The sequence below is a fragment of the Euleptes europaea genome, chromosome 3 (genome assembly GCF_029931775.1).
Source record: "Euleptes europaea isolate rEulEur1 chromosome 3, rEulEur1.hap1, whole genome shotgun sequence".
NCBI classification, from domain to species: Eukaryota; Metazoa; Chordata; class Lepidosauria; order Squamata; family Sphaerodactylidae; genus Euleptes; species Euleptes europaea.
This window is the reverse complement of record NC_079314.1, coordinates 41,231,400-41,519,757: the sequence shown is the minus strand read 5'-3', so window position 1 is coordinate 41,519,757 and position 288,358 is coordinate 41,231,400. Positions and strand designations below refer to the sequence as shown.

The 288,358-nt window shown below is 43.7% G+C and overlaps 6 protein-coding genes across 8 annotated transcripts in view; 2 read left to right on the top strand and 4 right to left on the bottom strand.

The window, feature by feature from the left end:
- CDC123 (cell division cycle 123) overlaps positions 1–20,860 on the bottom strand; it is a 24,052-nt gene extending 3,192 nt beyond the window's left edge. The window contains exons 1-11 of the mRNA XM_056847035.1: positions 20,766–20,860; positions 20,298–20,369; positions 18,628–18,682; positions 17,076–17,108; positions 15,364–15,459; positions 14,214–14,320; positions 9,547–9,595; positions 8,757–8,832; positions 7,995–8,117; positions 5,430–5,458; positions 170–298 (exon numbers count right to left, since the gene is read on the bottom strand). Coding sequence (XP_056703013.1) covers positions 170–298; positions 5,430–5,458; positions 7,995–8,117; positions 8,757–8,832; positions 9,547–9,595; positions 14,214–14,320; positions 15,364–15,459; positions 17,076–17,108; positions 18,628–18,682; positions 20,298–20,369; positions 20,766–20,839 — 843 coding nt within the window. The 5' untranslated portion in view covers positions 20,840–20,860. The remainder of the gene's footprint in view (positions 1–169; positions 299–5,429; positions 5,459–7,994; positions 8,118–8,756; positions 8,833–9,546; positions 9,596–14,213; positions 14,321–15,363; positions 15,460–17,075; positions 17,109–18,627; positions 18,683–20,297; positions 20,370–20,765) is intronic.
- An 11,424-nt stretch (positions 20,861–32,284) lies between these two features.
- Positions 32,285–49,926, top strand: NUDT5 (nudix hydrolase 5). The gene is made up of 10 exons (XM_056846468.1): positions 32,285–32,326; positions 33,661–33,765; positions 39,494–39,561; positions 41,506–41,558; positions 42,537–42,644; positions 43,945–44,040; positions 46,020–46,121; positions 46,994–47,002; positions 48,281–48,334; positions 49,742–49,926. Exons 1-10 carry the CDS (start codon positions 32,285–32,287, stop codon positions 49,849–49,851), a joined length of 747 nt encoding a protein of 248 aa, XP_056702446.1. The 3' UTR covers positions 49,852–49,926.
- Positions 49,927–52,197: 2,271 nt separating this feature from the next.
- Positions 52,198–66,899, bottom strand: SEC61A2 (SEC61 translocon subunit alpha 2). The gene is made up of 12 exons (XM_056846103.1): positions 66,862–66,899; positions 63,433–63,500; positions 62,053–62,118; positions 61,541–61,619; positions 60,647–60,778; positions 59,971–60,080; positions 58,508–58,661; positions 56,209–56,369; positions 53,775–53,972; positions 53,486–53,677; positions 53,262–53,338; positions 52,198–52,384 (listed from the first exon to the last, which is right to left on the bottom strand). The coding sequence occupies exons 1-12, from the start codon at positions 66,866–66,868 to the stop codon at positions 52,198–52,200; spliced, it is 1,431 nt and encodes a 476-aa protein (XP_056702081.1). The 5' UTR covers positions 66,869–66,899.
- Positions 66,900–73,402: 6,503 nt separating this feature from the next.
- Positions 73,403–98,033, bottom strand: DHTKD1 (dehydrogenase E1 and transketolase domain containing 1). The gene is made up of 17 exons (XM_056847233.1): positions 97,847–98,033; positions 95,853–96,008; positions 92,899–93,110; positions 90,037–90,231; positions 87,230–87,499; positions 85,029–85,200; positions 84,502–84,700; positions 83,901–84,213; positions 82,516–82,600; positions 82,009–82,148; positions 80,687–80,837; positions 79,244–79,350; positions 78,339–78,503; positions 77,062–77,144; positions 76,039–76,208; positions 74,219–74,304; positions 73,403–73,504 (listed from the first exon to the last, which is right to left on the bottom strand). Exons 1-17 carry the CDS (start codon positions 98,031–98,033, stop codon positions 73,403–73,405), a joined length of 2,793 nt encoding a protein of 930 aa, XP_056703211.1.
- A 6,888-nt stretch (positions 98,034–104,921) lies between these two features.
- On the top strand, positions 104,922–155,814 carry UPF2 (UPF2 regulator of nonsense mediated mRNA decay). Of its 3 annotated transcripts, XM_056845904.1 has the most exons (23): positions 104,922–105,018; positions 111,499–111,878; positions 114,018–114,797; positions 123,002–123,162; positions 124,325–124,522; positions 126,167–126,316; positions 128,590–128,652; positions 131,187–131,290; positions 133,823–133,908; positions 135,052–135,160; positions 136,051–136,164; positions 137,404–137,520; positions 138,148–138,333; positions 140,146–140,349; positions 141,237–141,512; positions 142,203–142,386; positions 142,974–143,113; positions 144,755–144,859; positions 148,907–149,005; positions 149,493–149,660; positions 151,121–151,262; positions 153,574–153,694; positions 155,393–155,814. In XM_056845904.1, exons 2-23 carry the CDS (start codon positions 111,517–111,519, stop codon positions 155,400–155,402), a joined length of 3,879 nt encoding a protein of 1,292 aa, XP_056701882.1. In that variant the 5' UTR covers positions 104,922–105,018; positions 111,499–111,516; the 3' UTR covers positions 155,403–155,814. The 3 variants fall into 3 exon arrangements, with proteins under 3 accessions (XP_056701882.1, XP_056701883.1, XP_056701884.1); XM_056845905.1 differs by lacking the exon at positions 128,590–128,652 and having other exon boundaries at positions 155,393–155,812; XM_056845906.1 differs by lacking the exons at positions 128,590–128,652; positions 155,393–155,814 and having other exon boundaries at positions 153,574–153,698.
- Positions 155,815–164,627: 8,813 nt separating this feature from the next.
- On the bottom strand, positions 164,628–251,629 carry LMNTD1 (lamin tail domain containing 1). Its single transcript, XM_056846467.1, has 12 exons — positions 251,498–251,629; positions 249,859–249,897; positions 240,879–240,980; positions 205,699–205,813; positions 199,311–199,535; positions 196,809–197,007; positions 192,599–192,785; positions 191,754–191,873; positions 189,140–189,348; positions 188,209–188,354; positions 186,449–186,534; positions 164,628–164,783 (listed from the first exon to the last, which is right to left on the bottom strand). Exons 1-12 carry the CDS (start codon positions 251,627–251,629, stop codon positions 164,628–164,630), a joined length of 1,716 nt encoding a protein of 571 aa, XP_056702445.1.
- Positions 251,630–288,358: the final 36,729 nt, after the last annotated feature.

The window sequence follows — 288,358 nt, the reverse complement described above, 5'->3', positions numbered from 1 at the left end:
GTCCTGGGTGAGTCATGCAAGTCACCTGGTGGGAAGTCACCTGATGGTTGTGGCCAGGCCTGGCCCAATGACTCCTCCCTCAAAGGCCATAACCGACTCGGAAAGGACCCTGCCCACCCCAACCGCCTTAATGGCCTTTTTGGCCACATAAAAAGTATATTCCTCTTACCTGTTCCATGGCTGCTCCTTCACTCTGTTCATCATTCAGGTTATTCTCAGAGAGTATCTCCTCCCATGTAAAGAGCAGGGAATCCGTTACTTCACCAAAGGGATTAAAATCAATTAGCCACACCCTTCCCTGAAGACAAAAAAGACAGTTAAAGGAAAAACATGTTCATTCATATAAAATAAAGGTAAAAGAAAATTTAAAGTATATCAATGCCAGTTACCATCAGAGCTTCATCGTCCATTTAATGCACCTACATTTGACAGCATTTTCAGATCTCAATACAGAAGATGCTGCACAGGCCTGCTTTATCAGAGAGGGTGTCTGTTCTTAGAGCTCATTCATACAAGCACAGAAAAGTTCATTTATCCCATTCTTCTGTGTGTACTCTTTCAAATGACATCTTAGAAACCGATTAAAAGATGCCATAATTGGGGATGCTGCCATTTTTTCATACTACAAAACATCTGGAACTAGAGATGAGTCAGTATTTAGGATTAATCATGCCCTGGAAATCTATTTATAGCCAAGTAGCCCTAATTAAAGATCACAAGACTGATAGGTGAACAGAGGGGGACAAGTACATAATTGACAAGAAGGTCCTGAGACTGGTGCTGATGGAACTCTGGGGGTGGTGGAGAGTGCTGTCTTGTTGCAGCCAACTTAAGATGACCCCTTAGGGTTTTCAAGGCAAGAGATGTTCAGAGATGGTCTGCCATCGCCTGCCTCTGCATAGCAACCCTGGACTTCCTGGGAGGTCTCCCATCCAAATAGTAACCAGGGCCAACCCTGCTTAGCTTCCAAGATCTGACAAGATTGGGCTAGCCTGGACTATCCAGGTCATGGCATGATGGAATTCGGGCACTCCCTTAACAGTACCTAAGAGGTTGGAAGCAGACCTCAGGCCCACACAAATAAGTCCTTCCTCCTGTATTGATTGCAGTTAGGGATACACTGGTAAAGTCATGAACCATGCCCAATGTTCAAACAATCAGAGGAAAGGTAAGCAGTCCTGTAATGAAAGCCACGAGCCTCACCCCCCTCAATTTTAGCCCCTCTGACTGGTCCTCATAAGCCATGCCCTAAGGACTGTTCCTATAGGGTGCTGCACACTTTTTAATGCTATTTTGGAGTAAATGTGAGTCAGGATTATGTGGGCATGGGCACAACATTCAGGAAAGTGCCTTGGAATTTGATGTCCATACCAAGACCCACAACTTCATACCCCCTCTTTATCTGTACTGAACTGTGAGAAATAAGACAGTTTTCTGAAGGAGAATTTGCAGCAGTGATAACCTTCTTCCTCCCTTTGTTCTTGCAATGTTTGAGTTGGCAGAGTCCACACAACCCCACTAATGCTGGGTATGCCCTGCAGAGATGCCGCCAGAAAAGAGGCATCCACTGAGATCCTGGATGGATGGCCTAGCATGGCCGGGATGCAGAATGGATTGCTCCTTTCATGAATCAGGCTCCCCCTGGCCAGCGAGATATCCACACCGGCCTGTCTCCTCTCCCATTCCTGATAGAGAACAGTGAGTCAACTCACAAACTAGTGAACTTCCTCCTTCATAAACTAGCAAGGCTTTTGGCATTGGTCTGTTTGATGCCGTGAAGATGCTCTGGGAATTTTTAACAACTCTAGGCTGCATCCTCCCTCTTGTCCCCCCCCCCCTTTGCTGGTATAGGATGAGAAGAGAGGAAGATTCCATTAACTAAGCTGATGCTGAAATCTCCATGAACTACTTGCAAGAAATCTAGCTCAGTTCAATAGCACACAATACACTTGTGTGGATTTTACTGCCCCTCTCCTTTTCACCTCCATCACTGGCAAACATTACAACCAATATGGAGTTTAGCTTAACAGCAGCTCTGGATTACAGAGGTAAAAATACCTGAATAGGTTTAAAAATAAATCTCAGTGGAGTTTGAATCACTGAGCACTGAACAGCTGGTGGCTGTTATCCTTGGGCTGGATCCCATAAATACCTAAAAAAGGGGGATCTCTCTAGAGAGGCTCAAGGAGCCTCTAGTGTCAAGGGAAGGATCCTTCCTTTGCAGGGAAGTGCCTCCACTAACCAACAGATCCATGGGATCCAATTCTACCTAACAGGGCATTTCCATGGAGAGAGGCAGTCTACCTTTGAGTGATAAGAATGAACAGTGTAGAGCAGGAGAGAAAACTTTTAAATAAGTAACTGCTGCATTTGAAGGGCCAAGATGGCAAGGCAGGCATTAGGACTCCAACATCAAGGTCAGCCACTGGCCCACCAACCTCTTCCACAGGTGGTTTTTTTATTGTTAGCCTTTCCTAGCATGCCCTTTTCTAGCAAACGGCACCTTCTAGCAAATGACACCCGAAGATGTCTGCATTGGGGAACTTTGCTACTCTAACAATTACAAACAAAGATAATGGACAGATTTGGTCATCAGAAAGACATCATAGGTGGTAAACTTTGCTCTACTTTGAGATTCTCTGACCAGCCTTGGTCAACTTTTATACATGCAATTTCTTGACCAGTTCTGAATCCTTGACGGAAAGATTCTACACTGTGTGGAACACCTATCCCTCTGTTTATATGCAAGGCAATTTTTTCCTGCTGGTATGCATCATACAAGCTCCTCTCTGCTGCTCGAAGGGCATTCCTCTTTGAAATGAGGCTTCAGAGATCTGGCAAACCACACTTGGATGGCAACTGCCTCCCCCCACTGGAAATTTTGCTAGCTCTGCCAGAGTTGTTCAAGGAAGAAGGAAGTTCTGCGGTCCTAATAGTAGGGTTTTGCTCTTTCCTACACAGACGCCAAATGACTTTGGGCAACTGCCAGCAGCTCAGATAAACAAAGACTAGCTCATCAAGGTTCCACAAGGGTCCGTGTAAACCCTAAACATCTTTGCTCTGTCACAGAAGAGTGGAAAGATCAAGCTAATATTAGGATTTTTGATGTGTTTAGGCAGTTGAGTACATTTCTCTGGCTTTGCCTCTATTGTCACAGTGTTAATAATAGCCAAGGGTTGTTCTGGACATGTACACAGAAACCTCCCGGTAGGAAAGCCCTCCCCTCTGGGTTAACTGACTCAGCCATCTCTGGGACTGCTTATTAATCTGCTCAATCTCCTTGCGTCAATGCAGAGGGAACATGCAGATGGTAAAATTGTCCGCTGAATGCACAAGGATCCTTATTGGCCATGCCCCATCATTCAGAAATGTTTGTCGTGCCAAGGCATGCTTTAGACATGCACACCTCGATTATAAACACATTTTAAGTAAATTGCAGCCATTTCAATGAGAACATACATAGAAGTGAATTTGCTTAGCACTGCAGAAAGCCTGACTACCAGAGGCAAACATCTTTCATGAGCAGAAGCATTCGGCATAAGCTAAGAGACATAACTATTTACTCCTTTTATTTATTTACTTCATTTATACCCTGCCTTTCTCCCCAATGGAGACCCAAAGCAGTTTACATTATTCTCCTCTCTTCCATTTTATCCTCACAACAACCCTGCAAGGTAGATTGTCTCAGTGTGCACAACTGGCCCAAGGCTATCCAGCAACAGGAGTCAAACACGAATTTCCCAAATCTGAGTCCAGCACTCTAACCACTACACCACCTTGGCTCTCATACCTGAACTGGGCCACAGAGAAGCTGAGCATTACTATACAGCCCAGTCACTGTTCACTTCCTCAAATAAGGCAGAAAAAAATGATATTAAATTGTATCACAACAAAACACTCCAATACAGTGGCAACCACAACCACATTTCGGCTGAATCAAAACCTAGGGTCTGTACCATCACGGTTGTCAGGTATTGTCTCTTTCAGAACTTTGCGGCACTTATGAGAGAAAGCCACCAATCATATCAGAAAATTATTGGGGAATGATTGCTTCTAAAAAAGGCAGAAGCCCTGCAGTTATTCGACTGCTAATGTTGCTATGCAACAATGTGGTCAGTTTTAGAAATTCTTGGCTATTTAAGCAGTAATAATAACAGTAATAATAATAGTAACAATTCACTCTGAATAATGAATTTGCTTAGCCAAAAGAGGTGTGTGAAAAATGTGGGCAGAGGTAAAAAGCAAGATTGGACATGATATGCTCAAACTGGCAACTTGGCATTTATAGGAATGCAGCCCAGTTAGTATATAAACAAAGTCTATTAGCTTTTGATGATCAACAGGGAGTGACAAAAAGAATACAAACACAAGACAATGATTTTACAGGCCACAACTGTCCAGATCAGCAAAATTTATTTGCCTGCCCGGGCATCGAGGGAAGCAAACTATTCGCCTTCAGTATTTTCTTCTTCATCATAACACTGGGCCTATGGATTGGGTGGCTCAGGGCCAATTTACATAACCATCAGATTTCTTAAGTAAACTGTAGTGCTACGGGTCATAGGACTGCATGTATGAATGCTCTACCCGCCCAAACCTCAGGCATAGAGAAAATAAACAAGGCACAGAGAAGAGCTTAACCAAGCATTCTTCCTGCTATACTATACTTAGGGAGGCTGATGAGGGGGGGGGGAGAGAGATATAAACACACCAGGCCTGAAGTCATACATCCTAAGAAAAGCTTTGTGACACGTTTCCACTGATTGAATAAATTGGTCCTAAATTTGGCAGGGCTGTTTTAGGCCACAATTTTAAATCTTTGTGTGACTGGCAGCTTAAAACGGCTCATAAGAACATAAGAAAAGCCATGCTGTATCAGACCAAGGCCCATGAAGTCCAGCAGTCTGTCCACACAGTAGCCAACCAGGTGCCTCTAGGAAGTCCACAAACAAGACAACTGCAGAAGAATCATGCCTGTGTTCCATGGGATCTAATATAATAAGCATGCTCCTCCGATCCTGGAGAGAGTAGGAATGCGTCATGACTAGTATACATTTTAACTAGTATCCATGAATACCCCTCTCCTCCATGAACATGTCCACCCCCTCTCTTCCATTAGCTCTACCTCTCTTTCATTCATTTATTCGTTTCATCCATATTAGTCTATTCCAGGAACAAGACCATTGGAGAAGTGAAGATTATCTTGCAATCACAGAGATGGAACATCAGTTTTGGCCAGAGAATCTGTGAAAGACCATTTTCCCTGTTTGTAATCAAAAAATAACCCACTGCTATGGTTTACCTTGAATGCCAAGGCAGAACCCAGGGCTAAGATATATTTCTCTTCATCTCGCAGGGGGTACCAGCTTTGGTATAGAAAAAAGATAACTAAAGAATATTGCAAACCCAACCGGCTACTGTTCACTTACCCAGCTGTCCCTGTAGACATCAAACACAACTGAAAGAAAGGAGAAAAAACAAGAAGTTGAACAAGTACCTTTACTGTGCTTATAGTCCACAAAGTTGAAGCTCAAGGCCGATTTCTGTGCTTGCAGGCCAAGGCCCCCTTCCTCACATTACACAGGCAGCGTAGGAGGAGCGTGCCCCTTTCTTCATCACCAGAGTGAAGTGAGAGGCTCCGAGACACATGGGAGGAATGTCCCCCTCTGCCACCTTTACCCTCTTGGAAAGCAAGCCCCCCCCCCCACCTTGGCAAGAGGAAGAAAGGTGGGCACAGCAGCAACTTGGACACAACCAGCACAATGCAAAGTGGTGGCCAAAAATGTTTAAACAGGGAAAGGTAAAGTACGAAAGCACCGTACTTGCATTTGCAAACTCATATATAAATGCAGGTACACTTGACAGGGATTCATGATCTGGCTCCTCTGCTAGTCTACACGTGGTAACAAATGTGGGTTTGCTACGAGCTTTAGTGAATAACATGAGGTTGAGGGTGGAATAAAGAATTCCATGATCAATGCCATAGTATGGATTGTATTGTATGTCTGCCTTAGCACTGTTATTACGACTTTGTGTGTGTAAAGTGCCATCAAGTCTCAGCTGAGTTATGACAACCCCATAGGGTTTTCAAGGCAAGAGACTTACAAAGGTGGCTTGCCGTTGCCTTCCTCTGCATGGTGACCCTGGAATTCCTCTGTGGTCTACCGTCCAAATATTTACCAGGGCCGACCCTGTTTAGCTTCGAGATCTGATGAGATCAGGCTTGCCTGGGCCATTCAGGTCAGGTCATTCCGTCTTTAATGACTTTATTTATTCACACACCTACATCCCACTTTCCTTCCTCAATGGAGACCCAAAGTGGCTGACATCATTCTCCCCTTTCTCCATTTTACCCTCACAACAAGTCCTGTGACTTCAGCTGGGTTGAGAGGGTGTGGCTGGCCTAAGGTCATCCAGCAAGCTTTCATGACTAGGGATTTGAACTTGTCTCTCCCAGATCCTAGTCCAATACTAACCACTACACCAAAGCTGGCTCTCATTTTACGCTTGTCATCTTTCAAGAGGAAGGGGGTAGTCTTCCCCATTCCACAGTACTAGGGACCACAGCAACTACAGTGGAGTATCCCTCATCCGCTGAGGCAACCCACTGAGCAGTGGACCAGAAGCATCTCAGCAAGGGAGTGAGGGTGTGACGTAAAACTAACCAACTAACTAAATCTGAATCCCACTGATTGCAACTGGATTTCAACCTACTTAAACTTACTGGAATTATACCCAGTGTTACAAATGTATGGTTTTCTGGTTAACTGCATGTGCTACATAAGAGTTCCTTTTCAATCTCTGATGAAGCATGATAGCCCCTCACAGGAAATTCCTGGAGGCACTGACCTTCCTTGACCCTCCGGCATTTCCTGCTAAACATTCCCAGGAAATTTTGTTCCCAAGCTAGTTAGCTGAGAGTGTTGTGTTATTCACTTTCTTAGTCCCAAGTGGCTAAGTTCAAATGTTCCTCCACTACAGCCTGTAAAACTACAGCTCTGTAAAAAGGAAAAAAAAAGTATTTCTGTGGACCAAGCAGCAGTTTATCTGGAAACAACTGGATAACTTCTAGGTCAGTAAAAGTGCTATCATACGTTCATATGCGTGACTGAACCATATATAAAAAAAGGTAAAGGTCCCCTGTGCAAGCACCGGGTCATTCCTGACCCGTGGGGTGACGTCACATCCTGACGTTTCCAAGGCAGACTTTGTTTATGGGGTGGTTTGCCAGTGCCTTCCCCAGTCGTCTTCCCTTTACCCCCAGCAAGCTGGGTACTCATTTTACCGACCTCGGAAGGATGGAAGGCTGAGTCAACCTTGAGCCGGCTACCTGAAACCAACTTCTGTTGGGATTGAACTCAAGTCGTGGGCAGAGCTTGAACTGCAGTACTGCAGCTAACATAATCTCTCTCATGTTGAATATCACATTATAGCGCCAAGCCATGCAGGAGGTCAACAGTTTGTGAAGAGACATTTTGGAGCCACCATGGAAGTCACAAGCTTTTGATTGTTTCCTTCTGGATGCATAACACAATGCCTACTGTAGCCTTTCTAAAACCTTACTGTAAAAAACTGTGCGTGAGCACAGGAAATGTCTTTGAAACTTCTAGGGCAGTTTTTCACAAGGCTGAACAACTTTAAAGCGCACCGCAGTTTGCCTGTACGCAGGGCAAGCAGCTGCATTAGAAGCTTCAAATGATACCTGGGACTACATGTGCGATTTCCCCCCCCCCCTTCCCACTCCTATACTTGTTTACTTATCCTGTAACTTCTGGTTTGGTTGGGTGATTTCAGTGGCATCAAAGACTGCCTCGAGGGTTCCTGGGGCACCCATGCAGGCCTGCAGCCCTGGCTCTTTTCGGCTGATGGGCATCCACCAAGGTCAGCGGGTTAGAAGAGCAGGGCATTCCAGTCCCCAGAAGCAATCTGGAAGACAACCTTTAACTTCTAAAAAGCACCAATTCTTTTCAAACATTAGTTGAAAGGATACTTACAGTCTTCGTCGAAGAATTTATATTGTATGTGTTTCTTGAAAAACTCCTGTATACATCTACAGATCTCTTCCTTTTGTTTGGAGATGTGCTCGTAGTACTGAGTGTAGTCCCGCTGGGATATACCTGCCAGGAAAAATCATATCAGCCTGCAGAGCTAGTGCAAGACTGAGCAGAAATGGTGTCCACAGTGAGAAGCCCAAAATATGTTTGCAGTGAGATTTCCTTTGACAGACATGAAAAAAAGACAGCTCAGTGTTTCTTCATTTTCTTTACTGACACTCACAAAAGCCTCAGATAGTTTTTCTTAAAAGACAGATCCAATGGGATGCCAGCCAAATTTGATTTGTTTATAAACCATCCTTTTTCTTTTAAAAAGCTTTTGTTTTATAATCCCTTTTCTTTTATAAACACTGGGTATTGGGAGCTACTGTTGAGATACAATGCCTGAAAATTTCTCACTGAGATTACTGGAAATTTGGCAGTACTTCTTTTAGAAAGTGAAATTGAGTGTTTTAACATTGGCACCAAAGGGGAAGCCATTCCTGTGTTGCACATCCTTAGAGAGCATGCCTAATTTGCGTGATTCCGAGAGCGCGAGAGAGAGCGCGAGAGAGGACACGAGCCCGTTTTAATACTACAACAGCCAGAAAGGGACGGTGGACAGATCATGCTCCAAGATCTTCAAGAGGAAGGTCACACCACTTATTGCGAACAAGCCTTAAAACCCTCAACAAAATCAAGAACCATTTACCACATACTCACCTATAAGCTTGTTTTCCTTTACAAAACACCTGAATTCTGCTCCGGGAATTAATTCACACCATTTTCGCAGCACAAGCTGTTGGAGGGAAAACAGAAATTTAAAAAAAGATTTCAAAATTATTAATGAGTATAAAATACAAATACATTCTCGGCATCCATTAGCTTAGCAAGCCAACGGAAAGAGCTGAAATGATATTTTGGGAGCAATCTTAAGCAGGTGTACTCAGAAGGAAGTCCCATCTTACTGAATGGGACTTATTCCCAGGAAAAGTGTTTTTGGGACTGCACCCTTTGTCACTTTTTCTCTTTGAGAAACGGTAATTTCAGTCTTTCTACAGCTCCATTAAGAACATTTGCTGCCACAAGAGGTTGTTAAGCCCCTAGCTTAAAAGGAGGCTAGAAAAAAGGCCCGAAGGAGGCTAGAAAAAAGGCCCGAAGGATGGGCCCATCAGTAACTAACTGGGGCCTCCACCAAGAAAGGCGGGGGAGCCACTGAACAGCAGATGACCATCACCACACCCTGCTCACAATCACCCAGAGGCCTTTAGCTGACCACTTTTTGTAAAAAGAGTAAGTGGTGTGAATTCAGCCAAAGCGGCAGGGACAATTATTTAGGCAGACAGAGGGCATTCAAGGTAATCAAAAGACGTTTGCACTGTCCTTTGTGATTGGGTAACTGAGGGCATTCTCCTTTTCAGCGGCATTACGCAAACATGAAAATAAAGCTTGAGTTGTAATGTAGTTGACCCGATATGCAAAAGTCAGCCTAGAAAGAGGAACTTCCTCTTACCTCGTACTGCAAGCTGGGGTCTGGGGAATCATCGTTACAATGGATAAACCTGAAACAAAGCAAATACGCTAGACCTGTTTTCCATTAACGTTTTCAGAGCAAGATCCACGAGGACGGACGTCAGAATGAAAACAATGCTAGCCGTATCCTGGAAAATATCAATCACAAAGCAAAAACTAGATATGGAAAGGAACACGGCACTCTTCCTTCACCGCCCATGCACTGTTGCACATGGCACTACACAATGTGCATATTAATAACATAGCAAGGAAATGTATTTCAAGCCAGACTGGCTTTGAAGGAAAACAAACGTGCATTGATTAGAAGCCTTCTTCCATCAACAAGCTGTTTTTGGGGACTGGGCTAGGCAATGGGACTCCCCTTTCCAGCATACAAGTGAGCTTGACTGTTGCAACTCTGAATGCTGCATGGAATGTGGTTGCAGGAATTTCAGAGGCACCAGATCATGAGTGGAATCTGCTCATCTATATAGCTGCCTTTTTGAGAAGGTTTTAAAAAAAAGAAAAAGAAAGGGTTGTAATTCCTTATTCTCCCCCCACTGCACTCCATTCCAAACATGTTTTTCAGGCAACCTCTTATCCAGGCATCTTACAGGCTGGATACACTGCATTTCAACAACAATACTACAAAATGTGCAGCATGTAGAGGTTACAATGCTGGACAAGAGCTGGGTGAAAATCCCCACCCAGCCAAGAGCTCACTAAGCGACCTTGGGACAATCTCTCTCTCTGCCTAACCTACCTCACAGGGCTATTGTGAGGGCAAAACAGAGATGGGGGAGCCCTGAGATCCTGAAATGACAGGAAAATCACATTTACACTTGGGAAGCTTTGTAACATTTCAAAAGGGGAGGAAGCTAAATTTGAATCGACACAAATACTCCTCCTCTGCAAAAGCTAGGTTTTTCTTCAGAACTCTGGGAATCCCTGGTAGCTCTGGCAAGGCACACCATGTTTAAACAACAACAACAACAACCTCCCCATGCCAGCTGCACACTGCCATCTCCTGGAGGCTTAAGGCATGTGCAGTTCAGCCAGACCTGGCTCCCACAGTCATTCAACGATCCCTTGAGAGGACTGCAGCAAAATATAAGAGTAATAGATGAGAGCTGCCCCCTTTAAAAGACTTCAGTTTCATCTACTTGGGTTACCGCACTTTGTATTCCCAGCGATGGATTAAGAGTTTGAAAATGGTATAAAAAACATCGCTTTAAAAGGGTTTTTGGATACCACGGCTTATAAATGGTTGGAAGACGTCTTCACAGCTAAAGGGGCCAAACAAAGTGCGAACAGTATTTTTTATACCATTTTCAGACTCTTAATACATCGCTGGGAATACAAGTGCGGTAGCCGCCTGTTCTGGCTTCTTCAAGCCTTCTCAAGTGGAAAACAGTTCAGGTGGCAGCAGGATCTGGATCCCAGCACTTGGGAGTCTCTTAACACTGTAAGGTATTCCCCCCCCTTAAATAAAAAAAAACATTCAGCTCTGAAAATACTTGGTTTCAAAGCATTATAGCAACCCCAAAGTAGCCAAAGTAAGGTTAACGTTCTCTAGCCTTACACAATGATTAATATTGAACAACACTAGTCAGGTCACTCGCATATCCCTAGGAAAACCAACAGCCCCATCTGAGGAGGAGAAACAACAGGCCCCCACACTTGTGTGTGAAACTAACATCTGAGACCAATGACCCAAGTCCTGATGCTCTCCTAGGAAGCCTTGCTTGAAGCTTCACATGACCCTCCAGCTACAGAGACCCTTGTCGGGACAGACTGCGGCTCCCCCATTCATACTCCACTTGGGGCAGAGCCTGGAACGAAAGGAAGGGCACAGTTGAGCTCTGCCGTTTGCTAGAGCCACGCGTCTGATGCCTCAGAGGTGTCCATAGTCCTGGAGATCTTATTTGCCCCCTCCTGCGGCCTACTCAACAACAATCCACTGCCTGCTCTCATTACTTTCTGTTGCAAGCCACCAGTATCTCGCATTACCCCTCCACAGGCTTCTTGCCAACCCTGGCAGGATTTTCTAGACACCCGAGGGACCTTGCCAGGTACCACAGGATGTGTCCTTCGTATACTGACACTGTGTGAACAACAATTTCCTACCATGTCAGTACAGAAAAGTGTGTAACGGCCTACACACGTTTCCCCTACAGAGAAGTGATGTCTATTAAACGAACAAAATGATGGACAGTCACGTGTGCATTCTTAAGACAGCACAGAAATCCAGTAGCGGTGGAAGTTTAGCATTTTCTTCACCAGACTGTTCTAGCCTAAAAAGAAATCTTGCAATTTATTATGCCACTCAGGAACATAAAATAAATTTAGTGTAATCATATTTCCATTTACATTGCCATTCGTTTGAGCTGTTAAACTCGAAAACTTTCCCTATGCAACTAAATATAGCCCTAAGGCATTTTTTCTTCCCCCCCCCGAAATTATAAACCTTCTCACGCACAATAAATAATGCACTCAATTTTCACCTGCTCAGCACTTTACACTTCTGCATGACAATTACATTTTTAATTTTCTCTTGCCGGGGGCTATGAAACTTAATCAATACCTTAATAAACGGTGACGGTTTTGCAGTTCATCAAATCTACTCACTCTGGCTCCAACTGGCTCTATTCATGCGAAGTTAAGAATACCACGAAGAGCCACAGCCAGACTCCCAGTGAAATATTTCAATGCCTTGTATTTTCCCCAGTGTCTCCAGAGGTAAGCTTTGCAGAGTGGAATACAAACAATTGTGCTGAAGTATAACTGTGCCTCAGAGAAACTGAAGTGGCCGGGATTCTGCATCCAAGGTAGCAACAGCATCTACTTGGGCTCACATATTGTACTTCAGGAAGGTCCTTTATGGCCTGATCCCAAGAACTGGGCTGACCTTCCTCGGGCACTTCAGGAACAGGTTTTTCTGGGAGGGACAGAAGAGCGCTTCAAGAACGTTGCAGCACAACACTATGCAGTTATTCCAGTCTTAGCCCAAGTGATTTCAGTGGACTCAGGCTGGAGCAACATTGTCAGTGCATTCCTGAGAAGCGCCAGCTGCTGTGCCCAAAAGCCTTTGAAGGCCAGCAACGGCCTCTGCAGGCGCAATGGCCCACAGCACCGGCGTGCAGGACCGGACGCCAGTCGGTGCGCCCGGATGCCGACGGAGCCTGCCGCCAGCATCCAGACACCGGCAAAGGCCGCGGAGGCAACCCAGAAGGCATTCCCGGGGCGTAACGGCGTCCCGGGAGGCGTTCCTGGGGTGTTACGGCACCAGCCGGGGGGGGGGGGGGAGGGCGAGGCCACCATTAGGTGCCCTCCTAAGCCGTTATGGCTTAGGTATGCCCTTTTATTTTTGCAGACCAATATGCAGGGGGGACTGAACGTCAGCTGAGTGATATGGAGGTAGCTTAACGACTGAGGGGATCATTCACATCCCTGTTTTTAAGAAAATGTCCACACATTTCCTGTTTTCCTGGTAAATAAAGGAGCCTTAGACTACAAGTACAGACTCAATTTTCTAGACCTTGTGAACCTTCCCCAACATTCTGGATCATAAGAGTCAGAGAGAGCCAAATTATCAAATTAGATACAGAAAAACTTGTGGCCACACCTCCAAACAAGGACGGTGATGATGCATAAGGGCAGGAAAATGTATTAAAATGAAAACTACCATGCGAGGCCAAACCAAAAATCTATCTCATTGAGCATCCTGTTTCCAAAAGGGCAAGAAAAATGCCTCTGTGAAGCTCACTAGCTGGCATGAAAGCAAGAAAGCTCCCCTATTATGTACCCAGCACTTGGCATTGAGAAAAATGCAATATAGAGGGTCTAGTTAGCTACTGAGGCCTATTCCAGGGGTATTGAATTCATTTGTTTCGAGGGCCAGATATGACATAAATGTCACTTTGTTGGGCCAGGCCATGTGTACTATAAAATTTAAAGCCAGGTACCTGAGGTAAAAACTTTATAGAAAACACAGGCAAAGCCAATTAATGATATTTTTTACTTTTTAACTAAAAATACAAATATGCTTAACACAATAACACTCTTACAGTATTTTCTTTTAATTAATAGTCTTTGACCATCGACACCTCGGGACGGGGGTGTGGTGGCTGCCTTGGCTGGTTTGCGGGCCGGATAAGAGCTCTCAAGGGGCCGATTTGGCCCCCGGGCCTTATGTTTGACACCCCTGGCCTATTCTGTGCATGGGATTGAATCCTTGCTTTAAAGAGTGCACGCATTCAAAGTGTGCACAGGTATATCAGCCAATATGTATTGGCAGAAGCAATCTTGTAGCTATCGTTGGGCACATCTTCCCAAAAATGATGGCGCTCTCCAGTCAGCACTAGAGACAACAAAGCTTTAAAATTTTAGAAGAAAACAGATGCAGTTGAGGAAGCAAAGTTGCAGTAAGATGAACAAAAGAATATCATGACTGGCAAAAAACTCTCAGCTGATCGACAGTAACATCCAGTTTGAACAGCAGCCAAAAATCCACATTTTCAAAACTAGAAGGGATTAAAAAACAAAAAAGCTGAAAAATCATGAGCAAGAGCACACCACACACTGAGATTCTCCCTAATATCTCCCAAAATAATTTGAGAAAAAAGTCAGGCCTTCAGAAATCAGATCATATGATACAATTATACTTACGGCTGAGTTAAATCTCGAGTAATGAAGTCCGAACTCTTGAAAAGCAGGAAGATTTCACTGATGCATTTACACTTCAAGGAGCTATTCATCGCTATCCAGTAGGCATCCTAAAGGATGGAGGTTTATTTCAAACGTACGCAAAAGTAACTTCCAAGCATTTATCACAGTTGAGACCCACTGGGAAGCCAGTGGGGATAGGGCACTGTATTCCAATGGATGAGCCCTGCTTGGCACTGAAGTGACTGGGTGCCTTGGACAAGTGAATGGCTCTTAGCCTAACTCAGGTGAACACTGTGTTCCCGTTTTATCCTTATAACATGGGACAGCTCTACATAGTACATCATATATTCCCTAGAGAAATACACATGAGATCAAGATCAGGAAATTCCGTTTGGGATGCTGGACTGCAACTCCATCAAAGTTTGCCACTTCCCCTTTCACAAGTGCCTCCTAAGAATTGCTGAGCATGGACTAATGATTGAAGTGCAACTGGACAGCTTTCCATACTAAAGAAAAGCCACCTCTCTTAAGCTCAAGACCTTTGGTCAAAGGAGCTAGTAAACAAATGGAAATGGAAAAGCCATCTCTGCTGCTTTATAATCCACTGAATGAAACACAGCTGGGCTGCAGTTAATTATTTTACAGCCTGATCCAAAATATCCTCATGTGAAAATGAGATCAGTGGGACACTCTTCCGTGTAAGCCAGCACGGCCTGCAGCCCTAACGCCAAAGGCACTGCACAACATATTTGGTGCTCAAGGCTGTAGATCTCTGCCAACATCGTCAGATTTGGAAACTGTACAGATTGATGTATTCTACGGTATCTAACAGCAGCTAGGTAATCTGAAGCTGAGATTGGCCAGGAAATCAAAATTCATATTTCTGGATAAGTCTACTAGACCCAGCTCCTGTTATTTTAAAAAATTCTTATCATGCAAAAAAGGGAATTGGAGAACACTGGCCACTCCTTACTGGGCTAAATGTGAAACATTTGCCCCTGCAAGGAGAAATCAGCTTTTGCTCCCCTTTCTCTTGGCAGCAGCATAGTTCTCTTTTTGAATTCCAGGCAGCTCAGAGCATTACTGATTTTTTTAAAAACAACAACAACACATATTTAAGTTTATTGTAGGGTTGAATTCACGATCTCACCCTTGGAGCACTCCAGTTGAGCTTGGGGAAAACGCTGCCTCCCAGGGCACTGATGGCTTCTTGAACTTTCAGTGCAAAATCAGGGAATTCTGGGGCCTGGGTACAGAGAGAGATTGCAGGAAGAAATAAACAGGGTTCAAAGGGATTCTGGCCGGGACTTACAGGCAGGGCCATTACAGAAAAGCTACCGCTTTAAACAACCGTTGCATTTTACCTTCAGAATTTCAGCTTAACAAACAATTCAGAAACTTGACTTTTTTCCCTCCTGCAGGTTTTCAGTCTCAACTGACCTAGCCCCAGCCCCAATCTGGATTTTGAAGTCCTATGCAACCAAAACTTTTCTGCATTTGTTCAAAATGCAGAAAGGAATTATAACAATGAATCCAAACTATTCACACCAGACAGTGAATGACAACAGCAGCTGTAATAATTGTACACACCAAAGTGCTACAGAAAAAAGAACACTGCCTATCCACATTCTCTCTCTCTCTCTGTGTGATGCTCAGAGCACAAAAAATGGAAGGCAGGAAATTAGCGAGAAGGTGGGAAAGGAAAGGCCGAGAACAATCCGATGCTTTGCCCCACCCCACATCCCAACACAGGACCTGGGGTGGGGGGTGGGGCGCCAAAGGTCTCCATCTCCTTTCCTTACTTATCCTTGAGGTCCCTGTTGTAAGCAACACAAGGGCTCCTTCACAGCAGGCCTCGTCCGAGGAAACGGCTGCCCGGTGCAGGAGTGCTAAGGTTGGTGTGTGTGTGTGTGTCAAAGGGGATATGGTGTAACAGAAGAATAATGGAACATCCTACCCATGAAATCCTTGAAACCATCCCTTTGGATGACAAATAAAAATACAGGATTTTTTCATGGGAATTATTATTTTCTGGGGACAATACTACTTTATCCCTTCCAGTGTCCAAAGCACTTTACACGCATTACCACAGCAGTCCACGCTACAGCCTTCTATGGTAGACCAGTATGATTAGTTCTATGTTGCAGAGGTCAGAGCCCCAAAGAACAAGTTCATGGTGTAGACGGGACTTGGACCAGCAACCCCCTGGATCATTCCTCAGCCTTTGTACTCACGCTATTTTACCCCAGGTAAAATGTGAGCATGTGACTACCCAGAGGGTTAAGATGTTCATCAACTATTACCAGATGAAAACCATTCACACCATTTACAGTTTTGCAGGGGATCATGTACCTGATGGTGCACATCAATGCTTAAGAGAGCTTGACGGACACCAGCTTGTGCCAGGGCTCTCATAAGGTACGTTTGCCAGATCTTTCTGCCTCAAGAGTAATGTGTTAGTGAGATCTGATATATTTCCTCAAAAAGACTCCACAAAATAAACAACAGGTTCAGTTACAAAGGGCATTCTTCTCGACTGCACAAAGTGCCCAAAGACACTTCCAGTAGGTGAAGGAACTTGTCTATGAGGTACACAAAACATTCTCCAATTTGATTTCTGTTATGCCTATTTCAGTCCCCTACCCCAATTTTACATGAAATAGCATGACAAGCGACGGTCTTTTCTAAAAACAAGTGGAGTTCAGTTTCAATTTCTTACCAAAGAGGTCATTTCTGCTACAGCTCTGTGTCAGCACCAACGGTGAACAAAATGAACCCTTCGGACTATTAATTCAACCCTTCAGTTCAGCTGTATTTAACAACCACCATTCCCAGAAATAAAAATTCCATAGAGAGTTTTACCGTAAGCGTTGTAGTGTTCTCATCATCAGACCACTGAAGAAGGAAGACAAAAAAAAAAAAAAAAAAAATGTTAACTTTCTCCCCCTTAAAAGTGAACCCTGTCCATGTTTCTGCCTGGAAATGGCAACTAATCTTTCTGCAAGCTCCCCAACACAGTTGGAAGTCACAATCACCTCCATCTGCAAGCCAGGGGAATAGAGAATAAAATTGCTGATATCATACTGCCCTTGTACAAATCTATGGTGAGACCACACATGGACTACTGTGTACAGTTCTGGTCACCACACCTAAAAAAGGATATTGCAGAGCTTGAGAGGGTGCAGAGAAGAGCAACCAAAATGATCAGGGAACTGGAGCAACTGCCCTATGAGGAGCAATTGAAACGCTTGGGGCTCTTTAGCTTGGAAAGAAGGCAGTTAAGGGGAGACATGACAGATCTATAATATTATGCACGGTTAGGAAAGAGTGGACCAGGAGAAGCTTTTCTCCCTCTCTCATAATACTAGAACGTGGGGTCATCTGCTGAATCTGGAGGGTGAGAGATTCAAAACTGATAAAAGGAAATATTTCTTTACATAACGCATAGTTAAATTGTGGAACTCCCTGCGTCAGGATGTGGTGATGGCTGCCAACTTGGAAGGCTTTAAGAGGAGTGGACATGGTCATGGAGGAGTATTCATGGCTACTAGTCAAATTGGTTACTAGTCATGATGCATACCTATTCTCTCCAGGATCAGAGGAGCATGCCGAATATATTAGGTGCTATGAAACACAGGAAGACTGCTGCTGCAGTTGTCTTGTTTGTGGCTTCCTAGAGGCACCTTGTTGGCCACTGTGTGAACAAACTGCTGGACTTGATGGGCTTTGGTCTGATCCAGCATGGCCTTTCTTATGTTCTTAGGGGAGGGGGGGGGGAAGAAAACAACAAAACCACTTGGGTGCCAGAGTCTCCTGACAGCAACAATCCCAAGCAACTCTCCCTCTTGGACTTGGCAGACATCCCTCCCAACGCAAAACAAAAAAGGCCCACAAAGCCTGTATATGCCATTGCTCGGGAAGTGATACTGCATAAAGCACAGAAATCACAGGAGTCAGTAGCTGCTCCCTTTCCACAGTGGCCACTTCTGGGGCCAGGAGGACCACAGGCCAGTTCAGTAGAGGCCCATTTCCAACCTCCTTCAGATCAGGCCACCATGAACCGGATAGCCTAGGCTAGCTGTGATGGCTCTGGCTGAGAAAGACCACCAATGCTCTGAGCCAGACAAAAGGGAACAAAGAAAGGGGCAACAACTCAGACCTCGGAGGAAACCTAGGAAGAGGCTACAAGACAGTTACTGGGAGGGTGGCCAGCTTACAACCAGGAGGCTACCAGGAGGCAGCAAGCAGGATTCCAGGTGCCCCAAATGAGCAGATTTAACAAACAAACAAAAAGAGTTGAAAAAGCCACCATTGCCAAATCTCCCAAATTTAATGGTTGCAGCCTACATTGGGGGAGAGATGAGAAGAATGTCAATAAGATCTTGCAAATAAAGTTCCCGCCATCTGTACAAACCTGCACTTCCTCTGCCTCATCGCCATCTTCTTGGGAATGGGTTGGGAGGTCTTCCCTAAAAAACAAAAGCGGGAAGACTGAAACCCCCTCAACTCTCAGCGAGCAATGACTTTATTACCTTAAGAACTTAGGCTTGACCCCCACTTCAGTTCTGTAGCACACAGCAGCTGAACTGGTGGGATTATCTTAGCAAGTCTCTCGGTCATCGGACCATGCAACTGAATGGACACAAAGCATGAAAGCTCGCAGATGGACATTCAAGGCCCTGACCTTCCTCAAGCCCTTCTCCCTGCCTTTTATTTCTAAGCCTCTTCCGGATTTCCACATTTGGCCATGAGGGCCTCAGGAGGCACCCACTCAGCACTTTTATCTTGCTCCATATGAGTCAAAAGAGTACATTTGCACCCTTCACTTGAGGGAGACAATCACAAAACCCACTGGGTGTATGTGTTAAGTGCTGTCAAGTCGCTTATGACTCATGGCGACCTTATGAATCAATGTCCTCCAAAACGTCCTGTCGTTAACAGCCTTGCTCAGATCTCGCAAACTGAGGGCCGTGGCGTCATAGATGGAGTCAATCCATCTCATGTTGAGTCTGCCTCTTTTCCTGCTGCCTTCAACTTCTCCTAGCAGGATTGTATTTTCCAGTGACTCTTGTACTCTGATCTGATCACATTTTGAGAAGACAATAGCCTCAGTTTAGTCATTTTAGCTTCTAGGGACAGTTCAGGCTTGATTTGTCTCCAGACAAAAAGCAATGGGACTATGTTCATTCCTTTGGCTTGTCTGGAGCAAGAAATCGATTCTTTGAGTGCACTGAGAAAAGCACTTTGGCTGGGACACTTCTCTCCGTCTCTCAGACTCTTTAACAAATAGAAAATAGGCTTGTCTCCCTGTACCCCATACAACTGCTTTCCCCAGTTACAGCCAGCAAGTAAATATACAAAACTTTAAAACCATTATCACTATGACATCAGGAGAAAACTTTTCTGTCTTCAGCAAGCTGTTAATTAGGTTACTGCTGTCAATTCCCATCCCCGTCCACTCCATATATTGATGGTTTATCTCTTGGGTCTTCTTGGTTTACTTCTGCTGTTGCTTTTAAATTAATTTTAGAGCCATTTTGGCTTTTTGTGTCAAACACTGCATCCCTTATGATGCTGTGAACTGTCTTAGGTGTGAATGCAGAGCGGTGGTACAGGCATATTTTAAATCCAATTAAACAAATAAATCAGGGCAGGACACCTGGATGCTCTGCAGTCACAGTCTGAGCCACTGCTCCACATTTGTTTTAAAATTAGAAATTTTTAAGTATGATTCACCCTACCCTAATCCATGCTCACCACTTATTTGGAAGCTGGGAGAAAAAAAAGTTTCAAAAGTCAAGAGCACGCCATTCATATTTAACTTTAAAATATATGTAGCGTGATGGAAAGTGCCATCAAGTCTCAGCCAACTTGTGGCGACCCCACAGGGAAGAGACAAACAGAGGTGGTTTGCTGTTGCTTGCCTCTGCATAGCAACCCTGGGCTTCCTTGGTGGTCTCCCATCCAAGAATTAACCAAGGCTGACCCTACTTACCTTCTGAGATCTGATGACATCGGGCTAGTCTGGGCCATCCAGGTTAGGGATTAAAATATTTATTACCTCTGAAAGACACAGACTCTTACCTTCCTGAAACAACCAGAGTCCCATCATCCAGTAGGTAATCTTTCACGTTCTGCGGCAGTGGAAGTACGATGCTGAAGAAATAACAAAACACACTTTGAGCATGACACATACACACACACAAAAATAGCAGAATTCCCTGTGATCTGTGCAGTTACTTGTTGTTAGTCTTCCGCTCACATGATCATCTTAAAGGGCAAAAAAGGAGGAAAATCTCCTATTGTTCTATCTAAGATGACAGTAAATATGACAACATACACACTTATGTACGTATGCATGTGTGGTGTTTTCTTCTACCAAAGCTGAGGCATGGTATTAACCACTGTAGATATTTTTGAAGTTTTACTCATTGACGTTGAGTGTCTGGAAAAAGATGAGGGAACAAGGAAATGGCATACTTCCTAGCCTTCTCTCCCAAACACATAGCTTAAGAAACGCCCCCCACCCATCTGCCAGGGCCTCTCTCTCACCTGCGGATAGTCTGGCTCTTGAAACGTGGATACCAGACGGAGAACTGACAGTTCAGCACCTGCTCCTTCTTCATCCTGCCCCTCCTTTTACAGTGCCTTTGCAGTGTGCAAGACTAGATACCAAATCTGGAAAGAAAAATGGGGGAGGGGGGAGAACCCACCTCAGTAATTCCTTAAGCTAGTACAAGTCTCAACCCCCATGACAAATACAGAAAAAAGGGAGATGGCAGGCACACCTTTAACTTAGGCTCTGAACATTCTGACGTGACCCCACCAACTGTCAAACAAGTGGAAATGGCAGCCATACCCTGCATGGGGAAGAATAAAGCTACACTCAAGCTGTATTGCTCCATTTTACTCTGAGAAATTCCCCCCCCCAGTTAACCCAAGCCAGAAATTTTCCTCTCCCAGGAAGAATTACTCTATGTGCCTGATTTAAAGGGGCTGCGTATAGCTGAAGGACCACCTTTCCCTGCACAAGGCCATGTTGCTTCTCTGGTCTTCCATCACTTCTTAGAGGAAGGCAAGGACCATCTCAGCCTAAACAAAATGTCCCTCCACAGTGGACTAGGTTGCCCATAGAGTAGATGCCTATATCACTTTTATTCATTTACTACATATAGAACCCTACCTTTTGGGGCCCAAAGTGGCTCCATTTTATGCTCATAACAATTATGTGAGGCAGGCAAGGCTGAGAGTTGTTGACGAGCCCAAGCTACCCAGCAAGCATCCATGACAGAGTGGGGATTTTAACCTGGGTCTGCCAAGTCTTAGTCTGACATTCTTACCACTACGCTACATTGGCTCTTGCTTGTGTCCAGAAAAGTTTGTTTAGCCCCCACACTTCTATTGTTCTGCAAAATGTGCAAAACAGAATTGTTCAGGAGGGCACTCTTGTAGAAGAATACAGCTGAGATGTAACGGATCAGTTTGAGAGATTTTCTTCCAGTTCTTCAAACCCAGCCCCACAGCATTATGTTGTTTTACTACAAATCTTTGTAGTAAATCTTTACTACAAATATAGTTAATCTTTACTACAAATGTTATATTTTGTAATTTGCTTGCTGACATCCCATTCCTGAGGATTGGGCTGAAAGCAGAATGGAGGCGGCATATACCCACCGCCAGCGTAAGTGCCCTCTTATCACGGAATAAGAGGCACTTATGCTGGCAGTGGGGCAGTTCCGTTGGCACCTGGGCACCTCGGAGCTGCACGGTGCTCCTCTGACACTGCAGCCTCTCCACGGTAGCGCCTCAGCCATGCCATCCCTGGCCACTGCAAGGCTCAAGAATGAGCTGCGATTGACTGAATAACTTCTTTTTACTAGGAACCTTAGCTATTAGATTCAAATATTGATATTAAAACATCACCATAGTTTGTAACTGGCTTATTGATGGACTGAATAGTTCTATCATACTTCCAAGTAATCCACCTTCAGCCCCAATGAAAAAGCGGTCTATAAATGAAAATAAATAGATAATATCTATCAGAGCTAGAGAAGCCTTTTGTTGATTCTAAGATTTTGTTCTAAATCCTCTTATGCCCACTTCTTTCAGATACCGTGGATCCTCACTGTGCAGTTACTTCATGCAGGGAGGGATAAGAAAATAAACTTGCTTGTCTGAATGATGTGTTTTTAAAACAGTTTTTAAGGTGTGTTTTTAACCTGTTAGCTTCCTTGGTGGCTCTGATGAGGGAAGAAAGTCAGGATACACATTTCGTAAATACATAAAAATAAACAAAATAAACAAACAGCAGGGTCAAGTGGCCCCAGAGCACAGGAAACAAGGAGCGAAATATAACTACGTAAATTCAAATCTATTCAAGAATGACACAGAGACCATTTGCTGGTTCTTCTAAGCTTATTAACACTTGTAGTAGCTAAGAAATCTCCCAAGTTGAGATTTCTCAAGGAATCCTGGTTCAGAAGTTTTTGATTATTGTCTGATGCTGTTTGATTTTAACTGTAAGTCACTTCGAAGTTTTAGGAAAATGGGTAAAAAAATATTTCAAATAAAAATGTATAAGAGCCTTAGCAAAAAATAAGCGCACAAAGTAGAATGCTCGTTGAACGCTCACCATTCACAATATGAACAGCAAATCCTGTACATTTAACAAGACATAATTACAAGCAGGGGACCCACATGGATTTACAGGGGGCATCTCAGTTTCTCCTCCCCTGCTGTTTCCCCTTTCTCTTCCCTGAAAGCCATAGTAGCCTCTCCCCCTTTTCCTGCTTCTTTCTTTTCTTCTCACCCACCAAACTTTTATATGCCCCCACCTTCAGCAACATTTATTACTTATTCCCTTCATTTATATACCACCTTTCTCCACAACAGGGACCCAAAACAGCTTATATCATTCTCCTCTCCTCCATTTTCTCCTCATAACAACCCTGTAAGGTAGACTCGGCTGAGCGTGTGTGACTGGCCCAAAGTCACCCAGCAAGCTTCCATGGCAGAGTGGGGACTTCAACCTGTCCCTCCTACGTCCTAGTCTGAAACACCACTTATACCACACTGACTTTCACTCGATAGCTGCTCTTCAAAGTAGCAGGCACCCGGGCTTGGATGGATCATGCATGTCATGGGGTAGTTAATAACCAGTAGCTGCTACTGGCCCAGGGCCTGATAGGTTCCCCATCAAATGCTAAAACAAGTTTGAACCCCCCCAAACTTTAACTGACAGGCACCAAAGATGGAAGACTGGCAAGACTATTGCGCTTGTCTAGCAATTAAAACTGGGTGGGTACTTGTTTCTTAAAGCTACAGGCAGGCACTCTTTCAGCATCTGGGGGGATTTTAAACCCTCCGATGTGTTTGTTCAGATTTCAGGTTTTTCTGGAAACCCTCGGCATTTTTGAGGTCTATGGAAAGCTCGGCCTTATCTGTTCATGGCTGCAGTCTCTGAGGTTAAGTCGCCACGGCTCTGGTCACGTTGAGAATTACAAATATTAATGTCTGATTACCAGTATTTACAGTACACCTCCAACAAGTATACATACCGTCTAATTGCCCATCTCGCTGTACCTCGCCTGCGTCTGTTCCTAGCTGCCCGTTGACAAACCAATCAGAAGCGAGGCGGGACTTCCAGTCTTATTTTGATAGGACAAGGACCTGACAAACGTTTTGCTGGTCTAATCAAACGCAGCTCAGCCGCCTACCGGCAACTTTCGGGATTCAAGGAAGATGACTGAAACCTGTCGTCAGCGGCCGACTCTGGTTACGTCAGTCACTTGACGAGCATTTCGCGGGCCCAATCAAATACAGATCTTGGGGACTAGGCGAATGGGAGGGGGGAAGCAAGAGAAGTGGGGCGGAGCAGTTACCTGAATCATCAGGAAACGTAATTGACAAACAGAACTACCAATCAGACTCTAGATCGTTGGGAAAGGGAAACCTCCGTGGCAGGCAAAGCCAAAAATGAATTCAACGGGTAACTGACCCGACAAATGAAGCATGATGTGTTTGAACACATGAAGATGCCTTATCCTGGGTCCATCAAAGTCAGTATTGTCTACTCAGCCCGGCAGCGGCTCTCCAGGGTCTCAGGCAGAGGTCATTCACATTACCTACTAGCAAAGTCCCTTTAACTGGAGACGCCGGGGATTGAACCTGTGACCTTCTGCATGCCAAAGCAGATGCTCTACCATTGAGCCACCCGTGACATTTTTTTCTTCCTTTACTCCGAAAACAAATTCCGACTACCACACCGGGAAGATCTCCCTCCCACAGAGGATGTGCGTAGGAAGGGCTTCCTCAAACAGCTGCCCCTCAATGCGCATGCGTCACCCCAAACATATCTCCCTCCTCCTCCCGTGATTGAGGGTTAGGGGTGTCGGTCAATCGGTCTCCCCGTTAGCGTCAGGCGGGAGAGGTCGAGTCTGCGCTTCGCGTCCAGCGTTCCAGTCCCGCCCCTCGCCGCCTCCAGCCAATCAGCGTCGCTCTTCCCCTGACTGACTCCGAAGGGCTTCAGGTGAGCGCCCGGAAGCGTGTGGCCACGCCTGGGAAAGTGTGGCGTCTTTTTTTTATATATATATATATATATATAAATTTTTAATTGTTTTTTTAATAGTACAGTAGTTTCCATCATTCATTAAGATAATTATATAATATAAACAATATTTCTCTATTCTATATAACTAGTTAGTTCATATATTTACGTTGACTTCCCCTCTCTCCTCCTCTATCTATTTGATAACTTTATTGTCACCTTTGCATTTAGTTTCTAATTCAATACAATACTTCATATATTAATCAAATTACATTTCTTAAAATCTAAATCTTTGATCTTAATTACCGTAATCAATTGAATTAGAGCAAAACATAACCTTCAATGCTTCCCAATTTAAGTTCATTTTGACAATATATTGTCCATGCCTCCCATTCTCCCACAAATTCTGTGTTCTCCTTTTGATTTACTAATGCTGTAAGTTTAGCCATTTCTGCTAGTTCCAGGAAAGTGTGGAGTTTCCAAGGCTTGCGCGAGAGACTTTTACTTTGCGGGATCCTTTCCTTCCCGTTCACACAACGTGAATGGGGTTGAGATGCAAGGCAGGCCAGGTGCGGTGGTGCCTGTCGATTTAGTGGGCTTTACAAGGCGGTTGGGTAGATTTGCAGAGCAAAACAAAACAGGTCTCGTGGCACCGTAAAGGTAAAGGTCCCCTGTGCAAGCACCGGGTCATTCTTGACTCATGGGGTGATGTCACATCCCGACATTTTCTAGGCAGACACTGTTTGCGGGGTGGTTTGCCAGTGCCTTCCCCAGTCGTCTTCCCTTTACCTCCAGCAAGCTGGGTACTCATTTTACCGACCTCGGAAGGATGGAAGGCTGAGTCAACCTTGAGCCGGCTACCTGAACCCGACTTCTGTCAGGATTCTCTCAGGTCGTGAGCAAAGCTTTGGACTATAGTACTCAGCTTACCACTCTGCGCCACGGGGCTCCTAGTGGCACCTTACCAAGTAACATCCTAGTGTGAGTTTTAGGGTTGTAACAGTGTATTCCTAAGGAGAAAAGGGCAAGAGTCCAGTAGCACCTTAAAGACTAACAAAAATATTTTCTGGTAGGGTATGAGCTTTCGTGAGCTCACGAAAGCTCATACCCTACCAGAAAATATTTTTGTTAGTCTTTAAGGTGCTACTGGACTCTTGCCCTTTTCTACTACTGCAGACAGACTAACACGGCTACCCACTGTGAATTATCTTCCTAAGGAGAGTTACTCCAGTCTAAGCCCATTGAAATGAATAGGCTTAGACTGGAGTAACTCTCTTTAGGAATGCACTGTATGTCTCCAGGTAGGTCCTGGAATTATGACTGATCTCCAGAGTACAGAGAGCATTTCCCCTTGAGAAAATAAAAATGGTGGCTTTGAAGGGTGGGCTCTGTGGCATCACATCCCTGCTGAACTCATTCCGCTGTCCAAACCCAGTCCTTCCTTTAGGAAGCTGTGGCTCTGTGGTAGAGCACCTACTTGGCATGCAGAAGGTCCCAGGTTCAATCCCCAGCATCTTCAGTTAAAGGGACTTTGCTAGTAGGTGATGTGAAAGACCTCAGCCTGAGACCCTGGAGAGCCACTGCCGGTCTGTACTGATTTTGATGGACCAAGGGTCTGATTCAGTATAAGGCAGTTTCATGTGTTCATCGGCTCCACCCTGAAAAATCCAGGAATTTCCTAATCCAGAGTTGGCAGCCCTGCACTTTCATGAGTCCTAGCTCATTTCTTCACATACAACAGGAAGAATATTATTGTCCTCATTTTTACAGAAAATTAGAGAAGGGAAAGATGAAGGAACTGAACAGAGAGAGCCCTAGTGTAATAAATCAGGGGAGACACTCTATGGAGGAACTTGAACTCCTTGCCTTGAAAACCCCACCAGGGTCCGCCATAAATTAGATATGAGTTGATGGCAAAAAGTTATCTAATTTTCTATGCAAATGAGGTAAACAAGTTTCTTTCTTGTCCCATCCCCTTCCAGAGTCAGCTGGAATGTGTGAGCTAATTAACGGGTTTGGGAAATGACCTTGGCTAGTCTCTGTCTATTTGGAGGGGTGCTGACATACCTGCTAACAGATGGGAGAAAAGAAAAAAATGTTGAGAGGAACTTTCCTCTGAAGATGGCTTTTTTCTTGACCCAAGGCTACCAGATCTATGGAGGATAGTCTCATCATTTTGACTACTAGCCCTGATAGTCAAATGGGATTTTCAGTATCATACACATAGTGCCTCTCACAGTCCCTGTTAATGGGCTTCCCTGTGATATCTGACTAGTGGGAGAGAACTAGGAAAGACTCACTTGGTTTGATTTGTCACATTTAGTTTCTTACGGCAGATCTCTCTCCCTTGCCTTTATACTCTTTCTAATTCTAAGCACATTTGCTTGGCTATAATCAGCCAATTCCAGGCAAGAGGAGATGGTTGTCAGTCAATAAGGCAACTAATCTAGGACTGAATATTTGTTTTTTTTGGCATGGGCTTGTGCTCCACCAGAAGGAGCAGGCTTATAGTGTGGGGCTGTTTTTAGAGATCTTTGCCTACAGCTCAGGTCTGTTCTGTTGGAGTATGAGATACTTTCTTGCATACAGACATGGCCCCTTCTCTGTTCCCTGTTCCAATGTACATGTGCTGTCATCACGTCTGCTCTCAAAATCGAATTCTTCTATCTTGATTCTACCCACTGGTGTGCTCATCCCTTCTCAGGCTGTTCTTGTTCAGATATTTAATAAGCACACACAAGAGGGGGATGGACAGGATTTGTCAGGTTGTCTTCTCTCTCCGGTGCTTCTGGCCCACCCCTTCTTGGTCAGTGTCAAAGGGTCTTAAAGCCAAAGTCCTGTTTAAAGGGGCAGGTTGGGCAAAACCAAACCAAAGGGGCTGAAGTGGGAGTCCTCACACCACAGGACAACACTGCTACCTTGTCAGCCAGAGACCAAGGGACTAAGCCTAGCCCTCCCAGGTTCTAAGAACAAGAAAGTCAACCCTGCAAGACAGGTTGCTTACAAGGTGAGTTTCAAAAAACCATTATTCTGCTAGGTGCAGCCAATAAAGTATTAGATTCAGATGGCACTTTTGTTTAAGAGCTTACCCAATAAGTAAGCATTGTAAATATCACATTGACAAACAAGCAGTAAACAGTATTTTCAGAGTGGTTATCAAGAGGTTTCGGCTGCAGCGGATGATATTTTAGAAAATGATATCTTAGAAAATTGCGGTTTTAGGAAAAATCCCAAAATTGGAATGTCTGCCCAAATTTTTTTAAAGCTATAGTGTTTTGAAACATACACAACAAAGAAAATTCTCTGTACACGTACTTTTTGCAGAGGTCTATTGTGGATCCAGGAATAAATGAGATGGAATGTATCCTAGATTCGTGTGGCCATGAAACTGTCAGGCCTAATGGTCTCACTGGCACCTGGGTTGCCTCCCATCTCCCTTATCTAGCTCTTTGAAGATACAAGCAGTTTGACCTTAGTTTTCAGAGAAGAGGAAACTTCCATGATTCTCTAGGTCTCAGCATACCATAGTTTGAATTTTGACAAGAGACTACAAAAAGACCTAGTCTCTTGACAGTCACCATCTGTCCTGTTTGGCCACTGCCAGTGTTCACACACCATCTCCTGTTGCCATAGAAAGTCCCAATGCTGCCTGAGCTCTGAGTTTTTGCAATATATGGTAATTTTGGATGGCCTTGTTGTGTGGATTTGGCTGTCCACTTCAAAAGGCCAGCCTTTGGCTATTATGTATAATAGTTAATGTTTTGTGTTTCCTTTGAGAGAGGAATTAAAGTGATGGAGAAACAAGAATCTAGGTTCCTGTTGAGAGAGCTAATATCCTAACAACTGTGCTGACTTTTTTGCTGGCCTTTGCCATTTTTAGTAGAGTGAAATGCAGAAATTTAGCAGGTAAATTTTGGGGAGCGTTTAGCTGTACTTGAAGAGAAACTTCAGTAAATCAGGCTGCTGATAGGCCATGGGAAAAGTCAGGAAATAGAACTTATTTCTGTGATTGTTGCACACCATTCCCCCTTCCAGAATGTCTTTGCCACCCACCTATTGTAACTATTTGCACATAAGAAGTAGTGCTTAGAAAAACTCTGGTATTCCCTCATGACTTCACCTAATGTGAAATAGTATAATTGGTGTTTTTTCAGACATGAACAGTACAACATGATGGATGTATACCCTTTAGTGTAACTCCTTAAGGACTGCCCAAAGGTGTTTGCTTATGTTCTGTCCTCAAAGGTGGTAGAAAACAGTGCTTTTTCCTGTACACAGCTGCATTGCATAACAAGCCTACTTCCGGGCTGCTGTTTCTTATTACAGAGAGATGTTATCAGGCATAAATCAGACCCATCCAGGTGGGATTATTTATTGTATTTATTTACTCACTTTATTTATACCCCACCTTTCTTCCCAATGGGGACCCAAAGTGGCTTACAGCGTTCTCCTCTTCTCCATTTTACCCTCACAACAACCCTGTGAGGTAGGTTAGGCTGAGAGTGTGTGACTGGCCGAAGATCACCCAGCAAAGCTTCTGGGGCAGAGCAGGGATTCGAACCTGGCTGTCCCAGATCCTAGTCTGACACTCTAACCATTACAGCACACTCAGATTGGGTTATCTGATAGAAGATCTCAGGGTACATCCACATTTAAATAATTTGAAATAGCGTGGCTTCCCCTAGGAGTCCTGGATGTTATAATTTTCGAAGGGAGCTGAGATACTTTCAACTGAGAATTTTAGCCCTCTTATGGAATTATAGTTCCCAAAGTGCCTTGCTAGGATGCCATGACAGTTCTGCTCATCTAAGGTTAAAGGGTAGGCATTTGAAGGAGAAGCCATTGGGTTCCAGCCATGAAGTCCCTCTCTCCTTCCGCAGTACTTATTTGTAGATGATTTTCATAGTTTGCCGTTGTATTAGATTGGTTATTCTTAACTGGGAGATCTACAAATCTAGGAGAAGGGGAATCAGAACTTCGAGAGGCTTTTAGGAATTTAGGCAGCCCTCTCTCCCCACTTGCAATGGCTTCTGATGGCAAGTGGAGAGCTGTTCTATACAGCTCAGCCCAACCTTGAGGATAAAATCCCAGATTTCTCCCCCAGGCTCTTCAAAATGGCACGCAGCAAACTGGAACCCAGACAACATCAAGGAGTTGACTGACAGCCATTGGACACAAGTTACTCAATGGATGTATGCCTGAGACCTGTGTATCACATGCATAGATCACGAGTATACCAATGTAAACAAAGTTGCCCTGCCCTCCCTGTTTTGATGTCCTAATCTTTTCCCTGCAGCTTTGGTGAGCATTCAGTGATGATGTGGTTGGCAGGAGGTAGTGGATTAAAGGTTAAGAAGTGGGCCATTCTGAATTTTGTGATGCCCATTTATTTGCTTTTTTTAAAGTTTGAAAGCAGCCTTGACAGGAAGCCCACCGCCCTTCACAGCTAGAAAAGAACAAGTGTTTAAAAAGACTGCATATTTAGCTAGAATCCACTTTAGCAGCAGTATGGAGCCTCCCTGAGAGTGTGTCATGTTTCCCAAGGCAAACTTGGATGCTCCTGTGGGAGTGGATCCCCTTGGCAGGGAAGCCCACTGCTCAAAACAGAGCCCCTCCCAGACTACAGATCTTCTCCATCTGTTCCTTGGGAGAAGATCTGCTACCCGGGTCCTAACTTGTTTTCAGCTTGCAGCCTGAAGCTCTCCTTCCAGCAGATCTCCTTGTGAGTAAACAGAGTGAATTTCATCCTGTAGGTTAGGCTACGCTTGTCAAGCATGTTTCGTCTGTTTGATGAGTGTCAAGAGCTGCAGTATGCCACCAGGAAACAAGGGGACAAGGACAGATAGCATGCTCTGTCTCCACATAAGCAAGTACTGTTTGATGCAAAGATGCCCTTGCAGGATTTCCAACCTCCAGGCGGGGCTGGAGATCTCCAGGAGTTAGAATGGATCTGCAGACTACAGAGATCCATTCCCCTGAAGAAAATGGCTGCTTCGCAGGGGGGACTCTATGACATTATACCCAGCTGAGCTCCCTTCCCTACTCAAACTGTGCCCTCTTCAGGCAGCACCTCCAAAACTCCAGGAATTTCCCAATGCGGAGTTGGCAACCCAATGCCCTTGGCATCCTGTCTGCAACATTAGGGTGCTGTCACTTATTTTACATCGTGTTAACTATATAAAGAAGATATTCTGTATGAAATCAAAAGGAGCTGCAACTCCTCACTTTGGAGAGCCTTGCATAGCAGGAGTTAAGTCTGCCCTCCCACATTCTCTTCAATGAATATTTTGCCCAAGATGCATGGTTGAGTAGGGTGTTTAAACAGTGCAAAGGGTGCTGTAGTATCAGCTGAACTACCAACTCGTATGAAATGAAGCTGGATATGCTGATGGTCACAATTTTAAAACTATGATGCAAATTTTTGCATAAACGAGCGTTTGCCATCTATCCAGCCATTGGATTTTGAGCATTTCTTTCATGCTGACATTGTGTAGACTGTACTTTGTACCAGGTCATCGCCCTGCGGGTGAGTGTGCCAAGGGGCCTTCTGTTCTTGGCATTGAGGGCTCAGACAAACTTTGTTTGCTGCCTTTAACCTGCTTTCCAATCGCTGTTAATGTTGCATATGGCTTTTGACATTTCTGTTGCTGTGGCAATGTCATGTTATTGCCACGCTTGAATATCCTTTGAACTGCAACGTGTTTAAAATACTATTTTTAAATATATGGTGGTTGTGACAGCACTACATTTAAAAAAATAATCCAGTGATTATTCAGTAAACCTTCTAGGGAGACCATCCATAAAGAACAACCTTGCATTATTCAAATTAGTAGAAATGCAACCCCCCCCCCTTAATATCTCCTTTGTGGCAGCATCTCATGCAAAATATTCTTTGTTGAGAGGCTGACATCTTCATAGGGCTGTCACACCAATAATCAGAGGGAGCAAACCTAAGCAGGTCTACCCAGAAGTAAGTCCCAGGTTGGGAAACTTATTATTAGGTGTACTCCCAGTTAAACGTCCTTAGGATTACACCCAAAACTATTAATTGTGTGTTGAACAATTTATGGAGTGGATAAAATAACTGCGAAGGGAAAAGCAGTTTCTTTGTAGCTGATTGTCTGGTGTCACAGCAGATATTTATTTTATTTACTTCGTTTATGCCTTGCCTTTCTCCCCAATGGGGATCCAAAGCAGCTTACTTCATTGTCATCTACTCTATTTTAGACTCACAACAACCCTGTGAATTTGGTTAGGCTGAGAGTTTGTGAGTGGCCGAAGGTTACTCAGCAAGCTTCCGTGGCAGAGTGGGGATTCGAACCTGGAGTCTCCCAGCTCCTAGTCGTAGTCTAAATAAATGTCTGTGCCTGGTCTTGAGGGAGGAGTATGTTACCCAAATGACTTACACATGTGTGACCTCCAGGTTTGGAGCATCCCTCTTGCGTGTCAAGAGTACACACATGTTTAAATTAGGGACCACTGCCTGTGTATACGAAGGTCCAGAATTTGGGAGTAGCACTTCACCATGGGAATGCAAAAGTTCCCAGAAATAAAGCAGGTGAAAAAAGTATCGGTCTAAACCTTTATTTAGAAAAATAGATCAAGAAAAGCAGAAGGCACTCAGAGGGCTGCAGGCTCACTGCCCCCCCCCCCACTGCAGACCTTAACTCTAGACAACCTAATACCTAAGCAATAAAAGCACATTATAAAGATGGCCAAATAAAAACATACAAGCCGGTCTGATGTGGTGAGGGGGCCCTGGGGATCCGGCTTGGAGGAAGAAGGAAGAATCAGGGCAGAGATCTGAGGTCGGCTCCAGCTCTTAAAGGCTCCTGTGTTCATGCTATGGAGGGGCAGTAGCGAGGAAGTTCAGGAGAATGGCTGCTACTACAACAGAATGGCTGTTACTGCAAAATTCTGGGGTTTGCGGGGGGGGGCTGTATTTATAATGTAAAAATGTTGATTTGGAGCCAAACATTTTTTGAATCTTACTGGCCAATTTGAATTTAACTGCCAGACGGGAAAATTATAGGTGAAAAAGTGACACAACGAAGGCTGGGGGTGTACAACTGGAACAAACTGGTCTCTGGCTGGTCTAGAGAGTGGACAAAGAACTGGGTGTGAACTGATGATTGTATCCTGGGAAAACAATAGGCTTAAGATAGGGATGATTACCAGCTAGATCCTTTTGTGCACTGGATCATAGTTAATCCTTGAGATATCACCTGCATTTTTGAGTGGGGAAGGGAGTAATTCCTTCACCTCTCAGGTAGACCTATTCAGGCTGCTTCCCTTTTGTTATGGTTGGAAGTACATTAAGGCTGGAATTGTCCAGGAGCCCCATCTTAATTTTACTAAAATGTGGGGTTCCCTTACTAAAATATGGGGTTCCCTTATGGTATCAACGGTGCAGGCCTCTTCTAAAATGGTGCCTTCTACCAACAGGTTTTGAAAGTTTTTTTTAACTTGTGTTACAAAAATTAATCCACTCTCCTATCAAGTCAGGAGGCACCTTTTAATTAATCAGAAGTCTGAACTAACAAAATGATGAATATCGTTACCCTAAGCTAAGTTACAACCTGTTCAGGAAAAAATTGTGATCCTAGTTCTGCATTTTGGCCTAGATTATCTTCTGATCTCATTTGGGTTCCGTGGCACCATCCTATTGATCAAACATTCTGTTGAGATGAAGGCAGAATGTTGTCTGAAGGCAACATCTGGTGAGATACAACTGGCCAAAGATCATCCAGTGTCCAGTTAACCAGTGTATTATGCGCTTGAAGTTGTGGACACTTGTTGTGTTAACATTTGCTGCAGGAGTAATTTTTTCCATTTAAAATAAAAAAGGATGAATGGTCTGACTTGACCCTGAAGGCAAATATTGACTCTGGTTTGTAACAGGGCAGACTTTGTGCTGGGGGTGACAGACCAGCAGCCCTGAAAATGGAAGAAGAAGCATCCACTCAGGCTCCGAAATCCACCCAGGAATCCATCCTTAAAGAAGAGGTAGGCACTGGGATTTTTGGGGGGCATATTATTTCAAAGCTACATTCTTTTGTGCAGTTGTTGGGCTGTACAATACAATATATTTTTGTTCTCACAAATGCAGTATTTCCTGCTGGTGAGAATACAAAAATAATTTTCATGCATTAACAGGACCCTTTTTAACTTAAGCGGAGATCTTGCAGGTCTTACTTTTTGTCAGGATAAGAGCCATAATATTGGGGGAGTGGGAGTTATTCTTTGTGATTGTTCAAGAAACAGGGATTGTGAGATATGTTGGAAATGAGAAAGGATCTGCACTAAAGGGGTTCTGATAAAGAGGCATTCTGCCATTTTCTCTTCCTTGGTCATGATCAGACACAAATGAGTGCTGCTCTGTCCCATTGAAGTTGGTGGAATGGACATGCTCTTACACGTGTCCTAGATAGTAACCAGGTTGTCAGCACTGAAGATAATTCAGTTACATTAAGAGAGTCCTAGAAGCCAGAAGTCATGTTTCTGTTGACTCTGAAAGATCTGACTACAGTTTGTGTTCTGATATGCCACTATTTACATCAAACAGCTCATGCATGAGATTCTTTTTATCTTCAGAAGAAGTTGTGATGCTGAGCAAGATGGGACTTTCTCCCATGTGTGTAAGTCCACAGCTCTGTGGAGAAAACTTTTTGATCATCTGTGGATCTGTCGACTCTCATACTCAGCTCTTTAATTGGTGCTTTGCAAATGGTCATTGTTTGCATTTTCTGTCATTAAAAATGTAGATGGCCCATGTGAAGGAAAGGACTTGCAAGCTGTTCTCAGGAGGTTGGAAAACCCTGTGGCCGTCCCAAGTTTCTATTCAGCAATGCCACCCATTTCCTTTACTTTTGGGGTGGGGCATCAAAACCAAACTGGGAAGTAACAGCTGCCACCAGAAGCTCTTGAGAGTGTCTCTTGCTAGATGAGCTACACATTTAGCGCTCTAAATCTATGTTGCTATTTAGAGGATTTGCCTAGTTTCTATGTCTACAGCTTTGTTACTACTATCTAGTGTAGGGACGATTTATTGCAACTTTGTAGTTTTGAGTATTGTGCTGCAAGGATGGTGAGCTTACCCACTTCCCCTCCCAGTCACCACACTTCAGATGGTAAGACCAAATAGTTGTGGTGTGGTTACAGAGATCAGGCTTAGAACATTCAAAATATAAGAAAGTTTAATAAAAATGAAAAGTACAAATAGTAGTAGAAGAAGAAGAGTTGGTTTTTAAATGCTGACTTTCTCTACCACTTAAGGCAGAATCAAACTTGCTTACAATCTCCTTCCCTTCCCCTCCCCACAACAGACACCCTGTGAGGTAGGTGGGGCTGAGGGAGCTCTATCAGAGCTGTGACTAGGCCAAGGTCACCCAGCTGGCTTCGTTTGTAGGAGTGGGGAAACCAACCCGGCTCACCAGATCAGCCTCTGCCGCTCATGTGGAGGAGTGGGGAATCAAACCCGGTTCTCCAGATCAGACTCCACTGCTCCAAACCACCGCTCTTAACCACTACACTATGCTGGTACAAGCATCAGACTGAGCAAAGGTACAAAGAAAAGGGGAAAACATGCAATCCTTTCACCCTTTACTCAGTCCTAAATGATGTTTAACTACGATAGAACCCTCCGTGCTCTTACTAAAGCTAAATGACTTATATTACAACACTTGAAAGATAAAAGCCCAACTCTGGTAAATCAATGGATAGAGGACCTTAGAATTCTATCAGTATTTGAACATACAACATATAGACGGCGATGGCGCATGGATTTGTTTTTAGATATCTGGAAAACATTTATAGAAACTTATGTCTAGTCCACCACCATTGTTATATTTTTGTTTTTATGTTTATACTACCTAAGTTTTTTTGTTCGTTTTTCTTTCTTTTTTTTTAGGAAATAAAAAGAGCAAAAACTATGCTAGGTTACAGCGTTTAAAAGTGCAGCATTACCTTTGTTCTCAGACTCGAGACTTCTTCCATTGTCCCTGGCCATGTGGACATGCTGAAGTCCCTGCATGCAATATTCAAAATGAGACCACACCTAAGATCTATACAACGGCATTACAATATTACAATTTTGTGTAATACTGCAGATAATTGCCCAATCTTTACTACTGCTTGGTCACTGTCTGGTGCAGCACCTTTTCAAAACGCACCCAGTGATTTCTTTCAACATTTGCCCAGAAATATGCACACTTTTTGTGAGTCTGGAAGATGAAGCTCCCCCCCCCCAGTTTCCCCCCCTTAGTGGTTAAGCAGCTCATCTAAAACAACTGAAGGTGAACCCAGAGTTCCCCAAGGCCAGCTATTGAATCGGGCACTCATTCCATCTGATGGCCCCTTTATCACATTGCTGGTACTTTCCTCATTTGTATTTATTTATTGGAACGTACCTTCCAGTGCGGTATAATCTGTTATTAATGTCTTCAGCACAACTTTGCTTGCTTTCTCCTTTAGAGTTCTGCTGTTCCTTTTGCTGGATTACTATTTTCTCCTCTCTCTCTTTGTAGCTGATGTTTCTCCTCCTCCTAAGGTCATGAATGATTGCTGAGGCTGAAAGTTCTCCTTCCATTCTGGGTTCCAGATTTGCTTGGACAACCAGTTCTTAATGGCCCTCAGAGGTTGGGCTTTCAGCACTGATTCTCTCCTGCTGGTTTTGTTCTGTCCTCTTAAATTGCTTCTTTCAAGTAGATCTGCACGTTTGAGTGGATAACGTTAATTGACTAATGCATGAACTGCATATAGATTAAGATCCTCTACCTGGTAATGGCAGAAAGTGCCATAAAATCACAGCTGACTTATGGCGACCCTGTTCAGAGGTGCTTTGCCATTGCCTAGCTCTGCATGGGCTGAAAGAGTTCTGAAAGAACGGTGACTGGCGCAAGGTCACCCAGCAGGCTTCACGTGGAGAAGTGGGGAATCGAACCCTGTCTTCCAGATTAGAATCCACCACTCTTAACCACTACACCACGCTGGCTCTCCTCCCAGTTTACTGGTAGACATAACAACAAGCTATAAAAACATGCAAATTGCCTTGCTGGGTCAAACCTAGGGCCCATCTATTCCAACAGCAAGTAGAATCCATATGCTTCAAACACAGTCACTGTGAGTTCTGCAACTATTTAGGCCACACAGATGCACCATCTTGATCCTTGCAAATGTTAGCCGATTACTGTTATTCCATGCTGTCGCTCATTCGACAGAATGGAAAAACAGGCTAGATTGTGCCACAGCTCACAGGCAGACCTGACATTTCATGTGTCTAATTTATGATGCAAAATGTGGGTTTTGTTCTTGCTTGGTAATACGCTGATTTATGGAAAGATGATCATTTCATCATTGATTAATCATTTAAAACTGTTAATATGCTAAAAATTCATATTGAATAAACATTAGTCTTTAAAATCCCAGTGTTTTGTCTTGCTGCCATAGACTAGCCTGACTATCCCACTAAAACAAATGTTTAACCCTTTAGCAGCTCTACCTCCAGTATTGTTGGCTGTGTCTGGTCCTTACAGCAACTCTTTTAGGTGACAGGCCAAAATGTTTCTGCTTACCCAGACTAAGAGGCTGATGTTTTAATACCCTCTTTATAGTGTGCTTTTAAAACTTAAAAACGGTTACATGAATTTTAAGCGCCTCGGTGGTTTATGTTTTTATGCTCCAGCTGAGATTTGAATCTTGGGTTTTAATTAACAACTTTTAATACTTCATGGTTTCATTATGATGTGTTTTATAAGTGGCCTCAGGCTGGTTCCCTGAAGAGTTGGCATAAAATCAATTCTAAATGAATAAACTTGGAAATATATGACCAAACCTCAGTCATGAGAGAGCTTCACCTGTGGAATTAGCTAATTAGTCTCCAGCAAGTCCACAAAGGCAAACAATCTTGAATCTGCATACGTGCTTGCGTTCACACCTTGTTTTGTTGGAGAGGAACATAATATGCTAAGTTGATTCATCTAGAGCAGGGATGGGGAACCTCAGGCCCGGGGGCTGTATGCGGCCCCCAAGGACATTTTTGTGGCCCTTAGGAGCTCCAGGGCACTGCCGCGGAGGCGGGGTGCAGGGCGGTCCTCCCCGAGGGTGTTCCTGGGGCTGTGGCTTACAGGGGCGCTGCGACGCCCTTTGGACCTCCTCTCGCCAACTGTCAGCTTTTGGTCGGCGAGAGGAGAGGGGAGGGATGCTTCCCCCAAGGCTGCTCCTTACATTGTAAGCCCCTCTCGCTGCCTGTCGGCTGTTGAGCAGCGAGAGGGGGGGAAGAGGCTGGCGGCTCCCGGTGGCAGAGCATGCATGCGGGATCCGATTGGGCTTTGGGGGGGGGGGGCTTTTGTGGACTCTGGGGGGAGAGGTTATGGAGACTGGGGCCCGGTCGCCCGGGGTTCCGTGCGCCGCCGTGTGTGTGGGGAGGCTGGGGCCTGGCTGCCCGGGGTTGGCGAGTGTGTGTGTGGGGAGGAAGGCTTTTCTCTCTTCCTCTTTTTCTGTCACTCTCCTTTCTCTCCCTCTTTCTGTCTCTGTCTTTGTCTCCCTCCGTCCTTTTCTTTCTTTCCCTCCATCATTTTCTTTCTTTCTCCCCCTCTCTCCATTTCTTTCTCCCTTTCTTTCTCTTTCTCCCTCCCTCCCTTTTCCTATTTCTCTGTTTTCCTTCTTCCCTTCCTCCCTTGCTGATCAACTATGGGGTGCGTCCCCCTGGCGCCTCGTTTGCTTGGGCCCACCGCTGGCTGCCCTCCCACCTGGGAGGGGGGAGCGGGGGTGCCCTGCAGGCCGTCTGTGTGGCCTCCCCTGGGGTTGCCAACCTCCAGGTAGTGGCTGGAGACCTGGTAACCCTAGCCTCTCCCCCCCCACACCGGGAGATCTACATCTGGTATGGCCCGTGAATGATGTCATAAATGTGCAAATGGCCCTTGGCAGGAAAAAGGTTCCCCACCCCTGATCTAGAGCATTTCTGAATTAATTTCACATTGCAAACAAACCATGCATTTGTCACCATTGTAAAGATAAAACCGTGGCATGTATCCAGCCACACAGTTCGGAAGACTTAATGCCACTTAAGACTTCAGAGGAAGGAGCAGCAGTTTCCAGCAATTCCCCCCTCCCACTGCAGACCCCAACTTTGCCCTGATGCTGTTGCAGAGGGTCTTCTGACCACCAAGAACAAAACGTTGGGTGGGGTTCAGTGGATTGCAGCAGAAGGGGGAAAGTCCTTCTCCACAAAGTTCATATACTTTTGGTTACATGTACTCACTGGTGGGCAAAATTCTAGCACTGTCCATGAAAAACAGTTCAGACATAATGTCCCAGAACTATTATTCCACATTTTCATTCTCAATGTTGTAGCTATTAAAAAGACAGATAAATGTTCTCATATGTTCAAGCTTGCAAGGATTCCTGAGACAGGTATATGACCTTTTCCCTAGGATGAATAAAGCAAAATGTAGATGGTTCTCTTAATTTTGAACTTAAACGTGTCTTTCAGTATTCATGGTGGGCACTTTTTAACTCATTTCATATTGTGTAAATGATGGAAACCTCTCACCTTTGCAAAGAGAAAACAATTGTCCTTCTGCATCTACAGATAAAATTCAAAGAGATGTTCTTGTCTTTGGCTTCAGTTTTCCATACTGGTTACAGTATCGCTAGCAGGAAAGCATTAATATTTGTTGTTCAGAATCAGGATGCTAATTTTTCACTCATTTAATTGACGATTCTCCATTTTTAGACTATTACAGAGAGAAAGTGGGTGAAGCTTGAACAAACAACGTATGTCGATCCCACAGGTAAAACAAGGTAAGACTTTTTTCTTTATCAGTCCATACCCTTGTATCTCTTTCCTAAGGTACTGGGTTTGATACTGTGCTCTAGGAAACGTCTGGGCATCAGAGGCTTATCCTTTCCTTTTATCCCTTAGAATCAGATACTTATCAGGGATTTCTTCAGTGAGAAAAGCTCAGTAATACCGAACCAACTTCCCTGAAAAACACTTGACACCACTGCAGAGCAGTAGGGATGGTTGTTCTATGGTGCTGGGCTCTGGTTGATGCCAAGTGGGCAGCCTCAAGCAGGAGAACAACCTGAAGGAAGCAGTCAGAGGACCAAAGCTGGTGCATAGGGACACATGGGGAGAGACTGTCCTTAAATATGTAGGTCCTAGGCTGTGAAAAACTTTAATGGTCATAACCAGCACCTTGAATTGAACTCAGAAATAAACCAGCAGCCAATGTAGATGTTTTATAATAGGCAAGATATGTTTCCATTGGTTAACCCCTGACAATAATCGGGCTGCTGCATTCTGAACCAACTAAAGTTTCCAGCTCGTCTTCAAGGGTGGTCCCATACAGTGCGTGTCAACAATGGTCCAATCACAGGGTTATAAAACTATGGTTTAGCGTAGTGAGGTTATTTGAGTCTAAGAAATGGGAAAGTTGGTGAACTAGATTCAACTGATTGAAACTCAGGGCTACTGCATGAACCTCCTTTTCAAACCGTAAGGCTGGGTCCACGAACATCCTCAAGTTCTTAACCAGCTCTTAACTTGCTCTGCAAATTGAGACTCCACTCCATCCACCTTGTGGATCCAAGCTGGCTGAAACATCAGCCTTCCCAACCAGCATCACCTCTTTCTTATTTGGATTCAGCTTCAGCTGGTTCTGCCTTAGCCTCTTGGCTCATAACCAAGGTGGATGTATCTGGATCTTAGATAATTAAATACAGAGCTGAGTGGTGATCTGCATATTAACGATGTCCAACCCCAAAGTCCTTGTCATTCTCATAAGGGGCCTGAGAAGGCTTTGAACCTTAAGATTCCTGTGTCCTGTCCATCCTTAGCATGAGATCAGTGAAGTTAAGGTGAATAAGAACACACATTAAAGAGTGAACTCAAGAGAATAAAGTAAGGTGTGCACCTTAACATGCTGCCATTAGATGTTGGCATCAGAGACCTGGCTTACTTTGGTAATTTGGAGTCACTGCCGGTATGTTGCAATGTTCTCTGTCTCTGCTGCTTCAGTTGAAGTCGTGCTTCTAACCCTTGTCTCCCCTTTTTTGACATTTAGATTATAAAGTATTTGGGCAGGGTTGTACATTTTAGTTATTTTCTAAAGTTTTTCTTAACTTTCGCTCAAATCCTCATAGCCACAGAACTAGCTAGGTGACTTTAGACTGATCAGTCTTATACTACTCAGTTGTTTTGAGGATAAAATGTGTAAATGTGGGGGATGGGGGATATCACAGACTGTACTGAGCTTCTAGGAGAAAGGGTGAGATAAAAATGTAGGGTAACAAATATATTTCATAGTGTAAGCATTGATCTTAATTGCTTTGGGGTGTTATGCCTATATTTACAGTGCAGCTGCCTATTTGTCTTAAGTTACATAGGAAGATGACAAGCAACAACAGAGTAAATTATGCACAGTAAAACACACTATTCAAATTTGTTTAATTTGCATGCTTTATTCAAGCTGCAGAATTCATCTTTTTGTTGTTGCAGGAGTAGAGTTGACTTGGTGCAAAGTTTTGGTGAGCTATTATTTTTTAGCATGTCGACCTCTGCATTATGCCTTGAAATCTGCCTTGTGAAGCAGAAAATTCTCCATAAAACCTTGCACAAATCCTGCAGTTTACAAATGGCCTTAGCATATGGCAGTGAGAGATCTCTTGGTGGGAAAGGGCTTTAATAACTGTTTCATATTTGGAATTAACGCCTCCTTAATCTTCTGCCTCCAATTTGAACAGAGTATGGGAGACTGTAAAGCGCACAACCAGAAGAGAAGGGGTTTCAGCTGATGGTAAGCAAGTCAGTTCAAGTCTGATAACACATGCGAAGAAATCAGAATACACATAATGTGGGTGAACTATTTCCAAACATTCATCGAACTCCAGATATTCACTGTAACATGTACACACGTATAAATATATTTGAATTGTTGAAATTGTCCTCTATGATAGTTTTTGCTTGCTGTACTGCTCCTAGTAATGAGCAGAAATGAGTGTCGACAGACCTCCAGACCAGCTCCTGGAGTAAAAGGAACAAACCCACTCCTTTATTGAAATGGGTGTGGTCTGGATAGGGAGGTGCCATGCAAGCAAGCATGGTTCAGCACTAGGGTTGCCAACCTCCAGGTACTAGCTGGAGATCTCCTGCTGTTACAACTGATCTCCAGCTGACAGGGATCAATTCACCTGGAGAAAATGGCCTCTTTGGCAATTGGACTCTATGGCATTGAAGTCCCTCCCTTCCCCAAACCCCGCCCTCCTCAGGCTCTGCTCCCAAAACCTCCTGCCGGTGGTGAAGAGGGACCTGGCAACCCTATTCAGCACACACTTGGATGCTTGTGGCCAGAGTACCAGGGTAGCTTGAAAAAAGGACCCCCGACTCCTCAAACCAGGGTTTTTCAAATAGTGTTTGAGAGGCAGTTTCTCAAGGGCTCTACAAGGAGAAGCACAGTCATTGGCAGATGAGTTTCCTGGACAGGGACCTGGCCTGCAATGGCTGAACTTTCCCAGTGGGGCTGCGGCAGTGGGCTTGGGGACTCATGCTTTCAGTTCATGCAGAGCAACAGTGAGGCCAAGCATGCCTCCTGTGTAAACTGAGCATGTCCTTTAGAACATACTGCAGAATCCTCCGTGGCACTCAGGGGTTCCAGAACAGTGTTCTCAACTGATAGCGTGAGCAGACCAGTTGCACGCATAGCCAAAGGCATTTCCAACCTCCATCAGTGCGTTTTGTGGACATGTTTTCATGACTCTCTCCTCTGTGTTGGCAGCGGTCACTATTATTCCTGTGTTGCAAAGGACTCTCCACTATGACTGTGTGGTTCTAGTGAAACAGTTTAGGCCTCCCATGGGTGCGAACTGCTTGGAGTTCCCAGCAGGTGAGTGGCTGCTCTGCCTTGTTTCCTGTTTGCTAATTTTAATGTGAGACCATGGCTGTTTTCCAAAGCAGACCTTATACTCAGAAACAGACCCATAGTCTTTGAATCCAACCCCTCAGCAGAAACTCAGCTCTGAGGGCCTCTGCAATATACTTTTTTGGGGAAGAAATAGAACCTGAGAACATACGAATGGCAGTAGGACAGTTTTGTGCTTTCTCTCCCCCCCTTTTTTTTTGGCAAGGCATATATATTTACATGATCCTTCCCAATGCCTGTGTCCTTGCATCACTGTTTCTCTGTAATAGAGTTCCAAGCCTCAAGCTGCTGTGTTGTAAACAGGTCAGCAGGAGGTTGGGCAAATGGAAATGGCACCTGACCAGTCCCACTGGGGCTTACGGAGCTGGCTGCTTTCTACCTTCCTTTCCCCCCCCCCCAACTGTGAGAATGGGGAAGACAGCAGGGCTTCAGAAAATCACAAACTGGGGAAGGCTTTTGCTGTGATTATTATTAAGAGACTGTAAACACAGGTTGTTTATGGATGGGAGTTTTACCTGAGGCTCGTTGCTGGCTGGACCCACACTTCCCTGTTGGGAGTCTATGCACCAGCAGTCTCCTGGCTCAAATCAGAAAGTATTTGAGTCCCCGCCCCTTGAAATGCTGCTTCGTAATTGGCTGTAGTGAGAAAAAAGTTCCCTCCCCCCGAAAACCCAATTGCGGCATAAAAAGCATTTTAAGAACATAAAACGAAAGATGGAGCAATCAGAAATTAGGGGGTGGGGAGAAATCCAAGCCTTGGTTTTAAAAAGCCTTTCTTCTGCTCAGAAAGAGGAAGTATTTGAATCCCTGCCTCTGGACATGCTTCTTTGTAATTGGCTATGAGCGAAAGTAAGCTTGCATGTCCCACACTTTGCCTTATGCACAGAGATTTCACCCGGGCTAAACTCAGGAGAGAGGGAAGAATTGGGTTAACAGAGGAATGGGAAGTCCCGGGATTTGTGAGGGCTGGCAGCGAGGTCATCTCTAATGGAGACAACATGCATAACAACCGAGACAGATGGGGGTGTGTGAACGTGAGTGAAAGTACCCATGCATAAACCACCACAGTGAGCAGTGTCAGATTTGCCTTGCAGGATTTCTCAAACCTTTAGTCCTTTTTTCACTCTAAATGGCATTACAGCTGTCTCTTGGCAGTGGGTAGGTTTGCAGACCTCCATATGGGACCTGGAGGTCTTCCTAGCCCTGCTGATATCAGAACATCCCTTTTTATCACAGCTGATTGTAGTTCTGATTTGCATTACAGGCCTAATTGATGAAAATGAAACTCCAGAGTGCGCTGCTTTGCGGGAATTGGAGGAAGAAACGGGATATAAAGGGGATATCCTTGAGTGCTCTCCAGGTGTGCTATAGTGGTTAAAGTGTCAGACTAGGATCTGGGAGACCCAGATTTGAATCCCCACTCTGCCATGGAAGCTTGCTGGGTGACCGTGGGCCAGTTATACAGTCTCAGCCTAACCTGCCTCACGGGATTGTTGTGAAGATATAATGCAGGAAAGAAGAATCATGGAAGCTGCTTTGGATCTCCATTGAGGAGAAGGGCAGGGGTATAAACGAAGTAAATACATACAATTGTTCAAAAGGCCAGGATTTAGAAAAAAATAGTGGCATTTATACAGCAAGATCAAATTGACCTGGAGAAGTGGGTGGGACTGATAAAACCTTGTTTTCCTGCCTATTCAGCTCTGCATGCCACATGTTCCTCAACCTTAGGGACTGTTTCATGTCCCCTGTATATATATATTTTTAAATTGCAGTGAATACTCTGAAGGTGCTGGGGTCACTCCCCACCCCAAATGGCATTGAAAAGGAAACTGAAATTAGTATGTGGAGCAAGGGTCCTTAACGTGGTGCCCATGGCACCCACAGACATTTTTCCTGGTGCCCACCAAGTGTTTTTAGAAAGTGGGTGCCCAGCAAGGCTTCTGATGGGCCGTTGGAGATTTGATTGGCAGTTGCTGCCACCACAGCGCAAAGCTCTTCACTATGTGACGGAAGGTGAGCTGCAACAGCCGTTTGGTAGCTGGCTTTGCCTCTCGCTGCAGTCGTTTTGTGGCTACACCCACCACGCTGTATCAGAATTCCAAAAGTACCTGCAGGCTTAAAAAGGTTGGTGACTCCTGATGTAGAGTGACATTGACAGACTTGAATTTTCTTGCACCAGCATGGGGTATTGGTTAAGAGCAGTGGAGTCCGATCTGGAGAACCGGGTTTGATTCCCCACTCCTCCACATGAGCAGCGGAGGCTAATCGGGTGAACTGGATTGGTTTCCCCACTCCTCCACATGAAGCCAGCTGGGTGACCTTGGGCTAGTCACACTCAGCCTCACCTACCTCACAGAGTGTCTGTTGTGGGGAGGGAAAGGGAAGGCAATTGTAAGCCGGTTTGAGCCTCCCTTAAGTGGTAGAGAAAGTTGGCATATAAAAACTAAGTCTTCTCCTCTTCCTCCTCCTCCTCTTCATGGTGTCTTTGCGGCTGTTCTGTTCCTTTCCTGTCAAAGGGAAATGCTTACTACAGGGTTTTTTCTTGGTAGTTGATGGCATCCTCAAGAGTTTCTTCTTTTTTTCTTTCTTGTTGCTGGCTTTGGGGTCTATTTGACCCATCACCAGATTAGTAAAGTACGCTTCTTGTTTGGGCAAGGGACAAAGGGGAGCAGAAAGATAGCAAAAATTTAACTTAAACAAATCAATGTATTCAAAGCATTTTGCAATCTGTAGATGCAAATTCCAATGGAAAGAGGACACACACACACAAGAGTGTAATGACCTTTCTTACAATAAATACATGCCAGAATTAGGACACCATAAAAAAAAAAAAACATTCTCTGTTGGAGTGACGCTAACATCTCTAGCACCTGTACAGAGGGGAAAATCCCAGGCATGCCTGCTCTTGGGAGGATGCACAGCCCTTGCCTCCACACTGGCCCCTGCCGCAGCTTGGCAGAGCCCTTGCTGCAGCTCCCGCACAGGGAAGTGGGTGCAACAGGGGCAGCTCTCCAAGGGGATCCTTTAGGATCGTGCCCCCAGTCACGGCCACACTGCCCGTTGCAGTCCAGTTGCTGCACCATCCAAGTTTCTGGATCCCAGCTTATTCTTGGGGATTGTTGGATCTGAAGAATCTGGTGACTGGCATCAGCATGGTTCTCTGTTATGCAGCACAGTTGTGGGTCTGGTTCCTTGTAATGATAGATTACGTAATGTGCTTTGTACATTTTGTTTGTTGGAGTAAAGCTTTGCCTGCCTTTGGATGAGGGAGGATGTGTTGGCTCCAGAAGTTCTCCAGACCTCTGGTTCCCATTTCTCAACATGCTTTTTTTTTAGCGCTGTGTTTGGACCCGGGCTTGACCAACTGCACGTCACACATTGCGACCGTCACCATCAATGGGGACATTCCTGTCAATCTGAAGCCCAAACAAAGGCTTGGTGAGTCTATCCTCTTTCAAACAGTTTCTCTCTTCCTGGTGTCAAAATAATGGTTTCAAAGACTAGAAGGAAAACCTGTAGTTCACTCTCCTTGGGTTAGATGAATTCTTAACTGGGACAAATGAATTCTTTCCTCCCTCTTCTCCCTACACACTGGTCCCAGTGTAGCTTCAAGGGGGCAGGAGGCTGCTGTGCAATGTGTGTACCCCCCATAGGGGGTCCCCTGGGACTGGAGGTCAAGTGAAGCAGCTGGTGTGTGTCTTGGAGGGCGTCAGCTGAGGAGACCAAAGAGAGGTACTTCGGGGCACAAGGAAGGGAGGCCTGCTGGTGGCGGAGGACTGGGGAACGGGAAGGGTTGTTCAATAGAGTTGAACTGAAGGGCAGGGAGGATGGAAACAGGCCCAGGTTGTGATTAGGGCTGCTGGGAAAGAAACTGAAAGGTGGAGTTCTGTGGAGACAGAAGTGGCTTTCTTGGTCTTGTGGTTCTCAGATATTCTTGAGTAGCTGGCTTTTATGCTTGGGAAGGACATCCTGTATAAATTCAGACTGAAGGATCTTGTCTGATAGGTCGGAAAGTCAATCACCTCTTCAGTAGTCCTGAAATCTGTGCGTCTTTCTTTTCAACCACCCAGATTTGCTCCTCTTTGGAGACCTAAGAGGATATTTCTCTTGGCCTCTGGAGCCTTAGTAGTCGTGACACCAAAACAAAACAAGACAAAACATGCTTAGGCATGTGAAAAACAGCAAACCTCTCTGGTCAGGTGACATCCCAAAGCAGGATGCTGCAAGAGAGCTGTAATGCAAACGTTCAGGATCTAATGCCCCCAAACATGCAATTTCCTGACTGTGTGCTTTTTGTTTTCTGTATATAGGTGAAGGAGGTATGTGGTATACTTAAGTTCACTGTAGCTGGAACAGCAGATAAGTATGCTGCTTGTTGACTTTCAAGATATTTGTACTGGTGGTTAGTAGCTGTAATTTCCTTGCACTCTATTTTGTGTCATTTTGGTTGGTCCTAAATCAAAGGCATTACCCAGCTTTTGTTCCTGTTTTTGGATTTTTCAATAATCCACTGGTAGGTGTGTGAGCCGCAGTGATGATTCAAAAGGATTCCTAGTGCTTCTAGAGATGAGATGGACATCTAGGATGATCTGCCAGAAAGGGATCTTAAATCCAGTCTGTTAATACTTGTTTCAATCCCTTCAAAGAAATATTTTTAAGTCACATTGGAAAGTAAAAAGAAAGGATTTTTGTGATTTCTAGGGTCTTGAAAGCCAGCATGGTGTAGTGGTTAAGAGTGGTGGTTTGGAGCGGTGGACTCTGATCTGGAGAACTGGGTTTGATTCCCCAGTCCTCCACATGAGTGGCGGACGTTAATCTGGTGAACTGGGTTGGTTTCCCCACTCCTGCATCTGAAACCAGCTGGGTGACTATGGGTTAGTCACAGCTCTCTCAGCCCCACCTATCTCATAGGGTGTTTGTTGCGGGGAGGGGAAGGAAAGGTGATTGTAAGCCGGTTTGATTCTTCCTTAGGTGGCAGAGAAAGTTGGCATATAAAAACCAACTCTTCTCAGCAGCAGCCAACTGCAATGCTGGGCCCAGCCACTGAGGCCCTTGGGCTGAAGCCAGACCCCTGTTAGTGGCTCCCTGTGGAGGCCAAAGAGCTGTGGGGAGAGTGGCATCTGCAGCAGTGGACCTGGCTGGGGGGAGCGGGGGAGGCACAAACCTTCCACTCACTGATCATTTCTCAAGAGTGACCCTCCAGGGAAATCACAGTTCTAAACAATGTTAATAATTATTTTGCCCGATTATCCTAGTATAAAATGCTATCTTCTCTCACCCTCCTTGCAGTCACTGGGGCTGTTCTTCGTCTCCAATGGCTTGTGGGGCAGGCAGGCATTTGTAGAAGACCTTGGTGGAGGCTGTGAAGCCCTTAGCCAGGAGACAGAGTCACGATGGTCTGTCTTCTTCAATGTGACTTTGAAACTGTCTTGAGGAGCCCAGAGGCTAGCCTGGTCCCAATTTCCTTCTGGGTCCTAAAATAGTTAACTCTCACATTATTTTTAATTTTTTTTTTTTTAGATTAAAAGGAGGTTGCCTTGTAGAATATAGCAAAAATGAAGTTGTGACTTGATTTTTCCGATTCTTTTTCCCGTCAGAATTTGTGGAAGTAGTTACGCTACCGAAGAATGATTTCTTGCAGAGAATTGAGGGTAAGTGTAGCCAGTGAAGGAAAGCTTCAGACTTTGGCAGATGTCTCAGATATGAGCTTCGTCAGGATTTTCTGTGAGATTGTGTGACTATGGTTTGCCAGAGAAGAGTTGCTTTTCATCATGAAATTTCACTTACATGGCATCAGTCTTCTTAGCAGGAGTACTTAGTCTGTATTTCTGTTACCGTCCCAGTAACTCAGCAATAAGTCTGCTTTTTGGGTTTTTTTTCATGTCTTCACAAGCTTGGGAAGCGCGTGGTAGAATCCAGATTTGAATTCTGTTCCACTCTCCCCATGGGTCGTTCTGGCTTGCCTAAAAGCACTCAACACTTCAGTGCTCACTTTTAAATAGTTCGGATGGCTAAAAGCTTCAGCATCGTCCGAGGTGTCTGTAACTACATTTTTTTAAAACCTAGGATGCCATCCGTAGGTTAGGCATGGCTGGATCCAGGCCACTCTATGTGCTCCCATCAGAATGATCCTTCCCAATGACTGCCTGTGAAGCCAAAATCATTTTTTTTTAAAGTGTGGCGGTTTAGCAAAAAAGATGCTGGAAAAGAAAGTAATAGCCTAGGCAAATGGCTGTTTTTTTTAATGAAGAGGAGTTGAACAATTACACAATCAGGAGAGTTGTGGCATTGCTCTTGCTGCACTGCACTACTTCAGCCTGCAGTTGGAGTGTCATGTTTACATTCTCTCTCGTATATATAAAAACCAACCTCACTGCATATAAAAATATAGTATGTCAGGGAAAACGCCAACCTGTTGCACTGATATGCTAGTGTTCTGTATATGGAAAGGTTGTCATCTGGCAGAGCATTTGAACATACCGTTCCCCCACCTGCAGTCTTCAGGGGTCCAGTCCAGCAAGAGCGGTGCCACAAAAAAACCATACATAAAAAGAATACTTATTTTTAGTGTACAAATGTGCTTTGGCTTGCAACTATGCCTTAGAGAGCCAGCGTGGTGCGGTGGTTTGGAGTGGTGGACTCTGATCTGGAGAACCAGGTTTGCTTCCCCACTCCTCCACATCAGCAGCGGATGCTAATCTGGTGAACTGGATTTGTTTTCCCACTCCTGCACATGGAGCCAGCTGGGTGACCTTGGGCTAGTCACACTCTCTCAGCCCCACCTACCTCACAGGGTGTTGGTTGCGGGGAAGGTGATTGTAAGCCAGTTTTAGTCTCCTTTACGTGGTAGAGAAAGTCGGCATATACAAACCAACTCTTCTTCTTCTTAGAAGGAATATCTGCATTAGGCTGAAATGTTGCGTTCTGAATTCTGCCTTTAACCGAGTGTCTAATAGTTGTTTGAACTGTATTCAGTGCATATGAGAGAAATCCCATGATGTGCACATAGATTGTGCTCTTTTTAGTGAAGCCTGTTCTAAAAAATTTTTTCCCCCCAGAGCTGGTGGCAGTAGAGCACCTTATAGTGGATGCCAGAGTTTATACTTATGCTTTGGCCTTGAAGCATGCAACAGACACACCGTTTCAAGTACCATTCATGAAATTCTGACGGTGTCATTTTTAGTCCTTTGGAAGCTTTTCCTTTATCACGTCGAAGGGCTGTGAAGATCCCACAATGGCAACTTTTCACCGAAGGTACTCAGTTCCATCCAACGGCAATCCTTAAGACAACCATGGAAGGGTAGTCTTACTGTCTGAAAGACTGCATTCCTCTTAATTCACTTTTGGTATCTGACTGACTAGAATTGTCTGAGAAAAATAAATGTCTTACATGCTGTCTATAGGATCATGTCTACACTTTATTACTGGAGATTCAAAGTTTGAAAGGTCTGTCTTTCACTGGTTTGAGATCTTGCTTTTTTGGAAATGGCTTTCCTTTCTCTGAACTACCTAAATGCATTGCTGAAGCAGCTGCCCTCGTTGCACAAGAAACTTCTAATTGTACAAGAAACTTCTAATTGTAGCATAGGTTCACCCAAGAACTTATCACTAGCACAGCTAGTAATATAGCCATGGAATTCAGAGCACTTTGGTCAGATGGATATAGCAGCCGGACCTTCTCCCTCCAAGACACTAGCCCAAATGTCATGTCTTGTGGCTGTGAATTCTGCATGGCTAAAACGAACACAAGCAGCAGTCAGGCTCCACACGCTGCCCTCTTGGGGTCATGCCTGAATCTTTGCTTGCTTCATGGCTGACCTTTTTTCATTTTTTTTAAAGAGGCTTTGGGTAGTTAAGCTATATTGAAATGAGAAGGTGTCCAGTTCAAATCTCACTTTCTAGCAAGAGATAATCAGGTGGCCTTAGGTGAGTCCAGAGGGCTAGCTGTGTTGGTCCATTCCAGCAACATAAAACAGAACTCTGGTAAAGACCAGTTCTTTTTTTAAAAAGTGCCAGCACTTAAATATAAGACTCTTTACAGTTTCCCCCCGTTTCCCCCCTCCCACCCCAGACTTGGGAAAGCCCTGAAAAAAAGGTGCCAGTTCTCTGTATGAATGAATGCCATTACACAAAAAAAAAGCCCTAGTAAAGACTCATTACATAAGTCGTGCACTCCCCTCCCTTCCAAGTCTGCAATAATAAACCTACAGTTTGTGCCACTCTGAACATTACTTGGGTAGCACACCTTGAATTAGAACAATTCAAGGTGTGCTACCCAAGGTTCCTTGGTGCTAGAAGAGAGTGAGGAGGCAGTAGGGCCAAGTAGTCACCATTCTAGATGCAATTCCGCCCACTAACAGGACAAGGGGTCATGCCTGGACTGGCACAAAACACACCACAAATGTATTAATGGAACAGGAATTGCCCTTCAGTTCTTCTGACCTGGGTTCCAAGTATCAAAGCACACGCATACAACTCCCAGGGAGGATGGGCAAGCACGTCTCTTAGCATCAGGATATTATTCCTAACCATAATACAAAAATGTCTGCCTCACTTGTAAGTTGTTGCAAACATCACTATAGAATTACCTATCGAAAGCAAGAACCAAATGCCACTCGGCACTCTCAAGGCCTCTCTTTTCATTGAGAGCTGTTCCCCATCAAGTAACAGCCAACCATTTTCCAAAACCAGCAAAGGCAACACGTTAATTAAATAAGTTTATTGTCTAATGTTTACAGTGGGTACCTTACCACCAGGAAGCACAACAATCATATCGTCTTCAGTGCATCTTGCTCCTTTCCTCTTACACATCACGTTGCTGCTTTGAGAACTCACGTGTCCTTCCTTGGACTTACCAAAAAGCGAAGTCAGGGTGAAGCTTCAGCGGCACAGGTTCCACCCCGCCCTCCCTAGAACACACATTTTTAAAAAGCCATGGGGGGAGTCTCAAATAGAGCTTTCCAGCTTTGCTCTCATGACCTCCTGTCAATTTCCGGCAAGATGATTGTCACTGCCTGGGTTAATATGCTTGCCCACCTTCTTGCTTCAAAACATGATGTCAATTACAAGAGGGTTTTTGGCACACACCAGGTTTTTTTGGGGAGGGGGGAATGTACTTCTAAAATGAAGGCAAGGATTTTAGCATGTGGCCACTGAAGTCACTGCAGTGGCTCTCACTAATTTGCACAAAGTACGTTTCAGTCTCGACACAAAGTGTGCAAAGTGTTCACAAGCAGCAAAACGGGCACTGTTGGACTACAATCTTTGAAGAGGGTTGGATGCATTGCTTTCCAGAACAACTGGCAGCATTCAATAGATTCTCCCCCACCCACCACCAAAGACAGTGTAAACTTTGATTCTTAAGGCAGCTGGTATTGAAGCTGCACCCTGGCATCACACAATGGCCACTGTGAGAAATGGGGCACACAGCACTACTCAAAAGTGAGGGGGAATGGCATTCGGTTGCGTAGAGCCCAAAGACACTTCCCTTTCTCACAAGCCGTACGTCAGGCAGTTAGAAAAATAAAGCTCCCACTCCGCCAACCTCTGCTTGCTCTTTGACGAAGATTTCAAAATACTGATAAATAATAGTGACTGCAAGCAGAATGCCGGTGCCTGAGCCGATAGCCCCGAGGAAGTCAGCCAAGACCGAGAGGGCCCCGATGCACAAGCCTCCAAAGGCAGCGGCTGTGGGGATGTATCTGAAGAGGGGGAGAAAAAGAAACATCATGGCTGCAAGTGAGGCTCACCAACGTCGTCGGATTCCAAGCTGTGTTCAAATCAATTCGAGACTCCCATTGCACACTGCAGTTTGCTTTGTTTTATCAATTAGATTGATGAGTAGCAGAGACTAGACCAGGAAAATGGTCAACAGCCCAAGATCTATCACTTCCATCTCAGTGCAATTCCCAAAGGAAGACTGACATGGCTATGCAGAGGAAGGCAATGGCAAACCATCTCTCTCGCCTTGAAAACCCATGTTCCTGGGGTCACCATGAGTCAGTGCGACTTGATGCCACGCAAAATAGGAACAAAGCCATTAAAAATTACGTTACGAATTGAGATGGTTGTTGCTGTGGCTCAGCGGCAGAGCATTTGCTTGGCATGCAGAATGTCCCAGGTTCACTCCCAAGCATATCCAGTTAAACAGATCAGGTAATAGGTGATGTGAAAGACCTGAGACCCTGGAGAGCTGCTGCCAGTCTGAGTAGACAATACTGACCTTGATGGACCAATGATTTGAATTAATATAGGGCAGCTTCGTGTGTTCAAGTAAGTCCCACCGAATACTGTGCTCTTCCTGCCTAGTAGATATACTTAAGATGGCCGTCTTAGGCAACCTCTCGATTGTTTCACTATCTTTATCAATGGAGAGGGGCAAACCCATGCTACTTGGTAATCTCTTTAGACAAAACACTTAAATAGCCAACATGTCAAAACATTGCAGGAAGTGGGACTAGGATCAACTCCTTTGCACTCTGCGGTGCAGAATAGTTGGAATCAAGGCCAGGAGCACCGTAAGTCTGACAACCAGCACAGCTGAGAGGATTTGAACAAAGCAATCTGTGCTCCTCTTACCTGTTTAATTCATGAACCATGGATGTATCCCTGTGACCTCTCATCACCATTTGCTGTTCTTTCAGTTGCTTGGCAACCTGCAGAAACACTCATTATCAGTGGCTGCAGCGTTTCACAGCCAGGTGAGAAGTGGAAACTAGCCTAGGATAAAAGTGGCACCAAAAGCCAAAAATGACTGAGACTACAGAACAGTCACAAAACAAAACAAAACAAAAAACACCTACATCTTTTGCGGATGATCCCGACACTTCGATCCATGTCTTGGAGAAAAATGCACAGGAACCCAACATAAATATAATGTAAACCATCACATGGACAGGATCCTCAAAGATAGCCCCCATGGATTCTGGAGGGGAGAGATAGTAACAGAGGCCTCCGACAGGATAGGATCGTGCTGGACCACCTCCACTCACGTCCTGGATAGGAAACAGTAAAGCCCGATGTTGTTCAGAGCTTTTGCTGAACTACGGCCACTCCAAAAGGTAGCCTTTTAGGAACCCGTGCAATACTTACAGCCCATTGCCCAAGTAAGTTGACCAAGAAGTTGCCGCTGAACCGCACAGACAGCATTTGAGAAATGACATAAAGGTTGGAGACTAAGGCAGACTGCAGGATGATGGGAATATTGGAGGTGTAGAAGAGTTTGATGGGATAGCTGCTGTATTGTCCACGGTAACGGGCAGACTTGATTGGGAGGTCAACACGAAACCCCTAAAAACATACATTAAAATGTTAGACTGTCATCCAAGCCAGAAATGCGTTTGTTTAAAAAAACCCGAAATAGAAACTGAGCAAGATTGCTTGTTTACCTGTTACAGGTAAATATTTTTCATGTCATGAAAAATGAAAATCCTTCAGCTAACCACTCAAAGGTAGTACCCTGCCCATTCTGTCAATTTTAAATCAATATACAGTTCCTCCCTGTTGCTGGCCGTGTGCAAATCAGCCACTCTCTCCCTGTGATAGTCTTTCCCTCACCCTCTGGCACCACTGCACCTTTTGACTCCTAACCCTGGGTTGGATCTGGTGCTGTGTTTCTGCGGGTGCAGGATGTGACTTTTACATCACCCCTCTCCTGCGACAGCCGGAATGTCCCCTGAAATCCTGCTCCTGGGGGAGAGGGGACCCCGAAACAGAATCTTGGGGGCATTTTCAGCACCAGCAAAAATCTGACACCATGGGTGGGGGGAGTCCTTCTGCCTAAGGAAATACGGTGGTGGATCCAATCCTCTCTCTCTTTGGAAAAATGCCCCTGCTCCCTTTCTTGGCCTGCTATTCTCCTTGGCCCCCAGCGCCGACATTACTGGACCCGTGCTTCTCCTTTCATATGCCTGCCTGCCCTGCCTGACACTAGGCTGAATTAATCACTGCCACCACCAATTTCCCTAGCACATAACAAAAGTGATTTGAGCTTCTGAGCCAAAGCTATATTCCTCATTTTTGGTAGCATCACTTCAACACAATGAACATGATCTCCAGGCACAAGTATGCAACACCTTTCAACGCCATGTTATAGGGCAAGTTTCCTTCGCAGCATTTCCTGCCACATTCCCAAACTCTATTTACTTGGGAGGCAAACCTGCTTTTAATAGTTGCGAATTTTTGTGTGTGTCAAACTCCAATTGTTAACAAACAAACCGCTTTGATTAGTGTAACAGGCAGTTTTCAGAGGAAGTTCAGCAGAGGAAACTAGTAAGGTAGACTGCTCACCTAAACGCACTTTTTCTGGAACACTGCTTTTAAATCTAATTTTTAAAAAGGACCAACAATATATAATACAGAAGAGCAATTTCCTTTGCTTTCTAAAAAAAATGAATACTTTTAGCTACTGCAACTATATCCTCCCCCCCCCCATTCCATTCTGGTCACCAGCCAGTAACTACTACATATTGGCATTGTTCTTCTTGTGAAGAAACAGGATGTGAAAGCCGCTTCCAAAAACTAAGTGCAAAAGCTTCAATCCCAACTCAGAGTAACTGCTGCACAGTAACAAAAATAGGGTCAGGCTGCAATTATTTAATTTCAAAATACTGGACCAAAAGCTGGGCCAGTTAAGGACAGACCAGAAAAGCAAAGCAGTTTTTCAAGTTCTCTAGAACTTGATCAGCAGCAGATCAGTTTCAGAATAAGGACTGTTTGAAAAACAAGTAAAGACAGGCTTCCCTCCTCTAATAATATTATTTGGTCAGCCAATGAAATAGCATGCGGTTCAAAACAGACAAAAAATCTGCAAAATGATGACTACTTGGTCAGATGGCTTTAAAGGGGAGGGCAGACAAATTCACAGAGGACACATCTTCCAATGGCTATTAGCCACAATAGATAACTGGCACTGTACCTCTGAATGTCAGGTGCTGGGGGGTGGGGGAAATGGAGAAGGGCCTTCATGCCCAGCTTATGCCTACCCTGACAGCATCTGGCTAGCCACTGTTGGCCCCCTGGTCCAATTCAGCAGGGATGACAACTAGCTTTTTATTCCCATCACCGCCACCATTTATGGATGCATCATGCTTCTACGCTGGTGTTCCTCCAAAGAGCTCAGAACAACTGATTGGGGAGGGGGGAGATCCCCAGCTGACAGGGCCAGACATGTTTAGCTTCTGCAGTAGAACTGGGCGATGACCCACATCATGGTTTGAAGGCACAAGTCCAACAGCCACACCGTTTTAGAGACATTTGCAAAGCAAGGCAGCAGGCTTAGAAACAGTCTTTGCTGAAATGTTACCTCCTTTAAGGCCACCCCAAATTGTCAACTAACTCTGGGAGAAAAATTCAACAGGCTGCTGTAACTGGCGTAGTACTGCCATTGTTGAGAAAACTACCTTTAAAATTCTGGTGGTGGGAGATTCATTGGTCTTTTAGATTGCTTCGAGTGTTTTACACTGCAGTCCCTTCTAACACTGAAAACATCTTTCTGTAGGAAACACAAACTGCATCCTTCACTTACCTGAAAGTATATGACTACAGCAAACACAAAGACGGTGGCAATCAGATTCATCAGGTTAGGCAAGTTCTGACGGTAGAAAGCCTCCCGCAAGGCACGCACCTTGTCAGTTCGTGTCGCCAAAAGGTGGAACAAAGCAATGACGGCACCCTCGAACTCCGTTCCTGGAGGCACCAACACAAACAACAGTGATCCCTGTAGTGTTGAAAGGCGCCTCGTAGCTGCTTTGCGATAGTTTCACTGTTCACAAGTTCTTGACCACCAAAAGGACAGGGAATGCACACACACAACAGGACAATGGCTTGGACCTTGCAGATCTGTTTGGCTAGTGGAGGTGGTTTCCTTGGGCATAAAGAGACATCCAAGTGCCTTGCTTCAGGAGGAAGAATCTCAGCTAGCAAAATGGATCTGCGCAATCCAACCCCATGAACTGTTGCAGTGACTGGGAGAATGGCGAAAAGGATTACACAGGAATGAAATATATGGTGTTAAACTTCTATGGGGATTAATGCAGGGACATGACAAACATGATATCACAGTCTAGTTTCAGAATGCAAGATGCTCTTTGATTTCCAAAAAATGATTTCCAGAATTACAAAGCACACTATTTATCCACTGCCTGTGTAGAACAATCAGTCTTATAGTGTGTATCTCAAGAAACTTACTAGTGAATGGCAAAAGAGTTTTAATTTCATTAACTCTGCATGATTTGCCATTCTGGCCTTGCCTCCCCCCACTGAGTTCAGTCACTGGGTTTGACTGAGTGGTCCCATCTCACCAGTGCAGAAGGAACCTCATCCAGAGGAGTCTTCTCAGCAGCCTGTACCCTCCAACTCTGCTGAGTGATATTTGAAGACTTCATTCCTCCTAAAGAGACTTCCTCTAAGGGAGGGCATCTTGGCCATCTTCTGGGCATAGAGTGGGGGGGGTCACTAGGGGTGTGCGGTGGGGAGGTAGTTGTGAGTTTCCTGCGTTGTGCAGGGAGATGGACTGGATGGCCATGCTGGTCCCTTCCAACTCTATGATTCTATAGATCTTCCGCCAGAGGAAGAATCACTGATGTCGGAGGAAGTCTTCTGAGATTGGGGGAAGGCATCAAATTTTGCTGAGCAGAGCAGTAGGATGCAAGACACTGAGTCTCTGCATCAGTTTAGAACTGCCTTCAAATTAGAACTGGTATTCACGCAGAAATACTCCTCCGAGAACAGAAAAACCATACCCTGCATGTAAATTTGAGGGGGGGGGGTGTTAGTAAGTGTGAAGCACACCTTTAATTTGATCAATTAAAAAGTCTGCCATCAGGAATCTGGGAAACATTAGAGCATAAAGAAACACAGAAGAGAAATTAAGGTATTGAAGATGAAACAAGCTAAAGCAAATAAAGAAAAGAGGTACTCCCTTAGAGAATGGGGAGAAGATGAAGAATCTAAGCTACAACCCTGCACTAAATTGCTTGTGTACCTTTCTTAAAAGGTTAATAGGACTGATGGCCGGATTGAACCTTTGGGTTTAAAAAGTTACCCGTTACTGATCTGTCCACGTAATAACACACACTACTCTACAGACAGACCCCCAAGTCTGCACCTTAAGCTTAGGGGGACTATCCAGTGTAGAGTTATTCTTTCTATACTCCAGATTTTTTGGGCATGCTTGTGACACAGCAAGAGAGATGCTCCAACTATAGGATTCTATGAGCGTAGCAAACAGTCACTGTGCCTCACAATATCCATTTGGAACATTAAAAAAACGTAGAGACATGCAGCATGCCATATCCTGCTCCAGGTTTTCCTACCTGCATTTCACCAGACTTCCCAAACGTGTGCAACATCCCAAAGAGCCCCAGAGGTTCTACTGTTGCAGTAGACCTCCCATGCATGCTCAGAGGCAGACTCTGCCAGCAGAGTGTAGATTATGTGGTCATAGAGGCATTTTCGGATGAGAAGCCTCAACGTGACAACAAATTCTCTTTAGCCATGATACCATCTGCCAGATTCGGCTAAATTTTGCCAGCAAGTTCCACTGCCTCTGTAACTCTTCTCTGGCAGTGAATATAATAAGCCAAGTTTTCTTGGAAATGTTACTATCAAAGGTTCCTAAGGGTCTACCTGTTATCTCTACAATTTAGACAGAGGGTACGAACATCATGCCTTTCGCTTTGAACGTAACTCTGTCTCAAGTCTCCATTTAGAAGCAAGTAGCCGGAGATCCTTTCTGGAATACCAGCTCCTCGGCTGCAAGTCACTCGCTATCCTAATCTACGCATGCATCGGGCCAAAAGATCAGCGGCTAAAACGTACTATACCTCTGCCAGTGTTAATGGTAGTGGGGCTAAAGGCCTTCCAGACAATGGTTTCACAGATGTTGGTAGCAATAAAGAGAGAAATCCCAGAACCCAAGCCATAACCCTTCTGCAACAGCTCATCTAGCAGCAGCACAATCAAACCAGCAACAAACAACTGTGGGGGAAAACAATCACAGGTCAATAATTTTGCTTTCAAAAACCATTTTGATCCCAAAGCAGACAGATGGTCGATTCAGCCAGCCCACGTTGCTGCCTCCTTCCGCCTTTCCCATCAGTACCGGCAGCAATCAAGACCCTCATTTTGACACCACATCATTTAGCATACTTCCTTAATAGTAAACTCTACTGGAATCTGTAGGACTTACTTTGAAGTATATGCTGTTAGGGTCAGACTGTGAAAATGCAAACGTCTTTGAGCTATTAAAACTAAGTACTGGTGTTAGTCGTCAAGCGGCTTGATACCAAGGTTTTCAAGATCATTTTTGAGGACACTAACACTTTGATCAAGAGCACGGGATTTCATGAAATGGCCATTTGCACCCTTTAATCTGTAAACAGCATACACAAGCTGCCAAAGTTACCTACTCCTTTAATAAAGAACCACCACTAACAGTGGGGGGAAAGAAGGCATTTGTATTGCAGGCGGTAACCGCCAACTAGCAAGCTAGCACAGTGCACCCTCTAAGGGGCTGAATGAAGAGCGAGGAGAGGCCTTTGGCAGACGCTCTTTCTCGACCTCAGCACTCTGCACATGATACAGAGATACCTTCTATATCTTCTACAAAGACAAAGGATTATGGAGAATGAATAGGAAGTATTCTGAACTCAAGCATGATATATACTCTGAGATTAGCTGTTTTTAAAAATATAGACACATTCTGGAAAAGAACCCATATTAGGGCAGAACTGGAAGTTGTGGCTCACCTATAGCTGCCACCATGAGCAGCAGCTCTGTGACTTCCCCTCCTCTCTCCCCCGGAGCAGTGACCAGGGCTATTCCATGCACGTCATCATATTGAAAGTGCCCCCACTTTGTGGGCTGCTATTTGTGGGGCAGTGGAACTGCCAGCATGTCGCACATTTCTTATTGCTAGACACTATCGGAGGAGGTAGAGAAGGCAGCGACATGGGGCACTTGCTGATGTGAACACAGCCAGACCTGTCCCATAATGCTCAGTTGTGCCCTTAGGACTGTAGCAGCAAGACAAAGCAAAGAGGAAATTAATGGATTTGAGGCTTTTTATAAAAGACTGGCTTGCACGGCATCAGAAACCCAATTAAGGGCATCTAACACTTTCTCTGTTCTGCTACAATTTCCCCACATTCAAGCATCCTTACATCAAACTAACAGTCACTAATATTAAGGAAAATGTAAGATGCAAAAAAGCTATGTAAAAGACTTCCCACCTGTGCTTTGAAAGCCTCTGCTCTAGCTGCCCTTTAAACACCGCTTAGAGGCATACCTGAATTATGATCAGGAGGCAGATTCCAGCCCCCATTTCTGCAGGGTCGCCATACATCCCAGTCATGACATACACAATGGCCTGCCCAATAGTGATAATCATGCCAAACACTGAAACAGAAAGGAAAGACAACTCCTGTTTCCTTTTGCCCATTTGGGTCGCAAAGTTCAGGCCTGCATGCCGACTGATTTGGAAAGAACAGAGGACTCCACGTATGGGGCAGTGTCTCTGAAAAGAGAGCACACTGTGGTACAGCAACCTATAACTATAATCGATGTGATCTGGTTCAAATTACTCCTACTGCATAATTTTGGCCCATCACATCCTCTCAGCCTAATCTACCTTACAGGAATTTCACATGCCGCTGTGGAGCCAGTGTGGTGTAGTGAGTAGAATCTCAAGACTTAGGATCTGGGAGACCGAGCTTTGACTCCTCCCTCTGCCATACAAGCTTTCTGTGTCACTTTGGGCGAGTCGCACACTTTCAGCCTGACCTACCTAACAGGGTTATTGTCGTGAGGATAAAAATGGAGAACGATGTCAGCCAGTCTGGGTCCCTACTGGGGAGAAATACAGGGTATAAACGAAGTAAATAAATGCCTTAACTGGGCTCAAGAAAGAACAGGACAAAAATGTGATTGATGGAGAATATATTTAGGTTGAAAGTTATGCTCACACTTCTGCGCCCCATTGAATAGAGCTCTGTCTTTCGGTGTATCACCCACTTCAATGATTTTGGCTCCAGCCAAGAGCTGCATAATCAATCCAGAGGTCACAATGGGAGAGATGCCCAATTCCATCAAAGTGCCTGCAAAATAAAGAATAACAAAACCTTGAAGCACAGCCCCAAGTACTACAAGGAACTCTTTATCAGTAGTTCCTTACAAATCCCCACAGGACAATTCACCATTGGAGTATTCTGAAATGTCAAATATATTACCTTTTATACTGAAGTACAGCACTAGATTTGACAAAATTGTACAGCCTTTGGACAATCAAGTCACATTACTGCTGTCTTTTGTTGTTCTAGTATTTATTTGAATAAAAGCTAACACAGTACCAGAGGGAGGGGGGCTTACCAGGCTAGTCTCAGTGCAAATGTATGCAGTTACTCCTCCAGTTTAGACCCACCAATTTCAGCGGTCTTAAACTGACGCAACTGCAGGGGGCTGCACTGTCAATCATCCCCCCTCCAGCTTTCCATCTGCAGCATGGGTATAAAGATACTGATCTACTTCACAGTTCTCCTAAGGCAAGACTCTAGATGATAAGGCATTTAGATGCGCCAGTCAGACCACTCTAGTAACTGGGGAGGGGGGAGATGATGATACTATCCTTCATCCACTTCTCATTATGGCCTTCCAAGAGCCTGAATTCCAGGCTAGGGGTCTCTGCCAAGATCTTATCAATTGGTATTTTTATCTAACAGTGTGAGCCGACCCATATTGATGCAGGAGTAATTTCTATTGAATTGTATGGGGTCATGTTCGGAGTAACTACACTCAGTAATGCAGCAGGAATCAAACCACGAGCAGGAAAAACCACAAGAGAAAGAGATCAGTACACTGACCTCTGTTTGACGCAAGGATGACTCTCATCCAGTAGAAAGGATCTGCAGAGTCCGAGGACATGATCCCAAACAAAGGAATCTGCAAGATGTGTAGGGGTAGTTAGCACCAATATTGATTTATGCTGCTTGATTTACAGAAAAATGAGGACAATGTAATGAGGAGGAAAAATAGTCTTCCATTTATTTAACAGAAAGACATATTCTATAGTTTTACACAAAAAGAGCAAAGCAATTTTAGACTGAGGTTTTTTCAAGGAACTCAGTTTTATTTCAAGCCTTTCTTGATCACACAGTTGCTGGTAAAAGCTTGAAAATGTAAGCACCTGAGATGCTCACATCAAAAACCATCTAAGAAAGTTCTTTTTACGACAATACCATGCTATTTTGTACAAGACAAAACTCACAGTAACAAAAAAAACCCCTCTCCACTATAGCTAAACTATCCAACATATAGCTTTCACAGGCAAATGCCCCCTGCTGCCCTCCACATTTTACACCACAAAGATACATACCTGACAGCATACTAAAAAAATGAAGAGGGTGATAGCAGTCCATAAAACCTTCTCTCTGAACTGAATCTGTAGAACACATCAGAGAAGAATGGGATAAACCAACTTCAACAAAGTTTCATCTTTAATACATTCCAACATGGAAGAAAGGAGTATGATAACTAACACAAAACCAAGCCTTCACACTCCAGTACCTGGCATTATAAGAGGAATGTAACATGTGAGGCTTCATGCTACTAGTAAAAGTGGATAATAGTCATGATGCATCCCTACTCTCTCCAGGATCAGAGGAGCATGCCTATTATATTGGGTGCTGTGGAACACAGGCAGGAGAATGTTGCTGCAGTGGTCTTGTTTGTGGGCTTCCTAGAGGCACCTGGTTGGCCACTGTGTAAACAGACTGCTGGACTTGATGGACCTTGGTCTGATCCAGCAGTGCCTTTCTTACGTTCTTATGCTTCTAAATAGCAGCCATACAGAAGGAAAGATTCCATAAACTACAGTTGGTGCATCTCAGGGATGTTATTTTGTTCTGCAAGAACAGGAAACAAACAACTCCTTGCTCTCCCTGTTCCTAGGCAACAGTGTCACACTGGAAGCAAACGCCATCTTCACACTTTACCGCCCAGCCAGATGCACAAGTTCTTGACAGAGACAACCTGTGCATCTCCTGTGCAAGACAAAGGAGAAATCTATTGCTCCCAAATGTACACTGAGGCACAGGAACCATAGCTTGTGCATACGATTCCAATGTGGCAACATCAAATTTGAACTTGTTTCTACTAAAGACAGAAGACCCTAGTTAAATCATTGTTCCACTAAGGACCGATGTGACTCATTTTTGCTGTACTGCATCCCATCTGATCAAGAACAACCCATCCAAATACCTCAACCTCTGGGCTTTTATTTGGTAGGTTTTGTAAGAATTTCCCAGTCAAGCAGTACACATTATAAAGCAGCTTACAGTGAGATCCTATTTACTTAGAATTAAGTGCATGCTTAGGGTTGCAGCTGTTAGTTTGTGAACTGAACTGCACTGGCTTAAACTTGCCATAAGAAGAGTCGGTTTTTATATGCCGACTTTCTCTACCACTTAAGGGAGACTCAAACCGGCTTACCATCACCTTCCCTTCCCCTTCCCACAACTGACACCCTGTGAGGTAGGTGAAGCTGAAAGAATGTGACTTGCCCAAGGTCACCCAGCTGGCTTCATGTGTAGGAGTGGGGAAACAAATCCAGTTCACCAGATTAGCCTCCGCTGCTCATTTGGAGGAGTGGGGAATCAAACCCGGTTCTCCAGATCAGAGTCCACCGCTCTTAACCACTATACCATGCTGGCTCCCAGCACCACACATGCACTCACACACAAAAACGAACACTCACTTTTCTTTCAGGCTTTTGAATTTCCGGTAAAACTGCACAGAAGGGCTTAATCACTTCAAGGAATTTGACTGTTAAAGGACGAAAAACATTTTATTAAAAAAAAAACCAATAGCATGTGTTATGACAAAACTTGTATTCCAACACAAGATGAAATGTATAACATCTAAAAGACAGATCCCTTAAGAAAATTTCTATTCATGAATAATCAAACTAAGGCACCTGCTGGCAGTCTTTAAAAAACCAGTCAGTTTTACACAATGCCTTTGCTCAGCCCTCTTTTAAATATTAAATCTCTCCAACTTAAATGAACAGGACTTAAAGTATTTGACCAGATATTTGGCTTTTCACATTATTTTCAGGAGCATACAACACACCTGAAAGAACAGACCGCAGTACTCTGCAAGATTAAGAGTTTAGGGGGGCGGGGGGGAAGCCTTATTGCAAAATTTGAACTCCTTGGACCTAAATAGATTTGTGTCAGTTATGTATCCTTATGAGCGAAAAACAGATACTGTAGATTTCCTTTTAACTCTGGGGTGGAAGATTATTTGATAACAATGGAGAGGGAAGGGAGGAAAGGTGGGGGGAAGGGATGCACCCTCCCCCACAAGTTTCTTGTGGGTCCCCACTTGTGCATTCTAATTCTCAACTCATCCAAATCTGAGGATACATAAATTTGCAGACTATACAGTGAATGGACACACAAGATTTTTCTACAAGCCTGAAAAAAAAAAAAAAAAACAGATGCCCTCAGTGGTGGTTGTGGGGGGGGGGGTGAGGATGGGGAGGATATACAGGTAGGTTGGCTGTTGGTTAGGAAAAAGAGAAGGAAGCAGGAAAATGGGAGAGGCTATGAGGGTTTTCAGGGAAGGGAAAGAAAAATAATGCAGGAGGGGAAAATGAGATACCGTGTAATTCCTTGTGGGCCCCCTGCTTGTTCTACCGAACTACTGTAAGCAGAAAAATAGTACTAAACCACCAACGTGAACTGCCCCAATAAGTTATCCCAAATGGCAATCCAAATGTCATGTTGCAGGAGGGTTCTAGACCAGTGCTGGAGCAAAGAGACCTTGAGACCGTGTTTCAGGAAAAACAGTATTTATTTATTTATTTGCAGATGCAAAAAAGACCCAGTCCTGCTCTTTCAAGCATCAAAAAGGGCTGGGCCCCGAACAAAAGCAACAGGTGTCTTTTATCAACTTCCAACAGGTTCATTAATATGGATTATTCATAATGAAGGATCCATTTGCTATGCATACTACAGTCTTATTCCCTATTGGTTCTATAACACATATCTTTTCTCTATTGGTCGAACAACCTTTTATTTTAAGCAATTTCATTGGTTATAAAAGTTCTCCTTAGAATCCTTCATTTGCATATTGGCTGATGTTATACAACATTTTTACTCATTTCTAATTGTTTCTTTTCGAATATAATCTAAACAATATAATTGGATACAGCATCTTTCTAAGAGTATATTTTACACAATATTAGTGGTCAGTTTTGGATACCATCATTTGCATATAAGCTTGGCACCTTAACAACATTACAGCATCTTCCCTTTGAAGCTTCCCAATTAACTTCTTTTGAACTTCTTTATATCTCAGTTTCAGGCTAGAGCTCAGACTTTTACTCTAACCCCCTCCTTCTCTAGGTGATCTTCCTCTGAACTTTTCTTAGTTGTGTTGGTGTTTTAATATTTTTTTCAGTTTTACTGCCACCTCAGTCAACAGAACATGTTTTGACCTGCCAGGACATACTGTAATAAAACAAAATTGCCCAGATGGAATACCTCAAAAATATAACCCGTGGATACATAATGTGGCAGGAACAATACATGGGAGGTTTTTTTATGAGACACTTGGGAACACAGCAGGTCCCAAAACCAGCTTTGGGAGGTTCAACACCCCCCCCCCCACCAGCAGAAAGCTCAGATTAGCTACAGCCTGAAAACCAAGCCCAACAAGAAAAGTTTAAAGGAACTGAGTATGTTTGACATGGAGAAGACTGAAAAGGGACCAGATCACTGTCTTCAAATATCTGAAGGCCTGTCATGCAAGATGGCATAGACTTGCCCTTGCTTGCCCCAGAGAGCAGGAGCGTAACCAAAAGAAATTACAAATTAGTAGATTTCGGCTCAATGTTAGGAGAAACTTCATAATGGTAAGAGCTGTCCAACACTGGCTCAGACTGCTTTTGGGTGCCTGTGGATTTTCCTTCCTTAGGGATGTCCTAGCTACATATTCCTTCATTAAGCAGGGGGAAGACTAGATGACCTCCAAGAACTCTTTCAACTTTATGGCTCTACACCCCCACCAGTTTTGGAGGTGGTTCCACAATGCTCAGGATAGATGATGACAAAGGCAGTTTTAGTTCTTAAGGTCCTTGGGGCAGGGACTTTATTTATTTACTTCATTTGTACCCCCCTCTCTCCAATGGGGACCCTTAGAGGCTTATATCTTCCTTCATTTTATCTTCACAACAACCCTGTGAGGTAGGTTAGGCTGAGTGTATGTGATCTGACCCACGGTAACCCCAAGGCAGAATAGGAATTCAAACCTGGGTCTACCTAGTCCAGTGGTTCCCAACCTTTTTTTGACCAGGGACCACTAGGACTTTTTTGTTCGGTGCAGGGACCCCAAGGTTCAAAATAAAAATTCCGAGAATTTGAAAATAAACTTTAATCATAACTGTTAGTTAAACATTAAACTTAGAATAATATTTGAATATATATTTTTATAATAGAGAACTTTTAATTAAAAATATTAATTTATTATGGGTTTATAACTTTGTTTTGCGGACCTTTATTTAGTTCTCGCGGACCCCTGGTTGGGAACCAGTGCCCTAGTCCAATATTCCATCCACTACACCACTACTAGCCAGCCTACCACGGCACCAAGTAAATAATAAAGCACAAAGTTTCTGTCTAGACATTAGGAAGAAATTTCTAACAGTTAGAGGGGTTTCTCGGTGGAACAGGCTTCCTTGGGAGGTGGTAAGCGCTCCTTCCCTGGAGGTTTTTAAGAAGAGGTTAGATGGCCATCTGTCAGCAATGCTGATTCTGTGACCTTAGGCAGATGATGGGAGGGAGGGCATCTTGGCCATCTTCTGGTCACTAGGTGTGGGGGGGAGGTAGTTGTGAATTTCCTGCATTGTGCAGGGGGTTGGACTAGATGGCCCTGGTGGCCCCTTCCAACTCTAGGATTCTAGAACGACACTTCTACAGAACGGGCACATTTATACCATTTCAGGCAGACAGGATCCGATTCTATACGACGTCTGGGGCAGAGACCTCATGCTGCGTATAAAACACCACGCTGCCTAAATAACAAAACCTCTATGTCCGGCAGCAGTCTACCTTTCAACCGGCTAATGCCGCCCCTGCCTCCCCACAGCGCTCCCCTCCGGGGGCCCCTCTCCACCACTCACTTCCCATGCTGCCGGGGCGGGAAGCCGCCGGCTCCTCCCAGCACGGCCTTCTCAAACGCAGCCCCCGGCCCCCGTCTGCCGCCCCCGGCACCGCTCCGAAGCTGCCGCCGCGCGCGTCATCCAGGGACGCCCTCCCCCGCGCGACGCAGCAGCCATAGAGCTGGGCAAGGACGGAGCGGCTCCATCGAGCTAAGAAGGCGGCGGGGAGGCGCGGGGGGGGGGAGAACTGGGAGGACCCTTTCCCTCCCTCGCTCCTCGGAAAGCTGTTCCACAAAGGAAGGCTAGCAGTAGAAAAGCATTCATGGCTCATGACCAATGCTGATTTCTCCACGCCCGTCTCTCCCCTGGACATCACAGACTCTTCTGCAGACCACACCTCATCCCAGCACGCCTGCTAGTCACGTTGACATACTGTTAACATTGACCTACTAATGCTTGTCTGAATTCACTCTCCTCTACTTAAAGACAGATGGATTCACCTTCCAGCTATTATCTGAAGAAGTGAGCTGTGGCTCACGAAAGCTCCTACCCTGCCAGAAAATATTCTTGTTAGTCTTTAAGGCGCTGCTGGACTCTTGCCCTTTTCTACTACTGCAGACAGACTAACACGGCTACCCACTGTGAATTATCCACAAAGGAAGGCTAGTGGAAGGACACTAAGATGATAAGGGGAAGAATTTCCTGATAGAAAACGCTTCTGTATGGAAACTTGTCCCTCGTTAGTGTGTAGAGTCACTTAGCGTAATTGTGGGGTCTGATTCAAGTGGGATTTAGACGCGGAAACAAGAGCATGACCTTGATAGGCAGCCAAAGAACCTGTTCGCACGGGGTGGGTGGGTTACCGCCTTTGTATTCCCAGCGATGTATTAAGAGTTCGAAACTGTTATATAAAAAAAATACTGTTCGCGCTTTGTTTGGCCCCTTTAGCTGTGAAGACGTCTTCCGACCACTTATAAGCCGTGGTATTGAAGTGCCCTGGTTGTCTTGTAGAGTCCAATGAAGACAACTAGGAGGAGGTTAAAAAGAGCAACAGTTCTTTATTTAGCTAAACACAGACCTGGGGGTGAAATAACCCACAAATAAGATGTGCAGAGTTACTCACCAGAGAAACAAAGGAAAGTCAGTATCATTTATGCATTCGCATGGGGCAGGCCCATGGCTGCTGACAAGCAGATTGATACACAAAAGCACCAATGCACATTGTCTACTTCACTCTAATTAGCATAACCTATAGCTGTCTCTAAGCAGGTTCTAGGTCTTGTGATCTTAGTAACTAGAAACCACATACCTAAAGATGAAGGTAATTCAGAGCTCTTTACTGGTGAAAGGCCGTACCAAGCACAGAGAGCATGATTTGTTGGTTCATGGCTCCTGGATGCCAACTTCCCCAAAGCTTCCATGTGTGTGCACATGAGTACATAGTATTTTATACCAGCCCTTATATCTGGGCATTACAGTATCCAAAAACCCTTTTAAAGCGATGTTTTTATAACATTTTCAAACTCTTAATACATCGCTGGGAATACAAAGTGCGGTAACCCCCAGGGTTACCTTTGGATACCACGGCTTATAAGTGGTTGGAAGACGTCTTCACAGCTAAAGGGGCCAAATAAAGTGCGAACAGTGTTTTTTTATAACGTTTTCAAACTCTTAATACATCGCTGGGAATGCAAGTACGGTAACCCCCAGATATGAGTTACGAGTTTTGGTGTTCGGAGTGCTTTTTTTTTCATTCCCAGACTCGCTTTTTCAGTGCTGTCTTTGGAGCCCCCCCACCCCGATTTTTCAGAGGTCATCATATGTAGGGAATAGAGTTGCCAGCTCTGGAGCTGGGAAGCTCCTGGAGGTTTGGGGAGGATTGGGGAAGGGAGGGACTTTAGATGAATATAATAACATGGAGTCCGCCCTCCAAAAGCAGTAATTTTCTCCAGGGGAACTGATCTCTGGTATCTGCACATCAGGTGTAACTCTGGGAGATCTCCAAACTCCACCTGAATGTTGGCAACTTTATGTGTGTGTGGGGGGGGCAGCTTAGCTGCTCCATGACTCCAGTAATGTCTACCTCTGCCCTTGCTAGAACTATGCACTGTTTGTATGCATGCACCTCGTGATGTTAAGCCCACCTCTGATAAGCCCAGAGTTCTCTTATAGATTCTTACTGGAATTACCTGTACATCATCTTTTCAAAGGGTAATGTTCCTAGCATGGTGTGCAACTGCAGGTTAGTGAAGACCCACACCCTCTAACTGGGCAGACATTGTTTGATGCAGCACGATGCTGGTTTTGGGGGCCCTACAGCTGACTTGGGCCCCCTGACTTTTGTCTTCCCAGCCCCCCTCCTCGGCAGCCTTGCCCCACAGGACCAATACGGTGGTAGTACCCCTTGATTCAGCAATACCACACCATTGCTACAGTATCTAGCAGCACTTAGGGTCTCTCTCTTAGCGACATGGCAAGGACTGGTCAAAGCATAGGTCTCATATGGTGTCCAGTTGGCAAGGAACATGGCCCCTGAAGAGGAGCCATAACTTCTTCAGGGCATAGATATCTATGTCAAAAGAGCCCGCTGTCACCTGAGTATCACTGTCTACTTCTCAAATGAAATTATTGTGAAATGTGATATACAAATACTATCAAGATAATACATATATTGCATGCAGAAGACCCCCAGTTCCATTTCTACCACCTCCACCGAAAAAGAATTTTAAGGGATTGGAGAAGACCTTGAATAGCTGTTGTCAGAATAGACTATACTAGTCTAACAGGGCCATCCTAACCAGTTACATCCAAGTTCACTGAAGTCAATGGGTGTACATTAGAAGTACTGGAAGCTCACACATGAAGCTGCCCTATACTGAATCAAACTATTAGTCCATCAAGGTCAGTATTGTCTACTCAGACTGGCAGCAGCTCATTGAGATCTCAGGCTGAGGTCTTTCACATCAACCAATGCCCAGTCCTTTCAACAGGGGATGGGGAGACTGAACCTGGGACTTTCTGCATGCAAAGCAGAGGCTCTTCCACTGAGCCATAGCCCCCCACCCAGGTATTAGTGGGCCAATAGACTGGCTACACAGAAGGAATCTTCATAATTTTATGGAAGGACTGGTGCTTTAGCAGCACAGTAAGGGACAATCTCTAGAATAGCAACCTCTTGTTTTCTTTGGGATGGACAAGGACCATTCACAACTGGCCTCAACACAAAGTAATGTGAAACAACTGCTCTGGAAGCCGGATTTCAAGCAGAGGTGCACCATGTTCTCATCTCATCTTCACCCTCCATTGGTGTACCATCCCCCCTATTCAGCTCTAGTCCAGGCGGAGACAGGGCATGTCAACCTGTGTGAAGTCAGGCCACCACTGCGACCACCCTGCCACCCTACCAGTTCTGAACACATCTGAGTCTGCTGTAACTTCACAGAGCTTACATATCAACCCAGAGCAAAGCAAGATTTCTGGGACATCTTGCCAAACTGGAAGCAATTTTTTTTGTCAAAAGAAAGCCATCTTCTGGTCACTAGGGGTGTGGAGGGGGGAGGTAGTTGTGAATTTTCTGCATTGTGCAGGGGGTTGGACTTGATGGCCCTGGTGGTCCCTTCCAACTCTATGATTCTATGAAAGCTGATTAGTAAAGGTAACCTATTGATAAGAAGGGACTGGAAGAGATAAACCTGCATGCAAAACCAGACATTTAAGTTTAAACCTTTAAAGTAATCGAAACATTCAATATTCAACATGGCCAACATTTTAATTTTTATTACAATTTAGCAAAACCAGAAATCCTGTTACTCAGAGGATTAATACAATCCCATGGGTAGGCTTCCTTGGAATTGCAATAAGGCAAGGCAGCAGGAGACATGAAAATTCATTAGAGTAAAACATGATAGAATGATTTCTATTATTGCCAGCGACACATGAACAGAGCTGGTAAAAGAACTGAGCAAGTCACGACAGGCACAGATTGGAGATATGGAGAATGCAAAGGAAATATTTCAAGGTGGACTGAAAAACTGCTCACAAAGGGGGGAAAATGCTAACTCTCCATATTCACACAACACATACAATAGCGATGCAACTCCTCCTCACAACAGCTCTTCTGATCTTCCTTTAGCTTATAAGTATTACAGAAGATTTTGCTTTATCTACATAACACAGTAGCAGCCCTGTGGTGCAGTGTGGTAAGCTGCAGTACTGCAGTCCAAGCTCTGCCCACGACTTGAGTTCGATCCCAATGGAAGTTGGTTTCAGGTAGCCGGCTCAAGGTTGACTCAGCCTTCCATCCTTACGAGGTCAGTAAAATGAGTACCCAGCTTGAGATGACTAGGGAAGGCACTGGCAAACCACCCCATAAATAAAGTCTGCCTAGTAAACGTCACGATGTGACATCACCCCATGGGTCAGGAATGACCTGGTGCTTGCACAGGGGACCTTTACCTTTTTTACGTAACACAGGAAGGAGAACGTCTGATTTTTCTAGTGAGGAAGACCCCAAGATCTAAAGCCTAATGTTTGGAAACAGGATAGGGAAAAAGCTGTTCCTGGACTGTACCACTTTGGACTCCACAGCTAAATGCTCTTTTCACACAGAGAAACAGATATCAAGGAAAAGAGTTCCACCCTAAACTTCTCCTCAGTAAGCTGTAATTTTTGTGGGGAAATTTTCAACCAGGTGATTTCCCCCATCTGCAGGGCCGCCGAAATATGGGGCCTGGGGGAACAAAATTCAGGGAGCCCAAGTCGGCTAGAGGGCCCCTGAAGCCAGCAGCGTCAAGCTAAATGTCTTTCAAACTATTTTCCTTTTAACGCAGTTCTGGCTGTATCCACTAGGGGTGCAGGGAAGCTTGAGCACAGTAAAAGGCACTCAATCCGCTAGACTTGCCTTCCTGCAAGGCTGAAGCAAACTTGCTTAACAGACCATGCTAAACTCATCAACCAGTTCAGCACTGGAGTAATACCAGCCAGCAGGGCTGATGGCTGCTATAGTAATTGCCAGCCTGCTATCAAGGTTATTGTATCCAATACTCTAGCCTCTCTCTCTTCGCAGCTCAGCCAGATCTTGAAAAGCAGTAGTTAGTGTGTTGGTGGCAAGATAAAACAATCTTTCCCTCTTTTCCTTAATTTCTCTCTGTGTTTTCTACACTTTTCCCATTCATTTCTCCCTCCACCTAATTTTTTCATATCTCTCCCCTCCCCCCATTTATTTTCAAGTCTTGGTCTTAACTCCTCAGCCCTATCCTGCTTGGCAAGAGAATGTACTTAATAGTAGAGTAGCAAATCTTTGTCAATATTATGAACAGAATAATATTTCTCCATGATCTAACAAAGTAGTAAGAGGATGCTTCCCCCCTTCTTCACCCTTTACATGCATGGTAATGGAACATTAACCTGTTTTATACATGTGGAACAGAAATTTCCTGGTGACATCAGGGTCCTGCGGGACCTTAAGGAGTTCTGCAGGTCCTGTAAAATGGAACTATTCTGCCAGGCCTATAATTGAGGGCAGCCGCAAGTTCATCCATCGTTGCTGGCCTCCCCATCCCCCCCCCACTCTTGACATCTGTGGGAGGGTGACCTGCTATAACCCAGTTACATGGTGGCATCTGGGTTCTTTTAAGGCCACCTTGTGTAAGGCTTATTATGATGTCTTACTGTTGTTTGTTGATGTTTTGTTGATGTCTTATGTATTCTTAGAGGCTGCCCTGAGCCTGGCCTGGCTGGGAACGAGGGCAGGATATAAATTTGAAAAATAAATAAATAAATACTATAGGTTCATGGTAACAGCAAGCCAAGTGATTTGTTTTGTTATGATATGTGGTTTGGATCAGGGTCATGGGGGGCAGATGGAATCTTTGTCTGAGGGCCCATGGCGGCTCTCAGCAGCCCTGCTCATCCGCAGTCTGAAATGGCACAGTCCCAGAAATGTGTCATTCCATCTTGCCTGCTGTGTATGTTACCTAAGCTTAAAATGGGCTGCTCTTATGCATCTGTAGAGAAGTAATTACTTTTTAGAAAAAGAAGCCAAAGGCAGGATCATCTATCATGACTTACTTTTAAAACAGCTATTAGAACAACTGAATTCCAAATAAGAGTGCACTTTTATTACTTCCTGAAAAGATTCCTTAACTACACAGTACAGGATTTCATTTTTCCAGCTGCCTTGACAATTTTATCAGGTGTTTCTGGGAACAGCAAATAAAATATAAAGCCCTCTACATTTTGATATCAGTGCAATATGCACAAAATTGGAAGGCCATTATGGTTTTAGTAGCATCTCAGATTTAAAGAACAAGCATTTTCCCCACAAAAATCATATCTAAAATCACATTAACATTACAGTAAATCTCTCTCAATGCCATAGATTTCAATGACAGCGACAGAAGCAGGCCCACTGAATAGAATGGGACTTTGAAAGTGTTTAACTCTTGCTACAGTTCTATCCACAGATTTTAAGCAGCACACCTTACAAGCAAGTTCGGGGTCAATCTTCATGCTTTTTAGAATAGAAGGGCCTTGTTTTCAATCTGAAAACAGGCTAAGCGCCTCAGGCAAAGGTTCTGGCAAGGAGCTCTTCCCGTTGTTTTTGGTGCAGCATCCCAATCCCCACCGCAGGGGCTGGTAAGGGTGGTCTGCTTACAAGACAGAGCTGCAATTAAATCAGAAGAGAAGAAAGGACACTGTTAGAAACTGGCATGATACGATCAGAATTAAGGCTGCAGGACTATGAACTCTTACACAGAGAGGTAAGCTTCCTTGCACATGTCACAGAACTTGTTTTTGAGCAAGCATACACAGGACCAAACTGTAAACTGATGGGGTTAATCATGTAGACTACAATCCTAATAACAGACTGCTTAAACCCTACTGAATCCCATGGGATTAAACATTGAAATGTGCAAGCGCGTGCAGTTTTCAGCATTATTCTGCAACCTTCAGTGTTATGGAAACCCTCAAGAGAAACCACAGCCCGCAAGTTCCATGGTGCATGATTAGTGGGTACTTGTTTGCTGTCTGTCTCAGGGTTCCATTCTGGATTCTGCTCATGACTAAGGGGGCAAGGTATGATAAGCCCCCTCGGACTTGCAAGCCTGTCTCTTGTGCCCAGTGACAGCTGACAGACCACTAGCACATTTCAGAATTAATTAGGACTCCAAGACAGATAGAAATTGCATCCAGACCTCTCTATTCAGAGATAGCAGCTTGGAAGCATTTTAGTTCCCTCAATAGCCAAGTGCTGGCACTGCCTATAATATGCATATATCAGTACCAACCCGTCACAGGAACAAAGGTGGCAAAAACTGATTTCGTGCACATTGGCTCCGCTAAATGGTGACAATTTCAAAGAATACAAAAGTATTACCTTACAGGCCAGCTGTTTCTCAAATCTCGGTGACACAAATGTCCAGGGCCCCATGTTCTGTGGCTCCTCCTGACTCCAGATGAACACTGCAGAAAGAACAAATGGTCTTCATTAGACCAGCATATGCAGAATTGCTCTAACTTCAGCATCTATGTAAGCTCTTTAATACATATTTGGTCTGGACAATACTAGACAACTGCAACCTTTAAGCTAAGGTATATTGGAGGGGCTGGAGGGATGTTAGAATCATCAGCATGTGAAAGGAATGGCAGGAAAAGGTGTTGACGGGACTAAAGGGCTTCTTAGAGATGCTTTACTGAAAAGGGAAGTGAATAGTTATCTGTAATCCCAAAGGCTAATCATACATACATGGACACACATATGAAGCTGCCTTAGAGTGAAATCAGACCATTGGTCCATCAAGGTCAGTACACAAACTGGCAGTGGCTCTCCGGGGTCTCAAGTCAAGTTCTTTCATGTCACCTGCTACCTGATCCTTTTAAACGGAGATGCCAGAGATTGAGTTTGGGACCCGCACACTAAGCAGATGCTTTACCACTAAACCACGACCCTCCAAGATTTTTTTCCTTTTAAATCTGTACCATGCACAGATTTATGCCAGTGCACTAAAACACCTGTGCAGGGTATTCCTCTGTATATTTATTACTTGTGATACGTAGTGGCTGCCGCTTTCTAATAAATAAAACCTAAACACTGGTTATAGATTATTAACCTTATAGATTATTAATCAACCTGTCAATTATCATCTGAAAAAGAGGGCTTTGACTCTAGAAAACATATACCCTAGAAATCTTGTTGGGCCTTAAGGTGCTACTGGATTTAAATATTTGTCTATTATCAGTAATGTTCAGCTATATGTTTTCAGTTATTCATGTGGGCTTTTCAATGATTTCTTGCTAAATTTTGATGCAGTTTGATGGTAATTATAAAAGGCTGCTGACTGCTTGCAGTACATGAGAGAGCCCCACCCCAATAAGTTCCCCGTGAACAAGCAGGTTCTGAGCCTTATCCTGCCCTCTTCTTGATGGGGAAAACACAACAGTCTGATTTGGCTGCTGGCTTTAGAAGGCAATAGATATTTCACTAAACTAACAGGAACAGAGGAGAAGCTGTAGAAGTGGCACACAGATACTCTGCAAGCACCATAGCAGGACATCCCCCCCATGGCCCAACATGGCTCCAGTTGAAAGAATGGAGGTGAAATGGGATTCTCTAGTCTGACTCCAGCATGGCTAATTCCAACAAGGTTCTTTCCACCATCCTGTAATCTTGCAAGCAACATATTCAGAGATTTTATGGCTCTCCATGGAACCCTTATATTCTGGCTGCTGCAATCACCAGATGCCATCTATTGATTTTTAAGAAGTCCCTCAGACAGTCAGGTCTAGAGAAAGCACCACCAGTCCTGAGATGGGGCTCTCTTTTTTTGATGGATTGTGCTTGTGCTTCCCATCCATGCAATCAGACTTTCCTTAAGAAGGCCAAATAAATTCAACTCTTCTGTCTCCTTTACAGAACAGGTTGCTATGTCAATTTGTGGTAGAAACTTTAAAAACAAACTTTCCACTCATTGCCATTTTCCTCTATCATTTTCATTCTGGTTTCAGGGACCATATGAAAGTTCAACAGGACCACAGACTGGAGTCCAACAGCCAGCTGCCCTTAAAGAGTGGTATTTGCTCCAAGTCTGAGATCCTGGATACCAGAGTTTAAAAATAACTACAGCATTTTACCAAAACAAGCCCATAGTAGATGAACAGCATCTGGTCAAGTCTTGTAAGGAGCTCTAGCCTTCTGACCTTTGGCGTTTGTAAATTTGTTCATCTCCTGCTGCAGAGCTTCCAGTGGGAAAGGGCACAGCTCCTCTACTCTGATGATCGCAGTATCCTGCTTCTTTTCTTCAAGCATCTCCCGCTGTTTTGCCAGAGCATAGTAATGTTTCCCAGAACAGAGAACCACTCTGCTGACACTATGGGACAGAAAAAATGGAGTAACATCAAGTATGTTGAGTTAAACAGAACAGTGTTAAAACATTGAAAATATTTAATAATTTACTTTTTTACATTGTATTCTTCCCACCCTGTGTAACTGTCTGGTCAGGAAATTTGATGAAGAGAGGGAGCCAGTGTGGAGTACTGACTAGCCTACCAATTACCTCAGATTCAAATTCTATAAAGCTCAGTGGATATCCTCAGACAAATCACGCTATCAGCCCAACTGCCTCATAGGGCTGAGGTGAAGTTCAGGTATGACACTGAGTATCTTGCGAGTAGGGCAGAATATAAATGTCACAAATTGTAAGACAATGATTCTGCCTGACAACTGAGCATACTGCAATTCACCTTGAGGGCAGGTTAACGGAAGGCAGGGTACAGAGGTCTTCACACCCAAACAGACCCCTGGGGAGCACACAAGCACTGCCACCTGAATCCTACTTGTGGGGAGCAGCATGTGCGTATCTAACCCCCTCCAGTGACTACACCAGATGGATACTTCTAGAACAGACCATGGGATGGTAATGTCAGGTCCACCTGCGGCTTCCAGCTAGGAATCCAGCCACACACAGTACTACACTGCCTATAAACCTGCCTTTTGAGTGTATCTTCTTCATTCTTACTTTCGTCAGGGCACTCTGCCAAGTTAGTGAAGAATGTCTTACTGTGACATTAGGTAACTGAATCCTTACTGCAAATCAAATAACAACTGCTCAAACATAAATATTTCTCTTCATTATAATTCAGGATTTTTGTTTTGTTGCCTTTTAAGACGACACACTACTTCGAATGCTGAATACCAAAAATGAAAATGGACTTCCAAATTACTTTTTAGGATCCACTGATGAATCACCAATGACTGGTTTAAAGGCTGTCCCTGGGGCCATTTCCAGAAGGCTTGACACAGCAGCCTACAGAATGGGGAAGAAAGTGAACATAGTAGACATTAAGTGTTTAAATGAACGGTCATGTAATTTTTGAAAAGTCAGATTTCATTGATAAGGCCCGCTGTGAAGGACTCAGAAACAACTATGAACACACTAACTAATCAAATTGTTAAAGTTCTGTGTTGTCTGAGAACCTTGACCAATATTCAGTAACAGTCAAACATGCAACAAAACTGATCTCGAAAAAAATGCTTCCAAGTTTAGATTTCAGACAGATTTTTATTCTGAAATACCGTAATACTGAGAGCCAGAGTGGTATAGTAGTTAAGAGCGGCAGACTCTAATCTGGAGAGCTGAGTTCAATTCCCACTCTTTTACATGAAGCCTGCTAGGTGACCTTGGGCCAGTCACAGTTCTATCAGAACTCTCTCAGCCCCACCTATCTCACAAGGTGTCTGTTGAGGGGAGGGAAAGGGAATTGTAAGCCGCTTTGAGACTTCTTAAAGGTAGAGGTAAGCACGGTATAAAAACCAATTCTTCTTTTTGACAGAGATTGATGGGGAGCAAAGGAGACTGAGCAGAGATTGAGGTTCCTAAGTTTGCAGAAGCACAAGCAAGCCTATTTTCTCTCCTCCCCCTTTTTTCTTTTGTCTTTCAACCGCTCCCCATGTCCTGCACTTCTCAGCTCATTTTCAGCCCTCCTCAGACCATTTTATTGGTATGGGAGATTTTCTTACAGCTAATTTGAAAATTGGTGTTTTTCTGCAGACACAGGGAGTCTCCAAGATATATTGAAACCCCTAGGTTGCATGTGGACAGTCTGGTTATACTGAGTTTGAAATCATTAAATAGGGCCAGCCATTTAACAGTTAGAAGGATAGATTTTCCTTAAGAGAGTTGGTGGAAGATGTATACACATGAAAATAAAGAATGTTTTTCAGTAACTTATGCCACATGCTTTTCCTCTATCACAGACCTGCATAAAAGGAGGTCTACATGAGAACCCTGTCTGTTGGCTTTCTTTTGAGGCTTCTCCTGTAATATATGCATAAAGCCATCATGTGAATAACAAAGAGGCATTGCTCTCTCAGAACAGGAAGAGTGATTTTGAGGGAATGAATCATATTACTGGCCTTGCCGTAAGGAACAGTTGAAGTATCTGTTACAAGCTATAGAAGGCAGTGGACAACAACCAAAACAGGAAGTCTTTCTACATACAGGTAACCGAAGCAGAATCTTTGGAGAGGCCACAATGAGTGGTTTCCGGAAATTTCGGACCATCTGTCTACGGAGTAAGTGGAAATATTGTGCTGGGGTCGTAGGGTGTACTACAGACATGTTGACATGGTCACCATCAACTCCCTCCTCTGAGCTGTCACACATCTATGAAAGAACAATCGATATTTTGAAGCAAACTGCAAGCCAAGCCAAAATGTCACCACCATAACACAAGGCAAAGCCACACAAGGCTCTGAAAGGGGGCTGCAAACATCTTGCCATTTGCACCAGCGTGGAACTCCCTTTGGCTTGATTCTAGCTCCCCTGCGGCACATCTGGCCATCTAGAGTATATATTCAAAGGTCTTATTGTCTGGAATTTATTACAAATTATGCCACCTTCAGAGAACTGAAATTAGTTACATGCTAAGGTGGAGGAAATTTTTTTTACAGTTGGACATCATCAAAACATATACACACCCTGTATATCTACGGCCCACATTAACAAATGCAGAACGGAACCTTTAAAAAGAGACCTTTATATTGCCACTGATAGGGAGAATAAATTTTGTTGTTGCTGTTTTGAAAGATATTCATGTCGATGTATGCCCTTAGTCCAAGCAAGACCAAACTTGGAACCGAATTGTGGTTTCCATCATTCCCTCAGATACCAGCTTACAAAGTTTCTACACCAAATTAGTTTGGTTGCATAAAATGACCAAGACAACTCAGGTATGCAGTTTTCCCTAGCAACTATCAAATTCTAACTGAGTTGTAAAACAGTTAAGGTGCCACCAGATTCTTTTCCCTTCCAGGAAATGTGAATCATAGCATGCAACAAGACAGATTCCTTGAAACAGTCATTCCCAATGAGTTCTCGTAGAGAATGACGACACTTCCAGCTACCTGCAAGAAACGCTCAATCCGACAGGAGGAGTGTTCCGGCCCTGCACCATCATAGCCGTGTGGAAGAAGAATGACGATTCCACTCTGTAAAAGCCACTTTGCTTCCCCTGGTGGGAGAGAGAAAGATTCATTTTAGACCCTGCGGCCTATGACAAGGGATAGGTGACATTTCTGCTATTTACTGTAGGCTATTACATGTTTTATAATTTTATAATCTTGCCAGCCCCCTACTTTCATTTGCATACCCCTCTCTCCCAGTCTAAATGTATGTACTGCACGTGTAACACCATGAACAAGTCCCACAAGTCTTAGAATAAGCATCCCTCACACATACACACTATTATACCAAATCCCTCAGTAAACTCCATAGTCCTTTTTAAGTATTTAAACCAGGTCACTGTCATCTTTTTCCTGCTAAAACGTCCTACTCACTAGTCACGTCTTCAGGTAAAAGGTCCTGATTTTGGGCTTCCTGCATAACATGCAAGCTAATTCCCCATGTTCATCTGAATTAATGTTCATGTGTTTGTGTGTGTGGGGGGGGTGATAACACTGATAATCTCAGTCCTTGCAACAGAAAAACCCACCTATGGTTTCAAATACAGGTACAGGAGCCAAGGCTGGGCTTACAGCAACATCCTTCCCCCTGACCAAAAACTCCTTGCAACTCCCTACTGATTGGTTATGCTGCTTCAGAAAAGACCTCTGAATACCATAATACTGCAGATACTTTGGCACTCAATATGCACAGATTGAGCCACTGCTATCTGCATGTCCTACTAGCTGAAATTCATTTGTGCTGTCAATACGCAGATTTCATATGCAGACACCATGACAATATCAAGTGATTACCTGCAGATCTGAAACAGCCACACAGAGCTCACATGCCACAGCATTCTTAGCAACCCAGCCCACTTCCAAGGATTCACATTCAACTGTGAATCACTAAATGAGAGGGAAGCATCTTGGCCATCTTCTGGGCATGGAGCATGGTTCACTGGGTGTGTATGTGTGGGGGGGGGGAGGTAGTTGTGAATTTCCTGCGTTGTGCAGGGGGTTGGATTAGATGTCCCTGGTGGTCCCTTCCAACTCTAGGATTCTATTATTCTAAATGACTTTATTTATTTAATATGATTTAAGCCCCACCTTTCAGACATGTATTCAAAGACGCTTGCAGAGAATTAACATATTAAACTCGAAACTAACCAAACACAATAGCAACATTTAAAAGTTGAAATGATGAGGCACTATGGAAGCAATCCTAAGCAGGTCTACTCAGAAGTAAGTCCCTTTTCATTCAGCGTGGCTTACTCCCAGGAAAGTGTTCTTAAGACTGCAGCCTAAATGACACGGATGCATGTCTGAGTAAACAATAAAAGTAAAAACAAACCAATGTGTACCTATTTTTTAAATTTACACACAACCGCCCTCTTAGCTCCTTACCTCCAGAAATAAAGGTATCAAATATTATCTGTGCTCCATTGAAGAAATCGCCAAACTGAGCTTCCCAAATGGGCAACAATTTGGGGTTTTCAATACTCATCCCGTACTCAAAGCCAAGCACAGCTTCTTCAGAAAGGGGGCTGTTGCTCACCTAAGACAGGAAGAGAGAGCAATACAAAAAGCTGAAGTCAATGTAAGTCGGCATTTATTAAAAATATTGTAGCCCATCTTTAGATCAAAAGAACTCTCTGGGGAAGTCCAAGCTTACAACCAAATAAACACCACCTTATATTAAAAATTAATATAATGCACTGTAACACAAACTCATACAACACACAAAATAGAAATGAGTATCAATACCTCAGCCAAACCAGCATTAAACCCTCTCCACTTAAACCCCCCCCAAGAAGTACATTTCAAATATCAAGCTTCACCCCGAGTAATATTGCCTTCACTTGGCATCTCAAGCTTAACATGGAAAGGTGCTATAATTTTGGTGCCCATAGCTACACAGCCCTGCCCTACATAGCCACTCATTGTACCCCAAACATACAGCAGGGCTTCCTTATAGAATTATAGAGCTGGACGGGAAAAAGCAGTCCTTGAATATCCCCAAACCATTTAACCATTAAAAAGTCTGCAGAAATTTGAGCTGGACCCAGAAAGTCGCCGGAAGCCAGTTAAAGTCGCAAAAAAAAAATGCACCACGTGCTCCCTGACGCTTCCTCCAGTCAGTAATGTGGTGGGCACATTTTGAACCTGCCGGAGCACAAAGAAGAGAAAGAACTGGGGACATCTAAGCAGCAGAGTAAGCCCTGGGACAAGCATTTGTCCCTCCTTCTCATTCTGCAGGCAATTTAAAAGCCTAGGCATGGCCAGAGACATCAAGCCAAAGGACCCCTGGCTCTTTCACTCTTAACCTCTGGACTACAGCCATGGAGCTGTGGTGGTGGATTCTTGAGCCCTATCAACTACTTCAAGGTGATATATGTGTGTGGGGGAGCTGTTGGGTTATGTGTCTTTATTTAAATTGTATTTCATTTTGTACGCCACTTTTAGTCCTCAGAGTGTGAGGGTGGGGGGAAATGATAAAAATATTTAATTAAACAGGTGAGGATAATTTTTTCCAGCCTTGGACAGCACCTTCTCAGAAGCACAAACAGATTACATTAAGATTATGAAGCAATCCTAAACACACTTAGCAAAGAAGTAAGTCTCACTCTACTCATCAGGATTTACTTCTGAGTAAATATGCTTAGGATTGTGCTGTAGAGAAAGCGAAGTGTCACGAAACCCTGCTCATCAGGCCACCTACATTGTACCTCAAGGAAGCCTTTCTGATCCGGCGACATGTGATTCAAAGGGATGTAGGTTTCACCCGTCTCTTGGCAAACCAACATGGCATGCCTGTGGCTGAAAGTTCCTCTGCCAACATCTTGCCCACTCAAACGAATATTAAAACCTTTGTACGAAGAAAACAGATCAGGAAGTATCAACAAAGTTCCTCCTTGCAATGGATTTAATGCTGACACAATGGGGCAGACAAGGAATTTTTACTGCTGAAGAAATAAGTAAGCCATCACCAAGCCAAAAGCAAATCAGAAACTGCCTACCAGTTCAACAACAGAAGCTGGTTGAGGAGATGGTTCCTTCCCTGAGGAATTAAAAATAAATGGGACTTCTCTGATGGCATGATAATAAGCTTTGTATGCCCAAAATAAATGGCCCACCAAACACTTCCTCAATAATTCAGAAACTATGTAGCCAGCCTGAGTTGTATACAGCCAGTAGAACACTGTTTTAGTGACACTTGGAGGGTTAAGGCCTACCTTGACTGAGTAAAGAACCGAAAGCCAATACTTCAGCAGTTGCCCAATCTAATTTCATTCCTTCCTCCAATTTCAGTATTCTGGCCTATATGTTCAAGACAAAAATAAAAAATAAGAAAATCAATTTTGTTACCTCAACAACCCAGCACTTTCCAGCTTTACAGATTTCAGATTGCCATATTTTTGGGTTGCAATCACAGTGGCTAGAAATACATACATTTTAAATAACAGAATGTGCATTTTTGCATGACTAGAAATCACTTATTGCTTATTTTAAATTGTATGTATTTAACTTGGAAAGCTCAAAATGGCTTTCACAGAATGCCCAAGCAGCCATCAATTTGTTCCAAAGAAATAATGAACAGCAAATTAATACAGAATGGAGAATGGACGTAGCCAGTGACTACAGATATAAACCTTCATTTTGATTAACCTGACAAGGGAGGCCATTGACAATAAAGTCAAGAGACAAACTAAACTATTTTACACAAACAAATTTTCATGTGAATTCAGACAAAGGAATCACATAAAAATCACATTAAAACGTAGGTTGTGTGAATTGGCTCATGATAATAAGGCAACTTGCAGGCTTCAAACTCTTTATGTGAGTAACCCATGGGCATCAATCTTACTTGGGAAGATTTCAATTACTGACACTGCCCATTAAGGATGTGCCTTTTTTTAAAGGGAGATTTTACAATCAGAATTTTACTATAATAGAGAATGAAAGAGAAAATATTCTTTCCTTTTAAGAGTTTGTTTAATAAACTTTATCACAAAAATGCATCTGAACGGAGATTTCGGGATAAACAGATGTAATTAATCATGTTTAAAATACTGCAGGCTTCCTAGAGATTTTAATTGGGAAGTTCTTGTCCTTCTCAGGTATGTGCAGTAAGCCAGGCAAAGCAGGAAGGGGTGAAAATCAGGCACATTTTATTGGCGCCTGCCTGTTCCACAAGCCCATTACAATATAGTTTATGTAATCTTGAAAATAAGACTTTCCCCATGATGCAGGGGGTTGCAGTATGAGGTAATGGGAGATGGTGGTGTCAAATTTGTAATGAGTTCCAAGAAATGACACTTGGGCCTTGAAATATGCACTCTCAGCTATTACAAAACTATGTTTTTGGGAAGATGAGGTATACATCTAATAATCAGAATGTCGCACTAGCATCTGGGAGACCCAGCTTAGACTCCCCACTCTGCCATGGAAGCTTGCTGGGTGACCTTGAGCCAGTCACACACTCTCAAGCTAACCTACCTCACAGCGTTGTTGTTGTTGTGAGGGTAAAGGGGAGGAGAAAGGAACAATGTAAGCTGCTTTGGGTCCTCACTGGGGAGAAAGGTGGGGTATAAACAAATTATGTCAATAAATAAAACACCTGGGCATGTGTCTTCAGGATATGGCTATGCAGCTGCAGCTCCTCTGGCACCGCCACAGACTGGACCCCAATAAACTGAAGGAGTGGAACAGGCATGCCCGTGTCCCACCGGGTGATCCTTGCTGATGGCTCCACCATGCCACTCCAGTGGGCCTGAAGATTGGTGGGTGGAGGGGCATACGAAGTCTTGTTGGCAAGGTGCTCGCTCATTTTAGCGTAGTAGGACATCTTTATCTCAGACACTTCATCCTCAGTCATGAGACCCTGGGTGACTAAAATGTCTTTGTAAGTGTCTGGGATACTTTTACGGGCCCTTGGAGGGAAAGCAAAGACATTAACATGCATCAAGTTCTCTTTAGATCAGTATCTTTAGATCGAGTAGCAATTAGCTCAATAAATTAGACTGTCCTAGGAAAATGGTTTGGAAGCCTGAGTTAGGACAGAACACAGATGTCTTATTAGGGGAAGAACGCATTCCTCCAATCCTACTAGCTTGGACAAACACTGCCAAGTAGAAGGCTTTTTGAAAAGGCATTGCTGAAGAGGAACATGAAAGCCCAACAAGGATGTGTTTTCTCACCTCTGCCACACTAAGCCATACCTGATTATTTTATACATGGTGGGGTTAGTGAAGAATGGTTCGTCTAGTTCGTTGTGGCCCCACTGGCGGTAGCACAGCAAATCCACTATTACATCCTTACGGAAATGACGCTGGTATTCAACAGCCAATCGTGCAGCTCGGATGACCTCTTCAGGATAATCTCCATTCACATGGATAATTGCAGCGCCAACGATCTTTCCTAAACATGAGAGAAAATGTCACAGGACACACATAATTTGAGACCTACCAGTGAGGTATGGCAGTTCAGAGACTTAATATGCCCTGGTTTTGCTGATTATCTTGGACTACAAAATGAGAATGGTTGCCAAACACCAGGGACAAGGGGGAGATTATATACAGCCAATGGGATACTGGCCTATTTTTCAACCCTGCCCACCCTTGACATCTGGACATCAGTTTCAAAACTGTTCATTAAATATTCACATATTCATGCATATACACCTGGAGCACTCCAGATCTTTTAAAATGTACAGTATAAACTATTTTCTCAGAACCAGAGTACATACCAATATCGCTACAGTACAGAGATGACCTTCCCCGCTCAGCTGGAGTGGTATAGCCCAGCTGGTTGTTGACAATGAGATGGATGCTGCCACCTACTCTAAAATGTGGCACGTTGGAAAGTGTAAATGTTTCAGGAACAATTCCTTGGCCAGAAAAGGAAGCATCACCATGAACCTACATCACAGAAAGAAATGGAGAAGATGTCAGCGATCACTGCCGACTTTCTTTTGGAAAGGAAATGCAGGCCACACTACAGAGATCTGTGTTCAACATCAACCTGTTATATTACAGTTTTTATTCTACATGCTAATAGTTCAATATTCAGCAAAATCTCAATATTTATTTGCTTCACTTATACCCCACATTTCTCCCCAATGGGAACCCAAAACAGCTTGCATCATTCTCCTCTCCTCCATTTTACTCTTACAACAACCTCATGAGGTAGATTAGATTGACAGAAAGTATGACTGGCCCTAGATTCACCCAGCAAGCTTGCCAGGCAGAGTGAGGATTTGAACCTAGGCTTCCCACATCCTAGAGCGACACTCTAACCACTGCAAAGCAGTGGTTTGGAGTGGTAGACTCTAATCTGGAGAATGGGGTTTGATTCCCCATTCCTCCACATGAGCAGCGGACTCTAATTTGCTGAACTGGGTTAGTTTCCCCACTCCTACACATGAAGCCAGCTGGGTGACCTTGGGCTAGCCACAGCTCTCTCTCAGCCTCACCTACCTCACAGGATGTCTGTTGTGGGGAGGGGAAGGGAAGGTGATTGTAAACCGGTTAGATTCCGTGTGTGTAAAATGCCATCAAGTACAGAGCTTTCTTTATAAAATCTGTGTGATTGCTTTCCCATAAGGAGACAACCCCATGCCCTAGTCAGAGGATCCTCAATGTATAAAGTCTTACACAGCCTGGTATCAGGAAACTTGAAGCATGACCTTCTCCTGCATGTATCTGCATGCCGGTTCTCTGTCCTAAAGCTAAGCAAGTGAACGCCATAGCCAGGGCTTTCTCAGGACTGAAACATATTTGACAAAGCTAATCAACGCTAATGGAGTGGAAAGCCTGGCTTCAGTGAACAAAACTGAGAGGGTCTTGAAGAGCTGCCACCTCATCCATTCCCACAAAGCCCAAAGCCAAACTGAGACTATGCATGTGCAATTTACCTTTCACAGAGCAACTGAGATTAATTATCTGTTTGTTTTGGCCTTTAGCCAAGGTCTGGAATTCCCTCCCTATGGAGACTCGCCTGGCACCAAATCTGTATTTTTAGGTACCAGGAAATGTTTATTCTCTCAAAACTTTTTATATCTCTTGGTTTTGGCTATCCCACCATTATTGGTTTGGGGTGATGTTTTTAAAAGGCTCTTTTAATGCTTTCCAAATATTTTTATCCTATTTTAACCTAATGTGTCAGTTGCTACTTTATCTGTCTGTCATTGATGCCCTTATAGTTGATGTTTTATTATTTATATTATCTTTATATATTGTAAGCTGCCTTGAACATAGTAACAGAGAAGTGGGAAATACATAGATCTTTTCACTACAGTCTTCTGTTTGCCACCTTTTAGCTCTTCCATGACTTAAGGTGGCCTGCTTGGCATTTTCTAGAGCCCATTCTTTTTCTATAATGGCTCCCACCTTGTGGAACAGAGATGAAGCAGGCATCATCTTTGGAAGATTTTAGGAGGCACTGTAATGCCATTTGAATAGTGAGGGCTTTTAATGGGATTTAAACAACAGGTGTTTTCTTGGAGATAAATGGGGCTTTATTGTATTTTGTATGTTTTTAATATCTTGAATTGTAAGCCACCATGAACAACATATGAATCAAATTTTAGACTAGCCCATCTTAAAATAATGGGTATTGTGTACAGGTTTCCTAATCTTCCAAACATGGAGCCTGCGAGAGAAAAGTACCAGCTGAAACGGCAGTACTGCATTAAAAATATACTTTGATTGTCTAAGTGGCATTTTTTATTTGTCTAATTATACTTTCCAGCCCTCACAGCAACTTACAAAGAGCTGTCAAACAGTCCCTTGACCAGGCACTGACCAGGCTGTGACCTGGATAAGTTTAACATTCTGATGTTCCCCAATGCCTGGAGACCATTTCCTAGGCCCAGAGAACATGGCCCAGCCATGTCATTGTGCCACATATGGATGTGCACCCCTGCCAAAGAATTATCCTTCAAAATACCTGCAGGCAGATGACTTTGTCTCCGGGCTGTGCAGAACCATCTAGGGAATAATCTCCGTCCAGGAGCGACTGTTGCCTCCCTCGGGTCTTGCCAACAGCCACAGGATTAATGGCTTCCAGATGGGAAGGATTCGGTAACAGGATGACATGAATAGGCCGATGAAACCCAAAGTCTAGATCGACTGAAGCAGTCAAGTGGGAAAGAACATCTCCAATCGCTGATGAATTCTCTGGAAATTCACTCAGGCCTCGCATTTTACGGAAGATTAGCTTTGTAAATGGATAATAAAATTGTTCAAATACTTCTGCAGATTATGTTAAATACAGATGGATAAAATTTGTCTGTTTCAGAGGTCCCCAGACCTACCTCCCTCCAATCCCAGCCTCCTTTTTAACACACAGCCCACAGAACCTGGAGCCTTCTAAACTAGTCATTCACCCAGAAATCCTTCTGTGCAAACCACAGGGCCTGCCTTGTATTGTTTCTAACTCAACAATAACAGCTGTCCGTGTAGTGTGGGCTGGAAATGCTTTAGTATGACAGTGGTTCCCCTAAGACAGTAACACACTGAAAGCCAGTTACCAGACAAATCAACTCAACACTGTAGAGATTTAATATGTTTGTATCCCTCTCACTCTTCAGAGAGCTCAGAGCAGTGTACATAGGCTATTTGGCTTGATAGGTTTCAACAACCCTGTCAGGTGCACTTATTGAGGGTAGCCATGTAGGTCCAAAGCAAAATTTTATTTTTAAATTTTATTTAGCTTATTTATAGCTCTTCTCTCCTGCTGAGACTCAAGGTGGATTGCAGAGTTTTTAAAAAGAGGTAAAGAAGAGGGAAATGTAATCATACCACCTAGGACTAGGAATAAGAAAACTCACAATCAATGCAAGCAGCACAGAGAACAGCCAGCTGTCTATGGCAAAGGTCTTGTGTGAACTATGAAACAAAAGCCATGTTAATGCTTTTTGCTAAGGCCAACCAAAATAGCACAAAGCAACGTGCAAGCTTTTTATTACTCTAGAACTCTTAGTCAGGATGAACATTGAAAAATAAACAGCCTAAACAATAGAAACGAGCAACAGTCCAGTAGCAACTTAAAGGCTAACAAAATTTCTGGCAGGGTATGAGCTTTCATGAGCAGTAGCTCACTTCTTCAGATACATCTAGAATGCCATCCTAGCTGTATCTGAAGAAGTGAGCTGTGGCTCACGAAAGCTCATTCGCTGCCAGAAATTTTGTTAAGTCTTTAAGGTGCTACTGGACTCTTGCTCATTTCTACCATCATTGACAGACTAACACGGCTACCCATCGTAACCTAAACAAGAGGGACTAAGATAACGAGTGCCACTGAGTCACGATCAACTCATGGTGACCCCATGAAGTACCACACCATGTGATTTTCAAGGCAAGAGATGAGCAGAGGTGGTACGTCATTGCCTTCCTCTGCACAGCAGCCCCAGTCTTCCTTGGTGGACATCCATCCAAATACCAACCCTGCTTAACGTCTGCGCTCTGACGACATGCAGCTGTTGGGGCTGCAAGAAAGAGAGTAGCCCAAGACTATTCCAGCGAGCGTCATAGTTTAAGGATTTCAACCCACGTCTGTAACTCTAGCCCCACTAGCTCTGGAGTGTCCATGGCAGTGTCCACGCTGCCAGGAATTAGCAGTGCTGGCACAGGCTGTGCCAAGTCACGTAAATGGCTCTCAGACATTATGACCACTGACACGGAAGCATTTCCAGTGGCCCTCATATGCCAGCCATCCTGTTCCAAGTACACCTTATGCCTCCACATCACTGGAACGATTTTGAACATTTTGCTACTTTTTCTATTTAACACTTATTCAAAAAGGCTCACGGTGTAGTAGGCGTTGTTTCACTAGAACACAGAAGCAGCAGAACCAGCTGCATAGACATAAATTTTAATTGCTGCACGATGGGTCTGCTCTCACATGTTTTAACATGTAATCTTCTCTCATATATATTCTTCAGACTCTTACCAACTTAAGGCAGCGTAACTTCTCAAACAGACTACAGCGCTTGTACACTGATCAGAATAGGATGTCAGATACTGATGAGCTTCCTTACCTATTTGAGCAGCTTTAACACACAGAAAGAATCATTGGGTGGGACGGAGATGAATAATTGGAAAATCCCCCTTCCCCAGACCCAATCTCTCCCTGCAGGGGACTGTAAACTCTCAGGGATTCAGCAGGCAAATTTACGTATTTTCTTTATCTCCTTGGACTTTCAACAATCCAAAAGGGGCTCTTCTTTTTTTAAAAAAATGAACAAAGCAGCATTTTTCTGCACACTTGTGAGTACCCCGTCTTGTTTGTGGGAGGCCCTAATTAACTGCCCTACTGTTAGACACAACCGTCAAGTCTGCTATTACACACAAATGACAAAAAGTAACTCTTGATTGGATGAGAAATGTATAGTCTTACTTATCCATAACGCAGTTTCTCTTGAGGCATGTTGGTAATTGAGATGTGCTGTGAATTCAGGATTTAATTTTTTTACAAAAAAGGATGAATTCAGTATTTCTTGTATTTTTCACAGCTGTCATATCCTTTTAAGCCCTTCTGTTTTACACCCAGTGCTTTGGGTTTGCAATATACGGAAACATTTCAGCAGAAGCACAGATATTTCCATGTGACTTCCACAACCACATAATTAACTAAAGAATATACTGAATAGTACTGAAACATTCCCCAAAAGTTCTAAGCATGTCTAAGAGGGCAATACTAGACCCATCAGAAGCAATCCCAAATCATGCTTGAGGGGAAAATCCACCCCTTACCTCAGGGGGAGCATGAAGAAGCCCTGTGAGGAGATTCAGTCTGCCTCGATGAGGCATTCCAAGAACAATTTCCATCACCCCGCTGTACGAGCACAGCTTTAACAACTCGTGAAAGAAGCCCATCATGCTCTCTGCTCCTTCACCGCCATATCTTTTCACTGTGGCAAACTTTGAAGCCAAAAAATGATCAAACTCCTATGAAATAGAAGGGGAGATATAATACAGATTATGTGCATCCTTCCAACGAACGCCAGCCATCTTCTAAGTGTAAGTACGGCACTGCCCTCCCCCACTCTCCCTTCCAAGGTATTTATTATATCCCAATTTTTATCTTCCCTGGCTCCCTGAACAGCATGCAATTCAAATCAATGACACAAAATTAAAACAAGGACTGTAGCAGACTGGAGGCTCAGGTTCTCTCCTCCATCAATTCCTTTCCCTTCCTGAGAGTCACAAGGAAGATCTGGGAAGACAAGAAATGATCCAGCAGCTATGGCTACTGCTGCAGGCCTTCCTACTTCCTGCCAGATGTTGAGAGTTCAACAGGTTCATTTGAGCTATGATGTAGAATTTATCACAAGCTCCCTTTCACAGGGAGCAGTCTTTCGCAGATACCCAAGTAAGAATACAGGGACATATTCAGGCTAATTCAATTCAATTATTTTTTTTTAATATAGTTTGTCACAAAAATAGAAGCATCACAGATCAGCATATAAACAATGAAGTAAGCAATGTTTTATAAAGGCTGTGTTACAGCTCAATTAACATGCAAAGTCTTAACAGTTCTTTACAACAAACAGTTACCTTGGCAATATAGCATTTTAAGCGAACAAAGTAAAAAATCACACTCTTGTGTGATATTACTGTAAACAATGCTGCCTCCTTTGTTATATATTTATTCTGATGTAGCCTTACATAATAAGCCTTATCCAAGTTAGTAGTTCCAGAAACTCTAATAAAAAGTCCAAACAGAAATTTCATGTAACAGGCAATACAGTGTCTTCAGTGTGTTTGCCTCTTCATTTACTAGGGTTTCACCCTATCCATACATGCTGTAATATGGGTAAAATATCATGGCCTGCAGGACACCAAATCGTTTGTTTTTTTTTGGGGGGGGGGAGCGGGCTTTTGGAATAAATGAGGGTTGCTAACAAGCTCCCCTGTTGCTGACCTCTCTTTTCTTCTCTATCCTGGTACAAATCCCAGCTCTTCTCTGACAGTCACATAATGGAGGCTCCAAAATGGAGTCTGAGACCATGAGAAAAACGGAACTCCACCAGATAAACACAGCACTAGAATCCCTATGGGCAATGGACCCAAAAAGAATCTAGTATCTCCACTCTGCCGAGTCCCAGGACCTCTCTGAAATTAATCATTATACACTTAGGTACAAAAAGATTAACCTTCCTATTATAAAGACCTAGGCAAAGGTCTATATTTTTGGACTTCAAGGTTTTTCTCTTATATGACCCAAGACTGGTCAGTAGAGGACTGCTTTCTGTCAAGACGGGGTGAGAGGACATGTGCGTGAGAGGACTTGCCCCCCTACTCCCCCTACTCCTAGGTATATGGGGTAGTGCCACAACCCAAACACTGCCCTTTCCCTTGCTTACTGGCAATTTTGGGCAGTGGTAGGGGCTCCATCAGAGCCAACATGGTGTAGTGGTTAAGGTGTCAGACTAGGACCTGGGAAACCCAGGTTCAAATCCCCACTCACACCATGGAAACTTGCTGGGTGACCTTGGGCCAGTCACACACTCTCAGCCCCGACCCTGGCTAGTATTTGGATGGGGGACCTCCAAGGAATACCAGAGTTGCGATGTGGAGGCAGGCAATGGCAAACCACTTCCCATAATCTCTTGCCTTGAAAACCCTACGGAGTCACCATAAGTCAGCTGTGACTTGACCGCAACAAAAAAGGAGGGCTTCGTCCATGTGAGTGAGATGTGTACACTGGTAACTTCCACCTCACTTTTTCCTGTTCACTATCCAATCTAGCCTTGCCAGGAGGTTTCCGTGTGGAAGGTGAGACTCTGAACACAGTCTGAGCTCTTAGAAGAGAAAGACCTTTACTTACTATAACACAACTCTAAACCCTAGAGCACAAGTACATAAGAAAAGCATACTACAGTACTAAAGCGGTACTGCAGAACTAAGAAAGGAAATAAAACACAAATGTTTCTTTAGCATCCCCTCCCTCGGACGGACATGTTACCCAAATGGCCTACCTGTGTGAGACCTCAAAATTTGGAGCATCCCCCTTGCATATTAAGAGAGGAAACATATGTACCCAGGTAAAATTAAATTAGGGACCACTGCATATGCACTTCACGGTCCAGAATTTGGTAATACTGAAGTGCTATGGGAATGAGGAGGTTTCCAGAAACAAAGCAGGCAGAAAATAGAATCAGAGTCTAAATCTTTATTTAGAAATGTAGATCAGGAAAAGCAGGAGGCACTCAGAAAGCTGCAGGCTCATACACAACATTAACCCTAGATAACTTAACACCTAAGCAATAAAAGCACACGGTAAGGGGGGGAATGAAAACATACAAGCCTGTCCTGAAGCGATGAAGGAATCCTGGGGGGTCTTGAATCTTTTTGTTTAAAGTCTAAAAGCATTTGAAGAAAAGGGATTGGGCCCAAAGCACTGGGAGAAGATGTTTAACAAAACCTTTCCTGTGCATCATGTTCCTGATCTCTATCCCCTTCCCCCCTCAGTTGCTATCTGCCCTGTAAGGAAACATACAGGTAGCACACCAGTTTGCATTTTTGCCCTTTAAAGAAGTCCATGCCATCCTAACCACAGATGCCCCAGGACACATTTCAATTGCCCCTCAGATGTACACATATACAATGTACCTGAGATTCCAGCATGAGCCGGGATAAGTGCTTTTTCTCCTCAGTAGTGAATGCCTCTTGCTTCAGCTCTTCAAACCTTTTCCCAATCCATTCTCTTTCTTGCATGCTTGACAGCTGGCTAGTCTCTATAGATATATGCCCACAATATATATCATCCAAGTAAGACGTAATTTCATCCAGGGATGCTTCCTCCTTTCCTATATTCAAAAGTCCTGGGGGGGGGGTGTACAATAGATCAGATTTACTTCATGGGCAAATGGCAACATAGTGCTGGATTCTCAAGACTAATGGTGATGGGCACTGAGGTGGGGGCTGGGACTCAGGGCACTATGGAGATATATATTAAGAGAATGTATCTTTTAATTATTAGATAATTAGTGCTCTTTGTATTTCTGTTTGGTTGTTTTGTTTGTATTTTATGTTTTTTTTTCTTTTTTGTATGTTTTATTAAAAATTTAATAAAAAATTTATAAAAAAAAATACAATCTCATCAATGAAGTGGAAGTTCTACTGATTTCCCTTGTTGAAAATAAAAGTGCACCTCTTAAAAATTTCTGAAGTGTACTAGATCAGAAAGTCACAATTAAGGAAATCCATCCATATAACACTTGTACACATACACAGGAAGCTGCCTTTTTCTGAATTAGACCATTGGTTTATCAAGGTCAGTATTATCTACTCAGACTGGCAGTGGCTCTCCAGAGTCTCAGGCACAGGCCTGTCACATCACCAACTACCTGATCCTTTCCAATGGAGATGCTGGGGATTGGACCTGGGACCTTCTGCCTGCAAAGCAAATGCTCTACCACTGAGCCACAACCTCACTTTTTCACTTTACATACCACTTGCCAGGTCCAACAACTGACCAACATTCTGAATTACTGCTATGGCACAGAGGATACTTCCAAATGTAAAAAGAGACCCTGTAAAAAGAGACCCTGTACGCGAATTTATGTCTAGCTGCCATATCAACTCTTGCCCTTCTTTGTGGCTAGGGAATTTGGTTTGGAAAGGAGCTGTGTCATTCACCCATCTTACGTGGTTCCTCTTTTATAGGGGTCACTGATACAAAGTGATCCATACCCTGCAGAACTGACTTCCACACTGCAGCGATTGCATATGAACCAGGCCATAGATTCTTGCATTGCCTCACCCCTTCTGAGGGCATGCTGCTGAAACTACCTATAAAGTACTTCTGATCTCTTCTGTGGGTAACCAAAGCCACCAATTCAAAACCAATGCAGTGCTTAAGTATTTACAAACTTCTTGGCATCCAAATGCATCATCCGAACTATGGGAGATGACAGAGAACTAGGTACAAACTGTCAAGCTTGCACAGCAATACAAACGAAGAGTGGGGAAAAAGTTGATCTTCTGAGTTTTCATTTCAAAGGCTTTAAGCTGTAACCCTATGAATGCTCATCTGGGTGTGTTCCAGCGCACAGTGAAATTACCCGGTAGGCCACGGTTGGATTTGATGGGCCTTGGTCTGATCCAGCATGGCTTTTCTTATATTCTTACTTTTGAGAAAGCACATATAGGTCAGGTTGCAAACCACTGAACCTTGATCTCTCCTGCTGTAATATTTGGACACAATTCCTTACTATATCCTCCAAGGTCATCCTGAAAAATATTAAGGTTCCAACCAGGGAACGTGACTTTCTCACCTCTCACCTCCTCCTGCAGTCCGAAATGCTGCTTTTGGGGACAAAAGCATTGGGGAGGGGCACGTCAGGGGCTGAAGCAGGGAAGGAGGAGGCGAGAAATTCACAGTCCCCGACAAAAATCCTTCCATCGGTAGAAACGCTCCGAACCCAATCCTACGCTAGAAAGACATATGTGTGGTCTGGAACTGCATAATTTCATGAACTCTGTGCATTCTGATGCCTCCATGACTGCAGCTCAATGAAAGAAATGTGGGTAGGTTTATTTAATCACAAATGGGGTGGGGCCACGGCTCAGTAGTAGAGCATTTGCTTGGGATGAAGAAGGTCTCATGCTCAATCCCGGGCATCAAATATTAAAAGGATGTGGTAGTAGTAGATGTGAAAGACCTCTTCCTGAGACCCTAGAGAACTGCTGCCAGTCTGAATTGACAGACAATACAGACCTTGATAGACCAATGATCCAATTCAGCATAACACAACTACATATATACAAATACCAGATGTAATACTTTCTGTAATACCCCACAGAAATCCTAGCTATGTTATTGGGGAAAACCATCAATTTATTAATTACATTTTGATCCTGCCCTTCTTCTAAGGGGCTCAGTGTTGTGTATGTGGACTCAGCCCACTTAAGAGCAGCCTGCCTAAAACCAACCAGTGAGCAGGAATTTGGATCCAGATCTTCAGAGTGTATCCAACCACTCCACATTACATCTTGCGAATGTAATGATGGGCATTCCTTAAACAGTCACTCTAGGAAGCACTAGGAGCCTCGGGGCGCAGAGTGGTAAGCTGCAGTACTGCAGTCCAAGCTCTGCTCACAACCTGAGTTCGATCCTGATGGAAGTTGGTTTCAGGTAGCCGGCTCAAGGTTGACTCAGCCTTCCATCCTGCCGAGGTCGGTCAAATGAGTACCCAGATTGCTGGGGGTAAAGGGAAGATGACTGGGGAAGGCACTCGTAAACCACCCCGTAAACCAAGTCTGCCTAGTAAACGTCGGGATGTGACGTCACCCCATGGGTCAGGAATGCCCCAGTGCTTGCACAGGGGACCTTTACCTTTAACCTAGGAAGCACTGAGACCTACAGATATAAATCCATGATTTGGCCACCTGTGTAATACTGTTTTGACTGCATTGTAGTTAAAAAAAAAAAAGACATCACAGAGCTGAAGGTCACCTCACTGCCCAGCAAACTGACAGACCGCTCTTCAGAATAGCCAACCCATTAAGCTGTCCACTCATGGACTTTGGGAAAACACACTGCATGGCTTCATTCACCCTACCTGTAGTATTGAAAGGTCCTTGTAGAGCTTCTGTCAGAGCTTGAATTTCAGGTACTACATCCAAAACAGCTTGGTCAGCAAACAAAGGGTTGATTTTGGCCGCTTTGTGGCCGTGCTGACAGTAGGCTGCCAACAAGCGAGCCAAGCCATGGTCAGCTAAAGATAAGAGGGGAAAGGGACAGTTTTAATTTGTATGCAAAGGAAGGAATTAAGAAAGAGCCCACTGCTTTCACACATGCTGAATAATGCACTTTCAATCCACTTTGCAACTGGATTTTACTATGTGAAACCGCAAATCCCACCCGCAAACCATCGGTAAAGTACACTGAAAGTGGATTGAAAGTGCATCATTCAGGATCTGTGAAAGCACCCACATGCCTTCACCCCACTCCAGTTTCTCATTACCCTGACTTGACATGGTTAAAAACACTCCCACATTTTCCTCTTTCCTTCTGAAAGCTTCAAAGCACCTAGGGAGCTCCAGTAAGACCCACTAGGCTTGTTTCTTTCAACAAGGGGTGGTGGGAGATTGGCAACCCAAAGGGATGCCAACATGCAGCTGCCAGGGAAGCCCCGACACAAGCAGAAGCTCCCCAGGAGGACACCAAAGCGTGGGGTGAAGAAATCAGATTGCAGACGGCATCAGCCTTGGGAAGGCCGCTGCGGGTGGTCGGAAGACACAAGGCAGGAATCTGGTTTGCCGGGCAGCGCATGTGCACCCTCTTCACTGAGGCCATTTATGCATGGGAGGTTTTGCCTTGGACTTGGCCGCTCTCTTGATGCAAATTTTTCCCATACGAATTCTCAAAACTCTGCATGGGGGCTCATTTTTGAATTTTGAGAATTCGGATGGGGAAAATGGGCATCTAGAGAGCGCCAAATCCAAGGCAAAACCTCCCGTGCATAAGTGGCCTATTTATGCATGGGAGGTTTTGCCTTGGATTTGCTGCCTTCTAGATGCCCATTTTGCCTGTCTGAATTCTCAGAACTCTGCATGGGGGCTGATGGTGGACTTTGGAGAATTTGGATGGGGAAAATGTTTATCTAGAGCAGTGGTTCCCAAAATTTTCGGGCCACCGCCCCCTTAGTTCCACAAACTCAACCCCAGCGCCCCCTACCCTATCCCATCCAAAGCATTATTCAAAATAGGGGTTTGCACGACTCACTAAAGAAGATAATAATAATAACAATAAAATTTCGAAACAGCAACAATTAATTGCACAGCTATTCAAAATCAAATCAAAACTTTTTAGTTGAAATTTATTCAACAAAACTGATGAACTTGATCCAGTGGTACCAGCTCTTCAAAGTCTGGGGGGGAAATCTGATAGTTTCCACCAAATTCGACAGCCTGGTGCCCTAGCTTGGTCTATTGTAAATTAGCGAACAACCTCCAGCACCCCCCTGCTGCCCTCTTACCTCTTAGTGCCCCCCTAGGTAATCCCACCGCCCCCCAGGGGGTGGTCCTGCCCACTTTGGGAACCACTGATCTCGAGAGTGGCAAATCCAAGGCAAAACCTCCCGTGCATAAGCGGCCTATTTATGCATGGGAGGTTTTGCCTAGGATTTGCTGCCTTCTAGATGCCCATTTCGCCCGTCTGAAATCTCAGAACTCTGCAGGGGGGCTGATGGTGGACTTTGGAGAATTCGGATGGGGGGAATGTTTATCTAGAGAGTGGCGAATCCTATTTATGCATGGGAGGTTTAGCCTTGGATTTGCTGCCTTCTAGATGCCCATTTTGCCTGCCTGAATTCTCAGAACTCTGCATGGGGGGGCTGATTGTTGAGTTTGCAGAATTTGGATGGGGAAAAGGTGCATGTAGAGAGTGGCGAATCCAAGGCCAAACCTCCCGTGCATCGATGGCCATCGCCTGGGAAAGCGACCTGACTTTGTCCCGGGTAGACTCGTGCGTTTCGAAGCAAAAGCCTCCCCACGCCCCGGGAGGACCAAACAGGAGTCGCGCCCGAGCCCGCCCGCCTGCCCACCTGCCCACCTGCTTTCCGGCCTGCTTCCCGCAGCTCCGCCCCTCCGCCCGCGCCGCTCTCCGCCCGGCGGCTCGGCCTGTAGCCGTAGACGCCCCGCTCTGTGCGGTACCCCCGCCGCCGCAGGGCCCCGCCAGCGCGCGCCGCCAGCCTCCGAGCGCCCGGCGCCAGCAGCTGCGCCAAAGCCCGGCACGCCATCGCGCCGCTTGCACCCTTCCTTCCGCCGCGGGGAAAGCGAGCCGAGAAAGCCCACTGCTGCACCGCTGGGGCGGCCACCGCCCCCGGCCCGGGTTGGCTGAACCGGAGGCGGCGGCGGAGTGGGCTCCGCCCTCCCCGGGAAGGGCACTTTGTTTAATGTTCCCAAACAGAGAGGTAGAGACGCTTCTGGAAGAGATAGACCGGCAAGATAGAGAAGTTAGATGTGTTATGTTCTTTTTTTATATATATATATTTTATATAAAACGGATGTCTCACAGTGGGTCGCCGTGTTAGTCTGTCTGCAGTAGCAGAAAAGGGCAAGAGTCCAGGAGCACCTTCAAGACGAACACAAATGTTTTTGGAAATCTTTCCCATTCATTCATAGATCAACTCACACCCGCTAAATTAATTCACAGTGGGTCGCCGTGTTAGTCTGTCTGCAGTAGTAGAAAAGGGCCAGAGTCCAGGAGCACCTTCAAGACGAACACGAATATTTTCTGGCAGGGTATAACACAATAACAGAGCTTTCAATGATACAAACAACTTTTTATTGAAAGGTAAAAGTTTTCATTTGGCATGCTTTTGAACAATTAATGTATAATAAGGAGGTAGCGCATACCCATCAGGGCTAGTAGCCTGTGATGGACTTTTCCCTCCAGAAATTTGTCCAATCCCCTCTTAAAGGCATCTAGGCTAGATGCCATCACCACATCCTGTGGCAAGGAGTTCCACAGGTTAATTACATGGCGGGTAAGTGGGTGTTCCTGTTTTAGTAGGGGATTTCACTGAAAGGTGGGAGGCGCCACGAAGCCCGCGCTGAGCTTTCGTGAGCCACAGCTCACTTCAGATACAGCTTAGAATGTGAATCCATCTGCCTTTAAGTAGAGGAGAGTGAATTCAGACAAGCATTCGTATGTCAATGTTAACAGTATGTACATGTGAATAGCAGGCGTGATGGGATGAGGTGTGGTATGCAGAAGAGTGTGATGTCCAGGGGAGAGATGGGTGTGGAGAAATCAGCAAGGGGATATGTGTGTGTGTGTGTGTGTGTGTGTAAAGTGCCGTCAAGTCGCACCCGACTCATAGCGACCCCTTATGGGGCTTTCAAGGCAAGAGACTAACAGAGGTGGTTTGCCAGTGCCTTCCTCTGCACAGCAACGCTGGAATTCCTTGGTGGTCTCCCATTCAAATACTAACCAGGGCTGACCCTGCTTAGCTTCTGAGATCTGACGAGATCAGGCTAGCCTGGGCCATCCAGGTCAGGGCATAAAAGGGATACAGAAAGGAAAATGAGGGGAAAGGAAAAATAAGATAAAACATATCCCATCCTCCAAGCCTCAACATAGTTTAAATTTAAAAGGAACCAGAAAAATATTGCCAGATGTTCTATCGTTCAACCTGAACGCTGCAACATCTTAGAATTCACTAAAAAGCAAGAGGTGTATTTCCTCCCCTCAGCCTCTTTATGTGGAGATATGTTATGTTCTTGAAAGTAAAGAGAGTGTGTCTCCCCCTTGCTGAGATGCTCAGGAGAGAGGCAGGCATATGCATGTTTTAAATAAATTAATAAAAATACCATGTTCTTAAATATTTAATGTTCTTAAAGTGAGCATGCAGGTGATCAGTGTTTTGATATTCCTAAAGGGAGAGAATGGATCAGGCAGCTAGGTGGCAGGCTGAATTTTCTGCATTGGCAGTTGGACAGGAGGAGACCTTTGATCTGAACCAGACAGCTGCACCCCAGTCAGGGGTATATGTATATTTGTGTCTTTCATATATAAATTTTGCCAGCCTCCAGGTGATGCCTGGAGATCTCCCAGAATTATAACTAATCTCCAGACTATAAGGATCAGCTCCCATGAAGGCTATGGTGGCTTTGGAGGGTGAACTCACATCCCTGCTGAGCTCCTTCCCCCCACTCCAGCCTCTGCCCCTAAAACTCCAGCAATTTCCCAACCTGGACTTGACAACCCTAGCATTCAAGCAACCCAACCTTGGCAGGGGAAGAAGGGGTCATCCACCTGCTCAGGGGTCAAATCTCTCCCTGGTTTTCTGCACTTCCTTCCTGGGGGGGGGGGCTGCCCCATCATTTGAGACCTGTGGGGGCTTTATAGAACATGGCATGCCTTTCTGTTGATTGTGAGAAACCTGAGCAGAACCCTTCTAAACACAAGACATGGTGTTTGCTCTTAGGGGAGTTTGCAAGAACAGCATAAGTGTTGCCTGCAATGAGAACTCCTGCTGGTGCAGCTCGCTGCACTCAATTTTGAAAGACAAAAAACGATTACAGGTAAACAGACTAGACTGAGCTCTAAAGATTCAGAAACACCAGCAAGAAACCCATAAACACTTACTTAGGAATAACTCCCATTGAGAGCCAGTGTGGTATAGTGGTTAAGAGTGGTGGACTCTAATATGGAGAACCAAATTGGTTTTCCCACTCCTCCGCATGAAGTCAACTGGGTGACCTTGGGCTAGTCACAGTTCTTTCTGAACTCTCTCAGCCCCCTCCCCTACCTCACAAAGTGTCTTTTGAGGGGAGAGGAAGGGAAGGAGATTGTAAACCACATTGATTCTCCTTAAGAGGTAGAAAAGGTCAGCATATAAAAGCCAACTCTACTTCTTTTTCTAAGTGGGACTTTTGTTTCTGAGTAAATACTGATGGGATTGAGATGATCAATGAAAATGGAGAAAAGATACAAAGGAGCACATTTGTTTGTAAACATTGATTAATCCAGCCTTAGTCATTGACTCCGCAAGTGGTACTCAAAGCCTCAGTTCCCTGTCTGTAAAAATGGAAATCCAGCAAGGTGTAGTGATCAGTGTCAGACTAGGATCTGGGAGACCCGGGTTTGAATCCCCACTCTGCCATGGAAGCTTGTTGGGTAATCTTGGATCACTCACACTTTCAGCTAAACCTACCTTTCAGGGTTGTTGCGAGGATAAACTGGAGAAGAATGATGGAAGCCATTTTGGGTCCCCATTGGGGAGAAAGGAGGAAAATAAATGAAGCAGACAAGTAAATAATAGGTCTGTTGAGTAAGATGAGTGAGATGAACAAAACAAAGATTACAATTCACTCAGCAAATGTAATTGATAATTTTAAATTGACCATTGTGCCGTCTTACTTTGCCCAGATATTTGTCTTGCCTTTTGGTGATTGCAAATTAGAATCTTTGGGTGGTACCCCAAATCCTGGTGCTGCGCTTAGTGTCATGTCCAGCTCTCAAAACTTCCATCTGTATAAAACTTTTCCTGTCAGCTGCAGCAAATCATTGGGAAAACTTGTCACCAATTTTGAGAAGATGCCATTAAATCATTCCCACGTCCAGGACTGTTGCCAATGACAAAAATTATTTATTTAAATTATCTATCTATCTATCTATCTATCTATCTATTTATTTATTTAAATAATTTCTAAGATGCTCTTCCACCCAAAGAGGGTCCCCAAGAAATGAGGGGATAACATACAGATGTTTTGCAGGGAAATTGTATTATAAAACATTTATAACATGCCTTTCCTCCTTGGAACTCTAGGCAGCTAAGAACAAATCAAGACAAAATATCTTGCCTAAAATATCAAATCACAACGTATGAAACAATAACCCAGATAATAAATACTACACAAACACTTCATTCAAATGTCCTTTGAAATAAAGTAAGTCCTAAAGGATTTCAAGAGCCTGCAGACCTTCCAGGGGAAGGGGGTTTATTCCACAGCTGTGAGGCAAATATGGCGAAGGGGCATAAGCAGGATCGTGGTCAGCCATGCCATTCTGAGAAGCATTATTAACAAGTTGTGAGCTGCAGAATGCAACTGGCATGTAGATTTATAAGGCAAGAAATAGTCCTTCAGATGCATAAGTCCCTGGTTGACAGGCCTTAAAGATTGTCATCAGCACTTGAATTGGGAGCCAGAAGCAAATACCTGGTCTGGTCTAAACCTGTTTGTCCTTTGTCCAAAAGGGATTAGGTCTGCCAAGATGGTCCAATGTGGGATGGACCTGAATACCCTTATTGTAATGTAATCTAGGGTCCCAGATGCTGTAGGTAGCACGGCTGAGCCTTAGCAAGTTTTAGGATTTGTCACACTGGAAATGCTCAATGTACATTCCAGTTCCGAAAAAAAGGAGACACCAAAGACTGCAGCAACTATCGGACCATCACATTAATATCTCACACAAGTAAAGTGATGCTCAAAATCTTACAACGAAGACTGTTACCATATATGAAATGAGAAATGCCAGATGTTCAAGCTGGATTCAGAAAATGAAGAAGCATTAGAGATCGTATTGCAAATTTACATTGGTTACTGGAGCATATGAGAGAATTTCAGAAGAAAATAAGCTTGTGTTTCACAGATTACAGCAAAGCTTTTGACTGTGTGGATCATGAAAAGCTATGGTTGGTTTAAAAAGAAATGAGTGTGCCACAGCATCTGATTGTTTTGATACGCAACCTATACAAGAGGCTACTGTTAGATAAAATAAGGAGAAACAGAATGGTTTCCAATTGGGAAACGTGTCAGACAAGGATGTATTTTATCTCCCTGTCCAATCTATGCTGAACATATCATAAGGAAAGATGGATTAGATTTAGAAAGCAGAAAGTGCCAAAGCAGGATTACATTCCCTATGTACCAGAGGACTGTAACACCCTTTTATAAAAAAAGGTTCCATAGTGGACCCAGGATATTACAGGCCAGTTAACTTAATGTCTGTTCCAGGTAAATTGATGGAAAGCCTTATTAATGATAAAATTGTCAAACATATCGAAAGACAAGCCCTGCTGAGCAAAACCCAAGATGGCTTCTGTAAGTGTAGGTCCTGTCTCACTAACCTTTTAGAGTTGTTTTTTTTAAAGTGTCAGTAAGAATGTGGACAGGAATGAACCTGTGGACATTGTGTATTTGAATTTCCAAAAGGCTTTTGACAGAGTCCCCAACCAAAGACTGCTAAGCAACCTTCATAGTCATGGGATAAGAGGACAAGTCTAAAAAATAGGAAGCAGAGAGTAGGAATCAATGTTCAGTTCTCATAATGGAGGGATGTGAGCAGTGGGGTCCCTAAGGGATCTGTGTTGGGACCGGTGCTTTTCAACCTGTTCATCAATGACCTGGAGTTGGGGGTGAACAGCGAGGTGGCCAAGTTTGCAGATGACACCAAATTATTTAAGGTGGTTAAAACGTAAATCAGACTGTGAAGATCTCCAAAAGGATCTCTTCAAATTGGAAGAATGGGCATTGAAATGGCAAATGAGATTTAATGTGAGCAAGTGTAAAGTGATGTATATTGGAGCAAAAAAAATCCCAACTTCATGTATACACTGATGGAATCTGTGCTGGCTGCGACAGACCAAGAAAGGGATCCTGGGGTGGTAATGGATGAAGATGTCAACCCAGTGTGCAGCTGCTGTGAAAAAGGCAAATTCCATGCTGGCCATAATTAGACGAGGAATAGAGAAGAAAACTGCTGACATCATACTGCCTTTGTATAAATCTATGGTGAGATTACACTTGGAATACTGTGTACAGTTCTGGTCACCACACCTAAAAAAGGATATTGCAGAGCTTGAGAAGATGCAGAAAAGAGAAACCAAAATGATCAGGGGGCTAGAACAACTGCCCTATGAGGAGCGGTTAAAACACTTAGGGCTGTTTAGCTTGGAAAGAAGGCAATTAAGGAGACACATGATAGAGGTCTATAAAATTATGAATAGTATGGAGAGAGTGGACAAGGAGAAGCTTTTCTCTCTCTCTCTGATAATACTAGAACATGGGGTCATCTGCTGAAGCTGGAGGGTGAGAGATTCACAACTGATTAAAGGAAGTATTTCTTCACCCAAAGCATAGTTAAATTGTGGAACTTCTTGCCCCAGGATGTGGTGATGGCCGCCAACTTGGAAGCCTTTAAGAGAGCAGTGGACATGTTAATGGAGGGAGCATGCCTATTATATTACGTGCTTTGGAACACAGGCAAGATAATGCTGCTGCAGTTGTCTTGCTTGTGGGCTTCCTAGAAGCACCTGGTTGGCCACTGTGTGAACAGACTGCTGGTCTTGATAGGCCTTGGTCTGATCCAGCATGGCTTTTCTCACGTTCTTATGTTTTTGTACAGACATCATGCACCTGAAAAAAGGGAGGTCTGTTTCACTAAAAGCAATGCCAGAATAAATTTTAATAGTAATTCAGATGCCACTGGATTCCTATCTTATTTTTATACTCATATGTAACCCCAGTCAGCTTTGTCTCTCTAGGACTGAGGGGCAAAATATGTGGCTTCCAAGCAAGCTATGGAGGTGTGTACATGTACATCCTAATGTTCTAAATTGCACATTTTTTAAAAAGCCCTGGTTACTTCTGAGGACATGGTTTTAGGATGGGGGCTTTATGCGTGTTATTCCCTAATGTAAACCCCAGTAGGATCAACGGAACTAGTATACATGGGACAGTAGTCCTAATGGGTGATGTTCAAAAGGAAGTAGCAAAGCCAGCGCAAACAGCAAAACCAATTCGAACAGAATGGATTTGAAAAGCTGGGGCGTTAGGTGGGGGGGAAGGAAGGAAGGCAGGAACTCCGCCTACCCCGGTGGAGGCCCCGCCCTTAGGCCACTTCCGCCTCCCCTGGTAACCAAAGCATTGGGTTGCCCCGCTCTCTTTCTCCGCCTCAGGACCCTGCCCGCCTAGACAAAGCTGTCCGTACCAATGCCTGACGAGAGCGCTTCCCGTCCGCCTTAGAATCCGACCCGAATGGGCGGTCGAGCTGCCGCCCACCGAAGCCAGATCGTTGCGGCCTTCTCAGCGCCGTTGCTGTTAGCCGGGCGACGGGCCCCCGTCCGGCGGCTGAGGGACGCTTTCGAGCAGGCGTCGCACAGAACAGCTTAGGGGGCGGGGTCCTCGTCCTGAAGAGAGTTGAGGCGAAGGGGGGGGGCAAGAAGAAGCTGGCGGAGCCGCAGGAGCTGGGATCGATGTGGATGGCAGGCCGAGGTAACCGCCCCCTCCCCTCCTCGATCTCCAGCACCGGGGATGGATGGATGGGGTGGGGGAAGGAGCGGCCCGGGGGAGCCGCGAGGGCCGGGGCGGGGAAGGCCTAGTCAGGGATGAGGTGTGGGGGGGGGGATCTCCGGACTCTCCCGTGAGGAAAGGGGAAGGAGCGGCGTGGGGGGGGGCACCTGTTTGCTCTTCCCCTCCCCCACCGGCTGTCCCCTCAAGGGCTACCTGGGAGGGAGTAGGTGGAGGAGGGGGTGGCCTTTGTTAGTTGGTCAGCAGCCTCCCTCCCCCCCCCCCGCGCGCTCACACACGCAGACCCCGCCGTGCTCCTCGGTAGCGTCTCTTAGCAGCGCGGCCCCCGAAGGGCCTGGAGTTTCCCGTCTGGATGTCAAGCTGGCCCAACTTCGTGTGTTTATATGGCCTCCTGTTGCGATGGGAGGGGAGAAGGGTTGACAAGGGAGAGGAAGGGAAGGGCTGCTGGACACGTGTGAAGGGGGGGATCTTGGGGACTCTTGAATGTGGCGGAAGTTGACCTGGAGAGACAGAATTGTTGTACTGGTAGTTGGTGGGGAGGGGAGAGTATTCCCTTCCAGCAGTTCACTGTCTCACTGCATGTGGGCCTAAACTCAGAAGTGGGCTGTGAAGCCTGTGCAAGTGAGTCCTGGGCGTTTTCAGTTTTATTGTTTGTGCATGGTTCCTTTCTTTTAGGGGCACCGTTCTAAGTGTGCTTGGACTTGTGGGTCCCCATAACAAAAAGGCTGGGAACCACTGTCAGCTTTTTAAAAAATTATGCGAAGGTGGTCTTTGTAGCTGTGTAAGGACTTGCTTGTTTTTGTTTTGCTTTCGCTTTTTCTAATAGGTCTTGGTGGTGCTGGTCATCTCTCTGTGTTTTTTTTCCCTGTCTCTCTTTTCTGTTCTTCTCATTAACACCCCTGAACTTCTTCCTTCATGCTTCCTTCAAGTTTGGTGATCTGTTAGCTGACTTCTTTTTTAGGAGTGCTTTGAGCGGTTTCTTCTATAAAATTCTTACTAGTGCACCCTCTTTGAACAGCCCTGGCTTGCAACAGAGGGGTCTGTCTTTTTGACTGGTTATGGCTGCACTTCCTGCACGCTTGCTTGGGAGTAATTTGCATTCAGCTTAACAGGGCTGATGGTTTTCAGTAAAGCAGCATCAGTAGTATTGAGGTACAAAAGTGATTTTTGTTTTGTTTCAGGTTTGCATGTGCCATCTTCCTTATGCCAATGGTATCCAACTTTTTGTCAGGCATCCCTCACAGAAATTCAAGCTTGCTAATGGCCACTCTAGTGTGTATTACAAAGCATATATGTAGCCACTTATTACTGTGGATGATTTTGCCTCTAGTCTGCTGAGCTATGGAGTAGTGTGAAAAGCAAAGATAGCTGGCTTGGATTGATTTTGGTGTTAGGCTTACAGGCCTTCCTGCTTCAATCCAGAAGTGCCACAGACTCTCACATATTGTACCATTTGTTTATTAACTTCATTTATACTCTGCCTTTTGTCTCCAGTGGTGCCTCAAAGTGGCTTACATCGTTCTCCCTCCTAGCTTATGCTGAATTTTTTTTCAAACTGCAGAGTACTGGAAATCATGTCAGATTACTGCAGTGTGAATTGCTAAGAGTTCTGTGCCATAGTGATAGTATCTGCGAGCATACTGTTATATTGTGAAAGAAGGATATTTATTGGACTGTTAATGTACTAAAGGTCAGGCCTTGACACATTTTCTTCGGCTTGATGAGTTGCCCCCAAAATTTAGGAGCCAGACTTTTTTCAGCCTTCAGGATTTTTTATCTTAATTACTATACTTTCTGATTATTGCTACCACAAAACCTAATTGTAAACTCTTCACAGTTTCTTGACATTTTTAAAAATCTATAATGAAAGTGTAGTAGTATTTAAATATGGGGAAACCCTGGTAGTCTTCACAACAAAAAGCTAACCTCTATCCCTGACCTTATTTAGGTGAGGGATAGCTTTGTAATTCTACTGAGAATCACCAAGGGGTACTTAACAGTAAATAACTGCTGAAAATACTAGGTGCCACAATGAAATTTAAGTGCCATGGTGCCCTGGCGCCTGGCATTTGTTAGCCTCTGCTAAAGATCATTAAAACATGAACACTTGCCCTATGGCAGGATTCACCATACACAACTAGATGTCTAGGGCTTGTCATCTGAACAAAAAATAGTTGACTGGTCAACTGATGAGACTTTTAAAGTATTCATTTGTTAAAACCCTATAACCTAGGAAGAGATGTATGTTAACTGTAAACCCAAAATTAGCTGTTGGGCAACAATCAAATTGACTGTTGCAGTACATTGTTATGATGTGAACAGTTCTGAAGAAAGCAAATAGTTACTGTATTTTCCTTTTAGTGGTTTATTTTGTACTGGCAAATGGCCATACAAATAGAACTGTACAGATACACAAATTCTGTATTATGAATGTAAACGTCAGTTACTTTTTGCTCCTGATAGTGCAAAGCAAGCCACTGATCTGGTGATGCTGTTGTTTGGATTTCCCAATAAACAGTTACCTTTACCCATTAACCTCAGTTACAGATCTACTTGAAAATATCAATCACACAGTAACTGCAAAAGTCAAAATTAGGTTTGTGAATTAGGTGAACTGAGATGCTGTTTGACTGATCCTAGTTCTTCTAGTGCTGAGAAGCAAGGACTGTCAAATGTCATGAAAATTTAAAAGGTGGGGCACTACTTACACACAGGCATTCTTGATTTCATGGAGTATTTGACTGGTTAAATAATAAGCAGTCAATTAACTGAGGTCTCAGAACTAACTTTACAGATTCATCTATATTGTCCTCATAAGTGTGCCCCAAGAAGTGGCACACAATACTCCCTTTATACCAGAGGGGTCTGTATTTAGGTAAATAGCGCATAGAACTCTGCTAAGTATTCCAAGTCTTATATTATAGGAGAAAGCAAGAGCACTCTGTCACTTTTGCAGTACAGAAAGAAAGTTCGTGAGAAAATTCAGAAGCCTTTGTGTAACAAAACTAGGAACCTAAAATGTGTATGGCATAGAAAGTGTCTCTTACAATTAGATGAGATGTTTGTATGCATTCTGAATAAGTGGTGCCTGAAATTGCACCTAAGAGAGGGTGTCGCCAGCTGCTTGGTAAGTTGAACCTCAGTTAAACACAACATCTAATCAGGGCCCATCCCCAGCTCTGTTTCCCACCATGTTCTTGTTTTTTGTGAAAAGATTCTTCTATAGTTCTTTTATCTTCCTGTGGGTTGCTGGTTATATCATCTGGTGTTAACATAGGACAAAATGTTGTTTTCACGGAGTAGAAAAGAAAAATGCTTTATTACCACCTGTCCCGCACTTGCACTCTCTAGCTTGGTCACACTTCTAGTATGGGGCAGCAATCGACAGCAGATGACATTCCTCTGCACAAATAATGAATGTGCAGGTCACCGTAGTCTCAAGTTTCTTTTTTTCTAAAGCTGGTCTGCACCTGACTGATGATTGCCAGTAATATAATGGCTTAAAAATACCATACTTTGGTAGCTGCAGTAGCTGTTTTAGAATTGTGAAAAATGGCAAAGGTAGTGTGTGGTTTGGAGAGGGATGGCCCTCTGGCAGGTTGTAGGTAATTTCTTCTTGGACTCCAGATTTATTCCACTGTAAATTTTAATGCTGGAGTTAGCTGCTTTATAATAAGCATTTTCCAGGCTCTAAATCTTCATTCTATAAAGCTTTATAACAGAGTCTGCAACAATCATAAACTAAATGCAAAGACTGAAGCCACTAATCTAGTTTTTAAAAGGAACAACCATATTAGAGAGGATGTTAACTTCAAAATTAATGTTTACAGTTTATAAGGAAAAATGGCTATCACATGGCCTGGAAGAGATTTTTTTTGTAAGATCAGACATGCTTTTAAATAAAGTTTTTCTCAGTTGTTCCTCAAGTAGTTTCTGTATGGTTGAACCTGAATATCACTATTAATGCCAGGCAATGTCTGTTTTCAAATTCAGAACTTAACAAAACAAGTGCACATATTTCATTGATGTAGGATGAAATAATATTTACACATATTGTTTATCATGTGTAAAGAAATTATATCCGTATAAGAGTACCCAAATACAGTAAGAAAAAGTAGTTTTTTTATCTTAAAAGGGAAATTATTCAATAATGTGCAAAGGGGTTTACTGAAGTTTCCTTAATTGTACATTTTCTTCTTTAGTTATATCAACACATGGGTATACTTGAAGATAATGATTAGCTTTAAGGATCTGATCAAAAGCATGTTAATTGGAGATCTGCAGTAGGGGAATAAAAGTAGTGGATAAAAGGCTATAATTGAGTTTATTCAATGGTACTCTTATTCACAAATTATTATTTTGACCATTGTGTTTGTTAGTCTGAACATCTTTGTAATAGAAAAGCAAGACCTCAGTAACAGTTAATTCATGCTTCTCATTCTATCGTAACAATTTTCCCTCATAGTATTTATTTTATTTATTTTTCGTATTTATAGCCTGCCCTCATTCCCCGTCTGACCAGGCTCAGGGCAGGTAACAACCTCACTTAAAATAATAAAACATTGAATTAAAAAACCCACAAATTATAACAGCTATAAAAACAAGATGGCATCAAATAGCAGTAAAAATAGTAGCCACTATGGGCCGGACAAGCAGATTGGACCCCTACAGATGGCAGTTTTGGGGGGGGGGAGATTGGGAGGCCAGCAACGATTAACAGCTCATGGCTGCCCTCTGTTATAGGCCTGGAGGAATAGTTCTGTTTTGCAGGCTCTGTGAAACTCCTTAAGGTCCCACAGGGCCCTGATATCACTAGGAAGACTATTCCACCAGGCCGGGGCCAGGACTGAAAAAGCCCTGGCCCTTGTTGAGGACAGCCACATTCTCTTTGGGCCGGGGACCACCAGTAGGTTGTTGATCATACAGCACAAAGTTCTGTGGGAGGCATACCAAGAGAGGTGATCCCGCTGGTACGATGGTCCCATACCGTGTAAGGCTTCAAAGGTCAAAACCAGCACCTTGAACCTGATCCGATACTCCAGCTGGAGCCAGTGCAGTTGCTTTAGCACTGGTGTTATATGATCTCACGGCGAGGACCCCATAAGAAGCGTCGCCATGGTGTTTTGCACCAGCTAGAACTTCTGGATCAGTCTCAATGGCAGCCCTAGGTAGAGTGAGTTACACTAATCCAGCCTCGAGGTGACCGTCGCATGGATCACTGGCTAAGTCGGGGCGGGAGAGGTAAGGGACCAGCTGCCTTCAGAGGTGGGGAAAAGGCCGCCTTGACTGTGGCTTAACAAAGGTGATCAGAAAGTCTGGAACATAGTTTTCTTTTTTGTTGCCCTTTTTTAAACCATTAAGATTTCTGATTTTTTAAAGATGAAGCCTATATTTCCTATGCTTACGATAAATTTCATGTTCACCTTTAATTGAACATGGCTTTAAAAGGGGATTAGATAGACTCATGGAGGGTAGGTTTATTAGTAGTACTAGATATGGTGACTAAAGAGAATTTCCACATTCAGAGGCAGTAAACTTGTGAATACCAGGGACAGAAGGCAATTTCAGAGGAAGCCTTTGCCTCTATGCCCTGTTGCTGGCTGTCCAGAGTGATTGGTTGGCCACTGTGTGAGACAGGATGTTGAATTAATTGGACCAACATCTGACCAGGCAGGGTTCTTCTTATGCTCTCTTGGAGACCTTTTTTTATCTAAAATAATGACTTTTTGCTGATTTTGTTGAACCTGAGCTTGTCTACAATTATGTTTTAAGAAAAACTTGGTTCACTATCAATGTTTCTCTTGGTAATATTCAGTGGCTTCAGTCATCTGAAGGCCTGAATAGAAAAGGCAATCTACAGTGTCTATTCCTGCAGGTAGAATTAAGCATTATAAGGAGATTTGTGGCTTCCACTGCAAACAGCATCTCCATGTCAAGTTCTCCCACTTTCCAATTTGTAGTAACATCCTGGGTCATGATACCATGTATTCTCTCTCCAGCAGTGTCCAGTGGTGTGAAGGTGTGTCATGATAAGGTATAAGGGCTACTACACACTGGGGGAGGGAGAGATGAGGATAATCTCTAGTACTAGCCTGTCTCCCCCATAGTGCTGGTCATTGTTTTGGTCTTGTATCAGAGACAGTCCAGCCCTAAGGTAATGTGAGTCTGCACCCCTGTGGAATAGATCTTGGGGAGTTAAGAGATGTAGTTTGGGAGGTGGATGCAAACAAAATACTGTTCACTTACATAGATCCCCTTTCTAAGCGTGGGGTTTGTGCAGAAACTTCTTAACTGATTATATCCCATGTAACTGATAGTAACTGTCCTATATTTGGTAGAATACTGTGCAAAATACCCATTGGTTGGACATGCATTAGGAAAACAGGCTTGGGCTCTTGATTAATACCCCTTGAATGTAATGATTATATGATGTTAATCTTTCAGATCTGCCTGGGTAACATAATGCCAGCTGAGCGCAAGAAGTCGGCAAGCATGGAAGAAAAAGAAACATCATTAAGTAACAAAGATAAGGAGTTCAGTGACAGGCGGACAGTAAATAGCAGAGATAAACCCAAAGAGGATGTTAGGCTTGGCATGAAGAGAGAGACATTAAAACCGCCTGACGATAAAAAGAAAAAGCTGGAAGAGGAGAAGCGGAAAAAAGAAGACAAGGAGCGAAAGAAGAAAGATGAGGAAAAAATAAAATCTGAAGAAGAGCAGAAGAGAAAAGAGGAGGAGGAAAAGCAGAAGCTTGAAGAGGAAGAGAAAAAGAAACAAGAGGAGGAGGTAAAGCGGCAACAAGAAGAGGCAGCTGCTCAGCTGAAGTAAGGTCTATTGTTGCTGTTTTGCTAGTCTCCTGGGTTCTTGGTGGGCGGGGGAGTATGAGAGACTTTGATGGTAGGGCATGGTTCCTGGAAGGGAGGCAGGTAGTCTTTCTTCCCCAACAAGCAAGAACTTGGGGGGGCTGAATGCTTTATAGTAGAGGAGTCCTGCTTTTCAGCATAGGAATTGTAAGGTAGAGCAAACCAAACTATTTGGGGGGGGGGAACTTGAGAAGGGGCACTTCTTTTTTTTAGTGAAGCTTTGCTGTTTCCTACTCTTTTTAAAAAAAACAATGTTGGATTAGCATACAAGTCAACAAGTCCTGCAAATGTGCAAGGACCTTAGTGTATTTGTCTGCAGAAGAAATTGCTGCTGCTGTGTTGGGAGGCCAAGGAGGTGGCTTAGGAGGCAGTACTGAATTTGAAAAGATTGAGATATGAAGGACAGCATCCAAATAGCCCCATGTAACTATTTCAGTGTTCCCAAGAGAGTTGTGTTCCTTGAACAGAACTTTACATACCCATGCCACACTATGAAGAAATTCAACACCTTGGTTATGCTTAAAAGAATGTGTTTGGTCTTGCTTAGCTAGTAGAAAGGACTTGTGCAGAATTTTCGACCCCCAAGCTTCAGTGTTACTGCTTTTCCAGAAAAAATTGAATTGGAAAATTTTCTGTTGCCAGAAATAGGCTGTGATCTGATTCAATTTTATTTAATAAATAAATTTATTTATTTTATTTAATAAATAAAACCTGAATGCAACCCAGTCAATCTTATGCCCCAGCAGTAGCAAGAACACGAACTGAAATATTTGGCTTAAATGTTATATTCATCAAATTCAAAGCTTTATGTGGAAATGATTTTTATTAGAATAAGACTTGCAAAAATGTAAAGACAATGTAGCAGACCCTGACAAATTTGTTTTGGTTCTAGGAGCCAACTCAAAGGCATTGGAAGCAGACTCATTTTTCAGTGTATTGTAATTTAATAGCAATAATTAGAAAATATGGTAGTCACAAAATATAATCTAAAGCACTTCATAGTTTTTTTGTAATTTTATTGAAGCTATGACAAAAGTGTTGTACGTAAGTAAATGTTGGGTAAATATTGTGTAATGCATAAGTAAATATTGGGTTCTACTGGCTGTAGAATTTCATGTACATGCATTTTTATATCACAACAAAAATTATGATTTGAAATAATAAGCTCTGTATTTCTACTGAAGATCACCAAAAGACACTACAATAATTTAATTACTGAAAATACTAGGAACAGTAACGAAATTTCTAGTCAGCAAGGCAACCTTGCGTCTGGGGTTTGTTGAGGCATGCTGTATAGCACATGCTTCTCTTACGTTGTTCCCATTTACGGATATTCTTGAAGGCATTGAAAACTGCCAATATGCTAACTTTAGGACACCCAAAGATCTGCACAATATGCCATGAATATAGTTGTCCATTCATCTATTTAATTATCTTCTGTGGAGGTCATTGAGGTGTCACAGCTTCACTGTTACTCTCTACCAGACTACTTAATAGTTTCACGTCAGATTGGCTATTATGATATCCCTTCCACCATATGAGAAATGACATATAAATACAAATTTTAGCTTTGTAGTCACATCAAAACCACAGATACATATAATAACCCAAATAATAACAAAGTCAGGTTATATATTCAACTGATTGGTTTTATCTTCCTCTCACCCAGTTTACAAATCTGTAAAACATACCTGTACTCTCTTACATAATTCCTAGGGAAGATGACCTGAACATTAACCACTCTGAAACTGCCATGCTGTTTTAATATTTTATTAAATATTCTTTTCTACTGAATGTGTGAAACAATGAAATGTCTCTGTTCTAAAGTAAAAATGAAGCGCTGAAAAATTTTCCGTCCCAACTTTCTGCAACAGTTTCAAAGTACTGTTTTGGTCAGGCCTGTGGCTTTATAGTGAAGGTGCTGTAGATTTTTTATGTAAGTATGTAGGCAATATAAATGACGAGGAAAAACCCAAACATGATGACAGCAGAATTTGTTTGCTCCTAAATGATTCATTTGCTTCCTAGTTCCAAATGTTGGGTCTGCATTGTTGTCTTTAAAAACACACACATATTACTGACTGTTTGCATCCTCTACAGAGAGAAAGAAGAGGCGCATCAGCTCCACCAAGAGGCATGGGAGCGCCACCAAGCAAGAAAGGAACTCCGAAGCAAAAACCAGAATGCATCAGACAACCGCCCTGAAGAAAACTTCTTTAGTAGGCTGGATTCAAGCCTCAAGAAGAACACTGCCTTTGTTAAGAAGTTAAAAACTATCACGGAGCAGCAGAGAGACTCCTTGTCCCATGATTTCAGTGGTCTCAATTTAAGCAAGTACATTGCAGAAGCTGTAGCTTCTATAGTGGAAGCAAAATTGAAAATCTCAGATGTAAACTGTGCTGTGCATCTTTGTTCTCTGTTTCATCAGCGTTATGCTGACTTTGCCCCATCACTTCTTCAAGTCTGGAAAAAGCATTTTGAAGCAAGGAAAGAAGAGAAAACACCCAACATCACTAAACTAAGAACGGACTTGCGGTTCATTGCAGAACTGACAATAGTTGGGATTTTCACTGACAAGGAAGGCTTGTCTTTAATCTATGAACAATTAAAAAACATTATTAATGCTGATCGGGAATCTCACACGCATGTTTCGGTGGTCATTAGCTTTTGCCGGCACTGCGGAGATGACATTGCTGGTTTGGTACCAAGGAAAGTAAAAAGTGCAGCAGATAAATTTAACTTGAGTTTCCCTCCTAGTGAAATTATTAGCCCAGAAAAACAACAGCCTTTCCAAAATCTGCTGAAAGAGTACTTTACATCTTTGACCAAACATCTGAAAAGGGACCACAGGGAACTACAAAATATTGAAAGACAGAACAGGTGAAATTTTAAAATGCTCTTAATGAATTTAAGTATTCTTAATTAGTACCAAAATAGTTTGGATAAGAACTTTTAAAAACCTGTGCTGCTGTAATGCTTATTGTTTTGACTGAAAACTGGAATTACATCTTATACTTATTTTACTGGTCTGTTCACCTGGCCTTGATATGGGATTGTTGATAAAGTAGATTTAGCTTTAATCCCCCCCCTGCATACTATTAGAATTGATCAAGTGCATATGTTTTTTGGTTTAATGGGTACAAGAGCGAGAACAGTGTTAGTAAACTATGTTTAGTTCTGGCTTCCCATAGTGAACTTCTGCTCTTCTGTGTGAACATGGTTAATGAGTGTGTTGCGATTGGCACAGTTTATGGTTAAGTAGGCTGATGTGAGTCAGATGGAGAAATGAATCATGGCGCACTGCAGTTGACTTTTCTGGGGTTTATACAGAACAAAGGTAGGTGGAGTGGGATTGGAACAGGGGGAAGTAAAGTGGCCACAAGGTTGGGAAATGAGGATGGAGGAAAGGATGAATATGCTATAGGTGGACAATGAAATTAGAAGGCAGAAAACATACCTAATCGAGGCAAAAACTTTCAAAATAAATGGTAGTCAATACTCTAAGCCTGGAATGACTTACTATGCATTTCAGTAAATGCTCTGTACCTCTGCAGCACAAAGTAGATAAGATTTCGCCTCTATAGTATTTGGCAGCTAAGAGCCACCAAAAGTATGGGCTAGTGGTGATGGCTGTTTGTGTCTCCACTTGTCAGTAAAACATTTGGTGTTCCTTGGACAAAGAATACTTGCTTAGGTGTCCTACTGCCCTGATTATGATCTTGATAGCAAGAGATGCTCAACACATGCAAGAAAAAATTCTTTGGTTATGTTTGGAGCAAGATAAAGAACAAGGAAGTGGTAGGCCCACTGCAGGGAGAGGATAGTGGAGTTTTAACAGGTGATGAAGAGAGGGCAGAACTGCTCGATTCCTATGTTGCCTCGGTCTTCTCTTGCAAGGGAAACAGTGGTCAACCTGGCAAAAAGAGAGCACACGATGAAGGAACGAGTTGTAGCCTAGAATAGGCATGGAGTGGTATGTAAACATCTAGTTTCTTTAAATGAAACCAAGTCTTCAGGGTCAGATTAATTGCATCAGAGGGTGCTAAACGGACTCGATTTAATTTTGGAGTCTCTTTCCATCATTTTTGAGAATTCCTGCTGAAAAGTGAGGTACATGAAGATTGGAGGAGGGCAAATGTTGTCCCCATCTTCAAGAAGGGAAAAAAGAAGGATCCAGGTAACTACCAGCCTGTCAGCTTGACGTCCATACCTGGTAAGGTTTTAGAACAAATCATCAGTCAGTCCTTGAGCATTTAGAAAAGTTGTCTGTGATTATTAAGAGTCTGCATGAGTTCCTCAAGAACAAGTCATGTCAGACTAACCTTATCTCCTTTTTTGAGAGTTACTACCTTGTTGGATCAAGGGAATCCTGTGGATGTAGTTTATCTTTATTTCAGTAAGGCTTTTGATAAGGTTCCGTGTGATATTCTTGTTGACAAGTTGGTAAAATGTGGCTTGGATCACACTACCGTTAGGATGAATATGCATCCAAAGAATACTTGTTAATGGTTCCTCATCTGCTTGGAGAGGAGTGACAAGTGGAGTGCCTCAGGGTTCTGTCCTGGGCCCTGTGTTGTTCAATATCTTTATAAATGAAGGAAGAGAGGGGATGTGTATTAAATTTGAAAATGATACTAAATTGGGAGGGTAGCAAAAACAGAAGACAGAGTCAAGATACAGAATGGTTTTGACAGGCTGGAAAACTGGGCTAAAATTAACAGTGAATTTCAGAAGAGACAAATGTAAAGTTCTGCATTCAGGGAGGAAAAATCAAATGCATAATTATAATATGGGGAAGACTTGTCTTGGTAGTAGCACCTGGGGAAAGGATCTAGGGCAGCAGTGTCAAACTCATTTGTTTCAAGGGCCAGATATGACATAAATGTCACTTGGTCGGGCCTCGCCAGCCCAGATTGGGAGCGGGCTGCTGCCTTGGCTGATGAGTCCACAGCGGGCTGACCAGCCCAGATCGGGACTGGGGGCGTTGCCTCAGCTGGCTCTTGGGCTGGATAAGAGCTCTCAAGGGGCCGAACATGAGTCATCAGTATGATAGGGTAGCTAAAAAGGCAAATGCAATTTTGGCCTGCATCAACAGAAGCACAGTATCTAGATCATGTAAAGTGATAATATCACTTTACTCTTCTCTGGTTAGACCTCACGAAGTACTGTGTTCAGTATTGGGCACCACAGTTGAAGAAGGATGTTGATAAGCTGGAACGTGCCCAGAAGAGGGTAACAAAGATGGGGAGGGGTCTGGAGACCAAGTCCTATGAGGAAAAGCTGAAGAATATTTAGTACGTTTACCCTGGAATGTTTAGTATGTTTAGCCTGGAGAGGAGATGGTTGAGAGATGATGTGATAGTCATATTAAGGATGTCATATTAAGGATGGTGTGGAGTTATTTTGTTTTGAAGGTAGAATAGAACCAACAGTTTGAAATTAAATAAAAAGAGTTTTCAGCTAAACATTAAGAAGAATTTCTTGACAGAGTGGTTCCTCAGTGGAACAGGCTTCCTCAGGAGGTGGTGGGTTCTCCTTCTTTGGAGATTTTTAAGCAGAGCTGATTCTGTCGCTCATTATAAATTTAGGCTGATTGTGAGAGGGAGGGTAGGAAGGAATGAGCCAGTGCTTGGCTCTTGTGGCTTTTTCATATGTGCCCAGGGTAATGCCAGTCACCACTTTGGGGGTCTGGAAGGAATTTTCCTCCAGGCCAGATGGGCCCAGGGATCCTGGAGATTTTTGCCTTCCTCTTGGCATAGAGCAGGGGTCACTGGAGAAGCGGGTGGGGTAGGAAGCTGTGAATTTTCAGCATTGTGCAGGGGTTGGTTCTAGATGACCATTGGGGTTCCTTCCAGCTCTTTGTTTCGTTTTAGTATTTAAGCATAGTTGTGCTTCTCTGCCCCAGTGCATCTCTGTTACAGTTCTACATGTTTTGTCTCGCTTCTCTTGAATGTATTATGCCTTGTTGATAATACACACATGCTTCTCCCCTTGAGGTGCATGGGCTGTTCTCTGCTTTTTGAGGTATCCTTAGTTTTCTTTTAAATTATGCATGGGCAGGCTTGTACCTACGTGAGACAGCAGAGAAGACATCAGTTGCTTTCAGGCATGCAATTTAACCGTGTTGAATAAAAATGCGCACAATTCACACTTGCTCTGGGATGATGTTGGAGTCTCCCTCCGATGACATATGAATGTTGGTATGCAGCATAGCTGGAATTAGTTCTGTCCCACCTCCCCACCGCCTACCAAACCCGGGATTCTTAACCAGGGTTTAATTTTGGTTTAGGATCTCAGTTTGTGGAAGAAAATATAATTCTGGTGAAGTTGCATGTCATAGGAAACGGGGGTTAGTCTCACACTGCCATTCCTTCATTGGCCTTCCATGCAAGAAGGGGGGGGCAGTGAGGAGCCAGTTGTGCATGTGAGCCTGGCTCAAGTTGGGGACACTTATTAAAATTGTGGTTAAATTGGACACCTGCGTGCAACCTTGGCTTCTTACTACCTTTTAAATGTTAGCTCTAGGCTTTTTTCTGATTAGTTGCTACTGTAGCGGATATTGTAAAAACAGTAACAAGATCTGTCTATGGGTTTGTATGTGCCATCCTGTGTGAGGCTAGAGGTGGGTCTGGAATATATGCCAGCTTGGAAGTAAGTGGATTTTTTGTTTGTGTGTATACACATACTTTCACAGTATTAAAAGGTGGGGCACATAGAGGTCTTTCTGTAAGATTGAGACCATGAGTTAGCATTAACTTCAGTTAAGACTGGTGCAGTCATATCTCTTAACTGTGATGGAAGTGTATGTGGGGCAGATTCATTTCTGGAGAGGGGTGGTGGTGGAAGAATGAGGTTTCATGGCTCAGTCTTACAGTTCAGTGTTATGCACTGTTACTCTAGTGTAAACCCCATTGATTACACTGGAGAAACTCTTCATTCGATTGCAGAAACCAGTGTTACCTCACTAAGTTTAGATGTGACAGTGTTGGAAATTTTGTGTCCCCCCCGCCCCCCAGGACTGAGAGAATAGCAACTGGAAATGTGCGTCAGAGTGACATAGAAGTATTGCAGGCCAGTTACCCTAACATCTGTTCCAGGTAAACTGGTAGAAACTGTTATTAAAGGTAGAGTTATTAAGCACCTAGAGGAACAAAGCTCACTGAGAGAAAATCAGTGTGGTTTAGCAAAGGGAAGCCTTGCCATGTCAACCTCTTGGAGTTCTTTCAGAAAGTTAACAAACGGTGACTTGGAAGACATCATGTACTTGGACTTCCAAAAGACTTTAGACAAGGTTGCTCACCAAATGCTCCTGAGTAATCTTAGCAGTCACAGGGTAAGAGGAAAGATCCTCTTATGGAGGCAAAATTGGTTAAATAACAGGAATACTAGAAGTTGGGAGGTGTAGAGTAGGAATAAGTGCACTGTTTTCATAGTGGAGAGGAGTGAGCAGTGGGGTCTGCCAAGGATCAGTACTGAGACCAGTGCTATATAATGTCTTCATACATTATTTGGAATTGGAAGTGAACAGTGTAATGGCCAAACTTGCAAATGATACTTACACTGGTAAAAGTAAGGTGAAGGACATCAGAACAAAAAAGTCCTAACTTTAAATATATGCTGATGAGGTCTGACCTGGCAAAGAATGAGAGGGAAAGATCAGGACTGTAACTGATAACTTGATGAAAATGTCAACTCAGTATGCAGCAGCGGTCGAAACAGGGATATTCTCATGCTAGGAAATTTTAGGAAAGGAATTGAGAATAAAACTGCCAATCTTTTAATGTCCCTGTATGTTATGGGCAGTAATGCCCCAATATTTTAGTTCTCCTCTTTCTAGATCTATGGTGAGGTATCATTTCTCAAATGAGGATAAATCAACAAGGGAAAGTACAGAAGAAAGCAACCAAATTATTAAGGGGTTGGAGCACCTTTCATATGATAAAAGAATCTGGGTCATATACCTATTAATTTTATGTTGCATGATGGTTCTGTAATTTCTAATATATTTGGTCACAGAATAGAAAAATTGTAAAGACATCTAATATTCAAATGTGTACTTCTTAAGAATATACACGTAGTACTAATTATAACTTAGTTATGCTGTTCAGTGGAAGAGCCTCTGCTTGGCATGCAGAAGGTCCTGTATTAAATCCCTGGCCTCTCCAACTAAGGATCAAATCTTAGGTGGTGTGAAAGACCTCTACCTGAAACCCTGGAGAGCCACTGCCGGTCAGAGTAGACAGTACTGACTTTGATGGACCAATGGCCTGATTCAGTATAAGGCAGATTCATATGTAAAGGCATGTGTAACGTAAACTCTCATAGACCCAGAAGGTATATTAAGCTTATTAAGAGTTGCTATCTTTTTAAAGTGTCATATGTGTACTCTCTTACTAACTAAACGCTGCTTGACAGGTTAACTACTTATATTAGAACAGGTTATATTAGTGCTTTAAGATGAAGTTCAAAATACAAGAAATGCATAAAGCAGGTCCTGTTCTAATATGGTGGGCTAAATATTCTATGCCCTTTGTTCATGTTTAGTATGACAAAAAGGAGTTGTATCTTTTTGAGAGGGAGTATTTGTTTTTATTTTACTATGTTTATAGTCCACCTTTCTCATTGAGACTCAAGGTGAATTACACAGTATATGTCAATGCAATCAATAGGATAAGACCTCTAATAAACAATGTTCTAAGACTAAGATTACAGAAATCTGAAACAGAGTATTAGACATGATTCAGAATGCAAATACAGTGTAGAAAAATGTTACCGTATATACTCGCGTATAAGCCGAGTTTTTCAGCCCAAAAAAAGGGCTGAAAAAAGCCAACTCGGCTTATACGCGGGTCAATACGGTAGGCGAGGGGAGGGGGGAGAGAGGGGGAACTTACCGTCGCTACCACCGCCATCCCGCAAGCCTTCTCTGCGGCTTGGGAGAGGCCTGCAGGGCCTGCCTGAGTGCAGGCAGACCCCGCCGCCCCCCACGCCCTTCCCACGCCTTCTCTGCGGCCTGGGAGAGGCCTGCAGGGCCTGCCTGAGTGCAGGCAGGCCCCGCCGCCCCCCCCCACGCTGCCCCCCCACGCCGCCCCCCCCACGCCTTCTCTGCGGCCTGGGAGAGGCCTGCAGGGCCTGCCTGAGTGCCCTGAGTGCCTCCCTAGGGTGGCGCTGGGGGCAGGGTGGGTGTGGAGGGCCTGGGAGGGGTGGCGCTGGGGTTGGGGTGGGTCTGGAGGGCCCGGGAGGCCGGGCGGGAGGGCGACCTGGGGCAGGGGCATTGTGTAAGCCGACCCTCGGCTTATACACGGGTGCCTAATTTTTCCCCATTTTTGGGGTAAAATTAGGCACCTCGGCTTATACGCGGGTCGGCTTATACATGAGTATATACGGTACTACATCTGGAGAAAATAATGCAGTGACAGCAGGATGTCTCTAGTAACCATCTGCCTTATCCTCATGGGTGAGGGCACCCAGGGCAGTGCTTGAGATGTGTGTTAAGTTCCATCAAGTCGCTTCCGACTCATGGAGACTATATGAATCAAAGTCCTCCAAAATATCCTATCTTTGACAGCCTTGCTCAGATCTTGCAAATTGAGTGCTTGAGATAAGGATCTTTAATAAATATGGAGAGTGTGGGAAGAAGTGGTCCTTCTGATTCTCTGGTCCTAGGCCCTTTAGCATGTTAAAGGTTGGCACCAGCACTTTCCCTGTCTGTTTCTGGGTATAGTTCAGCTAGTGCCAGTCTTTCACTGCAGGGGTGATAGGGTTCCTATTGCCAACCACCAGCAGTAAACAGATAATGTGTCCTGTAGTTAATGGTATAGTCCACAGTCCCTTTCACTTTATAAGCACTTTTCTAACCCTTTCCATTATCATATTTCTGCAGTTTTTCCTTCGGGTTGTGTGTCCAGTGATACACATTGCTAGCAGAGAGTACTGTTTGGTTATAAAGCACTTTGTTGTAGGAGAGTTTGGGTTCCTTTCCGCAAAGTCATGATGACAAACTTCAACACTGTACCCAGTTTCATGTCCATCTTGACTATGGAATATCACAAGCTAAGATGTTTAAAATATGCCCATTTTAAAAACCGTTGAACAGTAATCTTTTGGAATAGCTGTTCAAGTTTTGGAAAAACAATACTAGTGACCTAGCAAAGATAAACAATTCAGTTTCCTGTTTTCAGGGACTTTGGTTAAAACTGGCAGCAAATTCTGGACTTGGTGGGATCACTTGGTTAAGGGGTAACTTTGCTTCTGCCACTTTGCAGCATTTCTAGTTTTTCAGTAAAAGCAGCAAGTAAGCACGTTGACAGTTCTGAAACAGAAGTAATACATTGGAAGCACCTACTGTGGAGCTACTATTTTCAAGAGTATACTATCTGGAGCAGCAGTGCAAGGTTTTGTGTTAGCTCTTCACCCTTCATCTTGGCTGCATACCATTGAATGTGCTGCCATCTCTTTCTCACTGCCAGTATAACCCAGGGTGGGTTTTCATGGCCAGGTGCCAAGACCTTTTTGTTCACCTCTTGCCTTTTTGTCTTAGAGTTGAGGTTTTTAAATGCTTAGTCCCATGGAGAGTTTCAGGGCCTGCTGTACAAGAAGGCAGAAGGAAGTACTTTGTCTCAGGTTGTAGTTTTCGGGAAGCAAACCAAACTGCCATCTTTAATTTATTCTCTTTTGCTACCAGGTTGGGAGGGGCTACTTGGGTTTTCCATCTTGGGCACTGGAATACTTTTGGCCACATTTGTTGCTTTGCCAGACTATTAGAGACCAGCAAGGTTTTCAGAGTCAAAACTTTCCTGAGTCAAAGCTCCTCACATCAGATATAAGCAGTACTGGTTATTAGAGTGGCAAGTGTTCTTGCTTGATAATTTAAAAAAAACCATTAACTTTGTTCTGAATGTTTTGTAGACAGATACTGATTAATGTGTAACCATGCATTTTTGCTTGAAATTGTGTGATTATTAAAGGCATTAAAACCTTAGGGACTTGCAATTAGAAAGGTTATTAGATTGGATTTAGTGTAAACATTAGCAAACTTTTTTTGTATTTTTCCTCTTCTCCCTGGTTCCCTACAATTTTTCCAGGCGTATTCTGCACTCTAAAGGGGAGCTGAGTGAAGACCGACACAAGCAGTATGAAGAGTTTGCCCTGTCGTATCAGAAGTTGTTGGCAAACTCTCAGTCTTTAGCTGATCTCCTGGATGAAAATATGCCTGATCTTCCACAGGATAAGCCTGTACCGGAAGGTATGGAATCTTCTAGGGTTGGCCCTGGCAGAGGCAGGGTTTTCAGTTTGTTAGCCATTGGAGAGGTTCATTTATTTGTTTAGAGGACTTGTGTATGACCTCTCCAGAAGAATGCTTGAGGTGGCTTCCAGATTGCAAGAAAGTAAGAACAAGTAAAGGTAATCAAGTCTGCAATAAAGCCAATCTAGCAGCCAAAGCCCAACAGCACAACTGCTTAAAAGCAAGCCAGAATAATCACAAAATACAGCAGAATGTATGCTATGATATCTATACTGAGATGATCAATTAAAAGGTAGGGAATTCTCACTTAAAAGCCTGGCCAAACAAATGTTTTGACCTGGCTCCTGGCAATGTAGGCTTTGTGCAGACTTGCCCGGGGGTGGGGTGGAGGGGCGGGGACGGACATTTGCAGACACAGGATGCCACAACTGAAAAAGAGCTGTCTCTAGTAACTATCTGCCTTATTTTCATGGTTGAGGGCACCCAGGGCAATGCTTGAGGTAAGGATCTTAACTACTAAATCAGGACAGTGTGGGAAGAAGTGATCCTTCTGATTCTCTGGTCCTAGGCCCTTTAGTGTGTTAAAGGTTGGCACCAGCACTTTCCCTGTCTGTTTCTGGGCATAGTTCAACTAGTGCCAATCTTTCACCTCAGGGGTGATAGGATTCCTATCACCAACCACCACCAGTCACCCTGCTGCTTTGTTTTGACCTAATTCAAGATTTTGGCATCAGAACACTGAAGATTCATGTTCATTTAGGGCTGCCAACTGGCCTGGAGAAATATGTCCCGTCCCTGTATGCTTAGCATACAGAACAGAAATGGGCCAGCAATGCTTTTCATGGCATTGGTGTAAATAACATCTGATTAAACCTGTATTTAAAGGACACTTTTCTCCAGGCCAGTTGGCAATCGTTTGTTCACTAGGTGCCTTAACAACTTTTTCTTTGGATTGAGTTGCTTTATTCCCATCTCTTGATCCCTGCTGACTGGTATGTTGTCCACCCCCACCCCAAATCTGGCAAGGCGTCCTGATTTTGGCCTGATTTATACTTAGTGGCAACCAAGGGCTTAGACTTGAGAGAAGTTTGTAGATGATGAAAAACAGATGCTAACAACTGATCAAGTAGATGACCTCATTATTGATATCTTATGATTCCAGAACACGGGCCTGGTATTGACATTTTTACTCCTGGCAAACCTGGTGAATATGACTTAGAGGGGGGCATCTGGGAAGATGAAGATGCTCGAAATTTCTATGAGAATCTTATTGATTTAAAAGCATTTGTACCAGCTATCCTGTTCAAGGATAATGAAAGATGTTCACAGAATAAGGACTCCAGTAAAGATGACTCTAGAGGTAAGACATTTTGGCATTTCTTCTCTTAAAACTTTGGGGTAGAGGGAAGGGTTTTACTCAGATGTAAGCTCTGCACCATGAGTATATTTTGTAGCTTAAACCAGTGACACCAGCTTGGTCCAGAAAAGGCAGGCTGCATTTGGTGTAAACGTGCTGTTCTGGTCTACTTTACCAAAGCTGGCTAAGTGTGAAGTCTTTAAATACGTCAAAAATGTTTAATTGTATTTTTTTCTATTTTAAATTCACCTTATTTTCAGTTGCAATTTACTACACAGTTCCCCAGGGAAATAAGTTAGATTGAAAGTGGAGGCACTTGCTGAAAGCAAACGTTGTCCTGATTGTAGTTCAAAATGAACATTTGGTTAAGTATGAACCTCTGATCATCTATGATGCTATCAGTTGTCAGCCTTGCCTTAAAATATTTCTTTCCATATCCGTTGCCTAGTATAGGTTAACTAGTAGATTAAAATTGCAATCCTATGTACACTATGTATATCCCAAGAAATCTCCATTATATAATGGGACTTACTTCTGAGTAAACATGATGCAGTTTACCAAAACTGCCTTCCCACACTTAGAGCTGCATGTTCTCAAAAATACATCCCCATGTATTTAGAAATCTGTGCAAGAGAAAATAAATTGTTTCAGATGGTCCTGATGGGTGCTAATTATGCCGTAAGTGAAGGCCCATAGCATTTTGTGCAACTGGGTGTCCAGGCACAATATTGCTGTCCTCTCTGCCCTCGTCTCTGGTGACCACTCAGTGATTAGCCCCCCTGTTCCTGTTGCCTTCCTCTGTTTTCTCTGCTCACCGAGCCTCCAGCTTCTTCTTTCCTTCCCCACATCTTAACCTGATTTTGTATCTGCTTCAGTTACTCTGTGAGGAAATGGCTGCTCTTTGGAGCACGTAGGTTAGCTTTCTCATAAGTAAATTTCTTGGTGGGTGAGGCAACGAGCCTGCTGTGAAATAGCTGTGTTGGAAAGCAATACAGAGACTTCGGAGCATTTCTTCTTTACCTTCTCTTTGAAAACATCCTGATTTAAGTTGTTCCCAGTTCATGAAGTACTGGGGAATGGAATTATGTGAAACAAGTTCAGTCATAGTTTTGCCACATCCAGATTTCAGGACCCCCCCATTAGCATTTTCTGCTCTAAATTTGTAGTATTTTTGATGGGGGATGGTGGTTAGTGTTCAATGGTTGTTTGTATTATCTCCTGAATCGATGGTTTTCCCTTGGAGAAAATCTTTTAGCTGAATGTCAGCAATTACAACAAGCATGGAATGAATTATATTGACAAAGTGCACTGTATCTAGCTAGATGGCCAACATCTGCAATACTTGGGTGAATGAGTAACATATGCAGTCTGGATAAGTTGGGATTGATGTATGGGAAATGGAGCCTTGTATGAATTTTGGTAGCAAACACTACGTTGCTGCTGTTGTATTCCTTTTGTGAAAAACAAAAGAACACCCACGCTTTATTTTTCTGGCAGAAGCAGGAAATGCTTGTGACATCCTGGAAAATGAAGAAGTCTGAAAGATGCAGAGAGAGCAATCATATTAAATATCAGATATATTGAACTGCTTTTGAATATGTAAAGTTGAAGGGCAAAAAATAGAAGAAATTATGTATTTTGCTACAGAGTTGAAAGAAGTTAAAGATAACAAAGACGTGTCTGCTAGTGAAGATTTGGAGCTGGAGCTGGAGAATCTGGATATTAATGATGATCCCCTTGAGTTAGAGTGTGGGGATGAAGCAGAAGATCTTGCAAAGAAGCTTCTTGATGAGCAAGGTAAAAATAACTTGGAGAGGTATTGTCTGTCTTGCTGATCTAATCCTCAGCAAGATGCACAGTCTTTCACATTGCTTCCCATGCGCTGTTGGATGTGCTGCTCGTGATACCAACTCATTTGGGGAGCGTTGCCAAACAGGTGCAGTACATGTTCTAGCTGCTCTGTCACACAGCCTCATCATTTAGCATTTCCCTGGCCAAAGGTTTCTATGCCTCTGGCAGGAAGGGGAACAGCGTAATACGAACAATAAAGTAGTGTTCATTACTGTTGGCATACACTGTCAGGGATACTCGCTCCTGAAACTTGACCGCCCCTGTGCCCCATGAAAGCAGAAAAACCGCTGGCAAGGGTTCATTAATAACATTAAGGTAATGTGTGCTCGATCCTTACCCCTGCTGCTGTTGAGTTGCACATGTGGAGTTGGCAGACAGTTGTGTAACTTATTTCCCCAATCGTGTTACATTGCTATGAGGTTTTTCACAGAGGATAATACATGCCAAATGTATGGGGATAGTGATATATTGGGATGTTCACAGCAGTACGTTTCCTTGATAATAAAAAAAAAGAGGTAGCTTGGAATCTTTTTGAACTGACTCCATGTTTTGCTGTTGACGTAACTGGCAGCTGGCAACACGAGAGGTTCCAAGCTCAACATTCGGTATGTGTGCAGGACCCTTCATAACCCAACCCATGCTGTAATTTTTGCCATGAATGAAGTCTGGTGTTTCAGTCACAGCTAATTATTCCCAAATCCTCTATTAAAGTTTTTGGTATTGATACATAGTTGGAGGATGTGCTCAAATGACAGTCAATCTAGACGAATCCATTGGAGAGGCATGATTCTGATGAGATTGCTGGGTTACTTTGGCTAGTCACTCTCTCACCCTAACATCCGTCACAAGGTGTTGCTTATGGGGATAAAACGGAGGAGGGGAGAACAATGTTGCAAACCTCTCTTGGAGCCTTTGTTGTGGAGTAAAATGGGGTATAAAGAAAATGAAACAAAAATACAAAAAAATCTGATTTTTAAACGGCTCTGCTCGAGATTAGCCTATTCACCTCTTTGGGTCTTCCCGGGGCTACCTCCTGGTTGAGCTCTCCCCTTTCAACTAGCTGGCCACCATGAGGACTTGCAATTTTGCAGTGGCAGTTCTGATGTTACTGAATGCCCTTCGTGCAAAGTACGGGGCAAACCCTGTACTAGCGGCCTTTTTAGGTGGGCATTTGGCAGCTAATGGCTCAGTTTTGCTGGTGGATTAGGACTTTTTGTAAACTGCCATGATCGGCGGGAAAGGTGGCATATAAATATTTTAATAAAAGATATTGTTTGTACTACAGGGGAGAAACAGTTAGGTACATCTGTAGTTTCTCTCTAAAACTGCAAGCAGATACCAAAACTCTAGTAGAATGTGTGTATATTTAAAAAGCTGTGCAAGCACTGGGTCGTTCCTGACCCACGGGGTGACGTCACATCACGACGTTTACTAGGCAGACTTTGTTTATGGGGTGGTTTGCCAGTTCCTTCCCCAGTCATCTTCCCTTTACCCCCAGCAAGCTGGGTACTCATTTTACCGACCTTGGAAGGATGGAAGGCTGAGTCAACCTTGAGCCGGCTACCTGAAACCAACTCAGGTCGTGAGCAGAGCTTGGACTGCAGTACTGCAGTTTATCACTCTGTGCCATGGAGCTCATAATTAGCTTGTTCTTAAAGAAGTGTACATTATGAGAAGAGCCCACTTTGACTTTGAGCCCACTTTCATTTCTCCCCCTTTCAAATGCTGTACAGGATTTCACCATGGCATACTCTATTTTTTTTTTTTTACAGTTTATTGATGATAGCTAGCTTTTTTTTCCTTTTTGCCATCAAGTCACATCTGACTTATGGTGACCCTGGTGGGGTTTTCAAGGCAAAAGACCTTCAGAGGTAGTTTGCCATTGCCTGCCTCCATGTCACGACCCTGGTATTCCTTGGGGGTCGCCAATCCAAATACTTGCCAGGGTCGGCCCTGCTTAGCTTCTGAGATCTGATGAGATCAGGCTAGCCTAGTTAGCATAGAATATTACAAATATGCTTCATGCCAAATTTGTTGGAAAATATGAATTGCATATTGGTATGAGGGGGAGAGTGATGGGTCTTGGGGAGGGAACTTGAATATAAAGGAAAGAAGCAATTTCTTACCAGTTTTTTTTTTTTCATTTAAAAAGTTTGCTTCTGTGCCATGCTTTTTATGGGTATATTTAAATCTTTTCATTTTATTTTTAATGTGATCAGGCAAGAAACAGGGAGCAGATAGCACCGGAGCTGACAGTAGTGACGGAAAGCAAGCTGCAAGAAGTGAGTTTTGAGGTGGTATCTTGAAGGAGTCGAGGATATGTGACATAGATAAGCTCTCAAGTGGTGGAGAGTAGCTAGGAAGAGCTAATGTCAAATGATGGACAAGTGGAAGAAATATTTGTGTGCTCTATAAAACTTCCATAGGATCAAATATATAAGACCATGTGTCTTCACACGTAGTCTTCCTCATGGAGAGGAAGATTAAAGAAAATGACTTGGGTCCTGTAGTTAATTAAAAGTGCCATTCAGCAATGAGCTTAAGTTCTACAGCTAGACAGTGCTGAATTTGAGTGCCAGATGTTTGTTTGAATTAATTCTTGAGTTGCATTTAGTAATCAGTGCAGTCACTGAGTGAAACTAGACACATGAAAGTTTTCAGAAGTGCTGGGCGGGGACGAGTTGTAGGCACAGTGCTTTCAGTTTCAGCTAGTGGTCCAACAAAAGGCCTGCTTTCAAACCTCCCAAAGGCTCATTCGACAGAAACCAGGATGGTGCTAACTGCCATAAAATTCTGGTAGCTTAATCTGAGTTCGCAAACCAAACACGTTTAGTAAGAATTCGAAGGTGGTAAAGGCTTTCTGTTGAGACATTGCAATATTGTTGGCAATGTTTCAGTCACTGGGGAATTTGAAAATAATTTGATCGCAAGATTGGTAGCATTCTCCTTGTTACATCATTATATGTAACATATTGAGTGAGTCTGCAAACCATTGCTGAAGCCCAGCACAAAATCAGGAACAAGATTGTGCCCTGTATTGGGGAGGGACAGGGTGGATGGAAATCATAAATTTTCACTAACTGTAGAACTTTAATCCTATCCCAAAAGTTGTGTTTAAATACTGAACTACTTATATTTAGTCAGATATTCCTCTGTTTAGTAATTGTGTAGAATGTCTGTGGTGTTCTTAGGCTGAATAGACTGTGTTGATCTTCATAACAGGAAGATCAGTGTCTATGGCTAAAAGAGCTAGTTCTTTCTGAGGATATGATAACACTGTGTAATAGAAGGAAGAAAGCTAGCCATCCTCCCTTTTTCTCCTAGAGTAGGAGACCTTGCTGATATGAACAGAGGCGCTATACAGAGATGAGAAGACTGACCATTGCTCAAGCCTGCCATAAAGGCAGATTGCCACACGAGAGTGATTTCTGCATTCTCTCCATTCCTTGCCATTGGGCATTAAGAGACTGAATGGGAAGCATTTGCTCTGACTGGGCAATAGTCCTTCTGTTAGAGCAGAAGTTAAGAGATGCACTTAAAACTTTACTTTGACCGAACTATCCACATGTATGTTACAGAATATACGCCGTACATGGCCAAGGAATGCTTAATTGAATTTCCTGGGCAGTGAAGAGAACCTAATGTGGTTGGTGTTTGTGGGAAGGCCAACCAAAAGGACACCAGTTGTCTCCTTATCTGATGAAGGGAACTTTGCCTCTCAAACGTTTATACTCCAAAGATCTTGTGGGTCACTAAGGTGCTACTGGACTCGAATCTAGTAGTGGTCTTTTTAGTCATAACTTTATGTAGCGCTTCTACTGCGTAAAATTCATTATAAAGCTTACTGCTCCTTGAGAGTGATCCTGAGCAGCTCTACTTGGAAGTGAGTTACATGTTATTTAGTGAAGCTTACTCTCAGGAAAGTGTCCTTAGGTCTGCAATCATAAACACCGTGTGCAAGGTTGGTAATGGGCTTTATGGTGTGAGCTTCATTTTGGTGTTGTTGGGGCAATTTCGAAGAGCAACCTGAAATGAGGAATAAGTGATGATACTGAGGCTGCCAATTCTAGAGCTGAAAGATCCACAAACCTAGTATCCTGCCCAGGTACACAAAATATCTTCATTCCCTAAAATGTATACACTGATACCTTGACTTCTCTGGGAGTAGATTACAAGTCTAGGTTCTTCCCCCCCCCCTTTTTTTTTTACTTCTTCATGGCTCAGCTCTGTAATTCTCTCATCCACATGCCTTTTATGGTTCTGCTTTTGGTTCTTAATCAGAGTAGTTTTGGATCTCACCAGCTTTTCTATCTGCTTTTCTGTGCATAGCCCCCCCCCCATGTATGTTAAAGACTGGGATTGGGACATTAAAGCAGTCTTGGAGGGAGCAGAGCCAAGTGGCTCCTGTGAAGCAACCGCTGCAGGTTCCACTTTGACCTGGGCCACAGCAATGATGACAGTGAGTTCAGGTTCACCCATTCTCTTCCTTTATCATCATCATCACTGCAGCCCAGGTCATAGTCGTGTAGACCCTGTGCCACTGCCAGCACTGCAATGGCCCCTTGACTCAGCTTGCTCCTGGCTACCAATAGCCTTCCAGGTACTTGCCCGGTAAGTTAAAGAGCTGGTCCGCTCCTGTAACAGGGAATGGTTTAGACGGACTGGCTACTTTTTCTCATGTTTGTTTCCTATATGCATAGGTGTGATCAAGGTGAATGCTTATTCAAAATTTGGAACAGACTTGAAAAAATTAAATATATTTAACTGGCTATATGTTTCTGTTTGGTCTTTTCTATTTTTTTGATCATATGAATAGAGCAAGAAGATGAAGAGGCCAGTACTGGGTCACACCTGAAGCTCATTGTAGATGCTTTCCTTCAGCAACTCCCAAACTGTGTAAATAGAGACTTAATAGACAAGGTACAGTAAGCATCCAGTGGCTCTTTCTCTTCTTTATCATGCCAAAGATTGGTTATTGGAAATTCACATGCAATGCAGTGGTATGCTGCTTTTTAGGTTAATAATGTAGGGAACTGCATACATATTCCAGAGTTTAATTAATGCCAACATGAATTTTGACAGTCTCAGGTAATTGCTGTGAATGTCCAGAAACTCAGATAACGCCAGTGAATGCTGATGATCACCTGTGTGAGTTTCTCTGTTGGTATTTAGGGCTGTATGTCTGATAAGCAGACTCCACCCGTTAATGCCAGCATTTAGACCAGTGGTTCCCAACCGTTTTCGAGTCGTGACCCCCTTTTACAATTGCCAAGTAACCTGCGACCCCCGCCACATTTGCATAATAAAGTCATAAATGACATTTGCATAATAAAGCCATAAATGACATTTTCAGTAGGATAAAGAAAACACAATACAAATAGATTTTTCAGAATATAATTCCAACGTAATATTTAATTAACTAATTTCATTAAATAATTAATTAATATTTAATGTGATGGTTGTGCTTGCATCTGGGTAACCAGCTTCAAAATTCGTGGCTGAGTGTTTGTTAAAGCCAACCTCATGTCATCCTCAACATTTAGTCTGTTTCTTGTCTTTGAGCAAATAAATATGTAGTATTGCCAACCTCTTGGTGGGGAGATCTTCCAGAATTACAACTGATTTCCAGATGCCATAGATCAGCTCCCCTGGAGAGTGTACTCTATGGTATTATACCCCACTGGGCTCCTTCCCCTCCCCAAACCCTGCCCTCCCTAGGCTCCACCCCCCAAAATATGCAAGAATTCCTCAACCTGGAATTGGCAACCCTAGGCATCAGGGTATGGAAAGAAAAAGGGCAAGCTCAGAGCAGGAGAGAAGCAGGCAGGGATGGTATAGAAGAGTGTTTTGATATGAAGAAGCGTTGAAAATCCACTCTAGCAGAGATATGTAGAGGCAAATGGAATTAAAACTCGAAAGGCGAGCATGGTGACATTTTTATGCTTTGGGCTGGTTTTACCTGATTACATTAGGGCAGGGGTGGGGAACCTTTTTCCTGGAAGAGGCTAGGGTTGCCAGGTCTCCAGCCACCACCTGGAGGTTTGCAAACCTAGCAGAGGCTATGCAGGGGAGGGAGAGAAGGAAGGAAGGAAAGAAAGAAGGAGAGGAAGGAAAGAAAAGAAGGAAAGAAATGAAGGGGAAAAAGGAAAGGAAGAAAGGAAAGAAGGAAAGGAAGGAAGGGAAAAAAGGAAAGGAAGAAAGGAAAAAAGGGAAGGAAGGAAAGTAAGAAAGGGAAGGGAGGAAGGAAGAAAGGAAAGAGAAAGGGAAAAAGAAGAAGAAAGAGAGAAAGGAAAGGAAGAAAGAAAAAGGAAAGGAAGGAAAGGAAGTAAGAAGGGAAGGAAGGAAAGAAAGAAAGGGAAAAAAAGGAAGGAGAGGGAGGGAGGCCTCCCCACACACACACACACACACACACACACACACACACACACACACACTCGCCAGCGACCCGGGGATATCGAGCACACACACACACACGTAAATGGGGAGGGCTGGGGGGTACCCTCAGGCAGCCTCAAGGGGGACCGCCCTCTTCTCCTCCAAGACCTGAACGGGCCGAGCCAGGGGAGCTTCCTCGGCCTCCCACACATCCCGCCGCGTCATCCGACCGACAGAGAGGCAAGGCGAGGAACCGGAGAGAGAGAGGCGAGGAACTGGCCAACCAACAGCCGGAAGGAGTCGGGCTGCAGAGATGCGCCGCCGCACACCAGCTGTAGCCCCGCCGCCCAGGGCAGGCCCCCCTGCCTCTCAGCTGGGCGGCGAGGCTACAGCTGGTGTGCGGTGGCGTGGCGTGTGTCTCTGCAGCCCAACTCCTTCCGGCTGTTGGTCGGCCGGTTCCTTGCCTCTCTCTTTCCGGTTCCTCGCCTTGCCTCTCTGTCGGTCAGCTGGTTCCTCGCCTCCTTCCGGCTGTCGGTCGGCTGGTTCCTCGCTGGGATGGGGGCTGTCCCAGGACAGTGGTGGCGACCCCCCAGAAAACACGTCATGACCCACAGGTTGAGAACCACTGATTTAGACAATTGATTGGGGATTATCTAAGGGGTTCACCTTATGGAGCAAATGCCCTCTGTCACAACTGTAGTACAAAATATACTCCACTTCAAAGAAAAATATAAATTAGAGTGTAGAAAAAAATTGTTTCTCCACTTAATTTAAAACAAGTTTCCTTACCAAGGAAAATAGGCAGATTTTCCCCAATATTTAATTAAATGTTGGTAGGGCTGCTACGGGTCCAATGAAGTGGCTTCAGGGGCTGGATCCTGTGAGAAAGCTGCTAGTTGGCCATTCTTGGTTTGGTGGGGAGAGTGCTGTAATAAGGGAACCCTCCTCAACACTTTAAAAGAATAAGACCATATCAAAGGAAGAGGCAAGCAGTGTAGTTTTGTACATTTGTCTGAAACCTATTTGACTGATTATTGCTTCAAGTTAAAATGTAAAAAGGAAGTGTTTTCCTTGTAGGCAGCAATGGACTTCTGCATGAATATGAACACAAAAGCCAACAGGAGAAAGTTGGTTCGGGCTCTCTTCATTGTTCCACGACAAAGGTAAAAAGGCATACGTAGCACATTTGTGTTGTGGTTCCTTAAATTGTAAGCCATTAACATTTGAATTATGTGTGTGGGACTTTATGAGCAGAGGCTGAGTTCCGATGTTACACCCAGTACTTGGATCTGTTGTCCGGCCCACCTCCAAGTGTCTTGAAAAACTCTGTAGCTTTCACAGCCCAGAGACCGGACAGCCATAGTTGGACCTGCCGTTTTCCTTGCTGTTGACTTGGAAGTGGAGCTGCATTAGTTCTGTTTCTTTCTCCTTGCTCATGGTTAATATTGCAGGTTGTGTGGCCTGAGAGGGCATTCCTATACAGTTCTAATGTTACATTGCACCATATGGATCTAAAAATTGTAATATCAGATGAGCAAATGTAATCTCTTCTCTTTCCCAAGCCCCACGTACAAGTTCAGTCAACCTGTACTTCTTTGTGGGCAGTCAGCTCTTGTATCTCCTACCAAACTGGCATCTAGATGTACCTTTGATAAGTATGTCTATGTCAATCCATCTAGCTTTATTTTACTCTTCCTAAGGAGTTTGAAGTAGCTCGTGTGATTTTCCTTCTGCCATTTTCTTCACAACCATGCGAAGAAGGTGAGGCTGAGGGAGAATAACTTCCTCTAGGCTATGCAAGAAACTTTGTGGGTTAGCAGGGTTACTTTACATGTGCTCACAGAAGAGCTTAGAAGGACACTTTGGGTTAAATCCAGTGGAGCAGCAGCACAGTGGTGTTTGCAGGTGTAGATCTTTTCCACCCCTTTTCTGAAACCTTTGAAAAGCTGATACTGAAGGTCTTTATAGACCCTCCCCATAAACATAAATGATATTGGGGAGGGCCTGCTGTGAGCCAGGAGCATTGAAAAAAGTAGCTTCCATTTTCCTCTTCCATTGGCACACAAAATGGGGGGGTGACTTTACCTTGTCCCCTTCTCACTGCAACCCCATTGGCTGCATAGCTTCTTGTCTAGGTGTATCCAAATCGTACCAGCACCAGCTTTTTAGCAGTCTTGGGGATTGTTGGCGGGGGGGGGGGGGGGAGGCGGTGCAGCAAAGAGCTGTACTTGGCATGTGCCAGATCACTGGATCTAACCTTTACTTTGTAATGTGATTTTACATGTATGTGATCTTCTTACTTGCAGGCTGGATTTGCTACCCTTTTATGCAAGGCTAGTGGCCACGCTGCATCCCTGTATGTCTGACGTAGCAGAGGATCTCTGTTCCATGCTGAAAGGCGACTTCAGATTTCATGTACGTGGACGCTGGCTGTATTGCTTACAGGCTGGCATTTTTAAAAAAATCACTTCAGCTAAAACATAAAGCTGACAGTGATAGGAAAGACCGCTACCCTCATTTATTTTTATTTAAGATATTAGACTTCTGTCATGTTGGAAAATATGGCCTGGACCATGGAAAGTGTGTGTGGTAGATATAAATGTAACAATAATAGGTTGCTGAATCTAAGCAGAGTTTATACAGGGACAGTAGAGTTAGAGATAGTAATGTATTTTTGTATGTGTTTTGTTTAGTATACACAGGTTAAATTTTGTTTAAATATTCTTAACCTGTATCTATCCCTGTGTATAGTGCTCAATCATATCTGTTACCCTACCATACTAATACTTCCCGAGACATACTTGATAGTATCTTCGGGGTAAAGAAAGAGAAACCTCAAGTGGCAGCAATAGTCCTGCACAGGCTATGTCCTGTGACATGGATCTACCTGGGGATGGTGCCACTCCTTTTCTTTGCCCCTCTGATGGAAGGAAGAGGGGAAGTTGCCTTTCCTTGCTGAGAAACTCTCTTATACTAAGGGTTTCCTGGAAATAACCTGGTAACGGCTACTACCACTCAGGGGATCCCCTGAGAACATCTAGACTGACCTGCTGGAGCAGTACTAAAGCAATATAAAAACAACAGAGTGTAAACTCTGGAAAATACCTTATGTAAAACTTTGTAGTGCCCAAGCATGAAAAGATCTCTTCCTGCTTCAGTAGCTTTATACGATATCTCTTTGCCTTCTTTTCCCTTGCTGTGTTTGTTGCCCAGCACAAAAATTCAAATAAATATTATATCTTTATGGTTGTTGTAGTCATTTGTCAGATACTGACTGTTGCTGTTTTTGCATTTCCTGTCTGTAGGTGAGAAAGAAGGACCAGATCAACATTGAAACAAAGAACAAAACTGTACGATTCATTGGCGAGCTTACGAAGTTCAAAATGTTTTCCAAAAGTGATACTCTGCATTGCTTAAAGGTTAGTGCTCATGTTACGCTGAGGATGGGCTCACATCCATTTTCTTTTTCTGGTATACTCAGAGGTACGTTGTATGAAGTTTATGTATTTAGAGTGTTTGTATTCTGCCTTTCCACCCAGTTAGGCCCTTCAAGGTGGTGAACAATTAAAAAGACATTAAAAATCTATTTTTAAAGGAGAGTATGTTTGCGTGTGTGTATAAAACAGTGAATGTGTGTGTGAATTAAAAACAAGGAGGGTCAGTGAGAGTATGCCAAACAAAACAGAAAGGTCTTCACCATTGGTAAAAGACAATGATCATGGTTGTGCCTGGATATACTACTTAAAATGCAAGGGAGGAGTATCTTGTATTTGAAGTGAAATTTAAGATGTATCATGGTCTAGGCTAAGTGATCTCAAGCTAAGGAAGGTTGGCCCTGGTTAGTACTTGGATGGGAGACCACCAAGGAAGTCCAGGGTTGCTACACAGAGGCAGGCAATGGCAAACCGCCTCTCTTCCTGTCTTGCCTTGAAAACCCTATGGGGTTGCCATAAGTCAACTGTGACTTGACGGCACTTTACACACATATGCAAGATGAAGTGGCAACTAGTAATAGAGTAATTCTACTTCATGTTTCTGCTGAATTTTACTTATGGCCCAAAGCTTACTTGATTTGAATCCCACCCAAGATTTTAAGTTAGAAATATTTAACTTTCCTTTTATCCCTTAGAAGCTCCTTGATCAATTGATCTTGAGCAGCATATATCTAGTTTTGGAGGGATATAAGGATTGAAACAAATCTTGCCACTGACAATGTAGCCTTGGGGTCTCTATCGCTTAGTAAAAAGGCATTATGTCAGTCACAGAGGCATTGGATTTGTATATTAAAAGGGGGGAAATATAGTGCGATCGAAGTTCCTCATAAAAGCGGCGTTCCAAAAGGGCATGGGCTAATGAGTCAATAGAGCCAGAAGAGCAAGGGCAGATCCTGTCTGAGTATGATATATTCAGAATTCTGCCCTGCATTACCATAGAAGGGTTAGCATTCAATCTAGCCAAGCAAAAAGCTCTACAGAGACGAGGAGTTGTCAGATAATATGTATAGGCAGACAGACCACGTGGAGGGGGTATTCCGAAGAACTGGGATGAACAGACGCAACGAGCACGAAAAGTAGTGCTGTTATAATCGAGGAAATATCTAACTGATAAATAGTGTTCCAAAAAGAAAAATGTTTAGAGTGTGATACATTTCTCCACAGATGCTGCTGTCTGACTTCTCTCATCACCATATTGAAATGGCATGCACTCTGATGGAGACCAGTGGGAGATTCCTATTTAGATCTCCAGAATCCCATTTAAGAACCAGTGTCCTTTTGGTAAGAACTGTTTTTTGTTTTGTTTTTTAAGATAGCTGTGTCCAAAACATAATTACAATAAAGTGCACAAAGGCCGGGATCAAATGCTCATCAGGCAATGAGCTAGTTCTTGTTTTGGGGTACCAAGCATTTTCACACCCAATGCAACAGTTGGCCCAGTTCTGATGCTGATCAGGAAGCTAGCTGAACCAATCCATGTGCTTCTTCCACCCCAGGGGAATCCCATAAGCCTACTGGTGGAATGTCCACATCGTGTATTACAGTTGGGTAGAGGTTGGTTTGTCACGGGAAGGCTTGTGTCCTGATTGGGCTCTGCTGAAAGCCAAGAAACAGTCAGCTGGAGAGTGAGGAACTCCAGTAAGGATACATCAAAGGGAAATAGCAGGTGCCATGCTTTCCCGTAGTACCAGAATATGGTTGAAAACATACCGTGATGCAGTTAGTGGTAGATAGGTGTAAAAAGCAAGGACTGTGAATAGATCCTAGCTTGGAGGGTAGAATGTAGTATGGGGTATAGCTTTGAGTTTGCTTGCCACCGCTAAAAGAGGAATTCATGTGAGTCTTATCAAAATATCGTCTACATGGAAGTTGCTATGTTAGTTCAAGTGCTTTTCGTCTTGTTTCCAGGAACAAATGATGAGAAAGAAGCAAGCAATGCATCTTGATGCACGCTACGTCACGATGGTGGAAAATGCCTATTACTACTGTAACCCTCCTCCGGCTGAGAAGACAGTGAAAAAGAAACGGCCTCCTCTCCAGGAGTACATTCGGAAATTGCTTTACAAGGATCTCTCCAAAGTCACTACTGAGAAGGTGTGCCCCTTTCTTCCTTCATTTGGTCTTGTTGCACCTTTCTTACCCAGACTGTTGGTGGGATCCATTGGTAGCCCTGGTGAAGAGAAGGGGAGCATGGCCTGAAACAACCTGTAAGGCAAAGGCTGGTCTAAAGTGTGTGCTTTAAATATTCCAGCAGTGAGAGGTGTTAAGCCATACTCTGGCTAGGCTTTTAATGCTGAATTTTGATTAATAACCTTAAATGTTTTATCCTTTTATTATTTTTTGTTTAGTAAGCTGCCTCTGGTAGATTTCCTTGAGAGGAGGTGTACAATTTTCTAAATAAATAAACAGTAAAGGAAGAGAGCCAGTGTGGTGTAGTGGTTAAGAGCGGCAGACTCTAATCTGGAGAACCAAGTTTGATTCCCCACTCCTCCACATGGGCGGCGGACACTAATCTGGTGAACCGGGTTGGTTTCCCCACTCCTTCGCATGAGGAGTTCTCTCAGAACTCTCTCAGCCCACAAAGAGGCAGACAATGGCAAACTACCTCTGAAAATCTCTTACCTTGAAAACCCTACGGGGTCGCTATAAGTCAACTGTGACTTGACGACACTTTCCACCACCAAAGGATGCTCAAACACTCTTCAGATAATGCCAAAACTGAAACTCCAGTTACAAACTTTAATGTCCTCTCCAATATTTTTTGGGGGGATTGAGTTGTCAGATACTGACTCAAATATAATACTTGATAGTAAAATTCAAGTCAATGTCTGAAACATGGGTAGCTATTTGGTCGTTAAAAGTTTAATTTTAAGCATTCCTTCCCTCAAGAACAAGCTGCTCTGTACATCTTATAAAGATGATTTAAACCTGTGGGTCTTAAAACATCACCGTTTGCAAACCTGGGTCCTCACCATGAGTCTACCAAAGTTGCTCACCCACCTCTTGTGCCTACTCATACCAGCCACTGAGGGCACATCTACTGTGTATATAAAAACCTTTCCACTTTTTCACCTGGGGCCACTCTATTTACTGGCCTGTGAAGGCCATTCTTCTTGTTTTTGAGTTGCCATGATTTATAATTTTAAGCTTACACTACACACAGATTTATAAACTCAATTTCTACATTTGTCACTTGTGGGTGCAGTCCAGTACAGCTGTTGCGTACATCTGAAGGAGAACCATGTTAGAGGACTTTTTTTGTCCATTGAAGTCTGTAAACACAGCTTAAGAAAAAAGGTGCTTTTTCATTCACATATTACTGAAAAGCACCATGCCTCCTTTAGTATATGGAGTAAACCTCCAGTGTGTTCCTTAATTTTTTTCCATCACACCTTTTGAAACTCTGGGTAGTCTTCAAGCAACAGTTATTATTCATTTATTCAGAATAAGCCCTCAGTTGTGAATGTTTAGCGATAGATAACTAAGACTAAGTTTTGATATGAAACAACCCCCTGACTTAAAAATATAACAGTGCCGTTGTAAGTAGAGTTGTGCCCTTCTAAGTGCATTGACTTCTGTTGCTTTAAAAGTATGTCACTCTTTTAAGGATAGCAATGTATGTAACTGCTGGGATATATAGTTCATTGGTGTATAGTCTCTTCTTCGTATTGGCCCTTCCTTATTTCATGACATATACAGCCATCAAAATACCAAGATGGAAAGGGTGGTGTTCCTCTTACGAGGATTTCTGTGCTCGTTTTAAATGTTGGGTTAGCAGACCATGAAGGCTGACAAGTATGTTTATTTTGGATTAATTCTATTTAATAGCATATGTTGTTTAGGTATAAAGCATCCAGCTTCATTCCCCTTCTCCCCTGAGATACATTTCTTTTAAATCTTGTTCAGGTCCTGCGACAGATGCGCAAATTGCCCTGGCATGACCCTGAAGTGAAAGACTATGTTATATGTTGTATGATAAACATCTGGAATGTGAAATATAATAGCATTCACTGTGTAGCCAACCTTTTAGCAGGGCTGGTTCTTTACCAAGAGGACGTTGGCATTCATGTCGTGGATGGTGTCCTGGAGGATATTCGGCTAGGAATGGAGGTAAAGAGGAGTGCTTAAAAACCTACTTGAAGTAGACAAGGGTTCAGCTACTTAAAGTAGACAAGCTAAAGCAAATATTTCTACATTTGTTTCAAAATTGTGACACTCTGTTTCGATAGTAAGTCATCGCTGATCTGTTTTTTAAAAAAAGAAATCATTAATTTTATCCTATGTAAATCTGTTCCTGATGCAAATTGATGAATAAAAGATACAAAAAATTGTTCTATGATAGTGAGTTATCATTATTTTAGTTTGCCCCTAGTATGAATTGCTGGCTGTTACTGGTGGCTTTCAGACCAAATTTTTATTGGTTTACTGGTAAACAGTTAGCTGTGCAGAGAGAGAGAGAGAGGTCTGAACAGTCTTACCATTTTTGATGTTCTGTGCACACTCCTACCTGAAAGTGCACACTCCACTAGACCATGGCTGTTGGGGAGGGGCTGTGGCTCAGTGGTAGAGCATCTGCTTGGCAAGCAGAAGGTCCCAGGTTCAATCCCCGGCATCTCCAGTTAAAGGGACTAGGCAAGTAGGTGATGTGAAAGACCTCCGCCTGAGACCCTGGAGAGCCGCTGCCGGTCTGAGTAGACAATACTGACTTTGATGGACCAAGGGTCTGATTCAGTATAAGGCAGCTTCATGTGTTCTTCATGTGTTCATGCATTAACAGTCCCACCAGAGTGCACACTTCCACTGGTTGTTACATTACGAGGCCTGCCTATAGTGTGTTTATCTTTACCTAATGAATATGAAGGATAAAATGGAGGAGAGGAGAACGATGTAAGCCTCTTTGGGTCTCTGCTGGGGAGAAAGATGGGGTATAAATGAAGTAAATAAGTAGGAAGAAACATATTCTGTCTTCACAATGGCATTTTTTTTGTACACTGAAGGTTAATCAGCCAAAATTTAACCAACGGAGGATCAGCAGTGCAAAGTTTCTGGGTGAGCTGTACAACTACAGGATGGTGGAGTCGGCAGTAATATTTCGAACTCTGTACTCATTCACATCATTTGGTGTGAACCCTGATGGAACTCCTAGCCCACTTGATCCTCCAGAACATCTTTTCCGAATTAGACTGGTCTGTACCATCCTTGACACTTGTGGACAATACTTTGACAGGGGATCTAGCAAACGGAAACTGGATTGCTTTTTGGTCTACTTTCAGGTAGGAACAAGTTTTAATTGTTGTAAACTTCATTCTTCTGCTTAACCACGAGGCCTTTTGCCATATATCATGCTTAAAATAAGTTATTTTTATTGAGTACCTGAAGTTTCGTACAAAAATAGTTAATCTGTTAAACAGTTGGGAGACAGGAAATGAAAAAATGGAGAAGTCAATTAAGTAGTGTTATCTAAATAATAACAAAAATGGATGGGTCTTAAAAATCGTTCAAGGTCTCAGGGAATCTGATGGATGGGATCACAGCAGGGAATGCTTAGATACCACTTACGGAAATGGAAATTCTGACTTTAAAAAGTAGAAAAGAATGTGAAGGAACATAAAGTGAAAGTACAATGTAAAGGTGTAAGGGAGACAGAGCGGAGTGTCCAGCCAGGCTGACTGATAATGGCTGCTCAGCACCACCCTTCCATTGTGCTTGAAGTCCTAAAAGATGCTTATACCTCTTAGCTAAACTATCATCAAGATGTTGCTTTTCACATTAAAGCAGCTTGTATAAAGAGCCTAATGTGATCAGTCTCCTTATGCTGATAAGTAACCAACAAGGGATGTTAAACAAAGAACAGATATGCTTGCATAGTTTAATCCATAACAAAAAGCAAATCTGTTAACATTTAGATCTTATTCAGAATGGTTACAAAAAGTCGCTTCAGAATTCTTACTATGTTTTTGCAGAGGTATGTTTGGTGGAAGAAAAGCCTAGACGTTTGGACAAAAGACCACCCGTTTCCTATTGACATTGACTATATGATCAGTGATACTCTAGAACTGCTGAGACCAAAGATGAAACTCTGCAACTCGCTGGAAGAATCTGTTAGACAGGTACAAGACCTGGAAAGGGAATTCCTAATCAAACTAGGTAAGACTGCTACCTTGGGAATGCTGCACAGCTTGTATAACACATGTCAAGGATCGGTGCTTTTCTGCATAAATCATTTGGAGTAAACTATTTAACGCATCCTTCAGAAATTTACGACTAGAGACTTGAAGAAATCCCACAAACGTTTCAGTTTAACGTTTGAGGAGTGATCTCTCTTTCCTGCCCAGTGTTGTAATGTGGTCTTTATGTTTTTGTATGTATTTTAGCTCTGATATTGTTTTAATTATGTGTTTTTGTTCCTTTTAATGGTTTTAAAGATGTGATTTTTATTCTATATGTTTTCATTTGTTAGGCGCATTTGTGGCCCTTATGAGGGCAGGAAAGCAAAGTATAAATTTCGTAAAATAAACAAAATAAATGTTAATTGATTGCTCTGTTACAGTGGTTTGTATAACACACTGTGAGGCTTCTGGGATGATGTGCAGCCCTAATCTTGTGCATGTTTGCTCAGAAGTAAGTCTGCCTGATTTCAGTGGAACTTATTCCCAAGTAAGCATCCATTGGAATTTATGCGTTTGAATTCTCTTAACGTATTCATTCATAATTCTTTTTGTTTCCTTTTTTAGGCCTTGTGAATGACAAGGACTCTAAAGGTTCAATGGCAGAAGGAGAGAACCTGGAGGAGGATGAGGAAGAGGAAGAAGGTGGAGTAGAGATAGAAGAACAATCTGGAAATGAAAGTGAAATAAATGACCCAGAGGAGGAGGTGATTATGTAATTTGTTTCCTTGGCTGTGGGGGTGGGGGTAGAACTTATGTGGCTGTCCACAGATCGTAATGGGCAGTTAATTTGCTAGGGTACTAAACTGCAGAGATAGAGTAGACCTATTAGCTGCTGGGTTCAGAGCTCTAGTCTAGGAAAGGTAGAAAGGCCTAGAGGATTTTTAACACAGCTGTGCTCTGGACAATAGAAAAGGCCTCGCTTAAATCTAGAAAATGGCTTAGAAATAGCAATAAAATGGCTCTGTGTAGCAGGGCAGATGTTCCTACACCGCAGGGTTGGTTTTCTCATCTGTTAAGGCTACCTTCCTAAGTGACCAGGACAGTTATGGGTGCTACTGTAGTTGGCTTCTATCTGAAATAACCCAAAGATTTTTCAGAAGGTGGTTGTTCTTGATATTGCCATTATGTCTATATGATCCTAAGCTTACATCCTTAAGTACATTACCAGCACGTATCACTTTTTTTCTTGAATTGATCTGCATTGCAGCTGCTTTTTTTGAAAGCTGGGACCTGTATGAAATCTTCAGGAGCCAAGTCAAATTTGTGGAATCTATCTTAACTCTCAGACTAAAATCCTTTTGATGTTTGAATAATTCCCTAAAATGTGCTTAAAGGAGCAGATGTTTCTTCACCTTGGCAGTCAACCTGGCACCAGAATGGAATCCCAGCACTACAAGTAATCTGGTTCCCCTTGAGACTTTTTTTTGTCCTCTGGGATACATTTAGCCAAATCAGAATTTAGGGTCTTCATGACCCTTGTATTCAGTGTGGAAAACAGAATTGTGCCACAGTTGGCATCTTTTTAAGATGCTAGTGTCATTTGGAAGATTATTTTGTTCAATTTGTTTTTCCTCTCAGAAAAGCTTTTGTGCTTACCTGGCTTCAATTTTGTGCCAACTGAGGGGAGACTGATGGTGTCATATGAAGCAGTTACACCCTTCTAAGACCATCAACCCCAGTGGATTTAGAAGGATGTAATTCTGCTTAGGATGATATTTTTTCATGATTCCCACCTGTGCTTTTGTGGCATAGGAGAAGCAGAAGATCTTGTATGTTTATTTTCCTGTCCATGCTTGAACAGGAAATATTAGTTGCTCGAGAATAAATAAAACTGACCACTTTTTCAAATAATTTGCCCCTTTATTAGTAAAAAAATGTCAAGGAGCATCACTCACCAGAAGCCTGTGCTCTGGCACTTTCTCAAACGCATGTTATATGTTTGAATCTTGTGTTGTGGAATTGTTCTAATGACTACTAATTTGGATGGTTGGCTCTTTGTACAGTAACTTGTAAGAGATTTGTGTTTTATTAGCCATTCTGTTATGACCTAGAGCTAATCCGGAAAGGAAATTGAACTGATAATTCCTAAGTTGTCCTCTTCAGTTTCACAAATAACTGGGTAAAATTTCAGCTAAAGCATTTCTAGGGAGATTCATCAGGTTTTGATTAAATGTGTAGACAAAGTTAAGATTTTAGTGTGTTACAAAGTACTGATTTTAGTAAAAACTGGTAGAGCAGCATAGGGTATGCTAAAAAACAGTGAGCACTCTTCAAGTGGCAGAAGTTATATTAGCTGCAATAAAATACAGTGTGTGATTACACCTTTAAATCTCCTAAAATTTCAGGAGGGCTCTGAAAATGAGGATGAAGAGGGGGAAGAAGAAGAAGAAGAGAATACAGATTACCTCACAGATTCGAATAAGGAAAATGAAACTGATGAAGAGAATACTGTATGTATTGCTATTTTCAGATTAATACATTTGTGGTGGAGTGCCTTTGGTAATATTTTAAATAGTAGCTGCTTAGTATTAGTGATTGAGCTTTGGTTTATTGTTTCGTACAAATGCCAAGTTAAAATGCTGTGGTAAATTAAGGGCATGATCAATTCAGTCTTAACGTGGGCTTGACATCCATGCATGCAATTGGAATGGGGCTCAGTATATTGGAAGTTCAAGCTTCCTGTACCTGTATATACCCGACTCCCTATGGGGGAGGGGGTGTCATGTTCTGACATTGCCTTACGCGCTGAGAAGGAACCGGGGCACTGCTGAGCTCTATGTTGATTTGCAACAGGCTGTGCCCATGTTAAACTGGAGTTGCCGTAGATCCGGCTAGTTATTTTTGCTGGTGAGCAGTTATTTTTAACAGTGCCTTTAAACACAGGCTATACAGCCAGAGGGGGAGCTACAGTAGAATCCTTGGATTGGGAAAAGAGTGTATGAAATTAAATACACGCAGTTTGTGATATTGCGCTAGGAAGAAATGCAGGGTGTGGCTGTTTGGTGAAGGATCCTCTGTGCACAGGATCAGAGACTTTCTGAGAACAGATACCTGGAGCAGGTCCTCTGTAGTTCAAAAGAACTTGGCATCTAGAGAAACTGGGCAGGATTATTTATCAGTGGGGCTGAATGGATGGTTTACCTTTAGCTCTCATGCCAGAGTTCTGGATAATTTGGGTTTGATGTGGTCCCTGGACTGGGTGCATGAACCACTCTTGACTTGAAAACTGTTTTGTTCTGTTTGGCTGTACAGCTTTCTACACAGTTTTAAAGGCTGAGAGACAAAATGAAAGAGGCGTGTTGTATAGTACAGCAGAGACTGCTGTCTGTATCAAATTTGTACAGAACTCTTTTAAAATAACAGTCGCTTTCAGTCCTTTATTAAGTTTAATTATTACACCAGAATAAAGCACTGGCACAGCACAGGTTTTTCTCTCCCCCCCTTTTTTTTGGGGGGGGGAACTACAGCTATTATGCCAAGTTTAAGTATGGTTTAATTGAGTGTTAGATCAGATAAGAAGAGTACGATGTAGGTCAGTGGTCGGCAAACCGTGGCTCCCGAGCCGCGTGCGGCTCTTTGGCCCTTTGACTGCGGCTCCTCACAAATGACCTCAGTCTGTACCGGGGCCGGGCGAGCACGCCGCACCTCTCCGCCCCGCCGTCCCGCCCGCCGGCGCAAATGCTCCGTCTGCCCCCGCCGGCCGCGCCGTTGCCATGGGGGGGGGGACGAGGCGGAGAGCCAGCAGGGCCCCAGCAGCGAGCGGGCCGGCAGCAAGGCGCCGCTCAACCTGTTGGACGCTTGCGGGGTGTGCGGGCAGCACATCCAGAGCCGCCAGCCCCGCCTGCTGCCCTGTCTCCACTCGCTGTGCTGCCGCTACCTGCCCCCACTGCACCGCTACCTCATGCTGCCGCCCCCTGCCGCCCCTTCGCGCTCTGGCGGCCCCCCCAAAAACGCCCCCTTGCCGCTCCTCCAGCAGGCCCCGTCCTCGCCGGGCTTCGCGCTGCCCTCGCCGCTGCACTGCAGCCCGGGTCAGTCGACGACGGGGACTCGGGGGGGGGGGTGGGAATCGGCCAGCCAGCGGAAGGCTCCATCCGGAAAGGAGAGTCCCCGGGAGGGGCCTTGACAAACGGAAAGGTGCCGAGGCTTGCCTGTTTGTCATGGGGGCCGCCCCCTCCCCCCCAATTCCAGGGTAGGGAAAGCGTGTGGGGGGGAGGCATTCTTTTGTCCCTTTTCGTTGTTGTTGTTGGTGGGGATTAGTAGATGTCTGGACTCGAGTTAAGGCCCCCCCCCCCCGCTTCCAGAAAGCTATTCCAGGCTACACATCCTTGGCACCAGCGGTGGTGGGGAGAACAGAGGAGAGGGACAAGGGGGAAAAAAAGCACAGTGGCAGGGACAATACAGGCACCTGGTGCACACATGCGAAGCGGGAAGCATCATTAAGCGGCTCCCCCTCAGGAGGGAGCCTAATGTTGCCAGCAGCAAAGAGCAGTTTGCAAGGGGCTAGAAAGGCAAAGGCAGGCCAGATGGCCCTTTCTCTTCGCCCCCTCCCCAGCTAGATATCCCGTTTTTTAAGAGAATGTCCTCTTTGGCCATTTACGCATGGAAGGTTTTGCATTGGATTTGCCCCTCTATAGATGCACATTTCCCCCCATCCAAATTCTCAGAACTCTACATAGGGGCTGATTGTTGAGTTCTGAGAATTTGGATGGGCAAAATGTGCATCTCGAGAGCAGCAGATCCAAGGCAAAACCTCCCGTGAATAAAGGGCCTTTATTCCAGCCATATAGTCCAGACTGGAAATCCTTTTGCAGCTCCAGAGGACAGAAAGGGCGGGCAATATCCCTTCCCACCCTCCCTCGCCTTCTTAACATTTTGATTCATAGCAAAGGAGGAAGAGGGCACAGGCCAATCAACCCCAACCGCGGGCACGCTTTCCCGGGGAACAGCTTCACGGATTGCAGTAGGGGCTGGCTTGAGAGCAAAGCAGGGTAGGTGAGGCGGCATGATGTCGTGATAGTTTGGAAACTGCTTGATCGGGTGCACAAAAGAGCGGAGGGGGGAGGCGGTGGGGGGGGGAGATGCAACAGGGGAAGGGAACAGGTAGGCGCACAGCTCCGAGAACTCCGCTTTGAACAAATAAATAGGGTTTGGCGGGTGTCTATGGCCAAGAAACTCAATTGCGAAAAGGAAGGCTTTCCATCTCTCTGCAGAACTTGGATTAATGCTGCTATGAAAGAAAGGCGTGGGGATTTTTTAAATGCAGAGTGCTGCGATTCTGTCTGTTGCAATCATTCACTGTTTCCTTGCAACACCCATTGTTTACCTATACTAATGTAAGGGTTTGTTGGGCTACTGAAGATCAAAACATATATAGACAAGTTGTGGGGAATCGTGTGAAGGGGATAAAAAATTAGGAAATCCCCTCCCAGCTTTTCCTCTCCAGGATTTTGTATGCTCTTAGGAGCTTGATCAGATCTGCTTCCCCATCTTTTTCTGTGCCCCCCCCCCCCGTAACTTACGTTCAGCTTTCCAAGGGCAATGAATATACCGAGTTCTCACCAGGCTGTTTGAGGGAAATGTATTCTCACCAGGCTGTTTGAGGGTTCTTATTTTATTCAGTGTACCTGTAGTTTAATTACGACTTAAAACTTTAATTAAAGTTTATTAAACTATATAGGTAGGTACACTGTTTATTAACTTAAGTTTAAGAAATTTGGCTCTCAAAAGAAATCTCAATCGTACTGTTGATATTTGGCTCTGTTGACCAATGAGTTTGCCAACCACTGATGTAGGTCATAGTTATACCCCTTGAGTTCTTATGTTACCATTATATAGGTTTTTGTCTTTCATAAGTTGAGCAGAAGATGTACAGTGTTTAAGGATGAAAAAAATTATACACACAGATTAAAGTGCTTGGGGCCCATTAGCAAGAACAGTACCTCTGCTCTTATCATGTACACATTTTATTGCTTTTCTGCCAAGGTACCATACACCCAAGATGGGTTGGATCCAGCCAGCTTTTTTGCTAAATCTTGCCCATTTCCTCCCTTCATTACCACACCCATATCATGTGGCTTTTGTTCGTTCATGTCCTATGATCCTCAATGTAGGTTTTTGGGTGGCCAAAGAGGAATTCTGGTTTGTACATTGCATAGAAATGTCAAAATATTGAAGTATGGACTCTTTCTATCTTAATTCTTTGATAGTGGTTCCTTTTGGGTGAAACAGTAGATAACAAGCTAGATGACAAGCCTTCACTGATTAATTTTTTTCAATTTCAATACTTTTATTGGCATACTATCAAGCAGTCGATCAAATAAAACCAACTCTCAACATCATTTAACCTCCGCCTCTTGCCTTCACTGATTAAAATTTACATGTCCCCACAGTGGTCCTTGAAAAGGCCAGATCCAGCATGCTGGCCTTAAGGTGGAGCCATATCTAGCAGAAGTACAATTAGACAGTCAAGCTTTTTCCCCCGTGTCTCTCTTCATCAGGAAGTAATGATCAAAGGAGGTGGACTGAAACGTGTGCCCTGTGCTGAAGATGAAGACTTCATTCAAGCACTGGACAAAATGATGCTGGAAAATTTGCAGGTATTGCTTGGCTTGTTGTAACTTGAATTGGCCAGCTTGCTTTTCTGTGACCACAACACACACCCCAAACTTTTTTATTTTAATTATTTCCTCCTTGTTTTGTGCCACTGTAAGGAACATACAGTCCTGAATTTGAAACTCAGTAGTGCACCTTTCCTTTTGAAGTGCTGTTTTTCCTTGCCACCTTCGAAAGCCAGCATGGTGTAGTGTTAGAGTGTTGGACTAGGTTCTGCGAGAACCTGTTTCAAATCCCTACTGTGCTCCAGAAGCTTGCTGGGCGATCTTGGGCCCATCACACACTCCCAGCCTAACTTACCTCACAGTGTTGTTGTGAGGAGAAAATGGAGGATGTAGGCTGCTTTGGGTCCCTATTGGAGGAAAAAGTGGGGTCAAAATGAACCCTGTTTATTTTTTATACTGAAACCTTTTTGTAAACCTTGGCTTTGGAATCTTGTCCTGAACGTTGACAATATGTTAACATTTTCAGCAAAGGAGTGGTGAGTCTGTGAAAGTACATCAGCTAGATGTGGCGATTCCCCTGCATCTCAAGAGCCAGCTAAAGAAAGGTCCGCCACTGAGTGGTGGGGAAGGAGAATCGGAGTCTGGTGACACAATGCCTTTTGTCATGTTAACTCGAAAAGGCAATAAGCAACAGGTGAGGATAAATTATTTCTTCTTTTGAAACCTGTTCATCCTGACTTTGTTACTGGATTGCTTATCCTCTCTTAAGAGAAGTCATACATTCCCAGAACATTGCCATGTTTAAGGACATCACTTTTCACTTTTGCTCAGGAATGTTACAGCTGTATCGATTGCATTTCATGGTCTTTTAGCCCATAGTTTTGTGTCCTCCATATATATATATTCTGCTGAACAAAGTTACACTTTATTCATCTGATGAAGTGGGTGTCCGACCCACAAAGTTATGCTTCAGTAAATTTCTTAGTATTTTAAGATGTCCCAACACTCCTTTTCTGTCTGCTGTAACAGACTAACATGGCTACCCCAATTGCTTAGAATTCTTTCTAATCTAATGAACGCTACTATAGTGTGGTGTTGGTATCCATGAGTTTTACAGATTTAAAAAAGATGTCTCAAAATAGTGATGGTGTGGCTGTACTTCCTGGGAATTTACTTTTTTAAAGGGTGGTGATTTAGACGTTTTGCTGGCAATTATGTTCTGGGCTCTAGCTGCAAGCACTCTCCCTGTTACTTTCATATTAATGGTACAAGAATTATAGTAAGCTTAAAACTGGTGGGGGTATATTGAAACCAGTCTTCTGGTGGTTTTTAACCCAACTAATATTTCACATTCACTCAAATTGCCCTTTGAGGAAAAAGCAAGCACTCATTCTGTTGTGAATATTGGTACGGATGATAGAAGAACAGCACCAAGACTGGCTGTCTCTAAATGGGCATCTTTTCCCTGGGAAGCCCCTACTGTAAAGGGGAGCATCCAGATGAAATCATGCCCAATGTGGGCATGTCAAAAGCCAGTGTGGCGTAGTGGTTAGTGTCGGACAAGTTTCTGGGAGAACCAGGTTTGAATCCCCCCTCTGCCATGGAAGCTTGCTGGATGACCTTGGGCCAGTCATACACTCTCAGCCTCACCTACTTCACAAGGTGGTTATCATGAGGAGAAAATGGGGGACAGGAGGATTACGTAAGCCACCTTGGGTTCCTATTGGGGAGAAGGGTGGGGGTATAAATGAAGTAAATAAATGTCTGGCTCATAGTTTTTGGTTTTTTCCTCTTTACACCAGAGGAAGTATTACCCTCATTTTTTTCTGGTTTAAAAGGGAGACTGCTGGGTAAAACACTGGGGGGAGGTGGAGCTAAGCGCGGCTTTCAGAATGGCAGTTCGCTCCCCCCCCATCCCTTTACAGGGGTTTTCCTTTAGCTTGCTGAAGCACACTGGGGGAAAGGTGCAGGGTGGTGGTGGAGGTGGCAGTAGTGAGTGGCCCCATAATGGATGGTGTGGGCACCATTCCCACACTGCTTGCTGCTGTCTGGAAGCAGCCACTCTTTCCTTGAGTTCAAAGTGGTATTCATGCTTTTGTTTATTTTGTCCTTTGGGCTCTTAGAAAGATGTCTTGTGTCCTTTTTTTAAAAAAGTTCAAGATCCTCAATGTGCCGATGTCTTCCCAACTGGCTGCAAACCACTGGAACCAGCAACAGGCCGAGCAAGAAGAGAGGATGAGAATGAAGAAGCTGACACTGGACATCAATGAACGGCAGGAGCAAGAGGACTACCAGGGTAGGTGGATCCTCTTGAGGGGCTTTGCACAGCTAAGGGTTAGCACTCATCTCAAAAGCTTATACCCTGAAACTCTTCTTGGTCTCTGAGGCACTACTTGACTCAAATCTAATTCTTCTGCTGCAGACCAGCATGGCTGCCCTCTGAAACGCACATCCCTTGGGTTTGTCTTGCAAAGGCCCAGAGTAGATTTTGGCCCCTGCACGTGCTCTTGGGTATACCCACATGAATGACCACTGCAAAGTCGCTGTATAGGAAGAGACAGCCATCATCATGTGGGCCCAGTACAAAATTGTAATACACTTCCTACCCCAACTCTCATACATACAATCTCATGAGTCACAAAAGGAAAAAACCCTCTATTTTTAAACTGGCATAGATAAATCCTGTCATAGTAATGGACTTGCAGCCTAGGATACCCCCCATCTGATGAACATATACCTATCTCTCCCTTTCCCTGGTGCTTAAGCACTGCAGCCAGTTCATGACCCTTCTTTTTGCATAGCAGTGGCACATACCACATTGTTTGAAGGAAAACGAAACAACATCTGAGAATTCACACAATCAGAAGGTGCAGTCCTCAAAATACAAGCCAGTCTGTTATCACTTGAAATTGCTGCTTGTTGATTCCCCGCCCTCCCTTGACTTCTTTAACTCATTAAAGAGGTGTACCAGTTGTTGCCCAGATATACAGTTGTAATCTTCCAGTAATCTTGTGGAAATAAAATTTGTTTATTCAACTAAGCAGTTTCCCAGCTATAAGAAATATTTATCCTGAAATGTTGTTGCAGATAAAAACGTTTTGAGTATATGTGTTCTCCCCCCGCCCCCCATTATTATTGACTTTCAGGCTGAACCTAGTTTTGCAGTTGTGGCTTGCTCCACAGAAGACTGCAATTTATATTTTGGTAATGGATTCTAGATCAAATTCCATGCTGGCTATAATTAGACAGGGAATAGAGAATAAAACTGCTGCTATCATACTGCCCTTCTACAAATCTATGGCGAGACCACACTTGAAATACTGTGTACAGTTCTGGTCACCACACCTAAAAAAGAATATTGCGGAGCTTGAGAAGGTGCAGAAAAGAGCAACCAGAATGATCAGGGGGCTGGAGTAACTGCCCTATGAGGAGCAGTTAAAACGCTTAGGGCTGTTCAGCTTGGAAAGAAAGTCGTTAAGGGGAGACATGATAGAGGTCTATATAATTATGCATGGAGAGAGTGGACGGGGAGAAGCTCTCTCATAATACTAAAATGTGGGGTCATCTGCTGAAGCTGGAGGGTGAGAGATTCAAAACAAATAAAAGGAAGTATTTCTTCACTCCACACACAGTTAAATTGTAGAACTCCCTGCCTCAGGATGTGGTGATGGCTGCCAACTTCGAAGGCTTTGAGAAGGGAGTGGACATTTTCATGGAGGATAGGGTTATCCATGGGTACTAGTCAAAATGAATACTAGTCATGATGCATCCCATTCCCTCTATTATCAGAGGAGCATTCCTATTATATTAGGTGCTGTGAAACACAAGTAGGATGCTGCTGCAGTCATCTTGTTTGTGGGCTTCCTAGAGGTACCTGGTTGGCCACTGTATGACCAGACTGCTGGACTTGATGGGCCTTGGTCTGATCCAGTATGGCTTTTCTTATATTCTTATGTTCTTAAATCAAGCCTGAACTGTCCCTAGAAGCTAAAATGACTAGACTGAGGCTATCTTACTTTGGTCACGTTATGAGAAGACAGGAGTCACTGGAAAAGACAATAATGCTAGGAAAAGTTGAAGGCAGCAGGTAAAGAGTGAGTTCCAAGATGAGATGGATTGACTCAATCAAGAAAGCCATGGCCCTCCATTTGCAAGACCTGAGCCAGGACATTTTGGAGGTCATTAATTCATAGGGTTGCCGTAACCTGGATGGTGATGACTTTCCAGAGCATCTAATCCTTTCCCAGAACTACACTTTCCAGGGTTGAGAGCCATGGCATTTTAATTGAACAGCAGTCTGGGACACCTCAAAAGTGGACAAAATTTATTCTGGTATAAATTATCCTGCATCAGAGCTTGCTTCAGCAGATGCTATGATGTACTCTTCATGGATCTGAAGAAATGAGCTGTGCTGAAAGCTTATGCTGGAATAAATTATGTAGGCTTTTGTGGTGCTCCTGGATTTCCATTTGATTTTGCTACAACAGACTAGCACAACTGCCCCTTTGGAATTATGACATTTGACACATCTCTGTATTTCCTTTAATTTTATAATTACACAATGCCATCCACCTCTTAATTTCCTTCTCTTTAAAATAAATCTACAGAAATGATGCAGTCCCTCGCCCAGCGGCCAGCTCAAGCGAATACCAACCGGGAACGGCGGCCCCGGTATCAGCATCCCAAGGGAGCACCTAATGCTGATCTAATCTTTAAAACTGGTGGGAGGTAAGAGAGCCTCTGTGTGCCCTGGAGGCAGAGCAGGGTGATTGCAAGGTTTTTTCTTTTCTGAAGTTTTATAGGCTTAACAATTAGAAGTTGGTGGAGGGAAGGAGAGGTGTAGAGGAATCCCCTCTCACGTGAAGTTAAACAAATCCTAGAGTGAGAAGAAACTCTAGCATGAGCTAAGGGCACCATGCCTCTGCTTAAAAATATGTCACTAGAGGTAGCTTAAACGTCAAAGGAAAATTGATGCTTAGTGGGCTAACGTGTCATGTTAATACTTATGCTTTGCTTCAGTTCTGTTTTTTAGATTTCTGGTTGGTTCAGCAATCCAAATCTTATTGTTTGTTGCATGCCCCATCCTCGTGATTGTATTGATTCAGTCTGTGTAATCCGCCTTGAGTCCCAGTGAGAAAGGTGGACTAAATAAATAAAAATAATATAAAGAGTAGAGCTTTTGCCTCTCAATTTCATTGTCATTCCTATTTTTTAAACATGATCTAGCATGAGAGAGGGCTCAGACAGGCAAAACTGAGATTAGTCATGGCAAACAAAGTGAGTTTTGAGAAGGAAGACCCCAGATATAGCAGACAAAAGAGGTTATTCTTAGAGGTCTGCATGGCATTGTGTTGGGGACTGGAGAAAGACATAGTAACTTGGCTTTCAAAAAACCACTGGTTCACTTGCAGATACCTTTTCAGATATACTTCGTCCCCAGTTCAAACAGATCCAGACTCCCAGTCTCTGGATCAGCTGTGATCAGACTTGAGTACAAAAAATATTTGCAGGACATGGAGAAAATCATGGCTTTCAGACAGCAGCCTCTAAGATCTGAAGTGACCAACTAACTGAGGGGATTAAGTGTGTTCTGTAGCTAGCAAAGTTGTGCATAGTATTCTGAGTTTCTTTGTTTTGTTTAAGAAAGAGGAAATGTTATCTTGTGTGTTCTGGAATGTCCAAATGGAAAGTGGAGGATCATACCAATACTTAAGTGTGGCTCCTTGTATGTTCATCACAGGAGATGAATGAGGGGACCAAGCATTCTAGAGAGATGGGGAGGGGGCTAGGCAGTTAACAAACACCTCAGGTGCTCTTTGGATGTCAGCCCTTTAAATGTTGCACTGTAACCTGAGTGCTGTGCATGAAGAATGAGTACACTAAGAGTAGATGTATTTTGTAACCCACATGAAATGTCCGAATTTGCATTATTTCTGTCTCACCTAGTTTATTCTGCAACTTTTATGTCCCGTTTTGCTGTGCCGATTAGGGGCAAGGAGCTATGGGGGACCCTCCAGCCCTATGCTCTGGCCATTATCCACCTTATTCAGCACAGCATCCGCCTCCTGAGATCTTATTGGGGAACACTTTAAAGTGTATCACTGCAACCCTAAGGGTTTGAAATACATTTTTTTTAAAAAGAAAGAAAGTGGGGGAGGCTTAAGAAGCTGAATTCTGTCATCAATACTACATCATCAGCTTTTGCAGAATTGCCGCTCATGCTTTACTACAGTTGATTTGACAGGATTCACATTCATTCTTGGTATATTCTTTCTTGTTAAGAATGAGGTGGGTTGAACAGAGTTATCCTCTAAAAATGCTAGTCTGCAAAGGGTCAAGGATTTGGTAAACTGCATATGGCAACACACCACTGTGGTGCAACTTGGTTCTTCACCATTCACGTGCTCTTCTTTTTTCTCTTTTTAGGAGACGTTGATCCAGCAGCAAGCGTCATTTCATTAGGTCCTGTATCTCCAATGTTGTGGATTAGTGGAGTCCTCCAGCAATTAAATGAGAGCAGTGGACACATCTGAGCACATCAGTCTAGAGAGTTCAGAATCGAAAACCTGGGACAGGCTGGGGCCATAGAGCAGATGCCACCAGCCTCTACTAAAAACAGAAATAGCGGAAGCTTCCAGTCATGGCCTACCAAAAAAATGCATTTTGTTATGGCACCATGTGAGGGTTAATCTTCTCATGAGAATGGAAGTAATAAATGAGATGGTTAACTTTACCAAGTGAGCAGTTCAGTTACAACAAAAAGCAATGGATTACAGCAGAGCAGAGACGGTTTTGATGGTTTAAGTGTGGGGGGAAATCAAACCTGATAAAAGAGTAGCATTTCCTCGGAGCTGAGCATGGCGTGTCAGGAGAATATTTTTTGGGGAGACTCGGGTCTGCAGTACGGAAGGGATGGAGCGAGAGGCAAATATCATGTAGTAAACCCCGACAAGTAGGATAAGCGAAACCAAAGCCCCAGATGTTCCACAAGAAAAGGCTTTTTTTCTGAGGGGAAGAAACCCGTCTCTCCGAGCCGGGTGGGGGAGAAAGGAGAACGAACATTGGAGGAGTGCAGGGGAGGGCACCAGTAAAATCTCAGGAGGGGGGAATGAACTCCTGAGGGTCAATGGAGATGACGTGAAGGCCGAGAACGCTGACCTCCAGTTGCCTAGAACAGCCTGACAGCAGCCTAAGAACAGGGATCTAGTGGCGCTCGTTGGAAGCATTGTTGAAAACCAAAATGTGCCAGTCAGCATGACAAACAGACGCCGTGAAGTGGAGCTGAATGTTCTGTTGACTTACATGGGTTGTTAAGCCTCTGTCTATATATTTAAAAAAAAAAGGAAAAAAAATAGTTGGCAACAAGTAGAATTTTTATTTTTCTAAATGGAAATGAGGTTTCTTGGTCAGTTTCTGACAATCTTGTTTGTTAGTATAGTTGTGGGGGGATTGTTTTATTTTTTTTGGTTGCTTCCACGTAGGTTGTAGTACATTCAGTTAATAAGCACATCTGTACGCTACTAACTTTTTTCTAGCTATTTTAAACATTTCTTTTTACCACTGTTGAGTTTCTGCATGTAGAATTGTAAATGAGACTTGTACGGACTTGTAACATTTCTCTCTCTCTCACTCACATGCAGTCAGAAATGCCACCTGATCTTCACCAGCTTCAGAAATCTGATCTTTGCCGATGCTGCAATAAAGTGTTGTAATTTAGAGTCGTCCTTGTCTCTGTGTCCCACTTTAGCCCAGGGGCTTTACAAGAAGGCTTATCAAGAAAGACTTTTTAAAGTTAGGCTCCAAATGAACCATCACCCTCCATTCTAACCACCACAAGCCCTCTAGGCGATAGAAGTTCCTCCCAGCTGGAGAGACTGAGGAGGGGCGCTGAACCTCCTTGTATGCCAAGTATGGACTCCACCACCCAGTTAGACTCATGGATACATCCTCCAGAAGTTTTTGCTTTTCCCATTCAGCAAGAGATGACAACCCCCATCAATCCTATCATAGCACAAGCTGACTTCACTATTAGTAACCTAGGGTATGCGTAGCACATTTGCCGCTTTTCAGGAAGTGAGCATGGTTCTGTGGGTCCTGGCCCATCTTCTGTGTGTCCCAAGTTGCATTTCCTCAGTGAGTTCTTGGCTTTGGGAGCATAGCTCAAAAATGATCGGAAATTCTTACAGTGTCAGATGTGTTCCTGTAGTGCAGCTTCTGAAGCTTTGTATTCAAGCTGTTCAACAGCTGGAAGTTCCTGGGCCGGCTGTGTTCCTGCCCCTTCCCCCCAGTAGCTCTTCTAAAGACACTAACATGGAAGGAGTGGTGTCTAGGGGCAGGGTTAGAACTTTGGCTTTTCGCCCTGTATTTCAGCATCATCAAGAAGAACAGATGGGTTTTATACCCTGCTTTTTCTCTACCTTTAGAGTCTCAAAGCGGTTTACAATCACCTACTCTTCTTCTCCTCATAACAGATACCTTGTGAGGTAGGTGGGGCTGAGTTTGGAAAGGACTGTGACTAGCCCAAGGGCACCCAGCAGGCTTCATGTGGAAGAGTGGGGAAACAAACCCGGTTCACCAGCGTCCACCACTCTTAACCACTACACCACACTGGCTCTCAAGACCTCACAGACAATGGCTGTTACAGTAGACAATACTTGGCTAGTTGGGCAATGGTCCAGTTCAATCAAAGGTGCCCTTGTAAGTTCTTATAGGGCAGTACTGTAAACTTTGGCAGGTTCTGAAGGATAGGCTTAAGAGGTGTTCAGTTAGGAACTCCAAACACTGTCGTGGTTGTTCACACCCCAGAGGAGCCTTACTCGTCGTTTCGCACAGTCTAAGGTTTTAAACAGTTTTCAAAAATCTTGTCAGACCTGCTTGCTTGGGCTTCCCTTTTGGGACTTGGGGTTAAGTCTCCTGTGGATTGGAAATGTCAGTGAACGTGAAGGACGGATCTCCATCAGTGGAGGAAGGTATCCTTGAATGGGCTGTGCTTCCTCCTTGCTTCATGGGCAGGGCACATGCAGGGTTTTTTTGCAAAAGCTTCCACTATTCCTGAGGAGGCTCTCAACTCTCCAGTCCATTCCCAGCCTGCTCTGTGGGTGGACGAGCTTTCACAACTCTTCCGTCTTGCTTATTAAAAAGGCAGGCAAAAATATCAGTATGGTATCATCAGTATGTCTACGGGACCGCCTCTTCTGGTATGTTCCCCAGAGAAGCTTACGTTCATGTAATACCAACTTGCTGGTGATCCCTGGCCCAAGGAGTATCCGGCTGGCCTCGGCCAGGGCTTTTTCGGCCCTGGCCCCTGCCTGGTGGAATAGCCTCCCTAATGAGATTAGGGCTCTGCGGGACCTTCAGGAGTTCCGCAGGGCCTGCAACAGAGCTATTCTGCCGGGCTTATGGTTGAGGCTAGCGACGGTTCTCATTATAATTACTGGCCTCCCTAGTCCTTTCCCCCACTTTCCCCACTGCTGAGCACCACCCCTTCTATACCACCTTAGGGTGTGGTTAGATTAATTTTATTACAAATTTCTGTCTCGAGTTTTGGTGCCATTGAGGGGCATTATTGGGCTATTTTAAATTGTATTTTAAACTATTTTAATGGGTTGTTTTATTGTGTTTTTAGACTGTAAGCAGCTCTGAGCCCGACCTTTGGGTTGGGGAGAGTGGGGTAGAAATGTAATAAATAATAATAATAATAATAATAATATGAGAGGATATTGGTCCATTACCCAAGGAAAGGGTCCCTTCTAAGGGATCACATCCCTCCTCAGTCACATGCCCTCCTACCTCAACACTCTTACCAGAAGAGCTGTCAGCACAGGAGTAGGACTGTTCTGGTAATCCCGTCTTGTCCCCAAACCTCTCTGCCTCAGCTTCTTCAGGTCTGCAACCCTAGTCTCAAGAGAATGAACCTGATCCCTGGGAGTCAAGATCTCCATGCATTAAGTACACATCCATGATTTCCACCCAGTGAGCAGATAAATCATACATGTGGTACTCCCTGAAAAACAATGGATAACTCTTGCTCCCTTGTTGGCTTTCTATCATTCTGTCATAACTGGTTTAGTTATTTAAAGGTGTTTTTAGAGTGACTTAGGTGCTCACCTGAATTTGTGCAGATTTCTGTAGCAGGAAGGCTACAGCAGCAACCACCCTCTGCACTGATGTGGAGGTTGTATGTCTTTTCTCAGAAACTCAGACTGGAGGGGCTCTCTCCTGCTCCCCCCTGAACTCCCAAACTCAACTCCCCTGTTCAAAGCACTGGTCGCAAGCCCCACAGGCATCCTATAAGCCTTGTACAGAGTCAGCCCTGTAATGAGCTCTGCTTTACAGCTGACAGCTGTGGTTCCACTTCCAGGAGTCAAACAGCAGGCATCTGACTTGCCTCGCTCAAGCAGAAGCCCCTCCCGAGAGGACCATGTACCTCTAGTGCACTCACCAAAAGTTAGGAGATTTTCACCCAGACAGTCCCCAGACAGCTCAGAAACCACACAGCCTTAAGCAGACAGACAGACACTTACCTCTCTTCACCTCTTGCACCAATCCCAAGCTCAACTCCTCTGTTAAAAGCCCCGTTCAAAGCATTGGTCACAAGCCCCTGAGTGCCTCTTTTTTGGTGAGGCCTGTTAAAGCCCCTATTATATAAATGGCTTGGGACTGTTTTTACTGCACTTAATTTTATTTACCCTGTGGTGGAAGGTGTGACTAAGAGATCCCCCCTTAAGATAGCACAGATGGTTCTTTCCATTCAACCTTTGCCATACAGAGTAAATTCTACAGTAACGGCTTCTGCTTTGTTTTTGAATCTCTACTTAAAATGCTCTGTCAAGGTATTACACCTATTTATTTCCTCTTCCAGATTATAAACCAGGTCATAAGAACTGGAACCATGGAAGTTCACACCTTTCTGTAATTCAGGATGAAACAGATGTGCCTGAAGCTGCTGGAAGAGCCACCAAATGCACTTGGGTGGGGGATGGCCACTAGGGGGCAGTCTTGCCAGGGAAATGACAGCCCAGCAAGTTAGTAGACTTCTGGGTGCTGAGTAAGAACCACCTTGAACAGAGCTTCAAAACTCTTTTTTTCTCCTCCCTGCACGTATGTAAGGGACCCAGGATTTTGCATTCCCCCTTTCCTTTCCCAGCATGCTTGTTCATTGTTCCAGTTTTGTACAGTTTCTGTAGTTTTGCCCTCTTATCCTTTTATTTGTTCACTGAGGAGACTCGAGGCACACAGCACCCGCTGCCTCTGATCATGGAGGTTCCATTGAGCTCCCGTGGCTAATGGGTCTGTTCATTGCTCTCTGCCATGAAGGTCCAATACCTCCTGTTCAGGGCGTCTAACACGATGGGCATCATCATACCTTGAGGCAGTGAAATCCATTAATTACACACTGGCTCATTTCCTTTGGCGGTGATAAGTAGGGCTGCCAACTGCCAGGTAATAGCAGGAGATCTGCTAATTCAACTGATCTCCAGCCAATAGAGATCAGATCACCGGGAGAAAAATGGCTGCTTTGGCAATTGAACTCTATGGCATTGAAGTCCCTCCCCTCCCCAAACCCCGCCCTCTTCAGGCTCCGCCCCCAAAATATCCCGCCGGTGACGAAGAGGGACCTGGCAACCCTAGTGATAAGAGAATATAAAATTGAACAAGTTCAGTCATATAAATATCTGAGGGTTATTTCTGATGGCATATTATATTGGACATTGCACACTGAATCTATCCTAGTTAAGGCCAAATGGGAGGATGTAGAAATCATAAAATTCACTTTTATGATGGGAGTACAGAATATTCCAGTGGCACTCCAATTATTTACCACTAAAATTACTTATCAGCTTCTATATGGAGCTCCAGTTTGTGTACAAGTGGCTACTTCTATCAGATTTAAATTCCTGAGAATAATTCTTAAGGTGCCTAGGTGCACACCCGCTACAGCCCTTAAACTAGAAACTGGTCTTACAGCACTTATAAATTTGGCCTGGCTAGCAGCTTTTAGATTTAGAATCTGACTTTTGTTCATCAGTGATCAGAACAATTTTCTTTACAGCCTAATGACCAATCCTTATAGTCCAACTTGGCTCTGCCCAATAAATGAGAAACTGACCACTTTTGGTCTTTCCCCCCCAATTTTAAAAATCCATGGAGTTAAGTAAGGCTAGTTTAGATATTGATTTCCAAGAAATATTGGCTAAAGTTCACAGTGTGTGTTTTCCCCTACTATTTAACTTAGCTGCAATGATCCCACATCAACATGCACATCACCTCTCTATATTAACAGTCCCAAGATATCACCACGTGTTTACGCTGGCTAGATTTAACATGCTGCCATCTGCACTCCTGTTAGGAAGATATAGGAACATTCCATCTAACTGCTAGAGTAGCAGTAGCACCTTAGAGGCCAACCAGATTTTCAGATTATAAGCTTAGTTTTGGGAGTCAAAGCAGCTCCTTATGTCATATCTGGTTTAAAGTTCACCAAGTTTTTTTTAAAAGTGTCTGAAATAAGCGGACATTCTGAAATAATGAAATTTTATGGTTTCACAATTAACTGGTGCTCTGTCTATTTAAGCCCTCCATTTCCTCCTGCCCCCTTAAGAATCGGTGCTATTCAGGCTGGTGGTTTTTTGAAGTGTGCCCATTTTACTCTTGGCATATAGCCCTCTTTTTTCAAATTAGAAAGTGGCCGCTATTCTCTCTTTGTAAAAGGGGCAAGCCTGGAGAGGATTATTCACACAGGTAGGTTGCAGCTGCAACTTTCCGTGTGTCTCTCTGTGTGTCTGTGGGTTAGGGTTGTCTTTTAGGCTTTTCCCTGGTTCTCTGAGAAGAGTGATGGAAGGAAGCCCATTCAATCAGTACTTGAACAGAAAGGTGGAGCTCCCCCCACCCCCATGCCCTGCCTAAAAGAAAACAAAATCTCCTCTAGCCTAGTCTGCAATCCTATGAATGCTTGAGTGAATCCTAGTGCACAGAGAAGGAGCTGGTGCTGATTAAACATGCATAGGATCCCACCATTAGAGGTAAAATGAAGGCCCCTCTGTACATGCTGTCAATCATTCGGTTACCAGAGCTTCTGAAAAAATATCTTCTTCTGCAGACAAAGGTGCTGGGGCTCTTGATAGGGTCTTTTCTGGATCCAGATGCCTCGGACTTCTGCATGTGGCCAAAGGTCTCCTTGCTTTGTGTATTTTACAACATGACAAATGAGTTCTCGAGCAAGAGATTGGGTGAGTTCCTGCTCAAATGGAGGCCTGCCAAGCTCACATCCTTTATCTCATAAACTTTATTCTTCTGATTAGTGTGTGTTGAGTAGCGGGTTTTAGGAAAGGAAAGAGGGTCACGTGGCAGGATTTCTGTCCTGCATTTGAATATTCCTAACGTTGTAAACACAGTAACAAAAAAGAAGAGTTTGTAATGTATTAGGCTGTCATCTGCATAGGAATTGGTTAGCTGTTAAGGAACTGTACTTCAGCATTTAAATGTTTTTTATTGTATGTATCATTGCACATAACCGAACAGAACTAGTTGGCTTGGCTATTATTGCCTCTGGCTCTCCCCTCCAATATCTTGCCTCAATGGGTACCACCAGCCTGCCACTTGAGCACCACAGTAAAGTGCAGGAGGAGGCAGGATTTGGTTTTAGGAATTCCAGCTTTTTGGGTATTGCACCACACTTTGGAGATAACATGCATTTCTCACCCCCCCCCCCAAATAATCTATTCTATAATTTCACTCGCTCCAGTGTTCATCTGGCTACAGGACCCGTGTGTGCCCCAAGATTGCATTTGCAACCAAAGATCCATACTATATTTTAGTGTTGCGGTTTCTTTTTCTCAGTTGTCTCAAGTCTTGCGAGTTTTCTTCCTGTGACTTGCCAGTGCTGAAAGCAACGGATGTGTGTGTAGACTAAAAACGGATCTTTAATTACAAATTTACAATGTATTCTCCACAGACATCACAAAAAGAGTAACTAGTAAACACTGCAAAGTAATTTTAATTGATTTTCATGAAACAGCAGGAGCACAGCCATTTGAAAGATGGCAAGCCACACAGATTGCTGAGCGAAAGTGCAAAGAGTTATGGCTTATAATACCAAGAGACACGTGTATTCTTTCTGTTAACCGTGAGATCAAGAAGTCCTCATGAGACCAAGGACAGGACATAACCGATCATTGCGAACAAAACTATCCTGAATTAATTGTATCTTCTTCTACTGACAAGAATCTGCCTATCTCTGTATAAATGATGAAAGAAGACATTATATTTGACTTTGACCAGTGTCAGTGGTAGATATATAGATCCAATGGGTGGAAACACTCCCAGTGTGAGATTACATAACTAAAGTCTATATTGGACAAGTGAAATAGACAGCTCGTCCATGTCTTTGCCTGCATCACTACCTTTCCAGCATCAGTTCTTTGTCAGGGTGAGGCAATCCTGGTCCCTTGTTGGATATAGGTGCTTGACCAGCCTTCCCAACTATAGCTGGAGACATTATAAGTTTTTTTAAGGGAAAGAGAAGGAGGTATGATACAACAGGTGGAGTTAATACTAATTTATTTTTTAAGGGAAAGAGAAGGAGGTATGATACAACAGGTGGAGTTAATACTAATTTATTTCATCCCATTATTGTCTGGTCCATTGGATTTTGCAGGTTTTTTGAAGCACTACCAGCACTTGCAACCAGAGATGTTGGAAGAGAGAAATGAGCAACAGATAACTTTATTATGCCACTTTAAATGGTTTGAGGAAAAACTTCCTCCTGGCTCCAACCCATGAAAAGGAATAACGCATATCTGCTCCATCTTTCTGAATTACCAATGCAGCCCACCAGCTATGTGTGATGCCCTCAGGAGGTTCAATAAACCTCCTGGTTTTAATGCTCATTGGAGACTCCAGAACCAGACAAATAGTAGAGAACAAGATGTAATATGTGGCTTGTGGGCTATGTATGGTTTGGTAAGCTGAACATCGTGTAAGCCAAGATGGCAGCCTTGGTTTGGGCAACTCTGGGGACATGTGGGGATGAGGGCATATCCCATGGATCCATTCTGCTAACAGCGGCACCTTGCTTCAACGCAAGGTGGAAGGCACCACTGTTAGTGAGGCAGATGTGCTGTGAATTAGCATTGGGTATACAGAGCTAGTTTTAATTCAGGGAGTTGGGCTAGCTTTGAAACTCTAATGTTTACAAAGCTGGATAGCACCCCATTCCTTTCAATGGAGCTAGTGCTAGCACTGCTTATTAAAGGCTGGCCAGGGTTGCAGTTACCAAAAGCATTGGTTTCAAAGGGCACAACTGTGAGCAGGATAGCAGCTCAGGTGACCCACATAGTTTAATGTGTGTTGTATGCACAAATAGTGTGCTGTGTCTGTGACATGTACCAGCAGGATCTCAGGCAAATCATTTGGGATGCCAAGATGTTCAGAACTGCAGCCTTCTATGATGGCAGGGTCAAGGCTTTTGCCAATCAGGGTGATTGATAAATCTACTAATGAGACGAGCTGGCAAATCTACCCTTCAGATTCACACAAATCCAAAGAGAAATCAGATGCAAAGTCCAGAATCGCTCTGAAGATTCAGGCCTTCTTATTCCCGAAGCAATGTATCACACAACGATTTCTGCTGCAGAACGCTTTGAAAATAACCCAGTTCTATTCATTGATCCTCTGTGAGGCACGAGATAAAGTTAATGGGAGTGTGAGAAGCTTGGGCCAGGAGCCTGAAGTGGTAAGATGAATGGGCAAAATACTTCTGTAAGGCAGAGCCGATAGGCATAGCGGATCCGATATAAATCACGCCACCCAAATTAGGCTGTGAAAGACAAAAGGCGGGGGGAAAAAACACAGGAGACTTGGTTAAGCATCGCAGGCAGAGTGTATACATGCAACTTTGAATCGGTTGTTACAGCTTAGGTACAGGACATCTCAACTTCATTCTGCCACAGGGAACTGAGCATTTAGGAACGCTGTAAGATTCACCACCTCCCATGGCCATACGGCCATGCTCTCTTTTCCCATGTCTCTTAGAGCTAAAGTGAATTATGCCTTTAAAACCTGTGCACATTTGATCACTAGGACCTGAGTTTATGTGCTCGTTAGACACAGGACCATACATACCATTTCTTACCATTTCCTTAGGATCCAGTACACACTAATTTCAGAGTCCATCCCACTGAACTCAGGGCAACTTACTCCTATGCTTAAGGTTGCACTGAATATCACTACCTGCCTCCTAAATTAATTTTTTTCGGTTTTTTGTAGTCTATGCCTCAGGGAAGGCAGGAGGTAGCACCACCCTAGCCATAGTGCAACACTGTAGGGCAGAATGTAATGGTTATCCTCTTGCAGAGGCCTGTGAGAATGCACCTTGAGAAGCAGATGGACTGCATGCTTCAAAATGACATGTGATGCATGGTCTAAATTAGATTTCTTGTTACGGTCTAGCACAGGGGTCGGGAACATCAGGGCTGGGAGCTGTTTAAGGCCAGCGAAATCATTTGGTCTGGCCCTTCATGGGTTCTGGCAGATCTCTAGCTCAGAAGGATCTAAGACTGGCGATCAGCCCCCTCCCGTGGACAGGAATAGCCTCTATTCAAGGTGGATATGAGTTTGTTTTGCTGAGAAAAGGAACCTTTTTTGCCCCCTTGCAGAAGAGTTGCTAGCTATGGAGCTGCTAGGACCGCCCAAGAAACTGTATTAACCCTTTCCCACCCGGGCTATGAAGAAACACATTTCCTCTGTACTACAAGAGGGCTGGGGGTGGGGGTGGAAGTGGCGACAATAGAGGGGTTAAAGGGGTCAGGGCCAGAATGAGCGCGGGGGGGGGGGAGTTCTTAGCCAGTGTGTCCCCATTTCATCCCTGCAGGCGGAGGTAGCAGGAGCTGGCTGTAGAATCCGGCCCCGACCATGCGGAGCAGGAGCAACTCTGGCGTGCGGCTGGACAGCTATGCCCGGCTGGTGCAACAGACCATCCTGTGCCACCAGGTGGGCAAGTGCGCCACCAGTTGGATGTCTGCCTGCTTGCTTGAGCGGGGAGGGGGCGTCATCTGGGGCAGCTGCCTGCTTGGGGCTTGGTTGGCTAAGTTTTAAATTGATAATTTTGTATGGCCCGCGAATGATGTTATAAATATCCAAATGGCCCTTGGTGGAAAAAAGGTTCTTCACCCCTGGTCCAGCAGAATGATGGGGAAGAGAGAAATCAAATGCCACCTGAACATTGCAAGGAGCGATGGAGGGTGTGTGCATGCACTGTGCACTCCTCCTGTGGAATCCATCTCAATGGAGGTCAAGCAACCCAGTGCCTTGGATTTGGGGGGACAAATTTTGCCCCCTACTGCCGCAACCGTGTTCCCAAATGCCACAACTGAACACTTCTCTGCTTGAACGATTGGCAGCTATTCAGAAAGTGACACTGTTGGGGCTATGTGGCTGGCCTTCCTTGGGGGACCTCAGTTTCTTAAGGGTAGCAGAGTTTCTCCTTCCTTTAACAGAGCTGATTTGCAACCCAGGTATGTCGCCCCCAAGAGCCACAGGCAAGCAAGCTTACACCCAGAACATTCCTCCAACACACATTCATCTACATGGTTTCAGGCTGCCCTCCATCTTTTGGGCAAAATAAAATATCATTCTAGAGACAAAGTGACAGAGCCCCTGGCTACACACACACACACCAGTGACAAGCCAACTACACCTGAGTGTTTGGCTAAGCTGACTGGAATCCTGATCCTATGCATGCTTGCTCAGTCCTCTTGAATTCAGTGGGATTTATTTCCTGATCAGTATATGAATAACATCACAACCTTGCTTTTTTAGATACCACTGTGATAGGGCCTTCAAAATCCATAATAGGACCAATCAGTTTTTGTCCTAAGGCTTTGATTTGACAGATTGAACTGTTGGCCACTCCTTAACAAACCCCTTGAAAGACGTCCTATCCTTTGTGGTCTTCTAAATTTCCACAAAACGGTTACTTGTATATTTCCAAATATGTAAAAGGATGTGAAAAGTAAAGTTTATTTTTACAACAAAAATATCTACAGATAATTAATATCTGTCCTGAGATGGGAGGTCAATATGACTCAGAAAGGAAAACCATCAGAACATAATTATGCAGGGGGGACACCCAACGTTTTCATCTGAGTTTCATCTTTGTTTCATCTAAGTTGTTACCAATGAACAGGAAGCCATAGTGTTGTTTAATTAACACCAATTACTATAGGGTTGCCAGCTCCGGGTTGGGAAATACCTGGAGATTTTTGGGGCTGAGCCTGAGGAGGGCGGGGTTTGGGGACGGGAGGGACTTCAATGCCATAGAGTCCAATTGCCAAAGCAGCCATTTTCTCCAGGTGAACTGATCTCTATCAGCTGGAGATCAGTTGTAATAGCGGGATATCTCCAGCCACCACCTGGAGGTTGGCAACCCCAGATTACTTTGACCTTGCACAAGTCATTTTCTCTGTTTTAAAATACTCAGGGATGAGTTTCTAGGTCTTAATTAAACACTGCAATCGTTGGAGATGCTCCAACAAAGGTGATTATTAATAATCTGTATTCCAGCACCTCCATAGACACACACAAAAGAATCCACTGCCAAATGTGTGGCCATTTGGCTTCCAACCAGGCCTTTATGACCTTCTATTGATCTGGAACATTTTTAGAAAGAAATGAACTAGCTATGTATAGAATGAGATGGGAAGTGAGCCAATGTTTGCTGAAGTCAATGCAGTCTTTCAATGGGACTTTTGGGTCTAGTCCATGTTTGTGTATTTATTTATTTACAACATCTGTATGGTGACTTTCTGCCTTTACAATGGCCCCCAAGGTGTGTAACAATTTAAAACCATTAAAATCCCCTACACACACACACCGGACATCATTAAAACAATTACAAACAGAGTTTAAATACACAACATAAAAACAGCAGTTAAAACATTGGTTAGGAAGGAGGGATCCCTGAGGAGGTGCCAAACAAAACAAAAATGTCTTCATCTGCTAGCAGAAAATGGCAACAGAAGAAGAGAGAGTTCCAGAACTTCATTACCATGACCAAGAAGGCCCTCTCCTGGGTTGCTGCCCCCGTAATCTCAGAAGATGAGGGCAATCTGAAGCAGGGCCTCCAAAGATGACTGTAGTGGTCAGGCAGGTTCATAAGGGAGCAGGTGGTACTTCATGTATGTGGATCTCAAACCATATAGGGCTTTGAAGGTCAAGATCATATTTTGAATGGTGCCTGGAAACAAATTAAGAGCCAGTGTAGATGGGCCAAGACTGGAGCGATATGGTTCCTATGACCCGTTCCAGTCAATATCCTGCTTTACTAGGTTGATACCTGCACATATAGTATATGAGAGACTTAGACTAACCAGTATTACAACAAGAACCTATTATACCAGATGTTTGAGTAATTGGGAATAGAATTTACAATATATACACATGTCTGGTTGGGTTTGAACTGTTTGTATTTGTATTCATTAATGTATTTCTGTAAATGTGTGCAGGCTTAAGAAAATACCCTCAACACAATATTAACTCCCCCCCCCAAGTGCTTTCAGCTGTGATTTCAGCCAGCTTCCCTGACTTTGCCAGTTCATCCAGTTAATTAATATATTGCATTTACAAATGCTTTTCAAAGGATCACAGAACTTGGAAGAAATCTTTTTGGGATAAAATGCAGTCCAAAAATAATGTCTGAAGCAGTTGCCAAAAGCAATATCCCTTAGAAATGTGGTCCAGAACCCTGGCTAATGTAAATCAAAAGAGTCATATCAATTCTCAACAGTTCTGGTAGATCTGATCTGGGTTGATGTGGAGATCTGGTTTTGATCTGCTTCAGAAAACATAACATCTCCACCTATTTAGAAAGCATGCTGTAAAACAGATGTGTCTCTCAAGCTGGCACTGATGGCTTAGACGTGTGTGAAGGAAGCCCTGCCAAGTGGAGAAGAACACCCATGAGAGAGGCCCCTTACCCCCTCCCTCGCACAATCCATGGGGGAAGAAAGGGATTATTGTGCATATGATGGATAACATGGGGGAAAGGACAAGCCTCATTCTAGTCCAAAGAGATTCTTCAAGGGGTAACAGCTATGTCAGGATATGAAGCAAAATGGGCAGCTGGTGGCAAAGAATAGAAGGACCCTGCTTCATACTGGGTGCTGACTGAAAGGGCTTGTTTAGCAAATGACCTGCCCAAAGAGAAAGCATGAGGATTTAGGGTTGCCAACCTCCAGGTATTGGGGAGAAAAACGGCACCTCTGTACTAATACCAAGAGGTTAGGAAAGTAGTACAGGATACTATATATAAACAAAGTGCAGGTTTTATGAGCTACTGTAGTGAAACAAGGACCATATACATGACATATACAAAGCACAAATATATACAATATATACAATCTGCACAAAGCAGAAATGATTCCAAAGGTCTCAACTGAGTACCAGGTAAGTAATAGCATTGTAATCTTTGTGTATAGAGTCCATATAGAGCCACAATCATGATGAAATATTTTTATGATGAAATATGATGATGAACAATCATGATGAAATATGATGAAGTATTTTTGTATATAGGATATATATATAGGAACAGAACTGAAGAAGAAAATAGAAACGATCGTCTTCCTTTTCACTTTGATATTATGAAGCTTTGAACACCTTGTCTATGTAGCGACTGTGGATCTTTGTACCCAAGAGGACTATTGAAATTGTATTTGTACATTATTGTATATAGCTTGCATGTTCCACCTTGTTTCTTCTTGCACTGAATACACCTTGTTATATCATGAATGCTGCTTATGTGGCTTAATTGCTAAATTTTGTTGTTATCAGCCATTCCTGTACTACCTGGAGGTTGGCAACCCTAAATCCTACCCATGCTTTCTCTTCTAGGCTGAGCTTGCTCCTTTCCACAAACTCCAACCTCAGGGCCAATCTGGGGACACCACAACCATTTTACCTCAGTAATTCTCTTGGTTTAAAAACACTGCAGAGGCCTGATCCTGCTCGGGACCACAACAGGACATGAGCAGGATCAGGCCTTTGTGGCATTTTAAAACCAAGAATATTCCTGAGGTAAAATGGCTGCTGCATCCCCAGGCAGTTCCCAATAGGGTTGCCAACCTCCAGGTGGGGCCTGTATATTTCCTGGATTTACAACTGATCTTCAGGCTATAGAGATCATTCTCTGAAGTAAATGCCTGCTTTGGAGGGTGGACTTCACTGAGCTCCCTTCCCTCCTCAGACTCCACCCCCAAGTTCCAGAATTTTCCAACCTGGAGTTGGCAACCCTAGTGGGGACAGCATATTGTCTAGTTGTGCCCTGAGTCTCCATCCCAGTGGAGCAGCCCCTCAAGCAATTGCTGTAGGCAAAACTACTCCTGAAGGCATAAGCCCTGCTCCGGGTGATGATATTTTAATCACAAGTTCCACTGTGGTCCTGCTCCATCTGGCTGTGAATATTCATAAGCTTTGTTTATTGCCTGCTTGGCAAAAGATAGATGTGGAATGATGTATGTATTACAAACAGAGCCAGTGCCTGATTGATTTAGAGATGTATGCCTGAAATGCTAGCCAAAGTCCATTAATGTGGCCTAGCAGACTTTAAGTTTCAGTTCCCCGTATTTTAATTTGGTCCTACTTTTTGGAAATTGTTAGAAAATTGGAGGATTCATTGGTAGACACACAAACAGCACAGGAAGGACAGTTCTCTACTTCATGTGTCTATAAGAAGAAACTGGTCAGGGCAGCTTCCAACCCGCAGAAAATCCGTGTGATCTAGGTGAATGCAAGAAAGTAGGATTGTGCATATCGATATATCCAAACCGAAAATAAACCCGAAATTAACCGTTTCGGCAATATTCAGGTTTTGGTTTTACCAAGTACCCAAACCTGTGAATCTGACCAAAGCCAATTAGGTGATTCCCGAAAAAGCCGAGTGCGGGTATTCGCCTTTGCTCAGATGCATGGCTCTGTGCTGTCTCCTATTTTTCTTGTGTTCTTATGATATTAGAAAGAGCTTTAAGTGGTCTGTGTGCATCCATTGTGTTAAGAACATAAGAAAGGCCATGCAGGATCAGACCAAGGTCCATCAAGTCCAGCAGTCTGTTCACACAGTGGCCAACCAGGTGCCTCTAGGAAGCCCACAAACAAGACAACTGCAGCAGCACCATCCTGCCTGTGTTCCACAGCACCGAATATAATATGCATGCTCCTCTGATCCTGGAGAGAATAGGTATGCATCGTAACTAGTATCCATTTTTACTAGTAGCCATGAATAGTCCTCTCCTCCATGAACATGTCCACTCCAAGTTGCCTTCCAAGTTGGCAGCCATCACCACATCCTGGGGCAGGGAGTTCCACAATTTAACTATGCGTTGTGTGAAGAAATACTTCCTTTTATCAGTTTTGAATCTCTCACCCTCCAGCTTCAGCAGATGACCACACGTTCTAGTATGATGAGAGAGGGAGAAAAGGTTCTCCCTGTCCACTCTCTCCAAACCATGCATAATTTTATAGACCTACAGTGATGAGGAAGGGACTTCCTATGTCTAACCTGTGCCACAGACACATTTGCCACTGCTGAAGGACAGTGAGGTTCTACAGTAAGTAACCAGCCCAACATCAGTCAGTGCATCTGGGGTTCTGATTCAGAATTCTTAAGCAGGAATAACAAAGTACCTCTGAACACGTGTAGAGTGCTTTCCCCTCACTAGTGAAGACCTGCAGTCTCCTTTCCCTCGCTCTGACCCCACAGGACAATGGCACTTTCTTGTTATGTTGCCCTGCACCACCTTCTTGCAGATGTGGGATTTGGGTACAGTTCTCCTGTGGGCTGATCACATTTAGGTTAAATTACTGCAATGCCCTCTACAGGGTGCTGCCTTTGGAGATGGTTTGGGAGCTTCAAATGCTAAAGTCATCTATTTGGCTGGTTCCAGCTACAGAGACCATCTCTCACTGGTGCTGTAACAACTTCACTGGCTCCCTACCAGTTTCTGGGTAGGGTTGCCAACCTCCAGGTGGAGACTGAAGACCTCCCAGAATTATAACTGATCCCCAGACAACAGAGATCTGTCTCCCTTGAAAAAATGGCTGCTTTGGAGGTGGACTCTATGGCATTATATCTGGCTGAGGCTCCTCCCTTCCCCAAACCTTGCCCTTGAAATCTCCAGGAATTTCCCATCCAGTGCTGGCAACCCTATTTCTGGGCCTTCAGAACCTTAGATGGCTTGGGACCAGGATATTTAGAGAACTGCCTTTTTCAATGTGTTCCTACCTATCCTTTAAAGTTGTCAGCTGTGGTCCCTGTCCCATTCCCCTCCTTTTTCTGTGGTGAAGCAGATGACAGCAAGGAGTGGGGCCTTTTCAGTGGTGGCATCCCAGTTGTCCCTCTTGGAGGCTTGCTTGGTGCTCACTCTGATGTTTTTATGGCTCTGGAAGTGTTCTTCCTCGTTTCCAGTGAAGGGTGCTGTGTTTGTGAGTGTATGAAAAGGGCAGGTTTGGCGTAAATCTTGATTATTGGTTTAGTTCTGGTCTTTGTTCTGCTTCTTATAGAAATTGCTGCTTGTGAGATGCACGCTCCTGATTTGTGAACAGTAGACATAGTTCTGATCCCACTGATAGCTCCTGGTGCTGCGTCTTGTAGACTTTTTTAGAGCCCTGGAAGCCACATCCAGCTGGCAACTGAGTACTTTTTGAGTGAAACTAGCACTGTTACCGCACCAGTCACTTACTTCAGAGTATTGTCGTTGTCGATCCATTAGGTTTGGCAGCGTATTCCATTTCTTTGTCTGCATGCTGCCTCTTGCCTTCATGCTGAGAACGTTCTTCCCAAAAAGTAAACACCAGGGGGAGCATCGTGTCATTCGTGATGTTGCAGACTCGTGGGCCGTTCCCCCCCTCTTCCCTCCTTTTTTGTTATTGCAGCCACTTAAAACGTGAAAGCAAGCCGAGAAAGCGGAGAGCCACTCTGCTTGTATCTGCGTTGAGCTGCGTGGGCATGTACCTACTCATGCCAGATTTTTGTTTTTGTTTTAGCTCTCATCACACAGTACACACAGTACAAGAAGCACACACGGCACAAAAATGAGGACCTCTCCCTCCCTTGCCACCCTCCCTTGTGGGCACTCGGCCTACAAAATGCAGAGGCCAGGTAAAAGATAAATCGTGCCCAATGGGGGGGGGTAGTCCAACACGCTAACATCCGTTTGCAAGTTCAATGATCCAAACCAACGTTCTTTTGTTAGTCCCATTGCAATTCAGGAAAAAAAAAAAGCAGAAAATGGATGGTGGGAGGAAAGGAAAGGGGAGGGAGGGGTGAATGGGAGAGAAGGTGGGTGTGGGCAATGGAGGGGCAGGGAAAACCTGTCTGCACCTCAGGGGAAGCCGTCTTTAAAATGATGTAGAGAAGCGTTTGTTGAAAGCACGGACATTGAACACTTTGAAATCAATTTGAAGACCATACGGAAGGTTTTTGGTGCGAACACACAAAGATAAGATGTTTCATTAAACGTTGAAAAGTTGAAAAGTTAGTGTGCGGAAGCGACCTAGGATTTGTTATAAAAAGAGGCATGGAGCATAACTGTACACCTTAGCTCTACTCTCCAAACATACCCAGCTGAAAGCACAGTTTGTATAACTTTGGTAAAACAGGATGAATAGGATTGTGCTGGTTAGTGCGAATCCTCAAGAAGCCTTCAGATTCCATTTGTTGAAACTGGCCTCGCGGGGCTCTTATTTATTTTATTATATTATTAGTGTGCACCAAAAATCGATTTAGTTGGTACGTGGGCTTTTGAGGGCAAGCTGTAAATTCATTAGTTTTCTTGCAATTAGATGTGCCAGTCCCTGTTCTCCCTTGAAACTCCCTGAGTGACCTTGGGCCAATCAGCCTAACCTACATCACAGGGGCGTTGTGAGGCTAAAATGAAGGAGGAACAAACCATGTATCCTCTCCTGAGCTCTTTGGTGGATGGGTGGGATAAATATGTGATGGACAAAACAGACAATCCTGTTGGTCTTACACAGTTGCACTGCGTGAATTTGATGAAGCATTTATTCACAACCCAGGCAAGCCAGAAATGGCCATGGCTGTTGCAGTTCAGCCAAGAGGAGATCTGTAAAGTTTCACTGCAATGAGACTGCACAAGTAATTTTACAATTTTAACAATGCTAAATGACAAAGCCCAAAATGGTAGGAAAAGAGAGATGAAAACGGCAGAGCAGAAATGTCAATTGGCCTGGTTAAAACGTCTGTTATTCACAAGCAGCTGTGTTTGACTCTGAGGAATGAATATGTACCTGAGCTCACTGACATTTACATATCGGGGATGGAAGGTGGGTTTTTTAAAAGATGTCAAACAGATTCCTAATTCATTTGTATATCCTTCCCAGAATCATCAACTTTTATTATTTTATTTTATTATTTTAAACCTAACTTTGATTTTTATTCAGAGCTGATATTGAATCGAAATAAAGCTTGATTGAATTCATTTGTAATACACCTAGGCTTTACTTTATAGCTTTACTTCTTCTGTGAATATTAGCTGCATTTGTCTCCAAATTCTGCTTTTGCCAAAGAAACAGCTGTTTGCAGTGTGTTTTGACATCATTAGAAAGCATAATCTATGCGGTCACTGTGACAGCTGAGCCGTTTTGCACACATAAAAATATGTCATTAGTTTGATGATATGCAAATCAGGGAAGGTAGGCAGGGAACAGAAGTGTGTGCCCAGCCCCCCCCCACCAGATTTTGGAAAAATAAATATAATGCGAATGCTCCCAATCTTCTCTTGTTAAACTAGCTTATGAGTGGGACTGGTTTTGTTACATATTTAATGAATAATCAACCTATAAATGAAATATTGCTGCAGCAGCTAGCTAGCTCTCTCTCTTTTATGGCCAGCAGATATTTCCCAGTGGGCACTAGTGCCCTGATAGCTCTATTACATATTGAAGAGACCTTGGTGAAAGTGACAAGAGGGGACAGGTGTGTGTGTGTGTGTGTGTGTGAGAGAGAGAGAGAGAGAGAGCAAGAGAGGAAACAGTACGTTTTTGAGTGAGAAAAGGGGCACAGATAGAAATGTACAGAGCAGGGTTGGGAAAGTCCTGGAGGTTTTCGGGGCAGAGCCTGGGGATGGCAGGGTTTGGGACAGGAAGGCTTAAGTTTTAATACTGTGGTTGTTAATTGTAAATCCCCTCAAACAGGACTCTGCAAAAGTGGCATAGAAATATTCTAAATCATGATGATGTTTTAGAACATGCATCCTTTAAAATGCAAAAGACGGTCCTCACCCAATGGGCCTAATGGGTTGGTATGCTGGTATACATTTCTATGGTCATTCTAAGGAGAATTGATGAAACTACATGTGTCTATGGTAAATGAGGTAGTGGTTTGACTAGCATCCATTCCAGGGCACGTGAGGCCCGAGCCACATGCTTAAATGCACCTCATGTTTGTTATGGTTCACAGGGTATGATGTGAGAGAGGAGGGTGCTCACTCATCCTCAATGTGCCAGTTCTGTATGTGCAGGGAGGTTGTGTGTGTTTTTTGTAAGATGGGATAAACATTCAATCATGCTCCCTCCTTTCCTCATCTGCTATCTCATACAGTACAGCTGAGCAGCAGATACATCATGAGACCTTGGCAATCATGTGTTTTGCCTCCGAGGTCAACAGGCCAAAATGAATGGCTGCAACCTGGAGCATAACTGGGGAAGAAAAATTATGTCTCCTGCCTTAGATGCTGGGTTCTCCTGAGGCTGTGGTTGGTGTTCACATAAGTTTCTATGGCCATTAGTACACAAAGGAATGATGCATCCAGCATTGTATCTAACAAACCCAAGCACTAATTTCTCACATCAGCCTGCCTGGGAAGAGTGAACGCAGTAATTCAGAACTGGGGACAAATGATTCTTCAGTTACTATCAACTGTCCATAGACTTAAAGCCCCACATTTTAGGAATGCAGTCAAATGGCCTTGGTGCCAAAACATTGTCAAAATGGCCATCAATGGAATGGAGGCAGGGTGTTAAGGAAACACCCATACTTTGCAGAGATCCCTTGGAAAAGGCATCTTCCCCAACCTGCAGCACCCCTGTTGGTAAAGACCAGGCTGCTACTTAAGAACATATAAGAACATAAGAAAAGCCCTGCTGGATCAGACCAAGGCTCATCAAAGTCCAGCAGTCTGTTCACACAGTGGCCAACCAGGTGCCTCTAGGAAGCCCCCAAACAAGACAACTGCAGCAGCACCATCCTGCCAGTGTTTCACAGCACCTAATATATTTGGCATGCTCCTCTGATCCTGGAGAGAATAGGTATGCATCATGACTAGCATCCATTTTTACTAGTAGCCATGAATACCTCTCTTCAATGAACATGTCCACTCCCCTCTTAAAGCCTTCCAAGTTGGCAGCCATCACCACATCCTGGGGCAGGGAGTTCCACAATTTAACTATGCGATCTGGAATTCTGATCTGGAAGTCCCCCCAGTTTAATGATGTGCTTAAGCACAGCCCCCTTTCCCACAGGAATGAATGGCAGCCATTCACATCCTTAGAAGAATAAAAGGGGGTACTCAGGGACACTGTTTGAGTATGCCTCTGTGTGTGGATGGGGTAAGCCACTCCACCACCTCCATTGCCTTCAATATCTGGTCCAGGGGTAAGATTTTTGTGTCTCAGATTGCAGCAGCCTTTGGGTGCAGGCTCCTCCTACTTCCTTTCATGCCATCTTTCAGGAGAACAAGGTTGAATTATATAATAATTTAAAGGAATACATTCTCTAGAATGGGAAAACAGAATTAACTGTTGACCTTTAATGTCATGACCTGACAGATTCCAAGAGGCATGACTGGGTAATTCAATCGCCTGTCACAGAAATTACAACTCATTGTAAATCAGTCGTGATGATTTTTAAAAGTGTCTCTCATTTTTCTGTTGGTGTGCTCCCATCCAAGGCGTACTCTTGTGAGAAGGATGGCTGCTGTCTCAATCAGCTGTATCAATCTCTCTTATGGTTGCTGTCTCAATCAGCTGTACAAAGTGTTTTAATCAAAAATGGCAGATTTCATCTTATTCAAGTAGACCTACTTCATAAAGTAGGCAGGCCCCAGTCACTTAACTTTCTTATTCTTCAAAGAAGGAGATTTTTCTGTGATGAAAAGCAATGCCATCCCTGATTACAATTTCAGTTTTTCCCCCATTTTACTTGCACTGAATCTCTGTCAGCTGTATGGAGTAAAAAACCCACTGAAAAGGACTATTTCCCCTTCAAAAAAAGATTATTGAATTTCCTGTGATGGCCATTTTTACTAGTAGCCATGAATACCTCTCTCTTCCATGAACAGTCTTCCTACCCTTCAGAACATTCTATCCCACAGAAGGTTAAAGGCATTTTCCCCTAGGTAATTTGCATGGACTACTGACCCTATAGTTGCTTAAATATAAACGCCTGACCCAGAATGGTACCTTTGGAAGACTTCAATTTCAACTCTCCTTTTAACATTGTTTTTACACCACCAAGCTGCTCTCTTTCTGTGTATGTTCTAGGAGCAGATGACTAGAAGTCTCAGCTTGGTGACTCTCACTGTTCATTAGATTAGTCTTTCCTCCACCTAAAGAAAAGTAAAAATTTCAACACAACTGTGAGAAATTCATTGGGAAGTGGACTGAAGAGGAAAAAAAGCAGGAAAAGCTGGGGTTTGGAACTTAAATGCACTCATAACTCTTGAAAAGCAATGTGAGAGCACGTAGCTCCCGTCCAAACAATGATACTACTCAGGTCCTGTTTGGATGTGACCTGGAGAGGCATGAACACCCCCTTGTTTCTTCTGGCAACATCTGTGGATTGCATGGTCCCGAACCATGCTGTGACAGTGCCCCGAATGAGGGAGTAATCTACTAGTCCAACCTCGCCATTTGAGTGGAAGTCACAAATATAACTGAGGACAGCATGGGAGCACTCTTGCTGCTCCAAGTGATGCCTCAATGGGGCCTAGATCTTAACTCTTCTCCGAGGCTTTGGCTATTCCTAGGCATACCAGTTCGTGTTTGGCACACTCTCCAAAATTAAATGTGCATAGAATTGTCGGTGTTGTCAGCCATCATAAGAGCTGAACATTCTTGGCAGCGGACATTCAGTGTAGTGCGGTCTGCCAGAGCTGGTTGTAAAAATGGGCCATGTTTGATCCACTCTGATCTGGTTCTCTTCTTGCATGAGATATGGCATGTTCCCAGTTAGGTTGTATGTTTTATATCCCAGGCCCTGACAAATTTTCTTTGGCCACCCCAAAAATTTAGGAGCCAAACTTATTTTTCAGCCTTCAGGGTTTTAACTTTTAATGACCATACTTTCTAATTATTGCTACCACAAACTCTAATCTTAAACCGTTCACAGTTGCTTGTCATTTTTAAAGCTACAACAAAAGTGTTGTAGTGTCTATATAAATGTAGGGCAAGGCTGGTTGTGATCATAACTAGGGCTGTGCATATTGGTAAACCCGAACCAAAAATAAACTCGGAATTAGCCGTTTTGGCAATATTCAGGTTTATTTTCAGATGAATACCAAAACCTGGGAATCTGCTAACCCCTCTATGGTTATGCAGGGCAGAATTTTGAATATACCATATTCAGACATGACCTGTCCTTGCTCTTCTGGCTCTATCGATTCACTAGCTTATGCCTTTTTGGAATGCCACTTTTACGAGGAACTTCGATCACATTATATTTCCCCCCTTTTAACATACAAATCTAATGCCTCTGTGTCTGACATAATGCCTTTTCTACTAAGCGATAGGGATCCCAAGGCTACATTGTCAGTGGCAAGATTTGTTTCAGTCCTTATATCCCTCAAACACTAGATATATGCTGCTCAAGATCAATAGGTCAAGGAGCTTCTAAGGGATAAAAGGAAAGGAAAACCTGGGAATCTGCCCAAAGCTGGACAGGCGATTCCCGAAAAGCCGAATAGATATTTGGCTTTTTCAGATTTTTTTCTATCTTTGACTATCTCCCATAGTTGGGGCCCTTTTGAGGCAGGGGTTGTGTAATCGGAGCCAACTTCGTCTGACCAACTTTCCTGGTACATCACCCAACAGAAGACTAATCTGCATAGCAGAAGAGCCACTTAAAAGACAGGGCTCACCCAGTCTCATCCAGAGGAATGTACCCTCCAACTAAAAGCACCAGCTTTAACAGCTGCTGATTGGGCTTCTAAAGAAGACTCCCTCACCCGCACAGATGAGCAATCTCCTTCAGATGAGCCGCCTTTGTCAAGACTTCAGTTGGCTCCAATATCACCACCACCACCCCTCATGAAAACTTGTTCTCAAACTGAAGGTTACCATGTGTAGTGGCTTCGTTTCCCTGCACCGTGACCATCTCTTGAAATCAGATTTTTGATTACTGTATATATATAGACCATATGGACTAGCAACTTAATCTTTATGACACAAAAGATATGAAGCTCAACAAGTCCATTTTTAATTAAGAAAATGTATACACTGCCTTTCCAAAGAGCTCCCAAACAATAACATAAATTAAATGTTTTAAACACCCTGCCATGCAAATACATACTTTGTAGCTAACAAAATATAAATATTTAATCCTATTTAATGCCAAAACATTTCCATTCAGCAGCATTGAGGTGTTACCCACACTTACACACCTCCACATAGCGACAAAATGAGAAAATGAACAACGAAGTGAAAGGTCTGCAGAAAGAACATTCCATGCCAATAATGGACATACCAGTGCACTGGCAAACCACCTCTGTTAGTCTCTTGCCATGAAAACCCCAAAAAGGGGTCGCCATAAGTCGGCTGCGACTTGACAGCACTTTACACACACACAGTGCCAATAACGTCACTGGGGCCACCAAAGGCAGCATACATGGGCTTTATAAAGGGGAAAAAATCTGCTCCAAGGAAAGACAGTTCCTACATTTCAGCAGCTCTTCAAGTCTGAAGCATTTGCCAGCATCTGTACACATCTCTAATTAAGTTCGTAAATTGGAGAATGCATGTAAAAATTAAGTCATTTAGCTTAACTAAAGTAATAATCTTCCATATATTCCCAATCACTGTCAGGATCTTAATTAAATTTACTGCCCCAGAGATAACTCTTCATCCATCTAAGCATATTAATGTAATACAGCATTGCCAACGACGAGGATGGCTGGTATGGAAATCTTCAACAGCATTTCTACGCTGACTGGTTCTCATGGCCTCACTCATGTGCACCTCTAAGGAATGTCACTGGCCTGTGACTAGAGGGCATGCAAGCCTTGTTTTTAGAAACAAAGTCCTTTGGCACGCTAAAAATGTAAAATATTTTATGTGACACAACATTTCATGGACTAGAGCTTGTTTTGTCAGACACAAGAAGCGGGATCCTAAATTGGCATGTGTATACACATGTGGGTACACAGAAGGGGAAAAATTTCTGAACAGCAGGACTGAGCGCCATTATATGCAAAGGGTAGGAGAAGGTCTGTCAGCATATTGATGACAATCAACCCCAAACTGTGAATGATTTGAACTAAGGGCTTTACATAGAGATTGAAATGCATGGGGGATAGAACTGAGTCCTATGGAACTCCACACTGGTGACAACTGGTTTCCAACAGCAACCCTTTGAGTTTTATCTGTGAGGAATGATTTGAACCAGTTTAAGGCACATCGAAGAAGAAGAAGAGTTGGTCTTTATATGCCAACTTTCTCTACCTTTTAAGGAGAATCAAACCAGTTTACAATCTCCTTCCCTTCCACTCCTACACAGCAGGTGGGACTGAGAGAGTTCAGAGAGCTGTGACTAGGCCAGAGTCACCCAGCTGGCTTCCTGTGTAGGAGTGGGGAAACCAACCTTGTTCACCAGATTCGATTCTGCTGCTCATGTGGAGGAGTGGGGAATCAAACCCGGTTCTCCAAATTAGAGTCCACCGGTTTTAACCACTACACCACGCTGGCTACCTACTTCTGCCTCCAAGAATCTCGTCAAGATGATATGATCTAATATATCAAAGGCTGTAGATAAATCCCATAGAAGCAACACAGAGAGGCATGGTCAGACTCAGACGGAGGTAATCAACTAAGCTAGCAGTGCTGCCTCTGTCCCAATGCCTAGCCTGAAGCCAGACTGAAAAGGGTCTAGAGCAGATGAGTTATCCAAGAAGACTTAGTTCTGAATATTTGTTAGGATTGTTATTATATAATTTGTATATTTATTGGGATTTATATAATCCCTGAAAATAGCGATTGGAAGAGAAATTTTTTGCTATGATATTAAGGATTTATGAAAAATCCTTGTGATATATTTAAAAACTCAATCTCCAATGTTTGGGAAAAATTAATAAAAATATAAATCAATACTTAACATTGTATGTGTTTTTATTTAATTTACTTCACAATCCATTTTAAAACATTGTTTAATATTAATATTATCAAGTACCAATCAAAGTATCTTGTGATCCAGGCTTAAAATATCAAGATGATTATTATAAAATGGTCATTATTACTTTAGTCTATATTGCTGTTTTATTATATATTGTTCATTATATTATTGTTGTTATATATTCTCTTTTTTGTTTCTCTTTTGATGTAATTGACTTAATTGTAGCTATGGTCATGATTTGGCTTTTTTACTTTTCCATTGTTCTATGCTCTTTTATATTCTTAAAACATAAAAAAATTTTTTTTTTAAGGATTTATATTATAGGAAAAATATGTTTCCGTGCTTATCCATTTTATCCGTTTTAAGGTTCGGCTTATTAAACTCTGCTGCGAGCGAGTGGCAAAGTCCGCCCTGCATACATGGCCAGTGTTTTCTTGTGACTGGAAACCTGATGGTGTGCTTGGTGTTAACAGAAGCTGTGCTCACCTCTCTCCTCAGGGCTGTCGATTCAGTTCGTCCCAAACTGAAAAACAGCCGAATTTCCCCTGATTCGGCGGTTTTTAGTTCAGATGGAACTGAACTCAAAAAAGGCGGGAAAATGGGGAGCCGAATTCAGCGAGTTCGGGGTGTTCGGTGAATAAGTTCGGCAAATTCAGGGTTCGGCGCAGCAGCATAACCGTCAGTAAGCAGCATTCTCCCGCGGCCAATCGGTGGCCAAGATGGGTCTTCTTCTGGCCAATCAGTCGCGATTGAGTGCATGAGCCCAGCTGCTACGCGGCCCGGGGAGAGAAAGAGAGTATCTGTTTGTGTGTGAGAGAGATCCCCCTTGGGGGGGTGCGTGTGCACATTCGAGCCATTCCGTGGCTGCAGGGGGCTCATTTTTGGGGGTAGAGCCCCCAAACTTTCAGCATAGCTTCAGAGGACCCTTTTTGCAAGAACCCCCAGGTTTTGTAAAGATTGGATCGGGGGGGCGAAATATGGGCCCCGGAAGGGGTCCCCCCCTTAATATGCATTTTTATTCCATTTACAGCACACATGCGCACCATTCCGTGGCTGCAGGGGGTGCATTTTTGGGGGTAGAGCCCCCAAACCTTCAGCATAGCTTCAGAGGACCCTTCTTGAAAGAACCCCCAAGTTTTGTGAAGATTGGGTCAGGGGGGTAAGATATGGGCCCCGAAAGGGGTCCCCCCTCCTTAATGTGCATCTCTGACAATGGGGGTTTGCAATTAGCAGAGCTTGCCACCCACGCCCAAAGCTCCCAGCCCCGACAAACAGCTGAGCTGCGGGGAGCAAGGGCGGGGCAGGTGCGAAGAAGATGGAACAGAAGACATCCACAGTAAGACCCATTTTGGGGCTTTTCTCTATAATTTTTCCCCTGTGTGTGTGTGGGGGGGGGGAAAGCAGAGTCTGTGTGTGTGTGGGGAGGGAGCAGTTTCTGTGGGTGGAGGGGAAGCCAAAGGGGGCTTTCGCCCATTCTGCCTGGTGTGTGTGTGTGCCCCCTCGAGTCTCTCTCTCCCTGGTTTGAGGGGGGGGGGCTTCAGTTGTGTGTCCTCAGGTTTTCCCTCATTCATGAGATCGGTTAGGTCTATTTTGATGCTTGCTCAAAACTGGTTTTCAAATTGTGACTTAAAGAATGCATTTGCCTGGTCCCGAGTCCGATGCAAAAGGGGAAATTTCACCCCCTCCTGCTCCTGTAGCGTGCCTCTGTCCTTTCCCATGGTTTGCAAACTCCCAGGCATCACCTGTTGCTTTGCATGGTTGCAAACGTGTTGCTTTGCATGGTTTGCATGGTTGCAAACCTGTTGCTTTGCATGGTTTGCAAACTTCTTCGCTCCTGCCCCACCCTTGCTCCCTGCAGCTCAGCTGTTTGTTGGGGCTGGGAGCTTTGGGAGTGGACGGCAAGCTCTGCTAATTGCAAACCCCCATTGTCAGAGATGCACATTAAGGAGGGGGGACCCCTTTCGGGGCCCATATCTCAGCCCCCCCGATCCAATCTTTACAAAACTTGGGGGTTCTTTCAAGAAGGGCCCCCTCAAGCTACGCTGAAAGTTTTGGACCTCTACCCCCAAAAATCCCCCCCGGAGCCGCGGAAAGGCACGATTGTGTTTTTAATGGCTTTATTCAGCCGAATTTTCCCCCGAACTCTGGATCTCATGCCGAATTGCATGGACCCGAAGTGGGGGAGTTCGGACTTCCGCATTTCCCGAATAAAAATGGGCAGAAGTTTGCCAAATCTGAATTTTCCCGAATTTTTTTTCAACAGCCCTAATTCCATATCAAGGGTTCTTAAAATGTGCAGCCAGAACACAAAATGTGCTGCTCCAAGGGGAAACAAGAGCAGCTCCAAAAGAACATTTCAAATGGAACCAAGCCTCAGGCTGAATTCACATGTGTCTCTTAAAGGACTTTACAGCCGAGCTGGAGTTACACACTTGTAAAAAGACAAAGAAATTTAACTTTTTAAAGTCAATTTGTATTCTGCTTTTTGGCCCTATTTGCCTCCTCCCAGCAGCTCACAACAACAACAAACAGCGTCAAATATTTAAAACGACAAGAGGAGACAGTAAGGAAAGAGGAACAGGGTGCAGTCCTGTATCAGTTAAGCCCTTCTGGGACAGAAATGTTTTCTCTGGAAAGACCGAAGAGTAAATGCCAGCATCATCTCTTGGGACAGGGAGTTCCACAATCTCTGTAGCAGCAACTGAAAATGACCCCCCACACAAGTCACCACCAATTTTATCTCCAACAAGGCAGGCTCCTGCTAGAGAGCTCCATTCATTATCTCATGGCACCTTAGAAAAGTGGTTCTAAATGCACCAGGGAGCAGATCTTTGTGAAAAACCGGCTGTTTTGAATGGAACACATATGTGAAGTTGCCTTATACATCACCTGATACTTTTACTGGAGATGCCAGGGGTTGAACCTGGGACCATCCGCATTCCAGGCACATGCTCTACCACTTAGCCACAGTCTGTTCCCCTAGGAATTCTGATTATGAACACATGAAGCTGCCTTACACGGATTCAGACCACTGGTGTACCAAAGTCAAGTAACTGTTGGGATCTGACATCCTTGCATAAGAACATGGTTTCTATTGGAGGGAGGGTGTTGCATGCTGGGAGAATTCTTGACAGTAAGAATTCTCTCTCTCTCAGTTAGGGTGGTGGATTAAGCTCTCACTGTCAATCTGTCAGCCTCTCTCTCTCTCTCTTAAGAATGTATGTTTCAATCAGTTCAGACATTATTACATCTGCCTGTAAAGTGTAAGAAAAGTTGCATTGTTTCTGTAAGTTCAACTTAACTACATGAATGTAACAAAGTAAGTAAAATTGAGGGTTTTTTAACAGTTCTCTGAGGAACAGTTATTTCATCATAAAGCTGCTGATCTTAACCGATACAGCAACCTCAGTCTCAAAAAAAAACAAAAAAAAAACAAACTTCCCTACTTATTCTGACTGGGATCCCGTGGAGTCAGAAACACAGGTTTCCTAATATATTCAAGCGGATATTGATTTTTAACCACAGACTCAGATCAGAGAAATTACTTTTCTCTTCATCAGTAACTGTGTTCTCTGACCGGTAACTGTGTTCTCTGACTGTGTTCTCCAGGGTCTCAGGGAGAGGTCTTTCACATCACCTACCACCTGAACATTTTTACAGGAGATGCTGGGGATTGAACATGGGACCTTCTGTATGCAAAAGTGTTGTTCTGCCACTGAGCCACAGGCCCCATCCCACCCAGTAGCTCATATCAGGCTTTTTGATTGATTGATGTCCATGCAGTAAAGGTGATCTGCCATCCACTTCAGCCTCTTTGCCCTTTACAAAGTATTTATGATTTTGATCTTAAATATGTACAACTATATTCATTCCCATCCCATCTTCTTTTAAACATCTCTCTTTCATTTTTCCCTCCCTCTGCCGGTTTATTACTATTGCCCCTTCCTCCTCCCCCATCTTAACTTAGATTGTAACTTCCTTGGAAGCAGGAACCTGTCCTTTGCTTATTTATTTATTCCATTATATTGCTCTGTAGTGTCATGTACTCCTGTGGTGCAAATAATAATTATGATAGTAATACTATCCCATACATACATCCCATTTGGCTCTGAACAGTGTCACACTAAGGGTGCTTTCACACAGCCCAAAAAAATGCACTTTCAATCCACTTTCAGTGCACTTTGAAGGTGGATTTTATTGTGTGAACTGGCAAAATCCACTTGCAATGATCGTTAAGGTACACTGAAAGTGGATTGAAAGTGCATTATTTGGGCTGTGTGAAAGTGCCCTTAGACTAACCATGCAATCATGAATTGGGGGGGGGGGGGCAGAGCTGCATAGGAGCTGGTGTGACCCTGCGCCAGCATCTGTGCCACTTTATGCCGTGATAAGTGGCACCTACACTGGCATGGGAGCACTTACATCAGTCCCAAGGAATGGCGCAACAGCGTGAGCTTCAGGCACCGGCACTGCTGCATTCCTGCAAGCGTCTGCGCTGGTATTTGGGGTGTGTGTGTTCCCGGGGCATTCCCAGGGGCAGAGCTGTTTTTAGGCAGCTTCCAAACCCCTATTGGCCTGGGAACACCTCTTTAAACTGCAGCAGAGCTACACAAGACAGCTGGTGTAGCCCCGTGAAACTCAATGGGCAGGTTTCATGGGTTTTTCTTGTAAATACCTTTTACAATTTCATTGACCAGCCAGGAAGCCTCTCAGGAGGTGGCACAGTTGCGCCATCCATGGCCGTCGACTAATTACCCCCCTTTCAGGAATGGGCTGCCCGACTAAAAGAAAAGAAATATATCTATCTATCTATCTGCATAAACAATCCAGAATTAATCATTTTTAATCTTTATCAGCTGGGGGAAAACCTGGGAACTGCCAACGAAACTGCCTGCTGAAAGAAACTTCAAATTATCCAATTCACACCTATGGTCCCGGATAAAATGTTTTCTCCACCTACCACTTGCTACAATGAGCAGCTCAAAGCTGAATAGATAATGTTGAAGGGTGTCTATTTGACCAGAACCACATTGACACACTTGCTTAGAATATGGTACGATGATAGGAATAACAATATCTTCTCTACTCACCCCTGCTGATCGAGTTGACCTTCTTTTCCCATTACAGCTTCCTGATGTCACTTTCCTGCCTTGACTGTGCGCTGTACGTGGAACATCTACAGATGGAAACAAAAATGAATTTCTATGGGCCATTTTTAAAAGAAAAAAGAAACTGAAAATTTTCTCCCTTTCAAATCATGTTTAAAAACAAAGCTTTTAAAATAAAATATTGTTGATCACTTAGGACTCATTTAACAGTATGAACTAATTAATGTGTATGCCAGGACTCCTGGAGCCCCTCATCCCTCAACAGTATAGTCCTGATATTTTGAGCTGAACAAAATTATTCTCTGATTTCCTTTCAGATCATGTTAATCTTTTACTTTTAAAAGAAACATTCCAAGAACACACTTTTTAAATAGTTCTCAGTTAGTCAAAATGTTTGTTAGAGTCCTCTCTTCAGTATAGCTATGCTTTCTTTTTCCAAAGTGAAAACATTCCTGTTGGTTGTAGAGAGCATATGAGTTACGTCATGCACTCTCAACTTCATAAGATTTCGATGTGGGAGAAGGGCGTGTGTTTCAAAAGCATAGCTCCCCTTCCACTGTTAGAGAAACTGTAAAGGAACACTGGGTTCAAGAGGGGAGCAAATACAAGTCTGGAAGGGCTGCAGCTCAGGGGTTCAGCCCCATCATCTCCAGGCAGCAGGACCAGGGATGCTCTTGGTCACAGAGCTTTGTCAGTAGGGTTGCCAACCTCCAGGTACTAGCTGGAGTTCTCCTGCTATTACAACTGATCTACAGTCAAGAGATCAGTTCACCTGGAGAAAATGGCCGCTTTGGCAATTGGACTCTATGGCATTGAAGTCCCTCCCCTCCCCAAACCCCACCTTCCTCAGGCTCTGCCCCAAAAACCTCTCATCAGTGGTGAAGAGGGACCTGGCAACACTATTTGCTCTGCCGTTTTCATCTCTTTCCTTTTGAATGCAGTGGGGCACCACTTAGAACATGGCCACTCTCTTTCACTGACATCAAGAAAATCTCAAAGTGCTCACTGTTTCATGGGCTCTCTGAAACACCAGCACCCCCATGATTGTCAGTACACAGCCTCAGAGGTATGTTACCAGAGACAACCTCAATCAATCTTGTTTCCTTGCTCCTGTGTTCCTTGACTTGAGCTTAAAATAGCTCTGTGGGACGTATTTTGTAATTGTAATCTCACCTTATGAAATTTATCTTTGCAGACATTGAAACATTTTGCTGGCACCCCTCGTAGCGTTCGCAGGATTCCAGCTGTTTCTTCACACTTGCTTTATTAACCATTTACAGTCAATGTGATGGTCTCTCCCAATAATTTTTCAGTGTCTTATTTTAGCTTTTCCAAAAAAAGAGATCATTCTAATGGCCAACATTTTGTACCAATGCAAAGCAGGTGTTGCCATTGAGCATTAAGTAAGGATTGGTGCACCCTGGCCTGTTTGACCTAGGCTAGCCTGATCTTGATAGACCTCAGAAACATAGTAGGGTTGGCCCTAGTTAGTACTTGGATGGGAGACCACCAAGGAAGTCCAGGGTTGCTACACAGAGCCAAGCAAAGCAAACCACCTGTGTTAGGCTCTTGCCTTGAAAACCCTATGGGTTCATCATAAGTCGGCTGCAACTTGGTGACACTCTCCACCACGAAGGATTGATGTGGAAACAGGGCTCTTAGAAATCCCTCAGTTTTGTCACTATTGCTAAATTCCTCCATAATATTAGAATTTTTTTTTAAGGAAATGTTATTTCACTCACCAGGATCTGGGTCTGGTTGTGTTGATTGAGATCTAGTGCTCAATAGAAAATGTCTTTCCAGCGAGTAATGAGGATGTGTAGGAGTGTATGGACTTCGGCACCAAGGACTTTGGACTGGGTACAACGGAGGTGGTGTCTTTTCTCTTCTGTAGAAATGAATACAAAAAGATCTCTTCTGGCCATTTTAAATAACCAGTTTTGTGCGCAGTCAGGGCTGTGGTTTAAAAAAAATAACAGCAAAACAGAATTCTGCAACTATTCTGCATTAGTTAAATTCTGGAATCTTTGCATGGTCCTACTTTGCATGCTTTGCTCTGTTTTGCGTGTCTCATTCTACTTCTCCTCCTGACGTACACAGGCAAGGTGCTATAGTGGACACTAGAATGCATGTCTATAAGCAGCCATTACAGTTCCCCAAGCCATGGTGTTTAGAGATCTAGAGTTGCCAGCTCTGGGCTGGGAAATACCTGGAGATTTTTGGGGTAGAGCCTGGGAAGGATGGGCGGGGTTTGGGAAGGGGAAGGACTTCAGCAGGGTACATTGCCATAGAGCCCACCCTCCAAAGCCGCCATTTTCTCCAGGGGAACTGATCTCTATTGTTTGGAGATCCGTTGTAATAAGAGGAGACCTCCAGGAGGTTGGCAACCCTAAGAAAACCCACAGTGAGGTAAGAGGGAGGGATGTTTAACTGCACAGATACTGCAACTCGGTTTTCATTGTTGTGATCTCTGTGCAGTCCTGCATGAGCCCACTTATCAATGGCTGAACTACGCATTACTATATGTGCACATGAAGCTCCAAAATAGGGCAATTAACTCCCCCTGGGAGTGTTGCAGCTTGGAAAAAAACAGTGTGGGAATTCTTCTTTTCCACCCTCAGGACTGGAACACCTATGTATCTTTACATTAACCAGCTTATTCAGGAATGGCACCTTATAATGAATTCTGATTCTGTTTTCTTCTCGGCAGGACTTTGGGGGTCTGTTGCCTGCACTGTGTCATGTGATTTAAGTTCCCATCTGTCCCTTGGCTTGTGACTTAGAAAAGAGCACTGCATAAGGCTGTCAAAGAGTCCAACATCCTCTTCCCCTTCCAATGTCTGCTTTTGCTTTCGGTTTATTGGATTGTACCAAGCAACAGCCTAAATTGGAGAGAAAGAAAACATTTAATGTTCAGGAAAGCTGTTTCTAGGGATGCCACATTCTAGGGATGCTTGCACTCCCCATAAAATGAAAGACAAATTAAGGGCCTATTCACAGATTAAAATGTCTTTGTGGCGGCCTCCAGGACTTTGGATCACATATGCACTGGGGGTTCTGTGCTTCCCAGGTATGCAAGCTCCCAATCCAGGAAAACAAATAACATAGACTGGCCACAATATTAGATAGTTGTGTAATAACACCACATGGAACATCTCAAATTGTCAGGTAAGTGTTCCCAAATAAGAACTCACAGGTAAGTACACAAATTCAAAATTCAACAGTCACAAAGAGCTGTGAATAATGCAATAACATAAACGACGTCAAATCTTATAATAAACACATCTTGTGAAGACCCAGCAAAGGCAAAAGATGGTCTTCTAGAAAAAATCTTCTGTTTTGTCATGTGACTTCATCAGTTTCTTATGCCTCATAACATATATGTGCTAAATAGCATCTTGTAGCTCACAGCTTACATACATCATATGCTCTATTACAGGTCCTTGACAATGTTCCAGAGCTGGATACTCCTCAGTGCTCCCAATCCAGATCAGGACAGTGGCGTGCAAGGGGGATAGAGTTGCCAGGTCCCCCCTCCTGATCGGTGGGAGGTTTTAGGGGGAGGGGCTGGGATGGCTGTAGGTGCACGCAGGCATCCACACGCGATGATATCCCTTCTAGAAGTGCCACATCGCTGTGGCCAATTAAATACTCAAACCTGGTTTGAGTGCTAAATCGGCCGCTTCCAGAACTAAAATAATAAGTGACATCATTGAGTGCACACACCCGTGCGCACACACTGTCGCAGCTACAGAGCAGCTGGGTGGATTGGTGGGCAATTGCCCACCAAAACCACTCACCAGGCAACCCTAGTGGGGGCAGGGCTTCAGCCTTCCTTCCCATGCTGTTTTCTGGACCTGAAACAGCCCTGGGGAAACTTTCTTATAATGATGGCGACACAAAAATTTCCCCAATAGGTAGGGTTGCCAGGTCCCTCTTCACAACGTGTGGGAGGTTTTTGGGGCAGAGCCTGAGGAGGGTGGGGTTTGGGGAGGAGAGGGACTTCAATGCCATTGAGTCCAATCGCTACAGTGGCCATTTTCTCCAGGTGAGCTGGTCTCTGTTGGCTGGAGATCTGTTGTAAGAGCAGGAGATCGCCAGGTACTGTCTGGAGGTTGGCAACCCTACCAATAGGGCAAATAGCAGCTCCCCAGAGCTGTTTCAGGTTAAGAAATCAGCATGAGAAGGAAGGATGAAACCCCTCCTCTATGCATGCCACTGTCCCCTTCTGAATCAGGCCTGCAGGCACCTGGGAAGAATGGAACTTCCAGCACATATATGGTCCAAGGTCTTTGGGGCAGCCATGAGACCCCAAGTGTGGATCTGCTCCCCAAGAAGCTTCAACTTCTCCTGTAGGTTCCCTATCTGTTTGCTATCAAATTGTAATTTTTTTTCAGTCTCAGCCTTCTGGGAACATTCACAGTATGGCCATGACCTCCAGAAGGTCTCTGAAGAACTAGTGCAAGGCTGGCATTAGAGTGTAGGTACATCCCTGACACTGCAGACCCTGACACCTGTAGTAGCCTCGTGCTCATATATTTGAGGCCAGTAACCTGGCTTCCATCTGCAAGGCATCCAGAGGGGTCTTCACAAAAAGGGTTCTTTGGTAGTTTAACAGGGGGTTCCTCAAAATGAGTCCAGCAGTGGCAAGAAGACTGCTGCATGACTCTCTGAGTTCCTTGGAAGATGGCAGGGTATTAATTTGATAAATCTCATTCATAATTCATTTATCTAATGATTATCAACACTAATTGCCATTGAACAAGAAGCTAGATTGGTTTGGTTTCTGGCTCAAATGGCACATAGATAAAAACCAGCTCCATAGTTTGGAACATTTTTTTGCAGCTGCAGAAGAAGCAGAGTTCAAACTAGGGTTGCCAGGTCCCTCTTTGCCACTGGAGGGAGGTTTCTGGGGTGCAGCCTGAGGAGGGCGGGGTTTGGGGAGGAGAGGGACTTCAATGCCATAGAGTCCAAATGCCAAAGTGGCCATTTTCTCCAGGTGATCTGATCTCTATCGGCTGGAGATCAGTCGTAATAGCAGGAGATCTCCAGCTAGTACCTGGAGGTTGGCAGACCTAGTTCAAACGTACATGGGAACGATGATCAAATTCTCCATGCAAACAGCAGATTCCCATCTATTGCCTGATATTTTTTCACCTCCCAGTTAGCTTGTACATACTGATTGGAAACTGCAAGTAAGACTGAGAGCAATAACTCTTCATAGCTAAGATTTTTGGAAATAAAGCCTACTGCATCACAACCAGGAAGATGGTCCTAGGACAATTACCTGCCCAGAAGGGTTGCAGAGGATGGTGGTACACTCTGGGCCCAAAATAAACTTGTCGAGATTTTTCCATAGAAAATGTGTTGGAGGTTGATGAATCATTTGAGAACTTTCTGCCCAAACCTGCAGCAACAAAACAGGAAGCAGTCAGTCTGCACAAATATGATATGGAAAAAAAACAAGAAAGAACAAATACATTCTCTGAATGCATTCTACACCATACTGGGTGTTGAAGTTTAGGGGGCAGTGCAGTGAATTGAACCTCGGAGCGTACAAAAAACCTTTGTTACAGCTGCTCTGTTTATTCAGTTTTCATACCCTGATACTGGTTGTGTGTCAAATATGCTACAACTTGGCAACCTCATAAAAAATATAGTCCAAGTAAATAAATAGACTTTGGCACCATAACTTATTCTTGTCATTGGGTGGCACAAGCAGACCTGCTTGCAATGTTTATTGTTACAAATTTCAAGCTGAAATTTTAAAACACGCTTACAGAAATTCAAACCAGTTCCATTGAGCTTTACTGTTCTTGTTTTACATTTCTGGATTCTTTACACCTTCAGCACTGGGTGTGTGCCAGAATGTATGTGAAAGGAATCCCTTATTCAGAGAATTAGCCACAGTCGCAATGTGTCAGCAGCACTCATGAGGGGCTAAAAGTATGCATAGAAGGCATGTATTTAATAAGAAGAGCATAGATAAAGCCACTCAATGCAAGTATGGCTGGAGATCAGTTGTATTAGCAGCAGGGGAGCTCCAGCTAGTACCTGGAGGTTGACAACCCTAGACCCATACTTTGCTCTCTAGCAGTAGAATATGAGGCTCTTCTCTTTTATTTCACTCACTTTTATTTGAGAATTAGCTTTCATTCTGATCCTTGGGGAGAATTTGTATGTTGATATTGGGTGCCCGTTAACGTTCTGCTGTAGTACATAGTCTCCAATATCCTCTTCTGTGTTGGGAGAACTGTTAATTATCTTCACATAATGGCCTCTTGGATGAAGTTCAACAATTTTAAGGTTCCCAATAGCACTAAACAGAATAACAGAAAAAATGGATTAAGTTTCCCTAAGTTGTTTAGAATTATGTGTACTCCTGGGTTACTTTGCAAGGAGTCTATTTTTATGAGGGAGCATTTAAATATGCAAAAAAACCCATAGGGTTGCTTGGGAAATTCCTGAAAATTTGGGGGCGGTGCCTGGAATAAGCAGAATTTGGGGAAAGGGCTCAGATGGGATGTAATTCATAGAATTGCCCCTCTGAAGCTGCCATTTCCTCCTGATCTCTGTAGTCTGGAGGTCATTTAATGTGTGATGGGTGCTGTGAGCAGGCAGCCTTCACCCTGACTGAGGCAGGGATCCTGCTCTTACCCCCTTCCCTCCTCCATTAGGGGGCCAGCAGTGGGGCCCCTTGCCAGGGCCATTTTAGAAGCAAACCACAGGATATAGGACCACGGGAGAGGATGACAATCACAAGCCAAAAAACACAACAGATTTAATTCTACGCTTCTATTTGTAGAAGGCAATTCCTTTGATGGAAGAGGATTCTGTCACCCCCCATTAATAGGCATTAATAATTATTTCATGTTGTATTCGACAAACAGTGAAAACTAAGAAAACTGCACTTTCAGCCTGATTCAGATAAGAGTTAACTTTTTGCATTATGCATGGAATTTTCAATGCAGGCTGTTGTCTTTGGCTAATGGTTCTGATTTGTGAATCTGGGTCGACAGCCAATGATTACCCGAAAGCGTAGGCAAGCTAAGGGTGCCATTCTATCTTGTAATCAAATCAGGTCAGGCTGACCCATGCTGTACCCTCACATACAAACTGTTCATTTGGCATAAGTAGACACAGTATGTATCTCTTGACTGCCACCCTAACCAGTTCTAAAACACTGGCTAGGACAGAGATTCTTAAAGGTGGTATTCTGGATTGCAGATGTGCAAAAATAGAGAAAGGTGTTTTTTGGGGGGCTTGTTTTATCACTTTTTTTAAAAAAAGGACACTAAACGGACTTGGATAGACTCAGGGTTTGACTCTGTAAGGCGGTTTCGTGTAGCTCCATGTTGGGCTAGGCAGAGAGACAGAAATTTGCTTCAGGCCCCAAGGTCTGACTGAGTCAGTATATGAACCTCACATCGAAGGGCAACTCCATCCAATGGAAAAGGTTTTTCCCCCTTTTAATCAGCCACACAAAGGAAGCCGACAACTGAATGAAAAATTGGCATGATCCAGGCAAAAACTGAAAACCAGGACACCTTTTATAGAACATGTGGAAGAGAGGAAGGGGGGTTGCCTCTTGGGTCTTGCAGCATTTAGTTGCACTTTGTACCTCTACTTTTCTGTATAAAATTGATCTACTGGAGGTATTCTCCAAGGAGGACATGAAATAAGTAAAATACTTATTTCTTTTTTTGGGGGGGGGTTTTGACCATTTGAGTGTGAGTAATCTGGGGAGGTTCTGTATGCTTTTAATTTTAAATAGTTTGCATCCATCTCAGCTGAACAAGGTGAAGCTGTTTTGTTCCAAGGAGCAGCACTTGTAACCCAAATCCATCTGTATTATTAGCACAGGAAATAGGCCAAGACATCCCAGTGATATGCATTGCAAAACAGCCCATTTAATTAATTTCTCTTCATTTAACTGGCTGATCAGAGGACTGTAAGGGAATAATTCCTCAGGGATGGCACAGTGAGATCTGGTTTCCTCCAGGCAACCGACGACTGTGAGACCAGCAAAACACTCTTTCCTCCGGCTGACAGACGAGAGGAAACATTTCTCAAAGTTGCAGCCCTATCAAAAAATGCCAGTTCATTCACGGGATGGCCACACGGGAAAGGGGATGTTATTGGCTCACGAGCCACACTAATTCAGCACTTTTGCTGCTTGGCGGTCACTAAGCCCCTGGGCCAACTCTGGTGAGTACACAGAGCAGGTCTAAAACTGGAGCTAAGAAAGGCAGGCTGGAGGAAAAGGTACTACCCGCCAAGTGTGAAATTGGCTTGGTGCCTGCCAAAAACTAGGATGGGACCTAGAATCTTTTTTTTTTAATCCAGCGCAAAAGACAAGGGAAGAAGAATGTAGATGGAGATACTAGCTTCATGACCTGCTCATAATAGTCCTGCCGGCAAACTTCATTTTGCCTGCAAGCTGCTCCCACTTCTTGGTATTCTAACATACATACCAATTACATGCCAGCTTTTACCTTGATTAGGCAAGAACTTTTATATGGATATGATTTGATGCATGGCAGGATCCTGCCTTAGAGGACGGCACACATTATTTCTCGAATTGTCCTAGATTTGGAGCTCTGTGTTATGTGTGTGTTAAGTACCATCAAGTTGCTTCCAACTCATGGCAACTCTATGAATCAATGTCCTCTAAAACTTCCTATCTTTAAGATTTGTTGCTGCTCATCTATAATTTTCAGTTATCAGCTTTTGGCTTAAAACACCCAGTAGTCCTTCCATTAGGGCAGAGCTGAGGGGGGCAGAGCTGGTTCACCACCCTCTGGGTTACCATTCACCTGCATGATCTCCCACCACCACCTTTAGCTACTCACTGGACTGCTATGACATCACAGAATGTTTAAAAATATTTCCTCTGCTAAGCAGGAAGAGTTTTGTGTGGTGAGAAAAGTGGAATTGATGTGGCAGTGTGAAAAACCTTGCATGGGGTGTAGAGAGAGAAAAGGTGTGTGTTGGGAGGCAAGGTATCCGAGGTTCACGGCTCTACAGGTTACTTTGGACATAAGAAGGGCGAGGTGGGGAAAATCTCAAACATGATGTAGGGAAAAGAAGGTGAGAGCTGTAGAGAAGCAAAGAAGTCTGAATGTGATGTGTATATCTGATTCAAAGTAATGAAGAAGTAAGATTGCCATAGATATTGGGTGGAATCAGTGTGGGTTCCTCCTGTGTTGCTTGGAGTTCATCACATTATCATGTCCCTCAGTCCATAACACTACCCAATTACAAGTTGCTTTCAAAATTCCCTTTAATTATGTCTTGGTTTGGGAGAAGAAGAAGAAGAGTTGTTTAGTATACCCTGATTTTCTCTACCTTTAAGGAGTCTCAAACCAGCTTACAAACATCTGCCCTTCCTCTCCCCACAACAGACACCTTGTGAGGTAGTTGGAGCTGAGAGAGTTCTGAGAGAATTGTCATTAGCCCAGGGTCACCCAGCAGGCTTTAAGTGTAGGAGTGGGGAGACCAACCCGGTTCACCAGATTAAAGTCTGCTGTTCATGTGGAGGAGCGGGATTAAAGTCTGCTGTTCATGTGGAGGAGCGGGAAAACAAACACAGGTTCTCGCGATGAGAGTCCAGATTAGAATCCACTGCTCTTAGACACTACACCATGCTAGAGGAGGGAGATCTGTTTGAAAAACAGAAGCCTGAAGCTCCCTCTGGTACAATGAACTAGATGTGTGATTCTTTGGATTACCGGCCATTGATCAGGGCACACAATAGTTGAAGGTAACAAGAAGAAGAAGAAGAAGAAGAAGAAGAAGAAGGGGAAGAAGAAGAAGAAGAAGAAGAAGAAGAAGAAGAGGAAGAAGACTTGGTTTTTATAGGACAACTTTCTCCATCACTTAAGGATCAAACCGACTTACAATCACCTTCCCTTCACTTCCCCACAACAGACACCCTGTGAGGTAGGCGGGACTGAGAGAGTGTGACTAGCCCAAGATCACCCAGCTGGCTTCATGTGTAGGAGTGGGGAAACAAATCCAGTTCACCAGATTAGTGTCCACCCACTCACGTGGAGGAATGGGGAATCAAACCCGGTTCTCCAGATTAGAGTCCACTGCTCTTAACCACTACACCACGGTAGCTCTCGGCCTAGGACCTGCCTTTCAGGTCCACCTAGCCTAGCTTTCTGTTTCCAACAGCAGCCAGTCAGATGCCTGGGGGAATTCCTCATCCAGACCTGGCTGTGCTGGCCTTCTCCAGCTGTTATTCAGGAATTTTCTCTGCATGGCACCTTGAGCAGAAGCAGATGGATAGAATTACGCAAGCCTCTGATGGGGTGCTCCCCTCATGGCATAGCCATACCTGCATGCTGAGGAACTGAAGTGTTCTGTGCGAGCCAGCTTCTCTTCTGCTTTCTCTATGAGGCTGAGCAAGGAGGGGGTTTCCCTGCCCTTCATAAAGAAATATGGGATGCTTTCCTGACTGGGTATATTGGTTTCGAGGCTGGAAGAGATGGGCCACACAGTGCATCGATTTTGTAGCATATAGCTGCAGCTGGGAGCTGTTAAGCAAAAGAGTAAAACAGTGGAGAAATTTAAGAAATTACTGGAAAAAAACACAGGTATAATATTCAGAACCTTTGATGGAAATGAGTTTGCATAATCAAACTTTTGTTTTGTTTTGTTACATCATTAATGCAAAATGGTGCTCCCCAAGACAACTGTGGCTATAAAATGAGACCCAGCTGGCAAAGTGAATATTTTGCTAGTGTCATGTAGATTTATTACCTTGCTGGAATTACCTTCAGTAGTTAAACCATAATAAATTGGGCCATCAGTGGAATAGCTGTTACCATGAAATTGCTGGGTGGCTCGAGAGTGTTGCATCAGCCAAGAGCTGGTAACAAATCTATTGAGTCTTCTTCCACCTACAGAATGATTGTGCTAATATCCCATAATAATCAGACTCTTCATTTTTTTTCCCAGCAGTTCTCTCATAATCAGAGACTGCATCTAGACCTTGGAGAGTTGGGGCATTTGTTCTGGTCAGAAAAAGGTTTTTTTTTTTTTTGGTAAGAGACAACATCCTGAAGAGAGCCGCAGAGAACTGGTTGTGGCGGCAGTTACTGGCTATCTAACTTCTTCAGATAGTATCCTCAGAGGGTATCTGAAGAAGTGAGCTGTGATTCACGAAAGCTCATACCCTGCCAGAAATTTTTGTAATCTTCAAGGTACTACTAGACTCTTGCTCTTTTCTACTGCTACAAACAGACTAACTCGGCTATCCATCATGACTATCTAAGACACTGGTTCACAACCTTTTTGATATGGTGACCCAGAAGTCCAAATTTACTTGGTATGGTGGCTCCTCCAGGACTGGCCCAAGGCCATAGCAATACGGAGCTTACATTGCAGCCTTTGACCACCCTACTCCATTACTCCCTCCAGTCCCCTTTAAGATTCTAAAAAACTTGCTCTAGTAACCATTAGGACAAATTTTTACTTGATTCTTTATCAAACAACATGCATATGTAGTATGCAGTGAAGGGGAAAAAAATAGCAGCCACTGTACGACATGTAAGATACCGTTTCCAGGGTCAAGTCCTGCTTTCCACAATTCAGTTTAAAGTATTGCCTCAGATTAAGTACTGAAGTTGGTTCTTCTAGGAACCACTTCATAAAGGTAAAGGTCCCCTGTGCAAGCACGGAGTCTTTCCTGACCCATGGGGTGACATCACATCCTGACGTCTACTAGGCAGACTTCGTTTATGGGGTGGTTTGCCAGTGCCTTCCCCAGTCATCTTCCCTTTACCCCCAGCAAGCTGGGTACTCATTTCACTGACCTCGGAAGGATGGAAGGCTGAGTCAACCTTGAGCCGGCTACCTGAAACCAACTTCCGTCAGGATCGAACTCAGGTCGTGAGCAGAGCTTGGACTGCAGTACTGCAGCTTACCACTCTGCGCCACGGGGCTCCTAACCACTTCATACATTACAATTTTCTTTCAGAGATATTGTTCTGCATAGAAAATGTGCCTACCTATCAGTTGTAGTCAAAGGTCACATTTTGAGATAGGACAACTGGTTACATTCATAACACATGACAGCATATGCTGTCCTAAAATTCCTAGCATGGAGTTTGCCTTTTTCACTGCTGTTGCATACTGGGTTAGATTGCCCAATGGGGCAACGCAATATACAGGGTCCTTGTGAGAGCAGCTCCATCAGGCTATTTCAAGTCTGGAAAGCAGCCCAGATCTTAATGAGGTCCTTGAGTATCTTCTGTCTAAAATGTTTGGGATCTGCGAACTCAGAGCTCCTGGTGTGTGGTGTAATTTTACCCTCAGAAAAAGGCTGGGTAATATATCTGGTCCTGAATGCATGTAGTTAACTATAAACACCCACCCATACATCCTGATTATGTCTTATGTAGTCTTGGTTCTTACCGCAGGAGCAAACATTAATAGCTACAGAGTTCCTCTCCCTCCATTCTTTGCTTCCTCCCAAAATATTCCTCTAAAGAGCTCAGGGTGACATCACGTGCTTGGATTTCTCCACCTCTGTTTTATTCTAACCCAGTGAAGTAGGTGAGGCTGAGATGCAGTGATTGGCCCAAGGGCACCCAAGTGAGCTTCCTGGGTGGGAATTTGAACCCAGGTCTTCACAATCCAGATAGCAAAGTCACTGGCTCCCTGGTAGCTTTTTAATGTTCGCTCACATGACATCTCAGAGCCCAGTTTTATATATAACCTTGTCTTTCCTTATTTTAGTGGAAAGTTTTCTTGTAAGGGCAGTCTTCTGAAAGGCTTTCCAGTACTCTGGAAAAACGAATGTTTATTAAGCTCCCTTGAGCTACCTCCAGCTTACCTAAAATTTTATCTAGTGCAGAAAGTGATATTTCAGGTAATCTGTTGACTCTGGATGATAATTCTCCAGGGGACAGGCTGGCTACAGACTGGGATTCCATGAACCGTGAATAGAATACTTTCTCCAAAGGCTTTGATGTGATGGTTGGTTTCGGTTCTGAGTTCTGCTGCAACTGGAGTAGAGTAAGGGACAGTCGGCAGTGCGTTGCCTCTGTTCTGCATGGACATTAAAAAATAATGTGGTGAAATTACATTTACTGACAGTCCCAGATAAGTGGTTTCTTGGTAGGGGCATTTTGATTCCCCCCCCCCACAGCAACAAAAACATGAATGAAAAAACATCATAACAAATCAGATTCTTGGGCTGCCAATATCTAGCATCTCTGCAGTTACACTCCTGTGCATACCTGGAATTGGAAAAGAGTTTGTAAACCCAGTTAACAAATGTCCATTGTATGGCCAAAGACAGGCACTTTTTCTCAGACGCCTCAGTGAGGAATGGTAACACAACCTGTGCTGTGGCTACGTACGTTAGAGTGAATGTCCAAACTTTGGTGTATGTTGACATTCAAACATGAATGATGCCAATCCCTGATTAATGTTGTGGAGGCCCCTAAATGCGTAACAATTTCCACGTGTCACAGGTAAGCGAATGCTGACAGTCATGTTTACATGTGTATGGAGCTGTATTTGCTATCCCATTCTTGGTCTCTGGTTCAGCATGTTTTACAGGTCCTCAAAATGCTTGAAAACCTATTTCACCTGGGAAGAGAAGGGGGGGGGAGAAAAGAAATGGACGCCAGGAAGGAACAACAATTGGATTTGATCCCGTGGATCCATTTCACTAGGGGGAGGCTCTTTCCTCTGGTGGAAGGAACCTTAAACTGTTGTTGCCCCAAGCAAGGAACATCCCACGCCATTCCCAGCCAGGTCCAAACCAACCCCCTTCACTGGTAGGGTTGTCAGGCAGTGATCAGGATAGGGCTGCTAACCTCCAGGTAATAGCTGGAGATCTCCTGCTATCACAACTGATCTCCAGCCGATAGAGATCAGTTCACCTGGAGGAAATGGCCGCTTTGGCAATTGGACTCTATGGCATTGAAGTCCCTCCCCAAGCCTCGCCCTCCTCAGGCTCTGCCCCAAAAATCTCCCACCGATGGCGAAGAGGGACCTGGCAACCCTAGATCAGCAGAAGAGTTTGGGGAGGGGTGTGCAGTAAAAAAGGCAGCCTTGTGTAGCCTTATGTACTTACTGGAAGTGACAAAGCATAGCTCTTGGAATCACCAGAAACCCTAGAGTTTACCATAGAGTTTCTGGTGTTTTTTAAAAAAACCTGTGCCACCACTCCAAGCAGCAGCAGGCAACAGGGCCTGGGGGACCTGGGGGTGGGGGAAGCCCTGCCCTCACCAGAGGCTTGGCAGCCCTCCAGCAGTGCTGTAGGGGCTTAGTCTGGGCCTTGCCAGTGGCGTGGGGCCAGGAGGTAATGCCAGGCACATGAAAATAGCTGGGGCTGGGGGCTGGATATGTTGAAATCGGTAAGGGAGAGGAGAAGGTTGCCATTGGCTAGGGGCAAAGCAGAAGCAGATTCATTGGAAAGATCAGAGAGGTGGCAAAGACCCTTCCATGGGGAAGCCAGATTGTTTCCCCCTCTTGTTCCTTGCTAGGGGAGCTATTCATATGTCCGGCTTCCCTGAGGTTAGCTGGCTGAAGTGCTTCACCTCTCCCAAGACATCCCTGGCTCCTGCTTGTGGAGCTGGAAGTTGAGAGAGACTTAAAAAAAAAAAAAACCAACACTTGCAGGTCTCTAAAATGTATTAATTCAAGCTCAGACATTAATCTATTGTGACTGACAATTAATTTGCTGTAATTCATGAAGGGATGCTATTTTTCTGGCAAGATGGATGGGGTCGCAGCAGGTAGGTAGAAGTAGGAAATATTTTTGACAGGGTGCCTGGCTGTCCTCTGGAGTCTTCCGGGGATGGGGGTGGAGGTTCAAGCTTCTGGGCCTTCCCTAGCCATCTGCCTACTTCGTATTATTTGGTGTCTCCATTCTTCTCTTGTCCAACAACCATTTAAAAGAATGGTTATTGGATACGATTTTTTTTCTTGGCAATAAAATAAGTTGAGCTATTTATGCAAACTTGCTTATCGTGCACTGTTGATTCCTGGATATCAATTTCTTTGGTGCAAAATTTGGATTTAGTATACCATATCATGCAGTCCTATACAGGTCTATGAGCCACACATCAGATAAAATGGAATATTTGCACATAAAAAAAGGACCTGTTTTATTGCTGCGCAAATGAATCCAGCTGACGTGTAAACCTGCCTGCTAGTATGATCTGCCCAATAACTACAAACTTGGCTTAATACTCCTCAGTAAAAGTCCTTTGAGAGAGAGACAGAATGGGAATGTTTTCAATGTTTATTCCTTCATGAATACCCCACCTTTATGCCCATGGGAAACCCAAAGTGGTTTACATCTTTCTCCTCTCTTCCTTATCATCCTCACAGCAACACTGTGAAAATCTCTGACTGGCCCAAGGTCACCCAAAGAAGTTTCCATGGCAGAGGGAGGACTCAAATTTGGGTGTCTCACATCCTAGTCTGACATTCTTAATTAAATAAATGGGTGCTAAAAATGATACAGGGAAAGGAAATCCGGACCCGCCATTTTAAAATCCTGGCCTCTAGATATAGCACACAAAGAGGCAAGAGCACTGGGGCAGCCTGAAGGTCAGAATGGCAGAGGTTAGGGTTGCCAGGTCCCTCTTCACCACTGGCAGGAGGTTTTTGGGGTGGAGCCTGAGGAGGATGGGGTTTAGGGAGGGGAGGGACTTCAATGCCATAGAGTCCAATTGCCAAAGCGGCTATTTTCTCCAGGTGAACTGATCACTATCTGCTGGAGATCAGTTGGAATAGCAGGAGATCTCCTGCTACTACCTTGAGGTTGGCAACCCTAGCAGAGGTCCCAGTGTGAGGCTACCAGATCACCATGCAAGTTTTGTTGGGTGGATCTTATCTAACAGGGGTGTGTCCGTTCTTGACAGGGATCAGCTCTGATGAATAACAAGATAGGATATCCTGTTTAGGATATCTCTGCCACGTGCCCGTCATTTTACAATAGTAGTTTTCAACATGCCTATTCTCAGGAAATCTTTCCTAAATTAGTTGGTCAGTGGAAAACCCCCTGCCTGGTTGGCCTTAGGCTTCCTATGCATTGCAGAATATTCTAGGTGCACTCTTGGGGCCAAGTGACATCTTATGCATACAGAGGACCAACCATCTGTTTTCCCTTGAAGAGCCACTTTGGAGAGTGCAATTTGGAGTACCTCAGCAGCATGGGGAAGGGTAACAACTTGTAGTGTTGCCAACCTCCAGGTACTAGCTGGAGATCTCCCGCTATTACAACAGATCTCCAGCCAACAGAGATCAGTTCACCTGGAGAGAATGGCTGCTTTGGCAATTAGACTCTATGGCATTGAAGTTCCTCCCTTCCCCAAACCCCGACCTACTCAGGCTCCACCCCAAAAATCTCCAGGTATTCCCCAACCAGGAGCTGGCAACCCTAACCACTTGCCATATTCCTGCTTCAGATTCCTCCTCCCCCCCAATGGTTTGTTTCCCTGTAGGTTTTCAGATGCGTGCTCACCCTTGCACAAAATTCCTCAGAATTATTGCTGTTGTGTTTTAACTGATAACTCTAGGAGGAAAGGCAAGTGTCTTCACTTTGCAATAAGTAGTAATTCAGTAGCGTCATGCCTTGTCTTATGGGTTCTCCTTCCAAAGCTTTTTGCTTGTGTAAAGTGCCGTTAAGTCACAGGTGATTTATGGTGACCCCAGCAAGGAGCTTTCAAGGCAAGTGAGGAGGTTAGCTATTGTCTTCCTCAGCGGAGTCTTCCTTGGAGGTCTCCCTTCCAAGTACTGGCCCTGCTTAGCCTCTGCGATCAGATGAGACTGGGCTATACCAGTGGTCAGTTTGAAGGCCTTTTTTAAAGGTGGTGGTGGAGCATCTTTATCTATTGGCTCTCAAAAGAAATCTCAATCGTTGTACTGTTGATATTTGGCTCTGTTGACTAATGAGTTTGCCGACCACTGGGCTATACCATGCCGCCTTCCCTCCCCAAAGCATTCTACTATAGAGTCAAATACCATGAACACTATATGACCCTGGATTAACAAGCTCTCTGATAACTCAGGCAGAGAGGGCAAGGAAGCTCCTCTTGGATGAAAATCCAAGGGTTACCTTTTGTGCTGGTCATTGACTGTAATAAAGATCCAATCAAAAAGGATTACCTTAGATACTGCTAAATTCTGTGCTGCTCCAACTAAAATTAGGCGCAAATTGTTGGGATAACATCCCCTATAACTTGTGTACATACTAGCGCCCTCTTAGGATTTTATGTATTTTATACTTGTATTTATGTATCTTATATTTTTATATCTGAAATTTCTGCTTTTAATATCAATGGGATTTTAGCCAACTGTTGATGATTTTATTCTTTTGTATGTGACGTATTAATAAATGACTGAACACCATGAACAGCAAACCTTATTTATATTGGCAAAAAGTATCAACTTTTTTGTGCCTTGTTTACTATCATGGGTCATTCATAAGCTGCTATATTTCTCTAGAGAACTCTGCATCAGAGGGAGGAGGACTTGGTCCTAGAAATAACACTCTTGCTCTTTGTGTACATGATAAAGAGATACAGGAGTGGAAATTCTAATCTAGATCTCACTAGGAGTGTTGAATGCCAGTGTGGTGTAGTGGTTAAGAGGTGGTTAGGAGTAGTGGACTCTGATCTGGAGAACCGGGTTTGATTCCCCACTCCTCCACGTGAGCGGCGGAGGCTAATCTGGTGAACTGGATTTGTTTCCCCACTTCTACACACAAAGCCAGCTGGGTGACTTTGGGCAAGTCATTCTCTCTCAGCCTCACCTACCTCACAGGGTGTCTGTTGTGGGGAGGGGAAGGGAAGGTGATTGTAAGCTGGTTTGATTCTCCCTTAAGTGGCAGAGAAAGTCAGCATATAAAAACCAACTCTTCTTCTTCTTCTTCATTTGGCTTTTGCAATAAACCCGTAAGAAGGGTTGTCATTCCGGGTAAACAGAATATGTAAATAGCTTTAGGGCCCCTTCAGACGCTGGATTTTATTTCAGGTCAAGCATGCCTTAACTCTGTGTCAGAATGTCACCAACTAAATCTTTTAGGTAAACCTGTAGTGTGTCTTATGTGGAAATCGTGACTGTGACAACTATGTATATCATTCTGAACTAGAGTTGCCAACCTCCAGCTACTAGCTGGAGATCTCCTGCTATTACAACTGATCTCCAGCCAATAGAAATCAGTTCACCTGGAGAAAATGGCCACTTTGGCAATTGGACTCTATGGCATTGAAGTCCCTCCCCTCCCGAAATCCTGCCATCCTCAGGCTCCATCCCAAAATTCTCCAGGTATTTCCCAACTTGGAGCTGGCAACTAGGGTTGCCAGCCTCCAGGTAGTAGCTGGAGATCTCCTGCTATTACAACTGATCTCCAGCCGATAGAGATCAGTTCACCTGGAGAAAATGGCCACTTTGGCAATTGGACTCTATGGCATTGAAGTCCCTCCCCTCCCCAAACCCTGCCTTCTTCAGGCTCCACCCCAAAAACTTCCCGACGGTGGCAAGAGGGACCCGGCAACCCTACTGGCAACCGTATTCTGAACTGGGTGAGGCCGCTGATCCCCATGAAATCTACACTCTGTGCCAAAGCCAGGTTTGTGCAAGGTGGCCTTTAGTGAAGCCAATGATAGGATGAAAACGTGGGGCTGCTCGAGGCCATGGTTGCACAACTCCTAATGAATGCAGTCCATGAGCCAAGTATGATAAGCACATAAGAGGCTTGATGAGACTCCTGTTTTTGAAAAGCCAAGGAGTATCTGGGAGGCCACCCTGATATGGGTTACAACCTCTGTGGGCCTGCCATTGGAAGTAAAGTTGCCAACTCCAGGATGGGAGATTCTGGAGATTTGGGAACAAAACCTGGAGGTGGTGGGGTGTGAGGAGGGGAGGGAGCTCATCAGGGTATAATGCCACAGAGTCCACCCTCCAAAGCTGCCATTTCTTCCAAGAGAGTTCTCTGTAGTTTGGAAATGAGCTGTAATTCCAGGAGGTCTCCAGAGCTCATCTGGAGGTTGGCAACCCTGGAAGAGGGAATAGCCTAAAGCTCTCTATCACCCCCCCCCCAGTCACTTTAAACCAAAACTGAATCAAGATTTTCAGCCTTGGTTTATGCTATTTTTTTTCAGGTACTCTTCCCATGGTATTGGTACAAGATCAATTGAGAAGGTACAAGAAACAACATCAAAAGTATAAGGGAACATCCTGTAGATTATGCACTTACCCTTTTATATAACCACATGCGCGTTTCAGGGAATCAATTTCTTGTTGCAGGCTAGCATTTTTTTCCTGAATAGCATCTAGAGCTTTTAACTTGGTTTGAAGGTGATCATGAACTTCCTTTAAAAAAAAAAGTAGGAGGTAAAGGAAGAAGAAGGAAATTGAGGAGCTAACTACCTGTGATTGGAATTTTATACATACATACATGGGGTTGATTTCATTATGCCTTTTGAGAGCAAATTAAATGTTACATGGAATTTAAAAGATTTGAGTGTTAATTTCCTTTGCATGATTAGTTAGCCTCAGAAGGATGCCCGTTTTCACTCAACAGACTACTCTGTATATAGAAATGGGGCACATTTTGCTTTAGTGAGAAAAGACCAGCAACTCACATATAAAGAAGAAACTTTAACAGCCAGCTTGAGCTCTAGTCATGCACCAGCACCAGACTATTCATGTGGCCATTGAGCATCCAGGAAACCTGACTAAAAATCATGCATGCCACAAAGTTGTGGTGAATGATGCACCTACTGTACTGTGCATGATTTAGCCTTCAGCACCAACATGGGGTTATCATATGCAGGCTTTCCCCATGGTCACCTTGCATCCAGATGACGCCCAATGAAGCACCATAATACGCACGTCTTCAGTAGACACAATCTACAGAAATTGGTTGTGACATAACAATAGGATTTTTGCACTTTTTCTTTTATTCTCAGATACAGAACATTTAGGAAATACAGTGGTGATGTTTGTAATTGCGTAAAGAAGACTTCACAAAATCTTCCTATAAATGGTAAGCACTGTTGCCCCTAAGGTTTCAGGAGATAATCTCATTTCAGACAATTGCATTTTAGAATTATTCTAATTCAAGTGGCTTTGAAGATGATATCGAAGAGTAAGAAACAGGAAGAATGTTCATCATGTGCCTGTTCACTTCGGCTTTGTCCAACACAGGCCTTTCCCCATCCCTCAGAGCCATGGAAGCTCCCAGATGGGGGTGCCTTGTATATCTCACATTTTCAAGTCTGTGTGTAGAGATGTGCAAGTTATATTTGAGACAAGAGAGAGATTGAATGGATAAGGAACCTTAAGGGGATTGCACTTCCTGTTTGTCACACATTCATGTTGTGTCTGAAGCCACTCACATTTTTGTATTTTCAAAATTCTTTGTTGATACTTTTTCCTCTTTCCCATTTTATAGTGGCTTACTGAGCCAGCTGGTTGAAATGAGCAGATTGCTGTTGGAACATCTCATCATCTGCCTTTACTTAGCTCAATAAAACTGTATCTGATGTGATTATTCCTCCTGATGCTTTCCAGGCATGCTTGCTGCATTATTTTTTCTCGTAGAACCCTTGGTTACAATTGACCATATGTTTAAATGTGCACAGAACCTCAAATCAGGGTGAGAGTCTTGCTACATGCCAAATAATCTGCAGCTCCACTTCTTTATGGTGAGGTTTAATTAGCAACAAGGATGTCAAAAATATCTCTTGTGGAAACATACCCTCCACTGTGGGCTACATCATACTAAGGAGTGTTTTGGGGGCTGCAAAACCCCCACATTCATTCCAAGAAATTTCTCCTTGGTAAAAGGACAGGAAACAGGAGAAAGATAAATTGCTCTTAATTATCTCCCATCTCAGTGATGGCTGTCATAAGCACCTAGTACTTAAGGTTTGGCTAGGCAAATGCTTCTAGCCAGTAGAGGACTGTGAAGGATGGAAGGGAGACTTGGATTTTTCAGGGGGATTGGGTCTGTCAGAAATTTGATGGCACACAGAGGCTTGTGGTAAAAGTTCAAAACAACAGGAATTTATTTATAACAGAAGGGTAGGATGAGGGTTTAGGCAGGTAAACAAACAAACACAGAGTAGGGACTTCATGTGTGTGTGTGTGTGTAAAGTGCAGTCAAGTCGCAGCTGACTTATGGCGACCCCTTTTTTGGGGGGGTTTCATGGCAAGAGACTAACAGAGGTGGTCGAAGGCTTTCACGGTCAGAGTTCATTGGTTCTTGTAGGTTATCCGGGCTGTGTAACCGTGGTCTTGGAATTTTCTTTCCTAAAATATGGAACGCTTCACGAATTTGCGCAAGGATGACACGCAAATTCGTGAAGCGTTCCATATTTTAGGAAAGAAAATTCCAAGACCACGGTTACACAGCCCGGATAACCTACAAGAACCAATAACAGAGGTGGCTTGCCAGTGCCTTCCTCTGCACAGCAACCCTGGACTTCCTTGGTGGTCTCCCCTCCAAATACTAACCAGGGCTGACCCTGCTTAGCTTCTGAGATCTGACGAGATCAGGCTAGCCTGGGCCATCCAGGTCAGGGCAGGCACTTCATAATAACATATATTTACACAAGAATGGTTGGGTTCTTCTAGATGGTATGGCTAAATTCACTTCAGGATGCAAGATCTTTGTTTTCATGGAGAGGTTCGTTTTTGTTTGTCAGTTTCTTGTTTAGATTTCACTTGCGTTTACTTTAAAACACTCCAGTTTCCGTTTCTGGAGTAAAGAACTACATAACACTCTTCACCAGTTTAACACCTAATCTGGACTGGGATTACTCAGGACTCTAGAGACTAATTCTCCTCAACCTTACTTAAGGAGCACTCAATACACCTAAGATGACTTCCCGCTCCCTGGTTTTTGAGAACTCTTTTTTCCCCTCAGAGCTAACTCCCCATGTCAAAACCCAGACACTGTGCTGGCTAGCTGCCAATGCTCAGGTCTCCACTTGCAGGGTCTCTGAGATACTGCTCCAGGCGGTTGGCAACAGCAGGGAGAGGGTAAAGCAGAGTCCAAAGAACAAATAGTAAAGTAGCTCATTCAGGTGGGAGGAGGCATGTTTGAATGTACCATCACCTAGAAAACAAGTATGTCAGGGAGAAGGCTACTCTCTGACATCTCTTTTAGTTGTGTGCAGGAAATACTTTACAAAATATAATGGGCATTTAGTCAAGTTATGTGGGCCACCCTGTTACTGTGTGGTCTGTTTTTTGTTCAGAGTACCTGGCATTAATCAAATGTTTAGATATTAAGGCACTTGTGTAATTTGATGGATAATGAGATCTGGATAATCAGATTAAGGCATTATGAATACAAGGAGAGTTTTTCCTTATAATCAGATCCATTGCAGCAATTCAGTGATTTATATCATCACATGTATTAGTGTATTTACTCAAAAGGAAGATGACCCTGAACATAAGACAACAACCCCCCCCCCCCCCGATGTTATACACAAAAAAAGTTTTTTAGTATTGGAAATAACTGGAATTTGCATGCAAATTTAAGATGACTCCCTATTTATTTTGATGGCATAACCTGGAAAAATCCTAGTCTTGCATTTGAGTAAATACTGTATTTTTATTAAAACTCATAACGTATGAAAACTAACAGTAGGCAGGAAATCTACTAGAATATCACCACTTCTGGGGCACAACTGATAGAAAGCACTTTCTTAACTATGCAGACCTGGCAGCTGGATTTGGGGGTTTATTAGCAGAGAGTGCTTTTCATTGCATTTCTTGGCATGCAAAATGATTTTTGTTCCTCTGTGAGGATGGTGGGTGGTGTTCTTGTTTGGACTGCAGTTTTTATAGATGTCAGAAAATCTGTGTCTCCGAGAATGTGCTCTTTAACCTACTGAGAAGATAAACATGAATGAAAACAGGAACAACCCCTTTCATATGCTTTCCATTGTCAGGGAGATGAGGCTTGCTCTAAATCACAGAGCTAGGGGCTATTTATTTGAGTTGATAATGCAGAACAGCACAGATTAGCAAAAAGCTATTTGTGTGTGTGCATGTGCCATCAAGTCACAAGTGACATAGGGTGAACCATAGAGCCCGTCAGCCTAAATGATAATGTATGAAGATACAGAATAAAACACAGCATATAACTGAGAAGACCAATGCAACACAAGGCATACCAGTATTCAAATGGAAAGGAAAACTGATTCAGGGAAGCTTCACACATTACTGATTTCCTGCACAGAAACAAAACTGCAAGATTATGATTATGATTTTGAGGTAGGGGCTGTCCATATGAGGGTTTCTAGGGTGTTGCTGGAGGTAGGAATGGCTGGGTTTTGTCCCCACTCTAGCCCAAAGGCAGGACTTAATTTTGCCTCCATAACAGCCAAAGATAGTCACTTACTACTGGGGATGAAGTCCAGAAAGAAATTGACCATACACCTAAACAAGATGTGCTGATAATCATAGGTGACCGGAATGCAAAAGTAGGAAACAAAATAGAATAAAATATTGTCAGAAAATTTGGGCCAGGAGGATGAAATGACGCAGGAGAGTGACTCATAGAATTCCATGAAGACAACAAGTTTATTGTGAACACGTTTAAGGCAACCAAACAGATGACTGTATATTTGGACATCACCAGATGGCCAATGCTGTAATCAAATAGATTACATAATCGGAAGCAGAAGGTGGAGAAGCTCTGCTAATACAAAACCACAGACCATGAATTACCTGGTAACCCTATCCCTGAGTGAAGTAGGTTAGTTTTATAGTATGTGACTGGCCCAAGGTCACCCAGTGAGCTTCCATGGCAGATTGAGTATTGGAACCTGGGTCTCCATAATCCTAGTCTGATGCACTAACCACTACACCACACAGGCTTTCAGTATAACTGCTCTTGGCAATCACACTCTGCAACGAGGGCCTTGCAAAACTACTATTGCCAGGGTTCCTTGGAAATGCCAGGATAGCTACATTGGTATAAATCTGAGTGTGGATTTGCCCTTAAACTTCTATTTTGTCAAACTGTGAAAATTTACCAGCTGCCTCTGAATTGTCCACAGGTATCTTTAAAGCATCCTGGGAGAAACAGCCCTGCAAATGGAACTCTCCAAAGGCATTTGGAGTTACTTCTAAACTTCTTGCACAGCAGAAGGATCTCTTGTCCCCAAACCTACCAACCCCAGGATCCACCCCAAATCTGCAGGAAATTTCCCAACCTGGAGCTGGCAACCATATTACTAGTCAATAATCCGGTGTTAGTCATTTGTGATACATCAGTGGCCTAAATTGCAAGCTGTCTTTAGTCTGGAAAAGCTTTCCTGCTTGGGTGCCCCAAGGTAATTCTTGTTTGCTATCAGGCCAAGTGGCTGTTAATGAAGCTGGTTTAGCATCAGACCAGAATGAAAGAGATCACCTCCCACCTGGGAGACCAAAAGGAGGCAAATCTGCATGATTACTGGGAAGAAAGTCAGTGGAACTTACTCCTAAGTAAACATGCTGATTGGAGTGAAGATTCCATACAGCCTTAATTCTGGCATCAACACAGCAGGCTCTCCATTACCACCTTTGAAAAGTCTACCTGCAGATCCCCTGGAAACAATTAGCCAGTTGCTAAAATCTCTTGCACGTGCCCAGTCCCCTGAGGTCTGCTTGGGTGTCATTGGGTGTGTATTAATTTGCTTAATGAGTTTGCCCCCCAGGTGCTAGCACCAAAAAGCAGGAGGCAGCCAAATAAAAACCCTGGGCTCCAAGAGCAGAAGTGGGAGCTGCCTGTCTGGTGGGAGACAAAATGGGCTGCAATGAGATGGCTAATTGCTACTATCTGAGCCAGGGGCAAAGAGGCAGGGAGTGCCTGGCAGGAGGCCAGCAACACCAGCCAAGGGTTTGCTGCTGCTGCCTCAGGAGGGGGAAGGAGCTTTCAAGGGAGAAGTGGGCTATAGGAGGAACTTTACTGACACTCCCTGCTATATTTTCCACATATAGCATTATGAGTAGGCACCCCACACTCCCCCAAAGTTTGTTAGTCTGGAAGAAACTCTGGAAACCCCTAGAAATGTTAAGATATTTTGTCTGAGGAGGAGACACGCCTACATCCATTGGCTTTGACGTACAAATTCTGGACTTCTCCCTAGATCAACCTCATACCCAGCTCAAAGCTGACATCATTAACAGTGCCCCTGAATATAGTCAGGAGGTTGGCAGTGGATCTTCAGCACTGACAACTGAAGCCAGTTGACTACCCAGAGGACACAACACCCAGAGCCATTCTAGCCCCATAGAAATTTTTTCGTGGAATGTGGCCGGTTGGGCACGCTGTCTCTCCTGTAGAATGGACATTCCTTTGCTATGCCGGAAATTTGACTGTGTAGCACTTCAGGAGACTTGCTCAGCAGATGAATTAGTATTGGATGGTTTCTATTCTTTCAAAGTAGATGCTGTACCTGGGAAAGGGAGGGGAAGGCTAAAGGGTGGGTTGGGGATACTGGTATCAACAGCCATCAAGGCCAAGTGTATGTAACTTTCCCCCCTACAGAACCTGGCAATGGCAATACTCCTGATCTGGCAGGGTTTTAGCATGATTATTGTTAATGTTTCTTTCCCCCCCCATAGCTAGGAAATCAGCTATTAAGGGAAATTGGGATTTACTAGACATTACTAGTAAAGCTATATTACAGCATTGGCTGTTGATCACCCAGAGGCAAAACATTTGCTGACAGGAGACTTTAATGCCCGATTGGGCCCCGATAATGGGTCTTTGAAAGCTAAACAGATCTCACAGACCAGGGGGATGATTTAAGAAACTTCCTCTACAGTTGAGTCTCTAAAAACCAACAGTCAAACTTTGCTGGAATGTGTTTGGCAAAATTTGCTTTCAAGTCACACCTATACATTCTAAATGGTTCCTCGGAAGGTGACCATCCTGGGGTATATATGTATATGGCAGACTCTCGTGCCAGTACCCTCGACTATATGCTGGTGTGCTCGCAAATATTGCTAATGGTTAAGCACTTCCAAATTCTCCCTTATATAGAGGGAGACCATTTCCCCCTATGTCTACAGGCTATTTTACCCCTAGGGGACGCCCACCTTAGCGCTCTTTTCCCCACAGTTACATCAGAGCTTAACGTAATGGGCAAGTGTTTAAGATGGTCAAATGAGCTGCAATCTAAATTGAAGGAGCATCTGTCAACAGAAGAGGTTCACTCATATTGCACAGCTTATTTAAACCCAGCCCCAGACCAGAACCCTTTAACAATCTACAGGGGTTTCATTCAGAGTAAGACCTTTACTTTTTAGCCCATGCCAGCAACAAAAGAGGCCAGTGATTAATTCCAAGCCCTGGTTTGACAAGGACTGTTTTGAAGCAAAAATAGCTCTTAAACAAGCCTATTGTAAGTTCATCAAAGCTCAGGGTAGCCATATCAAGATCGCACAGCAATCCCTCCTCCTGGCTAAAAAGACATACAAACTTTTAATCCATCAAAAGAAAAAGGGGCACTGTAAGGAATCTTGGAGAGTATTGATTAATGCTGCCAAGGCCAAAAATACATCCCTATTTTGGAGGGTAGTTATTGAAAGTAACTTTAAAGAGAATTCTCCTCTAGATTCACATGTGGCCGCGGATAGGTGGGTCATATTTTTTCAGAGTCTTTATGACGACGTGCATCCTCTGGCCCCCTTTAGCCCTGACCCGTCAAAGACTCCCTCCTGGCCGCCGGTCTCGGCAAATGAGGTCAAATCCCTTATTAACCAACTAAAATGGGGCAAAGCTCCTGGATATGATAGTATCCAGGAGCTTTGCCCCATTAAGCTTAAGGAGTTGCTTAAGGAGAATATAGATTGGTGGGCCCCCTTTTTATCAGCATTGTTTACCTACATAGACTCTACTGGAAGAATCCCTAAAGATTGGGGGCTGGCAATAGTTATCCCATTTTATAAAAAAGGAAGTAGAAAGCACCCGTCCAACTATAGGCCTATTAGTCTCCTGAGTGTTGTTAGCAAATTATACTCAAGACACCTGCTAGACAAATTAACCCTCTGGCTCACCCAAGAGGACATTTTGGCAATAGAACAGGCAGGTTTAGGGAAGGGAGAGCAACAATAGAGCACTGCCTTGTCTTCCAACATCTAGCAGAGAAATACTCTAATAAGGAAAAATCCTCTTTATATGCGGTATTCATTGATTTCAGGGCAGCATTTGATTCGATCTCCAGACCCTTACTTTGGGACAAGCTTGAAGCCACAAACATAGACAAAAGGCTCCTGATGTTGCTGCGAGCCCTACACGAACTTACAGCACTGAGAGGACATCTTACTGTCCCCATAAACACCTACAGAGGAGTTAGGCAGGGTTGTCTTCTCGCCCCCCCCAGCTTTTTGCCTACTACATAAACAATCTAGTTAGTTCATTGAGCACACCGGATTTGCACCCCCCTAAGCTGGCGGACAGGCATATTCATATACTGCTCTATGCCGATGCTGCGGTAATTTTTTCAAGAACCCCAGTCGGTCTAAGGAGGGCACTTATGAGAGTGGCAACGTTTTGCGAGAAGGAACGCTTGATCATTAACTACGATAAATCAAAAGTCATGGCCTTTGGTAGATGCCCTAAATAGAGGATGTGGTGCATCAATGGCCACATGCTGGAACAGGTAATCCAATATAAATATCTTGGAACGACAATCCAGGCATCTGGTTCCAAGTTGGCCCATAATACCCATGTAGCCAATCTGGGGGAAAGATCAGCTCGATTAATAATCAATTTCCTCCAGACCAAAGGGGCACATTATATTCCAGCAGCACTTAAACTTTATCAGGTGAAAACCGTAGCACAAATGCTATATGGAACACAACTCGATTCTCCACCCTCTTGTCTTACTCCCATTGAGTGTGTGCAATCCAAGTTCCTTAGAGCTACCCTACAATTGCCAAGATGTGTTCCAAACGCTTTGATCCGTTTGGAAACTGGCATGGTGAAGGTGGAGGCAAGGACTGTCCTGTCCTCACTTTATCTCTGGCTAAAAATTAACTTCAACCCTAAGGGTCTTCTCCCACTGATCCTTTGTGACACCTTTAGGTCAAAATGGTTGATAGCCATAGAAGACAAATTAAATAACTTGGGTTTTACACCCCTAGCACTACTCCAGTTAGGGTGGGAACAAGCTAAGTTAATTATGTCCCAAAGGATTAAAGACATTGAGAGACGAGCAGATTTAGCAAGGGCGCCTCTATTCATGGCATCCCTCCATTCTAAATACATCCTAGCACCAGCAGCCTATCTCCACTATTTAGAGATAAATAATTATAGAAGGGCCTTTACCCTGGCCAGATGTGCAGCCTTACCTTCTGCTATGCTAGAGGGGAAATTTAAGAAGATACCCTGGGAGGAGAGATTCTGCCCCTGCAAATCAGGGGACTTAGAAACTATTAAGCATGCCCTCCTGAACTGCAATTTTTATACATTACCCCGTTCGAAGTTTATTGAGCCCCTCTTATCGAGAATGGGACCTGACAGGGCAGGAGAAGGGGTTGAGATGCTCTTACAGAGGGATAATCCTTCAATCACTCTTCAGGTCGCGAAATTTTGCATGGCAGCAATGAAAATTCGACGCCATAGAACAGCCTCTTAGCGAAATTGACAGATGTGTCTCGGTTGTAATTTTCTTTTTAAATGTTATAAGACTTGGACTATAATTCTTTGCTTGTAAGAATATATTAGTCTATGTTTCTTGTTTTTATCTTGTTTTATCTGGCTAAGGGCCGAAAATAAACTATCGATCCATCGATCCATCGATCCATCGATCCATCGATCCATCGATCCATCCATCCATCCATCCATCCATCCATCCATCCATCCATCCATCGGCTTTGAATTACAATTAGATCAAATTCTGGTGACAGCCAGGGCATAAGCAGATGTTTGAAACCTCTCTAGTTTTAGCTAAATTCTTCAAATTTCTCTCTGAACCTTTGAAAGGTTTTACCTAAGGATGACCCTCCACTTGGATCAAATTTCTCTGTGGGATAACATTTCAGCAGCAACTCTTAATTCTGGTGAGGTATTATGATGCTCAGCTGGAAGAACTCCAAGCATTTTTGCTGCAAACATGAGTGTTGGAGGTAGTTGAGCAGTAAAGGCCTCTTGATGTTTCCTCTTTATACTGGTTACACTAAACACAGAATGATCAGAGAAGACCACTTTAACAGGAAATGTAGATTCCCCTGCCTGCTTGTAACTTAAGAGTAGATCTGTCGGCTCAGACCAATCATCCATCTATTTCAACATTCAGTTTTCAACAATGACCAGACATGGAAGCTCATACACAGGGCCTGCTAGCAACAGTCCTTGCCTGTGGACTGCTCTGTGTGATCTGCCTCTGATCCCGTTTGGCTACCAGGCTGATAGCCTGTCCTCCATAAATTTGTCCAACACCCTTGTAAGTCCATCTGAGCAATGGACATCACCACATCATGGGGCAGGGAATTCTGCAGGCCAGCCACCATTGTGCAAAGTAGTTGGATATGGGTTGGATATGTTTGAGATATGGTTGGATATGTTTGAAATTACAATGGTAATGAGAGGTAAAATATTTCAGGATTCTTCTGCTCCCCCTCCCCCTCTGCTGAGTGCTGTTGTCCACCTTTGCTGTAGTGAGCAGGACTCTTGCTTATGGTTGAGGGCAGCAATGGGAATATCCTAAGAGCCAGCCTCTCTTCCCTCCTTCCTCCCTCTTTCCCTAATTCCTTTCCCTTCCTTTTGACCTTTTCCTTTAATTCTGTCCCAGTTGTTTTCCTTTCCCTTGCGGGATTCCTGTCCCCATGTCTTTCTGTCTCCATCTTCTGTCTCCCCCTCCAGGGTTGCCAGGTCCCTATTTGCCACTGGCTTTGGTGGTGGAGCCTGAGGAGGGCAGGGTTTGGGGAAGGACTTCAATGCCAAAGAGTCCAATTGCCAAAGCAGCTATTTTCTCCAGGTGAACTGATCTCTATCGGCTGGAGAGCAGTTGTACTAGGAGGAGATCTCCAGCTAGTACCTGGAGGCTGGCAACCCTAGCCTCCCCCCCAACAGAGGACATCTATAGTGGACATACATATGGCCACCTGTTAAAACATCCTCCCTGATGTGGAGCATTTAGGTGCCATCAGAAGGAGATTGTTAGCTGGGTCGTGATTTTACATTATTGTCTTGTGGTTGTCTGATATATTGTGTTTTATGATTTTAGCTGCCCTGAGCCTGGCTTTGTCGAGGGAAGGCAGGGTACAAATAAAATTTATTATTGTTGGTTGGTATTGTTATTGTTGTTGTTGTTATTGCTTTGTCCTGCAGTGGGCAGAGGAACGGGTGGGCCATGCTAAGGTTAGGTTGTTTCCAATTTTCTCAGGGATTTTAAGCGAAGGAGCCACTCTGGATAGCAAATTGCTCACTGGGCAGCTCATTCTGACCTTCCTGTCTGATATGGAACTGAGCATTTATAGGCTTGTGTTCTCCTTCCAGCAGGCAGTTTGGGTGCCCTCGTCCATCTTCAGCTGATGATAATGTAGTGCAATCTTTGTGGCCAACTGCACCACTGATTTACAGAGAGCCTTGCTGCAGATTGTAACATTCCATGTAAGTTAATTATACTCAATGTCTGCGGGTAGCCACACAGGAGCAGAAGGCTTCGGGGACACCGGGCAGGGATGGGTCTGGTAAATCCTCCCCGAGCAAATGTACTAAAGCCAGGTGCAACTAAAATAGTTTGTAACAAAGCATTTTACATACCACTACAGTAATGTTATCGCTTGTGCTTATGTTTAGCACTCTTTACGAAATAAACGGTGGCTCTTTCACTGCTGTTAGTGTACATGCACAGCTGAGCACCATGGCTGACATTGTATCATGATGTGAAACATTTAAAGTGTGGAAGTGTGTGTTTATTGTCATTCACCCTGGAATGGATGGAAGAGCAGGACAGAAATGCTTTTAATAGTGATGCTTTTTATTGTGATGCTGGAATCATCTTCTTCCTAGCCAGGCTCTGGTACTGGGAGTCAGCCAAGCTTCAAGCCCCAGAATACAGCCAAGTAAGGCACAAGAGGGGGCAACATGTTCTGTTTTTGTTTTAAAAACAAGCAGCACCCTATGTGGCACTCTTTTGGGAGAGGAGGACAAATCCACACCACTCACATTTGCCCATGCTAGATGTGCAAGAGAGAATTGTAATGGCTTCTCTGCCAGAAGGATCACTAGGGTGAGGGAGACGGCCCTAAGAATTTCATCTGATTTTTTGGGGGTGGGTGGGAAGGTATAATTAGAAATGTGTTTCTCATTGAAACCAGAGGAAAAAAACGAGAATCTACACAGTCTTTCTATTGTCATTAAGCCTCCATTGTCTTGTGTCCTTTCTCTGCCTCACACCCCCAATCTTGGTTCCACAACCAACTCCTATCTGCTGCTTATGTAGGATCCAGAAAATGCAGTTTGGGGCCCTTTAGAGAATACAGAGGTGAAACAGTATGAGTGCTCTAGTCTAATTGTATTATAGCTTCAGAATGACAAGCTGTGGGAAATGGATCCCCTCAAGCATGGAAAGCTTTTTGATCATGATGACAAGTGCTTTGGCTCAGCCAAGGTGCTCCTCCTAACATGAAAGATTCCAGTGACACCCATCTTTATCTATGGAATAAGAAGTCATTAAGAACAATACAAACACAAGATGGAAGACATGTTGTGAGAGATGGTTTGCTAAGAATATGGTTCCAGTGTAGAAACAGAATAATTTCACCACTGATGTCTCCTTATGTATGCTTATTATGATAGTGATAGTAACACATGGTTGAAAATGGGCTATATAACTTATGAGAACATGATGGATAAACAAGGGAATATTAAAACTTGGGAAACAATCAAAGGAGAAGGAGAGAATATCTCGTGGTTGTTATATCATCAAATGGTTGTAAAATTGAGAGATAATAAAAAAAAGAAAGTGGATATTTAAGGAAGAAGATGGCTTTTGAACAATTAATCATGGGAGATTTAATACATCTACTAGGGAAAATTTATAGACTGTTATTACAATATGATATCAAAACACAGCAAGTTAAAGACCATATGACAAAATGGATTCAAAACTTTGGAGAAAGTATACACATGAGTAAATGGGAGAATCTTTGGACTAAAGAAATAAAGTTAACTGAATGTCAAGTATTAAGAGGAAACTGGTATAAAATGTTTTTAGATGGTATATCACGCCTAAAGATATAGCAGAAGCCAACAAAGATTATAATGGGAAATGCTGCAAATGTGATAATGTAGATTTTTAAAATCATTTTATCATATGTGGTGGACATGTAAAAAAGCAAGGAAATTTTGGATAATGATACATGATGAAATGCCAAAGAATTTTAAAATTAAGTTTGTGATGGACTCAAAAAGTATATTATTCAATATTTTAACAAGCAATATTTCAAAAACACATAATGAACTATTTAAGTATATGGTAATGGTGGCAAGAGTGGTATAGGCAGCCCAATGGAAAGCAGAGACATACCCAGATTTAGATGAATGGATAGTGAGGGATATGGCTTTTTTCCTATGCTTGGCTTTTTTGTGTGAAACTTGGATCCCATTTGGGAAGCCCCTTGACACAGAACAGATGTCTAAAATACATATTTACAGACTGCTCACAGTAACAGCAGCTATAATAGCTAAAATAAAGCCATCAAAAATTAAAGAACAAAGCAAACTGGAAATGACGGACATTTCTGTTCACATCCCTGACATGATGGGTGAAACAAGCAGGACAATATCCCAGAGGAAGGAGATTATCTAATATCCACATGACCAAATGGACACTTTAGTAAAGTTGTGTGTGTGTTAAGCGCCATCAAGTTGCTTCCGAGTCATGGCGACCCTATGAATCAATGATGTTCTCCAAAACACCCTAGCCTTAACAGCCTTGCTCAGATCTTGCAAACTGAGGGCTGTGGCTTCCTTTACAGAGTCAATCCATCTCTTGTTGGGCCTTCCTCTTTTCCTGCTGCCTTCAGCTTTTCCTAGCATGATTGGTTTTTCCAGTGACTCTTGTCTTCTCATAATGTGACTAAAGTACGATAGCCTCAGTTTAGTCATTTTAGCTTCTAGGGACAGTTCAGCCTCGATTTGATCTATAACCCACTGATATGTTTTTGTGGCTGTCGATGGTATCCGTAACACTCTCCTCCAACACCACGTTTCAAAGTAAAGTTAGTAAAGTTACTGCCATTTTGATGAAGCATTTTAATTTGAATAAACCCAGGATTATTATTGTTACAGGGAGAGGAATTTCTTTTTTCTAAACTTTCTTTTTTGAGATACAGCCACCCACTTTTTCTTTTGTTAAAAGAGGAGTTTCTCTTTCATTTCTCTTTGAAGAGAAATCAACTCACCCTTGTGTAACTTCAGCTCTCGCAGTTGCTTTATGTTACACACCACAGGGTGGTGCTCTAGCAGTAAGACAGGAAGGTTCGAGGAGACACTGCCTGCCTCGGAGCACCAACAGAGCAAAACTGTGAAATTTGCAAGACCTCCTTTCCTGTCCTTCCTCTCTTTGAATTTCTCTTTGATCAAAACAGAAATGATTAGAATCAAACCCCAAATTCCTAAAAAGAGAGAAAGAAATGGATTTTTGGATTTCAGGGAGAAATTGGCTAATGAGGAATTAAGAGAATTTATCTTAATAACAGCACCCAGAATGATCACTGACACTCAGCATAAGATTAGAAAGGGACAGACCATACTAATCCTGGTATTTGGTAGGCCCGATCATGTGAAATTTGGCTGGATTTGTGCACTTTCCTCCGTGTCTGATGGGATCTGCAGGAGCTATCTAGCTCTTATTTTTCCAGTGTAGTATTGTTCAATGTAGCAGGAATAATAGATAAAGGTAGAGGGTGTGAGGATACTATGCGTTTAAGTGGGTGGTACTTAACATGATATAGATCCTAGAACGGGTGTCAAACATAAGGCCCGTGGGCCAGATCCCACCTCTTGAGAGCTCTTATCCAACCCACGAGCCAGCCGAGGCAGCCACCCGCCTCCACTCTTGATCTTGGCTGGTGAGGTGTGGCCCGGCCCAACCAAGTGACCCTTGTAATCATTGAGTTCAACACCTCTGTTGTAGAGGGTTGGGGCAGATGAGCAGAGTCACAGCTGCAGCAACATGTTAATTCTGCTTCTTCTAATACTGATTTCTAAGTTATGTAAATAGTTAACAAAGCTCATGTTATACTGCATCCTGGATCCTGAAAGTTATTCATAAAGAATGTGACGTGGTACCAGAAATGGCTGGTTGCAAATTGCAGTACCTGCTCTGAGGAACGAGTAAAGATGGAAGTAACGGTAGGAAACAGAACAAACAAGGAAAAGATGGAGCAGCTCAGAACTCTACCACCCCTTACTCTTTCCAGAAATGCAGCAGAATGTTGGAAAAGATTCAAACAAGAGTTTAACCTCTTTATGACAGCAAATTAGGGTTGCCAACCTCCAGGTAGTAGCTGGAGATCTCCTGCTATTACAACTGACCTCCAGCCGATAGAGATCAGTTCACCTGGAGAAAATGGCCACTTTGACAATTGGATTCTATGGCATTGAAGTCCCTCCCCTCCCCAAACCCTGCCTTCTTCAGGCTCCACCCCAAAAACCTCCCACCGGTGGCAAGAGGGACCTGGCAACCCTACAGTAAATGGAGCTACACAGAAAGCTGATGAACAAAATATCGAGGGGTCAGAGGCACTGGATTTATTTAATAGTTTGCAATTTAGTAAAGAATAGCAAGCTATTTATGAGGCTGTGTTACAGAAACTTCAAGAATATTGCACCCCTAAACTAAATTAAACCTTTGAGAGATAGCAGTTTCATATGAGATCACAGAAGGCAGGGATCCTTCTGAATCCTTCATTACAGATCTCTTTCTATCTGGGATGGTCGTCCTCTTCCACTGAGTGCGCAGCTTTGGGAGGGACGCACATGGAGCAGTGAGGGAGGTAGGGGACACCCGCCTAGCCAGCCAGATCAGCCGAATCAACCCTGGTGCTCAATGGGGTGACAGATGTCACAGCCAGATTGCCCTCACAGATCTTAGACTGTTAAGACGGACCTTTTGTAGAACTTGTAGATTCACTTATTAGAGACCAAATTATAATTGGCATCCAGGACTGTAACTGGGGGGGGCAAGGAGGGCAGCCGCCACCACTGTGTCATGCAGAGCGGGCGGCAGAGCTGCCTCTCCTGTAGGTCCTCTGTGTGGGATAGGAGAGGCAGTTCTGCCACCCACTCTGCATGACACAGAGTGGCGGTATTATGTCCCCGTGGGGAGGACACACGAGGTCGAGATGGAGTTCCAACAACAACGCATTTATTGAAGTACAGAACAGAACTAGAGAACTGTGTAAACCGGCCCCGCTTATATGCCCCCCTGGCCGCCTGCGGCCACTTCCCTCCTGATCGTGATAGGGGGGAACAACCCCGGGTCGCCAATGGCACGTGCTGGCTTAGGGCCAATGGCGCATGCCGGCTTGGGCCAATGGCGTGTGCAGGATTAGGATCCTTCGTCGGGGACTCAAGCTCCTAAGTTTCCCCCTGCATATCGGCCTAACTATGTATATACATAACAGGTGGCTGCCCTCCTCCTTCCCCCTAGTTACGGCCCTGATTTCATCTAGGAGTGGCGCTCCCCAATTCCAAGCCCTGATGGGCACTTGGCCAGAGCCATTACCTGATACTTAAGGACCATTGAGGAGATATCTATGCTTATTAAGGTGTATTACCATTCCTTTTGTTATGTAAGATCAAACGATTCACAGTAATTGGAATCCAGATCTTTACCAATATCTGAACAAATCAATAAAACCATGTAGGTGGGCACAGTAAATGCATCTCTTTCCACCTTCTAGTGTTTTGGCCACTGACAAGCACTTGGCATGAGTTTCTAATTTTATCAAAATAATAGTTTAATTTTTTTTACTCAACTAACTAATTTAAATACATTAAATTACTTGTATTTAGGTTTTTGCTGCCCTGACCTGGATAGCCCAGGCTAGTCTAATTTCGTCAGTTCTCGGAAGCCAAGCAGGGTCAGCCCTGGTCAGTATTTGGATGGGCGACCTCCAAGGAATACCAGGGTCGTAACACAGAGGCAGGCAATGGCAAACCACCTCTGTTCGCCTCTTGCCTTGAAAACCCTATGGGGTCGCCATAGGTCGGCTGCACCTTAGCACTTTCTACCACCACAGGTTTTCCCTACTCTTTACTGATTTACGATGCGCCCCCTCCCCCCATTTCTGGCTTTGTGCCCAGATATTTGGAAACAGAACACTCTGAGTTTTATTACCTCAAGGCAAGATTCTCCCCGTCAGATGTGTATGAAAGCTCAAAATACAACTCTCTTAGTCGGTATGTTTACAATATAGAAGGACAGTAGAAAGGAGATTTATGATGTTAATATAAAATTCCAGCCCTCTTGTGCAAATCCACATGTTGTCAAACTGGGGGGTAGCACAAATGGGGAACACAACATGTTTGAGTTGGGAAATATATCCCAGAGGATATATTCCCTTATGAGGCTCTCGAGTTTCCTTTTTAAGTAAAGTAGTAAATTTTCAAGACTCCATAGATTTAGTAATGAGCATGAATGTGTGCTTGGAATGTATGCCTGAACAGCTCAGAAACCAGCCTTGTTTCAGTCTTGTTTAGGAGGAAAACACCTTCTGCTTTTTCAGCATGAGATCCTGTTGGTAAACTCAGGTGCATGGGAAAGGACAAAAGAAGGTAAATTTGCCTCCAGGCAGGTCCAGTTTGGCCTCAGTAATCTTAGGTCTAAACCTGCATTGCATGGTTAGAAGAGCATTTCCAGTTGTGCAAGAAGACAGATTTCTGCTGATCCCCTCTCTCACTGCAGCCCCCTATGCCACGCTCTGTGCTATTCCCAAGGGTCCACCCCCATATACCAGGAGCTGTTTTTGAGAGGCTGTAGGCTGAAGGAGGAAAATCTTTCCCATGAGCAGAATTCTGCTCATGGTTCTTTAGATCCAGCCCTTTGTTGGTTCTTGGGAATGCAGATACTTGCTAGTGGGGGTTTGCTGGGTGCACATGCATACTAATGCTACTCCACACGTAAAATTTACATAGAATGACCATTATGTTACTGAAATGGTCTGTAAAGGAACAGACTCTCACGCTCTGTTCCCGTGTGGCCCAGGGGCTTGGAAAAGCCCTATGGTTGTCCCAGGTGTCTGCCTCGCCATGCCGCCTCTCTCCCTTACTCCCAGCATATACACTAAGAGTAGTAAGCACTGCCCCCAACAAATCTAAAAGTATAGTTCCTGCTAGATGGATTTGTATATCTAGGATTCAGTATCTGTGTAGATGTTTAAAGGCTCTGCTTATTTGCTTGCATGGTGTAGTGGTTAAGAGTGGTGGACTGTAATCTGGAGAACTGGCTTTGATTCCCCACCCCTCCACATGAAGCCTGCTGGGTGACCTTGGGCCAGTCACAGATCTCTCAGAACTCTCTCAGTCCCATCTACCTCACAAGGTGTCTGTTGTGGGGAGGGGAAGGCGATTGCAAGCTGCTTTGAAACTCCTTAAGGTACAGAAAAGCGGGGTATAAAAACCAACTCTTCTTCATCATCTCTTGCTTTGCCTGTTCTAGCTAGCTCAGGGAATGATCTATCCCACCTTCATACTTTCGAGATATTGTGCTCCAGGGATGGCAAACCCACCGATGCCTCTCCCCTTAACCACTTCTTGGAAACCAAGACCCAATAGGTGAGGTGTATTTACAGAGTTCAGGGTTGAAGCATTCAAAATATGTTTAATAAATGAATAAAAAGAGTGGGCATAGTCTGTAAAACATCCAGCTGAGGAAGGATGAAGAATGGTGAAAACATGCAATCCTCTAAACCCTAAATTTTATACTTATCCTAACAATATTGTTCCTAGGATAGGCTAGTAATTTTTGAAGCTGCAGCATTCAAAAGCCCATCATCACCTCAGAGCTAGGGCTTCTCCCCATTGCCCCTCAACATGTGGTCAAGATGTAGTCCCTAACTAAAGACTGATGTCTTCATGGCTTGTGCCCATCTGAGGAAGAGGAACAAAGAGAAAAAGAGCTTCCTTCTTGTGTCCTAAGAATTTATAACCTCTCCTTAGGAGTCCATTCCGCCTCTGAGGTCAGTTCTGAATCTTCTTGCTTCAAAAGGAAGAAAATACACTCTAACCTTTTGGTCTTCCCAGTCCCTGTTCTTTAGGTGTGGTCCAGCCAGAGCCATTTATGTAACTAAGCACTGAAGTTTGATGATTCATCCCCTGGCACCTTTCTGTTTTGGTCGGCTACAAGCTTGCAGTGGGGTCACAGTGTAGGAAAATATCTATTGGTTCTCATATTTTCCGATCCGTTAGCCAGAGAGCGTTAAGCTCAGCAGCAGCAGAAGCTCACGTGCTTGCGTGTTAGAAATCAAAAGGGAAGCAGCTTTTGTTTCTAATCAAACTAAATTCATTTATTGGTGAAATACAATACTGATTGGAAAGGACAAACAAGTCCCCATCCTAATCTATCTTGCTAATTCTCTAGATAGAAAGGTTCCATCTTCCTTCCACCCATTGGGGGGGGGAAGGGTTGTGTGCAGAGCGCACGGTTCCTACCGTCTTGCTTGGATGAGGGGCAAAAGGGAAGAGAGTGAGAAGGGATGTTTCCCTGACAATGTAACTCTAAACATCAAAGGAGACAGGAAATGAGGGTGAGATGTAAACAGAGGATGTCCCTCTCTGTCCTGCCTATCTATCTGACTCTTTGGTAAGATCTCCAGTTAAGTGACACCGTATATAGTCCATATATTCCAACACACAGTTCATTGGCAGAGTACAGTGCCAGTGGTTGAATTATTGAGGTGAATTCTAGGCTGGAGGGCTTTTCTATGCATTATCTGTAGTCCCCATCCCCAAGAAGCTTGAAAGTGATAACACATCGATTTCATTGTCATCTCACCCAAATGTATTTATTTTTATACATATATATTCTGCTTTTCAGCCATTGCAAGCAAGGTAGATTACAGTTCAAAATGACACTTACAACTTGACACACAACCAAAATGAAAAGGGACTAGAAAAGGTAGCAGCCCGTGATGGCCAGATGGAACAGGTCAGAGCCTAATAGCAGTTTGTCCTAGGGAGGCTGATAGAAGGAGCCATGCCATCTCACCCCTCCCTCCAAGGTAGCCAGGTGGAATGTAGCTACTGAGAGGTACAGTTTGGGAGGGGTGGAGCAGGTGACCCTGGACTAGTCACACTCTCTTAGCCCAACCTGACTGAAAAGGGCTATTGTGGAGATAGAATGGTAGGGAGGACCATTCCTTGTGTTCCTTTGTAGATGAGCAGGATGAAAATAGAAAATCAGTGAACTTTCATACATCTGAGTGCTTTCTCAATTTAAATGTATATCTGGGGTATACAGGTATGTATTGGTAGAGGTAAGATTTCAGATAGTACAGACTATGGAGGAGGGGAATCCTACATGGTAGCCCTGTGATGCAGACCTCTTGGTCCACTTAGGGTGATTTGTGATGAGGGACATGATGCTTTCACTAACAGGGAATATAAACTACTATCAACGATATAAAATCCATTCCTACTTTTTTATAAGAACCAGGTTACTTCAGTGCAATCCTGTTATTGCTTACAAAAAGATAGTGGGGATCACTGTAAATTCCCAGTCATCAGCAGTATGTCCCATAAATATTGTCTCTGGGGAGTAAAGCCACAACAAAAAATGTGCCTAAAGCACAACTGGAAGAGAAAATTGGCATTTCCTCAGGTGAAGCAATTTCAGGAATTTCAAAGGAAATAAAAATAGTTTAGATAAGATTAGTAAGATCTGTTCTTGGTGATTTGCCTCAATTTGTAGTTTTCTCCTTTTAAGGCATTTTGTTAGAAAGCCAGTAGGGGGTAACAGTAAGAATGTTAGACTAGGACCATGGCAACCTGAGGTCTGGGTTCAAATCCTCACTCAGCTATAAATTTCACCAGGTGGTCGTTAGGCTTGCTGTTTACCCACCAACCACAGATAAACGCCTTCCCTCAGCCCCAATTCTGTACCCTCGAGAAATTGAGAAGCAGGAGAAAAAATGGCCTCCATAGTGATGCTCTAGAAATTTCCCCACATCTCTGTGGTTGTTACCATAGACATTAGGAGTAATTCCTAGACAGTTACTCAGAAGTGATGTCACATTCTCCATACGATAAAAGTTTATTGTTTGTGGCCAAAGGCCATCACAATATGTCATACAAAACCCAATCATAAATAGTAACATTAAAACAATATGACCCCAGAAAAGCTAGTAATTAAATGCATTATACACCCTGATTAAAAAACAGCTTTAGCCCAGTTTTTATTGGCTGCTAAGGCAAAGAGTGACACTTTATAGGAGACAACTGGATCGGCGTCTGAGAGGAGAAAGAGAAGCTTCTCTGAATCTGAAAAAAAAATTAGGCCCTTTAGAAATGTTGTGAGAAATTTAGATCTGGGCTCTGTATAAAGAGTACAGAATAAAATGTAATGCATTAGGTCCTCTGGAACTGCGACTCCACAAATACATAGAGGAGAGGCCCATGGTGTTTGGGAGTAATGTCCAGCTAACAAAGCCATTGGCATGGTAATGTCATGTTATCCCCAAATTCCACCCTTTCCAGGAATTGCCCTGAAAACCTCCTAGCATTTGCTGAGGCAGTACTGGCAACCCCAGTGATCATGAGCCATTCATTCCCTTTCAACCGAACCCACTTCACAGGGCTGTTGCGAGGATAAAACTGGAGGTGGAAGAACTACGAGCGCTGCCTTGAATTCCTTGGAAGAAAGGTAGGCTGACAGATCAAAGGCATTTTTAGGCAGGTTTCACACATCCCTAGATTGAGAATATATATTTTTATTCTCTACGCTATTTAAAAATGGATTTAAAAACATAATTCATCAATTATTACATTGCTGCAGGAAGCCCCCAACTCAGCTGAGGATGGGCCAGGCGCTGGCCCTAGACAACCATGATTTTTTTTAAAAAAAACAAAACAAAAATAGTGCTGCATCAAACCATGGGGAGGGGGTGAGGTAAAATGTGAACCTGCCCCAGGCATAGTTACAGTACAGCGATGTAAGGAGAACTTATATAGGACACACAGGAATAACCTTGAATCATCACAGTTATTTCATTGTCTTTGGTTATTTCAGGTAGTGTTTCACATCTGTTGTGTCCACTGGAACTGCTTCATAGAGCACCACGCTTATGTATGTGCCTTATGCATGCATCTCTTCATTCAGATTTGCACAATATCGATGGACAGACATGGATGGAATTATCTTGGCTGAAAGATAATGCTGTCTCTTCTTAGCAGACCTTTTAAAAAACATATATGCAGACTCTTACAAAGGAAGACATCTAATTCAATGCCAGGGGTTCTGGATTGCTTTTTTAAATCTATTTTTAGATGTCAGGACCTTTTAAAATGTGTCTTCACTGCAGTTCTCTGAATATACTTTGCTACCAGTAATAGAGGGCTTTTATAAAATAAAAAACTAGCCCTTCTTATTCAGTCCTGAAGCTATTTCTTGTTACAAAAAGCCTGTAAGCTTTCTGATATTAGAGCTGTGCACGGGCAATTCTACACAACTATGAAAGACACAACACTCCAGCCTTCTTTGCAACTGTCCAGCATACTTTCTATCTAGAATGCCCAAGTAGGGCCCTTTACTTTGGTTATTAGGGCTGGGAAATTCCAAGAGATTTGGGGATGGAGCCTGGGGATCATGAGGTTTGGGGAGGGGAGGCACCTCAGCATAGTATAGAGCCATTAGGGTTGCCAGCCTCCAGGTGGTGGCTGGAGATCTCCCGCTATTACAACTGATCTCCGAGCAACAGAGATCCGTTTACCTGGAGAAAATAGCCGCGTTAGAAGGTGGACTCTATGGCATTATACCCCACTGAAGTCCCCTCCCCTCCTCAAACCCCTCCCTCCTCAGGCTCCACCCCCAAAATCTCCAGGTATTTCCCAACCCAGAGCTGACAACCCTAAGTGCCATGGTGTTAACCTTCCAACGAGCCATTTTCTCCAGGAGAACTGATCTCTGTGGCCTGGAGATCAGTTGCAAATGAAAATGCAGAATATAGATCAGACATGCACAAGCAGGACCCAACCCCACCAGCCATGTATGGCAGCCCTTCACAAGATTAATAAAGCTCCTGTGTTTGGCATCTGCCTGGAAATAAAAGGAGGAGGAGGGGTCTGCTGACAATTCAGCAGAGCGCAGTTTGGGTTAGTGGTTTATATTTGGCTAGGCGGGTCAAAGGTTTTCCAGGTCTGATGCATAGGGCTGCCAGGTCCACCCTCTCCTCCGGCAGGAGGCTATGGGGTGAGGTCGGGATTGCGCACGTGCGCGCCAACGCACGTGCGCATCACTTCCATTTTACCACTGGAAGTGCTGCCTCACGAGGGGCCTTATACCTCTTAGTTTGAGTGATAAAGCAGCCCTTTACCACTCAAACTAAGAATTTGAGTGATATAAGGCTCCTCGCGAGGCGGCACTTCCAGTTGTAAACCAGAAGTGATGTGCGTGCGGTGTGTACGCACGCATGCACGTTTGCCTGCCGACCCTCAGGTGGTCGGCAGGCAGAGGGGCAAATCGCTGGGAGTTTGCCCGCCACCACCGGGCACCTGGCAACCCTACTGATGCAGGTTATGTTGGAAAGGGCTGATAAGCCAGCCAGAAACATTGGAGCATGTTTTTAAGATGATAATGTTCCTGCAGTATAACAGAGCTGCTCAGGGCAAATGTCTATACCCAGATTCAGTTGCTAACTGGCCAGAATGTTCCAGTAAGACTTGGAAATCTCCATTTAATCCCTCTCTTTATCCACTATTGGCTCACACAGTCCTAGATTTCTGGCAGTTGAATGTTTTCCAGTTCACTTTTGGAAGCATTCAACTTTGCAAAACAAAGCCAGACCAGACCCTCACGCTATGTAAGAAATGTATTATTCCATCAGCTGGTGCCAAGTGTGACTTGCCTCTTGTCTCCCTGGAGTTGGAAACACATACAATCCTGAAGCTGATTTCAGAGCCTGGATCTGCTTCATTTCAGTGCCAAATACTGCTAATGAACCAAGAGCCCAGCTTGAGGATGCTTTTGATCTCTCCTTGATAAATACTTTAGGAATGCCAAACACATCAGGGCAGTTGAGAGTTAGCACATACACAGGGAAAGAATGGATAAATAAAGTTGGACAGAGAGGTTGGAAGTCAATAGAGAAGCAAATGATTTTGACTTAAAAGGCTTAAGATTCAGGGTCAGGCATTTCCACTCAGGGGGTCACATGAAGAAAATATGACCATTCTGCTGGATCAGACCAAGGGTCCAGGCAACCTCTTCATTAATTATCTCAATGTAGATCTTTCACTTCATAAAGCTGAAGGCTGGCTAACAAACAATAAAATATAAACAGCACATTATAATTAATTTAAAATAAGCAGCATAATTATATAGAAACTGTTGACCTGTGACCACCACTCTGTTTGGACTTCTGAGGGGGCTAGGCAGCAGCTGCCACCTAAGTCTCTGCCCAGTGACATGTCGCTCTCCCAGTCTGCCCGACCCTCAGAGGATGTTTATCTGATTCTTTCAGTATTTTGATGCCACTAACTGGCCATTTTAGGAATTACCTGCCAGTACTCCTAGCTTTCCTTCCCAGGTTGCTATTCTAAGTCTCTGCTTAAATGGGAATTTCTTCCCTACTTGCTGTGTTGTTTCCTATTTCCATGCTATGTGCATCTAAGACGGCCCAAACACAGACCTCTTCTCTTACGGAGAGCTCAGGAGATTCCTTTTATTTCTCCTCAGATCACTGCATCTTATGGTCATAAATTTGATATAATCATTATCAGTTTGATAACCGAGTATGCTGTTTGGCTGTCCTTGGTGTGCTGTCCATCATTTTCATTGCTGGACCTTGAGATGGGGATGGGCTCCCTTCTCTGCCCTCACTAAGTAAGTCTAGCTTAGTCCTCATTATGGTAATTCATGTGTGCCACTGAGATTGGAGTTCGCCCTCCCCTGAAACAGCAGAACAGTCTTAGATGAGCATGTTTGACTCCTTTCAGCTCAGCTCCAGGGGGTTTACATCCCATGCACAAAGCAACTTAAAATGGACACAATTTCCACAAGCGCACTGAACCATCTAGCAAACAAGCCAAGAGTATCTTTGATAAACAACAACTTTTGCGAGTGTATCCTCAGAAGATCAAAGGTAGAAGAGTGTTAAGTTTATAGTTATTATAGCTTCAGGAAGATGTGAGTTTGAGTGGAAAACAGCCCCTTGTGATGCGTTTTACACCCGGAAGTGCCGCATGGCAACAGGCCTTTACTAGGCGTTTGAGTGGAAACCGGCCCTTTGCAATGCAGCACTTCCGGGTGTAAACCAAAAGTGATGAAGTACTTCCAGGAGCGCGCGACCCACCCCCACCTCCACTCCAAAAACCTTCCGCCGAAGAAGAAGGGGGGCCCTGGTAAGCCTATGTAAGGGAGATTCTGAAGCAGTGCTGCAGGGCCATATTTTGATACCACCAGATGTTGCACTTGTACATATTACCACTCAACCAATTTTGACAGATCACATCTAGACCTCAGCTGAGAAAAAAAAAAGTGTCATCAGTTGATTCTAGGGTTGCCAGTTCCTGCCTGGCCACCAGTGGGGGGTGGAGGGTGGGGTGAGGTGAGAGTAGAGTTGCCAGCTCCAGGTTGGGAGACTTCTGGATGTTTGGAGGTGGTGCCTGGGAACAGGGACCTCAGTGGGGTAGAATATCATAGATACCACCCTCCAAGAGGCCAGGTCCCTCTTTGCCACTGGCGGGAGGTTTTGGGGTCGGAGCCTGAGGAGGGCGGGGTTTGGGGAGGGGAGGGATTGCAATGCCATGGAGTACAATTGACAAAGTGGCCATTTTCTCCCGGCGAACTGATCCCTATCAGCTGGAGATCAGTTGTAATAGCAGGAGATCTCCAGCCACCACCTGGAGGTTGGCAACCCTACCCTCCAAAGCATCAATTTTCTCCAGGGGAACTGATCTCTGTAGTCTGAAGCTGTAATTCCGGGGGTGGGGGCAGGGCGTCACCAGGTCCCACCTGGAGTTTGGCATCTTTAGTTGATCCAAAGTAAACATCTCCCTATCAGTCCAAGCCTTCCATAAAAAAGATTTCTTCTCAATTTTTATGTCTGGATTAGCCCATTATGCTAATTGAGCATGTGAAATGGATCAAATTGATATTGTCGTGACATTAGATGCCATAATTCTTTAACTGCAGGAATGGCAAAACTCTGCTATATTAACCAAATAGACCCAATACAAATAACAGTCTAAGAGGGAAAGTGCTCTCAGTATTTCAGTTTATGCTCCTGGAAGTGAGAAGAAAATATGCTGAAAGTATAGTAAAATCTGTGTCATTCAGAACTGTCTGCCCTAGTGTGACAGATTCGTCTTGAGGTTGCTGCTGCTAGGAATGTACTTCAAAATGGAATAGTTAATGCAGGGGTCCCCAATCTTTTTGAGCCTGCAGGCACATTTAGTTATCTGACATGGTATGGTGGGCACAGAAACAAAATGGCTGCCACAAAATGGCTGCTGCAAGAGGTGGAGCCAGCCACAAAATGATTGCCGCAGCTTAATTTCAGTAACACAGCTCAGATCCTTGTGCTGTGGTGGCAGCTGCTGCCAAAGCAACTTTTTAAAAAATCTACACAGCCAACCAAATCTCCAGTACTTAATGAGAAGCCTTGTTGAGTGAAAGCCCTACCTGGCCCCACACACTTCCTAAAAACACTTGGTGGGCACCAGAAAAGGTGTTGGTGGGCACCCTGGTGCCCGCAAGCCCCACGTGAGAGATCTCCCTCCGTTAGTGGATTAATCATTTGGAAGCCAGCCCTTCCCAGAAGAATAGAACTTTTTTGTGTAACTGTTTTGGAAAGCAGAATGACATCCTAAATGGAGAAGGCAATAAACTTCGTCTTTCATTACTTCCCATATCCTTCACAAGACAGCCTTAGATTCGTTCATTACCCTTATTGTTGGGTTCTCGTAAAGATCACAGACAAAGGACCTTTCAGACAACACTACAATGTGGGTCCAAGGTTAAAGCATTTCATGAATGGCTCGGTCTGTACTATAATCAGGAAGGGATCTGAATGATTTGTGTTAAAATGCTGTTCTGGAAGGAGGGGGGAACCTGCCCAGTCTCCCCTTCAAAATATATAAACAGGAGTCCTTCGGCAGCTTAAACACTGCTCCAGCATATACTTTTCTGGACCAAAAGTGACTTTGTCAGATGCATCCATGAAAACTTATGCTAGAATAAAATGTGGTCCTTGAGGTGCCACATGATTCTTATCCTGTGTAACCTTTATGACACGGACAAGAATGATAGGGTTGCAAAACTCTAGGTGGTGGCTAGAGATCCCTAATCATTTAGACAAGTAAGTTTGTAAATGTAATGTATATTAATGAGGCACTATTTGACGCCCAAAAAGTGCTAGGAGTTTAACGGAGTAGAAAAGCAATGTATTCCCACTCTCTTGAACACTCTTTGCCAATGACAGCCCCCCCCACCTTCTCGGTTGTTAGTCTGATTTAGGAATTCATAGCCTCCATGACAGTGTCGACATCTGTTTCAAGTGATAAATGTTCCAGCTCTTGTGGCACAGGTCACATATTTAATGCGGTGCATGTTTGTGTGAAGATAACCCAGTAGCTATGGTTAGATCATTATCTTTTGAAGGCACAGCTTCCAGCCCTTCCCATGTCCCTCTCAGGACACATCAGAGATTCTTGGGGCATGCTGGCAGGCTCTTGAACAAGCTCCATGCAGGTCAAAATGACCTGTTGCACCAGTGTCAGACAAGCGGAGATGTCATGGTGTATCAATTCTGCTGGCCCATTCATTGCAACTCTGTGTAACCAGCCATGGGATTGTCCTGTATTTTGTTCGCCAAACCGTTCCTAGTATCAGAGCTTTCTATTGGAAAGCCGATTCTTTTAAATTAACCTTGCCTCATTAAGCTCTCTCCCCAGGCCTGATTGCCGCTTGTTTCCCTTGTATTATGTTTGACACAGAGCTGCTTAAGCGAATGGCTGCTCTGCATGTTGACAAGGCGGTCTGATTACCAGATGCATTTTGTCTTGCACATCCTTATAAAACATAGATTATTTTCCAGGGTCTGCAGTATACACCCAGGAGCATGAGCCGCAGTCAAAAAAAAATTTTTTTTTTTACTTTGGCATCAAAGCTTTGCCCGTCCGCTTTGACATGTGGTTTTTGTGCAGAGGTGAAATCAGCTTGCACACGCTATCAATGCAATCTTGCCGCAGTCATTTTCTCAGCATGTCTTCTCTCTGATAACACTGCTGCTACACAGGGCTGGCCATGCATCACACTATGGTTGCATACACACAGCAAGGATTTTCCCCATCAGTGCTGCCACAAATGCAGAGGAGTTCACATTGGCAATAGAGCATCCACTGGGAGCTTTGGACACACTTTGCTCCATCAGGTATCATTTCCTCTGCATTTTCCCACTAAACCTCCACAGGGCTTTTTGGACTTTAATAAAAGTAACAGATTTTGCACTATAGTGCAATAACATTATAACCATCTACTGCCGTGAACTACTAGTTCCTCTCGATACAAAGCTTTCATTAAAAAAAGTTTCTAGCCCTTTTTGTAGCAGAGATATAATGGGGAAAGCAATTGGGTATTTCCTCTTATATCTCTCCAATAAAAAAGCTCTAAACTGGACAGAAGGGGGAACAAAATCTATTCAAAAGAAACATTCTACCTCATGTGAATCTAGGCTCTGGGTGTTTGGAACAGGCTCTGGGTAATGTGAACTGTACAGTCTTCTACACTTACTGATACAGATTGTGAAATTTTACTACCTCAACATACATGGGGTTATGTATTAAAGCAGCAAATTCACACCAAAAACAATTTCTGACAGTTTTTCATACAGTCTTCCAAGAGAATAACATTATGACACTGAATACTCCCCAAAGCCACATGGAAAATATTAGAACCTCAAAACAGCACTCCAGGTAGAACAACTTTCTTTTATATAGGTATAAATATATATATATATTTATGATATATACATATGATACCTGGATCTCAGGCATACATTGTGAGACCCTCCTGCCCAAAGGCTTTCAACTAACTCCTTGATGTTTGTCTGGATTCCATTTTGCTGCGTGCCACTTTTTGAAGGGTCTGAGGGAGAAATGTGGGATTTTATCCTCAAGGTTGGGCTTAGCAGTATAGAATAGCTCTCCTCCATTTGCTGTCAGAAGCCACTGCAAGTGGGAAAAGGGGTCAGCCTGAAATCCTAAAAGCCTCTCTGAATGCTCCACGCACCCCGATCTGTAGGTTGGCCCCCATTAAGGATCACTGTTCTGGTCATTTTACTTATTTTAAAATAAACGAACATGTTTGATATAACCCAACAGGATGCACATCTCCTCCCAACTTTGAGGGTTCAGTCCAGAGAAGGGCCAGGGTGTTGGGATGACTGATAATGCTTGGCACTTAAAGTTATTAATATTCCATTTTATTACATGTAGTATGCTGAAATACATCAGGTTCCTTGCTTTTATTTTTTTGCGATTTCAAACTGACTTACACTCTTCCCCACCCTCAATACATCCCACCCACCCCCTCATCACCACACAATTTCAGCTGCTGGCCTACCTACTGGAGACCCTGCGGTTTCCATTGTGCCATGATATAACATTCCATTTGATGGGGGTATGCGTGCGCAATTCTCCCCTTTTTCTATTCTAAGCAGAAATATGTCGCCCGCTGCTGTCAATACCCGCTGTGGGGGTGATTTCAAAAGGAATTTTCAGCCTTGGAACCCTTCCTGCTTTATTCTGGGTTTTAATTAATTACTGGAGCCACTAACACACCAGGAGCTTTCTCCAATCTGTTTCCTTAAGAATAAATTAAATGTCAGATAAGAACACTGGGATTTCTTTGGCCTAAACCGTTGCAAGTGAGAGGGTGGAAACAGACTCTTGTTTACCATGAGATTACCACTTTTAAAATAATGGTCAGCTCACTACACAGCCAGAACCTGCCGCTGACCTACTTGGTCTGGGTGAGTTCCAGGCTGGAACCAAGAGAGTTCAATCATCCCTAGTAATTTATTTATATTGTTTAATTAAAATATTTCCATCCTGCCTTTCCTCGTGGCTCAGAGCAGCTTACGAATCACAATGAAAACATTACAATTTAAAGCCAACGGAATTGGACCGCCGATCCCCCCACCAGCAGAGAGGCCTACAGCTAATTCCCCATTAAAAGCCCTCACAGATAAAGACAGCTTTGCAGCGCCCCCTGTAGATTTCAAACAATGGCGCTCACCTCACACCTCCTCAGGGAGCCCATTCCACAAAATGGGAGCTATGATAGAAAAGTCACAACCTCTGGCCAATGACAGGCAGGCTGCCTTAAGTGGAGGAACAGCCAGTTGACAGAAGGGCTGTAAATGGCACCTGGTGACATATGGGGGCGGGGAGAGATGGTCCTTTCAATATGAGGCTCCTAGGCAGTGAAGGATGATTATTTAAAAATCTGTAACTCAAAATTTGTGATTGTCACAAATTTGTCTCCCTCCCACTGGAGATCCCTCCCCCACACTTTTGGTAGGGGCTCTTGGAAGAGACTGGTTTTATGGACCCATTTCAATCTGACTTTAGGTCAGGGTTTGGAACAGAGACCACTTTGGCTGCCTTGGCTGATGACCTCTACCGAGAACTGGGTCTGTGTAAAGTGCCGTCAAGTCACAGCCGACTTATAGTGACCCCTGGTGTAGTTTTCAAGGCAAGTAATTAAGCAGAGGTGGTTTGCCATTGCCTTTCTCTGCAGAGTCTTTCTTGGAAGCCTCCTTTCCAAGCACCGACCTGGCTTAGCTTCCAACATCTGATGAAATCAGACTATACTATACCATTCCACATCCCCTCCCAAGAACCAGATGAGGGAAATTTCCCCTGCTAGTTCTGTTGGCTCTCTCAGTAGCCTTTGATACCATCGATCATAGTATCCTACTGGGCTTCCTCTCAGAACTGGGACTGAGGTGGTCTGAGTCATGTCTGGGAGATTGTTCCCAGAAGATAGTGTTGGGGGATTCCTGCTCTACCCTATGCCCATTGGCCTATGGGGTAGGGCTGTCAATTCGGTTCGGCCCGAACTGAAAATCAGCCGAATTTCCCCTGATTCGGTGGTTTTTAGTTCGGGAGGAACCGAACTCAAAACTGGCAGGCAACCGGGGGGGCCGAATTCAGCGAGTTCGGGAGTTCGCGAATAAATTCGGCAAATTCGGCCGTCAGTAAGCAGCATAACCGTCAGTAAGCAGCATTCTCCTCCCCCGGCCAATCGGTGGGCAAGTTGGGTCTTCTTCTGGCCAATCAGTCAGGATTGAGTACTGGAGGAATCAGCTGATGTGCGGCCCGGCCAGGGAGAGAGAGAGAGAGAGCAAAATCCTTGTGTGTGTGTGTGGGGTGCTTGTGCACATTTGCTCCTTTCTGTGGCTGCAGGGGGCGTATTTTTGGGGGTACAGACACAAAACTTTTAGTGGAGCTTCAGATGAAGCTTCTTAAGATACCCCCCAAGTTTTGTAAACATTGGGTCAGGGGGTCCCGAGATATGGGCTCCCCCCTTTTTCTTTCCATGGCTGCAGGGGGCGCATTTTTGGGGGTACAGACCCCAAACTTTTAGTGGAGCTTCAGATGAAGCTTCTTAAGACACCCCCAAAGTTTTGTAAACATTGGGTCAGGGGGTCTCGAGATATGGGCTCTCCCCCTTTTCCCTCCCCCTTTTTCCATTTATGTGGCTGCAGGGGGCGCTTTTTTGGGGATATAGCCCCCAAACTTTTAGCATAGCTTCAGACAGTTATTCTTAAGATACCACCCAAGTTTTGTAAAGATGGGTTCAGTGGGGGCAGAAATATCGCCTCCCCCTTTTCTCTTTCCGTGGCTGCAGGGGGCGCATTTTTTGGGGTGCAGATCCCAAACTTTGAGCGGAGTTTCAGACCAGTGTTCTTAAGAGACCACCCAAGTTTTGTGAACATTGGGTCAGGGGGTCCCGAGATATGGGCTTTCCCCTTTCCCCTTTCCCCTTTCCCCTATTGGGATGAATGGATCAGCGAGCCGATCCTGTGTGCATCTTCTCCAGAGCAAAACGTCCCGTGCCTAATTGGAATCATCTTGGATTACAAGTCCTCCCCAGCCCCTCCTGATGGAACAGAAGACAGCCACAGTAAGACCCCTTTGGGGGCTTTAATCTATAACTTTTATCCTGTGTATGTGTGTGTGTGTGGGGAAAGCAGAGTCTGTGTGTGTGTGGGGAGGGAGCAGTTTCTGTGGGTGGGGGGGAAGCCAAAGGGGGCTGTCGTCGGTTCTGCCTGGGGTGTGTGTTCCCCCTCGAGTCTCTCGCTCCCTGGTTTGAGGGGGGAGGTTTCAGTTGTGTGTCTTCTGGTTTTTCCCTGTTGCAAAGGTGTTGTTTTACAAGGTTGAGTTGCTTTGCAAACTGTTGTCGGGACTGGGAGCTTTGTGCGTGGGCGGCAAGCTCTGCTGAGAGATGCACATTAAGGGTGGGGGGACCCCTTTCAGGGCCCATATCTCAGCCCCCCCTGACCCAATCTTTACAAAACTTGGGGAGTCTTTCAATAAACGTCCTTTGAAGCTCTGCTGAAAGTTTGGGACCTCTAACCCCAAAAATGCCCCCCCAGAGCCGCGGAAAGGCGCGATTGTGTTTTTAATGGCTTTATTCGGCCGAATTTTTTTTCCGAACTTTGAATTCCCGCCGAATTGAACGGATCCGAAGTGGGGGAGTTCGGACTTCGGCACATCCCGAATCTAAACGGGCCGAATTCGGCCGAATCCAAACTATACCGAATTTTTTAAAATTCAACAGCCCTACTATGGGGTTCCACAGGGCTAGATCTTATCCCCAATGCTATTTAGTATCTATATGAAGCCACTGGGAGAGGTCATCAGGAGGTTTGGACTCTACTGTCACCAATATGCAAATGTTCTAAACTGGTGCTTGAAGTCAGTAATTGGCATGAATGAGGGTGATCAAGCTGAAATTGAATCCTGACAAGACAGGTTCTCTGGGTTAGCAAAAAGGCAGACCAGGGACTTGAGATCTCCCCTGTTTGGATGGGGTTACACTCCTCTTGAAAAGCCAGGTTCCCAGCTTGGGAGTGCCACTCGACACAGTGGTCACCTTAGAAAATCAGGTGGCTGTGGTGGCTTGGAGTGCTTTTACCCAGCTTTGGCTGGTGTACCAGCTGTGCCCATTCATGGCTCAGTCAGATCTAGCCACAATGATCGATGCCTTAGTAACATCTAGACTGGACTATTGCAATGCGCTGTACTTAGGACAACCCTTGAAGAATGTTCAGGGACTGCAGCTAGTGCAGAATGCTGCAGCTAAACCACTGGCCAGGGCAAGTTACTGGGATCATATTACCCCAATATTGCAGCAAGTGCCCTGGCTTCTGATCTGCTCCTGAGTCCAAATCAAAGTCTTGGTTTTGACCTTTAAAGCCCTTCATGGCTTGGGACTGGGGTATCTGAAGGACCATCTCCCATACATTCCTGCCTGAGTACTATGATCACTGGAAGAGGCCCTCTTGACTGTCCCATCAACCAGAGAAGCTGATCTGATGGGTACCTGAGAAAGGGCCTTTTCAGTGGCAGCCCCATCATTATGGAACAAATTTCCCCAGGGAGGTATGCCTGCCCCCCTCCCTCTCAATCTTTATGAGGCTGTGGAAGACAGTTTTATTCATGACAGCATTTGATTAGTTCTTCTGCCTACTGGCAGTTTTAAACTATTAATTTAAACTAGTGGTTTTTATATATTTTATTGTGTTTTGTTATTATTTACGTTGTAAGCTGCCGTGAGTTCCTATAAGGTAGAAAGGCAGCTAATAAATGTTTTAAACATATAAAAAATAAATATTGAAGGTACAGGTGTTCTGCCCTCTTTGGTATCTCTCAGCCTTTGTCTGTGTGTGATTTCTTCTTCTGCTGCTGCTTCTCTTATTTGGTTAAAACAAATTCCAGTTAGTATAACCACCTTAGAATGGGGTGTGACCCTCTTGTGAGTCCTGACTACAATTGCCAATTCTGGTTTAGGAAATTCCTGGAGATTTAGGGGCAGAGCCTAGGGAGGGCAGAGTCTGGGAAAGGGAGAAAGCTCAGCAGCGGTGTAATGCCACTCTAGGACTTCTGTTTCTTCTAGACTCTATGTTATACCATAAAACCCACCCTTCAGAGTTGCCATTTACTCCAAAGGAACGGATCTGCAATCTGCAGTTCAGCTGTAATTCTAGGAGAATTCTAGACCAGTGGTTCCTAGACTTTTCGGTATGGTGATCCACAAGTCCAAATTTACTTGGTATGGTGACCCATCCAGGGCTGACCCAAAGTTTTTTGGTACCCTTGGCTCCTGTTTCCCAACTTGTGGTTCACACCTCTTTCCCTCCTCCTCTTGCTTTCCCATGCACTTAATAGCTACTGCCAACTCTTCAACTTCTTCCCTCCCACTTCTTCCAGTTACTACTGTAAAGTTATTAGTTGCCAGACAGATTCTCGCTGTTCCCCTTATTGTTGAAAAGGGAGGTAGAAGGCAAGAATGTAGGAAGCTGAAAAGGAGGACAAGGAAAGAAAGAATGTTGTAAAAGGCGAAAGTGGCCAGTAGGGAGGGCTGGCCTGTGACCCACTTTCAGAGACTTTGCAACCCACTTTTGGGTTCCAACCCACAAGTGGGGAAACATTGCTCTGGGCCATATCTTGAAGTTGGTAATTCTAGTTAAAGACCATAGAGTAAACCATTTGGCCCATTGTGAAACATCACGCTGGAGAAAGACAGTATTTGAGGCCTGAAGGTGGTAGTGGTCAGCCTCTGCCAAAAGCATCTTCAACTCTGGGGGAAAATTACTCTCTCTCCAGACTTTCTTTTCTAATTTTCTATCCATGTAGTATTTGAAGGCAGTTGTATATACTTGTTTCATCCCTCTTAATGCTGTGTTTATTATCCTCACCAAATGAACCCTCAGCTTCATCCATTCCTACTTACACAAAGGGTATTCTGCAAACTGCACACACAAACGAGATAACAAGAGGATTTCTCCAAGAGCCCTGAATTCAGGCGCTGCTAATGGAAAACATGACTGTCTTAATGGAGCAGACAATTTAACACAAAGGAGGAAGAAATCAGAGTGGGAAATTAAATGGAAAGGTCCACCTGCCTCCACAAATTTCCTTTTATAGTGACTCAGGAGTGCAATTACCAGCAAACTAGCAGGCACTGACCTCTAGCCTTTTTTCCAAGGCCTTGATGTGCTGTTGTCTGTCCATGTGCTCTGACTGTAGTTTTTCAATGGCCGTGCTGTTTCCAGCCTCTTCGGAGATGACCTGTTCAAGGAAAAGGAAGGTCTTCTGTAAGCACTAAGAATGCAGCAGTCCAATAAAAGGAGAATGGAAAGGCATTGTTAGCTACTTAGTACATGCTTTTAATTGTACTATCATATTATGTGGCTGTAACACTACAGTGAAATGGCGGGCTCTTTCAAATTGACATGTACCCACTGCTTTTCCTAATTATCAGGGAAAGACTCTGCATATAATTATATGGGGGAGGTAACAGAGGACAAAAAAGCATAGTATTATATCTCATATGAGATATGATGGTGTTGAAAAAGTGCTACTATAAAATTAGAATGCTACTAGATGGTGTGCATTTCCTTTCTTCCTGTATATTTAAACAGAGATGTTGGAAAAACACACAAGTCTCCAGCAAAAATCTGCCCCTAGAAAATGGACCTGAAAAGTGGTATTACTCAGGAAAGTGGGGGGCCTCACAAAACAGGACCTTCCTCTGAGAGATGTGTCTAATGGCGCAATCCTAAATGAAGTTATAGGTGTTTTCTGTGTAGGATATTATTTAAAATGTGTTTCTCCGATTGCAGTCCAAAATGGAACAATCCATTCTATTATTCCCTTAGAGCTTTACCACCACATTCTGCTTCTCATGTAGATAGGGTTGCCAACTGCCAGGTAGTAGCAGGAGATCTCCTGCTAATTCAACTGATCTCCAGCCGATGGAGATCAGATCACCTGGAGAAAAATGGCCGCTTTGGCAATTGAACTCTATGGCATTGGAGTCCCTCCCCTCCCCAAACCTCGCCCTCCTCAGGCTCCGCCCCAAAAACCTCCCGCCGGTGGTGAAGAGGGACCTGGCAACCCGACATATAGACCAGTCCTCAGTTCCCAAGATAGGAAAGATCTATTAATTCAGAACTGGCAGAAGTTTACATGCTTTGATTGTATGTGGAACAAGAGAGGAAAGTAAAAATGGGACTGATCTAGATCAGAGTTTGATATTTGGTGAATCAAAACTTCATATTTGAAAAATAACTTTGTGGGGGAAAAGGTTGTTAAAATGTGCATTATTGAAAAAAATAATATGATATAAACACATTTATGAGCAATATTATCCATACAGGAAGTACCTGACAGGATATACAATTTAGAAGGTATTACCTGCTAGTTGGCTATATTGGTTTTATTATACAATTCATCGTATGTTAAATCTTTTCCAGCAAAACCTCTCCTCTTATGTTTGCCTAATAAATCGAAATACAGCCTTTTATTACAGGCACTCAACTGGTTGTATTTGGCTTAGTTTACAACATTTTGTTTAGTAGGTTCTTGAGGTAAGGGGAAAGCAAAATTAAAGTTTTATTACAAAACCTATAAAAGAAAATGAATAGTGAAATGTTTGCCTGAAAGTGTGGGAAGATAATTAGTACAGGTTTTTAAGTCATTGAATGTTTCACCAGTGACACATTATTGCTTTTAAAAAACTAAGGGCTTCTATTTTTACTGTGCAACATATATTAGGGTTTCACCTACAGTAAATTTCAGTGCCATTTCATTAAAAAACTAGGTGTAGAGAGCGGACGAGGCAGTCTTGTAAAGGATTATTGCTTTTGGCACGTTGACCCTTTGCAACTAAAAATGCAATCTTATGCATGTTTACTCTGATGTAAGTCCCATTCTGTTCTGTGGGGATTACTCCCAGGTAAGGTTTGCACATAGCAGAAATGTGCCATAGACTCAAGAAAACAGCCATGGGGGAAGATGTTACTTTGGAAGATGTTACTTTCCAGGGGAAAGGAACAGGAGCAGGCCATCCTAAACCCACCAGCCCATGTAGGGTTGCCAGGTCCCTCTGTGCAACCGGTGGGAGGTTTTTGGGGTGGAGCTTAAGGAGGGCGGGGTTTAGGGAGCGAAGGGACTTCAATGCCATAGAGTCCAATTGCCAAAGCAGCCATTTTCTCCAGGGGAACTGATCTCTATCAGCTGGAGATCAGTTGTAATAGCAGTAGATCTCCAGCTAGTACCTGGTGGTTGGCAACCCTAAGCCCATGAGTGAAAGTTTACTCAGGGAGCATAACAGCTTGCTGGCTCCCCCTCTCCCATGTACAGGATTGCTCCTGCTCAACATTTTTCTCTATCAGCTTAGAACTCCCTCCCCACGCACAGTTATCAATAAAAAGTAAAAACAAAAAAACAAAAACCTCTTCTCATCTTTAACCGTGGTGAGGAATTGGGTAGCATTGTAACAGGCAAGACGCAATGCAAGGATATAAACTTTTCTTGTCCTGCCAGAAGAGTTTGCTTTCAAAACACTTTTTTCAAGCTTTAGGGCTGCTTTCAACACGTACGCTCGTCATTCGCTTCATGATTGAAGCATCAAGTGGTGGTGATGTTTTTGTTAACAAACTGCAGCTCAAACACAAAGCTTTTCAGTGGAGTCTGTTCTCATGTGCAACGGAGTGATAAGCGATGAGAATGAATGCATGACTGAAGCAGCCTGTTTCATTAGCAATTGTTAGAAATATCTTATAGGTGAAGCAGGATGCTCAATCAAGGGCAGCGATATCTCTCCTCCTGCTCTGCAACACGTCATGCAGAACCTTTGCACAGGTTAAAGCCCTGGAAAAACTGGATGGAAGGCTGTAATGCTTCTTGCTTGTTAATGTTTGTGCTTAACAAATCCGCCTGCAACATAGTCTTAAGGGGATTTTAGAACTAAATTAAAAGTACTCATTGTGTTTCTCAAATATCTTAGACAGTATAGAAAACACCTCTCATCTGGGTGACTTTTCAGCACTTCCTTTTACAAAAAGGGTTTCTCTATTAATTTAAATTACTGCCCTTGTTCTAAATTACCTTCATTTGCTGTCAGTGTTGTAATCATATAACCATGTTGTAATCTAATTGGGGGGGATCTTAATTATTGCTTACCAGTAACTTCATTATACTAGATGTAATGCTGTTCACTGCAAACACATGATGCAGGCAACCAAATAGACGATTGTATACATGGACATCACTGGATGGCCAATATAGAAAGCAAATAGATGGAGAAGCTCTGTTCTCTCTGCTAAAACAAGACTAGGATTGTGGAACAGACCATGAATTGTTAATATCGAAAATTAGAATGAAGCTGAAGAAAAATACCAGAACATTCATAGTGCCAAAATACAATCTAAGCAACATTCCTGAAGAGTTTAAAGACCATGTAAACAACAGATTTGCATTACTAAGTTCAAGTGAAGGTGAACCAGAAGAACTAGGAGTTGAAACCAGAGATTATATCAAGGGAAAATGTGCAAAGACAAATGAAATCAAAAGCCTTGATAGATGACTGAGGAAACTCTTGAACTTGCTAAAGATAGCTAGGGAAGCGGTTGGACCATTGGATGACAATGGGAGTAAAGGAACTCTAAGGGAGGATAAAGCCACAAACTGTTTGGAGGAAAGGTGGGATAGAAAATGTGAGTAAATTTGCCCCCCACCCCAACTCACATTATGGTCAGTCATGGCTATAGTCAGAGAAAGCAGTGCAATGTTTGAATTTTCCCAAATTTTAGACTGTCTGGTCTATTATCTTTTTTGAACAAAGATGTTATATCATGTTTATAACATGTGACAGATGTCATAAATATGCTGTCTTCATTCTTCATTTCTCTGCGTTCTCCTTTTCAGTAGGTGTGGCTGAAAAGCAAGCGATGTGCAAATGAAATGCCAAGCAAGTGTGTTATGTATATATTTAATTGGTCTAAAGGCTTTGAAAATCATTGCATTTAAATGATTGGGTAATTATACCCTGAATAATAGCTGGATGCCAAGCCAAAACAAATTCAGGTACACCCATAAATCTTTGCTCTTGGCTTTATTAAATGTGAAGAGGTTTTGATTGTGTTATCTAAATATAATACACAAATGCTTGCATTAATTTGTTTTTAAATGTCATACATTATTGAGCAGCATTACGTTTGCATTTTTGTACAGCAATTTGAATTTGCATATTCCCCTGTAAAAAGAATATCATCTTAATGTGAGGAATATTTTTTTTCTAGCTCAGTTTGTTCTTCCTCATTTTGGTCTAATATAGAAATAACAATGCAGGCTTGACTATATATTTAAATGGAATAATTTGCATTAATGCTGTAAAATGCCAGCTGTATGCTAGCTATAAAATGCTATGTAATCGAATCCAAATGCTTGCTTGTAAAAACAATGGCTTCTTTTAAAAATTAATTTCTGAAAAATAAATGTAAACACTGGACAGACAGCTCAAGAAATTGAGGATTGGATATGGAGTTTCTCGTCTCCATGTCACTCCTGAAGATCTGGCCTTGTAAATCCAGACTTGCAAATTCAGATTTGATTGTAAATTATCTGGCTATGAGTAAACCTAGATGGAACACAATAAAAAGCACTAGGTGGGTGAATTAGACACTATCCTGGCTAAAAGAAAAGCCCATTCAGAAGAGTCTGAAAGAAGAGCCCATTCAGTGGGCAAAGACAAAGCACACCCAGAGGGTGCAGGATAGCAGATGTACCATGTCCACCTAGTGCAAAAGGTCCCAATTCACTCTCCCATCTAGCCGAGAAATATTCCTCCCCCCGAAATGGCACCCTTTATGCGGGTTTTATGGATCTTAAGGGAGCTTTTGATACCATCCCGAGGGAGAGGCTATGGTTGAAACTATCACATTCTACTATGGATAGGAGGTTACTATGGCTTATCCAGCAATTTCATACTGACCTCACAGCTCAGGTTCGCTGTGGCAACCAAGGAGAACTAACCGAGCCTTTTGAACTGGCCAAGGGAGTTAGACAAGGTTGCCTCCTTGCTCCTCTCTTGTTTAATCTATACCTGAATGATATGGCAACCAATTTCTCAGAGTTTTGCCACCCCCCAAAGCTTGCAAGCCATTCCACCCCGATTCTACTCTATGCTGTCGATGCAGTTCTCCTGTCCCGCACAAGAATTGGTTTGAAAAGATCTTTGCAAACTTTTTCTGAGTACTGCTCTAGGGAAGGTCTTAAAATAAACCATCATAAATCTAAGATCATGATCTTCACTAAGAGGAGAAAAATGCCTCTTTTTCGCTGGGTATTAGATGGCTTTGAGGTTGACCAAGTCAAGGAGTTTGTTTACCTTGGCATTCTGTTTTCCCATAACCTAAATTGGAATGCCCATCAAAAAGCAGTGTCCAACAAAATTAAACCTGGGGTTGGTGCTATTGTCAATTTTTTTCACACCAAAGGTGGCAAATATATTCCAGGGGCTATTCAGGTTTTTAACCTGAAAATTACCCCAATTATCCTCTTTGGTGTTGCCATCTGGATTACAGTCATCAATGAATCTATAGATCGTCCACTACTTCAGTTCTTACGAAAACTCCTAAATGCCCCTCAATGTGTTGCTGGCGTTACTCTTCGTTCCGAGTTTGGCCAAATGTCACTTGAAGCTAGGGCGTGGTTGGCCGCCTTTAAACTCCACCTTAAACTGTGCTTTAGCACTGAGGGGTTCCTAGCTTCTCTGAAGCATGACCCTTTCAAATCCTCATGGCAAAAAATCTTAGATGAGAAACTGGCGTTGCTGGGCTTCTCGCAGGATATGATATCAGATCTTGGGAAAACTGAAGCTTTTGCCAAAATTAAAAAGCGCATTAAGGAGCTCGATTATAACAGCACTACTTTTCGTGCTCGTCGCGTCTGTTCATCCCAGTTCTTCGGAATACCCCCTCCACGTGGTCTGCCTGCCTATACATATTATCTGACAACTCCTCGTCTCTGTAGAGCTTTTTGCTTGGCTAGATTGAATGCTAATCCTTCTATGGTAATGCAGGGCAGAATTCTGAATATACCATACTCAGACAGGATCTGCCCTTGCTCTTCTGGCTCTATTGACACATTAGCCCATGCCCTTTTGGAATGCCGCTTTTATGAGGAACTTCGATCGCACTATATTTCCCCCCTTTTAATATACAAATCCAATGCCTCTGTGACTGACATAATGCCTTTTTTACTAAGCGACAGGGACCCCAAGGCTACATTGTCAGTGGCAAGATTTGTTTCAGTCCTTATATCCCTCCAACACTAGATATATGCTGCTCAAGATCAATTGATCAAGGAGCTTCTAAGGGATAAAAGGAAAGGATAAAAGGAAAGGTCCCAATTCAATCAAAAATATGGTGTGGGGGGCATTTTCCCTTGGCATAAGGGGGGAAATCCTACTAGACTTTCACCTGTAGCTAGTTGGCAACCCTGGTGTTGACAATATTGGTTATGTGGTCTCCAGGTAGTGCGAATTTCCTAAGGCATCCCCTCCCAGGTTTGGTTTTATTTTTTTATAGGCCCTGGGCTGCAGCACCTTTAGACCAAACTTCAATGATATTGTGGTTCGCTGAATAATCAGGCAGCTTCATGTCCATCTTGAGATTTCCATCTCCTTCTATCCCCTTACCCGGTCTTTCACATAGACATACAACTCTGATATCATGGAACTATTTATATTTCCTCACTAAGATTGCATGGCTGAAATGGCTGCAAACACTAGTAAGAAGAATGCCTATCCCAACAGCTGTCAAAAGGATTACTAGTGTGAAAGTTTCCGCACACTTGAAAAAGAACAGGAGTGGATGAAATGGGATCCAGGGGAAACGCAAGATGGGGAAGGGGGAAAGCAGGAGGTGATGAAATGGGAAGAAAACAAGAAGAGTAAGGGGGAGAAAGACATAAAAGAAACTAAGGGGTAGATTCAAGAAGGGTAGAGGCAAAGATGGAAATATCGGGGGGGGGAATGAGGTGATATGATAAAGACAGAAAGTGGTCTGTCCTAGGGGAAGACTCCTTGCACGAGAGGAAAGTGCCACTGTTATTGTGAAGGCTTGAAACCACTCATTTGGCTTCCAAAGGCAAGGGAATTTGGAGGAAAGCCCCCTGCCCACAAGACCTGCCCGAAACAGAGTCAGCATGTTTGGTGGTGCGCTTAAAGATTCAATCTACCACCTCATCATGGAATTTTCTCCTCCCGTTACCACTGTACCAAAGAAAAAAATGAAAAGAAGCCATGTGTGTTTTTAGTGGAATTTTGCATGCTTTTATCAGCATTATCAATTTCCTGTTCTCGCCAGGTACCAGATTTCTTAGACTGAGCAACAAACCCACCAGCAAACTGAAGAGCTTCAGCAAGCTGAACTGGAGTGTTATTACCTGTCTAGCTTTCCTAAATGTCCTTGAAAAATTGAGCAGTGTTGGTCATGTTTAATCTTGGTGAAGGATGATGGCAAGCTAAGAGGTAGGCTGGAACTTTGGCTGAAGCGGGTTATGTTAAATGCTATATAGTATAGAAATGGTTTATGGTTGAGGCAGCAAGCTTTCCTTGGAGGAGAACCACTGCACACTGCGGTTAAAAGTAAGCGGAGCCCCTTATAGGTTTGAAGACATTGACCTTACAAAGCTTCTATCATTTAATTTAATATTTAGAAATATATATGTTGAACAGAATGACTTTGCCTGCATTTAACACTTTGAGAGCTCAGATATGTTGATCTTAAGCCGGCATTAAAGACTAATTCATTGTGTAGCTTTTGTGGAGTACAGCTTAATTTATATACTTCTCCTAGGGTTGCCAACCTCCAGGTAGTAGCTGGAGATCTGCTATTACAACTAATCTCCAGCCGATTGAGATCAGTTCACCTGAAGAAAATGGCTGCTTTGGCAACTGGACTCTATGGCATTGAAGTCCCTCCCCTCCCCAAACCTCACCCTCCTCAGGCTCCACCCCAAAAACCTCCCGCCAGTGGCGAAGAGGGAGCTGGCAACCCTAACTTCTCCAGATCAACAGTTAACCTGTGTCTTCAAATGGAAATGTGTGGGCCCACCATATCAGGTCATTGCCCAACAAGAAGAGCATTGATGTGTTGATTGTATGAACCAGAGTCTCCAAAAGAGGGCTGTCTACATGGCTGGCAACATTTTCCCTATTTTTTTTCCACAGCAGAACCTATTGTTCAAACATTACAACTCCATCACAGAGGAATTCCCTATTATTTATAGCACCTCCATATGATTCCTGCTGGTATGCAAGAGGGACGGAGGTCCAAAAGTGGGACTGAAATGTTTAAATAGTTTTATTTTAGTTGTCCATGCAGCAATCCCTCAGGGGTTATAGTAAACTACTTTTAAAAAATGTAATTCCTGCATGTTTGATTTCTATTTGATCCCCCCCTCCAAACACGGACGTATACAAAGAACTATACAATGGACCGTGTGTGCCCCTGTGGAGCTTTGTGTTCCTTGGACAGCATTTCCTCATGGTGCATGGCAACCCCCTTTGGAACTGAAGCAACTTCAAAACCCGCTCATGATATGGCAGAGGATTGTGCTATTTAGCAAGAAGTTTGAAAACTCCCACAGGATGTATCCAAGCCCCTCAGGTCTGTCTAAAGTAGCTCTATGGATCCCAGCCAATGAAATTAAAAACTCTGCAGATATCATATTGTGAGCTAGTATACTGAGAACCAGTACAAAAAAAACCTTTTCGTTAAATAGCTGAGCAGATACTGGGAAGGGATCAATTATGGGCCTTATAGGTAACATGAAAAGAGATCCCATTGATGGATAATTACTGGTATACCAAATGCTTTGTAGCTAATGCTAAATTTGATATTCAAGATAGGAATTAATTAGGTCCTTATTCCCAGTGAGCCTCCTGAATTCAAATAAAGCTACAGGATGTTGGTCCTCTTAGATGTATGCTTGTTAAAAATAGCTGCTATGCTAATATACATCCGCCTCTTACTTCAGAATGAAACTCAGCTTTGCCTGCAGCTCTGAGCTGCCTAGAGACTGGGAAACAGGAAGTCCATTCAGAGTATTTTCTCTCTCTCTCTCTCTCTCTCTCTCTTTTTAAAGGATCCTTTACCTGTCTGAAATTATGATCAAACCTGTCTCCGAAAGATGCCTGAAACCAATATGGGACAAACTCAAAATGTGGTATAAAAGACTGAGTGGCATGCAGAAGCACTCTTACAAGCTGTTTCTCCTATTTCTGTCTGATGGTACAGGGGTAGCTCTTATGTCTAAAAATACAATCTGGGTCGGGTGAATACACATAACTAGGTAGGTAGGTATAGGTTTATTGTACACGGCCATAGGCCTTTACAATCTAAAACATGATTAAAAGTTAAAAATTATAAATAAAATCCAGGAAATGATAAAATTCTCAAATTACACCCAGCATTCCGTTTCTCATTAAAACAATATATATAAAACAAGAAAGATAAAATTCAACTCTAACCGTCTTTTAGTCAAAAAAAGGTTCTATTAATTTAATGGCTCTCTTTGCCCTAATTTTCCTGGCTGCCAAAGCATAAAGTGCTATTTTTCAGGAGACAAAAGAATCCACACCTGATATCAAAAAAATTAATTTATCAGCATCAGATAAAGAGTGTAGAGTAGTTAATATATTGGCCAGGAACTTATTCCTGGGATGGTATAGTGGAGAATGGTGTTTTTAGGGAACTCAGAGCAAGCTTTATCCTTGTTTAGCAATAGCTAGAAACTATATTTACTAAATTAATCAATGTTTTTTAGTTTATATTTTTTCAATATTTTTAAACTTGCTAGCGGGGCTCGGGCTTTGATTGAAGGAAGGCCAAGTTCTATCCTCATTAAGGCCGCTGGCGCTCCTTTTGGCAATGCCAGAATACGCCGCAGAAACATATTTTGGATATTTTCCAAGTTAGATAGAATTTGCCCCCAAACTTTGACGCCATACAGTAAATGAGAGATGACTTTGCTGATAAAGAGTTTTAGTGCCGGGTCTATAAGGAATCCTCCCCTGGTATAATAAAACCTCATTATAGCTCCTATAATCTTTAAAGATGAGGACTTAATAATTGAAAGATGGGCATTCCAATTCAAGGTTTCACTAAAGGTTATGCCCAGGTATTTAAAGATTTTACACTGCTCGATCGGAATTCCATGTATACTCCAAAGAAACTTTTTTGGTCTTTTCCTAAAAACCACTACTTTAGCTTTTGCATAATTGATTGTGAGTTTTTCTTCTTTACAGTACTCGTCCAAGCTATTAAGAAGCCTTTTTAATCCAACTCCAGTGAGGGAGATTAAGGCCATATCATCCACATACAATAAGACTGGAAGTTTTTGTTGACCTATGGTGGGGGACAAATGCTGGGCCTGTTAACCTCAGCACCATGTCATTTATATACAAATTAAAAAGAAGGGGCACTAAAACACAGGTCTGCTTTACGCTCTTTCCTGTTGGAATTTCATTTGTTAGGGAGCCTGAAGTGCCCACTCTAATTTTTGTGTACGTATCTGAATGTAACTCTCTTAAGAGGAACAGCAATCTTTTGTCAATATTATTCTTAGCCAGTTTCTCCTATAGTTGGTCTCAATCAATAGAGTTGAAGGCCTTGGCTAGATCATCAAAGGCCACATACAGTGTCCTTGTTGGTCCATTCATACCTATTATCTAATGTTCCTTGGCCTCTCCTAAAATCTGCTTGGTGGGGGTATAAAATCTGGTTGTCACTTACCCAATTCTCTAGTTTCTGCAAAAGATATTTTCCATAAAGTTTTGACGCTGTATCAAGAAGACTAATTGGATCTGTAGAAACAAGCTCCCAAAAATGGGATTCTTTTTTCTCAGAGACGGTCTGAATACACATAACTAGTTTGGAGAAAGATGCCAGTGCGACCAAGGAACAGCCAGAGTGTTATTTAATTAATATTACTATACAATCAAAGCCCTGACCTGGATAGCCCCAGGCCAGCCTGATCTTGTCAGATCTCAGAAACTAAACAGGATCAGCCCTGGTTAGAATTTGGATGGGCAACCTCCAAGGAATACCAGGGTCAAGATGCGTAGGCAGAATTTGGATGGGCAACCTCCAAGGAATACCAGGGTCAAGATGCGTAGGCAGGCAAATGCAAACCACCTCCGAACATGTTTTTGATGTGTTTTTTTTTTTTTTTTTACTTATAGTGAAAGTTTTACAAAGAGCAGTCATTTGAAAATGGCACCCCGGCATGCAGTCTGGAAGTTGCATTGCTTTAGGATTCTGCAACTTCATTTTCCTGAGTGTATAGACCAGGTCTAACAATGAGAAACCCTTGAAGTCGCCGCAAGACAGTCAAACTCAGTAGGTGAACTTAGGTCAGAATTTGTATCACATCTCAAAGGTGACTGTAGGCAAGGGACAGTGAGGGAAGGCAGGCCAATTTCCAGATACAGTAAAAGGGAATTTCCTTTCCGTAGCACTCTCTCTGTTAAATGCTGAATGCAGTAACCTGTACCATAGTCTCTACTTGTGGGGCACCATCACAGAAGTACGGAACAGCCACAGTGGATAGTTTGGTTGGAAATAACCAATCTACAACTAAAGAGATTCAGATTTATTAATATGGCAAAGATTTATTACGGTAATTCAGATTTATTATTCAGATTTATTAATTCGTATCAACTACAAGATAGAATTAAAAGATACAATATCAAAAACAATGGGAAATATACTTCTTAAATAACTTAAACAAATTACTATTAGCTAAAAGCCTCAGATTAATATAACCTTGTCCGTTTTAGGTTAGATTGCCAAGCCCCTGCTTTGTCTGACGGATCTTGTACATTGCAGCACAGAATTTAGCTACTTGTTTACAACTAAAGAGAGTTCTAGTATCTATTTTTCAAATCATAAGATGTTGGGAAGCCAAAAGAATAATTAGGAAGATTTATATATTTATTTGCATTGGCATGGTTTCCAGCATCTCCACCACTGTAGTCCCTGGGTCTTGCTCCATGCTCCCACACCCAGCTTGCAAGGCTAAGGTAGGTGGTTTTAGCAAGCTTGGGTAAGGAAGACCCTCCATTCCCAGCAGACAGGCACCATGGAGGCGAAGCAGATTGCAACAACAAACCACACTGCACTCTGTGACTTCTCCAACCAAGAGGCACGTCCTCTCCCAAACGAAGGACTCCAGCCCCTGATAACCAGCCTCTTGCCAAACGGTGGTGATGCTGCTGATAATCCTATGAAATCCAAATTTCAGTGGCTGATCTGGTATTCCACATAGGCACAACCCTCCACAGCTGAGCACACTGGGGTTTACTGTAAACTGGATCCAAAACAGGAAGCGAGGAAGAGATGTGACTGGAGTTCTTAAGATATTTGAAGATGCAAATGTTGTTGTAAGTAGGCAGGATGCAGCTAGGGGAAATTGGATTCCCTTGATATCACTGGGGAAGCTATGAGACCTGGAACAATGCTGAGAATTCAAAGCTATAAATCTTATTCAAGCACAAAGTAAAAACTGTAACCTGGAAAGTTTTCTCCCAGGAGCTTTAGAGTCAAATCTGTAATAAAACCAAGCTACATAAGCAAAATCCTCCCCACCAGCCATTGACTTAGTCATAGCTCTACGTTTCTGTGGGGATTTCATTTTCAAAAGTCTTTATGACATTTCACAAAGTCATACTGGGAAAACAAATATATTAAGTTTACTAACCACGTCTGGATCAATTGTCACCCTATTTTAAAATAACTACTGCTTAGGGGGGATGGGAATAAAGGCATAATGACTGGTTTAGAAATGAATGTTGCATTTTATTTTGGGCTTGCTTATTGGAGCATTCATAAGATGGAGAAAAATAGTGACATTTAAAAGTCACATTTCAAAAATAGGCCAAGGGACTTCTGCTATTACCATAATTAATAGGTAAATATCTAATAAAATTATATGACTAGTTTAAATGATCAATTGCATCCTTCTTACTGTCTGAGCATGTCACTTTTATGTCCCTGATTCTGTTTCTTTATTGTTCAGAAAATTGCTCAGCGCTGTATTCTACTCTTACTGAATTCTGGCTGAACCAAGAGAATTTCTAAAATTAATTCCAGATTTAGAGCATGTGCGGTTTTCTACCGCTTATGTCACCAATGCACACATTCACATTAACAAAACACTGCAAAAAGGGCTAGAAGTGTATTCTTTGATCTTCATCTTGTGTCAAAACTCTCACCTCTCCTAGATATCAGTCAATCTTTATTGTTACAGTCAAAGACCAGCATATACCTCTCCTAGGCAGATGTAGTCTTGTCAGTAATCTCTTTGTGGGTCTGCCCTTGATGACAACTTGGAAACTTCTGGATCTACCAGTTGAAGGTGCTGGCATTAATCTTTAAATCCTTTCATAGTCTAGGATCCACAAACCTGAAGGATCCATCAACATCTCTCTGTGTGGGGAGGCCTACACAATCTCAGTTCTCTTGAACATTCTTTATTACTGATTTCCTCTGACTTCATGTTCTATACTGTTTCTGGTAGCAAAACCTTCTCTTTTAAACAAGTTTTTATAATTGGAATAGTGATCATTTGATGCTGACTGTTTTAAGCTGAGCTCTTGTTATATTTATTGGAATGTCTGACACTACAGTAATGATTTGACTCAATAAAGGAAGCCACAGCCTTCAATTTGCAAGATCTGAGCAAGGCTGTCAAAGATAGGACATTTTGGAGGACTTTCATTCATAGGGTCGCCATGAGTCGGAAGCGACTTGACGGCACTTAACACACACACAGTAATGATTATTTTTATCTACTTGATTTGTTTTGATGTGTTGTCCATTTTTAGTGTATTTTTAACCTGTTATTTATATCTTATTTAGCAGCCTTGAATGCTGGAAGGGCAGGATGCAAATTTTTTCAATTAAATTAAATAAGCAAAATGCAACCACATAATTTGGACAATGAATGTATGAAAAAACCTTGCTATTGCAAGCTGTACATTTTACCCAGAAAACCATGCCGAAAAAGCAAAACTAAGTCCTCTTCAGATACTGATACACACTAAAAAGCCTCAAAATGAAACATTTTGAGCATGAGCACCATACAAAAGGCCCAAACATCACTCAGTTACTGCACCATTGGGTTGCCATTCTCCAAGTGGGGCCTGAAGGGCTCCAAGAATTACAACTGATCTCCAGACTACAGAAATCAGTTTCCCTGGAGAAAAATGGCAGCTTCAGAGGGCAGACTGTAGGGGATTACATCCCCGCTGAGCTCCCTCCACAGGCTCTGGCCCCCAAACTCCAGAAATTTTCTAAGCCGGAATTGGCAACTATGAGGAAGCTCTATGGTTGTGAGCTGACATTGCTCAGCCACTTTCCTAGATAACAAGGGTAGCTTTGTGTACACGCTTTCCATTTCTAAAGAGGCACACAATCTTATTGTGGCTTCCATGCAGACAAATGGTTGTACATATCTGAAAAAGACATAAACAGGCTGTTGCTGGAAATTATAATGGGTCATCCAAAATTGCAGAGTCTGTGTCCACTAGAGAAGAAATGTAATTGAGGATTTTGAATTCATTATGGTTCTTGCGTATTTATTTAAAAAGACAGGCAAAGTACCAGGGATTTGGGCAAGAAGACCATGGTAACTGTAACAAAACCTGTATTTCTTGGTCTTGCTGCAGAAGCAACAAAGCAGGATAAGTTAAGACTAAGCAATACATATTAAATAATTAATTCTTTTGTGGAACGTCTTGTAGAAGAAAGCTCTTGTCAATGGGTGAATACTGGTGATGCTAACCTTGGCATTTAATCTTCCTCAGGTTGTTGTTTTTCCAGAAAGCCTGATTTTTCCTCTGAAGACAAAACAAACCCTGGGGCTTTGGAGATTTCCAAGAAACAGATTAACATTCTGAGTAAATGTACTTCCACAAAGAAACCAAGGGGCAAATTGACAAGTGTTTAAAAACTGGAATACTTTCACCAGGCAGAAGGGAGCTCTGCCAAACAGCAGAATTCAAAACAAGGTGGCTATCTCTTGTTCTGTGTGCAATCCAAAGGAGAATGCGGTAGGGTTGCCAACCTCCAGATACTACCTGGAGATCTGCTATTACAACTGATCTCCAAACCTCCTGCTGGTGGCAAAGAGGGACCTGGCAACCCTAGAATGCAAGTGAATACATGCACATCACATAGGTTTAGACAACATTCATCCCCAAAAGAGGGGCTGGTGCTGGCTCTCAGGTCTGTTGAGGACAATGAGCACCAAGCACACATTTATGCAGATTTTACCCATTGCCTCAGCAAGGGGCTGGCCTCTGTTCTGGACTGCAGCAGGATCCCAGCCAGTAGGGGGGCAAGTTTAGTTGTGAGGAGCACTGGGAGAAAGGTTTCAAGCAAGCATGCCTCAAGTTGTTAAGAAGTACATTGTTAAAAGGAACAAAATAATAGCTACCTGTGTGTCCCTTTTGTCTGCATCTCTCAGTCTGTCAAGAGCTATCTGGATTCATATCATTTTGTACATGAGCATTCTTGCAACTCCCCATGGGAACTGTAATTCCTCCCTCCATCAGCAAAAAAGCTGTTATTCAAAACTTGTATATTACTAAAAGATGCATCTCAGGACTTTGATCACGCCAGATTAAATATAAGCCACTGACACTGAAAACGCAAAGGCAGACAAATTGGTCCTGATCAGAGATAAATTCATATACGAAGATTCTCACACTGCGTCATGGGAACTGTAGTTATTTTTTTCTGGGGAATACATATTCCCTAGGTGACTTCTTTTTGCATGATGAGGAACTGCTGTGATTGGCTCCAAAAAGCTGCAGCAAGTTGCAACCCAGAAGTGACAAATGGAACTTATTTACCAAAGCATGTCCAGGCTGTGACCCTAGAGCATATGAGGTCTGGGACAGTCTTGGTGATTTAGGGGCCCTGGGCAAAAGTCCCAGATGGGGCCACAGAATCACTGCCACCACCACCTCTGCCTCCACCCCCTCCTGGGACCAAACAAGCCCACCAGGGCAACCGAAAGCCAGCTGTCCGAGTCCCAGAGGGGGCATGTACAAGCAGTGGCAGGAACCTTCTTCTTTCCCACCTCCTTTGAGGAAAGTAGGGCTGTGGGCAGTCAGGGTCCCCCAAACATGAGGCCATGGGCAGGTGCTCCTGTTGTCCATGGGCTAAGACCACCCCTGCACTGCAGAGACCCAAAGCTGATTGACATGGTATTTGAGCCAACCAAACAACAACATTAAGGCACTCCACAAGGGATCTCAACTCCTATGTAAATCCAGAGTTCGATCAAGGAAGTTTGTCTGGCAGTAATGTTCTCATCATCTCTGGTTCCAAGTTCACCAGAACGTGAATTATAATAAAGGTGAGCCAAACTGGGGTATTTCCCCCTTGTTTTCCAGCCTTTGCTTTATCAGAGATTTAAGACAGTTTCTTAAGATACCTGATTGGGTAACAGAAGGGGACGTTGTGAAGATAAATGTACACTTACAATCACAGCATGTCTGGATGCCCGCAACAGGAATAGGGGTCATGCAGACAATTAGCATATAAATAGCTCTTTCAGTTTCCAGGCTTCTGGTCTACTCTTTGCACTTCTACAATTGTTTATCCAAATGCATTTTTAAATGGAAAGCCATTCAAGTAGTAAACGAAAGGAAAATTACTATCTTGAGGCAGTCTTGCATGGAGTCATTCTTCTTTGCACACATAGGGGACGCAGGGCACCTGTGCCTTTGATAGTGTGCAGAAGGGAGAATTTCAGTAAGCATAGCTTCCTCTTTTCCCCCATGCTGAGCAAAATGGGATCTACAGATGCCAAGGAAAAATCCCATCCACACATGGTGATTAGACCTAGACCTGCTTTGTTTAAACAAGACCACTGCCATTCAGTCATACTCTGAGATTCTTCTGAGGGAGGAACAGTTGATACCTGGTGCTGCTTTCTTCTAGAAGTAGGGCTGCCAACCTCCGGCTATTAGCTGGAGATCTCCCGCTATTACAACTGATCTCCAGCCGACAGAGATCAGTTCACCTGGAGAAAATGGCCGCTTTGGCAATTGGACTCTATGGCACTGAAGTCCCTCCCCTCCCCAAATCCCGCCCTCCTAAGGTTCCACCCCAAAAATCTCCAGGTATTTCTGAACCTGGAGCTGGCAACCCTATCTAGAATTCAGGTGACAACTCACAAGCCCAATCCAGAGAAAATAATGGAGTCTTTGACCAGAGCTTCTCTGTGTTTTTTAAAGAGCAAAAGCAGCTATGTAAGGCCCCAGTGGTTCCCCCACATACTGTTATTAACCCTGGAGGGGAAAAGATAGGCAGCCTTTCTTTGCCTGTCTTTTTTCTCTTGCAGCCTAATAACTTACTCATGGTTTGGATCATTGAAACTATACAGGGGAAGGTTAAATGCCCTCTTCCTTAATACTACAGCCCTGATCCACAAACATTGCCATTTTTAAAAAATGTTGGGAAGATCAATTTAAAAACCTCCCAGCTTCACATCTGTTTTGAACTTTGGTCATGCTTAACTCCCGTTGAAATATTTAGAGCTACCTGGACTGAGGCATTTAAAAACATGTTCTACTTGATATAGTTATTTTATCTAATTGGTTTTTTGTTTTTTTTTAGTTATTTGCTTTTGATCATCTTTTTAAAATTTGTGTGCGAACTTGCCTCAAGAAAGGTGATACATCAAGAAATAAAAATGTATTTTTCTTTGCAGACTTGAAAACACACTTTATTCATGTAAGTACCACAGATCTCTATTGTTTTCAGCATTTTAGCAATCTAAATACCAGATGTTCAGAATTTCGTATCAGTAGAGGCGGCAGATCCAATATCAAAGCAGCAGAACTAGTGTGTGAACAGCAAAATATGTACATTTGAAACACATGCTTTAGTAGGTAGATATACCTGGCAGGTACAAATCTAGTTCACACAGATTTTTTTTAAAAAAGATAGTAAAGAAGCATAGTTTGGGAGACAATAAAATTCTACAGCTCAGAATAAAGCAGAATGTGGCCTGGCATAGCTTCTTTCATGCTCATTATATTTAATTACAAAGGGCTCATTACTCTTGAATTGCCTATTCTACCTCCGTAAGTTATCACGTGCCCTTCTCTGCATTCACCTTCAATTCCACATGCATTGCAAGGACAACTGAGTCAGCATTCTTCCCGTTTCTGGTGAATGGTCCCATTGACTGAATGGGGAGCCCTTGTGTGGCTGAGGGCCGTGCAGTGAAAATAAGGTTTGGCAGAAGAAAACATACTGTGTGCGGTGCTTCCTTCTGGATTATTGGCTGGTTCGTCCCCCTGGTTCAGAACAGGGAATCTGCTGACTTGCAAATGGGCAATTACTCAGATTTCAGCACTGCAGCATTGCAGAATGGAAAATCAAATTGGAACTGAGCATCCCTGTTATATGGCACTCCCATTTATTTCTCTAAAATATTTTTTATTTCATGCTGTCTAACAAATTGGTACTTGAGGCGGCTTACAACAGTAATAGATAAAACATACACATATATAATAACCAACAACAATAAAAGAGCCAACAAAAAAAAAAACCTTAAAAAAAAAGCACCATCCATAGCATTATAAAAATATAACAGATCACCAGTAGCAAATAATAAAAACAAATCACAAAATTACTCAGCTAGTACAGGTATCAAATGTTTTTTTTTTAAAAAAACCATACCAACTAAATGTATCTTAACAGCGATCATACTTAAGAAATCAATTCCAGTGTATCACAACAAACTTCCACAAACTTCTATTCTAGGGTGGAAGTGATTTGTTTCTAACAGACAGTGGTTTCTACAGTTTGCCCCTATTTTTGTAGCCACTTACAGTTTGAGTAGTCCAAGAACTGTAACAACCAACTTGATACTTCAGTCAATGACACACACTTTAAAGCCCCATTGAATTCAATAGCAGAGATAGGCCCATACAGAGCAGTACAATCCTAAGGTTGACCTCTCAGTTAGGCTGCTTATTCTGGGATAGCTTGTCAGGATCCTGTGCTCTCCCAACAGCCAAAAATAAAAGAAGACATTTTCAAAAAACACATAGCCTCAAGGACCCAGGAGCATAGCAAGAGCACTGGAGTCCATAGTGACCCACTGGCACCCACTGATCCCAGAGAAGCATGGTAATGTCCCCTCCACTAGCCATATCTGCAAGGAGTAAAACCAGTGCACAGAGATGCTGGCAAGCCTCCACAATATCACCATGCCTCACCCTACCCACAGAACGATCAAAGAAACACAGCACCCTCAATTGTGAAGGTCTGCGGTATGCCCAGCATTGTGACTGCCCTACTGAGCAGGGGGCTCTGCAGACGGGTTCAAATCCCCCTCTCTAAATAACTACCCTTATAAATATGTGGTCATAAAGGGAAGGAGGCATGGAAAGTTGGGGGATATAATCTAGCCCTTTCCACATTTCATGTGGGAGAGGTGCCATCAGAATACCTTCTAGACAAAGGCTGCAGTCCCAGTGGAGGAATGATGCCCCAGGACAAGGTGGAGGTTTTTTCAAGGCGAACAACAGACATTAGCATACAACCTAGTTTTCAGGTTCAAGCCCTGCATTTGGGGTACCATCCAGAGAAGCATTGCAGGAGTTTCAGGCACACCTGAGATTCTGCACTGTCATACCTAATCAGGGGCAATGAGCTACTCATCCTGATTGGCTATCCCAGATTCAAATAATTTTGCTCTGCATCTTCTAGGGCTGCCAACCTCCAGGTACTAGCTGGAGATCTCCTGCTATTACAACTGATCTGCAGCCGGTAGAGATCAGTTCACCTGGAGAAAATGGCTTCTTTGGCCATTGAACTCTATGGCATTGAAGTCCCTTCCCTCCCCAGACCCCGCCCTCCTCAGGCTCCGCCCCAAAAACCTCCCACCGGTAGCAAAGAGAGACCTGGCAACCCTAGCATCTTCCCATTGAGCCAACCTTGTGCAGGGTTTATGAGCTTTATTACTGCTATCTGCTGATTTCCAGCAACCCTTGTTCTTCTACTCTTCCCTCATTGTAGCCTGCAAGGTTCGACACTTATCAGGGTAACTGTGAATTCTGCAGAGCCTGCCCCTGCCATTGCTAGAACATGCCTGTGCAGACAATGGAGGACCTTTTCACCCCTTCCAATGTAAGTCTCTTGCTGTAGGCAGCTGAGCTTAGTAGTGAGCAGAAAGTAGGCATAGATTCCCACCTACCACACCCCAGTAAAAACAGAGACACAGATATGTAACAATCCAATCATTTATTGAGCAGCATCTCAATAAATGCAAGACACATGAATGGGGTTCCAAACTCCCTTGGTCTATCAAGGCTCCTGTGCCTTTGAATGTTGCAAAGACAGTAGAATCACAGGTAGAGATGCCCCTGTCATTTTATGCCCATTGTAGATCCAGATGTGTACCTCAAACAACTGCCCATCAAACAGATGACAATGGTGCAGAAGTCAGAGTTGAACAAGAGGTTTGGCAACCACATTATAGAAGACAGTGATCAGTGCGGATGTTGGTCATTGTAAGCTCAGCAGGTAGTGGGCTGTGCACTGTAAATGGGGTCCATTGTTGCCTCTACTCCTGTTGGAGGGCTGCCTGAAAAAAGCCAAGAGGGTCACCAGTAATGTTCATCAGTAGCAACATGTGGGGCTCAAGCACTCTACACATAGTGGTGCGCTACAGATTTGAGCAAGTGGTACCACCTAGATGTTCTTCCACTTCCTATATTTCCCTCCTGCTTTTTGGCATTTCCCACATGGTTGGGATTCCATTGTTGGGGGACTTAAGGTAGTCACTGCGCCAATACTTACCCATCTCTTGTAAGCAGTTGCATTGGACTCTGTAGTTTCTGTTTGGGCAACTTCAAGGTGCTTTGGTTCTGCAAGGCAAAAGGCATCATGCGTGTTTGTTAGGTTGGAGTGGCTAATAGTTTGTAGAAATGAGGTCGTGCTCCCAGTATCATGCAAGAGTACTCTAGCATGATATTGTGGCTAACAGTTTGTAGAAATGAGGTTGTGCTCCCAGTAGCATGCAAGAGTACTCTAGCATGATATTGTGGCAACACTACAGTGATGTTCTGCCACCACATCTACAAGGAGAGGCCCACATTCTGCACTGTGTATCCTTATTGCCAGCAATTGTTGAGGAAGGAAGGGATATTGAGCCAACATAGAATAGGTATATATTGCATTGCAGGGGTGGGATGAGGAGATTTCCCGCAACCCTAGTTTGAGGCAAGAGATCCCCCTCCCATGCTTACCTGAGTGAAGTGCAGACCCGTGTTGGTGTTCTGAGATGGAATACCTGAAATGATTCTGAGCAGATCAGTGTTAGCAATGTGCTGTCACATGGTTTGTTCACCTCCTTTGTTGTTTGTGTTTGTGTAAAGTGCTCCCTTGTTGTGCCAAGGGCCCTTTCTCTAGAGTTCCCATCACCAAGTTTCCCCCAAATAAGCCCCCTTCCTTCCCTGGCATGCTCCTGGCACTGACCATTTATGGTCCCTAGGCCAGTGCACTGCACCCTACGTTGGCATGTGTGTGTGTGTTAAGTGCCATCAAGTCGCTTCTGACTCATGGCGACCCTCCATGAGTCCTCCAAAATGTCCTATCTTTGACAGCTTTGCTCAGGTCTTGCAAATTGAGGGCTGTGGCTTCCTTTATTGAGTCAATCCATCTCTTGACGCGTCTTCCTCTTTTCCTGCTGCCCTCAATTTTTCCTAGCATGATGGTCTTTTCCAGTGACTCTTGTCTACGTTGGCATAGCTCCTCGTTACACCAGCATGAGGCTTACTTGCTATCTTACACAGCTTACCGGCCAGCCTTAGTATTATGCATGAAAGCACACGGGGACCTTTTATCAATTTGGCAACGTCAGATACCATAATGGACTCCTTCGGCATCAGAGAAGTATTAAATATTGTAGATTAAGCTTTTCCTCATAAAAGAGTGATACAAAATAGTCTTTTATTAATCAACTGCTTTTAAAGTAGTTCTATTTAAAGTAACTCTAAAGTATCATGTCCTTTAAAATAAATAAATTAAGCTGCATTGAAGAGCGTGATCATTGCGTTTAGTATGAAATGTTAAGCACTGGGGCACCAGCTCTAACTTTAAATACAAAAACTAAGACAGAAAAGATGTTGTAAGCAAGGCACCAAGCAAAAGAACAGCACCAAGGCTCAAATAATTACCAAATATAATTCCACCATAAATGCATTACAACAAATGCAAAGAACAACAAATGTAAAAAATAGAATAAATTGAACCCCAAACTACCAAAAGACACCTAAATGTGTGAAACAACCTAGGGGAAACAAACCCCTGATATGCAGTCCCCTTGCTGCCAAGTCCATTGCTACCAAGTCCAAAGTCCATGTACAAAGCACAAATAGCAAAGTCAATAGACCCGAAGATTCTGCCTGAAGACCCCGAAGGAGCCAACGGGCTGCTGGACTGAGGACATGAATTCTGTTCTTTTGCTAACTTTAAATACAGGCTTTTCATTTTCTTGTCCCATTATGAAAAGGGATGGCAATTTCAATGTATATGTGTGTGCATGTTTGTGCATGCATGTTTTCAAATTTTAGGGCCATTTATATACATATGTACTTAGAAGTAAGTCATAAGTCCATTCGATTTCATAGGGATAACTTCAAAATAGATATTCTTAGAGCTGCATCTTTAAGACATATTTTGCTGGATCATCAGCCCTAAGGTAATGCCTGAGGAACTGTGTTCCTATTCATAGCTGAAGTTAGACATCCACTCGTCAGGCTCTAAATGAAGGAACAATTTGGGGGTGGAAACAGAACATCTTGGCATAAGGTGCATCACGTATTCTATAAACTGTTAAACAAAGTGATAATTTATGGAGATCCTGTTGGGTTTTGTTCAAGATCCCTGTTCAGTGGGAGAACATCTCTGTTTTGAAAGAAATTCACTTATTTACTATGTTCCCAATCCAAGCTGGCAAGACTGCATCCTGTTACAGCTTGGCCAAGTAAAGGATATTAGTTTCTTAAGCATCTGATTGTCCTCTTTTAAGCTTTAACTAGCCCATGACTTGATGACATTTAAATAAATCTTCATACACACAGTAATAATACCAGTAGGTGCATTTTTCAGTTATCAAAGGAATGGTAAGATAACCAGTTTTGCATGTAGTAATGAATATGCAACTTTTCTTTATCCCACAAATAACAACAAACCCAAGACACTTTTGTAGATAATGTCTATGTTTGTGCATTGTTGAATATTATCCACAGGATATGGTCGGCTACTGAAGCACATCCTTGTAACGTTGTCAAGACAAGAAAGCGCTGTAATTCTCTGGGCAACTACTTTGATTTGGCTAGTTCTTTGTGGACCACCATCTCTCCCTGTCATGTGGAAGGACACTTACAGCCCATTCCTGAGCACAGCAGCGCCCGGGCACGACGTGGCTGAGGCGCCGCTGCAGCACCTCCAAAGAGGGTTGGAGGCTGCCATGAGCAGGAAAAAGGGCTTTTAAACAGTAAAAAATAAAAAATGTGGGGGGAGTCCCACAGAGAAAAGGCATAGGGGGGCATTCCCAGGCAGCTCCTAGAGTTGGGGTTAAACAGTGAAGTAGCCAAGTTTGCAGATGAGACCAAATTATTTAGGGTGGTTAAAACAAAATCGGACTGTGAAGAGCTCCAGAAGGATCTCTGCATACTGGAAGAATGGGCATTAAAATGGCAAATGAGATTCAATGTGAGTAAGTGTAAAGTGATGCATATTGGGGCAAAAAATCCCAACTTCACATATAGACTGATGGGATCTGTGCTGGCAGCGACAGACCAAGAAAGGGATCTTGGGATGCTAGTGGATAGCTCAATGAAGATGTCAACCCAGTGTGCAGCTGCTGTAAAAAAGGCAAATTCCATGCTGGCCATAATTAGATGAGGAATAGAGAATAAAACTGCTGATATTATACTGCCCTTGTACAAATCTATGGTGAGACCACACTTGGAATACTGGTCACCACACCTAAAAAAGGATATTACAGAGCTTGAGAAGGTGCAGAAAAGAGCAACCAAAATGATTAGGGGACTAGAGCAACTGTCCTATGGGGAGCGGTTATGACGCTAAGGGCTGTTTAGCTTGGAAAGAAGGCGGCTAAGGGGAGACATGATAGAGGTCTATAAAATTATGCATGGTTTGAAGAGAGTGGACAGGGAGAGGTTTTTCTCCCTCTCCCATAATACTAGAACACGGGGTCATCTGCTAAAGCTGGAGGGCGAGAGATTCAAAACAGATAAAAGGAAGTATTTTTTCACACAACGCATAGTTAAATTGTGGAATTCCTTGCCCCAGGATGTGGTGATGGCTGCCAGCTTGGAGGGCTTTAAGAGGAGAGTGGACATATTCATGGAGGAGAGGGGTATTCATGGCTATTAGTTAGAATGGATACTGGTCATGCTGCGTACCCATTCTCTCTAGTATCAGAGGAGCATGCCTATTATTTTGGGTGTGGTGGAACACAGGCAGGATGGTGCTGCTGCAGTCGTCTTGTTTGTGGCTTCCTAGAGGCACCTGGTTGGCCACTGTGTGAACAGACTGCTGGACTTGATGGGCCTTGGTCTGATCCAGCAGGGCCTTTCTTATGTTCTTATGTACCAGCAGCTCCACCCCCCGGAACACCCTGGGAATGCCCCCCGGGATGTCTGCGCAAGCACTTGTGCCAGCATCCCGCCAGCGGGAGGCCAAGCTGGTGTCCCAGAGCTGCGTTGCCATGGTAGTCCAGGGAGGCCGGCGTAAGCGCCCCAACGGCAGTGTCCATGCCATTCTTGGCGGTGCAAATGGCCCAGGGGCTGGCACAAGTGGCTCGGATGCCGGCACAGCCATTTGCATACCTCCTGAGCTCTTTCAGCCTTAGAGCTCAGGAATGGGCTGTTAGAAGGTATACCACCCAGCTTTTAAAAAATCTAAAATCTGATATTCAGTCTGCTCAGTTCCATTCATCATTTTACTTCTCCTCAGTATACTGCACAAATGGCTGGTTATGAGGTAGATTTTCTGTAAGGGGTTCAAAATGTTTCTTCTTGTGGATTTTGAGTTTCAATTAATCATTCTTATGGTCTTTGGGGGTTCTATGGCAACTACATGCAGTGCCAAAGAGGCAAGCAGTTTTTACTTTGTAAGCAATTTAATTGAATTTTATTTGCGGTCAAAGACCAATAAATACACACTATATATAACAATCTTACAGCATTTCGTTATATAGAAAAGTGGCTCTTCGATATCTCATAGAAATTTTGGACTCTTGAGCATGCTCATCTGTTATTTCACTTAGGGGCCCCTAACCTTTTTGAGCCTTCGGGCATCTTTGGAATTCTGGCCCAGGGTGGTGAAGTCAACCACAGAATGTCACCAAACAAGATGGATCCAACCACAAAATGTCAATGAGTGAAGTTATGCATAACTCTAGTAGTAACTCTTCAACATTTCAGGCAGAAGCCTTGTTTAACAGCATGTCTTTTAAATCAGACATATAGTTTGTAAATATTTTCTTGTATACACACAGTTTACTTTCAGTAATGCAGTGAAGACCCTGGTGCTGTGACATTTACAGAATTTGTATAGCCAATCTGAAACCCTGCCGGGCAAAAGCCCCACTTGGCCCTGCCCACCTTCTAAAACACTTGGCAGGCACCAGGAAAGGTGTTGGTGGGCCCATGGTGCCCATGGGTGCTATTTTGGGGGACCCTGGTTCAAACCATGGCCTCAGATGGTAGATGAAGGTGAACATGGGATAACTGGTGGTTCCCAAGAAGTGAAGAACCACAAATGAAGGAAGGACCACTGTTCTAGCAGAGCCTTTTCTACAGTCTTCCAGTTGCAATAACTTCAACCAATAACAACCTAAAGAGCTCCATTACCATAAACGAAGAGAACTGCTTTGCCCACAGCAGCATGATACAGATTTATACAAGACATGATTCTGGCCCATTAAATTGATTTAATCCCAGAAGAGTTTCTTCTGTTGCTCAGCTTGGTGACTAGTTATAACATCTTTTCTTTATGAAGCTGTATGGTGGGAATTTTTAAACACTTTTAAATGGCTTTGTGCAGTTCAGTAGGCTTTATTTTATCCTCTGCATCTTTCTGACTCTGCTTCCTAAATTATACATGTCCCATAAATAGTGAACTAGCAGGTGGGTGCTTCTCCTCGTATTTTAATTAATTTTTTATCTTATGTTGCTGTTTGCCGTCAAACCACTTAAAAAGATGGCAGGAGAAGACCAGACAATGCCTTTTTATGATGAAATAAACCACTGTTTAGTATTTTAAATCAAGCCTTGAGAAGATAAAACAAGCTGAAAGTGAAGTTGACAAGGGGAAAATGCTATCAGGGCCTTTAGCACAGAATGTGGTAGATAACTCCCCTAACCCAAGTGTCTTCTCTCAAAAACTGATGTATTCTTGTAGACTCAACAGGAGGTTTGGATAGAATAGAGAGGTCCAGTTGCCAATTATATTGATTGTCTTGGAACCTTGGGCGGGGGAACAAACAGGTGTCCAGGGGAGTGTTCCTCTACTGTCAGTGTTGTGTCCTGCTGGCCAGGCTATTCCTATAAGATGGGGGGGCAGTATGGTGGTGGGAGGAGATTTGTTTCACAAAGGGTGATTTCACCGCCTCCATTGTGTTTGCTAGTTCGCAACTGGCTCAGTGATTCAGATTGGTTCAATGGCTGACCACCCCTTTGATGTGTCCTAAAATTTATACTGATTTGTCCCCTCAACTGTGATTCATTTGCAACCTTTTTTGTGGATAAAGTCTCTAAGCTTCACCGAGAGCTGGCCGCTGAACTTAATACCAGTAGTGGGATGGGGGCTCCGCTTGCATTGGCTGGTTCATTTTTGGACTCTTGGCCTGCTCACCCTTGCAGATGTTGACATGGACAAAGCTATGAGAACACACTATAGAGTCTAATTGAAGGCCTATTAGGTAGCAATGAAAGCGGTGAAAAGATTTGGCCCCTCAACTGTGATTCATTTGCCACCTTTTTTGGCAGATAAAGTCTCCAAGCTCCACCGAGAGTTGGCCACCAAACTTGATAACGGTGGTGGGATGGGGGCTTCGTTTGCACAGGCTGGTGGTTTGTGTGTGTGTGTGCACGCGTTCTTTTGACCAGCACCTTGAACTGAGCTCACAAACAAACTAGAAGCCAATGTAGCAGTTTCAGAATGGTTAGAATATGTTCCCTGACTGTAACTGGGTTGCTGCATTCTGGACCAGCTGCAATTTCCAGGTTGTCTTCAAGGGCAGCCCAACATAGAGTTTAACAATGAATTATTATTATTATTACTTTATGAATGTGGTGTACTGTGGAATTGGAGAGGAAGCTGGCAGCAGTATGCAGGGAAGAGGGACCCTCAGGAGAACAGTAGGAGATTCCGAAAGCACAGTCAGCTTTTTTGCACAATTGAACATCTCCCAGCTATTTGAATATTGGCTGTTTATCAGAAGAAGAAGAATACGGAACCTTTATTGGCATTTACAGTAACAAAACAAACAGGTAAAGCAGCTAGATATGGATCTAAAAAAGAATGAATACACAGTTCATCAGTAAATTTTATAATAAACAATTAAATGAGGGTTCCCCTCCTCCTTTCTCCCTCCTTTAGGACCTTGGCCAGGAACTCGGCTACTTGAGTGGTAACTTCAATGCTTTTGTCATCCAATAAATGGCCTGTGTTTCCAGTAGTCATTGCAGTAGTAAATTGAGGAAGAGAGCTAATTAAGCTGCATCGAAGCTGTGTGAAAAGTGGACAGTACAAGAGAATATGTTGTATTGTGTCAGGTTCTTTGCATTGACACCTACAGCATCTTGCTTCACATGGTATTCCCTTGTATCTACCACTAACAACAGCTGAAGGAAATATATTAAATCTGGCCAACAAAAATACTGGGCCATAGAGTTTATTTGATAAGAAAGGCCTAAAAAACGAGGGGAGCAGATACCTTCAGCACCGGCTTTTATTATTTGGGAATCACTGTCCCATATCCTTTTTTGGATTGTCCTAAAAATATATAATTCACTGGAATTGGACAAGGAATCAAGATCAATCCCGAGTGATCTGATCCTATTTAAGATAAGCCGAGACCATCTAGAAACAGTTGAGTCAGTATGTAAAGCTGCCAATAAACTACTTGGGGAGGGGGATCGAAAATGAGAGCGTAACCAGTATTTGATAGTAGTTATCCAAGCACCAGATTCTATCATGTGCAGTCCCAGCTCAGCACACAGAGAAAAATAGCAAATAGAGTTTGTGACGCCAAGGATGCGTCTCAAAAAAAAACTGCCCTGAGACCCTCCACTTCTTTATTAAAACCCTGGATCCAAACTGGGATTCCATACAAAAGTTGCGGGATCACAGTGGCTTGGAAAATCTGTAAGGCAGCCGGAACAAAATGGTTACACTTCTTATAGTAAAAACGAGTTATTGCAGCCATCTTATTTTTTGCCAAGGTAAGGGACTGATTACGGTGTGCAATCCATTTTAAATTATAATGAAAAGAGACCCCCAAATATTTAAACGTTTTCACTTGTTCGATTTCTCTTCCCTCAATTTTCCAAACTAATTGCTTCCAAGTCTTAGAAAAGATCAGAATCTTGGTCTTATCGAAATTAATAGATAGGGAATTCCGTTTACAGAATAGGATAAAAGAAGCTAACAAACGTTTAAGACCCATCTTTGAAAGGGATAGGACTGCTGCGTCATCCGCATATAACAGAATAGGGACTTTCTCAGAGCTTAGCTTAGGTGCATGACCTGCTTTTTTTAGCCAAAAAAGCAGGGAGATCTGAAATAAATAAATAAAATAAGGATGGTGCTAGTACACAGCCTTGCTTTACGCCCTTTGTCACCGGGATTTTTTGGGTTAAGAGGCTCCCCTCATCAAATCTAACTTGACAGGTATTGGATGTATGGAGGTTACGTAATAAAAACAAAAGGCATTGGTCAAGGCCCATATGGAATAGTTTCTCCTGTGTCAAACGCTCTTTGAAGGTCGATAAAAGCAACATATAACTTTCCTCTAGGGAACTTAAGATATTTTTCTGCCAAAAATGCAAGAACTGTACAATGATCAGTTGTAGAATGGTTAGGTAAAAATCCAATTTGCTCTTTCCCTGGGAGATTATGAAGGGCCATCCATTCAGATAATTTCTTGAGGAGATGCTTGGCGTAGAGCTTTCCTATAATAGACAAAAGACTAATTGGTCTGTAATTTTCCAGTTTACTAGGATCACCTTTCTTAAACAATGGTATTATTATAGAATTCAGCCACGAATCTGGGAGGATACCAGGCTGTTTATCAAATGTTTGCCTGAGCTGATAGCAACTGGTGAACAGACCATGAGCCAAACACCAACATGGTGAAAGTTACATGGGTTAGGGACTATGGTCTATACAACTGTGAATAGCTTGTTTTGCCTGTTGCTGTGTAGGATCCTAGTATATGGTTTTTGCATTGTTTAACACATCATGTTAATACTCATGCTTTGCTTCAGTTCTGTTTTCAGATTTCTGGTTGGTTCCAGATTATTAGAATCCAAATCCTATTGTATTGCTTATTGGGTGTCCCATCTTGTTGACTGCGCTGGTTTACTCTGTGTAATATGTCCTGAATCCCAGTGAAAAAGGTGGACTATAAGTAACATACGTTTTAAAAAAAGGCAGGGAAGCATCTCTGTTCAGATCACCTCTCTTACTGGCTATTATGAGGCACAAAAATACTGCTTGCAATTTTGCCATTTTGCAGTTCCAAGAATAGAACTGGTAATCTTGCTATGACTCATGTGTCCCAACCTACAAATTTCTCTCCCCCTTTGAAATCTGAAATATTACACCTACCTGGGGGAGGTTATTTGGACAGGTTCATCGGCAAGACACTTGACCTGAATAGCCCATGCTAGCCTGATCCTCAGACGCTAATAAGGGTTGGCCCTGGTCAGTATTTGAATGGGAGACCACCAAGAAATATCAGGAGCCTGATGCAGAGACAGGCAATGGCAGACCACCTCTGAACGTCTCTTGACTTGAAAACCCTACGGAGTCACCATAAGTCAGCTGTGACTTGATGGCAAAAAAAAAAAATCTGCAAGACTGAGATAGAGTTAACATTCAGACTTTTTACTTCTTTCCCTAATCACGTCAAAGGACATCTGCATTAAAGCGTTTTCATCTCAGCCTCTCACTATTTAGCAGTTGTTATATGACAGCGATCAGCAGTAAAAGTCTTCAGTGCTTGCTTTGGCAGAAAGCTATGCAGAGTTAAGATTTAATCCCATATACAATATTTAGCAACTCTGTCTAATGAATAAAGAATGAGTAGTTTGCAGACCAAATTCTGTACATGGTCTGCAGAGATGCGGCAGAGTTCATTTCTTGGAGGGGAGGCAACAAAGTGGCCATAGTTTGCTGCATTTCTTTACCATCATGGACCTGTACAAATTCATTCTGTTTAACCAAAGCAGATGTTTTAACCTTCTTCTCTCTGAACTTCTCTGAGTCAAAAATATTTTTTCTTACAGCCTTTGGTATCTATTGCAAACCCAACTGCCTAAACATTTATCGAAATTGGTTTGACTACATCAGATGTTTAGAGTGTTATATGATTCAAAGATGCAAGGTGCTTTGAAACGCATCAGGGAGTTCCTGGGATCCTAATAGCCATTTATTTTCCCAGGAAAGAGAGCCATAAAATACACAAAGAAGTCAGAAGCAGAAGACATATCTCCACAGAGAGATAACCATTTGCCCTCCTGCCATGGAGGGCAAGATTGATAGCTGCTGTAAAACATGATCTGGGTATGGAAATGGGTGGAATATGCACTCTACGTTGATTGGCAGAGATTGGGGTGCACCTTCCCACATGGGGCCAGTTCCCTTAATCTGGATTAGGACAGGCTTCCTGCCACTAAAGGGTAGGAAGGATTAAGAGGTTGAAACATCCGTTAGTCATTGTCATAATGCTTTGTCCAAATTACTTGAAGTCAGATCCCTCTACAGGGAATAGGTGGGAGTCAGGACATATATTTATTCCCCACACATCCAGGAGGGATGCCGGCGGTCACTCTTCCATATGGTTAAGTTTATCTTAGATGTATGTTGTCTGTTCTTTTCATTAGATCTGTAACCAGTGGGTGTGATAGCTATTTTCTCTGGCTGTACTCTAGCTTAATCGGTAGTAATAAAATCTTTTCCTGTTTAAGAAAGCAGACTGTAATTCAGCTTCTCCTCACATGTGCCTTAGATCACTCTCTCACACATGTACACAGGATGGGCTGAAGTAATTGGGAAACTCTGCCCTTTGTACTTGCTCTGAGGCAGCATTTACTAGCTTTCCCCAAGTCATTGGTAATGTGGGGTGGTAGCACAACAAAGAGGAACATGCTTTACATGTACACAAGCATGCAACACATAGACCTAGGGTGGGTTTATGACAGGGAGTTCCATGCAAGAAGTTCCCAGAGGGGTCTCTGTTAGCCAAATTGCTCTTTAACTTGGAGAATTAGCAAGCAAGATGGCAAAACTACAATATTTATATAGCGAGAACAACCTTTATATACCAGAGCCGGTAAGTGTGACCTTTAAATAACGACAGAAGCAAAGGATTCCAAATTAAGAGAGTTTATGTTGTTTTCTTTCAAATCAGTGATGCATACACACATACAGAGAAGTCTAAGAAATTCAAAGAGAGTAGTACAAGCACAGATGCCAACGTGGCAGGGATCATTGATGGGGTGATATTTACTGTTCTTGAAGAGGTGTTGTCCAAGTTCACGTAGACTAAGATAGAAGAAATTAAGAGCAAAGGCGGGGGCAAGGGGTTCCTGTAGACTTGGCCAGCAAGGGAGCGTGGTCAGGCTGCGCAAAACCAAACCAACAGAGTAACGGCAAAGATGCCAGGAAATACCTAAGGTAACATTATGGGCTGGGGGCAGCCCAGATATACTGTTTTTCTGGGGGCGGGGAGAGGGGATTTACCCCTCCTAGGTTCCCAGGTGACAAAAAAGGTGACAAAAGGATTAATCTTCGGCTGCCGGGGTGGGGTAATGAGAATTTTGAAATCTATTCTGATTCCAATGGCTTTTGCAACCCAGGAGGAACTAGGAGATCTCTGCTGAAGTGATTAACATTCTGGAACAATAGGCGCGATCTCTGCAAACGTCTGGGGATCGCTGCTGCATAGCTGGAGGAACGACTCATCGCTAATATCAGGATCGCTGCTGATTGTCCATTAAACTGCTGATGTTGCAATGGGAGAGGGGGGTGTTGGCACTGACTACGTGACTGTCTGTTTTCCACAACATGGCTGCGGCTGGAACAGAGTCTGCACAGGAACATGGAGTCTCTCAGGTTCACTAGAGGTTGCCCTTCTGTTTCCTAGCTGCCGGCTGCATGGAGCTCGCAGGAGCGGCCGTGTCAGTTTCAACGGAGAGCGCAGCGGCCGTAGCATTTGGAGCGGGTGCGCGGCTGGAACAGTAGTCGTGTGCCTGCATATCGGGTTGCCAGGTCCAGTCCGGGAATTTAGGCGGCCCGTATGCTTTCATTTCCCCCCCATAAAAATAAGGTGTGTGGGAGACCATATCTCACTGTGATCACTATGCAAGGGGAAGGGGACTTTGCCCTCCCACTGTTTTCTCCACTTCATAAGGTTTCCAGAGTTATTATTTGGAATGCTGAGGAAACGTAGACATTGCTAAATATTTTCTCAATTGAGTATAGTATTCAGCTAGCAGTAAACACAAATAGAAGATGGAGTCATGTAAAATTCCCTTGGAAGTAGGCTCGCCAATATCTAGGTGGAGCCTGGAGTTCTCCCCGTTACAGGCTACAGAGATCACTTCTCCTCAACCAGACTGTAGTTCTTAAAGCTCTCACTATTCCGCTTCCTCTTTGCTGGGAAATAATGACTATAAATTCACAATCCTCATTGCCAAGATGTGATTCAGATGTTTAAAGAGGGTGATTCGGTAAACATCACTCACGAGTCTGTTACAGCTGCAGGCGCTGTCAGCAAGACCACTGGAAGCGTTTCACATCTGTCAGTACAGAGACTGTCAGTTGTGATTTGGCGCGAGCCCGCGTGAAGCCTGAATCTCACTCATGGCTTCCAACCAACAAACAGATGAAGACCAGCCACTGATGGCCATAGATGATTTGCAATGGTGACTGCCATTGGGGATGAGAGCAGGTCCATGGTAACTAGGGTTGCCAGCTCTGGGTTGGGAAATACCCGGAGATTTTGGGGGTGGAGCCTGAGGAGGGCGGGGTTTGGGGAGGAGAGGGACTTCAATGCCATAGAGTCCACCTCCCAAAGCGGCCATTTTCTCCAGATGAACTGATCTCTGTTGGCTGGAGATTAGATGTAATAGCAGGAGATCTCCAGCCACTGCCTGGAGGCTGGGAATCCTAATGGTAACACCAAGATTAATGGCCATTAATATTAATATGAATTCCAAAGGGTCACAGTGTTCCACTTTTTAACTATGTTCTTATAGCTGAGCCACCCTTTGAAGGGAGGAGAGTACGAAATGTGGCCTGGAAACTTTGCCTTCATTCAACAGGCGATGGTGAAAACAGAAATCCATTCATCCCAGAACAGTTGGACTACAAAGCTCCTTGCTATGAGACCCGAACGATTTTACAGGGAAGGAAATTAATTTGATGTTGGCTGGATGCCAGAGGCAGTGGGAGCCTCCCCCTCCCGTTTTTAAGGCCTCCTCCTCCCCATTTCACATTTGAGGCAGCAGAGAGTTTACATAGCGCTCCCAAGAAAGCTGGGACTGCATGCGAAACCGGGAACTTGCATCTTGATCTCATTTCATTTAGATACTCTTGCCAGGAAAGGGGGAAAAAAAGTTGGTGGGGGTAGAGAGCAATACTTTAAAGAACACACTCCAATATCATCACACCAGCTGGGGAGAAACTCCTTGCACATGAAGGGTGATTTGTGTGGGCTCATCTTTCTAGCAATGGACTCGCCCTGGGAAAGGGAAAGGGAACTGATGAAGAACCCAAACTGTCTGCTTGTACCCTGTTTTAAACCTGATCACAAAAACACAGAGAAGGAAGGGGACAGATGGGCAGTTTGGGCTCTGGATGAATATTCCCTTTTATGGCCTTTTTGTATTTTCTCTCGCAATGCTTTCCTAACTGCTTTGGGGCATGGTTTGTAAGAGGCAGATGACAATGATGGTACCTATTATTCATAAAGCCGCTTAACTGAGCAATCCTGTGGAGCTACTCCAGTACAAGATCATCAGTTTCAATGGGCTTAGATTGGCATAACGCTGCACAGGATTAACCATTAGACAAGCACTAGGTAGTTGCAGAGGTTACCCTTTGGGCTGGCAAGCAGCTGATCAACAAGCTCCAAACAGCACAACACCAAATGACACTAAATAACAGGTCCTCTGGGAAGATTACTCTATTAGCAAAGCCATTCGAGCCCTAGCCTGCAAAAAGTTTCTCGTTTCTCTTTTTGCTCTGTATTTTGGAGTGGTTATTGACTAAATGACTCACAAGCACAGAGTTTCACATTCTTATTTGTCAGCCCACAAAATAATAACAGTGGCAAATATTGAGGATAAAAGATTAAAGGGAAAAAATGGGGGGCAACAGTAATTTTTTATACCAAGCCTACTTTTCATCATGCTTAGTTTTCCTTAAGGGAACATTCCTGATTGTTTTATAATGATTCCAGCAATACTGAGCTAGCAGGAAGGTGCGCCCTGAAAATTCTAATTTCAAAAATGGTGTATTTTGTGCCTCTGAACAAATTATCCTCCTTTTCAAAACAATCTGTTCAACTTGCTAAGTATTTGCTAAGTCATTGTCGTTCACTTCTCCTTAGCACTACTTTCTGTCTCCTTCTTTGATCTTACTGTCCACAGCCAAATTTGTCCCCAGATAGCTGTGGCAACCCATGTGCTTTCTTTATGAGTTTCCATGATATGATTGACAAAATCACATGGGTTGCCACAGCCAATAGAATCAAATGGCAGTGTGGGCAAATGAAGCTGAGAGAAGAAAGGGCAAAGGACAAAAGAATGAAGCATGAAAGAAAGCAACCTGTCAGTGTATACTGCAAAGTTGAATGGGTACCATTCAATCACATGGGACCAACTCCCACTGCAAAAGCACTGTCATTTGGGACCATCACTGCAAAGGAAAACCTGCCCCTCTGGTCCTGAAATTAGATGGACAGATCCTACTGCAAAGGCAATTGTGGGGGTTTAATGCACAGAAATGCATTCCATCCCCACGAAGAGGTCCCTGCAGTGCACCTCTTTTCTCTCTGCCCATCATTATGACAGATGTGGGGGAAATGGGGCTTACAAGAACTCATTTCTGCTCAGTTAGGAAGAGAGACAGTTATTCACACCATGTTTGTGTCTCCCTCTTCTTTCTCATGCACTATTGAGGGAACCAACATACTTAGTTCAACACTCTAGTAGGGTTTAACTGATGCCCCCTCTACTTTTTGGACCTGGTGTGGGTCACAGAGATCAGACTGGCCTCATTAAAATGAAAATAAGTTTGATAAGAAAATAAAAAGAATACATCACATCTGCAAATACAGCAGGCTGAGCAAGGGTAAAAAGAAAAGGTGATAAAATGCAAACGTCTAGTCCCTCCCTAGATGCATACTCATACAGAGGGTAATAAGGGATAGGCTGGATAATTCTTGGTGTTACAAGTATAGAGAAATCATCCATTACCTTGGATTCAATATCTAGCCACCCTCCTCGTGATCTTAAGACTTCGTTCTCATAATTCCTTTTTGGAATCAAGATGGATTCCTTCCTCCTGCTTAGTATGTGTAAAAGTGGAGCTTATTTCTCAACATGCTCAGAGGTTTTATTATCTGCCTTAGTCCGTCTCCCAGCAGACTATCCTTTTATTTCCATCGGTCAAAAAGTCCCCTCTTTACTGTGGCCTCCTGAAGGACTATAGCTTAATTGTGATTGTGGCTTAGGGATGGCCCTAGCTACCTATTGTCCTCCTCTGGCCAGGATCATCTTCATTTCTATGACACTTTATGGCACTTGATGACTCTGTGCTTGGGAGGCGATTCATGCTTTCTTATATCTTCTCCTTTCCCCCTTGCCAGCCCCAAAAAGTATTTACAAATTCTGAGTCTGTATAGAATGAAAGTCCTGGAATTATCCTTTGGGGCTGTCACCTCAGGCACTAAATTTGGGGTGGCAAGCATTTCACCACAATAGGTATTTTAATAGTCCATTTATAAATATCTCAAGCCCTTTACACCCTAAGAGGTTCAATTTTTTGCCTCTTGCACTATGAGGCTGGGAAACACCATACTGGAGCTTCACACTTGTCAAAGAGTCAGAAAGAAAGGGGAAACATACTACATGTCTCAACTAAACACATTTCCCTCCATTTACTGCCTTTATTAATGCATGAGGATGACTCTCAGAAGATGACTACAATGTGCTCATTCCCAGTGCTTGAACTGGCCAGCACCTTTTCCTTATGCCTTTTGCTATGAGAGACCACCCTCAGCACTGTCTCCATCCTGATGCTTCCAAATAGTTTAATTCTAAACATTGTTTATTTTTTAAAGTTTACTTTTATGATGTCTTGTAATTTTATAACTAAATGATAAGCAAAAATCTGGCTTGAGGCTTTAAAGATATTATACATATTTATAGTGCAGCAGAAGAATTTTCTTTCAGTAAACACATATTTAGTGTTTCTTTCCCCCTTCCTGATTCCCTTTTCTCTTCTGTATTAATGCAGCAATCTACCCCAGAGCAGAAAATCTGCCTTGAGTAAATATAGAGCTTCCACTATCTCGTTCCTCATCCCTGGGTGGGTTTATTGTGCTGGTGAGAGGAATAAAAATTACAAGAGTTATGTGCAGTTCATTGCTGTCCAGGTTTACTGAGAAACAAATTCCTACTCCTTAGTAATGACTGCCTAAGTCAGTGTTTCTAAAGCAAGGCAAGGCACAGTGACACTTTAAGTACCCTGGTCTCTGACTTTGTCATTTCCAAATTATAAAGACCAGGCAGACCTTTGACAGAAATAGAGCAAGAAACTCCCCAAAGATCTTCAAAAATCAATCTAGTGTCTGTGGGTGGATTATAATGCCCCCACCAGAGGTCAGGAACTCCCATAAGTCTAAACCTGTCAGGAGTCTGGGTGATAGGGTCACCAGGTTCCTCTTCACCATTGGTAGGAGGTTTTTGGGGTGGAGCCTGAGGAGGGCGGGGTTTGAGGAGGGAAGGGACTTCAATGCCATATAATCCCATTGCCAAAGCAGCCATTTTCTATTGGATGGAGATAAGTTATAATAGCAGGAGATCTCCAGCTTGTACCAGGAGGTTGGCAGCCCTACTGGGTGACATTAAAGGGGCAGGGTCAGAGGCAAGGAGTAGAGCTGAGATCCTGCCAAGGGACAGGAGCCTGAGCAAGCAACCCAAAGTGCAAGGGTAGGGTTGCCAGTTTGGGGCTGAAGTTTTCCCAGCATTACAACTTTTACTCAGACTACAGGGATCAGTTTTTCCCTAGAAAAAATGACTGCTTCAGGGAGTAGACTCTATGGCATCACATCCCCACTGAGCTTCCTGCCCTCCCTAAACTCCACCCTCCCCAGGCTTGGCCCCCAAACATCCAGGAATTTCCAAACCCAGAGTTGGCAAGCTTAAAAGCATAATCCAAAGTAGGCAAGATCCAGGCAGGCTGGTTTGGAGATCAAGGCATTTGGCTTGGCCCTAGAGTTGCCAGGTCCCTCTTCGCCACAGGTGGAGGTATTTGGGGTGGAGCCTGAGGAGGGCAGGGTTTGGGGAGGGGAGGGACTTCAATGACATAGAGTCCAATTGCCAAAGCAGCAATTTTCTCCAGGTGAACTGGTCTCTATCAGCTGGTGATCAGTTGTAATAGCAGAAGATCTCCTGCTACTACCTGGAGGTTAGTACAGGAAACAGCTGACACAACCATAGCATAACAAAATTGTATTAACTAACTACAAGCAACAAGTGAAAGATATATACAGTGCCAATGAAATAAAGTATGCACAATATTTATGAAGACTTTATGAAAAATTGTGAAAATATGCATAAGTTGAATTTGGAACAAGTGTATGCACTGCTGTTGATATAAGTGGGACTGAGGAACGATCGTATCCCTTTTTACTCTTCAGTTTGAAGATACCACTTTTGGACAGATTGATATTGGTTACCGTTTATATGGACTTCCGTTTATATGGACTTCTTCATAAATACTGGGCATACTTTATTTCATTGGCACTTGTTGCTTGTAGTTAGTTAATACAATTTTGTTATGCTATGGTTGTGTCAGCTGTTTCCTGTACTAATTTCCTAACCTTGGTATAAGTACAGAGGTGTTCTTTTTGTTGAGTACCTGGAGGTTGGCAACCCTACTTGGCCCTTAACTGATGCTGGTGTTGCCCACAGTAAGGAGGCAGCCTGCAAGCTAGGCTTTATATGGCTTAAGCTCTTGTGAATGGCTCATTGTGGTGGCAGCTTGTACTTGGCTTGGCTAGTCTCTCCCCTTGCTGGCTGGGCCCTGGCATGGGCACTCAGAGAGGTGGTCATCCCAGACTATTGGCCCACTGGGATTTTTCTCAATTGCTATAATGACTAATCTGCCCTGTATATGTTGCTGTTTTGGGCACCTGGGCCAAAAATATTGCCCAGGTGCCCAAAACAGCAACATATACAGGGCAATGTATAGAGGAGTCTAGGTATGATGGAAACATATTGCTCAGTTAGATTTACCCTGATTCAGATTTCTAATTCTTAGCAACTTCAAAGACCATTTTACAAAAAAACACAGTATACTGATGGAATCAATCAAATGAATAAATAAAACTATTTTCTAATTTTTAGAAATAAAGCAATGTCCTTGTGATTATAAATCCCATGCAAATACCATGTGGGATAAGATTAATCAGATGTCTAATGCTGATACATGCAGGGTCTTTGCCATGTATCTTCAGCTGTCTTAACAAACAATCGCCTCACATTCAAGCCCTGTACTGTGGAACTCCTACTAATAGTCTCATGTATCACCATTCAGCTAACAACACTGTAGTTGCTCGCTGTGGGATATGCCATTTAATGGAATTTCCCAACAGCAGGGAGCAATATGAAATAAGAAGCTGAATCTAATGTTAACATTAGAAAAAGCCAACAATCAAATTTCTCACGTGTCTCAGAGCATTTTCTTTGCAAAGATAAAACTTGGCCGGTTACAGTGACTGTTACAATGCACATTCTCCGTGGTTTATTCTCCAGCCACTTGTAGGACACTCCCTTCACAGGGTTTCTCACTGCTGCAGGTGCATTTAATTCCCAGAAGCTTGCCATACATACAGCACGATAGATTTGGCAGAGTGGGAACAGGATACAATTCAGATATGACACATAAAAAATAGCATCTCTTGACTTGCATTACAAATTGCCACTTATTTTTCTGTTTAACCAAATACTGCAATCTCCAAGGGGGAGCAGGTTTAATCTAATACACCCTTGCAATTCCACATGATGGGACAGCATGGATTGACATTAAATAATGCACACTCCTAATAAAATGCTTCTTTTCTTGTAGGGTAGTGTTTGAATGGTTCTGGTCTTCCAGCAATTTCAGCATATTAATCTGGGCTGTGAATCCTGTGTAGCATACTTCTGGCAGCCATCACAAGTCCAATAATGGCACCCAGCACTTTTCTGCTGAAAAGCAATAGTGAAGTGTGTGACAGTTTGCAGGAAAGAAGCAATAACCTTTCCTTTCACAGCAATTTCCCCCTTCAATTTCACCATCAAGTTACTTGTTCTCAGTTGATTCAACAAAAAAGGAACCTGATGGTGCACTGGCAGTCAAGAGGTTTGCTGCCTCTGAATATGGAGGTTCCTTTTAGTTCCTGGGGCTAGTAGCCATTGATAGACCTCTGCTCTGTTGGTCTAATTTCCCTTTAAAGCCATCTATGTTTGTGCCCATCATTATGTCCACTGGAAATGAATTCCACAATTCAATTACTCCTTGAAGAAGTATTTCCTTTTGTCTATCCTGAATATGTTGCTCATCAACTTCATTGGCGGCCACTGAGTTCTATGTGATGAATTGATTTAAAAGGGAGATAAAATAAACCTCCTTATTACTATATGATTAGATTAGATTTCATCCTGATCTTTGTACACAGCAAATAAGCTCTCATTCTCTGATACAGGCAATGAAAAGGTCATGTCCTGATTTTCTAGTCCTATGACCTGTTCCCCTATAACCTTCTAGATTTCAAAGGGTCATAAATGGGCACACATGAGTAGACTTGACATGCAAATAGACTTTATCGGACCATCAGGCTGATGCAGTGTTAAAAACTGAATGTGAATTAAGAAACACACTTACAGATAGGAGGAATTCCATTCTGATGGATATAAACTCACCCTCCTGCCATGGTCTGAAGTCTTAAAACAGATGTATGATGGAAAGGTCTACATTTCCTCTGAAGCATGCTATTTGTATCAAATGATGTTCCATACTATGACATCACAGTTACTATGCTATTGAAGGATAGCAACACAGCCAGCTGCTGTTATGATGGTGCCATATTCTATAGCATGATGACACAGTCACTTCAAATTCTCAGTGATAGGAATTCACAAAAAATATTATCTAAATATATTTGATCAGGTAGCGCATCTCTACACTGTAGACTCAAAGTGGATTAACAGTTGTTCCTTCACCCCAAGGAACCCTTGGAATTGTAGTTCTGCAAGTGAGACTAAAAATGAAAAACAAAACTATCAGGTACCTTGCCAAACTACATTTCCCAGGTTTTATGTGTGGGGGGTGGGCGGGCAGGGGAGGGGGTCATAGCTGTTAAAATGGAATATAACCAATATTACTTGGTAGTCCAAGGGTTGGGTCCAGACTATATTTTCCACTAGCAGAAGGCACTTCCATCAGTGGCACTGAACTTTCTGTCTTTCCCCCTTCCACTGCAACCCAGTGATCCACCCAAAAAGCTGTTCCTGGAGAACAAGGAACCTTCAGGAATGGCAGGAGGGGCAAATTGTGGGTCTGCAACAGGAAGGGAGAATTGGCAGAACTTTCACCTCCTACGTACAGTAGTAGCTAACATATACAATCAATTAACTAGCAGGATAGTTATTTATATTATTTCAATTTAATACCTCGCTCTCCCCGACTGAGACTGGCCAAATTAATAGCTCCTGGGCAATAAACACATCTCTCTGTGTGTGAAGTGCCGTCAAGTCGCAGCCGACTTGCAGTGACCCCTTTTGGGGTTTTCATGGCAAGCGACTAACAGAGGTGGTTTGCCAGTGCCTTCCTCTGCACAGCAACCCTGGTATTCCTTGGTGAATTTGGAAGCTCCTGCTTAAGGCATGAAGAATGTGACCCACTGCATTTCTTCATCAAACTGATTCTTCTTTCTTCTTCAGGCCCTTTCCTCTTTCCATAGTCAGACAAAACACTGGAGGGATATGCTGAAGCTGCTTTGATTTCTGGGAGGGGGCTGCATGGGGACATTTGCACATCCCTGCAAAAAGGTAGCATGGAACACCCAGACAGACGGACCACCTCCCACCTTCCCTCCTAGCTCATTGCTTTACACAGAACTGACAATCTTTGAATTTCTAAAGCCCTCCTTCAAAAACATTGCTCCTTCAATCGCATAGTCAAGCTATCTGTCTCCAGTGGCTTTTGATTGTTGCTAGGAATGCTGGGAGTGCATTGACATTCCAGAGTGATGTATGGGGAAAAACTTTCTGAGTGCGGCAAAGGATTGAAGAGCACATTATCTGGTATCGCTAAGGGTTTTTTTTTTTTAATTTAGGAATGGAGTCACACACTGTCGGGAAGCTCATTTCTTGTGCAGGTATGCAGCACCAAAAGAGACTTCAGGACTGATCGACATTTTACAAATAATTTCTACTGAAGTCAAAGTGGGAGATACAAATGTGGAGATGCTTTATATGGGGCTGTTCTCAGCAAGAAAGGCATAGTCCAGATTCAGAGGTAGATTTTCAGTGACTTGAGTCACCGCTGGTTTTTATATTCACAATGAAAGCTGCCATTGTGTTCAGCTACTTCCTCCCTCAAAGACAAGGGTGCCTGGTACCAGCTCTGCCCAAGTGCCCCAGTGCTTCCTTAGTGTGCACCACCGATCACTTGGCCAATGAAAATGAGTACCTCCTCAGTTGCAATTATCCCAGTCAGCTTTAAAGACCTTTTATGTTCATTTGAAGTCAAAGCCAAAGGCACAATTACCTCAGACTAACTTCTGGTTTGTTGTTCTGTGACACCCTCCACATTTTATTACTGATTAACTGATGCTGATAACAAAAATCTTTGTACTTCAACTATGAATTGGTATCTGTGTTATGTGGCCTTTCTTTTGACACTTGAGTTGAGAAGGTCTTCAGAGATAAAGACGCAAAGGCCCTCAAAACACCCCCTCCTTTATTTTCTGTCATGGTCCACTTAGATGCACTACCGAGAGTACAGAAGTGCTTTGCTGCTGCATTCTTTTTCTTGCTAAGGAAAATGGAAAGCTCCATGAAGGCCTTTCACCCGCATATCACAGGCTCAAATTAAACGATTCTAGCTTGCTCATGATTTTAAGACACCATCACCTCAGAATGATTTATGTGAAATGAAGTTTGCAGGTTTGCTCCTGTTCTCATTCTTCTAGGGATCTGCAACATTATTCTGTTACAACTTAGATGGCCATGCTCTAGTTTTGAATCTTTTGGTACCCATGCAGGGCCAGGCAGAGAGATCAGGGGAAGGAGCAGAACGCACAGAAATAGCACTAGGGGAAGAAGTAACAGCAACGTCTTTCTCTTTACCGCTATGATGCCTGCTGGCACATTTGATGGGCTGTGCTCGGCTTCTCATGCAGGATGAATGTGCAGCTGTACGGGGAGGTGGATGGAAGAGTAATCGGCGCAACAGCCATGGCTCAGCTGCCACCCCTCAGCTTAAGGGGTGCATGTATATGTGGAGGTTGTAGAGCAAAGAGCCAGTGCGGTGTAGTGGTTAGCACGTCACACTAGGATCTGAGCTCATATCCCCATTCTGCGATGAAGCTTCTCAGTGTCCTTGAGCTGGTCAGCCCAGCCTATTTTACATGCTTGTGGTGCAGATTATATAAAGCTGAAGTGGAAACCATATAAGCCATATTGAGCTCATAGGAAGGGCAGGATAACATTGTTCTAGCAGACAGACGTTCATCTGGCAGCAGTGCATGAAATGATGTCATTGGTCTGAGCTCAATAACCAAGCTATGGAGGGCCAAGCAGCATGTGTCAGCGTTCTGATCAAATCTTACTGTGCATGCCTAAGGAGAGTTACTCCAGTGTAAGCCCATTGAAATGAATGGGCTTAGACTGGAGTAACTCTCCTTAGGAATGCACTGACTGTTAGTGTTTCTGGGGCCCCAGGCAAAAGTCTACAATGGGATCTAGGAATCATTGCTACTGCCACTTTGCCTGGGCCACTCCAGGGTCAAGCAAGGTGTGCAACTGGGGCAGCTGTTGTCTGAGGCCCTGAAGGGTTTGTGTTCATACACACCAGCCATGAAACCATCCAGCCACAGCCAAGCCCAGGCCCCTGAGGGTGTAGATGGGTACAGGCTATCCAGCTGCTTTCCCCCCCCCTCTGTGAGGAGTAGGGTTGCCAACTTCCAGTTGGTGGCTGGAGATCTCCTGCTATTACAATTGATCTCCAGCCGATAGAGATCAGTTAACCTGGAGAAAATGGCCGCTTTGGTAATTGGACTCTGTGGCATTGAAGTCCCTCCCCTCCCCAAACCCCGCCCTCCTCAGGGTCTGCCCCCAAATCTCCAGGTATTTCCCAACCCGGAGCTGGCAACCCTAGGGAGGAGGGTGGGGCCATGGGCAGTTGCGGTCCTGTCTAACCTGAGGCAACTGTTCTAGATGCCCCATGGCTAAGGGCAGCTTTGAAATATCCCAATGTGTTGGGAGGGGCAACATTTGGATTAGGGCTGTGGTGCTAGGTAAGTGGGATTATTTCTTTCCCCAACTCCATTTTCTGATGAAAACTGGTCCTCCCAAGTTGCAAAGAGAACTGGTAGGAAAAGAAGATGTCCAGTCTTTGCCCATCTTCTGTCTCTACTGGGAGCTCCTTGAAGCCTGGGAGGTACAGCTGTAATTCTTGCCTAGTGCTGTTGCCCTACCTCAGTTTTTGGGGGGGTGGGGGCATGGCTGCTTCTTAGGGGCAAAACAGACATTTAATGTGTCATTTGGCTCAACACCCATGTATGGATGACCGTGAAACTACATTAAGTTTTTTTTCTGACAAAGATCTAGCTTTAGTCCAAAAATTCTATCAACCACTTCCAAATTTGGACTTTCACACATTTTTTGTTCTTAAAATACTTTTTTATACAGCAATTGGGTTTTGGGGGGGATTTTCTCTCACAGTAAGCTCTACAAAGTAAGCCAATTACAAAGCAGCATTTAAAGGGGCGGGGACTTGATTTGAGCTTGGAGACTGCTGGTGCATAGATTCCCAACAGGAAAGTCTGGGTCCAGCGAGCAACGAACCTCAGGTAAAACTCTTAAGCATAAACAACCTTAGTGTCTAACTGCAGGACAACAGAGGCAATTGCTTCCCCGCTCAAATCCTTGATGGACTGTCTTACTGGTATGAACCTGCGAGGCAATTTCACAGCACATTTTCTTGGTGGCCCCTTCTTTGGCTAAAATTCAATCTGCTATTGCCCAGACCCTTTTCAATTGGTGCCTCAGTCCTATGGGGCAGCATCCTTAAGAAGGAAAGGCAAGCACCTACTATTAACAACCTTCTGGCAATGATGTAAAACGGATCTGATTAGGAGAATTTATGGGCCAGCCTGAAGGCTACAGCCCTTGTTGGGTGCAGGTTTGCCTGAACAAACTTTTTGCATTGCTTTTTCTTCATTTTAAAGGTGATTATTTATTGCATAACTGATATTCTTGTGTGGCTACTCACCTTGGGTCCTGACTGTGTAGGGAGAAAGTTGTTCGTACAAATATTTTAAATAAAAGAATACATCTCAATTACAATGTCAAAACAGTATTTTAATTAGAATTTGGGAGGAATTAGAGTTTCAAATACTTGGTACTAGGAAAAACAAAAGACAGACTTCATAAAAGGTTAGCAGAGTAGTCCGAGACAATTCCCAGAGTCAAGGCATGCTGCACAAATATGTTGTTTTCGTTCTCTGGCCCTTAATCAGAACCTGGAAGGAGGGAGTAAGAATGTCCAACCCCTCTCCTTCTGAGGCAGGGCCAGCCCAAGGCTTTTGGGCTACCTAGGTTAGGGTGCCCAAGCTATCCCCCCTGCCATGGCATGGGGAGGCAAGAAGATGACACCCACCCTCCCCCTCCATGGCAGGAAGTTGCTGCCTGTCTCCTCACCACTCCCTGCCTCAGTGAGGTCAGATAGAAAGGGAAAGAGAAATAGGAGGTGGTGAGAGACAGAGAAAGAGGGCCAGGTCCCAGTGAGGGAAAGAGGAGGAGGGCCAGGCCTGGACCAGTCCCAAAGGGAGGAAGGGAGGGAGGACACTTTCTGCCAGCTGCCCTTTGGGCCCAGAGGCAACTCCTGGGGATGCTCCTTGCAGACTACAATGCCATGGATCATCCTGCAGGTAGGTAAAACAGGGCTGATTGCTGCCCCTCAACCTCTAGAACCTAGGTGAGAGCCCAGGTGCATCTAGTGGACGGCCAGCCCTGTTTTGTGGCCATCCCAAGTTCTTTCTCAATAGAGTTTTTAATGATCTGGTGTAGAGAGATCTCTCTTTTAAAGGCTCTGGACAGCAGCTTTCCTTCCCTGCAAGGGTGGTTTAGTGAGGTGATGAGAAGGAGAAATCAGGGCAGAATAATGACAATTCTTCTTCGGGTATGGTCTGAATGGATCCCATGATAGATGGTTCTTCAGACAGCAGCATCACAGATTAGGAATGAAGGCAGCTCCTCAGCAGATACTACCTAACTTCCTTCATTTTCTAGTACTCTTACAACCCCCATGCCTGTTACCTGGAATAAGCTATGCTAGGCCTACCACCTCTTCTCACTACAAAACACCACACAGAGACTCTCAAGAAAGTCTCTCCCTTCCCTATACAAACATTTTAGGACTGTTACTTCATGAAAGTATATACACGTTTTACTTTAAGGAAGTAGAGCTCTTTTGCATTTTCTGGGAAAGCTAAAGGGACGCTACGTATTTTCTGTTTTTTATTCACAATTTCATGTTCAGAAAAATGTCCAATAACAAGTCATCAAAACATCTCAAACTACATTTGATCTTGCACTCCATTCCACCTCCAAATCCATAAATAACAATTCACCAGAAGTCTTTTACCCTTATAAATCAATAACATATTTTCTTCTGTTTAAACATATGTTGGTCCTCTGCAGGTATTTGGTGTTAAATTAAAGCAACGGAATTCTCAGAACTCAATAAATGTTTGAATAAGGGTTCTCTGGCGCTGGGTAAATATTACCTGTATTATTCTTCCTGTAGACAACAAAGCTTGAAGTGTTCAGATCTTACTAGAGAATCTACTGAGATTGGAAATTAATAGCTAATGTAATATGAAATGCACATTTAATGTTGCCAAGAAAAAGACACCTGCTGATCAGTGCTTCATAAAGGAGTATTTTTTGGCAACTGTGCATGGACCATAGTAAATTGACTTCTTATGCTTCCTCTGTTTGTAGCACAAAACACACTCATTTCCATTAATGCACTAAGGGCAAACTTTCAAATATATAGTGGGACAGATTTTCAGAGCTCGGGTTTTCCAAAATGAGGAGCATAATTTCCAAACAATGTAGCAGAGTGACAGGCAGAGCGTTCCTATGCAGAGTTACTCCAGTCTAGGCCCAATGAAATCAATTGGTTTAGACTGGAGTAACTTTGCATAGGATCCATTGTGCTGTAAGAAAATGAAGAGACCCGTCTCAAAATTCACTAACAGCCCATTCCTAAGGGGGGGGTAGTTAGTTGATAGCCAGGTACGGTGCAGCCGCGCCATCTCCTGAGAGGCTTCTCCGGCCATAAATAAAATTTTTAAAATGACTCTCTGGCTGCCCCGTTGTTCTCCTTCGTTTGGAATTTGTGTCTTCTTGTCACAGGAGGGGGGGCTGTTCTGCTTGGGGGTGGTTGATTGCCTCTGTGGGTCGTGTCCGTAGAATCCGAGCTTTTGCCTTCTTTTGCACGATGGGGGGAAGGGAATGGCATGTAGCGGACGTGCATGTGCGTATGCGCCAGTGGTGTCGTGCCGTACAATGCAGCATCCTGCTTATTCCCCCCTTCCCAGCCCCCCACAAGTGTCCCTGCTCAAGATTTCTCCTTTCCCCTGACATTGACAGCTCAGCCTCATTGTCTCCTCCCTCAACCCCCCCCCCGGGTCTTCATTGTTTTTGGGTGCCCCCAGGGCTGAGAAAGTGGTGACAGGAGGAAGCAAAATGTAGAGGAAAGGGCGGGCAGTCCTGCTCCTCCGGCCTGCTTACTCAG

Coding starts and splice junctions, on each gene's coding strand:
- LMNTD1 (XM_056846467.1), bottom strand. CDS start 251,629: ATGTGTATTCAGACCGTCTCTGAGAAAAAAGAATCCCATTTTTGGGAG. Junction 249,898..251,497: donor TGCAGAAACTAGAGAATTGG/GTAAGTGACAAC, acceptor TATTGGTTTCAG/GCATCTTTCGGAGACAGGTT. Junction 197,008..199,310: donor TGCACTAGATAAAATTTTAG/GTAAGCTGGAGG, acceptor TTTGCTTAACAG/CTCCCAGCTGCAGCTATATG.
- DHTKD1 (XM_056847233.1), bottom strand. CDS start 98,033: ATGGCGTGCCGGGCTTTGGCGCAGCTGCTGGCGCCGGGCGCTCGGAGG. Junction 93,111..95,852: donor AGGACCTTTCAATACTACAG/GTAGGGTGAATG, acceptor CCCCCCCCCCAG/GACTTTTGAATATAGGAAAG. Junction 77,145..78,338: donor AGATTCTGCTTCGGTTACCT/GTATGTAGAAAG, acceptor CCCATTCTGTAG/GCTGCTGTGTCAAGCCTTCT.
- SEC61A2 (XM_056846103.1), bottom strand. Junction 60,779..61,540: donor CATCCTTGCGTCAAACAGAG/GTCAGTGTACTG, acceptor TTTATTTTGCAG/GCACTTTGATGGAATTGGGC. Junction 52,385..53,261: donor ATGGTTCATGAATTAAACAG/GTAAGAGGAGCA, acceptor CCCCCTCTTCAG/ATACATCCCCACAGCCGCTG.
- UPF2 (XM_056845904.1), top strand. CDS start 111,517: ATGCCAGCTGAGCGCAAGAAGTCGGCAAGCATGGAAGAAAAAGAAACA. Junction 114,798..123,001: donor AATATTGAAAGACAGAACAG/GTGAAATTTTAA, acceptor CAATTTTTCCAG/GCGTATTCTGCACTCTAAAG. Junction 124,523..126,166: donor CAGTAAAGATGACTCTAGAG/GTAAGACATTTT, acceptor ATTTTGCTACAG/AGTTGAAAGAAGTTAAAGAT.
- NUDT5 (XM_056846468.1), top strand. CDS start 32,285: ATGGGAATGCAAAAGTTCCCAGAAATAAAGCAGGTGAAAAAA. Junction 33,766..39,493: donor AATCCATCCTTAAAGAAGAG/GTAGGCACTGGG, acceptor CTCCATTTTTAG/ACTATTACAGAGAGAAAGTG. Junction 41,559..42,536: donor AGAAGGGGTTTCAGCTGATG/GTAAGCAAGTCA, acceptor CTGTGTTGGCAG/CGGTCACTATTATTCCTGTG.